This window comes from Anolis carolinensis, chromosome 6 (assembly GCF_035594765.1).
Source record: "Anolis carolinensis isolate JA03-04 chromosome 6, rAnoCar3.1.pri, whole genome shotgun sequence".
Classification (NCBI taxonomy): Eukaryota; Metazoa; Chordata; class Lepidosauria; order Squamata; family Dactyloidae; genus Anolis; species Anolis carolinensis.
Window position 1 is genome coordinate 77,842,415 of NC_085846.1, and position 211,166 is coordinate 78,053,580.

Consider the following 211,166-nt stretch of genomic DNA (forward strand, 5'->3'; position numbering starts at 1 on the left):
AAATGACTGCCTCTGATGGTCTCTTTTGATTTTGAACGTTTAGAGAGAGGAGACCTTTCAAAAGTAGTCAGGTGTGACCTGGACATTTTGATACTAACTGCAGCAACAGAGCTTCAGTGTTGCTGTTACCCTTTTCTGTCTAAACCAAGGCTGTAGATTTAAACAGAATAGGATTTCCCCATGCAATTGCCTTTACCTGCAGCTTACTTTGCCTGTGATCTCACAGCTTCAAATAATATTTTGCTCTTACATCATTTTTACATATCCACTTTATATAGATTTTCAGGAAAAAAAATTAGTACAGAAAGTAACATCAATTTATATATTGTCTTGTATAAAGCTCAGGTTAACAAGAGTTGTTCTCATTATATTATTGCTGTTTGTAATGTTACTTAGTCTTTCTTAATTCTCAAAGTGATTTACCATCTTTATTTTGGTTACACTTGCGACAGCAGTGCCAGGGAGAGTAAAAATCTGAGAAAGACTAACCACACTCCGAATTGCTCTTTGGACTCAGGTTCTTCATAAACAAGTCAAAGTTTTTCTCCAATATACTTTACACATTCTACAAATGTAATGTTTATCTTGAGAACTGATTAAACATGATACATCTACATGTGATACCTTTCCAACAAAACATGCCCTGAAATACAGTATCCCTATACCAACAGAAACTGTATCTGAATTTTCTCAGGAATGCTCTGCTGTAACGTTTTCCACATTGTTATTATCTGAAGCAAAAATCTTTTTCTGGATACAAATTACCCAAGAAAAGCAAACTTTACACATTGTTGATTTTGGTTTCTTCATTACTTTCCAAAACAGTGACTGTGTAACTTTAACTTTAACAGTAACTTTAGGATGTGGAAAAATTTACATAGTATTCTGATGGCCTTTCCCCACTTCCCAGCAGTTTTCATTAATTTGGAAGGAGTAAAATAAGGTTTGAATTAATCAGCCTTTCATAGAAAAATCACAGACAAATAACAGTGCAGGTTCATAAAAGTCCAAAGAGTGTTTTAGTTTATCATAAAGAAAAAGCCACATTGTCTTTAAGTAGTAATGTCTTTAGTGCATTTAATTTGGGCCACCTTTGCTCTGTCCTTATATCCCAGGATCTGATCCAAGATTATCTGCTTATCCCAGATTATACAGCAGTGGAGACTCATATTATCCAGTTCAAAGCAAATAACCTGGGGCCTTGATGAGCTCCAGTTCATTGCTATGGCAAATTGCTAATGTGGGCCCCATCTATACTGTAGTATAAAGCGGGTTGAAATTGCCTTGTATAGTCAGTGTAGACTCATATATTGCAATTTAACTGCATTGAGTGAGTCCATACTGACCTCATAATGGTTTCAAACTGCATTATATGTCAGTATAGATGGGGCCCACAATGGTTGCAACCAGGCCTGTAGCGAGGGGGGGGGGTTAGGGGTTCAACCCCCCCCCCCCGAAATTTTTCAAGTTATAAAAAAAATCTCGTTTACTCATGAATTTTAACTGGTTAACCAAATCCCCATGCTAAGTCTATGAGATGCAAAACATTAAGAGTCCCTCCAGGCACTATCTCAAGCAGATATTGACAGGTTTGTAGCAGGGAGGGGTATGTGCTAGGGGTTCACCCCTCCCCCCCCCGAAATTTTCAAAACCCCTCTCGAAATTTTTTCTGGCTACAGCCCTGGTTGCAACTACCCCAATGTGCTATGCAATCCATGTGTATACATGTATATGTATGACACTTTTCTCTCAGAGCAGGACTCAATGCCTCATTATCATTGTTGAAGCAGCATTTATGTACAACTGTACATAAATATATGCATTACCAAAGAGTCCTCAGATTGGTGAAATCTTTGTAATAGTTCACATTTATCTTACAGATTTTCCTCCATGGACACATCTACACTGACCACTTAATAAGGATTGAAGGAAACTCAAATATGCTGTGTTCACACAATGCATATAGAAACATACTAAAGAGACCTGAAAGCAGTAACGTGCAAAGCACATATGGGTGTAAACCACATCACATGATGAAATGAACTAAGGGACAAATGATCCAGACATGCATACTGGGGTATGGTACAGGTTTTGTTTTTGTTTTTTTTAAAAAAAAAAAATCCAAATACTCCACTGCTGTGAAGCTGCGGATACTATGAATCTTGGAACCTGTTGGGAGAAAAACACCCCAGTGTGTATTTTTTTCCAAGGCAGTTTTTATTATCAGTACTTCTTTATACATTTTCATCACATTATTTACACTTATTTCAGTTAGGTGTGGGTACTCATAGATCTTCTGTACAGAAATTTGTAAATCTTATTATTAGTATTTGCACTTATTTTCATTTAATGCAAGTACATCTATGACAGCATTCTTAGATAGTATTCATTTCTTTTGTTTGTATCTTAATATTTTATAGCCTTTATCTTACTCATATTTACTACTTGATTTTTAAGAAATAATAATAATAATAACAACAAATAAAATAAAGCTCCTGTATTATATACCCCATCACCCAACTCCCAGACCACATTTTCCATTATATAAGTTATCTTTAGCCATGTGCACAATTCTCGAAGGCTTGTGTTGTCAAAGGCTTTCATGGCCGGAATCACTGGGTTGCTATGAGTTTTCTGGGCTGTATGGCCATGTTCTAAAAGCATTCCCTCCTGACGTTTCACCCACATCTATGGCAGGCATCCTCAGAGCTTGTGAGGTCTGTTGGAAACCAGGCAAGTGGAATTTATGTATCTGTGGAAGGTCCAGGGTGGGAGAAAGAACTCTTGTCTGTTTGAGGAAAGTGTGAATGTTGCAATTGATTAGCTGCTCCCCCTGTGGCCAGAATTGAGCATCCCCTCAGGAAGCTGGAAGCTGAAGAATGTTAAATTGCCTCTATGTCTTTGTCTCTGTCTCTATGTTCATATGGTATTGAATGTTTGCCATGTATGTGTACATTGCGATCCGCCCTGAGTCCCCTTCGGGGTGAGAAGGGCGGAATATAAATACTGTAAATAAATAAATAAATAAATAAAAAGCCTTGCAGCTTCAAAGACTGGCTGCTTTCTGCCTGGAAGAATCTTTCTGCCTTTGTTGGGAGGTGTTAGCTGGCCCTGATGGTTTCATGTCTGGAATTCCTCTGTTTACTGAGTTTTGTTCTTTATTTACTGTCCTGATTTTAGAGTTTTTTTTAATACTGGTAGCAAGGTTTTGTTCGTTTTCATGGTTTCTTCCTTTCTGTTGAAATTGTCCACATGTTTGTGGATTTCAATGGTTTCTCTGTGTAATCTGACATGGTGGTTGTTACTGCATATATCTGAGAACACAGAAATGTTGAACCACTCTAACAACTACTATGTCAATGAATATTTGCCACTGTATGCTGTTAACTGCCTTGAGTACCCATTGGGGAGATAGGCGGAATACAAATAAAGTCTATTATTATTATTATTATGTAGATCAAGATTGACTTCAGGATATATTTTTAAAAAATTAATCAAATATAATTGTTAAAATTAACTAAAAGAAAGTATTCACAGTGCTTGTAACAAGAAGCAGCAAAACAAATAAACAGAACAAAGAAATAAATGATTTGAAAGGACTGCAAAGAATATGACTGCCGTTATCAAAGGCTTTCGTGGCCGGAATCACTGAGTTGCTTTGAGTTTTCCTGACTGTATGGCCATGTTCCAGAAGCATTCTCTCCTGACGTTTTGCCCACATCTATGGCAGGCATCCTCAGAGGTTTGAGGTATATTGGAAACTAGGTCAGTGAGTTTTATGTATCTGTGGAAGGTCCAGGGTTTTTTATAGTAATAATAAAAAAAACTTTATTTATACCCCGCCACCATCTCCCCGCGGGGACTAGGGGCAGCTTACATGGGGCAGAGGCCCAAACAACATAAGGACAAAATAAACAGCAACATTATACAAATCACAATATAAAAAAGATAAAACAGTAATACAGTTTGAAACAAGAGTATTATAACAGTTAAAGCCAATCAATTAAAACAACAATACAAGGATAAAAATTGCATTTAAAACACATAAATGGTAAGGCCATAATAAATACAGGATATATTATTTAAAAAAACCCTCTGGGGCTGATTAGTTAATGACTGTCTCACCGAAAGTCTCTCCCAAAGAACTCTTGCCTGTTGGAGGGAAGTGTGAATGTTGCAATTAATCACCTTGTACATTATAGCACTGAAACGCCTTGCAGCTTCAAAGCCTGGCCGATTCCTGGCAGTAAGGCCTATATTCACCCAAGATGAATGACGCCTTGATGACGTCATTGAAGCAAAGTCCTTCTCCGGGCACAGAAACCAAATCAACAAGTACATCCGGGTACTACTGACGTCATACGGCTTACCCTATCACCGATTGGCTTCTCTTTAAGGCCTCATTGTTGCAATGCGCGCCTGCCCAATACTTGCGGGCAGGTTGAACGGAAGGAAAGCCGCAGGGGACAAAAGTGATCCATTGCGAGTGCGAAGGACGCAGAAGAGCGACAAGGATTTAATATACAAACCAAGCAAGCTTGGCTGCGCATGCGCTCTGGCACGCCGCTTCCTCTTTTCACGTGACCGAACCAGCCAATCAAGGCCCGCAGCGGAGAATTTCGAACGGGCGGGAAGGAGGGGAAACGACAACATCGTCAACGGCTCGACGCAGCAGAAGATAAGGACGACGTCGCTGAGGAACCCGGGAGAGCGGAGGTTCTATTTTATTTATTTGCTGCCGACAGTTGTAGCCGGGCCTCCTTGTGGCTCTGGGGGGTGGGCTCCTCTTAAGGCCTCCTTGTCACCCACCTTGCCCTTTCGTCAGCCTGGCAGTGCCAGTGGTGCATTTACATTGGCATCAAGGCCGTCTCACACCACTCCATGGTTCTCAATTCTGTGCCGTTGTGGGACTTGCCATTTGGCGCGACACATACCAGGCCTCTTTGGCAGAGAAGGCTAAAGAGCAGGCATGGGCAAACTTGGGCCCTCCAGGTGTTTAGGACTTCAACTCCCACAATTCCTAACAGCTGAGAGTTGAAGTCCAAAACACCTGGAGGGCCTAAGTTTGCCCGTGCCTGTGAAAGATTGTGAAACGACAGCCCCCATGTTTCAACCGCCTTGAGCAGTTCAAAGTGGCGTGACACTGCATCCATTCTCCAGTGTAGATGCACCTTCTCTCAGCTTCAGAGGAAGACACGCCAAACCTCTTCTGCCTGTGATAAGGACTGGGAAGTGTGGGCCCTTCCACACAGCCATATATCCCAGGATATCAAGACAGAAAATCCCACAATATCTGCTTTGAACTGGGTTTCTGAGTCCACACTCAGATAATGTGGGATTTTCTGCCATGATATTCTGGGATATAAGACTGTGTGGACTGTCCCCCAGATTATCTGCTTTGAACTGGAATATATGACAGTGAAGGCTCTTATAATCCAGTTCAAAGCAGATAATGTGGATTATCTGCTTTGATAATCTGGATTATATGGCTGTGTGGAATGGCCCTCAGAGCCCTACTGTGTTTTGTTTACTTATTTATTTTATTTTGTTTATTATTTATGATATTTACATCCTGCCCTTCTTATCCCGAAGGGGACTCAGAGCGGCTTACAAGTTATATCTACATACAGTATGTTATATTATTAGCATAGCACAATATTAGCATTGTATATTACTACAGTAGAGTCTCACTTATCCAACATAAACGGGCCGGCAGAATGTTGGATAAGCAAATATGTTGGATAATAAGGAGGCACTAAGGAAAAGCCTATTAAACATCAAATTAGGTTATGATTTTACAAATTAAGCACCAAAACATCATGTTATAAAACAAATTTGACAGAAAAAGTAGTTCAATACGCAGTAATGCTATTTAGTAATTACTGTATTTACAAATTTAGCACCAAAATATCATGATATATTGAAAACATTGACTACAAAAATGCGTTGGATAATCCAGAACGCTGGATAAGCGAGTGTTGGATAAGTGAGACTCTACTGTATATTGTACTAGACCACTATACTGCAATATTATTAGTTTATGTTTTAGCTATATGTCATTTATTTTTATATTATTTTATCTGACTTCTCTTTTTCTGAGTGTATATTACTTTGTTTGGATGGTTAGTATCAAAAATCAACCAGTACATTGCAAAAAGTGGGTCATTTAAGGCTGGGAAGATTTTAAATGAAACACTGTTTTAAAAAGTGCTGCTTTGTTGTTGTGGATCTTCATGTTGTGTCCAACTTTACAGGGACGGTTAGGCAATGCTTCTTGCTGTGTGCCATCAAATGGTTTCAAACTTACAGAGATCTAAGGCAAATTTGTCACAGTGTTTTCTGGAGCCAAGACTATGATCCAGTGGGTTTACATTGCTGAACAGGGATTTGAACTAAGAATCTTAAGTAAGTGCCCTTTCACACAGCCATAAAACCCAGAATATCAAGTCCCGTCTAATGGTGTAGTCATGCTGGCCACATGATATAGGAGGTGTTTACGGACAACACCGGCTCTTCAGCTTAGAAATGGAGATGGGCACCAACCCCCAGAGACGTACATGACTAGACTTAATGTCAAGGAAAACCTTTACCCATCTGTACTGACAGTTCAATGCAGTTTCAAGTGAAAACTGAAGAAAGTGATGTTGATGTGTAGTTTATGGCATAGGAAATCCTGAAACTTGCATAAAGCGCTGATGGCAATTACATTAATGACTGAGCTTTCCTTTTCATGCTTTTGTGGAAGTTTTTGTTTTTTTTTCGTGTCAGGAGCAACCGGAGTTGCTTCTGGAGTGAGAGAATTGGCCGTCTGCAAAGACGTTGCCCAGAGGACGCCGGATGTTTTGATGTTTTTACCATCCTTGTGGGAGGCTTCTCTCATGTCCCCGCATGGAGCTGGAGCTGATAGAGGGAGCTCATCCACACTCTCCCCAGGTGGGATTCGAACCTGGCAGCTTTCAGGTCAGCAACCCAACCTTCAAGTCACTTAGTCCACTACGCCATCTGGGGGCTCCTGTCGAAGTTTATTGCCTGGCTTCCACAATTTGAAAAAAGTGTTGAACTGCTTTAAGTGATCAGTGTAGATGAGGCTCCAGAGAGACCAGAATCTGAACACCTACTGACCATGGAAACCCACTGGGTAACCTTGAGCCACCTACGTAAATAGAATTATGTTTCTTTCTACATCACACAGAAACAACTGGACAGTGTTTCACCAAATTCTGAGGGTATGCTATGTTATATATGTGATATTCACTTTATGAAAAGATTAAAGGCTTTTCTATTTTCTCTAAATTTATACTTTTTTCCATATGCTCTCAGATCCAATATGGTTAGAGAAAGATGCTTGAAGAAGTCCTTTAAAGACACCTTGGAAGATATCAAGGAACGAATGAAAGAGAAGAGAAATAACAAATGGGTAAAGTTGGGCAAAACAAGCCAAGTTTTAACTCTCAAGGCTAAAATTACAGGTACTTTTTGAATATTCTACTCAAGTTTCCTCAGAAACAGAAGTAGCAGGAACTGACTATCTCTGATTTTCTTCCAGACAACTCTTCTGTGCAGCTTAAAAGCTTCCAAGAAAACAATCGTGCATTAGCTCTGGCTTTAGAAGTGGAGAAGGGCAAAGTGAAAGACGCACAAGATATTATCCTACATTTAAAAAGAGAATATCAGCATCTGAAATTTCAGGTGATGGTCTTGCAAAGAAAGCTGGGGTTGCAACAAGAAAAAGAATACAATGAGGTATTTCTTTTAATATGTTTCACATGTGCATTTGCTTTATTAAAAATAAAAAATATTGCAAAAAATAATGGTTTTGAGTAGGATTTTTACATAGTGTCATGGGGTATTTTTCACTGAGCATCCCAATGTAATGTAATGTTTACAAAATAAAGCATATTTCACTGAAACACCCAGAGCTGGAAGATACAATGTGGAATAAAACAAAAGGTGTATCACCATTATACAAGATATTTTGTAACTATCCCATCCTTGAAAAGCAATTTCTGAGTCCAACCTACCGACAGTATCACTTCACTTTAGCATCTCTACATGATGTTTGGTCCCCAATAAGCAATCAATGAGACATTTGACATATTACTGTGTCTGCTTTGAGTCTCCTTTGGTAGAGAAAAGTTGGGGTATAATCATCATCGTAATCATCATCCAACTAAGGAAGATTAATTGAAACGGAGTCTTTGGGTTCGGTTAAAACTCAGCAGTAGCATTCAGGTTCTTATAACATATTATTATTATTATTATTATTATTATTTATCTATTTCTATCCTTTTTTTCATGGGTAGGATTCAAAGCAGTGAGAATTGCATTATAGTGTACTTCCATGTACATGTTGCAACAAAATGTGTAGGTTATTGCAGGTTTTTTTTTGTTTTTTTTTCATGTCAGTAGCAACTGGAGTTGCTTCTGGAGTGAGAGAATTGGCCGTCTGCAAAGACGTTGCCCAGGGGACGCCCGGATGTTTTGATGTTTTTACCGTCCTTGTGGGAGGCTTCTCTCATGTCCCCGCATGGAGCTGGAGCTGATAGAGGGAGCTCATCCTCACTCTCCCCGCGTGGGATTCGAACATGGCAGCTTTCAGGTCAGCAACCCAACCTTCAAGTCACGAGGCTTTTATCCCTTAGGCCACCGGAGGCTCTAGTATAACTTCTGAGTGCATGAGGTAAAGGAAAGAAAATGAATAAGCAGTTAAATTGTATGAAGTGAATACAGAACAGGTTTGATTTCTCATCAATATGACTTTTCTTTTTTCCCAATCTTAATTTCTGAAGCACTCTCTATTATTTTCTATGTGGAAAAAACCGAGTGTTATCAATATGACAACACCTAGTATTTTCCACTATACACAATAATAGAGTGCTTCAAGAATTAAGCTTGGGAAATGAAGAAAAGACATCATTAAGAATCACAATAATGGAATACAACAGGCATTTTTGTGACTATTAATTAAATTTCCTGAAGATTCAGAATGATTGAACTTTAGTTGATTGATTTGCTGGTTAAGATATGTGGCCCTGCTTATAACCTTTCGGAATCTCCACTTAAATTAGAAATAACACAATACCTTAAAGAGGTACCTTAAAGCAGTTAAAACAATTAGGATGTTGGGGTATACAGTGTTCCCTCACTACTTCGCGGTTCACTTTTCACGGAATCACTGTTTTGTGGTTTTTCAATAAACTCTAAAAGACTATTATAAATCATAAAAAAATTACAGCCTAAGGAAGGGAGAAATGAGAAGCTAAAGGGAGAGAAAAGGAGCCCAAGTGGCAAACGGGAGGAGAAGGAGGCGATTTATCAACACACGAGTGGTTGATAAAGACTTGAAATAGTGTATAACTACTAAAATAATGTATAAATATTAAAATAAATATAGCGTCCCTACTTTGCGGATTTTCACTTAATGCGGGTGGTCCTGGAACCTAACCCCAGCGATAAGTGTATACATAGCTTTCTTCAAACTATTGGGTAAACTAATGGTGTTCACAAAGAAGACTACAAGAACATGTAACCAAATAGCAGTGACGTGTTACACTGGTAATTTAGACAGTGAGGAAAGGGGGGAATCCTTTTTGGTTTACATTCATAGAAGTATTTTAAATATACAAATGTTAGTGGAATAAATGTTTTTAATTGCTTTATACAACTACAACAATTGAGCTTTTGTTCTGCAATAGTCTAAATTACTGACTGTGAAGAAGATAATTTCTAAAGTTGTTCAAGATTTACTCTGCGCAAGAAATCATCTTAGTCCTGCAAATGATCAGTATACCACGGATTTCGTAAGTCTGTTTTCCTTTCCTTTGATTTGTGTGTGCATTTGAGAACTCAGTTTTGGATCCTATAAAATAAACATGCCAGAGTTATTACCCCAATCTTAATAGTAAAATGTTAATGTATTTTATGTTTACCTTAAAATTATTTAAAATTTTCCTGAAATTTGGAGGGGGGTGTGCCCATGCTTCTCTTTTTAAAATTTCACCATCTTTATTATTTGCATAGTCAGCTCTCCATAACTAATTAGAGTTCATCCTGATTGTTTTGGTTATATTTGGCATAGCTTTCATCGTCCAGTGTTGTAACACAATTTTCAAACTTTGGAGTAGAGTAACATTAGTAAAACTCCTCCATTAGCAAAACTGTTTCTAAAATCTACTGTAGGGGGGCTTCTCTCTGTCCCACCACCCGATCAAGCGTGCTTGGTGGGAACACGGGAGATGGCCTTTTCAGTGGTTGCTCCTAGGCTGTGGAACTCCCTCCCAAGAGAAACTGGGATGGTCAGATCCTTGCTGGCCTTTCGCAAGCAGGTCAAGACCTTCTGCCAACAAGCCTTCGGGGCATGGTAAGGGGAGGCTCTGGGGAGAGGGGGAGAGATTGGGGGGTATGAGCTTTAAAGGCCATTTTAGTGTATTTACTGTATTTTAATTTTGTTTTTACCACACTGTTACTATTTAATAGGTTTTTAACTTTTGTATTGCTCTTTTTAAACCATCTAGTGTGGATAGATGTTAGTTGCCTTGAGTCCCCATGGGGAGAAAGGTGGGATATAAATAAAAGATAATAATAATAATAATAATAACAGTAATAAGAATAACAACAACACCTGAATTGGTATCAGCTGTATTGCTGACCTACCAAATTCTATGGTGCCTCCTCAAAACACTCTTTAGGGCATTGGCTTCTCTATTGATCACTGTTTTGCTGCAGAAGTGTTACCTTCCACTGAGATATCTCATAAACTTACATAAAGGAACTTAGTGTTCCATAGTTTCCAGCAGGGCCGTAGCCAGGGGAAGAGTTAAGGGTTCAACCCCCCCCCCCGAAAGTGTTCAACACCCCCCCAAACCTGGTTTACTCATGAATTTTAACTGGTTAACCAATTTATGAGTAAACCAGGGTTTGTTTTTTTAAACCGGACACATTTTGGGGGAGGGGTTGAACTTTTAAACCCCCTTCCCTCTGGCTACGACCCTGGTTTCCAGACATCTAACTTACATACACAAAGTGGGGAGGCAAGTTTAACTAATTTACAATGTTGGAATGAGGAAGTGCCATCAGAGTGGATGATGAAGCAGCTGCTCCCCTCTGTGGCCAGAATTGAACATCCCCTCAGAAGAAAGTTAAATTGCCTCCGCATCTGTCTGTCTGTCTCTGTCCGATGTGTTTATGGGCATTGAATGTTTGCCCTGTATGTGTATAATGTGATCCGCCCTGAGTCCCCTTCGGGGTGAGAAGGGCAGAATATAAATACTGTACATAAATAAATAAATAAAGTATATTCCACCAAATAAAAGGTTCCGTTCTATCTTTATATTTTGCAGAATGAGCTTTTATGTCCCCCAGTACTTGAAAAGCATGATTCCAGCAATTTAAGAAACAAAGATTATATGTAAGTAGATTTGATTTGTTTACAATTTTCTTGTTGCTTGTTCTGTCAAAAATCTGGGGAAATTTCTATCAGGAATGTACATTTTAAAATGTGATATATTCAGAACTACACTTACGATGATTAGTTGGTCATTGAAAAGCATTTTCTTCCTTTTTGTACAAATAGTTGTTTTATTTTATATGTATTATGTTTTGAGTAATCTTGATATTTGGACCTAGACTTTTCTTGCCCCTGATAGACATCATAGTCAAAGACTCATAAGTAAAAAAGAAATCAATGATTTATGGTTCTCCTAATCTAGGAAACACATACTGGAGTTCATATTAATAAATTATGCTAAGCACTCCACAGATGGAAGTATCAGTATTGTTTAGACACTCTTGCTGCCAGGAGGATCCATCTGCAATTGATCAAATAGGGTGCATCAGTTTATCAAAATCTTTGATTATAAAAATTATGAGTGTAAATTGTCCGTATTTTTTTTACAACATCAAGCTTAATTATGATGGTGCTGGACCTAACAAAGAAGAGGATGGGTTGGCTTCTTCAGACTTCCATGTGTATCCATATGAAAATGGAGTGATCAGAGATCTTATCTATCAAAATGAAAAGAATAACTGTGAAAAGCTCTAAAATATTCATATAGTTCTGAAATTGTGATTCACTAGAAAACAATAGCATATTATGAATATAAATATCTTAGAGGTACAATGAGGAAAATGTACCCCCCCCCCCCCAAAAAAAAACAACAACAACTGGAAAAGGCTTTTTCTCTAAAATGTCCTCTCAGTGGCACAGGGGCAATTTCACCATGGTTTCACTTACCCTGGGCTATTTTCATTTTAGGATAAGCTTTTTCTTTTCTTTCTTTTTTAAATGAAGTAGAATTAGATATATTTTCTTTTTTAATATCATCTCCTAAAAAGTCTTAGGGAAATAAAAACATGAAATTTTCTTCTATGCTCATTGGAGTTGTATGATTGGTTGGGAAATACATAATTTTCTAGTTCCTTATTAATCCATGCTAAATTAGGTAATACAGAAAATACATTGGTTGAGACTAGGAATCAAATATGCTGTGCAGTCATGCATTGTACATTTTAAGTTGGAGATCTCTTTTAGGCAAATAAACACATAAAAGTCAAATTTAGAGGGTTTTTTCTTCAAAAATAGATACGAATGGAAATTGGAGTTAAGAAGACGTTAGCTATTAAGTGGCTTTATCATTTGTTATCATAAAGAAAGAAACATATAGTTGTTTTGTAGCTAACCCTTTTCTCATAATTTGAGAGCCAGTGTGGTTTGAGTATTAGTCTACAATTGGAAAACAGAGTTCAAATTCCCATTAATCAATGAAAGCCCATTTGGGCAAGTTACACTCTCAGCCCCAGAGGAAGGCAGTAGTAACATCCATCTAAATGAACCTTGGCAAGAAAACGCATTAATAGGGCCGTCATGAATCAGAAGCAACTTGAAGGCACAGAAGAACAACAAATCAGAAATACAAAATATTAACTGCGGGATACTTTGGAAAGTATATTTCAAAAATATTGGAAGGTGCTTTAGTTTTCATGGTGTGTGAAAAACGTTTTGTTTTAATTCAGTCTATTCTAACTTGTTTTTTTAGGCCACTTCTAAGACGTGTACTTCCTGCAGATGTAAGTAAACAAGACAAAACACATGAAACCAAAAATAAGAATGCCTCAGAAGGTAGAAATGCATCTGTAACCATGATATCACAGACAGATACAGGTAGGTCATCCCATGTTTACAGTTCTAAAAACTGAATTGAAGGTTCAGCTATTGAATATTTACTGGGAATCTAAAAATAGGAAGTGACGTGTAAGACCAAGCTTCACTGAAATGTGCTTTGGCTAATTTTCAGTGGCTCGCAAGTCAGCATTTACATTCATCCCATTCAGCATGGGTTCCTGACATTGGGAGCACTTTAGGGTGGGAATCTTGTTGAGGTAATCACAAGGATTTTTCTTGATCCAACCCTATATTTTATTCAGCAATATCAATCCATGTACTGAAAAAATGCCACAATCTCTTGCTATAAAGTAACATTAATAACTGTACAGTGACTTTTGAATATGCCCACTTCCTTTTCTGTATTTCAAAGAGGGCACATTCTCGAAGTTACAATAACTTGTTTTTAATAGTGGTTTATGGTGAGGAGTCAGGATAACTTTTTTGGTCTTACTTCTGATTTGACAGTCCAGGGTGTAATTTCTTTTCTGTAATTTTTGCTAGGTATTCTTAAGTGTCAATTTCTGGCTTTGCATAGTTTACACCATGCCATTCTATATCTTCATTGATAATAAAAATTGCTATCTTTGTTTCCAGAAGAGTAACATAATTTATTATTCTGCTGCTGTTATTTGCCACTGATCATGTTTTGCTCAGATTATTTTTCACTATCTTAATATAGTCACTTTCATGTCCCTTATGAGAAAAGTCAGATATATATAGATAATACAGAGTCTTAAAAGTCCACACATAATTTTTCAATCAAGCTCAGCGCAGCCTTGTTCTCTTTCCTCACAGCCAGTGCGTCACACTAACGTTTTGGAGGATCCGGATATTAGGTTTTTTCCATGGTGTTTCTTTTGGCAGAGTGTGGGAAATAAATGATTTGTACTGGGATTCAATCATGTATAGGGAATATTACAGGTTAATCATAACTCTTCTATATAATGGACCATTTTACAATCTTAATTAACCATATTTGTCATTTGCGAGTACCCCATCATATTTTAGTAATTTTCATTAATCAACATGGAAATATATAGTGGATTTCTTAAAATGCGAAATGTTTAAACTCCTTTAGAAATATAGTTGTTAAACTTGCTTTCTTTAGATCTAGTACCAGCTAATATTCATGCACATTATTTTAAATTTCTAGGTTGGCAAAATAGTTCTTGTGAATTCCACTTGGACTTTGAAGGACAAATTGATAATTCCTTACCAAAAAATGTATCTACCCGTCGTCGCCATCTGGGGATTACAAACCAGAATGAACTGCTTATATGTGTCGATAACAATACCAGAATAACTGAGCAAATAACAGATCCTTGGCAGCAAGATGAAACTGGATTCGAGACAAGAGTAGAAGAAAATAACGAACAATGTGAAGAAACCTCTGTTTGCAAAGAGAATACACATGAGATAAACTCTGATCAAAATCTGGAGCTGTCAGATATGCTGACTGAAACAAATACAATGGCAGCAGCCACAAAGCAAACTGAATTTAAAAATTCTGGAAATGTTAAAACACAGAAGAGAAAACTGGAAACACTGAAAAATGCATCCAAATCAAAATCCAAGAAAAAGAGAAGCCACAATGAAGAGCACTGTTCTAAAGAAAGAGCGGATGCATCACTTGGTTCCAGTGATGCTTATGACTTTATGTGTGAGGAAAGTGTCCATCTTACACCTTTCCGACAGAACAAAGAAAATGAAAATAAGGCTGATGACAAAAATCATATAGAAGACAAAACAGAGACATGTAGTAGTGACTCATTCCTTTCTGAAGATGACTCTGATGACAGCCTCTACCTACCTTGCATCAAAAAATCAAAACCTAGAAAGCAATCATGCTGTGAAGGTGTTGTGAGCCCAGTACACAGAAGACCACGATTAAACAAGATGATGAGTGAGCAACATGATAAAAATCCTGACAAGAAAAACAGCAGTGCTAAACAAGATGAGAATTGTTTGGACAAGAAAAATGTGCCAGGTGAGTTCTATTTATCACTGTGCTTTTAAATTAATTCTTGTATGTGGATGAGTATAGAGTCTAGTGTAAAGTGTGAGCCCAGGGTTGTATACTGCCTCCAAAATCCTCTTGAGACAGTTCATCTTAAATATAATTTGCAGACGTCCCCTGTATTTGCTTAACATCTAAAATAACGGTGATGCTTCTTTACATATAAATAAGCATATCCAAATGTTTCCTTTGCCATTGATGCATTTCTGGACTGATTTCTATAAAGGAGGTCATGTGGCCTCTGTACCCTGCTGCTGTTTCAAGCCTTTCTCCTCTATGCAGTTTTCAAATGTGAAAAAAGCTGGATTTGGTGTTTCCTTCTTTTGATCTTCTCCCAGAGGGAGAAAATATTTCCACCTGACTACAAAGTTCCCTTGTGTTTATCAGCTGAGAAATGCAACAGGAAACTGCAGCAGTTTCTAGCTGGGACTTGGTGCTCAAGTTCCAGGTTCCTTCTGACTTCATGGATCCCTAATCTCTGAGACAGAAGAAAACCCTGCAACTTCAGAAGGTGATTCCCAGTGTTGGCTTCATCTTTTGAGTCATTTTTTCTCAAGCCAGCAACGACCTACATTCAACTTCAGATTCAGGAATTCTCAGTTCTCTGTCATGAAATTGTACTGGGAAATCCAACTTTTAAAAAAATCACATGTCCATGTAAAATTTGGGTATATGGTTAATTTAACCAGGATTGAAACAAGTATCTAGGTGTTTGTACGTTACAGATAGGCACATATAAGGTTTAATCTTCCCCCCCCCCCCCTAAAAACAATTTAAAAATCAATGACTTTTCAGTCTTGGTCACTTGCTACTTGTTTTTGGCTGTCGCTATCCCGCACATAGTCCCGCACATTAAAGTTTCAATATGGTGATGATCATAATGGTTAATGATAATGAAACTGCAGAAAGTTTTATTTCGTTTATTCAGATTAAAGGAACCAAGAGAGGAGTCTTTAACTAGTGACACTCTCTTAATGAATCCACTCTCCTGCTCTTTCTTAAGGCATTTGTTGATCTAGTCTGGTATTTGAAACTCTTTTTTGGCCAGATAGTTCCTCTATCCCATGTCTTCTACCTAAGTCTGATGGGTGAGGAAAAACAGCTGCAACTGCCAAGGATTACCACTCCTGTTCTGCTTTTAAGAGTTTTCTGTTATTGCTTTGGGGCCGTGAGCTCTTTGCCTCTCTCTTAAGTGTTCCCTTGTTGGAGAAGGCTGCTGCTCAGCCCTGACAATGTCCTCAGGATCATTTGCTGCTTGCTTCTAACGCAAATGACCATCCTGCGATCTGCTCCCCCTTGATACAGGTCCCAGAGAATGCTTTGCCTTTTCTTCTGCCTTTTTCTGTGGTGGCTCAGATTGCCTGCAATTCACATCTTTTTTGGTCAGAAAAGGGGGTGGTCCAGAAAGTTCAGAATGGTCAAGAGCCACAAAAACAGTCTTGATGGCTACAGTGCTGTTCCAGAGTTTTACGTTCCTCATCCCTGCAGTAAGATTTATATATATGCTTGTTTGTCACCAGAATCCACTTAGATGTGTTTGACAGTCATGTCTAATGTGGTAATTTAGTAATTTTATCTTTATTTGGTGAATCAAGACTGTGGACTTAATATTTATATACTGCTATTCGCCTTTTGCCATCTGGGCAGTTTTTTAAACTAAGAAGAATTTTTTTAGTAAAACCATGAAGTTAATAATCAGAAGATAAATTCTAAAATTAAATATGCCACTCATTGTATGTTTTGACCAGGCTCTGAAAAGAGTATGATGCTAGCTGTCTGACCATGGAAAGATGTTCAAAATTGGAATTCTTTTCTTATTATTAAATAATGTTATATGCTTTTGGAAGGAAGAACTTCCTTGGATGGCTTTAAAGCATGGGCAGGCTGATACAAGGTGTGGAGCAAAAAGTTGACTTTTTGCTGAAATTAAGTAGAAAGTGTGATCACTATAATTATGCTATTTGAAGTAACCACCACTGGGGAATGTGAGAATGCACAACACAACTGAGAGGGATGGTTTGACCATGGTAGTATATGCCTTAGTCACATCCAGGCTAGATTACTATAACGCGCTCTACGGGGGGCTGCCCCAGGAGAGTGTTCGGAAACTTCAACTGGTTCAAAGGTCAGCTGCTAGACTGCTCACGGGAGCGGGATATAAAGAACTACACCACTCCTGAAGCAGCTACACTGGCTTCCGGTTTGTTTCCGGGCATAATTCAGGGTGCTGGCTTTGGCGGTTCAGACCCAGCCTACTTGAGGGACTGTATCTCCTTCTACCAACCACTTGAGCCCTGATATCCTCAGGAGAGGCCCTTCTCTCGGTCCCACCACCATCGCAGGCATGTTTGGTGGGAACGAGAGAGAGGGATTTTCAGTGATGGCCCCGCAGCTCTGGAACTCCCTCCCTAATGAGGTACGATCGGCCCCCTCCTTACTGGCCTTTCATTCGCAAATTAAAACCTTCCCAGACAAATTATAAATAGGCACTGCCAGTCTGATAAATAATTTGATAATAATTGACAAATAACTTAATTGGCTGGAGGTTATAGATATCTGTAAATGGTGCTTGCTGCAAGTTTTTAAAATTGTTTTATTTGATATGTTAATTGGGTTTTTATATTAGGATATGATGTTTTAATCTGATTATGTATTGCGGTCGGATGTATTTGTATGAATTTTATATGTTGTACGCTGCTTTGAATCCCACCCATGGGAGAAGAACGGAATAGAAATAAATAAATAATAAGGGATGGTCCCTTCTCTAGGTAAACCAGAATTATGAATGAGTTGGGTTGTTAAATTTATTGGAGGGGTCAGTATCGTGAAGGAGTCACAGAAATTTTGATAGACAATTGCTCTGGGGATTACCATTTTAGGAAAAGTGCCAAAGCTTCAAGAAAGTAGAATAACATTTCACAATGCCTCATAGTATAGATAGAGAGAGCAAGGGACTGAGGTGTCTGTCTCACCTAAAGTAGCTTGATCACAGGCTAGGTAAAGGTGTAAGACTCCCAGTTTTCCATGAATATCAAGCTCCATCAATCTCTATCATATGTAGATAGTTTAATTGGTCATGTTAGGGAAGTATGAATATCACCTAGATTTTTTTGTAACTACAGTCAGCCCTTTAGATTTCTGGATTTGACTTTTATGGATTTGATTATTTGTGGATTTGATTAAAAATGTTCTCCTTAGGTCAGTGGTTCTCAACCTGTGGGCCCCAGGTGTTTTGGCCTACAACTCACAGAAATCGCGGCCAGTTTACCAGCTGCTAGGATTTCTGGGAGTTGAAGACCAAAACATCTGAGGACCCACAGGTTGAGAAACACTGCCTTAGGTTCTCCAATTAAACTGTGGTCAGTTTCTGCTGGAAGTTGGCCACAGAGTCACACTACACCTAGAAAGGAAACTCTCTAGGAATCAGGGTTGTTGTATGTTTTCCGGGTTGTATGGTCATGTTCCAGAAGTATTCTCTCCTGACGTTTTGCCCACATTTATGGCAGGCATCCTCAGAGGTTGTGAGGATGCCTGCCATAGATGTGGATGAAACTTCAGGAGAGAATACTTCTGAAACATGGCCATACAGCCCAGAAAACATACTACCCTGTGATCCTGGCCATGAAAGCCTTCTCTAGGAATCTCTAGGTCTTCTACTGCGATTCTATGGACTCTTATTTCCAGCATAGTCATGCTGGAGGAATTAGAACCTGAAGGAAGTGGGTTACTTCTCCTTCTCCATAGCAGGAGCCGACAATGAGGACAGAAATAATACCTTTATTCTTTTAACAGATGAACCACCTTCATCTCCTCAAGAACGTCTCCATCTTGGCAATATTACCAATCTTGCATCTTCATCATCTAGTTATACCAGAGCTTCTCACTCACTCCCCAGTGCTGAAGAAAAACCTATTTCCAATAATAGACGTAGATGTACTATTTCTGTGAGCTACAAGGAACCAAGCATCAGTAGGTTAGTATATTTGTTTCCAATTGCCAGGGGTTGTGATTTGTTTGCTCAGTTGTAGATCTAGCACATCTACTGGCATATATTTAATGCTATACTAAATGTATATGAGATCTTGGTCTACATTCAATATAAATCTGAGGATGTAACTTTTGCCAATTTGTTTTTATAGGAAACTCAGAAGAGGAGACCCTTATACAGACACCGATTTTCTGAATTCTCCAATTTTTAAAGAGAAAAGGATTAGGAATATTAAAAAGAAATCACTGTCCAGATACAATGAGGCTTTTGTTGGTTATCGCTAAGATCATTTCAAAGGACAAAACGTGTTACAATGGTAAAGTATATTAGTGTTAATATCAAGCTTGAAAAATGTATTATTTCTACATAATGATATTCAGAGTTACAGCTTGGTAACAATTGTCTTGATCGCCACCACAAAACACATAGGCAGTTCATGTCATTCCAAGTTGTATGTGAAGAGATTTTGAGCAATAATGTATTAAATGGGCAAATGTAAAAACTGTATATAACAGTGATATCAAACTTATAGCTATCAGAATTCCTGGCGATTGGAGAAATTGGCTTCTGAGAGTTGAAGCTCCAAACATCTGGAGGGCTGCAAGTTTAACACCTTTGGTAATTTAACACCTTTTAGTAATTACGCCATGGAATTTGAGGAAGTGTTTATACAGAGTGCAGGAATCATTTTTTGCTTGTAATTCAGGTTTTCTTAACCAATTAGTATGCGTATTCAAATAGATATTTTAACCTTTGCTTCAAATGTAATTGTTGAGCTTCTTAGTGGAGTAGATTTTTAATAACATGTTTTTAAACTGAAAATAATTCTGCTTTGATGTGTTGTCGAAGGCTTTCAAGGCTGGAATCACATAGTTGTGTGTTTTCCGGGCTGCATAGCCATGTTCCAGAAGCATTCTCTCCTGACATTTTGCCCAAATCTATGGCAGGCATCCTCAGATGTTGTGAGGTATACCTCATAACCTCTGAGGATGCCTACCATAGATGTGGGCGAAATGTCAGGAGAGAATGCTTCTGGAACATGGCCATATAGCCCGGAAAACACACAACAACCAAATTCTGCTTTGGCTTGGCAGTACTCTTGTTTTAGAAACTATTTATCTCCCACTATTCTGAATGTTTCATAGTATCAGAGACAATAGCAAAGATCTTCTGTAATATTGCAAGTTGTACACCTATCTACAAATAAACCACAATGAACATTGAGAAACTTTCTTCGGTGTCTATGTAGACTGGGCCCGCAGTTAAATCCTTTCTATTATCAGCCTAATGTGGTGGTCTGTGGTATAAATTGGAATGCTCCCAATTATCAGCTAGTTGGTTTTTTTTTTATGCTCTTCACTCTGCTCAATTCAGCCAGGCCCCTCTTTCAGCGGTCACCTGCCAGCAGCATTACATCAGGTTTACAGCAGAGGGAGCAAAGGCAACCAGCTCAATTGAGAGAACAAGTAGTAGTAGCTTCTCCTTTCCTTGAATTGTCTTCATTTTCTGGTTTTATGTTTTTTAAAAACCTGAAGTATTCAGACTTCACATTTTCCCCTTATATATTTTTATGTTCTGTATTTTAAATTGTATATCCTGGGGGTGCAATTGTGTTGATGTTTGTAAGCTACTCTGGGACAACTTTTCTGTTGAAGGGGCAAAAATCTTACATTTGTTGACAAAATACTGAAGATGATTATAGATCTTCACCAATAGATACATCTTACTTCAGGGCTTAATGCATTTGTTCAAAAATTAGTGTGCACACAATGATATAGGGTTTGGTTTAGTCTGGTAGATAACCAGTTCTTACTGGCCAAAGGTCGAATGGCACAATCACCTACCATATTTTGTAAGATAACACATCTGATAGTAATATGAAGGCCACACAGACAAAAATGAATACTTCAGGTATTTTTATATGCAAATTACAAAATAGCACACAAGATTTTAAACATATAATTTAAATCCATTTTATACTGGTACAATAAATAATTTTACAAATGTAAAATTTCAGTTAAAGCATTGAAAACACACTGTACTTTATATAGCCTTATTGCACAATATCTATGAAAATAATCTTTTAAATTAGAAACCAGGTGTTCTCAATATAGAAGAGACTCTAATTTCAAGACAATAAGAATCTTTGAAAATAACACTTTCACAGGTTATCAAGCTTAAGAGGTGATTCCGTTGGCCCAGTTTACAAAATAACTTGAAAATTACTACTTAAATACTCTAATACACAGTTGCATTGTTGTACCTTAAATACCTAGCCAAATAAATCTTGATTTTATATAAAGCACTAAGGCAATTCTATGTTACCATTTTGACTATTTTTGTACCATCTATCAAGGGTCATCTAGTCATAGAATAAGAACTAATGCAGGTGCTTTGCAAATAATGAGAATCCTTTTGTAACACAGATTTGCTAGTGAAATATGTATGCACATATAAAAACAGCATGAAACTCAAATTCTCCAGTGCCACTGCAGGAATGAAATGAAGACCATTTAGATATCTTCCTCCTTCCCTGCCAGTGTGGTAAAATAGCAGAACTACATGGTTAGTGCATATCTGTTCCCAGCCTAACCTAGTCAGTTACATAAATGGAAGTATGTTCTATGTTTATAAGAACTATTTTCTTATATCAATATGTGATTAGTAATGGTCTGGTTGTCGTTGTCATCGAATGTTGTTTGAAAAATCTAGTTCAGATCTGGGAATTGCATGGTCCTCTCCAGCATAACTGATAAGGAAGAATATTGATATCTATAGTTCAGAAACATCCAGGGAGTCACACAGTTCTCACCTCATCTGTTTGAATTAATTAGCTCTCATCATTTGCTGGGGTTAGGGTTGCAAGACCCTTGTGAAAGTGGAAAAACTGATCTTACAAATATCACATGTGGCGGAAAAAAGGAACTGAGGTGTTGGCCCCTCCCACGGCCTATATATACTACAAGGGGAGAGTGGGCGGAGCCCCCGCCAAAAAGTATATCTTTAGAGCTTCTAGAGAATTCCGAAAGGTCTGCGCAGGCAAACCCATATGTGTGAATTTCACAGGGACCACGAAGAAGGAAATCAATTTTAAAAAAAATGAAAATACCTCTTTAGGTCCCATGTGGTCAGCTTTCACTGGAAGTTGGTCATATAGTTGTGCAGGAGGACCTAGAGATTCCTAGAGAGGTATTCTCTCTATGAATCTGAGTTCTCCAGCACAACTCTATAGTCAATTTCTAATGAAAGCTGACCATAGAATTGCACTGGGAAACCTACACATTCCTGCAAACATATTGATCAAATCCACAAAAGGTAAACCCACAAATGTGAAGGGCTAACTAATATATTGCACAGAAGGTTCCATATGTTTACACTGAGAGACAAGAATGCATGCACAACTCCTTAAGAAGATTCATGAAACCTTTGAGCAGGTCTTCTCTTGTGCTGATCCAAACAAAGATGCATGCATTACATTAGATCTAAATGCTGTCACCTTGAACAGTGGTGCACTAAAATCAGTAAGAGAAGTCATGACCTGCCCCATTGATTTTAGAGGGTGTGATCTAAGCATGATTAAGACTGACAGAAAAGCAGTAGCACCTGTCATAATTGAGTGGAAGGCACAACAGGCACACATTCCCATCTGCACAAAGGAATGTATATCTACTGCTTACTGGATCTCATGGTGTTGTTTCTCTCCATACATGAGCCTGCATGCATGCTTCAGCGTGACAGTCAATTTTAGGTAGCACATAGTTCCAGATGTGAAAAGCAGAACTTTTGATCTCTTTTCATATATTCATAGTAGCACTACAGAGAATGAGAACAGAATGGCTTTCTATGCCATAAAAGTGCATTAAAAACCTAAACTAGTGGAATAGTAGGAAATGTGTCATTTGTAGTATTTTGGGAACATGACTTACACAGCCATCATTTTAAAACAGGTTTTCTTTACAAAAGTATTTTTTTATAAACAAGTCCATGGTGGATATCTGTTTTGGGATTTTCATCTTTGCAGCTTTAAAGCAGTGATTTCTTGCTTTCCCATAGCACCTTCTAAGTTGAGTGTTTCATTAATTAAAATATATCTATAAAACTCATTTTCCCCTTCATCAGCAATTTTGCTGTAAAAAATAAAAAGCTATTTTTCTATTTGATACTGCATTACATTAAGCTTAAACATTCACTGCTTGGAAAACTTTCCTTTTTCAAATATCCAAACAGTCTGTGCAATACATCTAATAAAAGTTTAATACACTGCAAAAGGGCATGCAGGTGTACATTTAAAAAGACTTTTAATAAAATAAACTCTTATATCTTACAGTTTTTAAAAGTGCTAGTTCAGAAAACAAAATTCTTTAAAACACCAGTCCCAGTTCCACTGAAAAATAACTGCATATGCTGGTCCTAAATTAGGCATCCTGGCTGCATGGGAGAAAGACAATTATTACTTGTCAATTAACCCAGCTTCCTTAATTTTTGTGTAGAAGAATTTCTCCAGTATATTGGCACACTTATAGTATTCACTTTCTGGCGGATTGTATTCTCGGCAGTTAGTGAAGACTCGCTGCAGATCTGCCATGAATAACTTCTTAGACACATAGTATCTGTTCTTCAGTCGTTCACTCATGGTTTTCAGGTCTGTAAAATAACACAAATCAGGTCTTATTTCTAATCAACTGTTCAGAAGTAGAACATTGGCGCAGTCTGCAGGATGTTTTTGGAGGGCACGGGAGCTGAATGGTATATAAATTCTTTCTCTTTTTTCCCATTTTCTATTGTGGGAGGTGCTAAGCTCTGGTTTACTACACTACAGACTGAGGAAAGTACTACAGTAGAGTCTCACTTATCCAACATAAACGGGCCGGCAGAAGCTTGGATAAGCGAATATCTTGGATAATACGGAGGGATTAAGGAAAAGCCTATTAATCATCAAATTCGGTTATGATTTTACAAATTAAGCACCAAAACATCATGTTATACAACAAATCTGACAGAAAAAGTAGTTCAATACGCAGTAATGTTATGTTGTAATTACTGTATTTACGAATTTAGCACCAAAATATCACGATATATTGAAAACAATGACTACAAAAATGGCTTGGATAATCCAGAGGCTTGGATAAGCGAGGCTTGGATAAGTGAGACTCTACTGTATTTAAAACACAGAGCCCTGGCATGGGTTATAAACAGGTCTTCAATTCAGATCCACCAAAACCAACTAGCCTTCATATCTGCTGAAAGTGCACTCCTCTTGTTTCAGAAGAGCAATCGGCAACAGCAGTTACTGTCAGGTGGCAGACCTCTCCTATCTGCTCCTGATCCTCTTGGGAGTTGAGAGGACCCTTTTATATTCTGATGAATTAGGTCTTCTCTACCACCTGTCACTAAAAACTTATCAAAAAAGTAGTTTGCACTGGCACAGTAGATCCTTATGCTGCTGTAGGTCACCAACCAGATGCTAATGTGACCTTACCAATAACAAGCCTGAAATTTCAAGGTGGTTTCTTGTAACTACCAAAGTTGTTTTGACACAATTACGTTGTTATATAGCCCCATTTTTGCTCTGGCTTATAATAACCTTTTAAAGAGGGTTATCATGGCAAAAGGTATTTGGAGGTCTTGCCAAGGCTGAGCGAGTGCAACACGTTCAGTCACCTAGTTGTCTTCCATTTGGAGGGAACTGACCTTGAATTTTGGGAGTTAACAGTTCACCAATATGTGAAGAGTAGTGTGAGCCCCACTCAAAATGGATCTGGAGCACACTTGGTGCACATACCCACCATGACAAACTATCTTCTGGCAAGGTTTCAGGGGCCCAGGCTGTGGCGCAGGCGGGAGAGCAAGCCAGCTGCAATTAACTGCAATGAATCACTCTGACCAAGAGGTCATGAGTTCGAGGCCCGCTCGGAGCCTATGTTTGATTGTCTTGTTCTATGTTAAAAGGCATTGAATGTTTGCCTATATGTGTAATGTGTAATGTGATCCGCCCTGAGTCCCCTTCGGGGTGAGAAGGGCGGAATATAAATGCTGTAAATAATAAATAAATATAAATAAATAAATAAATGGCAGAGGACAATGCGAGTTATAGTTCACCCATATGTGAAGAGTTCTGTGAACTTCATCAATGGTGGATCTGGGCCAAACTTATCACACATAACCAACCTGACCAACTTTAAATGCTGGCGGGATTTGGGGGAACTGAACCAGGATGTTGGGAGTTGTACTTTTCCCACATTCAGAGAGCTATGCGAACCGTTCTGGCAATAGATCTGGCCCAAACATGGCACATATACACGTCATGATCAACTTTTAACTACTGGTGGGGTTTGCAGGACACTGACAGAGGATGATGGGAGTTGTAGTTCACCCATATCCAGGGACTTCTGGAGTCACAGTCCCCCAACATTCAAAACCCTGTACCATGTTGGCTTGAGGCAATCCTGTCTCAGATTCAAAAGTGACTCCATAGGCAGAAAGCAACTCCTTATGAAAAGCCTAATTTCTGACCTATCAGGAAATCATTACATGGGGGGGGGGGGGGGGGGGAGAGAGTGTTGAATCCCTTTTGCACAAGCTCTTCTACAAAACATGAATTTAAATACTTTATGTGTATGTTGTCACTTGTATAGCATAGAGCTGTACAAACAGAAGTTGCTTGCTGGCACAGTTCACAGAACAACGCTAGCACATTTCCTCTTTCCATGTGGATCGATCATATACACTGAATTTGAAAACATGTAACTCTTTAAGGAAATTTCAATCACTGGTTTATAAAATTAATGGCATTACCCATGGGGAATCTTATAACTTCATAATATCCTGGAGCTTCAGTTCTTTTCACTGGTTCCATGAATGGCCAAGCGCTTTGGTGGCTCTTTGGAAAGAAAGAAAGATGATGATTCAATGCTCTGCAGAATCAAACATCTCAAAACATTGAGAGAAAAGTGTGTATTTACCTTGACCTGTTGCAGAATGTTTTTTAGTGTACTGTAGAGCTGATCTGGATCTTTGGGTTCTTTACTTGAAATAAAATGCAGACAAGATTAAAATGTATGATTTGTTCATTTTTCAAAGACAGTCATATTACTCTAGAATATCAGTATACAAAGGGATCTTGTGGCACTTTAAACACTGAGTGAAAGAAGTTGGTAGTATGAGCTTTCATAGACTGTCTACTTCATCAGAGGCATGGAGTGACTTGCCTAGGAACAGACCTTTATAAACAAAGTATGAATATAAATAGACATAGAAATTCAAACCTTGTGGGTCTGGTGAGTTCAGTTTAAAAATGGTCGTTGGGGGACAAAGCCTGGAGGGAAGGTGTTGCCTCATGCACATGGCGAAGGGGGTTATTGGAATGAAGTAAGATTCATTTTTGTGAATATTTAAAATGTTCATTACAAATATTGCTTCAGTTACATCCAAATTTTGCAACAAACAAATATTTTAATATTTTAAATGTGCAAGTGACCTCTCTAGAAATTTCTCATTTTCTATCTAAACAATGCTCACCCTTTCTCTTTGCTGCTTGGTTTCCATCCAGTCTCTCCTATACAGCAGCAAATAAGAAGAAATTTGGTAAGATAAAAAAGAACTGAGTTAAAATGAGCTTCTGGGGGGAAACTATATTATTTCCTTGCCAAAGACTACCACTGTTTTTTTTTTAAAGGCCACAAATTCACCAAGTTTGTTTTAGACACAGGGCAACATACAAATCATCTGTGCTCCAAACATAACTAACTGGTCAATTTAAAGGTGACTGGCCTACATTGGGTCTACATTGACCATATAATGTCCTTTCAAACTGCATTATGTGGGAAAGCATTGTATCAGTGTAGACCAGTGGTTCTCAATCTGGGATCCCCAGATGTTTTTGGCCTACAACTCCCAGAAATCCCAGCCAGTTTACCAGCTGTTAGGATTTCTGGGAGTTGAAGGCCAAAAACATATGGGGACCCCATGCTGAGAACCAAAATCAGTAAAGTTGCCTGTGACTAAAGAATGTATATTAAGTCTTTAAAACACTAGTGTAATTAAACTGCTTTCTACATTTTTATTCAGGATAAAAATGATGAAGAAACTTGTACCATATTCTTTCAACAGAAAATAACCTAATCTCAAAATTAACCCAATACAATACACTTTAAAAAATACTTTACATGAAATCTAACTTAAAGATAAATGATAGAATCAATACATACTAATTCCAGGAATGGTTTCTATAGGAATCTGACGTACTCCATCTTTGAAGCAAGAAAGACCAGGGTAAACTTTCCGAATCTGAGCTTGCTTCCTTTCAATCAACTTTTTAATAATCTGTAAGAAGTAGCATAAAAATTAGAATTTTTACAACATACTCATATCTCCATTTACCTGGGAATGACTTTAGCTGAACAGAATGGTACTTCTAAGTAACCTATGTATACCTCACAACCTCTGAGGATGCCTGCCATAGATGTAGCCGAAACGTCAGGAGAGAATACTTCTGGACCATGGCCATACAGCCCGGAAAACACATAACAATCCTGTAGTTTCTGTGTATTTGGATAATCGCAGATTTTCTTTCTATCAAAAATTCTGCTAAACAGCCCAAACTAAAGATTAGACAACTGGATCTTTAAAGTCACGTGGAACATTCCCTGTCATGATTACAATGAAATCTGCAAGAACTTCTCTATATTTTTGTTACTGAACATAGGCCTAGATACAAAGTGACACTAACAAAGTTTATGTACAGTGCAAACAGTGGAAGAAGCATCAGATTTCTTCTATCTGAAAGTATATTCTGTCCTTTTTCGATGTTTCTGTGCAGTAAAGCAACAAGACTACTGGAAACAGATCAGACCAATTTAATACTTTAGAAGAAGTCATATTAGATTTCCTTATCAAAAAAAGGAGGAGTGGGGGACACTATGACCTGCAGACCACATGAACATAGGAAACTGTTCTGCAATCCCTGGAAATCCTCAAAGTCCTTCAGCACATTTAAACAAATTATTTGATAAATTTAAGATTGATTCAAAAACTTAATTAAAACATTCAATGAGGGGGTTTGAGCTCCTTTGTCCTTCATCAAACTCCCAGACCACAAGCATTGCCTATACTTTGGCCAATACACAAAACTGAATGTGACACTGTCATTTCTATTTATGTCAAGAGAGGCCATGCAGTCCATGAGGCAGGCACATAAAGGGGAAAATAGCCCATGCCCACTTCACAGCTACATGATAAATATCCTTTTATACATTGATATTGTGTACCTGCAAAAAAAAGGGGGGTCTTATTTCTCAGAAGTATTTGCAAGCACCAAATCGTTGGGTATTTTGAATAAATGTTGGATTAGTACATACCTCTTTCTGCTTCTTAATAATGACTGAAAATTCAGTGTATGGAATTCTTGGATTTAATTCACATCCCATTAAAGTTGCTCCTTCATAATCTTTGATATAGCCAACGTACTTTGCTTTTGGTACTTTAATATCTTTAGAAAAACCCTGAGAAAAGAAAAGTATGATTTCCAACAGCCTTCTGAAGCCACCATGACTATTTGGGGGGCGCACATCAGTGAATCTTCCTCATATGCTTTGAGGCAGAAATTCTGCAGCCAAACTAGCACATAACAATGCCTAGTTGGCCAATTGATGTGCTTCTGAAATGAAATAAGATACTGCAGTGTTCCCTCTGGGAACAGCTTACATCAGCACCTTTCTCGGAGTCATAATGCATTTTATATGGGATTTTAAAAATATGGGCTGGAATTCTATTAAGCAGTTACAACTACATAACCTACAGTTATGTATTTATAACTGCTTCTTATTCACAATGCCTATGTAGCCCCTAGAAATCTTCCTATATCCTATTTACCAGTAAACTGCCACTGGGAATAATGGGAGTAAGTTCCCCTGCTGATCAAGAAATGGCTGCCTGATGTTCATACTCCCTTTTGCCCCACCAACTTCTATTTGAGGGGCAAGTTTGTGGTGGGTTCTTGTCACGTTGAAGATTACACCACAGGATGGGATGGAAATCAATAGGGGAACTTTCCACTTTTGATCCCAGCATTTGCTTACTGATAAATGGGGCAGGGGGTCTCTGCCTGGGATCCACTACACAGCACTATAGTTATTGAGATTCTTAGTAAGCAATACAAGATTCTGCTATTGAGGCTTTACAAGACTCAATAAGACATCAAAGCCAAAAGAGACAAATTTAGAAAAACAGTCCACTGAACTTAAAGGAGAACTTCTGCTGCTAGATAAGACTTACAAGTAAGATATGTAGGATAGCTTGAGCACCCAAAAGCAGGGCAGCAGCACAGCTCTCTTGATCTTCTGAAATGGAATTAAAGCCAACAAAGAGACTAGCAGCCCAGTGAAGACCAACAAGCATAATTCGGCGTGAATGTTGCTGGACTGCAGCCCACTTCATCCGATCCTAATGTGCTGCAGCCCATAATAACATGGGCTGAACAAAGTGCATTTGTGCCTTTAAGGTGCCACTAAGTTCTGTTTTTGCTGAGAGACTTAGAAGGCTGCTTCCATGGAAACAGAAATAGAATCTATCTCTAGGAAAGTAGCATATATTTGAAAGTACCACTTTCAGCATTGAAGAATTAGGCCATATAATCACTTTTTTCAGAGAGGAAGGACAGGGATTTTACCATATTTTTTCAATGAACTGTCTTTAATAAGTTACAGGTTATCATATGTCTGGGGGCAATATTGAGGGGCATCAATACATATATTTTAAAATAAACCCAATGATTTTTGGAGGTTTTCAATCCAACAGCAATATTTTCTATGTATACTTCACTAGAATGAATTCTCATTGAACCCTAGAATAGGATTGCAATGTATGTTTAAAAACATTTTTGGAACCTCCTTTTGTAATATTACATACAATTAATGACACCAAAAAAGGCCCATGACTAATTCACCTTAGGTTAACCATAAGTCAGAAATGACTTAAAGGCCAAAAATAGCTACACAGACTGCTATCTACTAAATGCAGTGTGTCCTCAGAAATAATGGATGTCCTATTGGAAGTGTGGGGCTGGTGGGAAAACATGTGGTATAGAGAAGTCACAGGATAACTGCACTGAAAAATATAGTACAGCATGCACTGAGAAAGGATATTTTTCTGGAGGAATATGTTACTATTTTCCCTTACCCTATTGCCTCTAAACCAGTGATTCCCAAAGTGGGCGCTACCGCCCCCTGGTGGGCACTGCAGCAATCCAGGGGAGCGGTGATGGCCACAGGTACATATATCTTTCTGTTTAATTGCTATTAAAAAAAATTAAAATTTCCAGGGTGCTGAGTAATATTTTTTCTGGAAAGGGGGCGGTAGGCCAAATAAGTTTGGGAACCACTGCTCTAAACTATTGAGTTCCTTACAGGACAATGACTCAAGACTATGGTTTATACTCTTGCTTGGCCATAAAACCCACTGGGAGGCCTTGGGCAAATCACACTCTCTCAGCTTTGGAGGAAGATAACGGTAAACCTCGTCTGACCAAATCTGCCGAAAAAACTGTGATACATTCACCCTAGGGTCACTGTAGGTTGGAAATGACTTGAAGGCTTACAGCAGCCAGACCTAAAACAGTTTCAAAAGACTACTTACTTGTTTCTTGAAATAGCCAATTGCATATTCATCTGCATATGTGAGAAAGTTGAGAATGTTATGCTTAATATGATATTCTTTCAGATGATTCATTAAGTGAGTTCCATAACCCTGTGCAGAAATCATTAGGACAATTTGTCTTAAGAGGAATGTAATGCAATAAAATTACAAAACATGCTTGTTTTTTTTAAGAATCTAGGAAAAAAATAACAATCAAAGAAACAGGTTGAGTTCAAAAACACTATTATGATAGTGGAAAATGTTTACACTTGAAGAATAATTTTTCCTTTCAACTGGGCATACCATTCTGTATCCTGCCTCAGAACCTATCCTATAAAACAGGGGGAAGGCATAAAAGTCAGCAGGGAAGGGCTATAAATACTCATTGAGTGCATATAGAAGGCTCTGAATCCCAGACTTAATATTGTGCCCCTTTCAGAGCATTCAAAGTATATCATATCTTATTTCGGTAATCATGTCACCATCTTGATAAAAGAAACAGTGTTAGCATCCCTGTATTACAGAAGGAAGCTGAGGCTAGGACAGCAGTGATTTGCCTGAGGCTGCTTAGCGATTTCACGGCTGAAGGGAGACTTCAGTCAGGAATGTTCCAGCTTTCTGACTCACATTATTATAAAGCCCCCCATCACCACAATAGATGCCCTATTTAAAGGATTTATGGACTTAAGGTATACAACAGTTTAAAATGAGCAAAGACAAAAATAATTCTAATAGTGTATTCGTTTCCTTCCTGGCAGGCTCTTCTCCCCCTATCTTGTTTCCTCAATAATCTGCAGAGAGCCTAAGCTGGATATAGAATAAAGATTTCCACAGTTGTGTTATTAGCCAGTAACTGACAAAGAAAGCCCAATTCCTTCCATGCGATTTGCTTTATCCCTTTAAGGCACATATGTATGCAGAATTTCTTCTCTTTTGGAAAACCAGGTTTCCAAACAGAATGGCGTGGTGATTGAGACAAAATGCAACAAATTCCCTTCTTAACCAGCAGTAGCTTTTATTTGATTATCTCTTATTTGACCATAAAGCTGCAAAAGCCAAAAATCATGAGCACATGTCTGTGAAACACAGACCAAATCAAACTCGGCAGAAAGGCTGTCTTCTTACCATGTGAGATCTGACCCCACTGAATCCAATTATGCCTGCATATTTTACAATGAATTCATATCATACATTGTCAAGGATATTGTCTTTACCTTGACTTGCTCATTGGAAGTTACAGCACAGAAAACGATTTCTGTAAATCCTTGAGACATGAACATCCGGAAACAAATGCCGCCAATCACTCGTCCATCTTTTATTAATGCAAGGGTCTTGTGTTTCCTACAGTTATAGATACACTTATGTCAATTCTGTTTCACCATTAATCTATATGCAGCACATACACCAGAGCTATCTTCAAAATAATTGCAGCAATAAATCATAAACACATGTTATGTGCATATCTGATGCTAACTTTTATGTTCTGTATGGAAAAGAAATACATGAATTTAGAAAGATCATTAATCAGAAATGAACAGAGCTTTTCAAATTAGAAGATTCCCAGAAAATTAGGTCATTATAAACACAGGCTGCTCTGAATGTATTTCCCAAGTACCCTTTCAAATTAGCATCTCAATCATATAGTAAATTGCTTTCTAAATTATGCTGAAGAACTATTAATTTATTTAAAACAGAAATATCTCTTATATTGATAAAAAAAGGTGTGCATCTGATCTGTTTATACCTCGACCATAGCTCCAGCATCATTAAAAGAATACAAGTGGAACTTGGCACAAGTACTAAGGGGAGCCTGAGAGCATGCATCTCATGAGTTTTTTGTTCTTGAGCTAATGGGTGTCAGACTTTCACTAAACAGGGAAGACAAAGCTGGTGGCAGGCATAGAAGTATTGCTTTTCCATAGAAGATTCAGGCAGTTTTACAGCTCTACACCCAAAATTAAAATAATCCAGAGAGAGAAAATAGTTCTCAGCAGGAGGCAAAGAAAACTGGCCTAAGTGAAAAACTAATAGAGAAAAGACCAGTGAAAAAGAAAAGCAGAAGGGAAGAGGAGAGAGAAAAGAAAAGACAACTGGGAAAAGAGAAAGACAATTTAATGAGGCAAAAGACATTTGCAACACATATAAAGATGGTATTTCTCTTAGTTACTGAGTAAATTTCCAGCATAAATCCATCCTTTAGCACTTCATATATGCGAAAAACAATCTTATTCCAGAGAAAAATCTCTAAAAACATGTAGCAAATTGTCATGACTGTACAAGTTGTGAAAATTTACAAATCATTAGAAAAACCCATTTGTTTCTGTTTCTGTTCAGTGCTGTTCTGAAGGAGCCCCCAAACAAGGACCTTTCATCAATGAAACATCAATATGACTTCACTTATTATCTCAGTGGTAGGCTACATTTTGCCCGGTGTGCACCATTACTATATTTTCAACAAGCCAATCTCATTTGGAACTGGGTTCTGGACATTGGTGTCTTTGGGGGCCACGGGTTAAAAAAAAAAACACCCTGGGGCCATTTGGGGCACTCTGATCAGTTTCTGGAAGAAAAATCAGCAGTCTTTTAATAATTGGGGGATGTGGAGCTTTGGGATGGTTTGAAGGGCTATAGAAATCTCCAGTCCTGTATAATGTAGAACAGACATTGATAGAATCAAAACATGCAAACACTGATGCTTCGTTTTATAGTTCTGTTCAGCCAAGTGTTGCCATAGTCCTTTTAAAGTCATTTATTGGAGTTGGTAGCAAACAGTTGACACACCAATTCTCCTTTGCCCATTTTCTAAACATTCAATTCTATCATAAATTAAAATTAACTTAGGAACTTTTACAATGTTCTGAAAATTGGGCACTTCCATCACCTTCCTTTGTTCTTGTTTTTTCCCTCTGAATATTGAATTTATAACTCAAGCATGGTTTGAAATACTGCTTTCAGTTTCTGGAAGTTAGTTCATACAATTAAAAAATATAATCTTTTTCTGTGTTGCCACAGGTGGGTAAAGGAGAGATACTCACGGATCAAAGACTAGACGAGTAATATATTCTTTTGGCATTCTGGGTAGCTGATGTGAAAATACATTCTGTAAGCCAACCAACCACATCATAATTTTCTTATTTGGCTTTTGATTTAGGGAATTTCCAACAACATGAAATTCAATCACTCCCCTTCGCTCTTCCAGTCTCGCTGCCTCATCCCGAGCTGAATGTGCGGATAGAAAGTTGGTCTGCTTCATTATAGAAAAGAATGAACATACATTCAGTATACAAAGTCTTTACTTTGTGTTCACATACTTTTAGCATACACACTTGGAATTCCATCCCATTTGAACACATACTTAAGGACCTTCTCTCATCACATAGCTATAGCACTATGATTCCACTTTAACAACCATGGCTACATCTTAAGCAATCTTGTTGTTCAGTGAAGCACTAGAGAGCTGTGTCTGAGAATTCTGAATACCCTTCTGTAAATTGCAGATCCCAGGACTACACAGAACATAGTGGAATTATAGGTATATGTAGCATGAAAGGTCCCAAAGTGTAGTCACAGCTCCTCTGGAAAAGTGGAAATTTGCATACATCTTGGAGGGGGGGATACTGCCACTGTAGTCTCCACCATGTTTCTGGGGGAAGAGGAGAAGCCAGCTTCACATGCCACTTCATTTACACTGTGGATCCTAATTCCTTTTCTGTTTCACTCAGGCAAAGGAAGGGAGATACCCGGCAGAACAGAAACACATAGTAAACAGGAAGAAGAGGAGGAACCAGTCCCTCATTGGTTACTTGGTGAATCGGGTTGCTCTTCATCTTCCTGTGTGCCATGTATTTCTGTTCCCTGAAGTACCTTCCTTCAACAGATGAAACAAGTATTTGCAACACAAAGAAGGAGAAGACTAGCCACATCCACAGATGAAGTGAAATGGTATGCGGGGCCAGCTCCTCCTCTTCCTGCTGCAAGTGTATGTTTTGCCTGGGCAAATGAAAGGGGGTACTTATTGAAACAGAAACTGCAGTAACTAGGGGCATAAGCTCACGGATAACCAAAACCACAAGTGGGAAACCCATGAAGGTGGAGAGACTGCAGATATCGATATAGGATAGATGAGAATTTCTCTCAGGCTTTGGGCCAAACCTAGAAATCTTTCCTCTCCTTTTCTTCTCTCTTGCATTATTCCTGTAGACTGGAAAATTGCCTTTTAAGAATCTGGTCTAAGAATCCCCCAACTAGCATGGTCATTGGCCATGTCCGTTGGAGCATTCTGGAAGTTGTAGTGTAACAACATATTTTCAATATCTACTACTGTTTTCAGATTCACTTGAGATGGGTCTTAGATTTCACTAACTTAAGCTGGGTCTTTTCCTGCCTTAATTGAGATCTTTCATAAAACAAAGTCAACTTGATAAAAGCAAAACTAATAAAGTTAATTGCTGTATTCAAACTTGACATAAATGCTCAAACCACGTCTTACCTCTGGCCCCAGCATTGCAGCTGGATCTGTAATGGTTGACATCACTTCATTAATAAGCTCAATAGGAATATCTCCTACCACTCTTGGCTTCTTGGCATCCTCTACAGAATAAGCCTCATTAATTTTTCTTTTTTCTCCTGTGAAATTAACCACAGAAATTGAAATAATTGTTTAAAAATTAAAGATGTCACCACAGCTAACATATAAATTGTTACACAAGGTACAGAATCAACATTACTGAAATGGAAAATGCCAAATTATCCTGCTTGTACTATGAGAAAACTCCCCTTTATTGAGCAATATAATAACACTATGCCTGAAAATAATGCCTGCTTTTTATGATGCAGGTGCAAATGGATAGCAGCAGTCATACTGAAGGAGTCAGTTGTGCCTATTGTTTCAGTACAAATCAGCCCTGAATACATTATTTGTCTCCATTACCAAACATTCATAGAAGATGGGTAACAATGTGAAGCACAGCTAATGCAAATACTGCTGGATCCTGCCTTTCTCTCAATAATGGGACTCAAGGCAGATAACATATTTAAAAACAATACAGATTAAAAAGTATACGTCATTAATAAAATATAGGTATGAGCAGTATTTTAAAAGCAATTAAATAATTTATAAAGTTATAACATTAAATATTTTAAAATATTAACATTCATATACCACATATAAACCTTAAAAACGGCAAAAAGTATAGTCATAAAATCTAGATGACAAATGCAATCTGCAATATACTATTTAGCTTGTCACAACTAGAATAAACCAATTAATAAACTCAAAAGTAACAAATAGGCAAATAAAGTAGATTGTGTGAGTCTACTGAGGATGAACATGAGGACTGAGGTTAATGTCTTATTGCTATGTCTCAAAAATCCAGGGAGACACCTTTAAAACAGGATGCTACCAGTTAAACAAATGGAAAAGAAAACAGTTCTAATTGCAAAGTACAACATTTCAGAACTTCTCTGTGGTCATCTATAAATGCTTCAATATTATTGATCTAAAGAATTCTGTGAGACTTCTTCAATAAAACCCAAACCGTGTAAACAGAGAGTGAGAAGGAAAGTTATCCTGTGTGATAATTCTACTTAATTCATAATATAGAAATACTCTATATGATATATAACATAACTTAAATGGCTAAACTAACACATACAAATGGCAACAAATTATCTTGGGGCACCTTGACAACCGACAAATTTAGTCACTCATAGACCAAGTATTGTTTCATCCCATACATGCAACATTATCTTGAGTTGGCATAAATGCAAAAAGAAGCAGGGGAAATTTAGATGTCTGCTCGGAAGTGAATTAAATGTAAAAAATAATAATAATACAGGCAGTGATAATTATGTAAAGTTCTACATATATCAAATAATTATAGTGATCATTCACAAAGCATAGTTGATACACACCAGAATTGACAACAGCTGATCAACAGGCTCCAAAGCTGCTCAGCTAATTTCTATTACCAATGTGGGTGGGCAGTTCCTATTTGTTATCATTTAACAAAAGCAGCTTCTTAATGGCCATGATCCAATAGTGTACTACATCCTACTTTTCTGCCAAAACCAACCATCTTGCCCCTCTGCCTCCACTCCCCCCCCCCCCCCCACCCACACACCTCCTGCTGAATTACTGCAAAACTCTTTGGAGCAGACTTTTAGCACCAAGGAGGTCAGTATTGGACAGAGAGGGATAAAAAATTACAAATCTTTTGGCACAAGATTCAAAAATAGGGGGTTGGATTGTTAACAATTTCTTCTCTGATATTTTTTAAAAACAAAACCAGATAGTCTACAATTATTAACTCAGACTGTATGATGGGGGTGCCGTATGGAAAAGCTACTAAGGTGGAAGATTTCTGTGAACAAAAGAAGGGCTCCATCCTTAACTCTATCTCACAGCTTTGTTTTTCCACTGAAAATGATTCTTCTTTTCCCCCAGCAGTGTGTCTCAGTGCGGAAAAATGATCTAATAGTAAGACTGTATTAAGAACCGATAAGAGCAATTTCTGTCTTCTGACACATGAATCAACTGTTCTGGCAGTTAAGCTTTCACTGTAGAACATTTTGAAACCAGGCATTAAAAGCAGCAGGGAGACAGTTTGGCACTCCAGGCCCAGGATAACTAAAAATAACCATATTTTGAGTTGCCTCATTAATTGCTGCAAATGATAATGACTATATAATCAAATATCCTAACTGGGAGGGAGAGAAAAGCTTTCACAACTTTACATAGTGGCTTATGTTTTGGCAGTTGGACACGAGCAGAGGTTGAGCAAGAAAAAAAAGGAAGAGCCATGAATCTTTGGCTTCCATTCTGCCTTTAGAATATTTTGCATCTCAGGGTAGGGGAAAAAACAGATGTGTGCTCTTGTCTGCTTTAGATGTTTGTTTTGCTTCAACACTTATTTGAAACACAAGAAACATTTGCTCACAGCTGACTGAAGGATATGTGCTTCCCTCCTTTCCATCCTCTTTAAAAAAACCTCTTTCTACCAGTCTAATGAACTTCCAGCTACTAAAGTACAGACTTACTTAACCTGACTTGTTTCTATCGCTACTGGTTCTTATGATTTCCTGCAAGCCTAATACCCTAAAAACTTTGATGTGAGATGGAGCGCAATCATTCGAGACCGCCTAAACTAGACAGAACAATTCAGAGGTCAGGTGGCTGTACAGTAATCATTAACTTCTTCCAGAGCTCTGGGGGACAGTGCCATACCATCACATTCACATGGAAACCCTTCAAGAGGAAGTCATGCTGCTTCAGGGTAGTCCTTGAAACTGCATTTCAAGACATTTGCAAGTTTTTAAAAGGAGGGGAGCTTTGTATGTTTGGAAAACATGTTTATTCAGTGAAAAGGCAGGTGTTGTTGGTGTTGGTGTAAGTATTTTACAAAAGGGTGTCATGTTATAGAGCATTAATTTGGAATGGTTTGTGTGTCCTGCTCCAAGAAGTAGTTATTGAGGTTCCCATTACTACCAATAAAACCTCACTGTCAAAAGCCACAAAAGGACATTTTTTACTTCAATTATTTAATATTTCCTCAAACCAAGTACCAGTTTACTTAAACCACCAATAAATGCTAACCACATTTACAATTTCTTTCTCAGCTTTTCATCTGATTTAAGAAGTGATGAGTGATTTTTCTCCCTGGGGACTTCTCCAAATTGTACAGTCCCAAACCATTTCCATCGATGTTTATGGGCCATACTGCCTCCTCTGCCTGTTAAAGGCATTTTCCTTCAAACAAATCCCCCAGGGACTAGATTTTCCTCAGAACAGCCTCCCTGGTTTCAGGTGCTTTCATCCCTGACTGCCAAAAGACTAATTCCCTTCTATCAGTGCTGAATTAAAAAACACTGGGCCTCCATTCCCTCCATTGCTTCTCACACGTAACTGGATCTCAGCCTTTGTTTTTCAGCTCAATTATTCAAAATAACTTTGAATCCAACTAATATGAGGGGAAAAACACTAACCAAGGAACAATGGGCTGTATCCAGGTTTAGCTGAACTAAAATCAGACACACTGATGGTGATGGGCACACTGGGTGCCGTGCCAAAAGATCTCAGCCGGCATTTGGAAACAATAGACATTGACAAAATTACGATCTGCCAACTGCAAAAGGCCACCTACTGGGATCTGCACGCATCATCCAAAAATACATCACACAGTCCTAGACACTTGGGAAGTGTTTGACTTGTGATTTTGTGACATGAAATCCAGCATGTCTATCTTGTTTGCTGTGTCATACAATAAAATAATAATATACAAATATGTATTACCTCTACTGATGGCTCAAGGTAGGGTACAATAAATTCAAAAACATGTGAAGATAAAATATATACAATAAATTACATAGTTAAAAGCACAAAAACATAAAAAGCTTGCACCAAACACATACAGAATTGACATATAGTAGCAATAGAACATAAATTAAACTCATGATTGAAAGTTGACTGGGAAGACCTGCTGGAAGAGATGGGTCTTCAATTGCATTTTAAATTCCGATAGCTCATTTAGCTGTCAGAGCTCTTCTGTCAGGTCATTCCACAGTTTTTGGGTGGCTGATGAAAAGGTCCTCAGACTGACAGTCGCCAGTTGGATTCTGGCTGGTTGGAGTAAGCATCCGCCAGAAGACCTAAGTGTCCTAAATGGCGGATTGTGCAGAAGGAAATAATCCTGTAAGTAAACTGGACCCAAACCAGTAGGATCAAAACCACTTACATTTTTTATAGTATAACAAAGCAATACATCCATAGTAGCCATCCTTAGCTCTACTTTTTCTATCTTCCGTGCACTTCAAAAAGCCTTGCTCAAGAAAAAATGGCTCGGAATTGAGACTTTGCAGACAAAAGTATACACACAGAAAAAAAGTATAAATCAATTTGTCTTTACATTACCTAGGTTTTGGTCCAGACCAGAAATAGCCTTGCAAGCAGGACTCATATTTCCCCCACTGGATTGTTCTAGAGATGAGGGGCTTGCATTGCATGCAGCGGACCTCACCACAGGAGGATGGCTAATAACTGTAGATACACCGAAAGAAAATAAAAACACAACCATCAGAGAGCAAGCTGCAATGCTGATTCAGCACAAGAATTTACAACTTACAATTATCACTGATAAGATAAAAGATATCTTCATCCTAACCAACAGTCTGATTAATCTCATCCTTGTCCAGCAAGACCTTAGAAAAAAATAAAAATACTTCCAGGAATTATTAATTAAGCTTATTTTACTGTGAACTCTCTCCCAAAAAAGGTTCATTTAAGCCACACCAAATGATCCAATTAGTCCAAGACCATCTAATCTGATTGGAAGCAGTAGTCAAATGACTCTGACCCAAAGGAAATCCGTGCTAAATTCAGGATGTTGTATGTGAATGTATATCTCAGCTAAACTGCATTGTGGTCTTAGAGGACTGTTGTTCCTCAATTTTAGATCCTTCAGCTAGTCTTTAAAATAACATCTTAGCACAACATTTCACAACCTTGTGACAGTTACCTGTTTTGGGCTATAGCTTTTAGGGAAGTTGTAGTCTAATATAGCACCAGACTAGCAGAAGCTTTTTTTAGTGAGCATTGCTATAGCTTTCCCACTCTTACACTCTGCTACTTTGCAAGGCACTCCTCCAATTATTCAACTAAATGAAAATTAGCAGGCTAGAGACAAATGAACCATAATGGTCAAACATATAACCTGTGAAAGATTTCTGAAAAAATACTATACTCTGAGCTCTTAGTGGAAAATGCTGTATAACATTTTAAGTTTTATTATGCATTAATGTTACCAGATGCTGGATAGTTTTTCTGAACTCAGTCCTGTGTAGTCAGGATGACAGCTACACTTACAACAACAACATTTCTTACGGTCCATAGACCCATCAGAAAATGAACAGTCATTTTGTAAATTCATCAGAATGTGTCCTTTTGCTTATATGCAAAAGTTGTATAAACAAAACCAATTATACATTCTTCTGAGTGCTACTGAACAAGAAGCACTATACAAAAGAAACTTTAAAAAAAACCAAGATAATCGCAACATAGAAAAATAACAGCTGGAGAGGTTTGGGTAAACAACATGAATTGCACTAAGAAGATTGTATTTCTTTATAGTGTAAAACTGTCCTAGGACCAAGCCTCATGTGCTGTTCATTGCAATGTCATCAACAAGGAGTTTTTTGTGCTGTGTGAATAACAGCTGTGGAATAGCCAAGTGAAAAACAAGACAAGGCTCCGATTCCTACAAAACTTCAGCAAAAGTGGGAATTCTGGCAGGTGTTCCTTGTTACACAAGCTGAAATTCATTCTTTCATACAATCATTTGTTTCTTGATCCCCATTTGTTTCTTTTTTTTACCTGGCAATCCTAAAGGGAATAGCCTAAACAGCTTTCAGATAACAGAAATAGAAAGGAGTTCATGACCAAAAATGCCTCTCATAAGCTTTCTTTGGAATTCAAGAGATGTTTTCATTAACACCAGAGAAGGCTTCCCTTGAAATTCAGTAGCTTTAGGGAGCTGATTTGTGTGAGAGCACGGAAGGGAAAAAACAATCAACTCTTCATCCCCTTCCCACATAGTCCAAAGCTTACCTACTTCCCCTCCATCTGCCACTTATGAAATTAACATCATATTTAAGTTAGTCTTTACACTGTCATGCCTTACATGTACATTTACCTGTCTGGATGCCTAGCTGTGCATTTCGAGAAGATGATGCAATAAAATCTGGATCCCAGATGGGAGAGCTTTGACTATAGACCTCTTCCTCCAGCATGGATAGGAACCTGAACACACAAGGTGAGCAAGCAGTGTTAACCTACAGAGCATCATCTACCAAGACAAACGTGACTTCTTCCATTATATGACCCCTTCAGTCAGATATCAAAATAAAAACAAATTCAGGCACACACTCTTTGACAAGCTGAAAACTAGCAAATTTTACTAGCTAGTAGTAAAATTTTAATGATAGCATCAAAAAACAAAACAATTGAGAGCAAAAATAGAGATAAAAGGAACATGGCTTAGATCTTGTCAGACTACCGGTCTATCGAATTCATTACTGCCTGCACTGACTGGCAGCAATTCTCCAAATGTTTCACTGGAGCAGTAGTATTTCAGGCTGCTTTATTTTAGCTTCAACTCAAGATCGAATTTAGGCTTTTCTAAGATAAAATAAAACACTGCTTTGACATCATTCATATCCAGTATTTTTAAACACACTTCTTAAACATGTATAAAACATTTCTACCAGTAGAATGAGTCTCTCTCATCATACACATCTTTTTTTTTACAACCCTCATCTTTTGTATCTCCATCTATCTACTAAACAAATTTAGAAGCTCAGTCATTAGTTCTGGCAAATTTTCTAGTATTTACGTAAGTTCTCTAATATGGTAGAAAACCCCCAAAGTAATGAGCATTCCAGGGTAGAAATGGCAGGCCAAAATCATTAGACTGTAATTATATTAAAAAAATGAAGACTTTTGCACCCATAAAGAGTGAGTTTCAGTCAACTTCCAAGCAAACCGGTTTGTAAAACCAATGTCAGTGTAACTACAGAAGAAAGACCATTGTCTTCTCTGAAATTCTTCTGAAATTCTAAGATCTCTGGGGAAATCCCTTCTCTTAATTTGATGGCAATCTCAACCACATTTTGTGGAAGAGGAATTTTTTATTGTTACTTGTGGCCAATGATGGCTTCCCTTCTATTGTCCTCCTGCCAGGCAAAGAGAGCTTTATATTCATATGGGTGTTTGACTCTTAATGGGGCTGTTATTCTTATTGATTGATTACATGTGAAATTTGAACAATGTTTCTTTTTTACACGACTCTTTCTGTTCTTAGATGTCATTTTTTAGGCAGAAAAGCAAGACATAAAGTCAATATAAACTAATTGTTTCAGAATGTTAGCATGCTCAGAGGTCTATGTAAATCTCACTGGAAATAGGAGGAAGATATAGTAAGTCAAAATAAACAAGGAAGATTTTCTTTCTGCAAAGAATACTCATAATAAAACTCGCAACCTAAAAATAAAGAGAGACAAAAACTACCAAATCCCTAACCAACACTGATGTTAACAGACACTGGAAAGCCTTCACTACTGACCCTGGCAATACAGCATTTCCCTTTATCTCTACAAAAACATCTATATAAACACTGCAGACGTATATTTATACATATTACAGATCATATTAGGCAACATATAACCTTTCGGAAATTAAACTATGGAGCTTTCTCAGAAACAGTGAAACATTTGTCAAGCTAAACAACTTATCAAGGAAAAATAATGTCATATACCCTCAGACTTTTAAAAAAAATAAGATATGACTGTTTAATCCTTTCTTTAGTAGTCTGTTGAGAACCTTACTTTGAAAAATAAGAATCCACTCAGAATTCTAAATGGCAGTTTCAGCAGCTGTTTTGGTAAACAGGAAATAGTTACAGAAAGAAAACTATTATTCACAGAGATAAGTAAAATTCATATCATTTGAGCTTTCATTCCAAATTCCAACACATTGTTTGCTTATATACGCTTTCTTCTTGGAGGAAACTGATGGCAAAGAAGTTGTGTTTCTTGACTAAAACTCCAATACAGCTGAAAAAAATTCCCACAAGACTGAGGTCCATTTACCTGGAGTAAGCTCCACTGAACTTAATGTAGCTTACATGAGGTAAGTTTGAATCCTGTACATACTTAGTGGAAAGTAAATCCCACTGAATATAGCAGATAGGTTTCTGAGTAAACATGAACAGGATGGCAATCCAAGATACACTAACTACACAATCAGTTCCTCTGCATCCAATAGGAGTATTAGCTATCCCTCCCAATTTGGTGTAATCTGCAAACTTGATATGCATGCTCTCTATAACCATCATTTGGGAATAGGACAGATTCCTGCAGCACCTTACTAGTCACGTCTTTCCAGGATGAAGATAAGTAAGGCTTGTTTAATGTTGCCAAAATTAATGACACAGCAGCACTTCTAAAGAAAAAAAAATCTTGCCACCAAAATTTGGCACTGTGACACAGTAGTCTAATGCAACCCTTTGTTCCTCAACAAGTTGCCTGAAAGATGAAAGTGTGTATTCAATTCAGTGTATATTCACAACATTTCTCCAATGTCGCTGATGGTAAGCTCTTGCTGCTGAGTAATTCATTCTTTGCTAATCAAGCTGGTGTGTGTGTGTGTTTATGTACTGAGTGGGTGGGGGAATTACATATCCTTCACCTAATGTGTCTAGCATATAAGTAATCATGAATAAATTATATCTAATACTAGCTGTGCCCTGCCATGCATTGCTGTGGCTTATGGGAATCATTTGTTAACCAGGTGGAATAGCAGTGAATAGCCTTGCAGCCTCAAAGCCTGGCCGTTTTCTTATGTGAATCCTTGTTTGGTGAGCTGGAATACAGTGGAATAGGCTTGCTGCTTGGAAGGCTGGGTACTTGCATTCTAGGGGAATGGTTTTTTGGCCGATTTGAATTGCACTGAATAGCCTTGCTGCTTCAAAGCCTGGCCACTTTCTATATAGGGGCATCCTTCCTTGGGCAGGTTGAATGGGACGGAGTAGCCTCGTGGCTTCAAAACCTGAGGATTTTCTATCTAGGGGAAATCTTGGTTGGTCAGGTTGAACAGCACTGAATAGGTTTGCTGCTTGCAAGCCTGGCCGCTTTCTACCTTGTGGAATCCTTGGTTGGCCAGGTTGAATGGCAATGAATAGTCTAAGCGCATAAAGTATGAATGCTGAAATTAGTCACCTTGATAAACATGTAATGGCCTTGAGCTTCAAAGCCTGGCTGCTTCCTGCCTGGAGGATTCCTTTGTTGGGAGGTGTTAGCTGGCTCTGGTTGTTTCCTTTTTGGAATTCCCCTGTTTTCAGAGTGTTGCTCTTTATATACTGTCCTGATTTTAGAGATTATATTGTTCTGTATTATTATACCACAGTAATTATTATATATTATATTCTGATATCATCTGCTTAGAACTGGATTATATGAGACCCGTTCTACACAATTGTATAAAATCCACACTGAACTGGGTTATATGGCAGTGAGGACTCAAGATAATCCAGTTCATAGCAGATACTGTAGTTTATCTGCCTTGGCATTCTGGGTTATATAGGAGTGTGGAAGGGCCTTGAGTCTACACTGCCATATAATCCAGTTCAAATCAGATAATCTATATTTTATAGGCAGTGGCCTAAGTGAAGTGGCCCTGGTGCCAATGGGGCTTAGTGGGTTGCTAGGAGCAAGGGAAAAAACAGTTCTTCCTCTTCCTCTAATCTGGGCTTTATATTTTTAGGGTTTTTTGTTTGAAAGACAGCTTGGATGACTAGGTCTTTTGTGGCCAAATTTCGTGTGCTTGGGTTCAGTGGTTTTGCTGTTTACTCCATAATAAAGGGCCACATTACATTTATATATATAGATAGATATATAGATAGATAGCACAATATAATTTTCCTCTCTGCAAACATTGCATCTACAGATTCACGCCCAGCTGAGCTGTTCAGTGGTGAGAGGCTTAATCCAGGTGCCCTACCATCTGAACCCATTGTTAGAACCTTCAGAAGCTCACTGTGATGCTTTCAACAATGATTTTACAGATAAAATCTCTTGCATAAGAGCTGTCTTAGATACGGTCATTGGAGCAGAAAACAACAACTAAGTGTCCAGCAACTCTGTGAGTGGAATTACACTGGATCAGTTTCAATTAGTGAGTACTGTTGATGTGGACAAGCTGCTGGAGCAAGCAAGAAAGACAACCTGCCTTCTTGATTCCTGTCCCTCTTGGCTGGTTATCCACAGAGGAGATGCAATTTGATCTCAAATACAACAAATTATTAATGCATCTCTCAGGTAGGGGAATTTTCCATCTTGTCTAAAAGAAGCAGTAGTTAGACCAATGCTGAAAAAGCCCTCACTGGATCCCCTGGACCTTAACATCTACAGACCAGTGTCTAACCTCTCTTTTTTGGGCAAGCTGATTGAAAAGGCAGTTGCCTTCCAACTCCAGGCAGTCTTGGATGATACACACTTACTGGACCCATTTCAAGCCAGCTTCAGAGCAGGATATGGAGTTGAGACTGCTATAGTTGCTTTAGTGGATGATCTCCGTCTCAACACTGATAAGGGGTTTGTGTCCTTGGAGGGGCTGGGAATCGGAGGCACTGTACTGCAGTGGTTCCAGCCGTAGTTCTTTACTAATCTAGTTGGTGTGTATACTGGGTGGGTGAGGGAATTACATATCCATCAACTGAGGTGTCTGGCATATAAGTAATCATGAATAAATTATATCTAATATAGCACAATTATTATGTAAACTGACATCTTCATGGCTTTACTGCCAACCTACAAAGCATGACATGCAACTAGAAAATCACAAGCAGCTTAATATACTGTATTACACATGTGAATGAATTGCTTCAAAAAGCAGAAGCCAGTAACTTTATGTTCATTCACAAAAGGGAATCAGTAAGTAACTTAAAAATCACTAGTGTACAAGCAATCAAGATTTAAATATACAGTAGAGTCTCACTTATCCAAGCTAAACGGGCCGGCAGAAGCTTGGATAAGCGAATATCTTGGATAACAAGGAGGGATTAAGGAAAAGCCTATTAAACATCAAATTAGGTTATGATTTTACAAATTAAGCACCCAAACATCATGTTATACAAAACATTTGACAGAAAAAGTAGTTCAATGTGAAATAATGCGATGTAGTAATTACTGTATTTACGAATTTAGCACCAAAATATCACGATATATTGAAAACATTGACTACAAAAATGGCTTGGATTATCCAGAGGCTTGGATAAGCGAGGCTTGGATTAGTGAGACTCTACTGTACAATGTAAACATATAAAACAATATAATATGGGGTATATTCCTAAATATTATAGTAGCCAGTATGGTGTTGTGGTTTGAGGGTTGGACTACAGCTTTGATGACCAGGGTTCGATTTCCTGCTCAGACCTGGAAACTCACTGGGTGACCTTGGGTTGCTCACATACTCTCAGCCCCAGAAAACCTATTGTAGTTTGCCTTAGGGTCACTATATTATTGACATAACTTGAAGGTACACAACAACAACAACAACAACAACGTCTTAAGCAACAAAAGAAAATATTAATATAGCAAATTATACACTTGGTGTCATTCTACTAAATAACTGAAACACTTATTTCAACATAGCCTAACATTACTATACACCAGCAAAGTTTAAAGAATTTATGATTTAACAGTTCTTTTGAAAAGATTTTGAATCTTTCTCAATGTGAAGATGGTTGATCATTCTAAGGCGTATGTGTCAAATGCAAGCCCTGCAGCCCAAGTCCGGCCCAGCACATCATTTTATGTGGCCAGCGAGGCTTTCAATGCCAATAAAACAAAGTTACATTTATACATCTTACAATTACAATTGGCCCTTTGAAGGCTACCATAAGGTTGATGTTGCTCTCAGTGAAAATGAGTTTGACACCCCTAATCAAAAGAATGCCAGTCCTGTGTTGCACTACAACTGCCAAAATCCCTTCATCTATAATACTAACTTTAGAATACTGCCATTGATCCTAATCAAAAGAGAGACATACAGATTTCAAGTCAATAATAAAATCCACAAATGAAGAAAAAAGAATTACTTTGGGAAATGTGTGAGAATTAGTGTTCGTTTCTCAGGAGGAAGTTTGTCTTTTTCCTGCCTAGCATGTTCCAGAAGTTGACGTCTCATGACAGTAAACACTGAACGCAGAAGTGTTCTCCCAAAAACTTGTGTGGTTTCGTATCGAGGTAGACTATCGCAAAACTGGGGGACATTACAGTAGCAAAGCCATCTGCAGGAGAAAAAATTAATATGTCAGCCCAGTCAACTGAACCATATCAGTAGGAAGAAAGTATCTGAGTCAGAACCCACTAACAACCCACTTAACAGTAACCACAGAACAAATTATTGCACCATCTAAAATAGCAGTTTGCTTAATAAATCTCCAACATTTTTTCTTTATGTCTTGCAAACAAGCCAAAAGGCCATTTCAATTCTGTTCACATATTTTTAGAAGATTGCTTAACATCAAGAGTTTTCAGGCTGGATCCTGGATGAGGTTCTTGCAACTATGAAGCTTAAGAGATTTTGGGGCCAGATGGGGTTCTACAGGTGGTCTAATAATCTTCTAAGATGCAAGTGAAATACTGAAGCAAGTTATTGTTACCTTGTGTAGTTCACTTTATAGCCAGCAATGTCATCATTAGGTGACCTCTGTCTTCGCTGAGAAGGTGTCTCCAGGTGCCAATAGTTGATGCGATTTAGGAACATTTTAGCCAGTTCTATTATTGTTTGTCTCTCTTTTGATGGAAGGTGACTAAATTTGTATTGCACAAAATTATTGACTCCCTTTTAAAAGAAACAGAAAGAATAGTTAATTAGAATAACCAGCAAACCAATTTAATGCCTTGCTTTTGAAGATATTAAGCTCTTAATAAATATTTTCTGGTACAAATTCTGTTTTCTCTCCACTGGTTAGCTGAGATCTGATTCACACATTGCCTTTATGATATAATCACTGCTGGGGAAGCCAAGCTACATAGTTGTTTCTTAGACATTGCATCAACATGGGTTAAGGCAAACCAAGGTGCTCTCTTATTAAATTCTGGCTATGCAAACATATGTGTAGTTTGGCTAATAAACATGCAATTGACTATCACACATTTTTCTGACGAATTTCCTATGGCCAGAAGTGAGTGTCAAATTTCTGACTTCTAGTTTTGGTTTTCTTGGGAGATTCAGGTCTTGGAAAAGTTACTTTTTGCACTGCAACTATCAGTATCCTTCAACCTACGTGATTCATTTTTTAAAGATCTGTAGATAGTGGGGATCAGAAATGTCTTCCAAATTTTCTTAAAGCTATTTCTAAAGGTCATAGGCTCTAAAAGTTATAGGCTTTGTCTCATTTTGGGATCCAAAACACATAGTAGCTGCTCTTCTTGTGCACAGAATCTTAAGCCTGGCTGGATTCTACCCAAGAATTACTGTCTTGAAATTCATATATGTACTAGGTTCTCACTACTAGTAAAGCCAGACATATCAACAACAGCTCCCAAGAAAGTATCACTCTTGCTTGTGAATCTGGTATCCATCAGCCAAACCAATGTCCATTAAAATTGTTTGACAGCAGTCTATTACAAGGATGGGGAAAATGTGGGTTTCCAGATATTAGTGAATAGCAACTTTCATTTGCCCCTACTGTTGGCTATGATAGTTGAGGAAGATGGAATTTGAATTCCAGCATCTGAAGTCCACCTTTCCCCCTTCCACTTCTATAAAATGTGGACTTTGTTTCATACTAACAGTCATTATGAACCCACTTAAATGGGAATAGCTTTGTAATTCATAACATGCATTATTCTTTTTTTTTTAAATAGTCATCACTGTAGTCCCAAGGCAAGAAGACAATTCATATGGTCAAACTTCATACAACCAATTGCCCAATCAATGGATAGATGGATATCTCCAGATAACTAATTACAATTGTTACCTTCCTGAATCAGGACTTTGTTTTCTAAAGACAATAGCTACCTACCTAGAATCTTGTAGTGATACAAATTGCTATCATCTACTGGCTTCCTTTAAAACTTCCTCTTTTGTATTGCTAATGGTGGATTTTCCAATTTACAAGATGCTTTTTCCATCCAATTTCCTGGGGCACTGAACTAAGAACAAAGTCCTCTCTGCAGATATGTACAAAAGAATACATTAAAAAGAGTACTCCTTAAACTAAATGCAATCATTTCACATTCAAATGAAAGTGGATACTGCATTTTGAAATACATGCAATTGAGTTAAAGTGGCTGTTAGCATTTTGAAAAAGAAGAGTAAAACGATCTTAATGTGAACTTTAAATATTCAATTTTCCTTTGGGTCAATGACAAAAAGTGGTATTTCTATCCTGCCAAGAGCCTCAAAATATTTTTTTTTTAAACAAAAACTAGAGAAAAGCAGACACATACTAGTAGGAAACACTTATGTATTTTACCTGTTCAATGCTAGGTTTTTCAAACGGTGGACTTTCCAAAGATCCTTCTACAACAGGTTTACCCATCTGTAATATACACTTCCTCAAAAGCTGTTGAAAAAGATAAAATGATTTCACAATTAAAATCACTTTTAACAATAAAAATGATGCACAAATCAACTATTGTGTTTTATTTCTGCCATTTGTATCTCAAAGTTTCTTTAAGGAGCAGAGAGGAGACTTACATGGCTGATATTATCACTATAACCTAAGTGATGATGTCTAAAAGGCCAAGGATGGTTCAATGCCGATCCTTTGCCCTGGGACCAATCCAGAGTTTTGAATTCTGGATCAGCCTCGGGATGGCTTTGACTGTTAGCTGCTGCAGAAGAAAAAAGGAGTCTTGACCAGCACCTTCTTGTTCTTGTTGCAGTGGCAGCTAGCAGTACAAATAGCTCATTTCTATTGCTTATTGCTTGTAGTGATGTTGGCTGGGGTGTCTGGGTAATATGGGAGAGAGGAGGGGGACAGGATGAATTGCCTTCTTCTTTCCCCCTCCCTTTTCTGATTGCCCTGGCACCCCCTGCCAATGCAGGTGACGAGCAATAGACACAAGCCATATTGTGCCCACTGCCTACTGTTATGTGGGGAACAGGAGGGAGATAGTGAGTGCTATGTTAAGGCCATGTTAACCCAAATCAGTTCTGTATATTGTGCATCCACCATGAAGCTGATTCATTCTCCCCAGCTTTCAGGATAAACAATTAGTGTTGATGTGGCCTATATCTTCACTATAACCTAAGGTAAATCAGGCTGAGAGGCAGGGACTGGACCAAGTGAGTTTTATGGCATTGGAATTTCAATCTCTCCTTTCTCTGTTCAGTTTTCTAACCGGGACACCCCACTAGCGGACAGTTTACTGGCAAGCAGGGAAAATAAAGGCAACTAAATACTGGCTCATTCGCTCATCTCTTTACAGTGAAATAAAAGCAGTCTCAAGCTGATTGGTCTCATAAGAGTCAATTCACAAGTTTCTAATTACATCTGCTTCTGATGCCTTCTCTCCCTACCTCATACACACACACTGGGATAATCAAGAACTGCAGTCCAAAATCTCTATACCTTGTCTGAAAAAATTGTTGAGATAGAACTGCAGAATATCACTAGCAAAATAAAAAACATTTGAGGTCAAATACTATCCAATTTTTTTATTACTAGTATTAGTATTACAGGAAAACAGCACTGAATTTATTCTGAAAAACAAATAAAACTAGAACTTACCTTGAACAAGTAGAAATAGACTTGCTTGGTATCTGCATCTTCTTCTTTATGAACACAGGTAAAAAGGTACTCTATATCCAGAACAATCCCCAAAAGCCGGTTCATTTCTTCTTCAGAGACATTCTCCAAATGTGAAACATGGGCAGCTAAAACAAACATATAAATCTAATGCTTAGAAGTAAATGGCCAAAAAAACCAAAATAGCTAACAGAAGGCTAATTCAAGGAATGACCAGCTGGCTTCCATAATAACTTTATCATTTCAACCAAAAAGGCACAAAATTCACTGACCAAGCTTTCAAAGTCCAAGCAAGGGTTGTAGTGCTTTTAAGTTATTCTAATAAAATTATCACCTTAATTAAGAGCCTGGAATTTATCTTATGGTCAGTAGATCTCACCTTATATTTGTATTACATACATAAGATACCGGTGAAGAATAAATTTATTTTACTTTCCAGACAAGTCTGTAGCCGGAGGGGGGGAGGTGTTAAAGGATTCAAACCCCACCACCACCACCACCACCAAATTTTTCAGGTTTAGTCATGAATTTTAACTGGTTAACTAAATTCCCATGCTAAGTCTATGAGAAGCAAAAATAAAGAGTCCCTCCAGAACCGCAAGCACTATCTCAACCAAATTTTGAGAATTTATTCACACTGTCATTACCTGCCTTTCCACCAATTTACATAGCAAAAGTAGCAATAGCAGATATAGTGGAAGCAGCACGTTGGCTGACCCACAACCTGCAAGCAAAGTCTAAAGCTCAGGGGAGAATTTGAAGAGTATATGGTAATCTGAAACATTGAAGAGTATATGGTAATCTAAAATGTTACCTTCTTATTTGTAGTAACTCAAAACCTTTATTTGTAACATGTCAACTATATTAAGTAAGGTGTCAATAAATTGTCAACCATTTTAAGAAGGTTGTTAGTAAGGATTCCTTCCTAGAAATACTCATTTTTTTTATTTCTTAGGCCACTCAGAGCCAGCCCAAGGTATTTTTCAAGTATAGGTGAACAGAATTTTGGCGTCCCCCCCCCCCAAAACCAATCACTGAAAAATAAAAGCATTGGATAAGTGAAAATGTTGGATAATAAGGAGGGATTAAGGAAAAGCCTATTAAACATCAAATTACATTAAGATTTTACAAATTGAGCACCAAAACATCATGTTTTACAACAAATCAACAGAAAAAGCAGTCTCGACTGCGCCCCCGTATGTTTTGCGCCCCAAGCGACTGCTTAATTCGCCTCATTGTTGGACGGGCTCTGAGGCCACTCAAAACTGAACAGCTATATTAATAAAGTTTTCCCCATGGCATTCTTTACTAGCCTAAAAGTGAGCTTATCCGCGATTTTGAAAAGTAAATCCTTCAGTGTCCTGAAGGATAAATGGCGTTTATAACCATCTAACAGCAAGAGGCTAATTAGGAAATTAGATATGCTGTCATTTTAATGACATCATGGTTTGCACTACAAAGATACTTCTGCCCAATAATAATAATAATAATAATAATTATTATTATTATTATTATTATTATTATTATTATTATTTTATTCTTGTATCCCGCCCCATCTCCCTGAAGGGACTCAGGGTGGCTCACATGGGGACTAGGCCCAAAAATATATAATAAATTACAAAGGTAAGAATCAATTCCAAACACATCATGTAATATATCAAAATATAAAATATATCAACCATCTTAAAAACATAGTCAATGATCAAGAGCGACATAGTTGGCACCTCAATCTTCAGTCTAGAGGGCGAGGGATAAGATTAACATAGTGCAATATATTAGGATTACTAATAGCATGGGACAGGGATAAAGTGCAGAATACTCGGATATAGGTAACAGTAAGGACTCAGAGTAGATTTTGATCAGCTTAATCAAAAGTGGTCTAAAAAAACAGGATTTCAGATCTTTCTGGAAGGAAGTCAATGTAGGCACTAGTCTAATTTTTTTCAGAAGCGAGTTCCAGAGCCGGGGAGCCGCAGCTGAGAAGGCCCTTTGTCTCGTCCCCACCAAGCATGTTTGAGACGATGGCAAGAGCAAGAGAAGGGCCTCCCCAATAGATTGTAGAGTTTGTGTAGGTACATAATAGAGGAGATGCGGTCACAAAGATAGGCAGGACCTGAGCCGTTTAGGACTTTATAGGTAATAACTAGCACTTTGAATTGGGATCGGACATTTATTGGCAGCCAGTGGAGCTGTTTCAATAGGGGAGTAGTCTTCTTCCTATAATTTGCTCCGGTTAACAAACTGGCTGCTGCTTGTTGCACTAATTGAAATTTCCGAGTCATCTTCAAAGGCAGTCCCACATAGAGTGCATTACAGTAATCCAATCTGGAAGTAACTAAGGCGTGGGCCACCTTAGCCTAGTCAGGATTCTCGAGGTATGGTCACAGCTGGTGCACAAGTTTTAACTGTGCAAAGGCCCTCCCAGCTACCGCTGACACCTGAGCTTCAAGAGTCTGTGCAGGGCCCAGGAGGACCCTCAAGCTGTGGACCTGTGACTTCAGGGGGAGTGTAACCCTATCCAGCACAGGTTGCCACCCGATACCCCGATCGGCCGTACGACTGACCAAGAGGACCTCTGTCTTGTCTGGATTTAGTTTTAGCTTGTTCACCCTCATCCAGTCCACCACAGTGGACAGGCACTGGTCCAGGATGCAAGGGGCTTCCTTGGGAGTTTGGTGGGAAAGGGTAGTAAAGCTGGGTGTCATCTGCGTAGAGATGGCATCTAGCTCCAAAACTCTGGATGATCTCACACAGCAGTTTCATTTAGATGTTAAAAAGCATGGGAGAAAGAATGGATCCTTGCAGGACAACACAGGTCAACAGCCAGAGATCCAAGTAGGAATCTCCCAGCTTCACCATCTGAGTATGGCCCTCTAGGAAGGAGAGGAGCCACTGCAAAGCAGCACCCCCAATACCCATTCCAGAGAGCTGACTCAGAAGGATACTATGGTAGATGGTATCGAAAGCCGCTGAGATGTCCAAGAGAACCAACAGGGACACATTCCCCCTGTCTAGTTCCCTGCGGAGGTCATCCACCAAGGTGACCAAAGCCGTCTCGGTACTGTGACCAGGTCTGAAACCCGACTGCGATGGATCCAGATGATCCGTCTCAACCAGGAACCCCTGGAGCTGTGAAGCGACCACCCACTCTAGAACCTTGCCCAAGAACAGGAGATTGTTCAGCCCCAGATCAAGGGACACTTTGAACAAACAATATACCTTTCTCTAAGAAGAAAAAAATGAAGAAATTTCTGTGGCTATTTAGATTTAAGGTCTTGTCCCTGTAGATCTAACTAAATATTTTCAAATCCATGGTTTCAGCAGCCTCATATATGTCACACTCGTCACGTTAACACATCCCAGCAAACCATGGATTCTAGCTTATCAAAACATGATGTGTAATACCAGAGCATGCTATTTACTCCAGTTTAGTCTTCTCTTCCTACAAGTGGAAAAACAAACTAGGAATGTACAATTACACTGGAACCCACAGTCAAACTCAGGACTGTGAGTAACTGACCTCACCCCCAAAAAACAGGCCTAGAAAAACTAGTTTTAAACCAGAGCTTTAAGTTGTCTTTTGAACCCTGACTATAAAATCCTCCCTTTAAAATGTAGCTTCCTAATCCTAGCTTGGAAAGCCCTCTGTCTAGAACTTTTGTGTAACTACATAATATAGTTGGTATTTTTTAATGTCAGTGTTTTGACTGTTCCTAGACATCACAAAGGAAAGCACAAAGGACGCAATTGGAGAAGCAATTGGAATGCTTATACCAGCATAGTCTTCATACTTATTATGACCTAATTTCAACTACTACTCTCAACTAGATTAGACCTACTGAATCAATTCCCAGAGGGTAAATCAATAGCCATGTAAATCCAGTTCATTTAATTAATCTGTTTTATGTGAGGAGAACAAATGAACCAAAGACATAAGATTTATTAAATGAGGATTTATGGTTTACCATAATGTATCAATTTGGTGACACATTTCTAACAAATATTCACACGTGTACAGAGGGGGAAATAATAAGGGGCATTGCACTTTATCCCCACTGTTGGAATTGACAGGTTTGCCAATATTTCCTATGTAGGTATTATAGGGGATCATATTATACAGCACTCCATTCATCAAGTGTAAGAAAGGCATGTAAACATTTTACATTTCAATGACAGTTATGTTGGTTGGATTTTTGTCACCTTTACTAAAACTTTGGGGAGTGGGTAGATTACACAATTCAAATGAATATACAGAAATTCCAGAATTAAAGGCAGAAAGCCTACCTAATGGATGATTACAGCTACGACATGGTTCGGTCAGATTCACAACCACCTGCTGTAGATCTGCCCTGGGTGGAGTAGGGGGTGGGTTAGGGTTTTTCCATCCATTACATTTGCAGGATTCCTCAGCCTACAATGTAAAAAGGTCACAGAGGAGAGACACAAAGACAGAAATTGTTTGTATTTGAATACTAAACATGTTTTGCAAATAACAGGGAATGTTTGCAAAGTAGCATTTCCATATTGATACTGACAAAGGAGATATTTTGAGATATACAATATGTATATACGTATACACATAAATTGGATTCAAACATACAATGAATGACATCCTATTTATAGAATGCTTTTTCCTTTATAGAATAGAGAATAGCACTTTTTAAAAATTTGCTATAAGCTATCTACTATATACAAAAATTCGTTCCAAAAGATAGTAGACATTCTGGAGAGTAGTATGAGAAGCTGGGAATCAACAAAAATGACCTCTCTGTCTCTGTTCACAAGCAGTCCTGAATGTGCAAGGCAACTGACAACCAGAGGCCAAAGAGCAGTAGTTCTCAACCTGAGTGTCGCAACCCATAGAGGGTTTGATTGGCCGTTTCAAAGGGGTCATTCCACTGCCCCCTTCAGTCCCACCCCCTCCGCCTCCCCGGAACTGGGCCTTTGGGGGCACCACAGCAGGGCCTGGCAGAATTCAGCAAGCAGATGTGCTGGGGGCGATGGGAATGCACCTCTAAAAAGTCAGTAGAGGCACCTTCTCATTGCCTCAAGCATCTCCATCTTCCCACTGGATCTGGGCTGGGCTCTGCTATGCCTTCCCATCACCCCAGCACCTCCGCTGAGCCCGGCAGGGCACCACAGCAGGCCTAGGCTGGATCTGGCGGGGAGGTTTTCCCTGCCACCATTGCCACAACCAGAAATGTTCCTGTAGTCATCAGAGCACACTAGGCCATTCCCATCAGGAAGGCAGGCAGGAAGGAGACTGCCCTTTGCATGCTCTCCCTCTCTCCACACCTCTGCCTGCCTTCGCTAAACTTCCAACTTGTCTCTGGGAACCAGAAGGAAGCACGCGAAAGGGGGAGGGCAAGGTGGTGGCGGCAGCGGGGTCCTCCAAGGAAGAAGCAGCCTTCACCGTTTCCAAGTGCAACTCCCGAAGTCGTGAGTCAATCCTCCCCAAATTCCACCAGTATTCACAGTTGGCCATGTTGGGTCTGTGTGCCAAGTTTGGTCCAGATCCATTATCTGCTGGGTTCAGTGCTCTATGGATGCAGGTGAACTTTAACATCAATATGTGAAGATCAATCACCCTCAAACATTGCCTGTATTCACAGTTGGCTACGTTGGGTCTGTGTGCCCAGTTTGGTTCATGGTTCATATCTATCATTAGTGGGGGTCACAGGATTTTCTGAATGCAGGGAGAACTACAATTGCTATCATGTTGGGTCAGTCCCCCCCTCCCCCCAACCCCATCAGTATTCAATGTTGGCCAGGTAGTGTGCCAAGACTGGTGCAGATCCATTCAGAGTGCTCTTTGATTGTAGGTTAACTATAAATCCCAGCAGGTACAACTCCCAAATGACAAAATCAATCACCTTTAACCCCACCAGTGTTCAATTCTGGGCATATTGAGTATTTGCGCCAAGTTTGGTCCAGATCCATAGTTGTTTGGTTTCATGGTGCTCTCTGGATGTATGTGAACTAAAACTCCAAAACTCAAGGTCAATACTCACTAAACCCTTTCAGTATATTCTGTTGGTCATGAGAGTTCTGTGTGCCAAGATTGGTTCAATTCCATCATTGGTGGAGTTTAGAATGCTCTTTGATTGTAGGTGAACTATAAAACCCAGCAACTACAACTCCCAAATGACAAAATCAATCCCCCACAACCCCCACCAGTATTTAAATTTGGGTACATCGGGTATTTGTGCCAAATTTGGTCTAGCTCCATTGTCATTTGGGTTCAGAGTGCTCTCCAGATGTAGGTGAACTACATCTCCCCTAAATCACTGCCAGTTCCTTCCAAACCCCTCCAATAGTTTCTGTTGGCCATGGGGGTTCTGTGTGACAGGTTTGGTCCAGGTCTGTCATTCGTAGGGGTCTCAGTGGTTTTTGGAAGTTAGAGCTGAATCGGCAGAAGGTACTGCAAATCCCATCCATTGTCCATACTCCTCCAAATATATTGTTTTTGTGAGTAATAACTATGCTTTAATTATGTTCAATTTGTAAAAATGAAAATACATCTTGCATATCAGATATTAACCTTACAATTCATAACAGTAGCAAAATTACAGTTATGAAATACAGTAATAATAATAATAATAATAATAACAACTTTATTTTTATACCCCGCCTCTATCTCCCCGGAGGGGACTCAGGGCGGCTTACATGGGGCCAAGCCCGAATAAAAACAGTAGCAGTATAAAACACAGCAATAGACAACAACTTGCACAATAAAAAAAATTAAACATTAGCCAATAAAAAACAAGAACTAATAAAAACATGGATTAAAACTGAGAGATTGTAAAAGTAGACTGGGTAAGGTGCACCATATAAATATTGTAAACACAAGGTGACTGATAAAGTGCTGCAAATTCTGGAAGTGCTAATTGGGATGGGAATAGACCCTGTGTCTATATCGAGTTGACAAAGGTAAAAGGTGCAAACCGGTACAAGAATGGTCACAGATACAGATTGCTTCTGGATTAGCAATCTTTATCTAAAGGCTTGAGTAAAGAGCCAGGTTTTCAAGCTCTTTCTGAATGCTACCAGGGTGGGGGCTTGCCTGATTTCCCTGGGGAGCGAGTTCCAGAGCCGGGGGGCCACCACGGAGAAGGCTCTCTCTCTCGTCCCCACCAACCGTGCTTGTGACGGAGGTGGGAGCGAGAGGAGGGCCTCCCCCGACGAACGAAGAGATCGTGCAGGTTCGTAGGGGGAGAGGAGATCACTAAGGTAGGAGGGTCCCAAACCGTTCAGGGCTTTGTAGGTGATCACTTGCACCTTGAATTGGGTCCAGAAGGTGAACGGCAGCCAGTGGAGCTCCTTAAGCAGGAGGGTTGACCGCTCCCTATAATTTGCTCCAGTTAGAAGCAAGGCTGCCGAACTAGTTGGAGTTTCCGGGCCGTCTTCAAGGGCAGCCCCACGTAGAGTGCATTGCAATAGTCCAGTCTAGAGGTAACTAAGGCATGGACCACCGTGGCCAGATCAGACTTCACGAGGTAAGGTCGCAGTTGGCGCACAAGTTTTAATTGTGCAAAGGCCCTCCCGGCCACGGCCGACACCTGAGCATCAAGCATCAGTGCTGAGTCCAGGAGGACCCCCAAACTGCGGACCTGCGCCTTCAGGGGGAGTGTGACCCCGTCAAGCACAGGTAGCCACCCAATACCCCGATCGGACATACGACTGACCTGGAGGACCTCTGTCTTGTCGGGATTAAGCTTCAGCTTATTCGCCCTCATCCAGCCCATCACAGCTGCCAAGCAATGGTTCAGTATCTGGGGGGCTTCCTTGGAGTTCGGTGGAAAGGAGTAGTAGAGTTGAGTGTCATCTGCGTAGAGATGGCACCGAACTCCAAAACTCTGGATGACCTCTCCCAGCGGTTTCATGTAGATGTTAAAAAGCATGGGGGACAGAATGGAACCTTGCGGGACCCCACAGGTCAAAGGCCAGGGGTCCGAGCAGGTGTCCCCCAGCTTCACCAACTGGGAACGGCCCTCCAGGAAGGACTGAAGCCACGACAGAGCCATGCCCCCAAGGCCCATCCCGAAGAGCCGTCCCAGAAGGATACCATGGTCGATGGTATCGAAAGCCGCTGAGATGTCCAAGAGAACCAGCAGGGTCACACTCCCCCTGTCCAGCTCCCTGCGGAGGTCATCCACCAAGGCGACCAAAGCCATCTCAGTACTGTGACCAGGTCTAAAGCCAGACTGCGATGGGTCCAGAAAATCGGTGTCATCCAGGAAACCCTGGAGCTGCGAGGCAACCACCCGCTCCAGGACCTTGCCCAAGAAAGGGAGGTTCGAGATTGGTCTGTAGTTGTTTAGAATGGCCGAATCAAGGGAGGCCTTCTTCAATATAGGCCTCACTATGGCCTGTTTGAGGACAGATGGAAATTTGCCTTGATCCAAAGAGGCATTAATTATCATCACAAACCACTCTACCAACCCTCCTCTGGCCGATTTAATTAGCCACGAGAGGCAAGGGTCTGCAGAGCAAGTGGTCACTCTCACCGCCCCAAGGATCCTGTCCACGTCATCCGGGCGAACAAGCTGAAACAAATCCCACAAGTTCGAACAGACAGGTGCCTCAGTTACCTCTCTTGGCATTGCAACAAAACTAGCATCCAAGTCGAAGCGAATCTGAGCGACTTTGTCTGCAAAGTGGTGCGCGAACTCGCTGCACCGAGTTGCCGAGTCTTCGGGTGCCCCTCCCCCCTCAGGAGGGTGAAGGAGCTCCCCGACGACCCGAAACAACTCCGATGGTCTGTTAGTTGCAGACGCTATGCGGGCAGTCGTGAAGGTCTTCCTGGCTGCCCGCAAAGCCGCGGAGTAGGCCCTAATAGCGGCTCTAGCCCGTGCTCGGTCAGAAACGCTACAAGTTTTCCGCCAGTGGCACTCTAGTCCCCTCCTCGAGCGCTTCATCACTGCCAGCTCCTCCGTGAACCAGGGAGCCGAAGTGACTCTTCGCAATGAGAGGGGACGTTCGGGGGAGATCATGTCAATTGCCCTGGACATCTCGCTATTGTAGCGATCTACCAAGGCATCGACAGGATCATCAGCCTCCATGACAGGAAGATCCCCAAGAGACCTCAAGAATCCATCTGGATCCATCAGTCTCCTGGGGCGGACAATCTTAATGGGTCCACCATCCCTGCGGAGGTTTGAGGTCACAGTGAGTCTTAAACTGATCAGGTGGTGATCGGACCATGACAACGGAAGAATATTTTGCTCTTCCACTCCGACCTCACCATCTGCCGCAACAAAAACCAGGTCAAGTGTGTGTCCAGCTTGATGAGTGGGACCAGATATCACTTGGGACAGTCCCATGGTCGTCATGGCGGCCATGAAGTCTTCAGCTGCACCAGTTAATGTGGCCTCGGCATGAATGTTAAAGTCCCCCAGCACTACCAGCCGCTGAGAGACCAACGCCGCACCAGAGATCACCTCTGCCAGCTTGGGCAGGGAGACTGCCGTGTCGCGGGGTGGACGGTACACCAGCAGAATCCCCAAACTGTCCCAGGTACCCACCTTAAGATGGACACACTCAAAACCTGCAGATTGCGGGATGGCGCACCTGACCAGGGAGATTGTCTGCCGAAAGACCACCGCAACCCCACCTCCCCGCCCCCCGGCTCTGGCCTGCTGTTGCACCCCGAAACCTGGAGGACACAGCTGGGCGAGATTTACCCCGCCGGGTTCATCCAACCAGGTCTCGGTGATGCAAGCCAGATCCGCCGCTTCATCCAGGATCAAATCCTGGATGATAGCTGATTTACCATTGACGGATCTGGCATTAAATAGCAGGACCTTCAAACGGAGGGGACTGTCATGGAGGCTACCACTCCTATCCTTCTCCAGGGTCGCAAGAACTCTGTTGCGCTTATCCCTGGGATAAAGGTGACCACTCCTCCTCCTCCCCCACACGACCTGAATGGTCTCCCCCAGGCTCCGGTCCACCACCCCCCCCCCCGGGGGGCCAGGCAGGCAGGATAGAGCTCTCATTGCGATGCCCTAGTCAGCTGTCCATAAATGGGGAGCTACTCAGGATTCTATCTTGCTTAGAGTCTGAGAATGAATCCTGTAATGATGAGATGATGGAGCAGTCAGGGGAACTAGATTGACTAAACAAGAGCAATGTCTCTGGGCGGGAATCGAGAATGGATTGGGAAGGGTCTAGAGTTGAAATGGGGGACACTACACAAGATTCTAAGAGTGGAGGGGACCTAGATAAAGAGTCATGGGCACTAACCATTCTGGAACTAATGGTACCTTGAAAATGCAGTTCCGAACCTGCCATCAAGGGGCGGATTGTGGGGTCCAGAAATACCTTCCTAATATTAATACCCCATGAATTCAACAGGGGTTTACGCGCCCAAAGTGCTTCAATTAAAATGCTATCATCAAAGGTGATAACGAGACGTATGGTGCGGTCCTGAGCTTGAAAGTCCCTACGTAGCCATGAAATGAACTTAATTTTGACTACACTTGGGCTCACAGATAGTATTTGACCGAGGGACTCCTGTACCGCTCTCCTTGAGGTCCATCTGCCCCTATTCAACCATGAGTCTGTTATTTCAAACGCCAATTTTTCTAATTGAGGTAAATATTTTTGGTGGCGCATTGGGTCAAGTGTGCACAGGCCAGACTCAGATATTCCATGTGCAATTGTCCTTTTTAAACCCTGATCCGTAACCTTATGCCCAGCCCTCCCTTCTCCCCTGTAGTCATGAGGAAGCTGTCTCTCATTCTCAACATCCCCATCTTCCTTCAGAAATTCCTCCTTATGTTCTGATTGCCATTCCCCACCCTCCCCATCAGAAGTCAAAGACCACTTATACTCGGTTGAAGTGGCAGTCGCGATGTCCTCTTCCTTCCCGATGTAACACTGACCAGGATTGCTCACCAAGAGGGAGATCCCTTTGAAGAGGTAGTCTATCTTCTCATTTAATGTAGCAAGTTGTGAGAAGACGAGGTCAAGCGACTTCCCCATAAGTTCACACAGGTGAGAAAGTTCAGTATTCCCATGAGTTCCCAACTGATTCATTTTCCTGTACAACTTTCACCAAAAACCTTCCAACAGTACCACTCAAAAAACCTTCAAAGGTATTCCACCCTTTCTCACTGATCTTTCTCAAACGTTCTAGAACCTACTCTCCTGAGAGAACTAATTACACTTACCAATACATACTCGGACCCTCAATCACTTTCCAAAGTCCAACAGAACCAAAACCCAAACCAATAACTCATGAGAAATCTTAGGAAATATCTCTTTACCCACCCAAAAGCCCTCAGCACTACAGTCTAACCTTCCTCACTGCACTAAACAAACAAAACAAAAGCCCAGTCATAGTACACATCACTATTAAAAATAATTACAAGAAACAAATAAAATGACCAATAGATAAACAACCACAGAAGAATCAGGCAAGATGGCGAGCCCGAACAGTAGTGTCCCAAGGTCAGCATAGATTACAGAGAGTTATTCGCTTCCTTCTCCAGAGGACTAGTGCTGGTAGAGTCCTACGCTGTAACTTCACCCTTCAGTCTCCCAAGGGGACCGGAGCAGGTGTAGAAATAGTTCCCGGTTCAGCCACTAGTTGACGAGTGGGTTCGATGGAAGACAGGCCGCTGGACGGGCGCAACGCAAGTTGTAGCCCCTCTGGCCAAGGCTGGAGGCTTGCTGCCCTCCGGTCCAGCAGGGCAGCGGCAGATGGCAGATGAAGGGCAGAAGTAATGCAGCGCCTCTGGCCCAGATGACCACCGGAACCTCAGGCAAATTTCTAAGGGAGCGGGTTCCCGATGGAAGACAGTTTACTGAGAGTGCAGCTCCTCTGGCCCAGGCTACAGGCTCGCTGCCCTCCGGTCCGGCAGGGCAGCGGCAGATGGCAAATAAAGAGGTAGCGGTAATGCTGCTCCAACTGGCCCAGGCTGAGGGCTCACTGCCCTTCGGTCCGACAGAGCAATGGCAAATAGTAGATGGCTGCGACAACCTCAGGCAAGTTCGAACAAGTTCTGTCAAGTTCTGAGGGAGCTATTTCCTCGCCACCAGTCGGATGGTGATGGTGGCGATACTCAACCTTCTCCCCTCTGAGCAGTCTCTTTGGGGCTCTCCTCGCTTCCCTAGTGGGGGCGCACCGGAGCCCAGTCAAGCGGAGCAGAGGTGGGAATAGGATGGAAATAAGGAAGGAGGGAGAAAAGGCCACTAGGGTGGAGAATGGTGGCCACACAGCTCCCTTCAGATCTTCCTCTTCTCCCCTCTTGCTTTGCCACTCTCTTGCACCACTCTCTTTCACTCCCGACCCCCAGATTGAAAGGGCGAGATTTGGGGTTTAGGTGGAAGAGGCCAGTAGCCAGTAATTGGGGAGAGAAGCGTTTACCAAGTGGCTGAAAGCAGGCAACTCCTTGCAATAGTAGCTAACAGCACAACAGCAGCAGTGGCCTTGAAGACGCCCAGGGCTTGCCAATGGAGCCGCTCGTCCCTCTCTCTCCTCCTTTGAAGTAGAGGTTGGGGAATCGGGCAAATGGCAAATCTTTTAAAGTCTTTTAAGTTGTTAATTACCTCAGCAGCCAGGTCGTTGACAGGATAAGGAACTGATAGAGCAGCCTTGCTGTAAATCACGCTGATGGCATTGCTCTTCTCTTCTCTTCTCCCTTTCACTTTATCCTCGCCCAGATCCACACCTTCTTTGACACTGAGGGGTTCTTTGATCTCCAGGTCAAGAATAGCGTGGTATGGCTTAAAAAAGAGTTACTAGAGAGAAGGATTGTCTCAGATTAATTAGTTTCTCTTTTCGGAGCCAGTAGAGTCTCACTTATCCAACACTCGCTTATCCAACGTTCTGGATTATCCAACACATTTTTGTAGTCAATGTTTTCAATATATCGTGATATTTTGGTGCTAAATTAGTAAATACAGTAATTACTACATAGCATTACTGCCTATTGAACTACTTTTTCTGTCAAATTTGTTGTATAACATGATGTTTGGGTGCTTAATTTGTAAAATCATAACCTAATTTGATGTTTAATAGGCTTTTCCTTAATCCCTCCTTATTATCCAACATATTCGCTTATCCAACGTTCTGCCGGCCCATTTATGTTGGATAAGCGAGACTCTACTGTAGCAATGAAAATAATATTATGGTTGGGGGCCACCACAACATGAGGAATTGTATTAAGGGGTCATAGCATTAGAAAGGTTGAAAACCACTGCCTTAAAAGATTTCTCATTCATAGCGTTGCCATAAGCCAAAGTTGACTTGACAGCAATAAACAACAGCAATTATTCATCAACCAGGCAATTTCCATGGTAAACAATAGCTTCAAAAACATATTAACTGAAAAAAAAACACAATAGTTCATCAAATGATACTTTGCTAAATAAAACAAACACTACATAACATACCAAATTATAGATCACAACTTCAGTATTAATAGTACATGTCAGCATCTTAAAATTCTCGACAGACAAAGTATAAATAAACCATGTTTTTGTTTTGTTTTTTTACTAAGAACCTCATATCAATTTCATTGCAGACTTTTATAACTTTTACAGAGTATTTATTTATTTATTTATTTACAGCATTTATATTCCGCCCTTCTCACCCCGAAGGGGACTCAGGGCGGATCACATTACACATATAGGCAAACATTCAATGCCTTTTAACATAGAACAAAGACAAGACAAACATAGGCTCCGAGCGGGCCTCGAACTCATGACCTCCTGGTCAGAGTGATTCATTGCAGCTGGTTGCAGCTGGCTTGCTCTCCCGCCTGCGCCACAGCCCGGGCCTGTTTTCCTCCTGAGTTCTACCTCAGGATCTGTATTCTGAAGATCTGTATCCTAGTCATAACAAATGATCAGAATCTGGTATCACTACTAACTTGCTTTGATATCTTTTATAGTGAAGCATGTAACAGCATGCAATGTGAGAGCCTTGGCAATACATTGTTGCAAAATCCTGTTTTGCATTAATATGGAAATATATTATACTAAACAAATTGGAATATGCTGTTTTATGTATTAACTGTTTGACAACAATTCCCAAGTGTTACAATTATTAAGGCTATTATGTACTAGGGACAGAAAACACACTTGTGTTTTTGAGAAGTTGTGTGGGGTTTTTTTTTTCTCTTGTGGTTGTGATTTTCTCACTCCCAGTTTGAATATTTTAGCAGCAGCACTTGAAGCTGTAAATTTTCACATGCCAGAATAGAACAGAATCAAAGCGGCAGCATTGAGGCAACTCTTCCTATAACGGTTTCAATATTCTTCCCATTTGCATTTGCACCATGACAAATTTGTGGAACATCACATATTTCTCTGCCCCCAATGTGAATTACATGTCAGCATGGCTGTTTGTTTTTGCAAAGAACGGCTGATTGCAAGAAAAACATTGGGCCTGGGGGGGGGGGGGGGATCACTGTCAAGGTCTGTAAATATTAGGCTTACTGTTATAGATCTATCAATCACAATGCATTAAAAACTCTGCAAGAGACAAACAAAATGATTCACCCAGATATGAACAAACACTTCTAATTAACCCACAGCCTAAAATCTATGAAGGCTGAAAGCTAAATTCCACTGCTAATCTCAACCAGAATTAATTCAATGGGATCTGCACGAAGCACTGTATTATTATTGAACAGTTGATTCAAGTGATCTACTCCAGTTGGGACTAGCAGTTGGCTTTATCCTTGAATATCTATACAAAAACACAGTGCTGTATAATAATTAGCATCAGGAATGAAAACAAACATTGTATCAGTATTGTAGGCAACAGAGCTAAAATGTCAGGAATTGATACCAAGCCTCCTAAAGAAAAGAAAAAGAGTGGTTTAAAGAAAAAAGAAACAGTGGCATTTGCGGTTGCTCTTGCTACTATTTCTAACTAGTTCATTCCTTGTAAACAATAAATCATAGGTCAGAAAGGAAGGGACTTTTTCTCCTCTATCAATTTAGATCCTATTAGAAACATTTCTTTTTAACAACTTCCAAATTTCTGCCGTCATTGTGGCCACCTGGGATTCAGGAAACCGTACCTTAAAAAAGGAGTATTTTCCAAGCTCTGGGCCCAAGGAAGTACATACATTTCTGAAGTTTCTTGAGCCCAACCTATTTAAAGGCCAAAATGAAACTTCTGAATTGTGCCAGGAAACAAGCTGACAATCTACATAGTTCATTCAGCAAGGATAATCATGTGTTGTCACCAGCAAGTAGAAAGCAGCCACATTTTGAACCCATTGAAATTTCTGAACTATCTTCAAAGAAAGCATCAACGAACACTCAAAACCAACAATCTTTGCTGGCATGTATACCTTCCATTCTTGATCTCCAACAGTGAACACATAGTGAGAGTACATTCCTGAGAAGCTTAAATCACACATCCCCTTTAAGCTGCTTTGAGTCTTTTGCAATGTTTTCTTGGATTCTCTCATGCTTGACAAAACGTCACTCTTTTACTTTTTCATTAGTAACGTATGTGTGAAATTATCTTCTTGGGAACTTCAGATTGTGAGAAAAGTTGTGGAGATAACCTTAAAATGTTTAGATTTCCAAAGGGGAAATGTTATATAATGTGATACAAAGGAGCTAGATAGATCATATTCAACATGAGTTAAATCCAATTTTAGACTGAAGTAGATCCATGAAATAGCACATATGTAAGTGGTGACTAAGAAATGCCCATCACTTCTATGTGTCAAAGGTACTCAAAACTAAGTTTGATTTTAATTATTTATTATCCTGTTGTCTGTCTATCAATAATTTCATAGCCTGCCTTTTTCCTAGGACAGCACCCAAGGCGGCTTTCATCAAGTTAGCGCCTACAACCTTGAAAGAAATAGAGAACACAAGTCTTTTCACAAATGAAGGTATCAGCCATGCTAAAACTATGGGTGATAAATTGTCTGGAATAACTGATACAGAACTGCTGCTGAAAATGGTATTCCATAATAAAATCCCTCCCATTTCCTCAAACTGTGGATTGATGTTCTGATATTATTAAATATTGTGAACTTCTCTAACCCTTTCTGGAAATAAAATGTAGAACATGTCCCAAATCAAATGATACTAAATTGTATAAGACTAAGAAATGCAACATAAGGATGCTATTTTTTAGTTGTGGTCTTGTATCAGAGTTTAGTCTGAAAACTCTGTTAAAACCAAAGCAATAGCTTTAAATCTACTTTGGTTGTGCACTCTATTTCATGACATGAACTTAAGTCCATATTATAATAATAATAATAACAACAACAACAACAACAACAACAACAACAACTTTATTTTTGTATGCCGCCTCCATCTCCCCAACGGAGACTCGGAGCGACTCACATATACTCTGAACAAAGGGATGAGAAGACGTAATCCTCCAGATGCAGATGGACTGAAAGTCCTCTTGCCAGTGGAAGCCTAATCTCAGTAAATATACTAAATATCACTCAGAACTTTATTAGTATATCTTTATCTGCTTTATGTTCACCACTAAATTAAACGCAACACCAGGGTAGTTATCAGATGATCTTGGTGAAGTCTCTCTCTCCTCCTCTTGTTATAATTCATTCCCTACTACTCTGTCTTAGAGATACAAAGGAAAATAATGGAAGAGGGAAATTGTTCTCCCCATTTCCTCAGAACAATTTTCCCTTACAAAAAAACTGGATATTTGGGGAGGAACTGTAGACAGATGGAGATGGGGTAGAAGATACTTTTATAAAGCAAGGTTTTACTGACTCAAAATGCCAGGGAACTGCATAATGTAACTATTTGTACCTAGGACATTCTATAAAATTTTAAGAATAATAATTCCTATGCACACAGAAGACACACAAATATATAACATTCAAATTCAAGTTACATTCCTGCACCTAGAGGGCATTTACGTCTTCTTGAAAGAGGCATCGCAAGGAACCTTTGTTGTCTGTGATGAGTACATACTATTGAAAAGTTCAAAGGTGTCCCTATACTTTATACTCAAATTGCTTAGGTCCTAAGAATGTACCTTCAAAAAACTGCTTCTGTCCAAATAATGAATCTTATTTTGTTAAAACATTCAAATTCACCTGCAGCTCTGCATTATTCAAAATAGTTGTAATCTTTTTACATGAACTATGATGCTAAAATTGCTGGGAGTTGTAATTCAGCAATATCTGGTTGGCTGCACAGCTCCCAACCTTTTTCTGTATTGATCTCTAACATGAAAACCCTAGTGTGTATCAAAAGGAAGTTCCTACTAGATAAGTGGATATAGCATTGCAACCTGAATTACCTGTATAAAAGCTCCAACAAACGCACAACAGAAAAAATACTCTTTCGTGTGTACACAGGTATGGCTGCTGTTAAGATTATATGGTAACTGGGGGGACATTAGCAATTTGTGTTAAAATTACTAGGCTTGTAATATGCCATATTTTATTCCTGCATAAATTCCCAGATGCCTATCACTGAGGAGTGGCTCCATTAATATTGTCATGTGTGTGGGTGAGAGAGAGAGAATGATTTAATAGCAAACAAACCACACTTGTCACAGATTTGTTCTGAATCCCTGATGGATATTAACTATATCCAGTTTGTGATATCACAAGTTTGTGATACATGGCACAATATAGATTTCTTAGAGTAATTAACAAACAGAACTTAATAGTTCAATTAATAAGCAAGTTGTTGCTGAAGAAACATTAAGTTCCATCTGTCAATTAGGGGAAAAAACATCTTAGGAAGATGGAAGTAGAAACGTTTTGCTTGATAGCTAAACTTTCAAATTCCATTTCTTAGTATAGGGTTTCTCAACCAGGGTTTCCTGGAATTACCGAGTTTTACAAGAGATTACTAGTGGTTCTACAGGAGAATGTGAAGGAGACAAAAATAAACATGTTTATTTGAGCCATAGATGAAATAGTTTTAAACTCAAAAATATTTAAAAGGCAGCCTTCAATGTAAAATAATTGAGAAAGGATACTGTAATAAGTCAGTGTGCATTTGTATGCATATACGTATATCTCCCTTCCACAAAGTCTTGTTCTGTCACTTCACTGGCACAGTGTTGATCCTGGACTTTTGAAGGTTGTGGCTTACAAGTTGTGGCAGGTACAAACAAGTAGACAAAGCTTCAAAATGAATTCTGGGAAAGGTCCTGTGTCTACTGTCCAAGGACTAGCCTACCTAAATACGGAACAGCTGATCTCCAGAAAGTTGGCCACTAGATGATGAACACAAAAATGCAGTGGAATACAGGATAATCCCCTTATTCACAGAAGATACACTCCAAAACACAGGCATACATGGATACTAAAAACCATGGAAAATAAAGAACCCTATATTTTGTTGATAGTTAGGCTGCAAGCATAGAACTTGAAGGATCTTAAAAGGCCCAGAAATACTTCCTGGAGGGAATATTTTCTGGAGTGTGGATAAGTGAAACTGTGGATAAGGGAGTCATATGTAACTGCAATCTGGATCCATGGAAGAACAACTAGTACAAAACACATGACATTTCTTCATTTCACGTAAATCTCCCCTTTATTCCAAGGAGTTTAAAAAAACATATATAAGTCTCTTCAATCCTTAGATCAAATTTGTGAGCAAAAGATTGCATTGAGAGATAGCAGTTGGCTTAAAGTTACTTAAGGAAGTTGATGGCTAACAAGAGATTTGAACCTAAGTTCTCACAGCCCTATGACAAGTCACTAAATCACACTAATTTTCACTGGACTAGTAAGCATTACAATTTGGTAACAGTGTAAACATTCTTCTTCCTAAACCAGTAAAATCTAGTACTGAGCATTTGTTTTCCCTACTGCAGATCAGCAATTAACTTTGGTATCATTGTGTCTCTTTGTATTATTACATTCACTGAACTGAAACTAATCAATGAAAAGACTAGGCTTTCATGACAGGCTCATTGGAAAATAAATTACTATAGATTTGTCTTATGATGATTTGTTTTATGATTAACATTATTCTTATACAGTATTACTCTTTAGTGCAAGATATGGATTATAATATTATACATGTTATTATCTAAAGCCACTTAGATTAATTTATAAATCTATCATGACTGACTTTATATTTATTTGAAAAATACGGCAGTAGATAGTCAGATGTGGTAAACAATGAAAGCCTAATAATTAGGAGGATGCATATGTGATAATGAGCTGGCTATGCCTAGAGCAGGGGTTCTCAAACATTTTTAGTTGGGTATGTTGAGGTGTTTTATTAATCTGAAGCAAACTGGGAAATCCCAGTTTACTTTGGATAAAGCCAGGTTATCCTGAGGCATAGTTTGGATGCCTAAGGTGAACCCGTAATTGATCATGGTTTTTGGGACTGTGTAGGAAGGCCCTTAACCACTAGCAGTACTTTTAGGTGTTTGTGTTTTCCTGACCTTGTACAGCCCACAATTTGCTTCTTGCTATCTTATCTAGACTACTACCTTGCTAAACAATTCTGGACCAGCCAAGGGCAAATCTATTGATTCCCCCTTCATCCTGCTGGAACCCATCTTCTATCTGTTAATTATCTTGGAATGAATTATAGATTATCAGGAGCAGAGACCTGTGATATTTGTCCCGTAGAAATATATTGATAGGGATGGCATTTTGCACATTTATGCTATTCTATCAATTTTACAAAATTTTGATATCAGTATTATACCTTTCATGACATTGGTGCTTTGGTCAAAACACAATCCAGTTTGGCCATTTTTGTTTTGTTTTTTTCCCTGATAGAGAACAGCAAGCAAGCAGCTTGCTTTTGTAATGTTACAAAATTCAGGGCAAATTAGGTTTTCAGTGTTGCCAAATCCCATGTAGATAAAACCACTACTTAAAGCATGTGATAATGAATGTATAACTGCAAACTTTACAATTCTGACTAAACATTTCTTACTGTTAAATTCTACAGTTCCAAAGCACACATTATATAGATTTAAAATTTGGAGGCACAGTGTAGCAGCAAACTAGAATTAGCCACTAAATATATAGACAATGGAGAATTGTCAACAATCCTGTACCTGTAAAACCATATATAGTTCTATATATGTCTGTTTCATTCACACATTATATATTAAGTGTATATCTAAGCAGTCTTACCAATCAGAGGTGGTGAATCCATATCACAGGTTTGGTGAATATCTAAGGTTATAACCCTAGTTTATATATTATAGAGTTCAGCAAGAGCACATTCACTGTACTTCTGTCATGGAAGCTCCAGCTGCTCTTGCTCAGCATACATACACACGACCCAAAAGTAATGTTTGAAGTACAGAGTCATAGTATCAGGGCCTAATACCCTGCCATGCAGAAATACGTGATCAAAGCGCTCTGGACAGATGGCCAACCATCCTCTCTTTAAAAGAGGCTGTGTATTCCAAGAGCAACCTAAAACTTTTTGGATATCAAGAAGATTCACCACTTTATGTGTTTAAACCTATTGTTATTAATTTAAACCTATACAGTATACATTTTTGATAGCATAAAACAAATTACAAGTCAATATGGTGTTTGTTGGGATGGTTCACAACAAAATGGAGTTCCCAAGGCCATTGTTGCAGTCTCCACCATCTCCTTCTGCCACTAGAATCATACCATTGAAAGTGCCATCAATGGCCCTAGGGACCATTCACACAACACAATTATAGTGTGTTTAACTTTAACTGAAACCATTTCATCAAATAGTTTGCAGCTTAGTGAAGCACATGAGCTCTCTGGCTGAGAATTCTAAAAGACCCCCTTTAAGATGCCCTTGGTTTTATTGTTCCTTTGATCTTGTTTAATGTAGTGTATATTTTCTTTTATTGTGTTGTTTAATGAGCTATGATTTGTTGTTCTATTATATTTTGTTATATTGTATTGTTCTGGGCATGGCCCCATGTAAGCCGCCCCGAGTCCCCGTGGGGAGATGGTGGCGGGGTATAAATAAAGATGATGATGATTATTATTATTAAAATACAGACCCTAAGATCCATGACAGTTAAAGTTGAAAAAGAGTACAATATTTGTGTAGTGTGAATGGGCTCCTACAAAACAAGTATTTGCAAATTTTCCACTATTAATGTCAGAGTAAGAAACTCACATGAAACTTCTACACAACCACAAACATTTCCTGGTTTAACTTGCACCAGTAATGAACTCTCAGCCACAGAGACATGCTGAAAGATGTGGAATATTCAAGAGAGATGCTCTTTCAGGTTAAAAAAATTCATAGAACCATAGAATAGTAGACTTGGAAGAGACCTCATGGGCCATCCAGTCCAACCCCCTGCCAAGAAGCAGGAAATCACATTCAAAGCACCCCCGACAGATGGCTATCCAGCCTCTGCTTAAAAGCCTCCAAAGAAGGAGCCTCCACCACAGTCCGGGGGAGAGAGTTCCACTGCTGAACAGCCCTCACAGTGAGGAAGTTCTTCCTGATGTTCAGGTGGAATCTCCTTTACTATAGTTTGAAGCCATTGTTCCGCGTCCTAATCTGCAGGGCAGGAGAAAACAAGCTTGCTCCCTCCTCCCTATGACTTCCCTTCACGTATTTGTACATGGCTATCATGTCTCTTCTCAGCCTTCTCTTCTGCAGGCTAAACATGCCTAGTTCTTTAAGCCGCTCCTCATAGGGCTTGTTTGGACACAGTATTCCAGGTGTGGTCTGACCAAGGCAGAATAGAGGGGCAGCATGACTTCCCTGGATCTAGATCCTATACCCCTATTGATGCAGGCCAGAATCCTGTTGGCTTTTTTAGCAACCGCATCACATTGTAGGCTCATATTTAACTTGTTGTCCATGAGGACTCCAAGATCTTTTTCACACGTACTCCTGTTGAGCCAGACGTCCCCCATTCTGTATTTTTGCATTCCATTTTTTCTGCTGAAGTGAAGTATCTTGCATTTGTCCCTGTTGAACTTCATTTTGTTAGTTTCGGCCCATCTCTCTAGTCTGTTAAGATCGTTTTGAATTTTGCTGCTGTCTTCTGGAGTGTTGGCTATCCCTCCCAGTTTGGTGTCATCTGCAAACTTGATGATCGTGCCTTTTAACCCTTCGTCTAAGTTGTTAATAAAGATGTTGAACAGAACCGGGCCCAGGACGGAACCCTGCAGCACTCCACTTGTCACTTCTTTCCAAGATGAAGACAACGCATTGGTGAGCACCCTTTGGGTTCGTTCACTTAGCCAATTACAGATCCACCTGACTGTAGTTTTGTCTAGCCCACATTTCACTAGTTTGTTTGCCAGAAGGTCGTGGGGGACTTTGTAGAAGGCCTTACTGAAATCCAGATACGCTACATCCACAGCGTTCCCTGTATCGACCCAACTTGTAACTCTATCGAAAAAAGAGATCAGATTAGTCTGGCATGACTCGTTTTTGGTAAATCCGTGTTGGTTATTAGCAATGACCGCATTTGTTTCTAGATGTTCGCAGACCACTTCCTTAATGAAATTGGCATTTTTTACTTTCATGAGAGTCCTGTGCTCCAAACACCAGCAAATGTGGAGGGCTGATTGTATATTCATTTGTGCCTGGTTTCATTTACAGAAGATGGTTCCTTTATTAGTAACTTAGAGGAAGAGGGAGATCTGAGATCCACTTCCTGGCTGTTGAGCAATCTGACCTCACATGATTGATAATCCTTTTCCCCTTTCTTTTTGCTTTTCAGCCACAGGCTTCCTAAGGAACAAGCCATCATCCCCACCTCCTTCAGCTGTCACCCTGTCAAAACAAAGGCTCTGTTGCCAAGAGCAAGGCAGGGAGAAAGGAGGAGGGGAGAAGAGAGAAACAGCACAGGAGGAGCTACCACTCTCTCCTCCCCAAAGTATGCTGGCAATGCATACAACTGGGAACAGGGCTGGAATGGCTTTCTTGCAAGAAAAGAAAAGAAAAAAGAGGGCTGGATTGTTAATCTCTTAGCACACACAGCAGACACTTAAATGAGAGTCTGTCTCAGTGCCTGAATTCTGTGTTTACACCACAAGCAGCTGTGGCACTATTTCACTAAGAAAATAAAATGTTGAAAACAGTGGCTGGCATCGCCTGCCGAGCTCAAGTTTCCCTGGTTTTAGGAAATGAAATCTTCTGCCTGTTCTCTTTCAACCTGTCACTTTACTCCAAAAGATGCCCTGACCTTTCATTTCTGAAACAGTCCCCGCTCTGAGTCTCTTTACAGCTACTGCCAGCAAACTGATTTCCTTTCCTACTGATGTAGAAATCTGCCTCACCTCTATGCCAACCTTGGCACTGAGTACTTAATTTAGAAATAACACTGCCGAGGAATCCATATGTCATATGATAGTCCTGGCATGCCTGAGATACCAGTACGGATAAATACATAGGGTGCAAAAAGGAAACCCAGTGAGAAATTTACAGGGAGCAGAAAAATAGGGGAGACTAAACTGATTGGGATGTCACTGTGGGTTGGCTGAAGGTCATCAGGTAGGACACTTAATTTTTTTTTAAAAAAAAATGATTATTTTAGCTGTTTTTAAGAGGTTTAAATTATTTTAATGGGTTTTTATATTTAATTCTATTTAAATATTGTATACTATGGATTTAAATTTTATTTTTTACTGTTGTGAACCACTGTGTGTCTTGATCAAGAGATAAAAGTGGGATAATAATAAATATAAATAAAATTAATCACAATGGAGCAATAGGTCACACAAATGGGTGCAAAATAGGGAAACTGAACCCAAGTCTTGTATAGGGGATTAAAAGGGGTAAACAGGAAAACTCGTTTGAGTTTGAGAGGCACAGAAGGAAGAAGAACTTGACAATGACAGTTTGAGTAATGTCATTCTGTGAGGAGATGAATGGGAGAAGTTGTTGGCTGCAAGCCATAAGTAACAAGGGACACATGACTGGTACTAAACAAGGGCAGTGTTTTTCTTAATACTTTTAAGTATGGTAGCTACAACCTGTTTCTGCATAAATCAGGTGTATGTTTCAGGTTGTCTGTCGATTTATGGCGATCCTATGGCTTTCATTATTTGTACAGTGTACATGCATCCTTCCCGTTCCCAATTGGTTACTATGTTACCATGTATTGGGGTAATTAATCCGAATTAAGTGAAACTAACTCCATGCACCAAGTCTGTGGTCCCATCTTTGCTGCCATCATAATGCAGACTGAAATACATTCTATGGTCAGTGCAGATGGGGCCTGAGGATGCATGCAATCAGCCATTTGAGTTTCTTTAGCAGAGGGGAGCAGGATATAAATATAACAACAACAACAACAACAACGTCGAAGGCTATCATGGTTGAAATCACAGGGGTGGCTGTGAGTTGTCTGGGCTGTATGGCCATGTTCCTGAAGCTTTTTTTCCTGACATTTTGTCAGCATCTATGGCAGGCATACTCAGACGTTTTGAAGTCTGTTGGAAACTAGGCAATTGGGGTTTATATATCTGTGGAATGTTCAGGGTGAGAGAAAGAACTCTTGTCTGTTTGAGGCAGATGCGATGTTGCAATTGGCCACCTTAATTAGCATTGAATAGCATTTCAGCTTCAAGGTCTTGCTGCTTACTGCATGGGGGAATCCATGAAAGCACTGCTGACTAATTCAAACAGAGAAATCAGCCATAGCAGAGCATTTGATGAACCAACCTGGACACAGTATATTATTTGAGAACACAGAAATGCTGGACCACTATCACAATCACCATGTCAGACTACACAGGGAATCCATTGAAATCCACAAGCATGTGGAGGGCCTCCACCATCTTGATCCCTGGGGGACCAGGGAGGGTATATAAAGAAAGGGTGAAACTCTATGGAGAGGGAGATGGGGGATGGTGGTGGGGGAAGAGAAGGGATCTATGTTAATTGCTATAATAGCATGTTTTATGCGTATGTCTTTATTTGATGTTTTTATAGTTTTAATGGTTTTAATCTACAGTTGTATGTATTTTATTTAGATGCGTGATATATTTTATATATATGTAAGGCATTGAATTTTGCCATTTATTATGTTGTAAACCGCTTTAAGTCCCCCCAGGGGTGAGAAAAGTGGTATAGAAATCCAGTTAATAATAATAATGTGGACAATTTCGACAGAAAGGAGGAAACCATAAAATGAACAACATGTCCTAAAATCAGGACAGTAAACAAAGCACAACATTCAGGAAACAGGGAATTCCAGACATGAATCAACCAGGGCCAGCTAACACCTCCCAACAAAGGAGCCCCCATGCACTAAGCAGCTACGCTTCGAAACTGAAAGGCTATTCAATGCTAATCAAGGCGGTCAATTGCAACACTCATACTTGCCTCAAGCAGACAAGTGTTTTCTCCCGCCCTGAACATTCCACCAGGGCTGGGGGGAGGGGGAGGGGGTTTAAAAAAAACCCGATTTTTTTTAGGTTAAACATTCCACAGATATATAAACCCCACTTGCCTAATTTCCAGCACACCTCACAACTTCTAAAGATGACTGCCATAGATGTGGCCGAAATGTCAGGAGAGAATGTTTCTGGAATATGGCCATACAGTCTTGAAAACTCACAGCAACCCATTAATAATAATAACAACAACTACTCTCCACTTCTAGCGAGAAACCTGTTGCCAGTTTCACATCAAGTGGGAAAAACCCCTCGACAGAAAACTCTATAGTGCATGCCACCTGTCCCTTTCTTTTGACGCCTCTGCTTTTACTCCTGTTTCCAAACCAAGTAGTCACCCGCGACCCCTCCCTTGCCCTCCGCTCCTGTCAATCAATCCCTCGCCACCACCCAGCCGGGCGCCCCCTGTCGGCGGCAACCGGGAAGCGCGCCGCTCGTCTCTCCCGTTCCGTGTGTTGTTGCTGTTATTTTCCCCCCCTTTTGGTGGTTCTTACCTTGCAGGCGGAATAGACGCCCAACTTCTCCAGCTTCTTGGCGCGGGGTGCGGATCGGAGCTGCGCCTTCTTGCCCGTGATGCGAGCCGAGCCGCCAGTCCCTCCCGTGCTTCCTCCTCCTCCTCCCGCTGCAGGGCTGCTCTCCGCGGGCGCAGGAGGAGTAGCGGCGGCGGCGGCGGAGGAGGAAGCTCGAGCGGCTCCTGCAGCGGGCGGCCCCGCTGAAGCCGGCGAGCCTTGCTGGAGAGCCCCAGCCCCGCCATTGCTGCTCCCCGCGTCGCCCTCCCCCGGCCCGGCCACGCCAGCCTCAGCCATGGCGGGGTTGCGGTGCTGTTGTCGCCGCCAGGCTCGCTGAGGGCCGGGCTCGGGCGCCCGCTGGAGCCTCTCCTTCGCCTGCTGCTCCCTCGGGAGGGCGGCAGGCGGGGAGGGAGGGAGCGAGGCAGGGAGGGGACAGGCCGCACACCGCGGGCGGGTCCTGTCAGGGAGGGAGGGAGGAGGAGGCGCCCGCTAAGGAGGCAGCACGCACAGCCGGGAGGGGCACTCGCGGCCTGGCCTCTTGCGACTCCGAGGCCACACGGGCGTCTCCTGCAGTGCCAGCTTCTTGGACGCCACAACCGGCCGCTGTAGCGCTTCGCAAATGACGCGCCCGACCAAGAGTCACGAAGGGCTTGAGAGTATGAAGGGCAGCGGTGAAGGGCAGCGGGAAACCTTACATACATGCTGAGGGCGAAACCTCCACTTCTGTGTCCCTCAAAGAACTACTTTTCTGAGGGCGAAACCTGCACTTCAATGCCTCACAAAGGGCTCCTTTTCTGAGGGAGAAACGTCCACTTCTGTGTCCCGCAAATAACTACTTTTCTGAGGGCGAAATCTGCACTTCAATGCCTCACAAAGGGCTCCTTTTCTGAGGGCGAAACCTCCACTTCTGTGTCCCTCAAAGAACTACTTTTCTGAGGGCGAAACCTGCACTTCAATGCCTCACAAAGGGCTCCTTTTCTGAGGGAGAAACGTCCACTTCTGTGTCCCGCAAATAACTACTTTTCTGAGGGCGAAATCTGCACTTCAATGCCTCACAAAGGGCTCCTTTTCTGAGGGAGAAACGTCCACTTCTGTGTCCCGCAAATAACTACTTTTCTGAGGGAGAAACCTGCACTTCAATGCCTCACAAAGGGCTCCTTTTCTGAGGGAGAAACGTCCACTTCTGTGTCCCGCAAATAACTACTTTTCTGAGGGAGAAACCTGCACTTCAATGCCTCACAAAGGGCTCCTTTTCTGAGGGAGAAACGTCCACTTCTGTGTCCCGCAAATAACTACTTTTCTGAGGGAGAAACCTGCACTTCAATGCCTCACAAAGGGCTCCTTTTCTAAGGGAGAAACGTCCACTTCTGTGTCCCGCAAATAACTACTTTTCTGAGAGCGAAACCTGCACTTCAGTGTCCCACAAAGGGCTCCTTTTCTGAGGGAGAAACCTCCACTTGCATATCCCTAAAAGGGCTCCTTTTCTGAGGGTGAAACGTCCACTTCTGTGTCCCTTAAAGAACTACTTTTCTGAGGGCGAAACCTCACTTCAGTGCCTCACAAAGGGCGACTTTTCTGAGGGAGAAACCTCCACTTCTGTGAGTTGTCGAAGGCTTTCATGGCCGGGATCACAGAAGTGGAGTTGTATGTCTTTCGGGCTGTGTGGCCATGTTCCAGAAGTATTCTCTCCTGACGTTTCACCCACATCTATGCAGACTAATTCAACCAGAGAAATCAGCCATAGCAGAGCATTTGATGAACCAGCCTGGACACAAGATACTATTTGAGAACACAAAAATGCTGGACCATTCCAACAACTATCATGTCAGACTACACAGAGAAGCCATTGAAATCCACAAGCATGTGGACAACTTTAACAGAAAGGAAGAAACCATGAAAATGAACAAAATCTGGCTACCAGTATTACAAAACTCCAAAATCAAAACAGTAGATGGGAACCAACACAATGAAGGCTTGACTGAACAAAGGATGCCCCCAGGCAAGGGACAAAACATCTCCAATGCTAATTAGGGTGATTAACTGAAACATTAATGCTGGCTCCCAGTGACAAAGGACTCTTGCCACACCTTGGACTTTACACAGATATATATTCTTTCCTTTCCTTACTTAGTTTATCCATACCTCACAACCTCTGAGGATGCCTGCCATAGATGTGGGCGAAACGTCAGGAGAGAATACTTCTGGAACATGGCCACACAGCCCGAAAGACATACAACTCCACTTCTGTGTCCCTCAACTACTTTTCTGAGGGCGAAACCTGCACTTCAGTGCCTCACAAAGGGCGACTTTTCTGAGGGAGAAACCTCCACTTCTGTGTCCCTCAACTACTTTTCTGAGGGCGAAACCTGCACTTCAGTGCCTCACAAAGGGCTCCTTTTCTGAGGGAGAAACCTCCACTTCTGTGTCCCTCAAAGAACTACTTTTCTGAGGGCGAAACCTGTACTTCAGTGCCTCACAAAGGGCGACTTTTCTGAGGGAGAAACCTCCACTTGCATATCCCTAAAAGGGCTCCTTTTCTGAGGGCGAAACGTCCACTTCTGTGTCCCTCAAAGAACCACTGTTCTGAGGGCGAAACCTGCATTTTAGAGTCCATCAATGGGCTACTTCTCAGAGGGCAAAATCTGCTAATCAGTATCCTGATAAAGCAGACATGGGCAAACTTTGGCCATGCAGGTGTTTTGGACTTCAACTCCCACAATTCCTAACAGCCAGTAGGCTGTTAGGAATTGTGGGAGTTAAAAGTCCAAAACACCCGGAAGACCAAAGTTTGCCCATGTCTGCTGTAAGGGATACTTTTTTGAGGGTGAAATCTGCACTTCAGTGTCCTTCAAAGGTCTGCTTTTCTGAGGGTGAAACCTCCACTTCTTTATCTCCCAAAGTGTGACTTTTCTGAGGGCAAAACCTCCACTTTTGTGTCCCTCAAAGGACTACTTTTATGACGGTGAAACATCCACAAGTTTTCTGCACTTTAGTGTCCCTCAAAGGGCTACTTTTCTGAGGGCAAAACCTCCACTTCTGTATCCCTCAAAAGGCTACTTTTCTGGGGGCGAAGCTTACACTTTAGTGTCCCTCAAAGGGCTACTTTTCTGAGGGTGAAACCTGCACTCCTGTATCTCTCTAAGGACTACTTTTATGAGGGAGAAACCTCCACTTCCTTCCGTATTCCTCAAAGGGCTACTTTTATGAGGGTGAAACCTGCACTTGAGTGTCCCTCAAAGGGCTACTTTTCTGAGGGTGAAATCGGCACTTCCGTATCGCTCAAATGACTACTCGGGTTTGTTCTAGTGGCGCAAACTTCCACTGCAGTATCCTCAAGGGGGGAAATCCTCTTTTTCAAATATGGATGTGCTGGGGTTTGGTTCCAGGGATACATTTTATTTCACACATTGGTGTTTCTCCTCCAAAAATCTGTGTTTTTATTTTCTACTGTTTGCCTCCCTCCCATTCTTTCCTTTTTTTTATTTTTACAAGCCATTGAAGGTTGAATCCCTGGATAAAGAATGTGTGGATACAGAGGGCTGATTGTAAATAACACTCTTGAGTAGGAATTAGTTCAGAATGAACATAGGCCATAAAAGCACTCTGTGAGTCCCTTGGGGTTGTGCTACTTATTTCCTTGTAAAAAAATCTATATGTTGTCTTTCAGCAATACTTATTAGTGGGTTTGTACAGATAAAATGAATACAGTGTTCCCTCACTTATTGCTGGAGTTAGGTTCCAGGACCACGCACAATAAGTGAAAATCTGCGAAGTAAGGACACTATATTTATTTTAATATTTATACATTATTTTAGTAGTTATACACTATTTTAAGTCTTTATCAACCAATCGTGTGTTGATAAATCGCCTTCTCCTGTTGCCGCTTGGGCTCCTTTTCTCTCCCTTTTGATTTTGCCTTCCTTCCTTCCTTAGGCTGTAAATTGTAATTTTTAATGATTTATAATAGTCTTTTAGAGTTTATTGAAAAACCGCAAAACAGCAAATCCATGAAAAGTGAGCTGCAAAGTAGTGAGGGAACACAGTAAATCAAGATTACTTGTGATATATCCCAATGTTTTAAAGTAACAATAACTTTGCCTGGCACAAAAAGTACTGGCACCATGCATACATCTCCAGGGAAGAAATTCCATGAATGGATAAGAGGAAGGGAAATCACAAAGTGAAAAAGCCCCCCTCTCTGGTTTCCACCTTTCTTATCTCAAATGCCAGGAAGCCGTTCAAAGACAGCCTCAACATACGATTGGTACATGAACAAAATCTTTCTTCAGGTACCTGGGCTCAAAACTGAATAAATTTTAAAAGAAAACATCAGCACTTTGAACTGTACTTGAAAACAGACTAAGCTGCCAGTGAAGTTCCTTAAGCTCTACCAAGGTAATATGTTCAAAAAGGCAAATAATGGTTCATAAGGTAGCAGCTGTATTTCAAAATCTCTGTAAATCTTTGCTGTTACATCTGTCATAAATTAATCCAAGCAAGTTTAATCAGTAAGAAACAGAAGATGGAATGGACATTCAGTTATTCTTACGTGGCCCTATAAGCTAATACTGTAAAGGGGAAATGTGGGTTCACTATATAAGGTACATTCGGCCCTCCACATCCATGGGTTCACCACCCACAGATTCAACCAATGGCTTAAAAATATTTTGGGGAAAGAAATTGAAAAAAGCAAACTTTTAATTTGGCTTTACACTAAGCACTACCCTGATGTTTAGTCATACCTTGCTGTAGCCTTGGACCATTTCACAGATCCTTAGGCTCTCTATGGCACTCTTTTGAGTTGAAATAAAACCACACTGGATACCACAGTATGATGTAAGATGGATACTGACTATAGTGTATAGGTCTCCCTTCCAAGCTAGATGGGTTTTAAATTTCTTGTTAGCACTATGACCATTTATTAACAGTTGTCCAGGGTAGAGAGTTGATTTGTATTGGTCACTGTCTTTTTTTTCTTTTTCTTTTGCATTGGTTTGCCAGTTTGGGAATAAGTAAATATATGAGCAGACTGGAGCTGGATCTATACTGCTCTATATCCCAGGATCTGATCACAGATTATCTGATTTGAACTAGATTATATGAGTCTACTCTGATATAATCTGGGATAAAATAATCTGGGATTACATCCTGGGATATAGAGCAGTGTAGATCCAGTCAGGGTAGTAATTTTTCCTCTGTTGCCAATTTGCTTGAATAGTTCTGATTACAAATGAGATGGGGGAAATGGCTAATGCTTGTGTCCTTTGATTTCTTTCGTTTGCTTTTGCACTATACCATATGATCCCCTTATCTGTGTAGGATAGTTTTAAAAATGTACTGTACTGTGGAAACTGAAAGCCATGGATAATATTGAATCCAACTGAAAGGAATCACTTCCATCCGAACTTACCATAGAGCCGTCATAGAATCAGTGTGAAGTTACCAGAGTCAGCATAGATATGCCCCTTATAGTAATAATATGTTTGACACAGAAAGAAGTCTTGAAGAAGCCTAGAACCACATCCAGTTCTGGAACAGATCCGTGGGTCAAATCCAGGGTGCATCCACACTGTAGAATTAATCTGGTTTAAGTACTATAACTCAGTACTGTGAAATTATATAATTATAGCTCATCATGTCACCCATACAAGCATGAAACATTACCACAATTTAAACATATAGTAGCCTTCCCTGCCAAAGAAATCCCAGTATTCAATCGCATTGAGTTATAGCTGTTAAAGGGGTGTCAAACTGCTTCAGTTTCATAGTGTGGATGCATTCCTAGACTTACAGGTGCAAAGAGACATCAATGGGACTTCAGGAAATGAGGTAGTGATTTCACTGAGTCTCCTTTACACCAATTCATTGAACTGACAGGGCCATTTCATCTAAATGTAGCAATTTGCAGTATAAATGTCTTGCTACCATGACAAAGCCACACTGGTGGGTGGTTTCCACTATGCAAAGCTTTCCATTGTTGTGCTCTCAGCATGACAAAGAGAACCATAATAGCTGAAAAGAACACTATGTACTTCTTGGTCACATCCCGAGGGAAAATACAGAAGGTGTGCATAAGCAATAGCAAATGCAGGCACAGGTTTTAACCTTGCTGCCTAATGGACAAATCGGAAGTGTTTTAGTGGCTAAGGATACGGTTACCATAGTGAAAGCTGTAAACACTGGAATCCAGGCAGGACTGTTGTGTGCCAGCAACAGAAAAATGGCTCCCAAAGAACAAATTACTTTCTAAAAATCCAAAGGTATTTATTTATTTTTTTAAAAGCATAAAATTCAGAGTGCAAGGATAGTTGTGGTTTAGAGCACATACCAGGCATGGCTCCATCACTACTCACCATTGGGTATTCTGGCAAGGGATGATGAGAGTTACACCCAACTCTCATAATTCCTTACGAGCTGTTGCAAAACCTGATGGTAGGGCATCTGCTGGCTGTCTTTTAAATAACACATTCATTATGTATCTCCCTCACTTTAACAGTGGGCAGTGTGAAGCATGAGAGAAGAAAATTCAATAAAAGTGATTTTTAAAAGTCATGTGTTTGAAAAAGTGTTTTAAGTGTACAACATTTTATTTTGTACCGTGTTTCCCCGAAAATAAGACCTCCCCAAAGAATAAGACCTAGCAGGGGTTTGGGGGGATTGCCAAATATAAGGCCTCCCCTGAAAGTAAGACCTAGCAACTAAGGCTGCAGCAGAGTTCCATTGGGAAGCATGGCTGCAGGGCAGAAGCAGCACTCACACACACACCGGAGGGAGGGAGGGAAAGTGCTTGCTTTCTGTGCCTCCCTCCCTGCCTTGCCTTGCCTGTCCCCCAGCCGCGGCTTGAAGAACCTTCCGTGGCTGCTGCGCTGCCATTTCTTCCTTCTCCGTCCTGGCCATGCTCCCTTCTTCCCAGAGGCTTCTGATTGGCTCCTGGAGCCAGGGCAAGGGAGGGTGGGAGGGAGGGAAGGAAGAGGGCTTTCGTCCTGCTGCTTCTGCTCCTTAAAGGTACAGGACGCATTGGGATTCTCCTCTCATCCTTATTCCTATCCTATCCATGAAACTGATTATTTTATACTATTATTCTATTACCATATTATTATCATCATATTCTGTTACTATTATTATATCCCATTATTATATTATCCTATTAATATATTTTAAATCATTATATTATATTTTTCTATTATTATTATTATATCATTATATTATTATTCTATTATTATTCTATTATATTTTCATATTATTATATTATTATTCTGTTATTATTAAATTCCATTTTATATTACCCTATTAATATATTTTATATCATTATATTCTATACTATTATTTTATTATATTATCATATTATTTTATTATTAGCATATTCTGTTATTATTATATTCCATTTTATATTATCCTATTAATATATTTTATATCATTCTATTCCATTCTATTATTCTATTATATTATCCTATTATTATTATATTATTATGCTATTCTGTTATTATATCCCATTATTATATTATCCTATTAATACCATATTATTATCATATTCTGTTATTATTATATCCTATATTATATTATCTCATTAATATATTGTATATCATTATATTATTATTATATTATCATATTATTATTATAGTATATTATATTATTCATCATTCATGACTACATTGAAACTAGAATAGAGAGAAATCAGCGTGGAAACCTTGTGAAACCTAAATTGCAAGAGGTACCATAGATTGTTGTACATGTAAATAATGGTAGTAACAAGAAATTCTTGATAGGATTCATAGTTTGTCTGGTTATGCTGGTTTGTGATGACAACTACTTTACAGTATATAATAAATGTTCATTTTGTTGTTCAACAATAAATGTGAGCTCTTCTTCATGGAAAAATAAGACATCCCCTGAAAATAAGACCTAGTGCATCTTTGGGAGCAAAAATTAATATAAGACCCTGTCTTATTTTCGGGGAAACAGGGTATATATTCAGAGTAAGGATTTTGCATGTGTGAAAACAAAACTTCTTTAACGCGTTAATTTTTTACTTCTAGTTCCCAGTCGTCTTGGTTTCCTCTAAGACTGCAATGTTTAATCAATAATTACATCAACCAACTTTTTAAAAACTGACCAACTAAAAGAGACAATTATTTTTTTTAAAAAAGTAACAAATAGTTTTGAAACCATATAAACAAAGTACAATTTTAAAGGCTTTCCTTCTTTTTTCTCACATAGGAAAACAGAGTTTAAGCTAGTACCTGCATAATGTAAAAACAATGAAGTTGTTTTTGCTTTGGTATAAAAGAGTTATCCAAATGCAATTGGCCATTAAGAGTTACAGCAGTAGCCCTATGACAAAATGGAAAATTTCAGGAAAATTTTCCAAGGCTATAATTTTTCCATTGATTTTTTCTTCTACAGTGTATGCGTATTCATTCCTAGCTGTCTAGGATGCTAGATGTACTAAATATAGGATATGAAATACTTGGTATTCTTTCAAGCAAACAAGCATTGGCAAAGCCTAGTATTTAGAAGAATAAACCAACAAATGAACACAGAGACAGTTTTGTTTCTATTTCACAAAAATTCTATTTTCTCAATCACAGTAGAAGTGATCAAGACAAGTTGCATGTGCCCATGATTGCACATCCAAAATACTTGTACTGTTTTTTTCTCCATTTGAAATGGCAATTTGTATAGAAAAGTATATGATGCTGAAGGAACTATAGGTACACCTATAACTGCAATTATTCCTCAGCAAAAGAAAGTTCCATTATGATGGAAAAGGAGGGAGGGAGAGTGGGGCACCCCGGGCTGCCCCACATGCCTGCCCTTTCGCCAGCAAAATTGCACGGCCTCAGGGGCTGTGTGAAGAGGTCCCTCAAAAAAACAAAACAAAAAGAAACAGTCCAGTGTTATTACAGGCTAAGCAGGGCCAGCCTCCACTATTCATAACGTAATCAATTTCACCATCAACAGAACTGGCACCTCTGTCCACACTGTATATCAATAGTGTTGTAGTTTGTAAGGAGCTGGCAAATATATCTTTATATTATTGTTATTTTGACCACAACTGTACTTGTTTTCCTCCCATGGAAATTATACACCAAACATTGTCATACTTAGAGCAGACAGACTGAAAGCAATGAAACTTATGTTTATGACAGCTAGCCTAATGCACATTGATTTCAAGTGGGCTGCATCAAATATGCCTATGTTTGGATCCAGTCTGTTGAAAATCTCTGTACTTGGTTTAAAAGGCCCACCATTCCTCATCATTAATTATTCTGGTTAATCCTGATACATGGAAATGGTGGAAATGGCAAAACAATAGTATCTGAAGGGCCACATGCTAGCTACTTCAACTTTTGTGATTTGCTCACAAAGAGATATTAATTAAGTTTTCTATTAATGTCCACCCAAAAGTATGTCCCATTGGCTTCAGTTGGACTTATTCCCAGGTAACTTTACAACCTAAGGCTTACTGACACCTGCATCTAGTATTATAGCAGAGGTCCATGGGCTATAGAAGATCCCTAAATAAATATAAATCAACAAAATAAAATCAGGCAGTAGGAAAATGCTGACAGAACATGCCATTAACAATCAAATGGTATACTTAAACATTTTTCCTCAGTTGTTTTTATACTCATTAGAGAAAATTACACTTTCACTGCAGGAATGTACAAGAGATTTACAATGCTATGTCAACCCCTCCCAAAATTCAGTAATTGAGGCAGTTGAATTGCACAATAAGAGCCTTCTCTGGCACCGCCCTCCGTCTTTGGCTCTGTTTTGCTTAACTTGAGACAATTACAAATGCTCAAAGGTCTTGTGATGACTAAAATTCACAATAGGGATTGATCCTGGATATCAAGTGGTGGGAGTGTTAAAGACATAAGGCAAATATGGATTTAGTAGTAGCGGTATGTTCAAGCATGTAGAGCAAATGAGGATTCATAGATTTCTACAACTTAGGTGTTTCTCAGTGAAAATATGAAAACTGTCCATCAAATTGGTGTTCATTATATTTCTAGCAGGCGTGAAATTTATGACGACTGCCCTATTCCAATCATACAAGAAGATGTATAGAGTTAGTGACCTACTGTGACAAAATCAAGGTTGGTAATCTCAGCAAAACTGCCAGTTTTTTTTACAGACTTTTGTAGACAACAGTGACATATCCTCAAACTTTCCTATAGAGGAACTCTGGTTTATTGAATGTGAGACTGGATACCAATGCTCACAACTCCCTACTGGCAGCCGGTATGTGTGTGTTGCTCTGTAGGAAATTATCACAATTTCAATCTTTCCTCTTTGTGACTATTATTGAAAGTTTTACTACATGTGGTAAAAGGTAAAGGTTTCCCCTGACATTAAGTCCAGTCGTGACCGACTCTGGAGGTTGGTGCTCATCTCCGAAGCTGAAGAGTGGGCGTTGTCCATAGACACCTCCAAGGTCATGTGGGCTGCATGACTGCATGGAGCGCCGTTACCTTCCCACCGGAGCGGTTGATCTACTCACATTTGCATGTTTTCGAACTGCTAGGTTGGCAGGAGCTGGGGCTAACAGTGGGTGCTCATTCCGCTCCCGGGATTTGAACCTGGCACCTTTCGGTCTGAAAGTTCAGCAGCTCAGCGCTTTAACACACTGTGCCACCAGGCTCTCACCAAATAATGGATCTCATTCTGAATGCACCTCCCCCTCCCAGTGCAGTCCCCCAGAAACTTGCTCCAGAGAGGTGAGGATGCTTGAAAAAATGTGAGAGATGCAACTGGAGGCTATACAGGGAAATGGCAAATGATTACTTCTTCCTATTCTCTAACCTCTAGAATCTAGCTGCCCCCTTCTGCCCTGCAAGTCTTGCATTCATATTGTTTTAAGCTAACTGTATATACCATATATACTTGGTGAATTTGGGGCCCCAATTATGGAATTTGCTATAACTTGCAAATAAGTTGAGGATAAAACATAGTCAGAAAACACTTGAAGACATCACAGCTATGTGTGTTTATGGCTGCAAATTTCTAGACCTTACCCTTGGTATGATATATTCGAAAGCAATGCTTACCGAAATCCTCAAAGGTGGTCAAGGAAACCCACCTGAAGTTTTTGAGACTTTACCCTGATGCACTTGGAGGAATTTATATTTCTACCTGTGAGTAGCAAAAAATCGGTGTATAAAAAACTCAAAAGTTCTATCTGAGGAAAAAAACCTAATTTTAGCAAGTCAAATTCCCCAAAGTTATGGCCTATAACACCCATAACCTCTTACTACTGAGAAAGGATTGGTGGGGGACCTTGAGGAAAGAGGCAGGTGAAAGGTTGCACATTTCTAATTTCAAGTGTTGGACTGGATAGGAAACAGAACACACCTATTTTGCTGAAGTATTCTTGTATTTAACATAACAACAACAACAACTACTACTACTACTACTATTACTTTATTTTTGTACCTCGCCTCCATTTCCCCGAAGGGACCCGGGGCGGTTTACATAGGAACAAGCCCAAGTTCAACATGGTTAAAATAGAACACAACATAATCCATAAAAACATATTGTTATAGTAAGGGCTGAAAACCTTATGGACTACAACTTGGGAGTGTTATGTTTATTTATACCCCGCCTTTTCTCTCTACAAAAGAGAATCAAAGCAACTTACAGTAAAACCAATGCAATACAATTTGAAACCTAAAAATATATAAATATTAAAATAGATTTAAATATTAATTGTATTAAAAATAAGCAGTTAAAAATCTTAAAACTAATTAAAATGTATTCAGAGTAGGCAGGGGCACGGCCATAACTCCCAACAATGAAGGAAATAAAAGGACCAAACAGTGATTTTCTATGGATGAAGGCTTGTGTTCATTAATTCCCCTCCCCAATACCTGGAATTTTTAATTTTTAAAATATATACATGAAATCCATCACGGTGTTCCTTATATATTGCAAATGTTATCCTGTTTGTCAGCACATAAATAATAGAATAGAACTAGCCGGTGCTATTTTGTATCATATAGTGAATCCTGAAAGTAATTGTCATCTTAAAAGTGAATGTTTTCCTGATATACGTCCAGACATATATCTGACATATATATTTGAAATCACATGGGTATAACTCAGGATGGGGTGACTGGTATTTTTAAAATAGCTCCTATCAGCAGTCTCCACAGATTTAGAGGCTGGTGAAGTCTGCTGATAGCTTTAACCAGATGTTTAGAATTTGTTAATAATTGATAACTTTCTCTAATTGTCATATGACATTTAGAAGACGTTAGATGGAAATCAACCACAAACAGAATGTTCTGCTGCTCATCTTATTATAGGTTGTACCAATAGAGGTATAGTGTCCAGAATGAGGGAAGTTTGGATTTCCGAATGATTCTATTCATCATATTGTATGTGATAAATGGAATCGTTCTGGAATCCAAAACAGACCTGCCATACGTTTTGTTCCTTTGTTTTTGAAATCCTACCCATAGATGTATGCCATATATATTTGAAATTTCTGTCACAAACTTTTTATATATATATGGTGGAAAAAAATTGTGGTCCTGTGTTTTTATACTACAGCTGCAACTGTCCCCTCAACATTAGTCATGCTGGCTGGGGCTGATGGGAGTAGGTGTCTATCATAACACAGATTCCTAAATTTCTGCCCTCTGGTATAGCCTAGAATACATAAGGAATTAAAGTTAAAAACTTATTTTGTATCTGAGCATACAAAATGTATTATCTGTCTCTTTGGATTCAAGCCAGTTATCCCTCAGTTGTTTGAAAAGGCTAATTTAAACATGTTTATTAATTATATAAATTTTCCTCCTTTTTTGTTAGAATGTCATACAAATCAGGATCACAGAAGCCTAAATCTTACAAAGCTGAGGATTCTGCAGAGGTGGTTAATATTGATTTCAGAAAAGTTAGCGACCTTGACATTACAGTACGTTGCTCCATATGTAATGAACCGGTACACATTAGCCATCTTTTTCACCATAAGAAAGCCCACCAAGCTCAGGCTGTGCTTGGATATCGGCGACCATGGATAGATCCCATAGACATAAAGAAAACAAATCTCCAGAGAGACCAATTAATCTTGAGGATGAGAAAGATTGCTAAGTACCCTGAAAGACAGATAGAGAAAATTTGCTGTTCATATGATTTCCTTAAAGAAACCCTCAAGAATGCTCCATATTTTTGCATCAAGAGTGTTGCAGAAAGTTCTGTGCAAAGTAAAGTAATAAGCAACCCACTGATAAAAGCCATAGCAATTTGTCAAGACAAAAATGCTATTTGGCATCAACATCTGGAAGATGTATTTGTTGTGATAGACAATTATGGAAACAGGAAAGATACATGCTTTCTTGGACTCTTTGATGGTGCCAATGGAATTTCTGCTGCTCAGACAACTTCTGCTGAATTTCCTCTCTTACTTCTTGACCAGCTTTCTCATGGAGACTCCTCCTATGAACTGAGTCAAGCTGAAAGAAAAGTGCTAAATTCATTTTGCACCATCTTTAGGGCAGATTACAAATTAAGAGAGCTTATTTTTACTGCTAGAAGAGTCAAGAGCCCGAAGACTCATGAATGGATTCACAGAGCATACGCAAAGGCTTTCTGGCGAATGGATAGACTTTTGCGACTTGGGAGAAATGAAACATCAAGAGTTCGTTGGAGTAGCTGCACAGCCATTACTTGTTTAGTGGAAACAATAAGCAATAAAAATCAAAAACAAGATGAAGAGGGAGAGAAAAGTTCTGAAACACTAAGTCATGGAAAGCAACCAAATGACACAGAACAGGAAGAAGAGTTGTCTGAAAGGATCAAAGGAGCAAAGAGGAAAAGTAACATAGTAGAAGAGACAGGCAGCACCACAGAACAGCAGAGAGAGGAGCTAATTGAGAGCAGGAATGAGGAGAAACAGGTCAGCATACAAGAAGAGGAAGAACTGCCAAAAGAGATGAGTAGAGCGAACTCTAGCATTGAACATGGTATGGGTAACATCATAGAAAATCAAAGAAATGAGCCACTTGGAAACACAAATGGCAAAAAGGAAGAAAATATCGTGCAACAGGAAGAGGAATTGTCTGAAAGGATACATGGAGCAGAGAAGAAAAGCAGCAGAGAAGAAGAGATACGTAGCTCCACAGAACAGCAGGGTGAGAAGCCAATTGAGAGAAAGAATGAGGAGGAAGAACAGATACAACGAGAAGAGAAAGAACTGTCAAAAGAAATGAGTAGAGAGAACAGAAAAAGCAATACTGAACAAGGTTTGGGTGAAATAGAAATGCAAAGAGAAGAGCCACCTGAAAATATGAATGACAAAAAGGAAAAAAATATGCAAAAGAAAGAGGAGTTGTCTGAAAGGATAACTGGAGCAAAGACAAAAAGCAACACAGGACAAGGGAAAGGTAGTATCACGGATTATCAAAGAGAGGAACCAAATGAAAGAATGATTGAGGATGCAGAGAACCACAGTGTTGTAAAACAGGAGAAGGAACTGCCTGAAAATATAATCAAAGGAAATAGAACAAGTAACATGCAACAAGAGACAGGCAGCAGTATCATGGAGAAACCAAGAATGGAATCAACTGAAGGAATTAATGCAACCAAAAAAGAGGAAGATTTCATCCCACAGGAGGAAGAACAACAGGCTGAGTTGACAGTCAGAGAAGAGGAGAAAGGCACCATAGATGAGCTGCAAGAAGAGCCATGGGAAATAAACAAGCAAATGACAAAGGCAGAAGTTGAGCAGAGCATAAATCACAAAGATGAAATTCAAGAAGTAAATCCACTTGAAAACATTCAAAGTTCAGATGAACCAAGTGTTGGAGTCATGCATATTGCTAACATTGGTATGTATGCAGTTCCTCTATTGTCCTATCTATTTTGGCCTACTGTTTAAAAAATGCTGTTTACAATTTAGTTCAATGCTGTAAGTTTCCTTGATGAAATAGAAGAAGAGCAATTCCATATATTATAGCTTAAAATATAGGAGGCATTTAGCTGAATAGGATTTTTCTGAATCAACCCTTCATCAGATCAGGAATGTTAAGTTAGTTTTTTCCAATATTACCATTTTTTCTATTATTGTAAAACAGCAGGTTTCACATTGTTGTTGTTGATTCAGTCGCTTCCAACTCTTCATGACCTCATGGAGCCCACACCAGAGCTCCCTGTCGGCCATTGCCACCCCCAGCTCTTTCAAAGTCAAGCCAGTCACTTCAAGGATACCATCCATCCATCTTGCCCTTGGTCGGCCCCTCTTCCTTTTTCCTTCCATTTTCCCCAGAATCATTCTCAGGGCCTGCCCTAAGCCATTTTCAAGTGTAAGCAATCCCCCCCAAATGTAGTGAGAGAGGAAGAGAGCCATGGAGATTTCCTCAAAGTGTCGGGCCTTGGCTGGAGGAAGGAGTTTCCTCCGTCCAGCCAAGGTCTGGCCTAGGGAAACGCAGGGCACGCTGCTGCTTAGCAATGCGCCCCACGTTTCTCCAAAGTGCCAGGCCTTGGCTGGAGGAAGGAAACTCCTCCCTCCGGCAAAAGCCCAGCCTAGGGAAACCTGGAGCATGTTGCTGTTTCCTAGAACTTTTGTTTACCCACCTCTCTCTCCCTCTCTCTGGGCACTGTACAGGATGCCTCAATAGCACCCCCAGGGGATTGGCGCCTTCTGCATTTGCGTACTTCGCTTACCAGTTCAACCGCCCCTGATCATTCTCTTCAAGCTTTCCTGTCTTTTCATTATGTGGCCAAAGTACTTAATCTTTGCCTCTAGTATCCTTCCCTCCAGTGAGCAGTCAGGCATTATTTCCTGAAGGATGGACTGGTTGGATCTTCTTGCGGTCCAAGGGATTCTCAGAATTTTCCTCCAACACCACAGTTCAAAAGCGTCTATCTTCCTTCGCTCGGCCTTCCTTGTGGTCCAGCTCTCGCATCCATAGGTTACTATGGGGAATACCATTGCTTTAACTATGCAGATTTTTGTTGCTAGTGTGATGTCTCTACTCCTCACTATTTTATTGAGATTGGTCATTGCTCTCCTCCCAAGAAGTAAACGTCTTCTGATTTCCTGGCTGCAATCTGCGTCCACAGTAATCTTTGCGCCTAAAAATACAAAGTCAGTCACTGCCTCCATGTTTTCTCCCTCTATTTGCCAGTTATTATTCAATCTGGTTGTCATAATCATCATTTTCTTGATGTTTGACTGCATCCCAGCTTTTGCACTTTCTTCTTTCACCTTGTTTATAAGGCTCCTCAGCTCCTCCTCGCTTTCAGCCATCATAGTATCATCTGTGTATCTAAGGTTGTTAATGTTTCTTCCAGCAATTTTAACTCCAGCTCCTCAGCATGGAAGATGGAGCGATAGCACCCCCCATTGCCGGAGTCCAACATGCCAGAAATAAGATGGAAAAAATTGCCTTTACCTTTGCTTGTGCTGTCTATCCTTGTTAATTGTATAATTGGCATTGAATGTTTGCCTTATGTATGTTCTGTAACCTGCTCTAAGTCCCCTTCGGAGTGAGAAGGGCAGGGCATAAATACGGTAAATAAATAATAGGTACTGGTCTCGTAGACCCAGAGGTTATGCTGTATTGTTCTCTAGGCATTTGTAGGTCCTCCAGGATAATTTTATGAGATACCTACAGAATTCTTAACCAGGCATTTGCAGGACTTCCAGCGCAATCCGATATTAGCAACATCTGATACATATGCATCTTTGCATTGTGCTGGAGATTCTAGAGAGTCCTGGAGACATTCCATAGGGTAAAAAAATAAAAAATAAAATAAAAGACATATTCATAAGTTGAGGACTGACCGTATTAGACATTATAAGTGAAATTTCCATAAGATGTTACAGTAGATATTTGCTTATAATTGCAGTGTTTCTGTTGGTTCTGCCACATTGCTACCCACCATCACATCCCTAGATGCTAAAAGAGGCTAAAACAGGAAAAAAGTCTCCATTTGTTTCTAAGGTCTTCATTCCACTCAATAAGTAAAGCGTTTGGGATCATTGTTTTCCTCTTAAGCTTTGCAATGCCCCATTTGGAAATTAAAGGAACGACTTTCCTAGCCCTATCATGTTTTCTTTCATTCAGTTTTCTTTTCAAATTATCTGTTTGTCTTCCCATCCCACGGGAGACATTCTACTCCCACTGTCTCCTTCCCAGTTTTCTTTTTCTTGAAGAAATCCTCTGTGTTTGTTCTTGCAGAAGTACTTTTTAATGTGAGATCATTAAAAGGGATATTTTTGATTCTATATTATTCTGTATTACAATTTATAAGTGCAGATACCTCTCAATTAAAAAGATAATTCTTACATTGTTAAAAAAGGTATAAATTACCGTTCCTTCCTCCTCGATTCTAAAAATTATGGTGGAAGAAAGGATTCTATGCTGCCCATCTCAACTCCTCCCTCCAGAACGACGTCTTCGTTATTTTTATAAGCCGACAATGGAGAATCCCCATCACATGTTAAATTTAATGTTTTTACACATCTCTATGCGGGGAATAAAAAAGGAGTCAATTAACCAGTCAATTGAGGAAGCATAGGGAAAAAGTACACTTTAGGAATGGCAAAATACTTGGAACTATGGCATGGGCTTGTGTCTTGTGATGAGCTGTTGGTAGCAGTTTCTTAAATGTGAAGAAACACATATTTTATCACATGTGATGTAACTTCCCATCAATAATTCTGTGCCTTCTGGTAGTCACTGGGCACATTAAGTTGTCATTGGTGGAGGCCGAGGGAGCTTTTGCACAATTAAAATTTGTGTGCCAGTTGCACCTGTACCTTGGGAAGTCAGACTTGGCCATGGTAGTCCACATTCTTGTTACATCTTGAACAGGTTACTGTAACACACTCTACGTGGGTTGCCTTTGAAGACTGTTTGGAAACTTCAACTGGTCTAACGGGCAGCAGCCAGATTTCTAACTGGAGTGACGTACAGGGAGCATACAACCCGTTATGTCAGCTCCCCTGGCTGCCAGTCTGCTACCAATTGAAAGTGCTGGCTTTAGCCTATAAAGCCCTAAATGGTTTCGGCCCAGCTTATCTGTCCGAACGCATCTCCCTCTATGAACCATCTCGGAGGTTAAGATCGACCGGGGAGGCCCTGCTCTCAGTCTCGCCGCCTTCGCAGGTGTGGTTCACAGGGACAAGACAGGGCCTTCTCAGTGGTGGCCCCATGGCTGTGGAATTCCCTCCCTTGTGAAATCAGATTGGCCCCCTCCCTCTTGACCTTCAGGAAAAAACTGAAGACGTGGACATGGGACCAAGCTTTTGGATAAAAAATCTTCAGTGCAATGTGATACAAAATGGTAGAATATCTGGATTGACCTTGAACTATGATATTGGATGGCTTGGTTTTAAAATTGATTTTAATGTTTAATATGTTTTTAGCAATTGGTCTTTAATGTATATTTACTGATGTATGTTTTTATGGCATCACATTGTTGCCGATTTATATGTGAGCTGCTCTGAGTCCCCCTTTGGGGTGAGAAGGGTGAGGTACAAATATAGCAAATTAACATGGCAAATAAATGGAGCCCCCAGATGGCGTAATGGGCTAAGTGACTTGAAGGTTGGGTTGCTGACCTGAAAGCTGCCAGGTTCGAATCCCACCTGGGGAGAGTGCGGTTGAGCTCCCTCTATCAGCTCCAGCTCCATGCAGGGACATGAGAGAAGCCTCCCACAAGGATGGTAAAAACATCAAAAACATCCGGGCGTCCCCTGGGCAACGTCCTTGCAGACGGCCAATTCTCTCACTCCAGAAGCGACTCAAGTTGCTCCTGACACGAAAAAAAAGGCAAATAAATTGGGCTGTATGGAGTGGAGAAAACAAAAAAAGTAGAGAGAAAGTCACCTAAGCATGCCTTTTTCTCGATTATTTTGGTGCCAGTTATGTGATTGCCAACCTCATGTGTTCTGTTAAAGAGAAGTAGAGAGAAAAAAAGGGAAAAGGCAAACAGGCCACTCATTCCAGGCAACAGCTCAGTACATCCAAAAAACTCTAGTTCCAGCCTATGGAGAAATATATTGCAGAGCACAATTAATATGGTACATAATCCAGAAGCACAAGAGAAAGGGACGTAAATTATATAGAGCCCCAAACAAGAGGTGTACATCTACAGACGCATGTTTAGGAATTATATAATGTAGTAGCACATGAATGTGCAGAAGAGCTCTTTCATGAAATGTGGAATTTTTATTTCTAGCAGGGGAAAACAGTGTTTATAATTTGATCCCCTTGGACAAACTGTCTTGAAATTGTAACTCTACAATTTATTTATTTATTATTTAGGTAATGTTCATGCAGTTTTATGCAAAAATGGGGAGAGTTATTGGCTTACTAAAGAACACACGACTTACTGCAGAAAGGAAAAGATACGCGTTATTCGAAATGATGGAAACATCAGCAGTAACGAACCCAAAGGATTGATAGAGGGACTTACCAAAAATACTCGTGCTCTGGGCCACCATGGAAACCCTCAGTTGAAAGAAACAGTTATTCCTGTACCACATACAATCTCCTTTCCTGTTGATGACTCGTGTCAGTTTCTTATTTTAGCTACCAACGGACTTTGGGAAGTTCTAGATAGAGGGGAAGTAGTACAGTTAACGTTAACAATGTTTTCAGCATATTTGCAAAGATATCATCACCAACAACAACGAAAGAGAAGACGCATGTCCAAAGTTTCAAAATTTTCTTTGAGGGGCATGGAGGATGAATTCCATTTATGGTATTCAAATCAAGATTTTTTCAAAGACAGAGATAAAAATCTCAGCCAAAATAATGTACCATTGCCCCCAATAAAGAGTGTCACAGGAGAAAAAACACCAATTCAGTCAAAAGTTTTTATAATGAATTCAGAAGATGAAGAATCAGAAAGCTTGTTAGAACCACCTTCTATTAGCCTATCTTCTTCAGAAGATACAGCAGAAAGACTAGGGAGTGCAGTAGGATCTGGAGCTCCAAGTACAAAACACGATGACAAAAGTGATGAATCTTCACAAATATCAGAAGATTTGGAAGGAAATTCTAGGACATTTTATGACCTTGCAGCAAAATATATTAGCAAGCACCTTGTATCAGCTGCACTAAAAGCCGGTTCCAGAGATAATATTACTGTTTTGGTTGTACTTTTAAATGGTTGTGATAAGATACCAACCTATTTTTATAATTTATAATATTTTATGTGATTGAAAAGTTGCTGTCAACTCCCTTATGCTTTAAAAATGGTGACAATATTTATTTAAAAATTATGTTAAGAAGACTAATTACAATGGTTTCCATTTTATACCACTTTATTCAAACCTGAGCACCTCAATATAAAACTAAACACTGGTGAACTGTCATTTTCCTTGCTAAGCCCAAATGACTGCAAATTTACAATCTGCACAAGTAAGTTTCTGCTAGCAGTTCAACATTTAAATAGATTAAATCATCTTCTCTGACACTTGGTAGATTTCATATAATGAAAATAACTAAAGAATTAGTGCAATATACTGGACAGATCAAAATAAAATGGACTTTGGAAAACAAAGTTGCAGAATTCATTACAGACAGACAGTAGTACTTATGTTACAGGTACAGGAGCATCATTTATTACTGTTCTAGCCATGAAGGAAGAACTTAATCCCCTCAAGTTGTGGGGAAAAGAAATGTTAGCTCTTTAAAGTAACTGTACATATTGTATACTTTTAAGCAACTCTTAAATAGTACAGAGTATTAAACAGATGTAGACTACAATGCAGTACCCTATTTACAGTACATTAATATTCCAATTTAAAATCAAGTTGAATGTACATAATTGTTAGTGCACTGACTTTTTATTCTTAGGGGAAATATAATTGTGTTATGATCAACAGTGATTAAAAACAAAATCAGATATCTAGTTTTTGTTGTACATGGACTGACAATTTGTAAAGAATGAATCCTTGTTGCATTACGAGTTGAATTCATTGGTCATCTTGTATTATAAACAAAAAAAAATTGAATTAAACTTGATTTTTAACTTTAAACTGGGTTGACAATTTTACATATATTGTAACAACTAAAAACCAATTGTTTCCGCAAGCACGGGATCAATAAAATTGTTAATGCTGCACATATTTCAGTTAAATTATGAAAATGTGGAATGTATATTTAAATGGTAGATACCCACATAAACAACAGTTTGCATAAATACTGTGAATAAGCTTATAGGATCTTCAGGTGTGTTATAGTTATGCTTTTTCCATACCACAAATGGAGAATCCCAGTACTGTTCATTACACTTTAACAGTAACCAAGCTTAAGTAACTAACTGGTTAGCTGCAGATCCATGGAGTAGTTCAGTCTCTATCCCTAATGACATGTATTACAATTTATAAACCTTTCAACTGAAGCCAGGTCAATCCAGCTTCCTTTCCCCTCCCTCCTTTGCCTGAAACATAACAGCCAGTGATACATGCATGTTATTAAAAATTAGGACAAAATCATTCTGTATTAGAAATGACTATTTCATAAGTCTCTTCGATTTTGGAAGCTGTATTGGGCCAGGTTAAACACTCCAAATTCCATTGTTATTAACAAGTTAGGAAGCAGAAGAATATTCAAGACAGTTTAAAGCAGCTGAAAGTTTAGTTGCTACAGCATTGACTCTTGGTTTGTTGTGTTGGTTCAGTAAGGTCTACTCCTCGTCCTCTAACAGAATTGGCCCCTGTATTCTGTGGTTCATTCTTCGGCAACTTTTTAGCTACAAGAAAACAAAAGTCTAAAATTAGTATTCAATATCTATATGTGCATATTTAATTTTCACACATCTGATGAATTAGATACTACACGTAGAATTTCACTATAGCAATCTAATAAAGGAATAGTTATCCAAGGCTTCTGTTAAAAGATTCAAGCTGAGTCACTGAAAACAGGCATACAAATAGTTAACCTGCAACCAAATGAGGGGGCTCTGAAAATACCCTACAGCCACTTGCTGTCGGTTTCTCTCCCATTAAAAAAAATATTTGTTAGCAACCTAAAGAGTTGTTCTCCCATCCAATCTGTCAGTACCGATAAGCAATTCATTCATCACTACAGCTTCAAGCCTGGAGGGTGGGCTGGCACCACTGGGAGGCTTTTCTCCTCCATCAAATGGGAAGACACCAGTTTCATGTGTACCCAAAGGCCTTTATGAAAAGAAGCTTTGTTGTCAGAGGCTTCATTAATGAGCTATGCCAGTATCCTTTATATACATACACATCAACTTATCCTTTACTAGTCTAGTTAATCTTCTCTTTCAAACTGCACAAAACGCTCAGAAAGGCTGCCTTGTGCTGACTGCTCTACAGTTAGAAGACATATAGGCATTTCATACAGTTCTTCAGAAGACACCAATGGAAAGATTATCTTAAGACCTAACAAAACATACCAAGGAAAGTGCATATCAAGGACACTGGCATCACCACTTCCCCAATAAGTGATTTTTACTGTGTGTCTGATGGAGAAGTTAGTGTACTCTAAAAGACGCTATAAAGTATTTTGTGCTTTTTGGTTGCCCTAATAAAGTATCACTGCAATGTATATTTTGCTTTTTGTTGTCCTCTATTAAAAGTTTACTCACCAATTGCCATGAATATTTCATTTACATTCATTGATGTTTTAGCTGATGTCTCCATGAACAATAAGCTGTTGTCATCTGCATAAGACTGCGCATCCTGTAAGTTAAGCAAACTGATTTATTGCACTTCTTGTAGTACTGGATTATAGAAAACTTTGTAACTGCCAACTGATACTGTTTAACAACTTTAAGCTTGATGAGATCCATCCAATATAAAAGCCAACCTCCAAGAAGTTTAGCAAAGCCTCATGTGTAAGTCAGTACCAACCAGGGCCGGCCCCACTATTGAGGCACCTGACGCCGCCGCCTCGGGCGCAGGCCCGGGGGGGCGCCGTCAGGCTGGGCGGGAGGCGGGGCACCGCCCTGACGGTGCCCCGCCTCCCGCCCAGTGCGCCCTGGCCCGTCTGGCCTTTTCTAGCAGGCCAGACTGCAGCGGAGGTCCCTGCAGGCCGCAATCGCGCCGCCCCCCCCCGCCCAGCGTGCCCTGGCCCCGCCTCCCACGCTGCGTGGGAGGCAGGGCCAAGGCACGCTGGGCGGGGGGGGGGAGCGGCGTCAGAGCTGGCCCCGCCTCCCACGCTACTCCCGCTCGCCCGACTGGCCTTTTCTAGCAGGCCAGACTGCAGCGGAGGTCCCTGCAGGCCGCGATTGCGGCCTGGAGGGACCTCCGCTGAAGTTTGGCCTGCTAGGAAAGGCCAGACGGGCGAGCGGGAGTAACGTGGGAGGCGGGGCCAGCTCTGCCCCCCCCGCCCAGCGTGCCCTGGCCCCGCCTCCCACGTTGCGTGGGAGGCAGGGCCAAGGCACGCTGGGTGGGGGGGTGGCGCCAGAGTTGGCCCCGCCTCCCACGCTACTCCCGCTTGCCCGTCTGGCCTTTTCTAACAGGCCAGACTGCAGCGGAGGTCCCTCCAGGCCGCAATCGCGGCCTGGAGGGACCTCCGCTGAAGTTTGGCCTGCTAGAAAAGGCCAGACGGGCGAGCGGGAGTAGCGTGGGAGGCGGAGCCAGCTCTGATGCCGCTCCCCCCCCCCGCCCAGCGTGCCTTGGCCCTGCCTCCCACGCAACGTGGGAGGCGGGGCCAGGGCACGCTGGGCGGGGGGCGGGGCCAGAGCTGGCCCCGCCTCCCACACTACTCCCGCTCGCCCGTCTGGCCTTTTCTAGCAGGCCAGACTTCAGCGGAGGTCCCTCCAGGCCGCAATCGCGGCCTGGAGGGACCTCCGCTGCAGTCTGGCCTGCTAGAAAAGGCCAGACGGGCGAGCGGGAGTAGCGTGGGAGGCGGGGCCAGCTCTGACGCCGCTCCCCCCCGCCCAGCGTGCCCTGGCCCCGCCTCCCACGCTGCGTGGGAGGCGGGGCCAGGGCACGCTGGGCGGGGCCAGGGCACGGGAGGCGGGGCCGGTGGCGGGGCGCTTTTCAGCACCCCCGCTTCACATCAAAAAATATCTCCGGCCGGCCCTGGTACCAACACAAACATTTCATAAATCCCTCATTAACTAAAAACTACTACTGAGAAAAAGAAGTATACAGCATGTGTGGCAATGAAAAATAAGATCATAAATTTAACCATCAAACATTTAGACTGCCAAGGGATCTTAGGATCAAGGAGAGCTCAAGATTGTTGAAAACTTCATAAAATTTAGCAGATTTGTTTAATACCAGTTAATCAGAAATAAAGAAAGGAACAAATCAGAAGAGTGACAGCTTCAAGGAAGTTCACAAGTTGCTGCAAATCTAACATTCAAATTAGACATAAACCTTGCTCATTTCATTTATATTTCTGTGTTTACTGAACTAAAATGCACAAGCTGCAGACCATATGCTTTCTTCTATGTATCCTTAGATCTCAACTACTCATTTAACTGAAGAACACAATGATCCAAATAGAATCGGGTGTGTGGATAAAAGGAGTCTTTCTTCATCCCTAACTTCAATCAGTGGTCAGATACTGTAAATGATACTTGCTGAAAATAGGCTTCTCACAGTAGTCAGAAACTGGGTCATTCTGCTTATAATACAGTGAGGGTGTAGAATGAACACGCAAAACAGCCCACTTTTTTAGCTTCTTTAATTTATACTAGTTTAAAAAAAGAGGCACTTTTAGGAAAAACAAGTTATAACGTAAAGAACAATTGTGGCAAAGTGCTAAAAACAATACTATACAGGTCTATGTAATATTCTAGCAAAAGTAGGATGTTAAATCAAATATAAGAGCCAGAACTCACCTGAAAATCTACAGCCCTTTTGTTAGCTAGATCAGCTTTATTTCCGGCTAAAGCTATTACAATGTTAGGACTTGCTTGCCTCTGGAGTTCTTTTACCCAATTCTTTGCTCTTGCAAAAGATTCCTGTCCGTTGTTCAAATAGAAAAAAAAGACTCTTTTTTTAAAAAAAAAATCTACTGCCCACAAATTACATTTTAACATAATTCCTTTATATAGCTTTTGTTCCAGCAACACCTTAAGTTCACAAACCACTGAACTTGTAAATATATTTACTTGGAACAAGATAATCTTCATATCAGTGGAAGTTTGTTTGGAATCACTGATGACCATTTAGACTTGAATACCCATTAGTCTTGTATGTCACCTTGCTGCTAGGTTTGCTAATAATAATAATAATAATAATAATAATAATAATAATTTTATTTTTATACCCCGCCTCTATCTCCCCAAAGGGGACTCAGGGCGGCTTACATGGGGCCAAGCCCGAATAAAAACAATAGCAATATAAAACACAACAATAGACAAGAGACATGCACAATTATAAAAATTTAAACATTAGCCAATAAAAACAAATGATAAGAACTAATAAAAACATGGATTAAAATGGAAAGGTTGTAAAAGCAGACTGGGTAAGGTGCACCATATAAATATTGTAAACATGAGGTGACTGATAAAGTGCTGCAAATTCTTGGAAGTGCAAATTGGGATGGGAATAGACCCTGTGTCTATATCAAGTTGACAAAAGTAAAAAGTACAAACCGGTACAAGAATGGTCAGAGATACAGGATTGTTATGGAGATGAACAATCTTTATCCAAATGCCTGAGTAAAGACCCAGGTTTTCAAGCTCTTTCTGAATGCTATCAGGGTGGGGGCTTGCCTTTCCCTGGGGGGCGAGTTCCAGAGCCAGGGAGCCACCACGGAGAAGGCCCTCTCTCTCATCCCCATCAACCGCGCTTGTGACGGAGGTGGGAACGAGAAGAGGGCCTCCCCCGACGAACGAAGGGATCGTGCAGGTTCATAGGGGGAAAGGCGATCACAAAGGCAGGAGGGTCCCAAACCGTTCAGGGCTTTGTAGGTGATCACCTGCACCTTGAATTGCGTTTGGAAGGTGAACGACAGCCAATGGAGCTCCTAAAGCAGGAGGGTTGACTGCTCTCTATAATTAGCTCCAGTTAGAAGCAAGGCTGCCGAACGTTGGACTAGTTGGAGTTTCCGGGCCATCTTCAAGGGAAGCCCCACGTAGAGCGCATTGCAATAGTCCAGTCTAGAGGTAACTAAGGCATGAACCACCATGGCCAGATCCAACTTCACGAGGTAAGGTCGCAATTGGCGCACAAGTTTTAATTGTGCAAAGGCTCTCCCGGCCACAGCCGATACCTGAGCATCAAGCATCAGCGCTGAGTCCAGGAGGACCCCCAAACTGCAGACTTGCGCCTTCAGGGGGAGTGCGACCTCGTCAAGCACAGGTTGCCACCCAATACCCCGATTGGACATACGACTGACTTGGAGGACCTCTGTCTTGTCGGGATTAAGCTTCAGCTTATTTGCCCTCATCCAGCCCATCAAAGACACCAAGCACTGGTCCAGTATCAGAGGGGCTTCCCTGGAGTTTGGTGGAAAAGAGTAGTAGAGTTGGGTGTCATCTGCATAGAGATGGCACCGCACTCCAAAGCTCCAAATCACCTTGCCCAGCGGTTTCATGTAGATGTTAAAAAGCATGGGGGATAGAATGGAACCTTGCGGGACCCCACAGGTCAATGGCCAGGGGTCCGAGCAGGTATCACCCAGCTTCACCAACTGGGAACGGCCCTCCAGGAAGGACAGGAGCAACCCCACCTCCCCGCCCCCGGCTCTGGCCTGCTGTTGCACCATGAAACCTGGAGGACACAGCTGGGCGAGATTTACCCTGACAGGCTCATCCAACCAGGTCTCGGAGATGCAAGCCAGATCCGCCGCTTCATCCAAGATCAAATCCTGGATGATAGCCGATATACCATTGATGGATCTGGCATTAAATAGCAGTACCTTCAAACCGAGAGGACTGTCATAGAGGCTTCCACTCCTATCCTTCACCAGGGTCGCAAGAACTCTGTTGCGTTTATCCCTGGGATAAAGGTGACCACTCCTCCTCCTCCCCCACACGACTTCAATTAGGTTCCTCAACTGAAGCATACAAATTATGCAATTAGATCAGGACTTAATCCTTGTGTTTCTGAACCCAATCCATAGCCCCATCTAGTTCACTATTAAACAGCTTGATATTGGAGGATTCAAAGATTCCCTGTTCTTACATGACCCTGTCTACCTCTGTGCCAAGTTGTACAAAGCCTTTTTGGTCATGGTTCCCAGGAACATCTCTTCTGATGTAAGCATGTCTAAATTTTTCTCTCATAACCTTTTGAAATTAAATAAAGTTTGGATTCTTCAGACAGGGCTTATTAGGTAATGTATTTCTTGCTGTTGTTACCAAAGCAAAACTGGGATGGAAACTGCACCAACTCCTGTAGAGGCAGATCTAATTGTGACACGTCTCGATAAAATCTTTTTTAAAAAACTAATCTCTACATGAAACTACACGGGGTCTAACTTTCTGCAGGCAGATTGCTAACTGGGGTTAGCTACAAGGAAAATAAAATTGAAGGTTATTTACAACACACTGCTTTTAGAACATGTATCTTTTCTATTACACCATGACTAACTTTACTTACCTCATTGGTAATATCATATACAACTATAGCTGCCTGTGCTCCTCTGTAATACATTGGTGCCAAACTGTGGTATCTTTCTTGACCAGCTGTATCCCAAATTTCAAACTTTACTGTTGTGTCATCAAGACATACGGTCTGTGTTAGAAAAGCAGCTAAAGAGGAGAAGAAAACAACAACAATGAGACTTATAGTTTTGTGTATGTTCTAACATGTTTAGGATTCTTGTTTCTATCAGGATATGATAACAGAAAGAACTCAATGAATATAAAAAACAGACCTGTACAATTAATTCCACAATATTAAACATGTTAAGGACTATGGAACCATGTTAGCTATTTTGGCAATGGCTAACTTTTAAAATTTGCTGTTGTTAAAAGTTATTTCTGGCTTACATTAACACAAACCTATCAAAGAGTTTTCTTGGCAAGATTTCTTCAGATGGGGGCTGTATTTGGCTTCCTCTGAAGTTGAGAGATTGCAACTTGCCCTAGAAAGTGTTTTTAATAGGTCCAAGTAAAACATGATTGAAGCTGGATCCAATTTGATGAAATACAGCCAAAACCTTTTTTAAAACCCCATAAATTGTAGAACACTGAAACTCAGAGAAGGTTTGGGGTGGAGGGAGACTTACATTCAAAAATATTCATAACACAAAAGCAATGTCTTATAACAAAAAAAGTGTTAAGTAGTTCATTCATCTAATGTAAAATTGAACTTCAACTTCAAGGCCACTAGTCCCATTCATTATGAAACATGAGGAATGAAATAGTTACAGTCCTAAACATCTGGAGAGGCTCAGATTATTAATGTTTCACTATAGTGTTCTAGGTACAAACAGAACCAAGAAAAGGCAGATAGGCCTTGTTTTTTCATAGTACATAACAAGGAGATGATCATTGCATAAAATACAACAAAGCCGTAGCTTTGAGAAGCACACCATTCTGCATCTTTGGCAGTAGGCCAGTTTTTTTTAAGAGTTTATATTCCTTAGGAATTACTTGTAGGGCAGCAGGTCCTTGTAAATTCTGTTTTACAGTGGCTGAGATTCAGAGCAAAGTGCAGTTGTGTTTCATGAATTAAGCCAATTTTTAAGATGTTTTTAACAATGGTAAATATCCGATATACCAGGCAGTTGAAAGTGGGGAATTCTGTGACACACACACACTCCATTTTGTAGGGCCCTCTCAGACTATCCCAGCTTTACTGCATGCACAAAGGGTTCTGGCTACAAAAAAACTTCCAGGAACAGCATTTCCCCTTTAAAAGCATCTTCTCCAACAATGTTCAAAAGGGCTGGCTTTTACAAATCTGGAAATTAACTTCTGGCTACTTTTAATTTGGTTTGGGGAACCACTTTGGCTTGCAGTGGGTTTCAGGGTTCAAAATTGGCTACCAGGGTTTGCCAACCTCTTAACCGCTTGTTACATTGCAACTGTGAATGTTTGTTATTTGTCATCATGTCAAGTGACTCATGGTGACTGTATGAATGAGACACTTTTAAGAATCCTGGTCCTAAACTCAGATCTTGTGAACTCAGAACCATGACTTCCATGATTGAGTCAATTCACCTGCAGTGCAACCTCCTTCTTTTATTACTGTCTTTGACTTCACCAGGCGTCATCTTTTTTTTCCAATGAACCACCTCGTTTCATGATATGGCTGAAGTAGAACAGCCTCTGTTTAGTCATCTTTACTTCCAGGCTTGATATGCTGTAAGACCCCTTCAAAAAATTTTCAGCACTCCGTGATATCCACGAAGCATATCCTCCAGCACTATACTTAAGTTGATTTTATTCACTATCTAGCTTGCATAACCACATAGAGAAATCAAAAATACTATGGGCATGGGTAATTATGACTTGGGTATTTAATGATATGTTTCTATACTTGAGGATGTAATCTGATTCCCTCAAGGCTGCCTTCATAGTCTTAGTCATATTTCAATTTCTTGACTGCAATCTCTATTTTGATTAATGATTAAAATAAAGAATAGAAAAACTTTAACTATTTCAATGTCTTTCATTACTTACTTGAAAGTTATATAAATGACTTATGGATATTACTTTTGTTCTAATAATCAGCTGTAACACTGCTTTTGGACTTTCTTCCTTAACTCCCATCAGTGGTCATTCTAAATTGTTGCTAGTTTCTGCAACTACTGTAAAGTCTCACTTATCCAACACTCACTTATCCAACATTCTGGATTATCCAACGCATTTTTGTAGTCAATGTTTTCAATGCATTGTGATATTTTGGTGCTAAATTCGTAAATACAGTAATTACTACATAGCATTACTTTTTCTGTCAAATTTGTTGTATAACATGATGTTTTGGTGCTTAATTTGTAAAATCATAACCTATTTTGATGTTTAATAGGCTTTTTCTTAATATCTCATTATCCAATATATTCACTTATCCAACGTTCTGCCGACCCGTTTATGTTGGATAAGTGAGACTCTACTGTAATATGTGTCATCCGCATATATTTAACAGTTCATGTTCTTTCCCCCAATTTGCTTGTTTTGAGTCTAATTCCGCTTTCCAATACCTCAATATAACTGCTTTGGAGGGAGAGTGAGAAGAAATACACGGAAGGTTTTAGTTTAAGAAAAGCAACAATTCATTTGCAGAACTAAAGACTCTTGAACTTTTTAGCAAAATAATTATAATTGGCTCCTGGCTATTTTTTAGATATGTGTGCATTTCCCAAAACAAATTTGTAATTGGTAATCTCTTGTATTCTAGTAGGATACTAGCCACAATCATTTGATTTTGCTAAACAAAAATGAAAATTACATTTCTCATTACATGTACCAACTGACTTTTTGTCTATAATTTGGGCAAACAGATAGTGTATTCAACATGTGCAATTTCAATTGCTTGCAATCAATATTAATATGGGCATTGTGATGCGTTTACTTATTTATCTATTTAAAAGAGTTGCACATGACTTTAGCAGCTCAGGATTCCATGAGTCCCACACAAAAATACTGGGCACGAGCTCAGTTGTGAACTTAAGGGGGACAACTCCTTTTGCAATACATTGAAGCTGCAATAAAAACACATATTGTTTATACAATACAAACATCCTTCTTGAGAGGTTTCTTTGCTTACCAAAGCACTATCTTCTACTAAAATCTGTTTACAGTTGTCTTACAGCAACTTTAACACTCTTTATACATAGTCACATTTCTAGCTGCACGGCTCTATGAATCCAAAGATAGTTGTAACCATTGTTCCCTCTTTGGGTGCATCTATATTCCAGAATGAATGCAGGTTGACATCACCTTAGCTGACATGCCTCAGTGCCAGGAATTGTAGCATGGTAAAGCACCAGCACTTTGGCAGGGAAGGCTACAGCTTTCTAAAACTACAGTTCACATGATTCCATAGCATTGAACCCTGGAAATTAAAGTGATGTCAAACTGTATTAATTCTACAATGTAGATACACTCTGTGCCTCATGTTGGGGTGTGTTGTTGCTGTTTACCAGTGATAAAGGATTTAAAACAGTTTTACATCACAGAAGCTTCCAGTGATCCGCACAGGAGACAGAATGCTAATATTTCTCCCAATTCCATAGTATTAACAAAAACAAAAGCCAATGAAATCAGTCAATGAGCCAGAACAAAATCGGATTTACTCATTTACTATGAATAATATTACTGCTAAAATATGAACTGATATAGACAAATGCTCCACATTGTCTCACCTCCAATTGTGCTCTCCTGAAATTCATGAAACTGGCCTTTTACAAAACGAAGCACCAGACTTGACTTTCCAACTGCAGATTCTCCCAGAAGAACTAACTTGAACTGACATATTTTATTCCCAGCATTGGGACCATTGGGTCTAGCTGCTCCTCGGTTGGCCATGTCCAAACTAGAAAGGAGTCCCTTGTTTCAGATTCTTAAAATGAAGATTTCAGAATACAAACCACAATGTGACTTCACCGCAAACCAACCTATTAAAAAAAAAAACAGAATTCAGATATTAGAGACAGGATTGCAGGCATAAATATATTAATTCAAACTTTCCAATTATCTTCCAAAGTTAGTATAGATTTAAGTCAATCAAAGTTTAAATTTTACAGTGTGTGCTGAAAAAGTACTTTGGGAAAATTTGAAAAGCACAAAAGACCATAAAAATAACCTGATTTTTTAAAACATAGATATATCACAGTTTTAGACATTGGTAGCAGATTGCATGTATTATCGAAGGCTTTCATGGCCGGAATCACTGGGCTGCTGTGAATCTTTCAGGCTGTATGGCCATGTTCCAGAGGCTTTCTCTCCTGACGTTTTGCCCACATCTGTGGCAGGCATCCTCAGAGGTTGTGAGGTATGTTGGTAGCGGATTTATCTATTTAATTTATATTCTGCCGTTTTTCTAAAACAAGGTCTAAAGGTGCTTATAAAATCTACCACTCTCATAACCACTAATAAGGGCAAAACTATTCCATTCCCTTATTTAACAAATGAGTGCATTGTGAAGATCTAAAAAAATATTTCTTGCTTCATATAAAAGAGCATTTATATCACACCTGCAATCAAGAGTCCAGAATTTCTGGCACACTGTGATGAACTTGCCTTGTGCAATCTTATAGCTGCTAGAGCCTGTCCCTTGCCCTGTTTTCCCAGGTTCTCTGTGTAAGATTAGGATCACATTTGGAGCTGACAAGAGTGAAAAGGGCTTGCTAGTTTGACCCAGCATTGCCAAAGTTGTTTTAGATGCCTTGGTGGTCAAAGGAGATCCTGTATGTCTGCAAGGTAAATGGAAGTAATGTTCTTGAGGTGTGTAGCACACATAGAAAAACTTGATTTCACTTTGAAGACTTTTATAGCAGCCAACAAGACAGAAATATGATTTCAGTTCTATGTCACCAACTTTGAAGAAAAGGTGCACTGATTTATTTATTTTTCTCCTTGTCAATATACTAACAATAATGTAAGCTTCATTCGCATTGTAAACTTGTCCCTTCTGCTCATCACTAAAGACACCTGCAGATATCTTAGATGCTCACTGACATTCCTATTACAATAAAATATAACATCAATATTAACTATTAAATTAATGAATTTTGCATCCACTGCTATGCCACAAACTGAAGACTTATTAGGAGTCTTTAGAAAAGAACTAAATCCCCACCAAACACACACACACTATTCGGACATAATACTTAATTATACTAGCTATTGTATGCTACCCTCTTCAGCCCTGCAGTCAAATATTGTAGATGCAGTCATGATTCACCAATTCAGGGCATCCAGTTGCATCCTTATTAAGTCAGGAATCTCACTGAAATCTTTTAGTATTCAATTAATGACATGAATGCATATTTGAATAGCAACAGCTGCTATCTGGGGATGGGAAAACCCACAAACTCTCTTTTCCCATTGTGACCAACAGTTTATATTACTGAAACTAGCACACATGTATCTATAATCAGAAGCAGGGCTCTATTAGAAGAAAAAAAGAATAAGCAAATGAGTATGATTTTAATAAGTTAATATCACAGTATTATATTAATAATACATCACCAGAACTCTATAAATCATGTTCCAGAGCAAGACCTTGATTAGAGAATACAGATTGCCTGTCAAGCAATCTCAAAATGTACAGCTCAATCTCAGTTATCACAATTCAGTATCTGTTAGGATTCTGCAAGTTGCTCAATAGTGATAGGCTGCATTGGGACCTCTTTATACTTGTAGCTGTAATCTGAGGACTATGGTCCTCTCAGAAGGCCTTATTAATAGTCTCTCTGAGGAAGAGATTTGGTAAGAAGAGAAGTAGCAAATCTCTTTCCTTTTTGATCTACCATTTCTACTTCATGGCAAATTATTCCAGATCCGTAGACACTTCATTACAATCACCTCTGAATTTTACCTGTCTTATATTGCAACTACCACGAACTAAATCTTCACATGGCACAAGCCACATACTTGACTGTTAGAACACATAGAGTACTTTGCCATTTTGTTCCCCTTCTCTTTCCTCTCATCATCAACATATCACAAAATCTTTTGATGTGTATTTTACTCCAGTTGTGGTATGTCTGTTCTAGATATTGGATGAGATACCAAGGAGCTGATTTTTAAAAAAATGTGATAAGTGTGCTCACAAAATGAATGTGTATAATGTTTAGAATTTGCAGCCAAGTTTGTGATCTCCAACATATTTACCATGGAGGAAATCTGGATGAAACCAGGACAAGTTACTCACAAACAAATATGTGGTACAGATCCAATTCAAATGTTAGTCATAAATTGCCCAGAATAGTTTACTGGATCAGCATCCTGTTCTGCATTAATCTGTTCTTACTCAGCTCAGCACCACCTGTCTACATCCTGAGTAAACTGAAGTTGACATCACATTGCATGCATAGGTGTTAAACAAGCCTCTAGCTGCTTCTCCACTTATTCTTATTCTAATTGCTACTTACAAAACCAAAAGAATGAAATGATTTCTATAGCCCTAAACTGTCCTGTTGTACAAAGTGTCTGCCAGTTCTCATTCTTATTGAGTAGGTTTGTAAAACCCAATCCATCTAAATAGGGCTCCTTAAGCCTTTTATTTATTTATTACAATATTTATAGCCCGCCCATCTCACCCAATAGGGGACTCAGGGCAGCTTATAATAAAACACATATATAAAATTGTACAATACATTGTGAATCAATTAAAAAGTTAAATTACATCAGGCATTCATAAAAACTTATAAAATACAGATAGGCATATTCGAGTCGAAAAGACTGGGTCTGTCAATTGAGTTCCAGCGTACATAATAATAATTAGTGCTGCTAATTGTTATTCAAAAGCCTGGCCCCACAACCAAGTTTTAACTTTCCTACAGAAAAATAGGAGGGAGGGAGCCTGCCTGACTTCACTGGGGAGGGCATTCCATAGGCGGGGAGCCACTACTGAAAAGGCCCTGTCTCTCGTTCCCACCAGCCGCACCTGTGAGGCTGACGGGACCGCGAGCAGGGCCTCACCTGATGATCTTAAGCTTCGAGGTGGGTCGTAATGGGGGATACATTCGGACAGATAAGTTGTGATCCCTCTTGGTGATCCCAGGTGTGTAAACATATAAAATAAGTATAAAAATCAACCATTTATTAATAACTCAGCATTTGTAAGTCTTGCTAAACAGGTTGAGTTTCCTTTTTTGTGGAATACAACTAAAGCATGTCCTGCAAAGTCCAATATAAACACTGCATGTTGTTACTACCAGATTCATGTAAATGAGTGGCATTCAGAAACCTTTTACTGCTGCCAAATTTTCTGTGACCCCAACATTGAGCTCAGAGGACCTCACTTGGGGGTGGGACCTTCATAGTTCAAGAAGCAATGATCTAGATAATCTCTGCTTCTCACGCCATATATATTCTCCTAGGAAACGCATCAATAACTGTGAAACTCTATTTGGTTTGTGACTATCCGAAGATCACACTATAGCAGCGGTCCCCAAACTAAGGCCCGTGGGCCAGATGCAGCCCTCCATGGTCATTTACCTCTCCCCCGGCCCAGTTTTAGACTTAGACTTGAAGGCACACAACAACAACAATCCTAATTAATTTGACTATCTCATCAACCTGAAGCAGGCCCACACTTCCCATTGAAATCCTGGTAGGTTATGTCAGTTAAAATTGTTATTATTTTAAAATATTGTTTTGTTCTTTTGTAGGTTTTTATTTTTTTGCACTACAAATAAGACATGCAGTGTGCATAGCAGTTTGTTCTTTTTTTCCCAAATGATAATCCGGCCTCTCAACAGTCTGAGGGATTGTGGACCAGCCCTCTTCTTAAAAAGTTTGAGGACCCCAGCACTACAGGCTGCCACACCGAAATAAAACATTAGCAAGGTGTCACTATGAAAAGCTAAATATGGCTGAAATCCTATTGCTATCTTCAAATACAGTAAATCCACTGAATCTGTGAGATTCAGCAATGAATTTAACAGGTTCACTGTAATTGGGACTAATCAAAAGGATCTAGGCTTAAATTGATTTGTCAGATGACTGCTTCAATAGTAAGAACACCTATGGGAAAAACCCCAGTGGTCTGGCACCAAAAGAGCAATTGTTTGTGCCTACGCCTTTGAATTAAGACCTTTACAAATTCCTTGTTGACTTAACTGTTCTTTCTTTCCAAATTGCTCAAAACAAACCTTAAAAGGACTAATGTTCTGCAAATACCACAACCTGGGTGGTACGATTCAAACTATTCAGGTTGCAGGACTTGCTGAACATTAGTCCTTCTAAGTATTGGCATAATTCAGATTCAATGGCATTCAATGTTTTCTGTAACATAGAATCTTTAACAGTGCCTTCCCTCATTTGTGTGATCACAATTATAGCTTAACCTCAAGCACACAATTTAACAAATCAGAACAATACACAGCGTAGCATTATCAATGAGTAAAAGTCTTTGCTCAGTTTTGGCAAAGGTTGACCCTTGCCAAAACTGAGCTTTGTATATTCTCTGGACAGATAACTGGCTGATTTGCAGTGCATTAAAAAGTGTCAGTTTTATGTATTATTCTGAATAATCTGCATTTTCATGCTAATATCTATTCTCAGAATATCATAGCTACATTTGTAACCTATGGGTACTACATAAAACAACAAAAATCACATAAATGATTGGCCTTTTAACTCTAATGGGACATTAAAAAGACCCCTATCAAATCATACAGCAAAACAGCTTTAAAGACCAATTGAAGTTTCAAGAATGTGATAAAGCATAAAAATGTGTTTTCTGAGAAAAATGTCAAATTCCAATGGGCAAGCACAAATACTAACCAATTCTCAACAAAAATCTAACTACTGTATTTTAATTTATTGAATTTGAAATTTGGTATTTGATATTCCATTTTAATCTGTTTTTAGAAAAGCCAAAGGCATTCCTCATGAAAACATCTCATTATCTTTTAACATCCACACAAGTAACCCAGAAATGTTAAATGTTCATGTCCTGAGGGAAGAGGACACACACAGCCTTTATTGACATTCAACAACAAAATCACAACACAGGTATATACAAGAGCAAGTCACGGATAAAAAGAAACTATACTGAAAAGTTACACATCTCAAGGATAGAATTTGCAACACTCTCACAAAAGAATGCATCAGAGTAGTTCAGAAGATAAGGAATTTTTTAACACCCTTGTTGTTGAGAACACTGTGAATAAATGGAATTGTGTACAACAACTGTTAGAATTTACTACGTTGGGCTAGATAGAGAAATGGTATTGTAAACTGCATCTCCTCGGAATGAGTGCCTGGCGGAGGTAATGGGCTAGATGAGGAAAAATCAATCAAATGATGCTAAACCAGATAAGACAGAGGTGCTGCCTTTAAAGATCCTAATCTCAGATTGGAGGCATGTCAACCAACTCTGGATTACTGGGGGGTTACGCTTCTCCAGTAATACCGTGTTCACAGCTTGAGAGTGCTCCTGGATCTGTCTCTCCAAATGTCAACCCAGGTAGATGTGACGGTCTGGAGTTCTTATAACCAGCTTTTACTGATACTCCAACTGTGCTCCTTCCTAAATTGGAAGACCTAAAGATGTTAGTGCACACGTTGACAACCTCAAGTTTGGACTTCTGCAATGCTCTGTACATTGGCTATCTCTCTACCATGTACAGTTAGTTCAATACATGGCAGTCATATAAACTGCTGGTACATCTACGAGTGAGAATATTACACCTATACTAAAATCATTCTACTGCTGGCCAATTGGTTTCTGGGCAAAATACAAAGTGTTGGTTTTGACGTTTAAAGCCTACATGGTTTGGTTCCAGGCTACCTCCTGGATTGCCTACTCCTATATCTCCTGGGGGATATTTACACCAACCAGCCAGAACCTGAATGAGAACTGTCAACCTGAGGACCATTTCATCAGCTGCTCCAAGACTCTGGGAGGACTTGCCAGAAGCAATTTGACAGCAAAACGAGATCTCAAAATTTAAGACACAAAGACCTATCTCTTCTGGCAGGTCTACTCAGTCAATTGTAATCTATGAATCGGAAATTTAATTTCTTTTAGTATTTGTGTTTTAATCTTTGTTCTGTTTTTTACTAGATCTAATTTATGTTTTATCTATGTCCTTTAACAATGTTGTACCTCACCTATAGTAATGAGGGAGTGAGTAACAAATACAATTTCTTATAATTATTCCATTCATCCAATGCTTTTGGGTTTGGATGAATGGAATAATTATAAGAAATTGTATTTGTTCCTGACGTGCGACGGGAAGTTGCTGCTAACTGCGAGAGAAATAAGGTCGAACATTGTGAAAGCCATCCACTGCACGACTATCAGCCTCCTCCCACCAGACTCAAATCAAGGAAGGGCTTCATGAGAACCACCACTCCTCTTGATGTTCCTCCAGCAGCAGCAAGAGTGTCCCTCTGGTCAGCTAAACCTGGCAATTCTAACTGGATGGCCCCCCATGAGGGTCTTCCTCGAGGGGCAAACCAAGAATGGGCAACTTGGAAGCCCCTGAACAGACTCAGAAGTGGAGTCGGCAGATCTAAAGACAACTTGGCAAGGTGGCACTACCTGGAGGAATCCTCCACCTTGTGTGACTGTGGAGCAGAACAAAAAACCCCGCATATGTATGCTTGCCCACAATGTCCTGCCTCATGTACGGAGGAGGAGTTGTCTAAAGCTACGGACAATGCGGTTGCTGTTGCCCACTTTTGGTCTAAAACTATTTAGTTGCTTGTGATTTCCTTTTTTTCATCATTTTAAAATGTATTTTGCTATGCAATGCTTTTGACACAAAATAAATAAATAATTATTCCAGATGTTGATGGATTATGACTGTTGGGCATTCTGTACAGCACAGTTGTTCACAAAGGATTATGGCATCTGTAGATCTGGATCTAGAAAACTAGGTACTCACGTTGATGCAGATGAACCAATTAGCCTGTTCGCAAAAAAATAAAGCAGCAACGGAACTACTACCACTTACATCTCCTTTAACTGCAGTGCCTCTGCAGAAAGGAAAGAGTTGTGTCTGAAACTTGAACTTTCTGATATAGGTTCTAGTAGGATATCGAAGATACTTTTTAGTAACTTAAAAACTAAATACCACACTATTCTTGGTTGCTTTAGACCACTGGTTCCCAACCTATGGGTTGCTACCCCAAAAGGGGTTGCGAAGGGTTTTCTATGGGTGAGCTATGAAAATTTTAAAAAGGGAAAACAAAATTGTGACATTATGTTCTGCACAGATTTATTTGCGTAAACAAGTAACTATCTTTTATTTGTCCGGTTAGCTTGTTTTGAGGTCCAGGTTCATGCACAATTAACATTATTTTGAATTACCGTATATTATACTGAAAAATCTATTTTCAATGCGTTTTCATTTACCCTATTAAAATGCTTATTTTTAATGTATTAGGGTTGCGGGTCACTTTGCCTCTATAAAATAGGGTTGTGACTCAAAAAAAAAGGTTGGGAACCACTGCTTTAGATCAATGGTGGAAATAATTTTGTCAGATCTGTTTCATAGTGTCCAGAAACTTCCAAAATGTTAAGGTCATGCAGAAAACTGAAACTGATGGAAGAATTCCTTTTTTTCCAATTTTGTTGATGAATTCTATGGGCAGGATAAGTAAGTTCTCTGAGTAGTGACAAGAGTAGAGCATAGTCCACCCCAGGAAAACCTAAAAAAAAAACCCTTCTGTTCTCTCTGCCATGATGCCATTTCTGGCCTTTGCTCTCTCTATTATGGCACTAATCTTGGCCCTTTTTGAATACCTAGATGGGAAAATGACAGTAATGGCAGCAATGGCTAGAGGTAGCAGTTGTCTTTCCCTTTCTTGGAATGACTCTTGACTTCTCTAGAAGTCATATCAAAATCCGTAATTTTGGTCCCAAACCTGCCTTTGATTTATATGAGGATGACTCGTACATGACCTACTGTTTTTATTTACAAATACAGTCCTATCCTAGATGATAATGTCATTATTGAACATATTTGTTAAGTTCAAATTACTAACGTAACATTTTAGCACATTTAATACATTAACCATATTTTACTCAGAAATGTTAAGTTTCACTACAATTATAAATCGTTTGATTTACAAGACAATGCTCATTCCAAATTACATCAGCTTTTGGATACTTTACAGATAACTGTTTATTCAACAGCAAATTAAGTCATATATACTTCATTTTTAAGAACAATATTACTGCTGGGTGAAATCAAGGTAATAGACTAAAACCTCAAAGTGGCCTTGAAAGGTAAAAAAAATCCTATTTAAGCAATTTTAACTAAGCAAACAGAATCTGTAATATGACATTGATAGCTCAATTGTGGGAAATTCTGAAGTAACGTAGAGTAAATATTAATTCCTAAGTAGTTTTGCTTTCATTCAACTAATAACTATCAGCAAATGTGCTTTGCAGTAAAAGCAGCAAATAAGCTAATTGGTATATTATAAAATTAAGTTTTTAAAATCTGAACAAACCAAATACTTTAAGGTACAAAAATATAAATGTGACGAGCATCTTTAGAAGATAAAGAACATCCAACATTGCCTTTTTGCAAAAATGTCCAAACATCACACTACAAAACTCCTTTCAAGGCTACTAGTGATATAATAGTACCTCCTTGATTCGAATGATGGACTATTTGGACTGCGTATGTGACCCTGTACATTTCATAGGATTTTTCTAGGCAAGGATTTTCTTTGCTAGTTCCTTGCCTGAAATATTGCCTGCAGCACCTAGGTATTTGTTGTAGATCTCCCCTTCAAGTACTAACTAGAGTTGTCCTTGCTTACCTTCCAACACCAGATACAAAGTAGAACTACATCTGTGTACAGCAAGATATAGATTTAACTCTCCTCCTGGAGACATGAATTCAGAAGTGGCAAAATGTCAACCTAGAATCTGGTATTCTTGATAAAGAAACATACCAGTCAGAGAAGAGGCAGTACAATCCAGAAGTAATGATAACCCTATGGCAGTACCACTGAAGAATGGGTTTTGATCCAATGCTGCCAATTAAACCTCATGAACTATTTGAAGTTCCATTTTCCATGTTCATAGTCACAGTATGATGTGACCATTGTGGAGATTAAGATCTTCTGGGTAGGCCCTGCTCTCGATCCCACCTCCTTTGCAGGCACAACTGATGGGGATGAGAGACAGGACTTTCTCAATGGTGACCCCTTGGCTGTGAAACTCTCTCCCCAGTGATATTCGATCACCCCCCCCCCCCAAGCCTTCAGAAAGAAAGTTAAAACATGGTATGGGACCAAGCTTTTGGAGAATAACTGCAGTGCAATAAATGAACTTAGAATCTGTGCAATGACAATTGGAATGACCCAGATAACAACTTCGGATTGTGTGATTTTAATAATTGATGTAACTGTTTTTTTATATGTTTCAATTCCCTGGTTTTAATGTAAATGTTTACTAACTGTATTTTATTTTAAGGCATTTAATTGTTGCAGATATGTGAGGCTGCTCTGAGTCCCCCTCTGGGTTGAGATGGGTGGGATACAAATATGGTAAATAAATAAGAAATAAATATCAGATCCTTAAAAAATTCCTAGACCAGAACCCTTCAACTATATGCAGCAACACATTGGTGTGCCGGCTGAAGCGTGTGGATATGTTGTGTCAACTTAAGGACAAATCTCTGAATCTATGTGAAATATGCAATAAATCATTTTTTTAAAAGATACGAAATGTCTTCAAGAGATATTCTGTGTCCCCATACATTTCATTATTATAATTTATGTAGGTGTCAATATCCCTTATCAGGGGTTTGCTAGTAAAACTGAATTACTGTGCTGCGAAATGATAAGTCTCTAAAAAGGAAGAAATTAAAAATGTGGTTATGGGACCAAGCTTTTGGATAGCAAGTTTTTTTAGTGCAACAAAACAATAAGGAATGATGAAATGACAAATGGAATGGCCTTGGACTACGATTTTGGATGACGAGATTTTAATAATTGGTTTTAATTTGTATTGTTTTAAATGTCTTTGGTTTTAATGTAACTGTTTATTGTATTGTATTTATGGCGACAAATTGCTGCTGATTTTGTAAGGCCACTCTAAGTCCCCTTCGGGGTGAGAAGAACAAGATATAAATGAAGTAAATAAATAAATAAATATAAATAAATAAAGAGTGTGGCACCAACATCAAAATGTCTGGAAAGCTCTGCTGTAGACTTTTAAATTTAAACACAAGTTCTGCCTACACACATGCCCTATGTTTCATTCCACTGAACCCCATATGCCTTTCCTTGCCCTCATTTTCAAGAAGCCCAAAACAGGGGGCCTGAAAGGAAAGTGGGTCTTTTGTCACTGGGTCATCCTGGAAACGGACAGCCCCCTTTGAGGTCCTTTCTTGAAGAAAGGAGTTACGCTGAAGGAGGGTGAGATGAAGGAAAGAAGGAAGGCGGAAGGAAGGGGCCTAAGAAGCGTGTGGGTATGTTGTCAACTTAAGAAGAAATCTCTGAATCTAAGTGAAATAAGCAATAAATCATATATTTTTAAAAATATATGAAATGTCTTCATGAAATATGCTGTGTTCCCATACATTTCATCATTACAATTTATGTAGATGTCAGTACTGTATCTCTTATCAGGGGTTTGCTAGTAAAACTGAATTACTGTGCTGCGAAATGATGAGTCTCTAAAAAGTGCAGCACCAACATCAAAATGTTTGGAAAGGTCTGCTGTAGACTTTTATATTTAAACACAAGTTCTGCCTACACACATGCCCTATTTCCACCTACAGGCCTTTCCACACAGCCATATGATCCAGAATATCAAGGCACAAAATCCCACAATATCTGCTTTGAACTAGGTTATCCGAGTCCACGCTGCCATATATTCCAGTTCAAAGCAGAAAATGTGGGATTTTATTCAGCTGTGTGGAAGGGGTCTATGTTTCATTCCACGAAGCCCCATATGCCTTTCTTCCGTTTCCAGAAGTCCAAAATAGGGGGCCTGGGAGGAAAGTGGATCTCTCGTCTCTCGGTCATCCTGGAATCTGACAGCCCCCTTTGACCTCCTTCCTTAAAGAAAGGAGAGTCATGCTGAGGGAGGGTGAAAGGAAGGAAAGGAGGCAGGCAGGCGACAGAGGAAGGAAGGGGCCTGCCGCTGGCTCCTCTATCTCCTTCATCGCCCCAAACTCAGGCTTCGCTTGTCCCCCGCACCCCAGCTACGGCTCCGCCTCACTCGCCGATACGGGAAGAAGAGGAAGTGGGAGAATTCGGGGCGCCATTTTGAGGGTGGAAAGGAACCCGGCCCATGGCCCACTTAGCCGCTGCAGCACCCTCCGCGAAGCCTTGTGGAAAAGAGCAGGCGGAAACCAAGGGCCCTGTTCGCCCGCCCGCTTCCCAAAGGCCTAGCCCCGTCCCCTTTCTCCCGCCACCCCACGTTACCTGGCTGTGAGGGGAAACCGCCACTTCCTCTCCCAGGAGCGAAGAAAGAAACCCCCGCGGCTCGTCTGCTCCGGTCGGGGAAGAGGGAGCGGACCTCTCACCGAACCTCACGGGGGGAGGGGGGGAAAGAGCGCGGCCTCCAACTTCCGTCTTTGCCTCCTCCTCCTCCTCTTCCCGGACCAAAACACAATCACGTCACTTCCTGCGCCGCCGCCTCTCGCCACGTCACCGCGCCCGCCGTCGAACACTTCCGCTTCGAACGCGGTCACGTGGGCCGCCGGCCGTTGTTCGCCCGAAGGTTTCTTTGTGGAGCGGCCGGCTCGCGCTAGGGATTGTGGGATAAGTGGGCGGGGCCCCCAGGGAGGCACGTCCCTTCCCATCTTAGCCTCTTCCCCCTCCCTTTGGGATTTCAGGGCCGGTCTCCTCTTAAAGGGCCCGCGCTTCCGAGTGACGCCTTTGGAGGTACAGTAGAGTCTCACTTATCCAAGCTAAACGGGCCGGCAGAACCTTGGATAAGCGAATATGTTGGATAATAAGGAGGGATTAAGGAAAAGCCTATTAAACATCAAATTAGGTTATGATTTTACAAATTAAGTACCAAAACATCATGTTATACAACAAATTTGACAGAAAAAGTTCAATACGAAGTAATTTTATGTTATAATTACTGTATTTACAAATTTAGCCCCAAAAATTACGATACAGTAGAGTCTCACTTATTCAACATAAACAGGCCGGCAGAATGTTGGATACGCAAATATGTTAGATTTTTTTTTCGTGTCAGGAGCAACCGGAGTTGCTTCTGGAGTGAGAGAATTGGCCGTCTGCAAGGACGTTACCCAGGGGACGGCCGGATGTTTTGATGTTTTACCATCCTTGTGGGAGGCTTCTCTCATGTCCCCGCATGGAGCTGGAGCTGATAGAGGGAACTCATCCACGCTCTCGCCGGGTGGGATTCAAACCTGGCAGCCTTCAGGTCAGCAACCCAATCTTCAAGTCACGAGGCTTTTATCCCCTAGGCCATCGGAGGCTCCAATATGTTAGATATTGAGGAGGGATTAAGGAAAAGCCTATTAAACATCAAATTAGGTTATGATTTTACAAATTAAGCACCAAAACATGTTATACAACAAATTTGACAGAAAAAGTAGTTCAATACGAAATAATGCTATGTAATAATTACTGTATTTATGAATTTAGCACCAAAATATCACGATTTTTTGAAAACATCGACTACAAAAATGCGTTGGATAATCCAGAACGTTGGATAAGCAAGTGTTGGATAAGCGAAAATATTGACTGCAAAAATGCCTTGGATAATCCAGAACCTTGGATAAGCGAGACTCAACTGTATATATATTCCTCACCTGCGTCTACAGTAGGCATGGGCAAACTTTGGCCTCCGGTGTTTTGGATTTCAACTCCCACAATTCTTGACATAGACTGTGCAAAAAGAATCTGTGAACCCCACCTCCAAGGAGAACTGAACCACCTAAACTGGGCTCTACAAGCCAATGGATACTCCACCACAGACATCAGAAGAGCTGCAAGGCCAAGTACAAGCCACGAGAGTAAAGACGAAGATCCACCAAGAGCAGTGGTTCTCAACCTGTGAGTCCCCAGATGTTTTAGCCTTCCACTCCCAGAAATCCTAACAGCTGGTAAACTGGCTGGGATTTCTGGGAGTTGTAGGTCAAAACACCTGGGGATCCACAGGTTGAGAACCACTAATCTAGAGGAAAAGTGTTCTTACCATACATCAAGGGAACCACTGGCCACATAGGGAAGCTGATGAAGAACCACAACCTACAAACTATGTACAGACCCACAAAGAAAATCCAACAAATGCTGTGTTCAGCAAAGGATAACAGGGATCCTCTCATCTCTTCAGGCGTCTACTGTATACCATACAGATGTGGATAAGTCTACATAAGGACCACTGAATGCAGCATTGCTCAACCATGAATCATGAACATGAACGGCACTGCAGACTAACTCAACCAGAGAAGTCAGCCATAGCAACCAACCTGGACACAGCATATTATTTGAGAATATGCTGGACCACTTTAACAACCACCATGTCAGACTACACAGAAAAGCCACTGAAATCCACAAGCATGTGGACAACTTCAATAGAAAGGAGGAAACCATGAAAATAAACCAAATCTGGCTGCGAGTATTAAAGAAACCTCTAGAATCAGGACAGTAAATAAAGAGCAACACTTAAAAAGACACCAGGAATTCCAGATATGAATCAATCAGGGCTAGCTAATACCCTCAGGCAGGAATCTTTGAAGCTGCAAGACTATTCAATGCTAATCAAGGTGACCAGTTGAAACACACTTGCTTCAAACAGACAAGAGTTCTTTCTCCCACCCTGAACATTCCACAGATATATAAATCCCACTTGACTAGTTTTCCAACATACCTCACCACCCCTGAGGATGCCTGCCATAGATGCAGGAGAAATGTCGGAAAAGAATGCTTCTGGAAAACTCACCAACCCAGCTAGTAGGCTGTTAGGAATTGAGGGAGTTGAAGTCCAAAATACCTGGAGGGCCCAGTTTTGCCCATTCCTGGTGCAATTTGGTGTCATAATGGCCATGGCTCAATGCTATGGACATTCTGGGAATTGCAGATTTACAAGGTCTCTTAACTTTCTCAGCCACAGGACTGCTACCTCACTAAACCACAACTCCCACAATTCCATGGCTTCCTATGGGGGCAGCATTCAAAGACATCAACAAGGGACTAACTAATGCTGGATCCACTCCCATGCAATGTGGTTTAACTCTGTATTAGATTGTCAGTTTAAATCCAAATTTATTCAAAATGCCAACCCTTCCACACAGCCATATAACCCAGAATATCAAGGCAGATAATCCACAATATCTGCTTTGAACTGGGTTATCTTGGGTCCACACTGCCTTATAATCCAATTCACTGTGGATTTTATACAGCTGTGTGGAAAGTGCCTTCCACACAAATGTATAAAATCCACATTCAACTGGATTATAAATCAGTGTGGACTCACACAATCCAGTTCAAAGCAGATATTGTGGATTATCTGCCTTGATATTCTGGGTTATATGGCTGTGTAGAAGGGCCCTAAGAATGCACTCTAGAATGAATACAGTTTGATACCACTTTAACCTCTGCTTCCTTGGAGGCTTTTAAGCAGAGGCTGGATGGCCATCTGTCGGGGGTGCTTTGAATGCGATTTCCTGCTTCTTAGCAGGGGGTTGGACTAGATGGCCCATGTGGTCTCTTCCAACTCTACTATTCTATGATTCTATGATTCTAACTGCCATGGCTAAATGCTTGGAATCGTGGGAATTGTTGTTCTAATCTTAATCTAGGAGTGGTAGTTCCTCATCAAACTATAAATTCCATTATTCCATAGCATTGAGCTGTAGCAGCTAAAGTGTTCTCAAACTACCATACATTGGTTCTTAGGCCCCTTCTATACTGCCATATAATCCAGACTATCAAAGTAGATAATCCACATGGTCTGCTTTGAACTGGATTATATGAGTATACACTCCCAGATAATCCAGTTCAAATCAGATAATCTGGATTTTATATGGCAGCCTTGAAGAGACCTAAATCTACTCCTTTATCATAGATTACAATATCTTTTTTCAAATCTATAATATCTGAAATCTGTTGTTCTAATCCATAAAAGCGAGTGTTTAAAGATCCCTTGATGTAAATGCAGGTGTTTCAACTAAACAGCATCAGGATAGTGAGACATGTATGTAGTCAAGTACTGATGTAACTTTTAGAAGTTGATTAAAAGAGTTTACAGTTCTTAATTTCATATCAGAAATTACATTTGGCCTTTCATGTTATGGACCATTGTTAAGGTTATACATATCTTCTGATAGTTCCTGTTGTTTTGACATTTGTAAAGTTGTTGACCTACCTATCTTTTTATGCTTTTAAAAAGTTATGACATCTTTAAGTACCTCAAAGCAATTATATCTCTTATAATTAGATGCATCGTAGATTTCAACTAAGGTATTCAATTAGATATTAATAATTGATGTCATTTTTCCAGCTTCTGTCATCCATGCCATCTTTGTCATCTTGTTTTTAAATTGCATGTATCTCAAATAGTCATAGTGTTGGAAGTGAACACAAGGGCCATCCAGTCCAACTCCCACGAAATATAATTTCCATGAAAGGCATATTTTATCTATATGCATTACATCTCAAAAAATAAAGCCATTTACATTTTGAATTATTACAAATCAATTTGTCCTTAGCTGTTGGTTTATACCCAGAATGCTAGATGGTTTTTCTTCACTGTTTGTTTCATAGCAACACATTAAATCCCCAAAATTAATTGCAGAGGAGAGGAAGAAATTAATAACAAACTGGTTAACAATTCAGTTATATACTTCCTGTAAGCAATTAACACAGCAATTAACAATCAACATAGTGACGTGTAGCCTTTGTGGTAACATTAGGTTGGAATTGTGCCATTTATATTGCTGTAGTAACTATAATTACAATGATATCATCTTAAAATAAAAATATACCCACGGCAGCTTTTGAAAGTTAACATGTGGAGCCTAAACTGAAGATGACTTTTGTACCACTTTGGCATGGAAGCAAATGTTATATTTATCAAGATCGAGCAAGAGAATGGAAGAAAAGAAAAGCTAAAAACTCAGTGCAAAAGATAAAGAGCCGAGCAATGGACTAGATAGAGGAGATTTCTGTGGAAATAGTTCGGCAGGCAAAACAGGAATGACCTGCTCAACAGTGCACTATCACATTCATCAATGCATTATTATTATTAGAAACAATGTGTAGAGTAAACCAGATGAAGCAGAAGCTTTACATCATGAAAAAATAATGACTTAATTACATCTTAGTTCCTTGATTGGATAATGTTATTTAGAAATATTTAATGCTGCTTAAAGGAGAATAAATTGTTGTAATATATTTATAGTCAGTCACACATTCTGTGGATTAGAATATAGGTGTGGATTCCCACTTACTAACCTACTGTGGAATGGGGAATGTCAGAAGATGGGGACATATTCAACCCTCTCCATGGTTCCAGGCTTTGGCCTGGAATCTAGCCCTGGGCTGTGTCTACACTGTAGAATCAATGTGCTTCCACATCACTTAAACTTCCATAACTCGATGCTCTGGAATCATGGGAGTTGTAGTTTCTCTGCCAAAGAGTGTTGGTGCATCACCAAATTACAACTCTCATGTTTCCATAGAATTGAGCCAGGTCACTTAAAGTGGTGTGAAACTGCATTAATTGTAGTGCAGTGCTATTCAAACGAGTGGTCCCTGGATTTATGTGGGCCCCAGAGAAAGTTTCAGTGAAAGAAAGAAACAATTGATATAAATGTGGTATTGTAAGACAATTACCTTCAAAGGGTCCTGGCTCAGGAGGGAAATCAGGCAGAAAACTCAGTCTCGTGAGAGATGCAAAAAGCAAGTTTATTATCAGCTATGATAAGGCAAACAGCCGTAGGCACCCATTTCCATGGGTCCTGTACCATGCAAATGGCTGCCACAACATGTGCGTAGCAAACAAAGAATATATACCTTTGGCTTATCTAAAATTGACCAATGGCTGAGGGTCTTCCTCACCTTCCACACTTCCATAAGTTGATCATCCAAGACCTGGAATTCTGAAATCCAAAATCTTCCATACAGGTAATTATAATAGTGACACCTTTGTTTTCTAATAGTTCAATATACACAGATTTTGTTTCATGCATAGAATTATTAAAACTATTGTGTATAAAATCACCTTCAGATTAAGTGTGTAAGGTGTATATGAAACATAAATGAATTTCATGTTTAGACTTGGATCCCATCTCCTAGATAGATTATTCTGTACATATATGCTAATAGAACTAACCTAAAATCGGGCTCCAAAATCCCAAACACTTCTGATCCCAGGGTTGCTGTGAGTTTTCTGGGCTGTCTGCGCCATGTTCCAGAATCATTCTCTCCTGATGTTTCACCCACAGCTATGGCAGGCATCCTCAGAGGTTGAGAGGTCTGTTGGAAACTAGGCAAATGGGATTTATATACATAGGGTGGGAGAAACAACTCTTGTCTGTTTGAGGCAAGTGTGAATGTTCTGATCTCCTTTCATTTTGGGTGATGGATTACTTTGTTTCATTTATTTTCAGTATTTCATGAGAAGTCTGCAGAAAATGAGGCCATCTAGTGGGGAGAAGACAAGTTGAAACGTAACATAGGTCTAGACAAGCTCAAATGCAAAGTAGAAGAAAGTGTTATACTTAGTGTAATAGAGCTCTAAGCATAATATTACCTATGAAAAAAAGTTTTGGCAGAAGTTTTGGAACGTTATTCCCCCATGTGGCAATTTTCCTAGACCAAACCTCTAGGGATTAAGTGTGCATTGTTGTAGTAAGCAATTTCGTCTAAAATCGGTGGGGGTTATCTTATACTAAGTTGTAAGAATATAATAAGATCTACTAATCCCTTTTTTTTTAGTGAACTACCACCCTCTAAGATCAAAACTGGGGTTTTCCTTTTGGTGACCTATCCAAGTTTCAGTTGGTGTCCTGTGCTTTCCTTCCATCCTGAAATCAAGTCTTTCTCTCAGCCCGAAATTAGAAGTGAGTCAGTTTCTATTTCAAACTCCACTTTTTGATTCTGCATAGTTACAATTTGTGTGGATACTAGGTGCAAATTGGGCTACCAATCCTACAAAAGTTGATTACCCTTTTGGAAAAAGGCTTTACGTTCTTCATAAAAAAAAAAGCCATGTTACTTGACTAAATTATTTGGTGATGCGCCTAGAAAGTGTTTATACATCTTTTTCTTCCTTTCCTTCCAAGGTGATCATTCTTGATATCTCAGCATGAAGATAAATATTACTATTTTGCAATGGCTTCTAGCTCAAGGTCTTTAAAAATGCTTTATATGGACCAGACTATAGTGCAGCTAGTTAGTAGCCAGCTGCAATAAATCACTACTGACTGAGAGGTCATGAGTTTGAAGCCATCTCAGGTTGAAGCCTGCGGTGGCCTAGGGGATAAAAGCCTTTTGACTTGAAGGTTGGGTTGCTGACCTGAAGGCTGCCAGGTTCGAATCCCACCCGGGGAGAGTGCGGATGAGCTCCCTCTATCAGCTCCAGCTCCATGCGGGGACATGAGAGAAGCCTCCCACAAGGATGGTAAACATCAAAACATCCAGGCATCCCCTGGGCAACGTCCTTGCAGATGGCCAATTCTCTCACTCCAGAAGCAACTCCGGTTGCTCCTGACACGAAAAAAAAAGAGGTTGCAGTAAGCTCCCAACCATTAATAGTCTAGCTTGCGTTGACCTATGCAGCCCGAAAGACAGTTGCATCTGTCGAGTAGGAAATTTAGGTACCACTGTATGCGGGGAGACTAATTTATCTAATTTACGACACCATAAAAACTTCCAGCAGTGTGCGGAAGAATGAGGAAGTACTCCATTAAGGACTCGGTGTCACAAATGGACAGTGAAGCGGCAGCTCCCCCTATGGCCGGAATTGAGCATATCCTCATGAAGCCGGAAACTGGACTGTTAAATTGCTTCTGTGTCTGTCAATATATGTCATATGTCTAATGGCACTGAATGTTTGCCATGTATATGTGCATTGTGATCCGCCCTGAGTCCCCTTCGGGGTGAGCAGGGCAGAATATCAATAATGTAAATAAATAAATAAATATAAATGTTCTTGGCTTTTCCATACTCGGAAATCAATGTATGCCGAAGCATTTTTTTTTTCAAGCTGGGAGTGAGTCTGTGTATCATTCTTTGTATATGCTAAACAAATGCATATAATTTTACTATCTCTTGAGAGTCTAGCTTTGTGTACATCATCTCTGATCTTACTTTGCATAGTGGGGGTGTACAATCAAAATTCACTGAAGTGGATCGACAAACCCTGAACATGTTTTAACTTTCCTTTTAAAATGCAATTAGTGCTATTAAACATGGAGGGGGGGGGGAGGAGAAAATCTAAGTTTCACAGTACATGTTTATGAATAATTAAATAAAACCAGGACTGGTATGCAGAAAAACATGATCATAGACGTGAATAAGCTGATTGCTTGATCAAAAGAAATTTATTCTGGGGATAGCCTTTGCTAGACTCATAAATCACTTGATAACTTCCACTACAGATGGGATAAGGGCTGAAGTGCTCCATAAATTTGGAGTGTTGCATCATGGAAATATTGAAACTGATGATTTGTTACAATTCTGGTTTGGTTAGCCCTTTCCCTTCATTTCCTGTTATATGTTTTTAATCTTTTTCTTGAAGTATTTTCCCCCTTATTACGTATGTATCTAATCATTTTCCCCTGGTTTCTCCAGCTTGATCATACTGAGGTATAAATATTCAATAGTATTCCTGTATGTTTGTATTTTGTAAAGTGAACAATAATAAAATGAAAAAAAATATATATGTATGTATCTATTTTTAACAAGCTTACATACATACACCTTTTTAAAAATAAAATTCAATTGTGTAAATAGCAATATAGCACAGAGTAGTTTTTTTGCTTTGACCACATGCATATAGATTTTGTCAAATCTTATGTTTTGGATAAATATTTGACTCTATGAATTCTTTGCTCTAGTACTCCCAGTATGCTGAGAATTGGGAAATAAAGCAACTGAAAATTATCATCAATGTGTGTAGCAGGATTCTGCTGTTGTTGTTTGCCTTCAAGTTGTTTTCAATTTCTGGTGTGCCTGTCACAGAGTTTTCTTGGCAAGGTTTGTTCAGAAGAGATTGGCCACAGGTTTCCTCTGGAGCTGAGAAAGTGTGGTTTGCCCAAGGACCACATAGTGGATTTCGTGGCTGAGCAGGGATTTAAACCCTGGTGTGCATCTACACTGTAGAATTAATGCAGTTTGACACCACTTTAACTGTCATGGCTCAATGCTATGCCATCTTGGGAGTTGCCGTTTGGTGAGGCCAGAGATTACAGGAAAGAGCAGGATTTGGCCTCCTCCTTCCCAGTGCCTTCCACACAGCCATATAACTCAGAATATAAAGATAGAAAATCCCACAATATCTGCTTTGAACTGAAATATATGGCAGCGTGGACTCTGATAACCCAGTTCAAAGCAGATATTGTGGGATTTTCTGCCTTGATATCCTGGGTTATATGACTGTGTGGAAGGGCCCTGGGTTATCAGAGTCCACACTGCCATATATTCCAGTTCAAGGCAGAAAATGTGGGATTTTATTCAGCCATGTGGAAGAGCTCCAAGTTGAGTTAACGGAGTGCAAAGTACTTTACATTTTGAAATTGGTTTGCTGAAGACAAAGTGGAAGTATAAGAGGAGAGGGAAACTGTGTCATTTTCAAAGCTTCTGAGAAAGTGGGGCCATAGAAAATTACAGTAGAGTCTCACTTTTCCAACATAAACGGGCCAGCAGAACATTGGATAAGTGAAAATGTTGGATAATAAGGAGGGACTAAGGAAAAGCATATTAAATGTCAAATCACATTATGATTTTACAAATTAAGCACCAAAACATCATGTTTTACAACAAATTGTCAGAAAAAGCAGTTTAATACAAGGTAACGTTATGCTGTAATTACTGTGTTTACGAATTTAGCACCAAAACATCGCAATGTATTGAAAACATTGACTACAAAAACATTGACTACTAAAAGCCAGACTGCGTTGGATAATCCAGAATGTTGGATAAGTGAATTTTGGATAAGTGAGACTCTACTGTACTGTCAAATCAGGACAGTTGGCAGTTTGGTCCAACCTTGTGAAGGAAGACTTGAAGGCAGTAGCATTCTCATACTCAAGTTTCACTGCTGATAGATATATAACAGCCCACGGGGGCCCTTCTACACTACCACATAACATTCAGATTATTTGGTTTGAACTGGATTATATGGCAGTGTAGACTCATGTAATAATAATAATAATAATAATAATAATAATAATAACAACAACAACAACAATACTCCTGTCCTCACGATCATGTTAAAAAACAAAGTATGGATTGTCGATGTAGCAATCCCAGGTGACAGCAGGATTGAGGAGAAACAACTGGAAAAGCTGGCACAATATGAGAATTTAAAGATCGAATTACAAAGACTCTGGCACAAGCCAGTCAAGGTGGTCCCAGTAGTGATCGGCACACTGGGTGCAGTGCCTAAAGACCTTGGCCTGCACTTAAGCACAATCGGCGCTGACAAAATTACCACCTGCGATCTGCAGAAGGTCACCTTTCTGGGATCTGCACGCATTATTCGCCGATACATCACACAGTCCTAGACACTTGGGAAGTGTCCGACATGTGATCCAATACAACAGCCAGCAGAGTGTTCTGCTGTGGACCCATCTTGTTGTGTTTCAAATCATAACTTTATTTTTGTGTCCTTCCTCCATCTCCCCAAAGGGACTTGGGGTGGCTTACATGGGGACAAGCCCGATCAGACATAGATTAAAAGCACAATGCAATCAAATTTATAAACAACATTTTAACAACATAAAAGCAACATCATAAAACAACCAATAGCCTGAACAGTAATAAATACTGAACTCTGAGGGTAGGAGCTTGTGCAATAGAGTGTCAAGACAGGACTGGTGGAAAAAGTGCAGGAGCTGATAATAAATGACTAGGGCTAGAAGGACAGGCCCCCGGTGGCGCAGTGTGTTAAAGTGCTGAGCTGCTGAACGTGCAGGCTGAAAGGTTGCAGGTTCAAATCCGGGGAGCGGAGTGCCTGCTGTTAGCCCCAGCTTCTGCCAACCTAGCAGTTCGAAAACATGCAAATGTGAGTAGATCAATAGGTACCACTCTGGCGGGAAGGTAACGGTGCTCCATACAGTCATGCCGGCCACATGACCTTGGAGGTGTCTACGGACAATGCTGGCTCTTCGGCTTAGAAATGGAGATGAGCACCAACCCCCAGCGTTGGACATGACTAAACTTAATGTCAGGGGAAAACCTTTACCTTTACCTAGAAGGGCAATGTCATTTAGAATGCTAGATCTATAGGGCAGGGGACAGTGATAAAGTGCAGGAGCTGATAGTAAGTTATAGTGTGTGTGTGTGTGTGTGTGGGGGGGGGGGGAATTGAGCCATAACAGTTAAAAAAAAGTGGGTTGAACTGCAAATTGGGACAAATTGGCAAAACTACAAATCCCACGATGCCATAGCCTTGAGCCTGGGAAATTAAAGTGTGTACCTACATCTTTAATACTCAAGTACAAAAGGGAAGCGGCTGACGTTTGAAACGGGCATCGGAGGTACCGCTCCGGTTGCTAGGCAACGGAGGTAAACATCCCCTGTAGGTGCTGCTGCTGCTGCTGCTGGGCTCCCTCTTTAGCTAAGCAGGTCTCTTCTCCGGCGAGATGGTGGGAGGGATTCCCATCCCGGGGCTGCACGGAGCCGTTAGGCATGCGTACGAGGGCAAATTTGTGGACCGCTTTCCCGAGCTCCCTACAGTGAGTGTGGTTTGTGCTCCCCTCTCCCGCTTACTCCCTCTCTCTTCAGTCGATGATGATGAGGATAATGCACCAAACTACAATTCCCAGGATTCTATAGCATTGAGCCATGGCAGTAATGGTGATGTCAAGCTGCATTCATTAACAGTTTAAATCAGGCATGGGCAAACTTGGGCCCTCCAGGTGTTTTGGACTTCAACTCCCACAATTCCTAACAGCCGTAGGCTGTTAGGAATTGTGGGAGTTGAAGTCCAAAACACCTGGAGGGCCCAAGTTTGCCCATGCCTGCCCTTGATGCAGCATCAGAGAGGGTTTTGTTGGAAATAGCAACCTCCCATGCCTTTCACTAGTCACTCATCAATGTATATATATGCTAACTTGTATTCTATGCGTATGTTGATTTGCCAGTTTTACTGTACCTCTTTGGTTTGGAAGGTGTTATAGACATGTGATTGTACTGAGCATGTTCAGACTCAGGACTCAATTTTGTGTTCTGTCTGCTCCACACCTCAGTGGAGGTGGATGCATGTTGCTGTTTGGACTTCAGTACAGAAGTACAGTAGAGTCTCACTTATCCAATGTTCTGGATTATCCAACACATTTTTGTAGTCAATGTTTTCAATATATCATGATATTTTGGTGCTAAATTCGTAAATACAGTAATTACAACATATCATTACTGTGTATTGAACTACTTTTTCTGTCAAATTTGTTGTATAACATGATGTTTTGGTGCTTAATTTGTAAAATCATAACCTACTTTGATGTTTAATAGGCTTTTCCTTAATCCCTCCTTATTATCCAACATATTTGCTTATCCAACGTTCTGCCGACCCGTTTATGTTGGATAAGTGAGACTCTACTGTATGACTTATGGACTTAAGTGAGTACAACTTTACCTAAACACTATGGACTATTGATTAAGAATGATACCCTGTGTACTCAACGCAGAGAGAACTACATCCTATCTATAACTGAACTTAAATAAGAAATGTGCCCGTATAGTGAATTAATACAAGATGTTTGTGAGTAAACAAGATATGTTATTGTTCAAAGAAGACTTTGTTGTTGTTTTTTTTAAAATCTCTGAGTGCATATTTTAAACTAAGAGGTTTCAAGGGAGTGTATATCTTTTTGAGCAATTACAATTACAACTGCAACTGCAATTTCAGCTTCAAAGAAACTACCATCCTCTGCTAACCAAAAATATTTTTGTAGTTGCATGTCTTTGTCCTTGGCAGTTCAAAGCTATGGTTCTTCAGTTTAACAGCTGAGTTACCTGTGTGCCATTGAATGCTTATTAATATCACTTGTTCATGCTTTTCTTGACCAGTGCTTTTCAAAAGGTGGTCTCCACATGTCCATGGAGATTCACATTTGCCAAACGGATATTACATCATTTTTCCTTTTCAATGAGATTATGATTGCTATTTGTTTCCAAATGGATATCTGCCCAGAGGCTGGGCAATACGTTTTTCCAGTCAATAGTAATAATAATAATAATAATAATAATAATAATAATAATAATAATAATAATAATTCCTGCAAAAGACCTCAGTGTCCTAAAGGGCAGATTGCGCAGGAGAAGGCGATCCTATAAGTCAGTTGTTCTCAACCTGTCGGTCCCCAAGTGTTTTGTCCCACAATTCCCAGAAATCCCAGCCAGTTTACCAGCTGTTAGGATTTCTGGGAGTTGAAGGCCAAAACATCTGGGGACCCACAAGTTGAGAACCACTGCTAAACGTTATCTGGACTGAAACCATGTAGGTCAAAACCAACAGTTTGTGCTTTGCCTGGAAGCTAATTGGCAGCCAGCCGAGCGCCTTTAATATGGGTGTAATATGCTCACTCATGTTCCTGTAACCAATCTGACTGTAGTGTTTTCAACTAATTGGAATTTCCAAACTTGGTGCAGAGTTAACCCAATGTAAAGTGCACTGCAGAAGTCCAAACAGCATGTGTGTTACCTTTCCTTTGAGATGGAGCCTACAGCACTTGGTATTTGGGGATGGTCTCCCATCCAAGGACTAATCAGGTGAGACCCTGCTTAGCATCCAAGAAGACAGGATCTGGTTCCATTAGGCCAGTGATTCCCAAACTCTAGTCCTTCGGGGGTTTTGGACTTCAGTTCCCAGAAGGTGGACTTAATCAATGGTCAAGGATTGTGGGGGCTGAAGTGCTAGACATCTGGAAAGACAAGAGTTTTGGAAACGCTACTTTTGGAATTTTAGGCCTAAAGAGCAGTACCTTAAATTTCCATGGACTGTGGGGTTGCCAGATGGAAAATTGTATACAATTCCTGTCCCTTGTCTATAATAGGCAAGAAACATCTGATGAAATGTACTTCCTCTACACCAGTGGTTCTCAACCTGTGGGTCCCCAGATGTTTTGGCCTTCGACTCTCAGAAATCCTAACTGCTGGTAAACTGGCTGGGATCATTAAAGATACAGGAGCACTCTACATTTTCTCTCTGGCAACCCTAATTCTCTAACAGCTCCCAGTTAGTAGAACTGCCTCAATCTGCTAAGTCTGGGAATAGCTTGTAAATCTTGTGGGACAGGGATGCATTCTGGAAATGCTCAGAAACACCTCACTGCATAAGTGGAAATGGATTTTGGGAGTTTACTCAAGGGCTCTCTTTATGGGGTTGGTGAGTGAAGGATATATGTGTTATTGTTGTTTATTGTTTATTGCTTATATTATTTTCTGCTTATAGTATTTTCTATATCTGTTGGTTGTTGTAAGCCACCAGATAGAAGGGGTGGGGTACAAATAAAGCTGCTGCTGCTTCTATTATTATTATTATTATTATTATTATTATTATTATTATTATTATTATTATTATCATCATCATCATCATTATTAGATATTCTAGACTGCTAAAAGATGAGGAAAGAGGCTCAGTACTTATCCTATATTTTTCACTACAAACAGACTGTCGCTATAGAAATATATTTGCAAATGAAAGTAAAAATGATACATATGCAAATTCAGTCTTTTCTCCCACCCTCTCTTTTTTTGTGGTTTCTTGCTTTTGTGGTATGTTGCATGCTTCTCGTAGGCAGGAAAGTTGGCGCCAATTGGAGAGTCAGCTGCCACATGTCTCACTGAAATCTATCCGCAGGTAAGTGCCATATTTATTTCTATCCAGGCGTATTTGAATAAGAGATGTAGTGATCTTAGCATTGGACTGTGGGCTTTTCCACACAGGCAATTAATCCAGATCAGAATGTGTTCCTTTCCATTCTGGTTGGGCTGTACAGCTACCATTTTAATCCAGCTGTTCCAACTTCAGTCCTGTTTACATTTGTGCTCCATATTTGGCATTTGGATCCTTCTTATGCCTGTGTGGTTTTTATTGCTGGAATTAGGATTTCTGGTGAGTCTTTTTATTACTCTGTTTCTGGGTGTATTTGCATGGAAGATCGCAATGGGGTTGGGGCATTCTCAGGACACCCCAACCTTGAACTGGCTTTAAGACAGATTATAGTGCCTGTGTGGACGGAGCCAAATATTCTCGAGAGCAGGGTTCAAATTCCTACTTTCTCATTGGAATCTACTGGGTCACCTTGAGCAAGTCGTATTTTCTCATTTTTAGGGGAAAGCAAAGGCAACACTCTGAACCCCAGGCAAACAAATCTTGCCAGGAAAGGTTCGTTTTTTAGGATTACCATAAATTGAAAATAGCTTAAAGACTTTATGCAGTGCTTTTGACAATAAATAAATAAAAGCTTAAAGACACACAACTGCAGCCAAAGGAACAACTTATTCGAAAATCATGAGTTCAAATAGACACTTGCAGAGGTGAAGTGTGATACCCCAAGCTCACACAAAACAACTTTCTGAATCCCTGCCTCCTTTTTCTACTCAATGGGATTTTGACCCTTGTGAATGTTTACACTAGTGAAATTGAATGGGTTAGTTATACAGTAGGCAAAGCCATCCAACCACATTTATAAGAAAATGTATACCTGTAAATATCCAACAAGATTTCAGCCTGCGTGTATTTTTCAAACAATAAGAGTTATGCAGCTGTGTTTTGCCTCTTAGTCCTCATAGTCCCGGGTGCATTCTGAGTTCTGTCTGGTAGCTGGTCAAGCTCATATGTCTGCTTAGTTTGTGTTGCATGTATTTTGTTTTAGGACAGTAATAAACTGCACACAGAACTTGGGACAACAATATTAAGCTCATGTGTCTGTCAGACCTTGGATTTGTATCCATACTTTCTGGGCAATTCAGGAAGTGATATTCCCTTTCCTAAATTATGACTCAACTTGCAGCTTAAATAAGAGTTCTTGAAAACTCAAAAACATGTTGACTAGCTGATGACAATTTGTTTTATCCTAAGCTAATACATGTGTGAAGCTTTTGTGAAATTAATTTTCTGTTCTGATTGACTGGCTGAGCTTTGTATAATTCTTCAGCTAAAGATAGCTACAGCAATGCATATTCTAATTTTTGTCCCTTCTATTTGACAGCCTATAACTCCACCTGTTGTAAAAAAATTTCGAAACACCAGCAATCCTCCTACAGGTAGAGAGAGAATATTTTATGGCCGAGCAAACGATCCAGATATTGCATCGTATTTGACACATGGTATAAAATCCATCATTTCGGAAAGTGTAAGAACATCAGAGCCTTTCTTTTTGTCAGGATGAAGTTTGGTGATTTTATGGCTGGGAAACAACAATCCTGCAATTTTGATTTTGAGAAGGGCATTTTTCCTTGGATATAAAGTAGAATTAAAGCTTGGGATACATTACCATTTGGGACTACAATTTCAATGATTCTTGAGCTTCATGGTCAATGGAGTACTGAGGACTTCTATGAGATATATTACAAACATAACTTTTCTAAAGCTTCTGCAGACAGAACCTGGATCCTATGTACTTAATACCCTCTTTCTCTGGAAACCACCTTTTGTTTACTTGAGTGACCCAATGTGGGATGGGGATGATTTTCTTTTTTGCACTTCCATTTGTGATTTGTTATTTCAGAAGTAAACTATCAGTGAAAATGTACATGATAGTAAAGATTACTTTCACTTACTAACTGGGAAAAAACATTTATCTCTAAGGAGGACTGAATGGATAAATTGGATATGGTATTTGGCTTAAATGCTCAAATTTATTAATTTAATTAGAACTCAGGAAAATGGGAAAAGCCACAATTTTTGGTAAAATTGCTTTTATCTCTTTGCGAATGGGCAGAAAACACTAATGATAAAACCAGTTTATATATGTCTGAGTACAGTGAGACTTTGTGTCTGGCAAATTAGTTATACTGTTTAAATTCACAGTAATAACAAACAACATCAAATGGATTGTCCAATGTACATTGAAATGCAGTCGGTGTTAAATTCACAGTAATAACAAACAACCTCAAACGGATTGTCCAATATACATTGAAATGCAGTCGGCGTTGTGTATTCTAATGCCGAGAAGAATAAGTCAGCCACGACCGGTTTCGGCCCTGCCTCAGGCCTTCCTCTGGTGGTCTGAAAATAGTTACGTACACTAATATAAGTAAGAAAATATATCCATAGAACATCATCCATTGTCTAATACTAACATGGTTCCAAACTTAACACTTGTTCTCTTTAGAGATACATGTCATTTCAGACCACCAGAGGAAGGCCTGAGGCAGGGCCAAAACCGGTCGTGGCTGACTTATTCTTCTCGGCATTAGAATACACAACGCCGACTGCATTTCAATGTATATTGGACAATCCGTTTGAGGTTGTTTGTTATTACTGTGAATTTAACGCCGACTGCATTTCAATGTACATTGGACAATCCATTTGATGTTGTTTGTTATTACTGTGAATTTAAACAGTATAACTAATTTGCCAGACACATTGTTTACTGAACTGTTTTATTTTCATTTGTATATATAGTAGGTCATTTGTGTTTGAGTTGACTCAGGAACCCATTTAGATTGTACAGTGAGACTTTACCTACCTGCATTTGAAAAGAGCATCTTCTCTAGGAATTTTCTAGGCCATTCCAGGTGATATTCGTATTTTGAAAATTAACATAGAGTTTCCCTGGAAATTCTAGAAAATTCCTAGAAATGTATCCTGTCTAGGAATTTTCTAGGTCTTCCAGGGCAACTCTATGATAACTTCTGACAGAAATTGTTCATTTCAATAGGGTTCAATTTCATGTTTCCACAGAGTAGGTTCAGGAATATATCCTCCACAGATATGGAGTTGTACTATATACTAAAATTGATTTTAAAATACTATTATTAGTCAAATTCAATTTTACCTGTTACTATTAGTAATATTATTAGTATATTAATAGAGAGTGAGAAAGATTATTGTCATTAGGACTTTGGAAACTGTAGTTAGTGCATCTATGGAAATTTTGTTATTTCATCTTTTAGGCGATGTGATTTAAATACCAGCATCTGTTAGGTTTTCCGGATAACATATTCTTAGAAATAGGAATTAAATAATGTGTGTTTATAATTACTTTCAGGATCTTTCATTACATAAAGATGACATTAGTTACAAGATGTACCTCAATTTGTTTCAAAATTACACTAGTAGGTGGCATGGCAATATACCACACAAAGGTAAAAAAAGTAATGTATGAGGTAATTGAGCCTTCAGAAATGCAAAACTCATGTATTGCCTCCAATGCCATTTCTTCAGGTAGCATCCCTTGCAAATCCACCTCCCAAAACACGCTTTCAGCAAAAACGGAAAGAAAATAAAGAATCTGTCTATTCAAGCAGCCGTGAAGCTCCCCTTGGGAAATCCCATGACCAGGCACTAAGATTACCTAAAGGATTGGATGTGACTAATACTACATTTGGAGTAACAACCATCAGGGGTAGGCAAAATAATGCTGATTATAAGTTTACATGGAATCGGCTAAGACCATGCCATTCTTCAAACGGGGACTGTGTTCCAATTGAAACCAATATTCTAATATGAGCTTCTCCTTGGAAAGCAATTGTCTAAGCTTGGATCCATTAAGTCATATTAGCCAAAGCCAATGTATAATAGATGCACAGCTTCAAAAATCAATAACTGTAGCAGAAGTATTGATAGAGTTGATGCAAACTCAGAAATGCTTCACTGCTGCCCATGTGACATTTCAGCAGTTACTCAGTTTCCTGAGGGAATGAAGAAATCACTACCCCAAATGTTTTCATTTCGAATGGCAGTAGCTTTTATTTGCTCTTCTTTCTGCCTTTTAGCTACAGGCAAGAACCAGAGAGAACGGGTAGGGAAATCAATTGGGACAGTAACTTGATTATTCAGTATTATAAAAAATATACCAATAAATGTCTTGCATGATGGAGTTTCTTTTTCCCAGTTGAGATAACAGTACAATGATGGGGAAATGCTTTTAACCCAAGAGTGAATTCATTTTCAGAGGACTTCTTAGGGCTGTATTATGGTGTTTGTTAGGGCCAAAGGACAGGAAAAAGTTGAATGAAAACTGCTAGCATACAGTACAGTGTTCCCTCACTTATTGCGGAGGTTACGTTCCAGGACCACCCGCAATAAGTGAAAATCCACAAAGTAGGGACACTATATTTATTTTAATATTTATACATTATTTTAGTAGTTATACACTATTTTAAGTCTTTATCAACCAATCGTGTGTTGATAAATTGCCTCCTCCTCCTCCTGTTGCCGCTTGGGCTCCTTTTCTCTCCCTTCAGCTTTTCCATCCTCCCTTCCTTAGGCTGTAAATTGTAAATTTTTATGGTTTATAATATTCTTTTAGAGTTTATTGAAAAACCGCGTGTGGGGACTTGATGTGGCAGAGGATGGAATCCCCTTTGAATCCCACCGCTGCCACCAAATAATGTAGAGATGCTGAGGTGACAGGGAATGGAATCCCTTTAGAATCCCTCAGCTTTGCCACCAATATTGTACAGAGGTGAGGTGTCTGACAGGAATGTGAGGCCGGGATGGAACCCTTTTGATCCCACACACACACACACACAGATACCACCACTTAATAAAGATGTTTTATAAGAGATGATGTTAATTAATTATTTGTTTGATTATCTTCTTTTTCGCTGCCACCAATGGAGACGTCAGGCAGATGGTACTGGTTCTTATAAGCTTTCTCTATTTGTTCCACTTCAGGTGTTGATGTTACTTAACTTAATATGAGAGTATGACAGAGGCTTGATTTGAATAAAATCAAAACAAGTTTATTGCAGGTACAGAGCTTGATGGTTTCAGATAACTTAGTAAAGGCACTTCGCTTAATGGTTACAAACGGTTATGAGGTGGTTAAACTTTCAAAAATACTTCTTTCTCTGGATTACACTAAACCCTGATCCTACTGGATCCCCTGGGATTAATTCTCCCTAATCCACAGGCTCTATAAAAGACCCTAGACAAATCACCTAATTTGCCTAGTCTGGTCTAACCTAAATCTGACTCAAATCTTTCTATTTAAGCCAGTCTGATTCTCCACACAAGGATCAGATCCTTCTCTGTGACTAGAGAATCACCAACTCCTAAAATAAATCCTTTTATTTTAGGCCTGACTCAAATTCTTCTGAGTCACCCTGATTCTCTACCTGAGAATCAGTTCCTTCACTGTGGATGGAAATCACAGACTGCTGGGTTTTAAAACATTCCCCTTTTCCTTTCCAAGCGGCGGTTGGCTCCGCCCCTGTTGCTATGGTAACCTGTTCTAGCATTCTAAGATGGCTACCTTCCCTCATACATATCAATTCAAATACTCACCATTTTAAACTTAGCCAAACCTGACTATTTAAACAAAATCAAATACACATATCATCTATAAACAAAATACAATTATACACTTCTTCACACCGCGAAACAGCAAATTTGCAAAAAGTGAACTGCGAAGTAGTAAAGGAACACTGTACTTTAAAGTTCTTACTGCCAGAAGCTAAACTAAGGGAAGCTTTTCAACCTTTTAAAATGGGAAAAGTTCATATAAACTCCAGGGAAATGCTGAAAGATATTAGTCATAAGAAGGGGCATGGCCGTTTGAGGAAGAACAATGATGGTCAAAATCCAATGCCAGGAAAGGCACATGGAGGCCTTTATGCGCCTCAGTATTGTTTTGTGTTGTTTATAATATATATATTTTTGTAATATAAGGCACATGCTGCCATCAGTCTGATACAATACAATGTTCATATAATTGTGTGTACTGTGTACAAATGACACTGAGGTATCACATGGCAAGCTACAGTCCTACATCCACAAGTCCTTAGAACAAAGTATGTCTTCTTTTTTGTACAAATTTTTATTGTGGTATATGAAGAAGAAACATACAATCTTCAAAATTCAACAATTGAGATACAGATATTATTTCCTCAACCCCACCCATGAATTTTCTCCAATCCTTATTGAGTAGTTCTTTCCCCTCCTTCCAAGACTCTGCTATTGTAATTCTCTCCGACACAAAACTATATTGGCAAATTGTGTCACCCTTTTCCAATTTTTTAAACCTTTTTACAAGTCCAGTGGTGCAGCAGGTTAAACTGCTGAGCTGCTGAACTTGCTGACCAAAAGGTTGGTGGTTCGAATCCGGGGAAGCAGGGTGAGCTCCCCCTGTTAGCTCCAGCTTCTGCCAATTTAGCAGTTCGAAAACATGCAAATGTGAGTAGATCAGTGGCTGTCACTTTGGCAGGAAGGTAACAGTGCTCCATGCAGTCATGCCGGCTACATGACCATGGAAGTGTCTATGGACAAAGCCGGCTCTTCAGCTTAGAAATGGAGATAAGCACCAGCCCCCAGAGTCGGATACAACTAGACATAATGATCATAGAGCCATGCTGGAGAATCTAGAGATTTCTAGAGGGGACACCTCTATAGGGCACTCTAGTCCGCCAATGTAATTCAGTGATTAACCTCCGGCTGAGTTGTGCTGGATAACCTTGAGAGTCCTAAAGAGCTGTTCTCTCAAAAATTAGCAATGTTTATTCACTTTTTTTCAGTTTTGCACGGGCCCTATGCCCCTAACCCCAACAAATGTGGAAGGTTGACTAGTTTTATCCAGAACAGTTTATTATATAACATATATTGGTTGACTTGCAGAGGGTCCTGGTGGAGACACTATAAACCCACCAAAGACATTTGATGAAGTCCAGAAGGAAGCAGAACAAGGCCATGATTTGTATATTAAAACACACAATGATTATTATGTTGGTAAGTACGAAGAATATTAAGGAAGCATTATAAGTAGAAACATTGGCATAAATATATCATTTCTAGTGTATATACTTTCCTGCTATGTATAATAATAAGAAGTAAAATTAAAATGTTTAAGAAGCATTTTAGCTTGTTTTTTAAATACAGTAGAGTCTCACTTATCCAACATAAACAGGCCGGCAGAATGTTGGATAAGCGAATATGTTGGATAATAAGGAGGCATTAAGGAAAAGCCTATTAAACATCAAATTAGGTTATGATTTTACAAATGAAGCACCAAAACATCATGTTAGACAACAAATTTGGCAGAAAAAGTAGTTCAATACGCAGTAATGCCATGTAGTAATTACTGTATTTATGAATTTAGCGCCAAAATATCACGATATATTGAAAACATTGACTACAAAAATGTGTTGGATAATCCAGAATGTTGGATAAGCGAGTGTTGGATAAGTGAGACTCTACTGTATATATAAAACATTTATGGGTGGACTGAGCGGTAATATATAAATGCAGTAGGTGTATAGATAGGTAGAAACTTCTCATTAGAAATATCCTTTTTGGGTAATGGGGGATATGGATTCTGTTGTGCTAATACTAATAACAATAGCTTTTATAAATTGGTGTAGTGGGCTAGAAAGCTGACAAAATGCAATTCTGGTACCTTTTTGTCATATCAAAACCAATGATGTTATGAGGAAGAACAGTATATGTCATAGTTGTAAGTTTGGGGATTTGGAATACAGGATGTATATATAGTCTTTGGCAAAAAAAAACTTTCCCAACCTAGTACAAATCTTCTTTTAAAAAAGATGCAGATAAGGGTTAGCTTTTCATTTGACGCATGTTATAAAATAATGTGATTGTCTTAAAATCTGGTTATAAACAACAAGCCTTACCAGCATGTACAATGGCAGGCTGGTTCACATTTGTATTCCCCCTCCTTCCACTGAGCTTAGCATACTTTATATGGCTGTAAGTTTTTTTTAAAAATTCTCATGCTGTGTTATTGCTGCAATAACCCTGTGAGGCAGGCTTAGCTTGAGGGTTATCCATCTGAACTCAATGAATAATAAGAGATATGAGCTTAAGTCTCCCCAAATCCAACCCTACATACTATTAGCCACTGTACAATTCTCTCCAATTTGCTGTTCTGTTTGTCAGCTGATCCTATTAAATTTCATATGATGCTGTTCTCTAGGATTTCATATATGATGAATCATTACAGTTGCCTACACTTGTTCTTCAGAGCACAGCTATAGGGCCTGTCCTGCTGAGTTCCTATACTATACATTTTTTTCTGTTATACCACTTTTGATTGTCTAGAAACAGTCATTCTTTCTCCTACCACAAATAAGGGAAACTTCTTATGTTCTTGGATATTCCCCTAGGCATTAGCTGTGGTGCTGGGAAAGAAAACAGACCACACTTTCACTACATAATGCTTTCGCATGTTTTTATATGAGCTTCATAATAGCCTGGAGTTGGCCTTGTGCCAGTATATTATTATTGTGAAATGTGTTAATATACAGGCAGTCCCCAGGTTATGAACAAGATAGGTTTTGCAGGTTTGTTTGTAAGGTTTTTTTGGTGTCAGGAGTGACTTGAGAAACTGCAAGTCATTTCTGGTGTGAGAGAATTGGCCATCTGCAAGTATGTTGCCCAGGGGATGCCCAGATGTTTTGATATTTTACTATCCATGTGGGAGGCTTCTCTCATGTCTCCATATGAGGAGCTGGAGCGGACAGAGGGAGCTCATTCACACTCTCCCTGGATTCAAACCAGCAACCTTCAGGTCAGCAACCCAACCTTCAGGTCAGCAGTCCTGCTGGAACAAGGGTTTAGCCCAGTGGTTCTCAACCTGGGGTCCCCAGATGTTTTTGCCTTCAACTCCCAGAAATCCCAACAGATGGTAAACTGGCTGGGATTTCTGGGAGTTGCAGGCCAAAAACATCTGGAGACCCCAGGTTGAGAACCACTGGTTTAACCCTTTGTGATACTGGGGCAAATTCGTAAGTTGAATTTGTATGTAAGTCAAAACAGGTACATTTTTAAGTGTAACTCCAGACACATAGACATACTAGCTTTGGATAGCATAGGGAAGGGTTAACACCCCTGTTGAGTTTGTTTTGCTGTCAGAGGATTTCACCTCTGCTCTTGTGATAATTTCATTTTGAAAAAATTGGCTTGTTATGGAAACACGGTTTGATGAGATGCTTCACCTTTCCTCCATGATTGCTCTCTCAGGAGTGAATTTCCCTTCTGAAGGTAGATATCTTTTACTTCCTGTTGTCTCACCCATATTCTTAAATATGAGTTGTTTGTAAGTCGGATATTTGTAACTTGGGGACTGCCTGTATAATGTACAGTTGGCCCTCTATAACCACAGAATCAATTATTCATAGCTTGAAAATGTTAAAAAAAGAATTTTAAAAGCAAATCTTAATTTTTGCCATTTTATATACAGCACACCATTGTATGTAATCCATAGATTTTGCTATTCATGTGGGTTAGTAGAGGGGTCTGGAACCAAACCCTAGCAGATTCCAAGGGCCTGCTGTCCAACTAATTTGCACAAAATAAATAATGGCCCTTATTTTCTACAGGGGAACAAGTGAACAGAAAGTATGACTCATCCACATTCAATAGATTTGATCTTTTTGGAAAAGAAACACCCCATTGTAATGATGGCCGAAATGTTCGTAGAACTTTACGCTGGTTCCATGATCTGCAAATGTAAGTTACAGGACTGGTCAGCAGTGCTTGTTTATTCTAAAGTTACTCATTTCCGATAGCGCATATTTGACTCTACAGTAGCCCACATCTCCACCTTTTCTGGCACTCATACATGTCATGATGTCAATTGAAATAGCCAGGACTAGTATGACACAATATGTCCGAAACGGTAAATGATTTTTCTCCACCACCTGAAGTGTAAGGCATGTAACTCCAAACTGATCCAGGTTGTGTTTGCATCTGTCGCAGAACATCCTGGAAAGTAGTTTTACAAATAAAATCCTTTTTTTCTCCCTTCAGATTATAATATGCTGATGTGAAATAGGTTTTTTTATTCTCTTCTTAATTATTCAGGAAGAAGGCGGCAAAAATAGTGTCCAAAATAAGCGACGATTTCAAGGAAAAATTTCAACCTCAACTTGGAAAGGTGCTCGATCCGTAAGTGAATTAAGGCAGAGTTTTCAAAATAGAACTTCCAGGAGAAATTAATATTTAGCTTTCCTTCTCCATCATTTAGAAATGAACCAGCTGTGTTTCTTTCATATCCTTTCTCAGCAGAGGCTATGAGTAACCTGAAAAATTCAGATGACAAGCATGTCTCATTATATAGCAAGCCACCTGGTTTCGTATTGCTTTGGCTTCTGTTTTGAGATATTCCTTCGGACAGCAAGAGGCCGAGGTGATAGTAACTGGCAGAGCTCTGTGAAACTTTGCCACATAATGCGTGGTGCCAGCAGTTACAGATTGTCGCAACAGTTTGTATGTAATTAATGTAATTAGCAACTTGCCCTAAGAATTCTACTGCTGCTTTGATGTTTGCCAGTTATCTGAGCCATGATTATGGCCTTGCCAATGTAGAAGAAAGTAGAAAGCAGTCAAATTAGAGTGTGAAAAATGCCAGAAAACCAATTTTATATACGAAATAAATCTTCTGAGATTAATATAGAACGTAATATGGTTCTCTTCCTACTAATGCAACCACTGTCTTATATCTACGTATTTTGAGCATTGTCCATGTCTTGTTGCTACTTTAAAGGGTTAATAGGGTAATCATGATGACACTTGTGCTGCTTGTACCAGGAAACCATAAAACTGGTGGTGTTAACTACATCTCATCCTCTATTTCTCAGTAATACAAAAAACAAACCCCATGTCATGGGACAGGATTATACTCAGCATTTCCCTTCTCATTCTGATTGATTTGAGTTCAGTGTCCTGTGGCTTCAGGTCATGTGCAATGCTTAATTGAATGTTATAAAAAATAGCAGGATACTGTGGGTGCATCTACACTGCAGAATTAAATCAGTTTGACATCACTGTAATTCCCATGACTCAGTGCTTTGGAATCAAATGAACTGTGGTTTTACAATTATTTATGTATTTATTTACATTATTTATATTCCGCCCTTCTCACCCCAAAGGGGATTCAAGGCAGATTACAATTCACATATGCATGGCAAATATTCAATGCCATTAGACATACAACATATAGACAGAAACAGAGGTAATTTAACATTTTCCAGCTTCATGAGGGTATGTTCTATTCCGGCCACAGGGGAAGCTGCCGCTTCATCGTCCACTTGTGATACCGAGTCCTTGATGGCAGTACTTCCTCATTCCTTTCTGCACACTGCTGAAAGTTTTTATGGTGTCGCCAATTAGATAAATTAGCCTCCCCGCATAAAGCGGTACTTAGAATTTTCTACTCGACAGATGCAACTGATTTTTGAGCTCCTTAGGTGGGCAGCAAACTAGGCTATTAATGGTCAGGAGCTCAATCCAACCTGGGCTTCGATCCCATGACCTCTCAGTCAGTAGTGATTTATTGCAGCTGGCTACTAACCAACTGTGCCAAATCCTTCTCTGCCAAAGTGTACCTCACCAAACTGCAAATCCCAGAATCTCATAAAACTGAGCCATGGCAGTTAAAGTGGTGTCAGACTGCATTAATTCTGTTGTGTAGATGCACACAAAAAGGGGCAACAGCGATGTAGTGGATCTTTTGGGCGAGTAAGGCAATCCAGTGAAAAACTTCTAGACATATTACCTCTCTAATTTAGAGTCAGTAGAAAACATGTCCATAACTGCACTATATGAATCCACTAATTGGATATGTTAGTCTTAAATTTTAGTTTTACTTGTTTTTCAGGTGATTCTAAAAAATCAAGACATTGGTACCACCAGGTTTCTTAAATTATACAATGATCTGAATATCTTTCTAATGAATATTGTAACTCTTGGCTAGGGATGGAGAATGTGTGGGCCTCCAGAGATCATTGTTCTGTAACTCCCTAAATGCCTTATCATTGGCTATGTGGGCTATGGTCAATGGGAGTTGCAGTCAAATAACATTTGGAGAATTACATGTACCTTATATTTGCTTTAGCCAATGCATTTTTCCTCCCCCATTTTCAATATTCACTTTTGCTAAGCTGCCACATGTATTTAGCATGTTTTGGGAGAAGAACATCTCTCTTTTGACAGAAACATGAAGATGACTCTCCATGTACATTTGTATCTTTCAAATAAGAAATAACTCATTTAGGCTGCTGGGGTTCATTCTCTCGTTCTCTCTCTCCTACCCCCTCCAAGGACTTTAAGCATCATGATCAAAGATATTTATTGCCTTTGGTGCAATATTTTTGACAGTTATTACTGTGTACTCAAAGAAAATAGGTTGTAAAAGAAAAGGATGATCTGTGTTGGCGCCTTTGATTTATGTCGCAAAGTCCCAGTTAAACACATTTTAGACGAACTCTCACCAAATGTCTTCATCACTTGTCTGTAATCTTCAGTCTTAAAATAGAAGGGGTGAACTGACAGACAGATATATCTTTCAAGCCTTGGGTGAAAAATCAAACATTTATCTAATGGATTCTTTTTATGTGCAGCATAGCCGATACCCTCAACGTTCCTCCAGATCATACATTTGGAGCGCTAGTTTGTCCTGAGGAATATGGTAAGTATATCAGAGACTGCTCTGTACTGTCTGTTACTTTGTCTTGTGAGCTTTTTTTTGTTTCATTTCACTTGATTATATAGAAGCAACTGCTCTTTTTCTTTGTCTCCTGTGTGGGCACACCAAATCTCACAAGTTTCCCCCAGACTTTTAAGGTGCTAATACTTTTAAATTTAATCTTGAGTTGTGTGTTTTTTATGCAGCTGCTGTCTATTTGTTTCTAATAGTTACCACAGCTTTTATTAAGTTTTGACCAGTTATTTTGTTGTAGTGATGGAAATTGTTTGTTGTTAGGCTGCAAGTTCCATCAGTCCTAGTGAGCATAACTCACAGCAAGGAAAGCTGGAGGGCCCTGTGATTTCCACTTCTTTTTCATTATTATACGAGGGCTATCCAGAAAGTAGATTACGTTTTGGAATTAAAAATGAACAAAGTATAGGAGAAAAAATTTACCATATGCAGTTGAAAGCCACACCCAAATACCACTTCTCAACATAGTGGCCATTCAAATTTAGGCACTTATCATAGCAATGAATGAGCTTGGCAACTCCTTCCCCACAAAACTCTGCCGCTTGCGTCCTCAACCAGCTGGTCGCCCCTTCCCGCAGCTGCGCCTCGTTGCCAAAACACTGCATTGCCAGCCACCTCCCCATTGAGGACGCAAGCAGCAGAGTTTTGTGGGGAAGGAGTTGCCAAGTTCATTCATGTTTTCTCCTATACTTTGTTCATTTTTAATTCCAAAACGTAATCTACTTTCTGGATAACCCTCGTAACTCGGTGTTTCTCAACCTGGGGGCCGGGACCCCTGGGGGTGTGTGTGAGAGGGTGTCAGAGGGGTCGCCAAAGACCATCAAAAAACACATATTTCTTTTTTAAAATAGATTTTTATTAAAGATTTACAAAAAAATAAGTAAAAATAAAATAGGGGAAATTTGCATGGAAGAAAGGGAGAAGGGTTAGGTTGAGAAGGGGTGTGGACATAAAGGGAAAAAAGGCAAGTATAGGGATGTGGGAAGGGGAGTTATTCTTCCATTCTTCTTTGCAGTGTAATAAAGTTCATTTTCCTTCTATAATTTTTCCTTATTTACAAAATCTTCACCCCAGTTCTTCAATTTAATTATGGCCCCTTCTAACAAGTTCAGTTTTCTTAACCATAAAATTTTTCTCAAGATCCACGGATTGGCAACCAGTTAACGAATATTTGAAAACTGTTATATTTTCAAATATTCTTTAACTGGTTGCCAATCCGTAGATCTTATAGGGACTCCAGTGTTTTATTTTCAGTAAAAATGTTAATCTATCAATGTCCATTATTTTCTCTAACCATTTATTTTTAGTTGAGACTTCTTGTTTCCATAATTTTGCGTAGACCATCCTTGCTGCTGTATATTTCTGATGGTCTTAGAATCCCCTTTGGCAGAGAACACTGAAGATCTCTTTGCCTGTTTGGCCTAATTCTATCTGGTGGGGTTCAAGGATCTCTTTGATTGTAGGTGAACTATAAATCCCAGCAACTACAACTCCCAAATGTCAAGGTCTGTTTCCCCAAAACTCCACCAGTGTTAACATTTGGGCATATTGAGTATTTGTGCCAAGTTTGGTCCAGATCCATCATTGTTTGAGTCCCCAGTGCTCTCTGGATGTTGATGAACTACAACTCCAAAACTCAAGGTCTATGCCCACCAAACCCTTCCAGTATTTTCTGTTGGTCATGGGAGTTTTATGTGCCAAGTTTGGTTCAATTCCATTGTTGGTGGAGTTCAGAATGCTCTTTGATTGTAGGTGAACTATAAATCCCAGCAACTACAACTCACAAATGACAAAATCAATCTCCCCCTACCTCACCATTATTCAAATTTGGGCGTATGAGGTATTTGTGCCAAATTTGGTCCAGTGAATGAAAATACTTCCTGCATATCAGATATTTACATTACGATTCGTAACAATAGTAAAATTACAGTTACAAAGTAGCAACAAAAATAATTGTATAGTTGGGGGTCACCACAACATGTTAAACTGTATTAAGGGGGTCATGGCATTAGGAAGTTTGAGAACCACTGTTATAACTGATAGTGTTTTTATTTAATCTGCTTTGAATATAGAATGATGGGAAAGTGGGATGAATAACTTATAACAAATGAATAGTAGCATAATTATATCAGTAAGACTTATTTTCTGCCTTCATTTGATACAGAGGTGATATGGAGTGGCTGGGATTGTGAAAGGCCTTGTGAAAGTGTCACACAGTAAATAAAACGTGGTCAACTCAAGCTTTGATTACATTTCTTTCTTGCATAGGTGTTGGGGACCTTCTTCATAACAGGCGTCCTAGTGAATACCTTCGTGGCAAAGACCGAGAGCGAGCTATCTTCACTGCAGTTCGACAGAATTTGAAGAAAGCTAATTACCACAATTTTGACACATTATTACAAGCATTCAGGCATTATGATAAGGTTTGTGTTGTGTCAAGATGTCATGTGCTCTGCTTGGGAATGCTGTGTTAAATGCTGTGTTAAATATTTATACCTGTCAGTTGTCAATGTTGTGCTTCAATCACATAAATAATTTGGTCATAAATAGTTATTTCTAAACAAAGAAGGGAACTTTTGTGATAGATTGGAGATGTACAGATAGCAACTTCCACCTGCAGATATTAATACTCGCTTGCCGTGCCAATAGCCATGGAATGCACTTTGCTTGGTATAAACCATGGAAGTCTGCTATGGCCTTCATGTCCTACTTATGAACTTTCCATAGGCACCTACTGGGTTACTACAGAGAAAAGATATTATAAAGAATATAAACTATTGCTCCGATCCAGCAATGAGGTTCTTATGTTCACCTTAGGCTTTGTCTTGCATTGTAACCTTGGGCAATTCATGTGTTGTTCCTATAACTAACCTGCAAAGCATGATTGATTAGACCTATTAACACTATGTGAGTCAATGAACTAAAGATTGCAAAACAAATTCCAGTGCATTTCCTGCTTTAGATGCAGAAATGTGGGCCACATCCAAGGTGAGCTCAACTCATCTTGAAACAAACTATCTGGCAGTATGGAGCCATCATACTCCCAGTATGCTTACTGATTTCAATAAACCACAAATTAGCATTACATCTAAACCAGGGGTCCCCAAACTAAGGCCCGTAGGCCAGATGTGGCTCTCCATGGTCATTTACTTGGCCCCCGCTCCAGTCAGTTTGTGTGACTTGAAAGCACACAACAACAATTCTAATTAATTTGACTATCTCATCAGCTTGAAGCAGGCCCACACTTCCCATTGAAATCCTTGTCAGTTATGTTAGTTAAAACTGTTCTTATTTTAAAATATTATATTGTTCTTTCGTGGGTATTTTTTTTTTGCACTACAAATAAGACATGCAGTGTGCATAGGAGTTTGTTCATTTTTTTTCAAATGCTAATCCGGCCCCTCAAACCATCTGAGGGATTGTGGACCAGCCCTCTTCTTAAAATGTTTGAGGACCCCTGATCTAAACCATCACGCTGTGGTGTGAGCAAACCCACCAAAAAAAGATTGCAAACCACGTGGAAAGGAAATAACCAACGTGAGACGACTCTCTTTTTAACTGGTATTTCATTGTGCTAATATTATGTGATGGAAACATTTGCTAGTCTTTAACATGACTGATTTGGGGGATGTGGGGAAATGGTACAAATTACCAAAGCCTGGTAACTTGCAAAATATCTGATATATTTGTGTATTACTTGACCTCATATACATGTGTGAGGCGGGTTTGGGCAGCAACATTATGGATTTTTATATAAACCATGGATAAGTCAAGGGAAAACACCAATGACAATTTGGGGTTCACCCCGCCATTTGTTCACCAGGGCATTAAAAAAGGCCAGAAGTGGTATCACGGCAGGGAGAGTAGAGGGGTTGATATGTCTTTAAGGTTCTTCTAAGACAAACTAAGCTCTTGCCTTTTACCACAGAGGCTTATGTTGGTGCCTCTCTCTCTCTCTCTCTCTCTCTCTCTCTCTCTCTCTCTCTATATATATATATATATATATATATATATATACTCACACACACACACACACACACAAATAAATAGCAGGAAAGGTCAGGGCACCAAGTCTATACTCAATAGATCAACCCTGGACATTTTGTAATAAAATAAAATAAAATGGCCTCAAATAATATACAAAATGCTGTGTTCTAAGTGTGGCTGATGCCCACCCTTCTTATTCTTCAGTCACAGCAGATTGAGATGTGTAGGACCAAAACAGGCCACTTTAAGGCTCGCATGGGAACCCAAAACTCTCGTGATAGACCCTCCTTTCATAAAGCTTTAGAGTCGGTCACGACTGGACTTAACGTCAGGGAAAACCTTTACCTTTACCAAGTGTACCAGCTAGTGTGACTTAGCAACAAAGAGATGAAACCTGTTGCTTTAGAATACCAACTAGCTGGGGTGTTTGAAATATATTTTTCACCAGCAATCAGAGATTGTTAGACACTGTTGCCAGATATATTTTTCTAATGTATTTCCTTCAGTCCACAAAACCTACTTCCACTAAGCAAGAAAGTTGCTGAAAAACTGGTACCAGTGTACTCTTTAATGTGGAGGGAATGAAGATATGAGAAGGTGGCTGAAGTAGGGAGAGATGTAATGAGATGTTGTGTCAGCACAGGGGACTGCAATTGTACTGGTAGGAAATGTGCAATGAAGTCTAGAATTGCAGGTGTTTAAAAAATAAAATATAGTGGGCTCTTGGTATCTGCTGGTGTTTGGTTCTGGGACCCACCATGATTCATGGATTCTCATGGCCATATAGGCAATAGCATAATAAAATGGTATGCCTTATATCAAATGGCACAAAGTTTACTTTTTGGAATGGGAGGGATTTTAAAGCCAAAATGGTTCAATCTGTGATTACAGAATCTGATATAAAGAGACTTAACTATAATTCAAACAGCATATGGTTAAATAAAATGTTTTAGCAAATAGATTCAGCAAGTAAATGTATGCATCTATATATATAAAAAGGTAATGAAATTTCAGCCTAGGACAAAACAACAAAACTACACACCCCAGAAACACTAAACTTGGCAGCACAACCCCTCATCCATGCCTCTACGTTCATACAACAAAAAGAAAAGAAAAATAAAGTCCTAATTAGAGGGAGAGGAATAATTGTTTTTATCCAATTGCTGTCAGTTAAAAGGCTAAACTCCATCCACTTGGTCTCCTAGCAACCCACTCAACCCAGGGGACAGGCAGAGTTAGGCCTCACTTAGGCCTCTTCCCCACTGCCTATAAAATACAGATTATCAGATTTGAACTGGATTATATGGCAGTGTAGACTCAAGGCCCTTCCACACAGCTATATTACCCATTTATAATCTTATATTATCTGCTTTGAACTGGATTATCTTGACTCCACACTACCATATAATCCACTTCAGTGTGCAGTCGGACACAACTGGACTTAATGTCAGGAGAAAACCTTTACCCTTTACCTTAACTACCACCAATTCCTCAATACTTTATTTCCCATACCACCATACTTCGCCACAGCAACGTGTGGCCGGGCACAGCTAGTATTAAATATTATCTTTCATTACCTGTTATAACTCACTTTGACATAAGATTACATCTTTGTCATTGGATTTATTATTTTCTTTCTTTCTTGGTATAGTGTTTTATCTTTACATTCACTCTTTATGAGAAATGTCCTCCAGTTCAAACAATGTTGTTATTTCAGGCAACATCCAAACTGATTGAAAGGCCCAGATTCTGTTCCTGACCTTTCTGATTTTATACTGGATTATTAATAAACCAACCTGAGGAATTGGTGTACAAAGTTTTTGATCATATTTGGATTTGACTGAAAATACAGTGGAATAAACAAAACATACATGGATCTCCAAAACAAAATTAAAAAGAAAGTAACAAACTCTGGGACTTTCTTGTCTTCTTTAATTACCCCACAGTTGCAATTTTTTCTTGCAAAGTCGTGTTCTGTTCTACTAATTTTTTTAGTTATGATTTTTTAAATCCAAGGGTCTTAAGTCCTTAAATGATTTGATAATTTGTTTAGACAACCTAGAGTCATACTTTTGATTAGAGCAGTTTCTATTATGTTATTTAACTAGGATGGTAATAGGAAAATAAGCAGGCAAGATTTCAAAACGACCTGCATTCAGTTCAACCCGAACTTGGAAGAAGAGCTTCTGGACGCTTTATTTGATTACTGTGATTTGGATAAAGATGGTTTTATAAACTATTTGGAATTTGTGAACTTCCTTACCTGGAAAGACAAAATGCCCATTCAGGAGTATGAAGAGAAAATTATTACTCAAGGTAAGTGCTTGATGATGTCTGCTTTTGAGACATTTCCGAGTTATGGCAGTCCTAAAGCAAACATAGCAGAGGATTTGCCTGGCAGGATTTATTCGGAGGAGGACTGACATGGCTTTCCTCTGAGAAAGTGGAATATGGCAACTCTATCAATGAATGTTCTGTAACTGGAGCTAGCAATTGGATTAGGTAGATGTAAGCAACTGCCAATATTCTGGAACTACACTTACCCCACACTTACGTTTTACATCACCTTGGGAATGAAGAAAGTTCACTTTTTTGAAACAAGACTATCCTCTAGGCCTAAAAATAGAATAAAATTTCTTGTATCCATGAGAAGTTGCAAGGGATATTTTCTAGTAAAAACACTGAAAATGAAATTAAGTGGCTCATCCTGGGTTTTCTGGAGGTCATATAAGCCCTTAGGCTGAATTTGCCCTGTCTTAGGTCCCCTTTGTGGAAACTTTAAAACTACAAGAGTCATTTTTACACTGTGTAGTGTCATATTTGCTATAATAATCTTTTCTCCATTCTTTGTAAAAATGACAAATATTTTGTTATTGTTCATTTCTTGTAGGTAAAAGGGCAAGCCCCACTGACCTAATTCCACCAGAAGGTGCAGAGGCCAAAGCAGATGCAGATGCTGTACTCAGACAGGAAGACATAGTGCCATTGGAACCAGGCAGTTCACAAAAGACACCCAGAACACTTTCAAGACCAACTGATCGTGTATCTTCGGACTATCGCACAACCTCTTCTCAATATAATGCAGTTTTTGGATGCATTCCACAATCATGTAAGTAAATGCAAGTGCACTTTGGTACAATGTTGTTTGCAGGAGCCCCTCACAAATTGCAATACCTGTCATCTTCTAAGCAGTAGTCCAGGGAGCAGTTACACATGCTACTGGGTGGGAAATCATGGGTGACAACTGGGTGTATAGAAAGTTCTCTCTGAAAATATTATCTCTTTTGTTGCAAATCAGTAAAATACCTATATAATTTGTACAGTCAACCCAGTCTTCCTAAAGATGAGATTGGAATGTCCAACAGAGAGTTATTGTGAGGGAGGATTTTTGCCAAGAGACATTGCAGGAAAGAAGACAAATGAAATTATACACCCAAAGACTATTTAATCAAGGGATTAAATTTATGTGGAATTATCCTGTGATGGACCTACAGGAAGGAAAGATGTACTGAGCAAAAAGTTCAGAAGAAGCTGAAAAGATGCTGACAGAGTTGGGAGTAAGCACAGGAGATCTGCCATCAGTGGATTCAAGTGAAAACCTGGAAAGACAAAGCTCAAGTGGAACTATGTCCCAGAGTTTGGACAATTTGGGGGAAAGTATAAACTCTTAAACTCTTAAAAGAAAACAAAAGAGTGATTATAGAGATGGGCTGTAACCATAATTATAAATAATTTGAAAAAGAAAACCACTTGAAGGGAGGGAGGGGGGAAGGGAGTTGGGAGCTCAGCTTCTAAATGGAAGAGAAGAATAAAATTACTCCCTTTTTTTCAAGGTCTCTGTCTCAAAGGGGGGTGAATGACTACAAGTAACAGAAAAATACATGGGCATAGAATAAAAATATCTTTGAAAGAGAATGGATAAAAAGCTTAAATTAATATCTTTAAATACCAGTGGCTTGGTGTCAAATACTAAAAAGTATAGGTTAATTGACTTAGCCAAGAAAGATTAATATGTATTCAAGAATCACACAAAGCAAAACAAGACCAAAAAACCCCACTTTTGAACTCTTCAGTAGGGGAAACAAGATCAGAATCTAGAGGAACTAATAAGGCTAGAGGGGTACTGGCTATAATAATGACCAAGAATCTAAATGCTGAGATTCTGGACCAGATTCAAGAAAAAGAGGGGAGATATTTATTCATGAAATTTAAATTGGATATTTAGAAATTTACAATAGCAAATATATATTGTCCAAACAAAGGTCAAGTAAAATTTCTGGAGAAAGTATTTAAGAAGCTCCAAGTCTTTTATGGGGAGAAACAATCGTAGCAGGGGATTTCAATATGAACATAAACAAAAACAAATCACTTAAGCTAAATAAATGGGAATCAAGAGAGAGTTATAAATCAATTAACAAAAAAATGCAAATCTTCATTTTATTCTAAAAGACACAAAAATATATGTGCATAGATTACTTATTGGATAAAGAATCTAATAAAATAATGAAAAAAAATATCCAAACACATGCAATATGGGTATCAGATCACGCACCACTAACTATAGAATTTGAAATGAACAATGAACAGAAAAACAAAATATGGAAATATAGCAATTTAATCATGACAAGGAAAGAATATAGGGATTATATTATAAAGCAAATTAAATACTATTTTAATGAAAATTAGGGCTCAGAATCAATAAGCACATTATGGGATGTAGCTAAGGCTGTTATAAGGGGACACTGTTTATTAAAAGAGAAATGGTTGAAAAAACAATGGAATTCAAATAGACAAGAATTAATGTGACATATATCTATACACAATTGCTTGAAAACTAACACTTGACTCCTTTCTCCATTTGTCATGTATTTTCTCACAGGTTACCCATTGTACGGTGTTCCAACCATTCGCGCAGACATTCCTGCCCCTCGATTTCGCCGTATCAGTGACAATACTAATTATGGTGATCAAGGTGATGCTTACAATTTGCTATACCCCACTATCTACAGCAATAAGGGAGTGTATGAAAGGGATATCTTCAAGACAAGATCAAAAGAGGAGGTAGGCAACAGCAATACAAAAGCTTTGAGCTTTTAAAATTGTTATTATTGTTAACAATGTAAAAAGGTAAAAACAAAAGGGGCCGGAAAGGCTGCAGCATCTTCTCCAGGTTGGTTCCCAGCTATTCCATGCACTTCCCACTCCCATGATGTCACTCTGAGAGGCAACTGAGACATCCATCTTTTTTTCCAGTGGGATGTAATGGTCTTACTTGTCCTTGAACTCCTGCCTATCAGTAGAGCTCAGGATACGTATGGATTACCGAGTAATCCCATTTGTATGATTCTGGAAGTAAGAGTGTTTTCCCTCCTGCACAAAGCCATTGATTTCTGCAGACTGCCCTAGTATATAGAATACAGGCTACCAGCATGTAAAAGTACAGTATTTTAAATATCAAAGTAAAGATGCACTTTTGTTAAATCAAAAGCCAAAAGCTCACAGCTTTCAGCTGCATCATCTTTAATGAATGTTAAAGTTACTAATATATATATCTCAGATATTAGAGATATAGCTGATTAAGATCTGTATAATTTCACAACACAGAAAACAATTAAAGAAAAAAACACCAAAGACGCATTGAGAATATATCTGTCCTCCGATTGTTTTAAGCTTAATATCATATTTATACAAAAACAAAGTTGTTGTTGTTATTATTATTATTATTATTATTATTATTATTATTATTATTATTATTATTATTATTTGAAACACAACAAGATGAGTCCACAGCAGACACTCTGCTGGCTGTTGTATTGGATCACACGTCACACACTTCCCAAGTGTCTAGGACTGTGTGATGTATCAGCGAATAATGCGTGCAGATCCCAGTAAGGTGGCCTTCTGCAGCTGGCAGATGGTAATTTTGTCAGCACTGATTGTTTTCAAGTGCAGGCCAAGGTCTTTAGGCACTGCACCCAGTGTGCTGATCACCACTGGGACCACCTTGACTGGCTTGTGCCAGAGTCTTTGCAATTCGATCTTTAAATCCTCATATCATGTCAGCTTTTCTAGTTCTTTCTCTTCAATCCTGCTGTCACCTGGGATTGCAACATCAACAATCCATACTTTGTTTTTTAACACGATCGTGAGGACAGGAGTATTGTGATGATGATGATGATGATGATTGGAATTTAGCTCAGGTCCAGCTTAGTTTCTTGCCACTTTCATCCTGTTTTAGCTACCAGTCTTTGCACATTTTTCATAATTCCTGATTCTACCTCTCAAAATCGTGACCTGTGTTCCTTAATCAATTCATACTGTATGTATATGCTGATAATTTTGAAGTTTTGTGAAAAGAACAAGATGGAAAGGCGTGTATTGTGAGTTGTGATTGTGAACTAGTGAAGTCCAATCAGTGAATTAATAATGTCCAGTTGAGCCAAAGTTTCATGAGTTTCCTTCATATTCAGTTAAAGGTCCAATTTAGTGGTCATTTATTGTTCATTATTTATATCCCACCTTTCTTCAAATGAGTTTACAACAGCATGCATTTACATCTTCCCTGTTTTTAGCTTCACAATAACCCTATGAGGTAGAGTTTGCTAACAGGTAAAGCCAAGGCCACATTTCCTCGTTCTCTTCATTGCTAAGTAGGTATTGATTCCTGAGTCTCCCTACTGTCATTCCAACATCCTTATCCATCTAAGGATTGATTTATTTCCATATCTGAATGCTTTTTCAAATCCAGTTTCAGAGATTAATAGCCCTGTATATGTTTTCATAGATTGCACGGATTTTGCGCAACATCGGTGTCCAACTTTCAGATGAAAGCTTTGATGAAGTATGGAGGCAAGCCAGCCTGAAAGATCATAGAGGAGAGGTTTGTGTGGAATCCATTAGAAATGTACTGGATGAGATGCAGGCATCATACATAAAAAGCAGATAAATATGCTTGTCTGATTTCTGTGCCATTAAAGTTCATTTCATTTGCCATTCGAGTTTCTAGATAGGAAATTTATATATACCAAGTAACAATAAATGCAGTCTACATTTGCTGGAAATAATAAAATAAACTCTCTTTTGATTCAGATGCTTACTTTAAAAATTATTAAACCACTACTATAAAAATATGTACTGTATAAAAATGTTCAGATTCATGTTTCCAAGAAACTTGAATAGCCACTGTGGAAAATAACAGCAGCTCCCTATCACCTCCATGATTTTTTTTTTGGGGGGGGGGGACTTCTAATATTTCCTTACACTATTAAATACACAGCCATAGTAAATATGAATCAACTACGAATGCATAACTCTGGGTTACATATTCCTATCTGAAACCCTGAATTTCAAAGATTAAAGACTATGATTCCATAGCACTGAGCCATAGAAATTAAAGTGGTGTGAAACCATTAATTCTACAGTGTAGATGCATTCTTAGACATGCTGTTCCCAATTTTGGGGAGTAGGGGAGTAATAATAATAATAATATTTCATTTATATCCTGCCACCATCTCCCAATAGGGACTCAGTAGGTAGATTGCAGGGCAAAAAGAATTGAGGACTAAACACAAAATTGCTGCATTTCCTGAGTGTCACATGTAGCTCAATTGTTAATGCAATCCCTATCAAAGTAATTGTTTTCATTGATTATGTATTAGCTCTTGGGAATGAACTAGTTATGAATAAGGCCAATGAACAAGTGCCTGAGGGACTAATATAGCAGGTTCATTAGGCACTTCAAAATGTTGCTGCAATTGTGCTTAGCTTCAAAAACCTCCTGGTTTCATCCTTTCCTCTCGAGACTATTCAAAACAATTTGGGAGCTTTTTGAGAATGCTCACCGCTTTCAAGCTTCAGCTATTCTACTGAGAATTTTATATCAACTTCTTTAGCAACCAGTTCCAGGGGGAAATAGGAAAGGCCAGTTACATTTTCCCTCCTCCCTTTTTGTTATTGAACAATGAAATGCATTGATTTCACTGTTGCAGTTTCACTGCTGCTCAGGGAGCTACTGGCAGCTTCAGTTTTTTTTTAACCTGACCTGAATCTGTTGCTAGGCTATTTCTCACCAAATTGTCAGACTCATTTTTCAGGACCTATTCACATGCCCATTAGTGACACAGAGGCTGGCTTGAAAGCATCGTAAAACCATGAATATGGTACCCATAAGCCTTTGTATACAAATACCTCTGTATGCAAGATTCGTTCTCCCCTAAGTGTAAGAAAATCAATGTTTTTCATCTGAGAGCTAACTCTTCCACATGATGGTGGGCACTCATTGCATACCCCCAACATTTAACTGATGAAAATGAAGGCATGTGTGGCCAAGGAATCTTAAGAGTGTAGTTAAGATGGCAAAGGTTAGTAATGGGGAAAGCAGGAGAGGCTACAGCAGTTTGCTTTTGCCTGAGCCTACCAGGGGAGGGGAAGCGGGATTTGACTGTTTCCTCTCCTCTCCTCTCCTCTCCTCTCCTCTCCTCTACAATTCTGAATAAATTGAATGCAAACTATTTTTGCACTTTGAATTCAGTTTACAACTGAGCTGTGGACAAAGTGGGGGAGTGGAAGAAGCAGAGAGAAACTGGGACAGAGGATTAATCAGGAGATTTGGAGGGTATGTCATATTTACATCATGCTACACAACTCAGGTTTTCTCCATGATTGCCATGCACTGAGGTTGTTGTGTTAAATTTGACACAACATCATGCTCACCAGCATCATGCTCCCAGCTCATGTTCATCCTCCAGTATATCGAGGAAGGCTATGAGAAAGGTTGCATTACAGGAACAGTCTTTGTGGACCTTACGGCAGCCTATGACACGGTACAACATAGGACATTGCTGCATAAAGTTGACCATAACACCTGGGACTACAATTTTACAAAAACACAATCTGGCTAGTAGTATTTTTTTTTAAAAAAACTCTAAAATCAGGACAGTAAATAAAGAACAACACTCTGAAAACAGGGGAATTCCAGACAGGAAACAATCAGGGACAGCTAATCACCTCCCAACAATGGATTCCCCCAGGCAGGAATCAGCCAGGCCTTGAAGCTGCAAGGTGATCAATTGCAACATTAACAGTCAAGAGTTCTTTTGCCCACCCTGGACCTTTCACAGATATATAAACCTCCTTTGCCTAGTTTCCAATATACCTCACAACCTCTGAGGTTGCCTGCCACAGATGTGGGTGAAACGTCAGGAAAGAGCAGGGACGGGCTGTGGTGCAGCTGGTTAGTAGCCAGCTACAATAAATCACTACTGACCGAGAGGTCATGAGATCGAAGCCCAGGTTGGATTTACTCCATCAAGGACTCGGTGTCAGAAGTGGTTGATGGCCGGAATCAAGCATATCCTCAGGAAGCCGAAAGTTGGAAAATGTTAGATACACCTAAAATGTTATATTTTAATATATTGTAAACAAAAGACCTGGAAATATATTGATTTGTCTATCCCTATTTATGACTCATGCATTTGTCCTAAAAATCCTGTCTCTTAATCAGAACCTGTTTACCATGCCTTCTATCACTGTTAAGTGAAAGGAGAAGATAAATATAATTTCTTGCTGGAATCACTGTGTTTGCTTCTAACAATGTGATTTACCTTCCATGCTTCTGTTTTTTTTCAGCACAGATACAAAAATACACATAATGGCACATGGTTATTCATTTTCTTTATGAAGCATGATGTTTTGTTCTGTATCATTTACACTCCCAAATAATAGTCATCCAGAACATTTCCCTGTAGAGTGCATTTGAATTCCATCCAGGAATGGTGCCCTTGTCCTTGCCAGCTTTCAGTATTTCACTTGGGTTGGATGCTTACAGAGCTCTATATTGTTGAATTCTTATCCTCGGTGAATTAATGCGTAACTCGTAAGAGTGCTATATCTAGATGAATTGAAATACTATTGCTTCCAAGTTCCTTTGGGGCTTTGTTTTCATCAGGCAATGGTGAGTCAAGCAGGCTCACATCAGTAGGATGACTTCTATTATCAGGAATAAGAAGACAGGAAGAAAGGATAAAGGGATACTTTATGGCATTCCATCTTTTACAAATGACAGATCACAATAATCAGGGTACAAAGAGGAAAAAGTGAACAAGTTGTACAACAGGTGACATTTCAAGTTGTTGTTGTGTGCCTTCAAGCCATTTCTAATCTATAGTGACCCTAAGGTGAACCTATCACAGGATTTATTTGGCAAGTTGATCAGAAGAGGTTTACCAGTCTAGAATACATAATTTCTAGGTGTCACTTTTACTGGAAACTGGATCTACTCACAGTTACTTCTTTGGCCTAGTTTCATATTAATATGGTAATCCACCAACCACATTACTGCATGATGCTCCTGTCCCACAGCATTCCCATGACCAGGGAAAGTGGCTATTTGCCAACATTATAACTCTTCTCATTGCATCGCTACTGATGTCGCTTGAGGCCATACTTCCATTTGGGTGGTTTAACTCCATCCTTTCTTTGTGCTACTTCCCCTTTTTATTTCTTTAATTAAAATGCCCTTTGTAATTATTAAGAGTTGCATTATTATTTGATACACAACAAGATTAGTACATAGCAAACAAGATCACTATGCTGGCTGTTGTATTGGATCATACGTCGGACACCTCCCAAGTGTCTAGGACTGTGTGATGTATCGGTGCATAATGTGTGCGGATCCGAGTAGGGTGGCCTTTTGCAGCTGACAGATGGTAATTTTGTCAATGCCAATGGTTTTCAAGTGCTGGCCAAGGTCTTTAGGCACTGCACCCAGTGTGCCGATCACCACTGGGACCACCTTGACTGGCTTGTGCCAGAGTCTTTGCAATTCAATCTTTAAATCCTCATATATCGTGTCAGCTTTTCTAGTTGTTTCTCTTCAATCCTGCTGTCACCTGGAATTGCAACATCGACAATCCATACTTTGGTTTTTAACACGATCATGAGGTCAGGTGTATTGTGATGATGATGATGATGATGATGATGATGATGATGATTGGGCTTATGCCAGAGTCTTTGCATTATTATTATTATTATTATTATTATTATTATTATTATTATTATTATTATTATTATTAAATCAGTGAGTGAAGAGGACAGTATGCACAAAAGCACCAAGATTTAATCATACCAGGTAGGTCCTGGACATGACTGATGACGGGCTTCATCATTAGAAGTTGGTGGACTGTCAATGTGTATCTCAGTATCATGTGATAGGGACAACCACTGAAAGTCCTGCATCTGTTCCGTTTCCACCTCTTTCTTCAAATGCCAGATTGCTTTGGTGATTGGCTAAAACAAATATTCTTTACATGGATTCTGTGTCCTACCCTTCCCCCTCCCCTGGAGTAGGATCACAAATACTTTTCCTGGCATATTCTCAGCACCGCTTCTTTGTGCACTTCAATGGCAAGGATCCAAAGCACTGGAGAGCAGTCAGAAGGTGATCATAAAATCAAAAGAAAGTAGGGTCATGCAGAAGGGAAAGTACCCTTAACATGGTTGTTGTGTGTTTTCCGGCCTCTGAGGATGCCTGCCATAGATGCGGGTGAAACGTCAGGAGAGAATACTTCTGGAACTTGGCCATAAAGCCCGGAAAACTTACAGCAACCTTGTGATCCCAGCCATGAAAGCCTTCAACAACATACCCTTAACATCATGAGGAGCTTATATCTTAAGAAATTGAATGCTGTTAACCTGGTAGCCAGATAATTATTCATATTTTCCTTTTCCTTCAGAGAGTAGCATTTAACATCACTTATGGTTTTGGGGGAGGGAGAAATGCACAAGACAGAGCTTGTATGTCTATGCCTTCCATAGCATGACAATTCTCTGAATGTTTTGCGAAGCTAATGATGAATTCAGTTAAATTATATATATCTGCTTCAGCAGCTATTTTCATACCTAGGCTGAGGTTTTTCACTTGGCATCCATGCATCTTCCATGGGCTTGGATCCTTCGGTTGATATCAGTAAGATGAACAAGATTTTGAGAAGTTTTTCCTTCATGACTGACATGTGAAAGATGTTCTATTTGGCACATACAATAGCAGTATTATATACAAGCTGTCATTCTATTATTTATTTGCTACCTAACTTTTCCCCTTACTGTCTGTTATCATTTTCCAATGCAGCCTTGCTTGAGTTGCCTCAGAAACATAATCTGCTGCCTTCCAAGTTCTCTAGATTTATCTCTGTGTTACTAAAGATATTTCAGTTGTCCTATTGCATCAAGACCATTTCCCATAACTTGGCTATTTAAGTCTAAAAGAAGGCTCCTACATATATTTTAAAGAAAATTTATAGTTGCCTGCTACTTTTAAGTGCAGACCAGGCAATCTGTGGATCCTTGGAAAGCACTTTGTATTTTGTCATAGCAACTGCCTAGGTTTTTCAGATAGTAATTTCATGCTTATCAGGAGGCAACTGATTTCAAAACATCACCAATTAGCACAGAATAAGTCTTTGTTCGGAGGAAGAAAAAAACATATCACTGTCACCTTTTTAGGAGGAGAGCCACATTTTTTGCCAATCCAGTGGAAATCTGGTTTATACCAATTCATGGTTCATTATTAATTTTAGTCTTGGGTAGGCAAATTAGGATATTGCCTTCCCTACCCTCAGGTAGTTCACACAAACTCACAATAAAAGTATTAATCACACCAAGTAGTTAGAAATCCAGCACTGAAGGAAGTCAGAGATGATAGATGCTTTAATAGAAGATGCTTGCAGGATGGATGGTTGGACTAGATGGTCCATATGTTCCCTTTCAGGTCTATGATTATGTGAGTCTATCCTCTCATAAACCAATTATTTCCATTTCATTCTAAGTGCATTAATGAAGGGTGGAAAGAGGGAAAGGTATGTACAAACAAACCGGATGTCTAGCTTGTAATATTTGTACTGTGATCTTCCTTCAGCACCAGAAGCAGGTGACTTCTGCATTAGAGTTTATATTTATCCCAGACCAGACCGCTTCCTATTTTTAAAAAATGAATAAATACAGGTGGATGAGTGGGTTTACAAACTCAGACTGTGATAGTTTTAAATAGAAGCTATTCTCAGGTATTAAAAAGAGAAGAACGGGATAAAACCACTCTGGCGAATCCCATTATTTTGAAGTATCCTCTTTACGTATACTCAGTAAGGCTTTTCTTGCTTTGATACAAGTGTGTTTATTAAATACAAACATTTACTCAATCCTTTTCCCTCCCCAAAGAGTATTTAAAAGATGCGATCTCCCCATAGTCAGAGATGAGTATGTGCCTCTTTGTATTTGAAGAATGGATTAGAATCGTATTTCCCCCCTGGGATGCATGGCGTTGTCAAAATAAATCTCTTAATTTTTCACAAGAACAGATCTTTGGATCAAACTGAATTGGATGAAATGGATGATAGCATTTCTTTTACTGTTTCCTTTGCATCTGATGAAAGTCTTTTCAGTTTTTTTAAAAATCTGCCTCCTGAATATGGTTCCTTGTACAATAACTTCTCTTTGATTTGAACAGTAGAGGGCAGCCTAGGATTTCTACACTTGGCACAACAAGCTAAACCTTTATGTATTTAATAGGACCAGCAGTTATATCCAGCATATAACTATTTTTGAGAAAGACTATCAGATGCCATCTTTTATTTAGTGATTTCATCAAATTAAAAAACAAACAAACCTTAGTTTATTGTATTATTTAAGTAATAAATGAATACTTCTGCCGAAACAAAATATCTTATTTTTACATGTGTTTAAAGAAGACATCATTGTGCAAAAGGTATTCCTTTCTGCATTAGAATATATATACAGTAAAGTCTCACTTATCCAACATAAACTGGCCGGCAGATCGTTGGATAAGCGAATATGTTGGATAATAAAGAGAGATTAAGAAAAAGCCTATTAAACATCAACATAGCTTATGATTTTACAAATTAAGCACCAAAACATCATGTTATACAACAAATTTGACAGAAAAAGTAGTTAATTACATATTAATGCTATGTAGTAATTACTGTATTTACGAATTTAGCATCAAAATATCAAAATGCATTCAAAACATTGACTAAAAAAATGTGTTGGATAATCCAGAACATTGGATAAGTGAGACTCTACTGTATATATAGAGAGAGCTGTCCTCTGTTACCAACATTAATTAGATAATTTTTTAATTCCTTAAAAACATCTGACTCATTTTATTTTGCCTGTGAATGGAATTTCATCAACCTATCCAAAGGTTGATGGATTAGCACTGCGATTTTGACTGCATCTTCTAAGAAATTAGTCCCACTGAACACAATGGCATTTCCTATTAAGGAAACAGGTATAAGATTCCTGCCTTAGCTAATTTACTAGCAGAGCAAGCCTGTATGAGCTATGATCAACAACCAGAATTCAGAAGTCTATGTGAAAATATCCTTTTTCACAGAGTGAAACAATCCATTTGGTTTCATAGGAAAAATACATTTATTTATTTATAGTATTTATATTCCGCCCTTCTCACCCCAAAGGGGACTCAGGGCAGATCACAATGTACATATACATGGCAAACATTCAATGCCATTAGACATATGACATACACAGACAAAGACACAGAGGCCAGCTTCTGGCTTCCTGAGGGTATGCTTGATTCCGGCCACAGGAGGAGCTGCTGCTTCATCATCCACTGTGACGCCGAGTCCTTGATGGAGTACTTCCTCATCTTATGGCACGCATGTTGCTGGACATTTTTATGGTAATGTAAATTAGTTAAATTAGCCTCCTCGCATAAGCGGTCCCTAAATTTCCTACTTGACAGATGCAACTGTCTTTCGGGTTGCTTAGGTAAACAATGAGCTGGGGCTATTTAATGTCCTGGTAAAAAAACCAAGAAAATACCCCCAAAGCCATATGTTGCTAATTTTTGTAAAATAATGCAATAGAAGGACGCTATGTGAGGTTTTTTTTTTTTTTTTGGTTTTTTGGGTTTTTTTGGAAGTGGGTAATCAAAAATTCATGGGCCCCTCCTTGGCTTTCTGGGTCTTGAAGTGATGTATTGACTGAACTCACTTTTTAAAGGCCCTGCTTTGAATGTATGATGTGAACACGAGTAACTATAAGATACAGTCAATCTTCCACATTCCCTGGGCACAGGATCCTCATGACAGTGAAAAATTGCAAATAAAGTACCGTTATACACCCGTGTATAAGCCGACCCAAATATAAGCTGAGGCACCCAATTTTACCACACAAAAAAACTGGGAAAACATTGACTCCAGTATAAGCCGAGGGTGGTAAATTTCAGAAATAAAAATAGATGCCCATAAAATGACATTAATTGAGGCATCGGTAGGTTAAATGTTTTTGAATATTTACATAAAGCTCAAATTTAAGAGAAGACTGTCCAACTCTGATCAAATCATTATTCTCATCTTCTTCAATGTCAATGTGCTTGTGTATCCTTTTAATAATAACAGAGTAAAATAATACATGTAATAATAATAATAATAATAATAAATACAGGAAAATAATACATGTAATAATAAATAGAGTAAAATAATAAATGCAATAATAATAATAAGATCAGAGTGAAATAATAAATGTATTAATAATAATAATAATAAAAAATACAGTAAAATAAATGTAACAGTAGCAACAATAATAGAGAAAAATAATAAATGTACCATATATTCTGGAGTATAAGCTGACCCAAATATAAGCCAACCAGGACCCTCACCCGAGTATAAGCCGAGGGGGGCTTTTTCAGTCTTAAAAAAAGGGCTGAAAAACTAGGCTTATACTCGAGTATATACAGTAACTGCTTTTTTTCATATCTCTCTTGGAATTTCTAGGTCTTACGGCATGACTCTATGCTGAAATCTCACCATAGAATTACATTTGGAGGATCTAGATGTAGCAATGGCACAGCAGGTTAAACTGCTGAGTTGCTGAATTTGCTGACTGAAAAGTCGGCAGTTTGAATCTGGGGAGCGGGGTGAGCTCCCTCTGTTAGCCCCAGCTTCTGCCAACCTAGCAATTTGAAAACATGCAAATGTGGGTAGATCAATAGGTACTGCTCCAGCGGGAAGGTAACGGCGCACCATGCAGTCATGCTGGCTACATGGCCTTGGAGGTGTCTACGGACAACGCCAGCTCTTCAGCTTAGAAATGGAGATGAGCACCAACCCCCAAAGTTGGTCACAACTAAATGTCAGGGGCAAACCTTTACCTTTACCTTAGACATTCCTAGAGAAATGTTATGTCTAGAAATCTCTAGGTCTTCCAACATGATTGATGGAAGTTGATCCTTAAATCACACTGGAGAAATGATTTTTAATCAAATCCACAAAAATCAAAACCACATATGAGGACTCGGTATACACTTGCCTAAGGAACACAAAAAATGTGGATCCTAAGCAAACCTATCAGGGAGTAAGAGCCACTGAATTCAATATAGTTCATTGTGGGGAGGCAGAATTAAAGCTGTATGGGATTGCAACTGTTAGTAACCTAAGATGAAGTTAAATTATAAGCAGTGTGAACAACCTCCTCGGGCATAAGGGATATCACTTTTAAGGTCGGGAAAGCACTCGAGGCCCACGTGCCCAATGAAGGTAGCAAAGGGGCAGATTTCAAAACTGTGAAAACTCTGTAAAATAGATCATTTTTCTGCACATACGATTTCTGATAAAATCCTCTCAAGCGCATACTTGACTAATTAACATTTGGAAAGATGAAATTTCATTATTGACAAATAAAATCCCTCACTGATTAACAACTCCCCTACTGACACTTTATTAATTACTGCTCAACTTATATACACATGAACCTTGCATACTTTTAAATGTTATTTATATGTAAACATACTGGCAATTAAATAATTGCTATTAATTGAATAATAAATGCATAATTGACTTCAATATATGTTTGCTGTTTTTTGTGTGCTTTCAAGTGATTTCCAACTTATGGTGATTCTATTATGGGGTCTTGGTGGCAAGATTTGTTTAGAGGCGGATTTAGCTTTTGCCTGCTTTAAGGTTGAGAGAGTGTGACTTGCCAAAGGTCATTCAGGGTCTAGGTATACTCTAGATTTAATGTAGTTCAATAGCTGTTTATCTGTCATGGCTCAATGCTATGGAATCATAAGAGCCGTGGTTTTGGTCTTAAGCTTTCTTTGCCAAAGAGCAATGGGGCCTTACCAACCTACATATTCCAGGATTCATTCCATGGCATTACTGACAGCATTTAAAGTGATGTCAAACTGCATTAACTCTACAGTGTGGATTTATTATTTATTTATTTATTTACAGTATTTATATTCCGCCCTTCTCACCCCGAAGGGCACTCAGGGCGGATTAAAATGAACACATATATGGCAAACATTCAATGCCAACAGATAAACAACATACAGTTTAGACAGACACAGAGGCATTAAACATTTTTCCAGCTTCACGATTCCGGCCACAGGGGGAGCTGTTGCTTCACCGTCCACTAGTGGCTGTACTTCCTCATTCCTTTCCTCGTGTTTTGCTGGTAGTTTTATGGTGTTGTAAATTAGTTAAATTAGCCTCCCGCATAAAGCGTACCTAAATTTCCCTACTTGACTGATGCAACTGTCTTTCGGGGCTGCATAGGTCAACAGCAAGCCGGGTTATTTAATGGTCGGGGGCTTAACCCGACCCGGGCTTTGAACTCATGACCTCTCGGTCAGTAGTGATTTATTGCAGCTGGTTACTAGCCAGCTGCGTCACAGCCCAGCCCAATGCACTTGGATGCACTCCAAGTCAAAACAGTAAATTCATACTTTTTCCTACTTCCTGCTAATGGTGTAGAAGTTAATAATCTAAATAAAATATCCATATTTGGCATAGTTCCATAGTTCAAGCACAGAGTTTGCTTCTTCTATGAGAAAGCAGTTTACTTCTTTTGTGCGGAGGTGATAAAATGCTTATTTGCAGGCACCATGGGTGTGCTTTGGAGACTGTATGTGTACTCTTTTGCAAATTGGCCTGGGAATGTGATGTGACAGATGGGTTTTCTAGTAAGCTTTTCTTTACCAAAGAGATTATCTGCAAATATTATAGCTCCAGCAGAACAATCCCAGTCTCCTAAAATAAATGAGAGGATCGCTGTTGAGTTCAATGGGACATAGATTACACCACTGGTTCCTTGGTCTTTGTTTTGGTGGCTTGCTTTGGAAGATTTAACAACGGAGACAGGGGAAATAGAGCAACATCACTACTTTTAGAATGTTTTGATTTATTAAAACATATTTTAATTGGACTTCATAATTATGGATACCAAGGCAGAGAATACATCTAACTGAAAAATCTAAATAACCCTAAGTATGTTACACAGGATTACCCATACTTACAGACAGTAAAAAAATAAAAAAGACTTTAATCCAATCAATACATTTAAAATGTTATCATATAATTTAACCATGTGTTTACTTGTTTTTCTTCCCCCATTTTAATACCCTTTTCCTTTTGCATCATGTTTTTTATAAGTCTGCAGGCAAGACTTATCTTGGCTGTTACTGATGTTAAGAAAAGGGAAACTTTTCATCTACACATCAAGTCATAAAAATATAGACAAACTACTAGTGATGTGAGATTTCAACATGACATTTTTCAAGATGGAATGAACCTCTGGCCATATGATGGATGATGGTTTAATTGTAGTGTAGCAACTCACTCAACCTTATGTCTCTTTCATATAATATTGCTTCTCACACAACTAATTTGCTGCTAAATGACACAACCGGCAATATGGGAAGTGTGCCAGTATTGTGCCATCTGGATGCAGCCAAGGAAAAACTTCAATGATAGGTAAATATTGCTAGTGCACCTGGAATGTACCACAAGTTGGTAGCTCATTTATTTTTAAGAAATAATTTTCAAAGGCCTTAAAGTAAACCACAGACAGGCATTTGTTTACCTGTTTAACACCCTTCTGTTCTGTTTCCACTCACAATGTTCAAAACAGTTGTCTCAAATGACATTTAAGAACTAAAATGTCTAAAACTTAGCATATTTACTTAACACCTTTCTTTCTGGGTTTCTTACAGAAGCCATATTGACTAATAACGTGTTTCATTTCATCCCAATGGCTGGATTATTCTCTTCTGATTTGTTCCGGCAAGTTGTGATACATTCTAGAAAGGAATCTCCACAACCACAAGAGCTATTGCCGATGGCATTGCTAAGAAATTATGATGGTAGTGACACAGATGATGCTGACAGACTGACATTGTAGATTAACTCATGAGATATTGGCTGATGAATCAAGGTCTTTGTGGAACACCACCAGAACAATGTGTTGTACTTCTTTCAAACAGATAGATAGAGTGGTAGGCATACCATTAAATAGTAATGTCTATTTATTTATTTTATTTATTTATAGTATTTATATTCCGCCCTTCTCACCCCGAAGGGGATTTAGGACGGATCACATTGTATACATATAAGGCAAACATTCAATGCCATATACACATAGAACAGAGACAGAGACAGACGCAGAGGCAATTTAACCTTCTCCTGAGGGGATGTTCGATTCCAGCCACAGAGGGAGCAGCTGCTTCATCATCCACTGCGACGGCACTTCCTCATTCCAATGGTGGCTGGATGATTTTTATGGAGTCGTAAATTAGTTAAATTAGCCTCCCCACTTTCTAAGTGGTACCTTAATTTCCTACTTGATAGATGCAACTATCTTTCAGGTTGCTAGGTCAGCAACGAGCAGGGGCTATTTTTTATTTTAATTGTCGGGTGCTCACCCTGCCACGGGCTGGCCTCGAACTCATGACCTCTATTGACAAGATCCAAATGTCACAAACTAGAGATGAGGGTAAACATTACTGCGATATTGAATTTCAAAAGGGGTGGGGACACCATGAGACACAACCATATTACTATAGGGGGATTATGGTTAGATTTTAAATCCTGTTTGGGAATATGTCTCAATATTTATTCCTCTGAATCAATATTTCTATTATCCAGATTATATATAGTTTGCTGTAGCCAAATCAGAAGTAGGGTTACAGCAGAACAAGTAACATTCTTACTATCAGAGAGAAAGAGAAATTCTGTAGTTAAATTATGATTTATTGTTTGCTCAGGGTTCCTCCCTGTAATAAGGGAAAATGTCATCTTGTAGATTGTGGATTGATAAAGCCCATTGCACTAAAAAGATTAATGGTTGCTCATGTTGAGATAGTGTTACAAAGTGTGCTTTATTGATAATTAATAAACAAAACAGGTATACTATTGCATGGGAAAGTTTTCATCAGTCTTTCAGGACACAGGTTTCCCAAAATCTATTAGACCCAACAAACATGTCACTAGTTTATCTAGGTTGGGGGAGTATATTTACCCTCTAGTTGGCATGGATATCAGCCTATCACTTGCTCTGAAATTGTAAGAAGCCCATCCAAGATGGGCAATGACCCCATTGGCAGAGCCCTAATCCTTCCTTCATCGTTGATCACATCTCTTGGTGTCTCCTTGCAATCTCACAGCAATGTCTTGCCTTGTTCTTAATTTGAAGAATACAATTTTGCTTACAAAATTGTAAAATGTCTTGGGATTATTTTTGAACTGAAAAGCATTAAATATATATTGTTTTTAAAAAATCAATGAAAAAGCAACAAGCTTTGTTTCACAAGCTCCCAGTTTGATGTTGAAAGAAGACTGTGCAGCACTGCTGACTAGTTACCCCCTGTTTCTCAGCTGGAAACAAAACCGGTATGGTTTAAAATCTTGTTTCAGATGGAATTAAGACACTCTTTGTGCAATGTTTCCTTGGTGAAGGATTAATGATTGCCGGTTTTTTCTGGAGCCTGCCTCTCACTAATCGAACAAATTACATCCCAAAACTCAGTTGAATCAGCCGTGAAGTTACAGTAAGACATCTCATTTTAATGTGATCTTAATATACAGTTTGACTTCCTAATTTGTTGCCTGGTCTTATATTTCTGGCATTCTATTTGATAATTTCACACTTACCTTGAAACCTCTGCACATACTAGCACTCTATAAAATTATTGCATTGTTTGTAGACTCTATTCTAAAATTCCTTCTTCATCATCAAAAATATAGATACTTGCATACCTTTCTCGTAATATATCTTCCAGAATATCTATCCAGAATGGTCAATGTATATTTTGCTTAAAAATCTCAATTTTTGCCTTTCTGCATAATTCGGATTCTGGTCTTAAACCTGTTTCTATTTCATTATTGCTCTGCTTTACTTCTATTTCTACCTTTTTTCAGTAAGTTCTTCCTATTGCCTCAAATCAAGTCTGAACTGTTCTCAAAACTTCAACCAAATTACCATTTTCCCTTCTTTTTCTTCTGTCTTCCTTTCCTAGACTTCTCAAAGTTCCTGTAGCCCATCATTTTTGTCAACCTGGAATGCATATCTGACTGTTGTCTACAGCTTTCATCATCCTATCAAGGCCATTACTTTAATGGGAGCTGTAGACTAACACACCTAGAGAGGATCAAGCTGATGAACCGAGTATTTGGTATAAACTCTACATCAGAACTTTCAAAACTGTGTGTCATAACACATTAATGTACCGGCTGCAGTGTGTAGGTGTGTCCTGCAAATGTAACAAGAAATGACAAAGATCTTGGAAATATATCTTTATCTTATAAATCATATATTTTTAAAAATGTAAATGAAAGGTTTTAATGAGATTTGTTGTGTCCCAATACATTTTGTTATTTCAATTTGTGCATGTGTTCATCTCTCTTCTAAGGAGTTTGATTAACCTCCGGTTTGCTAGTAAAACTGAATTACTGTGTCATGAAATAATGAATGTCTAAAAAGTGTGTCACCAACATGAAATGTCTGGAAAGCTCTGCCCTACATCATCATTTTTCCTTTCTAGCGACAACTACTGAAGAAGAGGAATAACAACAACAATGTATTTTGGTGCACAAAGCAGCCTTCCACACATGGAAACCTTCTACTGCCCAAATCAAGGGGCAGAGTAACCCAAACCAGTCCAGGTTATTTTGACACATGGGGCAGAAAATCATACAAACACCTCACTACCTCACTGACACAGAATGACTAATTAAATATCTAACAATTAAAAATCATTTTATTGGATAAAATCTACATGGATTAAACATTAAATAAAACATATAACAAATACAAACTACAAAAATAATAAACTACGTATCCAAATAAATTTAAAAAAACAAAGACATATAAAACCACATATAACTCTAAACTACTTAAATATATAACAAAAACTGCAAGTAAAAAGCAAAGAAAGAGCAAAAATAACTTCCAAAAATGTGTTGCTTGTGCAGACACGCTAATCTGCTCTTTGCAGATTCCCTCTCTGGAATTTACTAAGGATATTTACTAAATGTCTGTGTTGCAATTTTTTTAAAGACTGTTCTTACACGGAAGATGTTGAAGAGGTTTTTATTTCTTTATCCCTTTTCTCATTTTTACTATATAATCCAACTACTATACCATTGGTGCTCTGAGACTTAGTTGTGAAAGTTAGACAGTGAAGAAAGCTGATGGGAAGAAAATCAATCATTTGAAGTGCGGTGTGGTGGCGTGGGCTCGTCCATGAGGTCACGAAGAATCGGAAGCGACTGAACGAATAAACAAAAGCTGGATGAAAGTTCAACGGATACTGTGTTCTACTACGAAAAAACAAATAAATAGATCCTAGAACAAATCAAACCTGAACTCTCCCTAAAAGCCAAGTTGACTAAACTGAGACTGCCATACTTGGACCTATCACGAGGAGAATGACTTACTAGAAAAGGAAATAATGATTGGCAAAGTGAAAGAAGGTAGGGAAAAAGGAAGACAACATTGCAGATGGAGAAACTCAATCAAGGAAGCTGTAGCCCTGTGTCGGTAAGGCTTGGGCAGGGCTATTGATGGCAGGGTGACTTGGAGGTCTCTCGATTATAAGTTGAAGTCAACTTGATGACCATTAAACTCAACAATAAAATTGCTTATTCTGCCTGCTTAAATATATCTGTTCTAAAAAACACTGTCACCAAGAAACCAACACAATAAACAATGTTGACCCAATATTTTCTAGCTTCCACCTGCTGCCATAACCGCCCTCCAACTGTCTCCCATCATTTTTAAAGATTCCTTTTCAAACTCTGAATCAATCGTGCATCACTTTCAGCTTCTCAAACACATAGTTTCTCCTTGCAACATGCCAGTTGTTATAATTATGTTGTGATTTGTGTTGTGTTGCTTTTGTTTTGTCCTTGTGTTGTTTGGGCCTCTGCCCCATGTAAGCCGCCCCGAGTCCCCATGGGGAGATGGTGGCAGGGTATAAATAAAGTTATTATTATTATTATTATTATTATTATTATTATTATTATTATTATTTTATTATGACACAGCAAACAAAATAGACATGCTGGATTTCGTATCACAAAATCACAAGTCTAACACTTCTCAAGTGTCTAGGACTGTGTGATGTATTTTCGGATGATGTGTGCAGATCCCAATAGGGTGGCCTTTTGCAGTTGTCAAATCGTAATTTTGTCAATGTCTATTGTTTCCAAATGCTGGCTGAGATCTTTTGGCACGGCACCCAGTGTGCCCATCACCACCGGGACCACCTGCACTGGTTTCTGCCAGAGTCTTTGCAGTTCAATCTTGAGGTCCTGATAGCGGCTGAGTTTTTCCTGTTGTTTTTCGTCAATGCGACTGTCACCTGGGATGGCAACATCAATGATCCAAACCTTTTTCTTTTCCACAACTGTGATGTCTGGTGTGTTGTATTCCAGAACTTTGTCAGTCTGGATTCGGAAGTCCCACAGTATCTTTGCGTGTTCATTTTCCACAACCTTTGCAGGTTTGTGATCCCACCAGTTCTTTACTGCAGGGATGTGGTATTTGAGGCATAAGTTCCAATTAATCATTTGGGCCACATGGTTGTACCTCTGTTTGTAGTCTGTCTGTGCGATTTTCTTACAGCAGCTGAGGATATGATCAATGGTTTCGTAAGTTTCCTTGCAGAGTCTGCATTTTGGGTCATCAGCTGATTTTTCGATCTTGGCCTTAATTGCATTTGTTCTGATGGCTTGCTCCTGGACTGCAAGGATCAGGCCTTCTGTCTCCTTCTTCAGGGTCCCATCTGTGAGCCAGAGCCAGGTCTTCTCCTTGTCAGCTATTATTATTATTATTATTATTATTATTATTATTATTATTATTATTATTATTATTCTATACAATATATTTACATGAACTTTTATGCCATACCATTGATGGCAATTTACATGACGTATTCTTTAAAACGTTTATACAGAGTTCTTTACACAAGGAGCAGAGCATAGTTTTTCTGTAGATATATTAAGAACTCCTCTCTTAAAACACTCCCCTATGATATTCTTCCTCAAAATTTTCATAATATTCAAGGATTTTTAGAGTTTAAGGATTTTCTTACTCATTCGAATCTAGTGATTCCTATTATCAGTGGTGTCGTGAACCTGTTCAGGTTCCATTCAAGGTGATGAAACCTATTTTGAAAGTAGACTTTGTGACTCCATTGATATGGCATCCACTAGCTACCACAGTCTTGGCTCAGTTAGAGTAATGTAGTGTAGAAGGTGGTAGTACTGTAATTAGTAGGCTTAAACTGGTCACATTCCTATCCTGTTTATGTAGCAGGTGAAGGAGATGTAGTCCATCGCAGTAATATTCTGCTTATGGAGACATCAGGATACATATATCTTGTGATTTTTCAAAATGATAAAAATCCCAATTCTTTAAGAAAAAGAATTTTCATATTGAAATGCAAGAAAGTGTAAAGTGCTTCTTTTGCTTTATCTATTTTTAAATGAGATAAATAAACATACTGGGTATAGTCATTGCAATGTTTTCTGCCAGTAGCCCAATTGTTTTCTCCAATTAAAAGTTCATCATGTGCATCAACATTTTGCTTTGCTATAAACCTTTGCCACATAACTTTCAGTGCATTCCTCAACATCGCAATTATCACATTTTAATCAATAAAACATAGTAACATTTGGGATGCAGTTATTTTTTATTTTTGCTGACTTGTATCTAGGGTACTACTTTCCTTTTGTTCAAAGGAAACGGTATTGTGTTAGTATTAGCTTTCATATTTATTTTTGCTATTTGCAGCAAATTCTGTCTTTTTTATTGATTCTCTCACTTTGTATTTGACTTTCAGGAACCTTCAGTTTTTGAATTGTGCTTGGTCACTATTTCCAGCTTTGCCTGTAGCAGTGTTCTGGAACTAGGAGCCTTCATGCTCGATCTTTTGTCTTTGGAAATATATCAAGAGATTACAAATCTACAGAAGGACTGAGTTTTCTTCTGTTGTGAAAGACAGTGATCTGTAAACCAGATCCCAGGCAAAGAGCTTCACGTCATTCTTTGGTTAAAGGAATTTGAATTTTTCCTTAAAGAAGAGGCATTCACACACTGCATAATTCACATGTTTTGTCACTCAAGATATGCTGTGCAAAGAAGAAGGCTCATTGTTCAGTTGTAGAGCCCAAATGTTCAGCAGGGATGGACAAAGTGAGCCTTCCAGCCTACTTTTGATCCATAAGGCTGTTTTTGTGGACTCTAACAACTATTCTATACTTCCCCATTCCACATGTTTTCAAGACCAGAATTGGTCTTCAAGACTCTTTTGTATTCTTGCTAATTTGGGGCCATTTGTGGCACCCAAAAGAATTAGCTCACAGGCCTGATTCTGTTGCCTCTCTTAAATATTGAAAGCCACAGATCCAATCCTGACACTTCCATATAGGGCCGAGAAACACATCTGAATAGTTGATGCCACTTGGCATTAAAATTCTGTACTAGAGGAATCATTTCCCCAATTCATTATAACACAACTTTCTATGTTTGGCTCAGCTGGGCTTGAATATTACATGCAGAAGGTCTCAGTTTTTATTCATGGCATCTCCAAGTAAGACTAGAAAAGAATCATGCTTGAAACCATAGAAGCAATATGGTATATACCCCCATGTTCTGGACTACCTTGCTTCTCTGGAGCTCTTCACTGGGTAGAGATCAGATTGGCTGGGAAAGGATTTGATCTCAATTTCAAATGACCTGAAAGAACTGAAAAAGAACTGATTTATTTTGGGTGGAATGTGTGATATTATGGATTTGGGGAAAATCTTGCTGCATTTATTAGATAAATTATGGTGATGTAAATAATGTACAGTAGATGCAAAATACTAAGGATCCGTTGGAGAGGTAAGAATATGGAATTTGGGAGTGACTAGTAATTTTCTGAATATCTGGGGAGATTTTGAAACTGTGTCTGTATTGCAGTTAGAGGGAATGAGAATTGACTATGTCAAGGTTAGGAAAGTAGAGCCTGTCAATACTAGGAATTAGTTTTTAAGAGGGAGGAGTTCAAGTTGTTAGGAGAGGTAGTCAGGATCAGAGACAGACATGTGTTTGAAGGTGTATGAGACAGTAAAAGAAGTGTGTCTGTGTAGCTGTCGCACCTCAGAATAGCTTCACCTTGTTATATACACCAAACTGCTCACAGGTTGAAGTCTTTTCAGTTTATTAGAAAATAGAAGATAAAAAAGTTATTTAAAAGCAAAAGTAAAGATCCAAAGGATCATTGCAAAATAAACCCATAGAGAATCATTCCAGAAATCACAAGGAATAAACAAAGTCCCAATAGAGCATGACAAAGTCCCAAGCACATGAACACATAGGCTGCAAGATAATCCAGGAAAATGAGAGCTTGCTTCTTGGTAGAACGAAAGTTGCTTTGACAAAGGTTTGTCTCCAAACACATTGCTTTAATACCCTTTGCAAAACATGAAAGCATTTCTTTGGCCTCTGACCGCCTTCTTGTTTGCTAGTCCCACACTCCTCCAAACCCTGAATTCCAAACAGTCAGCTCGATCCAAAGAGCCTGCTTCATCAAGGTCAGCCTGCTCATTAGTGTCAGCCAGCTTGCTATCAGACTGAGAATTATCCTCCTTTTCTAAGTCAATTTGCACCTGGCTAGTTCAGTATCATTAACATCATTCCCTGCTGTGGGAAAAAATCTCTATTCCTCATCTTCTACAACAGGGACATTCTGAACCTGATTTTGAACCTGAATCCCATAATCCCCATCAGAATCACTCTGAGGTTCCAGCTGAGTCACAACAGTAGCGTTGGTCATAATTTAGGTGTATGAATTGATCTTTGGTGCAATTTCTATTTGATATATTTTCCCTTTTGTTTTATATCCATGAGTCAATGAGAATGATACATATGTGATATAGGAAAGCTTGAGTTCAGACATACAGTGTGTATGGTGGCAGAATTTCATACAGGTTAGTGGTGTTGGGTGAGGAGATAAAATGAATAAATGCATGGTAGGAGGTTGGACCAGATGGCCAACCCCCTACCATCTAGGCGATTCCCACATTGGATGTCATAGTTGTGGGGCAAGAGGAGATTCTCACATTCATGGCAACTGTAGGGATTAAATGGAGTCCCCATAGGGGCTTTTATAAATGAAATGATGCAGATCTGGGGCAGATACTAATGGCACATCATGAGCTGGAGGAAGCTCAATTGCTACTCAACCTTGCTCTCAGTCCCAGGCAGCACTGTTTGATTTACAATGGCAACTCTGTGCAAAGGCAAAGAATTTTCCACAAGGAGCAGTGCCACAGTCTTGTTCCAGGCCTCCCAACCCACATCTCACACCTGCTTTTAAAAGAAATTTAAACTAATGTGAAATCTGATCACAGGTCACCAGGCACTCATTTCATTTAACTTGAAAATGGTACAAATATTTTGAAAGGTAGTCCTTTCCCAGTGTGAATGTGTATGCTCTTGACCTTAATGAAACACTGAATTGTCACTTAATCTCTGTAAAGTGCTGGGGAAAATTAAAAAGAACCACATTTCTGAATGAATATTTCAAAGGAATTGTCTTTATCTATATTGCAGTTACTCGAGAGACTACTTTAAACAAGGTTAGTTCATTTATAAACTTTGTATTTCTATGGTGCATTGTAGGATGTATCATTCTGAAAAGCACTTCGATGACAAAGCCCAATATCTTCATCAAAAAGCAGAATCTTATTCAGCTCACTAGGCTAGTAAGAAATGCATGGTTTCACATTAGCTGAGCCATAATAGCTGGTGAAGTGATACAAGTACTTTATGTTCTTCTTGTTTAATATGAATTATTCTACAGTTTAATGGAACTGGAAAGATGACAAAGGAAAGATGAAGGGGGGAAAACTTCACCTTTGTATTTCTTTCAAGAAAGAACTGTCCTGGCTATGATTCAGTTTGGACCCCGCCTTCCCTTCCCTTTTCTGTCCCATGGCTATGTCAATGTAAACTAAAAAATGCTCTAGGAAATCCAGTTATGGGTCTCCTATGTCACAGGACATTGGGGGGGTCTTTCTGGCACAGTCTTGACTGACCAGGCCTGGGGGTATCTTTGCCAGTGCTGTCGACAATACATGGGAATATTGTTGCTTTTTCATGTTTCAGCTATCAGGTGACCACCAAAAAGTCATATTAATAGTTTATCTGTGTTCTGAGCACTCAGCCCAAACTGGACATAAATCAAAGGGACAAGATCTGATGGTGTCAAACAGCTTGCACAATCTGCATGAGTTTTTTTTACTTCTTCCACTTGCACACTGAGGTATGTAGAACTTCAATGCTCAAGTGGAAGAGTGGCAAGAAAAATGGTTCCACTGAAGAGTTGATTACATGCGGTATATCTCTGGTTAGAGGCCAGTTCTATATAGAACATGAAAACTGAAACAGAAGGAGTGCTCATTCACCCCACCTCTACTTTTCCCACTGCTGCCTCCAAAAGCATAGGGAAAAAAATCACTATTGCAGTATATCCTAAAGTCATCAGATCTTCTTGATCTTGGATGCTAAACAGGGTCACCTCTGGGTACTATTTGATGGGAGAGTGCCAACAAATACCAGGTAGGCTCTGTTTCAGAGCAAGGAACTGGCAAACCACCTGTGAACATTCCTTGCCTTAGAAAGCCCTATGAAAAAGTCACGGAGTCACTATAAGTCAGAAGGCAACTTGAAAGCACAGACACGAATGCACAGACAGCAAGAATCTTCTCTTGGTCCCTCCACCATCACAGGCTTGCTTGTTGAGGACATGAAAGAGAGCCTTCTCAGTGGCTGCTCCCATTCTCTGCTACCCCTTCCTCAGGCTGGCAATTAATAAATAAGCTTTGGAAAGTATCCTCACATAACGTTCTGTGAAAGGGGTCACCGGAAAAATTGCCTGTGGTGTGGTAGTGACTTCAGAAAGCCTTGCTAGCTGGTGGAAGTCAATAATTTCTTTTATTAAATTGCCCATGGTCCAAAATCCAGGATTTGTAGCATCTGTTGAATCTACGAGGGTTATCCAGAAAGTATATTACGTTTTGGAATTAAAAATGAACAAAGTATAGGAGAAAACATTTACCATATGCAGTTGAAAGCCACACCCAAATACCACATCTCACGTAGTCGCCATTCAAATCTAGGCACTTATCATAGCGATAAATAAGCTTGGAAACGCCTTCCCCACTAAATTCTGCCGTCTCCGTCGTCAACCTTTCACCCTTTCCGCAGCTGCGCAGTGTCGTCAAAACGCTGCGTTGCCAGCCACGCCCCCATTGTTGGAAACAAGTGGTTGATAACAGAGGCGGCAGAATTTAGTGGGGAAGGAGTTTCCAAGCTCATTTATCGCTATGATAAGTGCCTAGATTTGCATGGCGACTACAAGAGATGTGGTATTTGGGTGTGGCTTTCAACTGCATATGGTAAATGTTTTCTCGTATACTTTGTTCATTTTTAATTCCAAAATGTAATGTACTTTCTGGATAGCCCTCATACATAAAATACAAGCTTATCAGCTCTTAAAATGTGGGGCATCCTTTATAATCAGGAACACATGTCAACCCTAATTCTCAACTCTTCCTTTTCACTGTAGCTTCTCCCACTTTCTCCCACCTCCCGCCTCCTCTGTTTACAAAAAACCCAAAAGACAGCTTGCTCTTCCTGAGTCCTTTCACACCAATCTGCCTCTGCCTCTAGCATAAACATCCCTCCTCCTCTTCCAGTCAAACTCAAGAGGCTTGAGGATTTTTATCAGTTGGATATGATATCTATTAGATGCCCAAATGTGGAAAGGGAAAAATAGTAACTAGATAAATTTCCTAACCTGTGACCCTAATTGCATAATTTCCCTGCCCAAAGACCCAGGAATTCACAAAGCCCATAGCCTTGTTTCTTTACTTGGAGGTGGCAGTCGGAAAGAAGAAAGACATAAGTGAGTATAAAGAGAATGACAGTTTGCTCTACCAACACAGCAAGGGAAAGGACCTGGTTGCTTGTTCCTCTTCACTGCTGCTTCTGATTTGATTTTCCAGGCCTTCTTTTTCTTGAGAAATGTGTGAGAAGTCATCCTTTTGCAGTCCCAGGGAAAGAGAGATGTTAGGAAATAAGAAAATTGGAAAAGCAAAGCACCAAGTAAACACCAGGCATGAGTGCAAGAGCCACTGTGTCTGCTACTGCCAATGTCACTTTTCTCATCATTTTTTTCCTTCTGCGATGAAAGGTTTGCTTTTGTGAATAACAAGGAGGAGGGAAAGTAGTTATTTGGTGGAGGTTTGTTGTGACTGATGGCAAATAACAACAACTAAAGCAACGAACACTGTAGATATCCAAGCAGGACACTTTGAAACCCACTGAGAAATTAAAAATGCATAGCATTTGACTGTAGCTATCCCAGCACTGGGAGGGTCTGTGTCAAACCCCAACTGGGTACTTTTCTGGCAACCAGATTTGTTTGTCTGAATTCATTTTCAGTATAACAGATAGGGCTAGAGAAGAAAATTGTGGCCTTCCAAGCCAATCCATGGCCCCTGAAAATTATGCATAAAGTCATCTATGACTAGAATTCAATATTACAGGTATGGATACATAATTTAAAGCAGTGGTCCTCCAGATGTTTAGGACTTCAACTTTCAGAATCCTCAGTCAGCTTGGACAACTATTAGGAATTCTGGGAGCTGAAGTCCAAAATACTTGGAGGATCGAAGGTTGAGGTCTACTGATCTAGAGTTACACATCCATGATTGATTCATATTCGTATTCCTATGCATTCATAAGCATGGTACTAATGCAATAATTGGGAAAGTCCACCAATGCTGTTTTACTGCAAAAAAGCTTCTATGAGCAGCAGAGGTCTATTCTCCTATTTATCAGGTTGTAGCCAGGAAATCAGAAGACGTTTACTTCTTGGGAGAACAGCAATGGTTAACGTTGATAAAATAGTTAAGAGCAGAGACATCACACTGGCAAGGAAGGTCTGCATAGTTAAAGCAATGGTATTCCCCATAGTAACCTATGGATGCAAGAGCTGGACCATAAGGAAGGCTGAGCAAAGGAAGATAGATGCTTTTGAACTTTGGTGCTGGAGGAAAATCTTGAGAGTGTTTTGGACTGCAAGAAGATCCAACCAGTCCATCCTCCAGGAAATAATGCCTGGCTGCTCAATGGAGGGAAGGATATTAGAGGCAAAGATGAAGTATTTTGGCCACATCATGAGAAGACAGGAAAGCTTGGAATAGATCATGATGCTGGGGAAAATTGAAGGAAAAAGGAAGAGAGGCCGACCATGGGCGAGATGGATGGATGGTATCCTTGAAGTGACTGGCTTGACCCTGAAGGAACTGGGGGAAGAAATGGCCAACAGGGAACTCTGGTGTGGACTGGTCCATGAGGTCACGAAGAGTCGGAAACAACTGAACAAATAAAGAAGAAGAGATCCAAATTCTGTTCTGACTATATAATGCCTCCAATCCCGTCCAAATCACATTTTACCAGGAATGCAGTCATACCAATTCAATCACTTCCATGTTGTCACAGAGTAGATGGAAGATGAGCAGGGACTTGTCCATGGAAGCACTGCAAGGATGGAAACTAAAGGGACATACTGAGGTCTCGGCAGATTCCTGATGGAGTGCTTGCAGCTAAAGAAAAATAACTGGAGGACACTTCTGACAAATGGCCACAGGGAGCTGTGATACAAGGTGAGGCTTTTGAGATCAGAATACATAGCTATGTGGATGTCTCTTTATGTAGGATCTTGGCCATGATTTATCCACTTCCAAAAAACTAGTGAAAATGTAAGCTTGAAAAATGGTCAAAAATAGTGCTGTAAAAATCCTATGGGGCCTGACAAACAATTAGAACACAACATCTGATTCTTGGGATGACATTACTTAGGCATCCCTCTCTCATTCTTAGTAATGATGGCAAGGATGTTAGCATATCTGAAATGATTCTCAAGACACCTTGTACAACATGGATAAAAGTTTAATGGTGGAAATAGTTGTAAATACAAAATAGCCTTGGGAAGCACAGAAGCACTCTTAGAGTTCTAATTAAAATAGCACAGATAGGAATATTAAGTAGCTATCTTGGATTGCAACACAGAATTTGCTTTCTCTGATCAACAGATTGTCTGAGTCGCTAAGTACATTTGACAACTCTCTATGTTAAAATATGTATCTAGGAAATTGAACAAGTAACCTTTGGGACTGTGCAATCTCTTGCTCTCTCCTTTCCCTCTGCTCCATTGGGTGGTTTCAAGATGTTCGTATCAATCAGATTAAAAAAGAAGAGAGAAATTTTATCAGAAAAAGAAGAAAAAAATTACAGAAGCCCACAATAGTAATCTCTTTTTATTAGGACCTGGGAATATTGAACTGAAGTAATCTGATCTGATTCATTAATTTGTTTATGCATGCTTATGTATCCAGGTCTGTTTGGAATGTTGAAGATATGCAACCAATTAATAAAAATAATGTGCAAAAATACATCAAATGAAGAGAGTTAACACCAATAAATGTGTTAGCTGGCCTGAATATCATGTTAAAATCTGGACATCTGTTTCAAAAGTGTGTACAGGTTCAAAAACACAATTGCCACATAATTTAAAATAGCATGCAAAACAGGAAAATTAGAATCTTACATGCAGTGATAATTGCACACTCCAGATATATTCCTGAGCTCACAGAGCTCATCAGCTGTGAGATCAGAGACTCCCCACTTTGCAAGTTGCCTGAAATGCGAGAATTCTGAAGAGAAGAAATCAATGCTTCTTAATCTAAAATGCAATCTGATCGGGCTCATTCTAGCACCTGCATGGTGTCAACTCTTACGCTTAGATGTTATTGTCCTGTACTGTTTTATCTGGAAGATACATTTAAAAAAATCTTGAGCATCTCTCTATAGTCATAGCTAAAGTGAAAGGTAGTTACAACACCAAATCACAGCTAAACTCTATCTAGAAGACAAGATGATTAAACTGAGACGTATTACTTTCAACAAAACATGAGAAGACATAACTCATTAGAAAATACAATGATGCTTTGAAAGGTAGAACGAGGATTACAGGTGTATAGACTCAATATGGCATTGAGTTTGTAAGCCTTGAGCAGGGTGACAGAGAGGCCTCTCATTCATATGGGCACCATAAGTCAATTATTATTATTATTATTATTATTATTATTATTATTATTATTATTATTAATTAAAAATGAACATGCAAAGATACTGTGGGACTTCCGAATCCAGACTGACAAAGTTCTGGAACACAACACACCAGACATCACAGTTGTGGAAAAAAAAGGTTTGGATCATTGATGTCGCCATACCAGGTGACAGTCGCATTGACGAAAAACAACAGGAAAAACTCAGCCGCTATCAAGACCTCAAGATTGAACTTCAAAGACTCTGGCAGAAACCAGTACAGGTAGTCCTGGTGGTGATGGGCACACTGGGTGCCATGCCAAAAGATCTCAGCTGGCATTTGGAAATAATAGACATTGACAAAATTATGTTCTGCCAACTACAAAAGGCCACCCTACTGGGATCTGCGCGCATCATCCGAAAATACATCACACAGTCCTAGACACTTGGGAAGTGTTTGACTTGTGATTTTGTGATACGAAATCCAGCATATCTATCTTGTTTGCTGTGTCATACAATAAAATAATAATAATAATAATAATAATAATAATAATAATAATAACTTTATTTTTGTATGCCGCCTCCATCTCCCCAATGGGGACTTGGAGCAGCTCACAGGGGACAAGCTCAATACAAATCACATAACATCATAAAACCAAACAGTTAAAACAACAAGCATCACATTTAAAAACAAATTAAACAGGTCATAGTCTAAAAAACATAATTAACAAACAATAAGACTCATTAGCCGTGCCACTTATGAGCTATAATGCCAAACCCTCCCCACAAAGTCCCCTTTCTGATAAGAATTCTTTGTTCTCCAATTATGTCTTTCTGTTTGTAGAAAGTTGGGACAAATTGACCAAAATGTCATTAGTGACAGACAGAAATAAGCAATGAAGAATGGATGTACCCAACGGGAATGGAATTCCACATGCAGAATAATTGCTGATGTGTAATGATGCATCTAGAATAGTATGTCAGTCCACATGACCTTTTGCAAATTCTGCAATGAGATGACAGCTGTGCATACTTTTCACACTTTTGGCTACAGTGGTAGCGTAAGTCTTCCAGCAGATATTTATACTATGTTGAAATGATGTAGGAACTCAGCCTTTGTAGGCCAAGTTCTGCTCTTCCTAAAAACGGCTTCTGGCAATCTTCAGTTGCAGCCATAATGATCTGTCAGCACCTGTGGATAATCCAACAAAAATCTAGTTTCAGGATGGCATGCCTGTGAATGATTCAATGAGTGCTTTAATGCAAAGCATTGTTTCAGCAAAGAAATGTTGATGTTGTTTTAAACTCCTAAAAAGTGAAAATTACAAATCTTCATAATTTCTATCAAATGGTAATGATGTATGTGGAACCAATGCTAAATATTCAGGTGGTCATCTGATGGACATCTGATGACTAGTGAAACAACCAGTTTTTCTTGAGCTGTCTGTGATAGGAGAACAGCAATTTTTAAAATTTATTTTATTTATGACATTTCTACCTCACTTTTCTCAACCCCGGAGGGGACTCAAGGTGGCTTTATACACAGGCAACTATTCAATGCCTTAACAACAGTAAACAGTTAAAATTATAAAATACATTAAACAATAAAGACATTAAAAACAATACATTCACAATTAATCATGTAATCCACAAGCAGAATCCAGGCCATTCCAAAAGTCATTGCACATCATTCCATAGATATACGTCTATTGTACAAGTTCTCCAAAGGCTTGGACAAGCCATGTTTTCAGTCTCTTATGGAAGATCAGAAGGGAGGGGGCTGATCTAATATCCCTGGGGTGGGAATTCCACAGCCGAGGGGCCAACACTGAGAAGGACCTGTCTTTCATCCCCACCAATCGTGCCTGCGACGAAGGCTATTTTTTTTTTCATATATACTGCTTTTTATCTATCATTGTTCTATCTCCTCATTGCAAATCATTTGTATTTTTCTGTATTGTATATTGCAGCAGTTATGTAGATTTGGGTAAATGATCTATGTGTCTATCTTTCCACCCAAGCCCTCATTTTTATTCTGAGCTCTAAAGGTATGTATCCGCATGATACTGAAAGATGTTATTTTTGGCTCACAGCAAACCAAGCTCTGATTTTATGAGAGATTATTGAAGCTTGCCAGCAGTTCATTTCCATGATATTTATCTCCCATTCTGTGACTTATCCATAATGTTATGCATTTGGGGAAATATATGTTTGTTAGACAGTTTCTGAGATGAAGTATAGGTGACATGTAAGTGTGATTACGATACAACACCATCTGTTCTTCATGCTGTAGAGCTGCTAAGAAAAGACAGATCGTCTGAAGCAAGAGCAGGTATCATAAATGTAAAAAAATTGTCATAAGAAATGAAGAAATACCAGCAGGCTTAGCCTGATTTAATGCCATTTAAAAGAAACATGATTTAGCAGGAAATCATGCTAGGAAGTAAGCTGTTTATCATAACCACTGATATCTAATTGTTTGATTTTGGAGTCCAACTTTTATTGTAAACAGTCAAAAGGAATTTTATTCTGATAACACATGGTAAATGTGGTAAAAAACACAAAAGTAAGAAATATTTATGTATAAAATTAATATTTTGATACATGATACTTATAATTGTCACTTATGTTTGTTTTATATTTCTGTATTTTCTCTAATTCAGGAGTGGGGGAGAGGCTGGCTTTCCCAATATTTTAGATTGTATTTCCTACCATATTTTCACTTTGTCCATGCTAGCTTGAGTATCTCTTAACTGGAATCTGGGCAACCAAGAATTCCTCATTTCCAGCGGCAGCTGGCAGCTCCCAGAGTGGACAGTGAATCCATTCTGGTTTTTACTCTGATCTTTAAAGACACCATCCAAAATGTTGATCCATATTCCCCAAATAGCTTATTTGGTTATTTTGGATAGCTCCTTTGATAGACTAAAACACAGAGCTGAATCATTGCTCTACCGAAGGGGAATTGTCAGCTGCTATCTTTAGGGCTTATCTACATGACTATTAGGGTCAATAATTTTGGGTTTATGAGCTGTGGTTGAGATCCAATAAGGAACACCATATTGTAATAATTTTGCAGACAGAACCAGATGATGGGGCTGGGCTGTGGCACAGGCTGTTGAGCAGCTGCAATAAATCACTCTGACCATGAGGTCATGAATTTGAGGCCAGCCCGTGGCGGGGTGAGCACCCGTCAATTAAAAATAAAATATAGCCCATGCTCGTTGCTGATCTAGCAACCCAAAAGATAGTTGCATCTATCAAGTAGGAAATAAGGTACCACTTATAAAAGTGGGGAGGCAAGTTTAACTAATTTATGACTTGGAATGAGGAAGTGCCATCAGAGTGGATGATGAAGCAGCTGCTCCCCCTTGTGGTCAGAATTGAACATCCCCTCAGGAGAAAGTTAAATTGTCTCTGCGTCTGTCTGTCTCGGTCTCTGTTTGATGTGTTTATGGGCATTGAATGTTTGCCCTATGTGTGTATAATGTGATCCGCCCTGAGTCCCCTTCGGGGTGAGAAGGGCGGAATATAAATATTGTAAATAAATAAATAAATAAATGTATCTTCTCTCAGCACTCTCCACATGCACTTTTTAGCTGCTTTGGTCTCTCCACCACTGCATTTCTATGATGTGGGGACTATGTCTGTATGACCTAAGATGCACCTGGTTATGTCCACATGCAGAATGATGACATCATCCAAGGAAAACCATTATAAGCTAGCTGACGCCCCCCATCCCAATATGCAACTTGAAGTTGTTGCTAACTGTGAGAGAAATAAGGTTGAACACTGTGAAAGTCATCCACTGCATGGCTATCAGCCTCCTCCCAGTAGACTCAAATCAAGGAAAAGCATCATGAGAACCACCACTCCTCTTAATGTTCCTCCAGCAACAGCAAGAGTATCCCTCTAGGCAGCTAAACTAGGCAATCCTAACTGGATGGTCAGTTTTAAACTTATTTACTATGCAATGCTTTTGACACGAAATAAATAAATAAAAAGTTCTCAGCAGTTGATGCAATCAGTTTGCATTTGGCTACAGGAACATAGCCAGGTGCATCTTCTGATCTTACTGTGTGGGGCAGTGGGAAGCTCCAGAAGTAAATAGTGAGGTGTTTTTTTTTGGGGGGGGGGGGCTCATTGTTGAAGGAGAAAGAGAACACCAATCTTTGCAATGAGAAAGGAAAGAAACACAGAGATGTAAGGTAGAGATAACACCAATGTACATCACCAAGAAGATTTTGGCTATTATCTATGCAATACAGTCTACCCAATGAGAATCATCTGTTCATTTGCAAATGTTTGAAAAGCTACAGGCTGGCTGAGTAACAGCAGCTGACCCAGGCTCATAGAAATATCAGCTCTACCAGTGGGTTTGAATGAGCATTTAGACTTATGCCAATCTTTTGTTAGAGCTTCAACCACATTTGACAATGTATTTTTGACACATATTAATTTAACTGCCCATTTCTGTGGCCATTTTAAAATGCAGCCAGTTGCTGATTTGTTGGCCAGATAAGCAAGCCAAAATGATCATAAGGCAGGTAAAGGGAGAAAACTATTCAGGCTCAAGACTGGAGGAAAAGTTGCCCTCAGGGGTCATGTAGATGAATAAGCTTTATGGGCGTCCTGCCAAGGCAGCTGAGAGCAGCAGACAGACAGAAAGTACACTGAGTTGAAAACATTCTCATTCCAAGCAGTATCAGCAAGGGAACACAAATAAAAAGTTCTCCAAGAAAATGATAGATTGAATAATTGTTGATTTCAAAGGTCAACAGGATAGACTCAGTCTGAACTGAGGCCATTGCATTAAAACGAACCATATTTTTTAATAAATAAATAAATCAGACAATATATTTAAATTATTCTTTTATTTGTTTCTCAAGATCATGACCATGTGTGTACACTTTTCAATATGGAGACCACGTGGATTTCTTATGCTCAGAGTTCAACATGATTCAGCTGAGAAACAGGACACATGTGACCAAGCAATGTTGGAATGTGGTTAAGAGGCAAAAGATCAGCGGTCAGAATTTAAGACACAAGTGAATGCCTATCTCTTCCAGCAGGCCTACTTGGACAGTTTTAATGACGCATTTTAAACTTCTACTCTATGTCTAACTTTTGTGCATTTTATGGAAATATGTTTTAACATGTGTATTCTACAGAATGATTATGTGTTTTGACTATGTGTTTTAACAATGTTGTAACCCTCTGCGAGCTGTGAGGAGAGGTGGGTAAGAAATAGAATTAATAATAATAATAATAATAATAATAATAATAATAATAATAATAATAATAAACACAAGCTAGGTAAGGCTGTAGCAGGTTGTTTTTGTTTGACTTTGCTGGGAAGAGCATATTTCTGCTTCTTACTGTCCTGTCTTCCACCTTGAGTTAATTGAATGCAAACTACTTTTGCACTGGAAACTCAGCTTGCATATGTAGGGAAAAGATACAGAAGGCTAAAGTGCAAAATGAGTTCAGACTTGCCAGAGAGATTAAAAACAACACAAAGGGGGTTCTTTGATTATGTCAGTAGAAAAAGGAAGAAAAGGGAAACGGTAGAGCTTCTGCTTGGTGGTAAAATGCTAACAAGGGATAGGGAAAAGGAGGAGCTGCTCAACACCTTCATTGTCGCAGTCTTCTCTCAAAAAGAAGATTGTTGTTCAACCTGAGCAATGTGGAGTGGATGGGGTAATAGGGGAAATGAAACCCAAAATAGGTAAAGAAGTATGCACACATATGTGCTAGTCTTCACTGGGGATACAGTCATTTCTAAAGTTAGTGATGATTCACATTACAGTTAACTTTCCATTATTGCTTGGGTTAGAGACACAGTATCTGTGCAAAAATGGAAAACAGTGAATAATACATTGTTATTTATTAACCTGAGTGAATATCTCTCTAGGAATCTCTAGGTCTTCCAGCACAACTCTATAGACAACTTCCTCCAAATGTTGGCCATAGGATTCCACTGGAGGGCCTACAAATACCTAGAAAAGTATATTTTTGGGAATCTCTCAGTCCTCTCGGTCAGTGTCTGGCAGATTTTGATCACAGAACTGCACTGGAGGACCTGAGAGAACATACTAATCAAGTCTGTGAATCAAATCTATGAAAGTGAAAATGCAAATGTGGAAGGCTGATTGTAGTTAATAAGGACAATGTTGCTTCAGATGAGGTTTACATCTTTAAAACAGATTGCACTATGTAACAAAATTTGATTTTTTTTGTTCTTGGTTTGAAAGTGTTATTTCCTGTATAATTGTGTGGTTCTGACTTTGAAAATAATTTTTATACTCCAGAAATTTCATTTTTGTGGCTGCCACAAACTATGTTGAACTGCTTAAGACTCTAAGGATCTCATCGCATTGAGATCTTCAATGCGAGGGACAGCGAGAGGCAGTGGGACAAATCTGTTGCCCAGTGCCCCACATTGCCAGCTCCAAATGCTTGCCCATCATATGCTAGAAAGCATAGTTTTCCAGCATGCTCCTGTGTTGTCCCTATGATTCTCAACCTGAACACAGGTAGCCTCACATGTTCAGGATTCACCCTCCTACCATGCTTCACTGGCGCATCTGGTGGCTTCCTACAGGATTGTATAAAATAGCAGAGAGACTAATGGGAAACCTAGCTGACCTGTGAGGCAGAGGTTGGTGACTCTCCATTTACCCTTCTGCCCCTCTTTCTCCCCAAAATGGGCATCTGGTGGGTCTGATATTACTGCTTCTTAAACTGTGTGTCCCAACCTTTAGCTCAATGTTGGGGTCCTAAATTTTTTGTGAAGGTCACTTAGGGCCTCTTCACATGAAGCAAATTAAAAATCCTGGGACGCTTTCAGGATATTTTCTCCTCACCACCCGCTGGATGCCATTGCACAATGTACAGTGATTTCTGGTGGGGCCCCGTGGAGGAAATGTCCTGACTGCAGCCCAGGAGGCTTCCCTCAGAACATGGCTTCCTGTGATCTGTAGAAAGCTACAACACCAAGACATTTACGTACATGAATATGTTGTGCAGTGTTTTCAGTGGACTCTCTAGAAGATGCTTCAGCTGTACTTCATAAAAAGAAAAATCAGCTTGTTTAGCAAGCCTTGCAAATGCTGTTCTGTTATCAGTAAATGTTTGATTTTTATATCTATATTATATACCTATATATGTATGCATGTAAAACATTCTTGGTCTGAAAGGGGTCAGAAGTGAAAAAATTAAAGAAGCCCTGACCTAGATCAGTATTTTTATCTGGGGTATGGCAAGATATAGCCATGTTGTGTTGACACTGTTTTTAGTTATTGATACCTGTTTTAACTTGTTTTGTTTTGTTTCTGTTTTGGGCTTGGCCCCATGTTAGCCGCCCCAAGTCCCTTCAGGGAGATGGTGGGATAGAAAAGTAAAGTATTATTATTATTATTATTATTATTATTATTATTATTATTGTATGACACAGCAAACAAGACAAATATGCTGGATTTTGTATCACAAAACCACAAGTCGAACACTTCCCAAGTGTCTAGGACTGTGTGATGTATTTTTGGATGATGCGCACAGATCCCAATAGGGTGGCCTTTTGCAGTTGGCAGATCTTAATGTCTATTGTTTCCAAATGCCAGCTGAGATCTTTTGGCATGGCACCCAATGTGCCGATCACCACCGGAACCACCTGCACTGGTTTCTGCCAGAGTCTTTGAAGTTCAATCTTGAGGTCCTGATAATGGTTGAGTTTTTCCTGTTGTTTTTTGTCAATGCGACTGTCACCTGGGATGGCAACATCAATGATCCAAACCTTTATCTTTTCCACAACTGTGATGTCTGGTGTGTTGTGTTCCAGAACTTTGTCATTCTGGATTCGGAAGTCCCACAGTATCTTTGCGTACTCATTTTCCAATACTTTTGCAGGTTTGTGATCCCACCAGTTCTTTCCTGCTGGGAGGTGGTTCTTGAGGCATAAGTTCCAATGAATAATTTGGGCCACATAGTTGTGCCTCTGTTTGTAGTCTGTTGTTGTTGTTGTTGTTATTATTATTATTGCCCCCACTTTCAGGTATTTCTTCCCCATTCAAAGGACAACTTGTCAGATTAACCAGCTAGTATCCCAAACAAAAGGAAGGCATTTGTCAAGTAAACTTAGCCTGTTGCCTTTTAGAGAAATATTTGCAGCAGTCACCTTGTTTCCATTAATTCTCTTTTGTTTGATGTTACAGCAGGAGTCACTGTAACTGAATCCAAGGAAGGAAGCTAGTTAGAAAGATGAATTTGAATTATGAACTCTGATTGAGGCCATATGAAGTAAATTGCCTTCATTTATCGGGAAAATCTAAGATACAATCAAATTTCCTGAACTCTCAAGGGCTTGACAATCACAGCATATGATTGTTTCTTTACCCCCCATTGGGGTACAGCTCAAGGCTCCACGTGGACTTTAAATTGTTTCATTAGGACATTTCTAAGACAATGCCATCCAATCTTGAAAGATGGTGGTGGTGCTGTTGTGAAGTGATCACCGCTGTGAGGACTGTCGTGGTTAAATATATCTGAACATGACACAAGTTTCATCATTTCAGACTCCCTTTTTACTTAAAAAAAGATTTAACAATATCTTTACTTTGACATTGTCATGGATCACCCAATATTTTAAAAGAGAGTTGTGTACACAATGTGTGGGTGTTTAATGAAGGTCCTCTGTAGAGCATGTATTTATATCATTACCATAATCTTTTGTTTTGAAAGCACCCAAAATGACAGACTCTGTACAACCATAATTAAAAACAAGAACGCTAAGGAAAATGGGTAATCTGAGACATATAATGACCAAAGAGACAAAGAAATACATGTATAGATTTGGGAAGGAAATGGAGCTGAACAATAAGCATTCTGAAAAAAAGATTCATTTCCATCAATGTACCTGAATGTAAGTCCTATTAAATTCAGTTTAGCTCTTTGTAGGCATGTGTAGAATTGCCTATAAATTTAGCAGTTTGGGGTGCAGATACAACCATACCTCAGTTAACAAAGTAGGTATGTTTCTTGACATAACTTCTTTAACAGAAAATTTGGTTCTTGAGGCAGAAATAACATGGAAAGTATAGGGATAGATTCCTACACCACAGAAAAAAGAAAAAAAATCAACATATAAACAAAACCATTTTGAACCATTTGAAGGCATCCTTCAAAATGCCTCCAGGGTAACTTTCTTTCCTTAGCCTCCACTTTTCTTATGATTTTCATTTTCATAGCCAAGCATATATCTATGTTTTTCAATGTGGTAGAGTGGGATGTTTGCTGGTGATGCAGGCTTAATATTTACAGTCCCTTCTTTCTTTCTTTTTTGTTGTTTAATCTCTATGTTTCACAATCCTTCCAAAATCCATGCTCCTAACCACCCTTCCCTCCATCAAAAAACCCTTTAGCTTGACAGAAGACAAAGAGGAAGGAGAGGGGGGCTGGAAAAGTATTAAAATACTTTTTTTTTTGAAAAAGCTTCATTGTTGGAGACTTTGTTAATTGAAGTATGAGCATACACACTTGTAAGGGAGTGAGTCCTATTGGAAAGAATGAGATGAATTGAGATATAGGATCTCATCACATTGAGGTTCGAAACATGGGTGACAGTGGTGAGATTTGCTGGACAGCATGGTGAACCTGTGGGACAGTGGGGAAAATAGTCGCTCCGTGTCCCACATCACCTGCATCACTGCTGTTCTCATTACATGCCTCAGTTTCCCCCCACTCTGGGTCCATTCTAAGCAATGAGAACACAGGAAGCTTCCCATGTTCTCTGGGCTCCATCCTAGAATGATTACAGGATGGAGTCCCACCAAAAGTGGCCCTGAATCATGTGATGGACTTGATGGGCTCTATCTTGGAGGTGTCCTAGGATGGAGCCCAAGTCTCATGTGCTGAGGTCCTCTGATGCTCGTAACTAAGTAGAAGTGATTGTCAGAGTTTTATATTATTTAGGTAATTTCTTATGTGAAAATGGATAAGTGTTTGTAAGAATCCTATCAATGTATGACCAGCAGCAATCAAGCCACCTGCTAAAGACTGAATGCTATTAATAGAGACTGAGTAAATCTTGAGTTGATGGTGTTGATGATGATGAGGACGATGATGATGATGAGTTGGAGAGCTGTTGGAGAGCTGAAGAGACTTTGAAGATGGAGAGTCTGGAAACCAGAGTTTGAAAGGTTGGAGCTTGAAAGCTTGAAGATAAGAACATTTTGTTTCACCGTTTGAAAGCAGCTGATAAAAGGCAAGGACTGTTGTGTTTGTATATACTTTCTTATAAATCTTTCTTTACTAAAAGACAGTTTGTTTTGGGTTTTTCTCCTTGGACGAAGGATGCAGCTTCCGCAGAAGGGGTTGAATGTTTGGAACCCCAGTTTGATAGCTGCGACAGTGATGAGAATTGGACCTCCATGCCCTCTCCTTATTCAGGCATCTCCTTAGATCCTTGAAACTGAGGTGCAAAGAGTCAGAGGAGCTTTGGTGGTGGGGATGGGATGAGGTATGGGGAGAGACATCTTGCACTGCTGGAGGGCTGAACCTGGATCCAAACAAATGGAATTTGTTTCCGAGTGGATATGCATAGGTTTGTACAATAAATATTGAACAAGATCCTGCATCAGAAGAAAATTATAATGTTCTGCCATGATAGAACTATGACACATTTCCCCTCTTTCTTTTTATTATTCATCTTCCTCCTGTGGCTGCCCCTGCATAGCCTTACAGTGGCTAGCAGAGAGTGAAGGGCAGCTGAAAAGTCTCTGATCATGGCTTGTGAAGTGATATTACTATGGGAAAATGGTGTCTTTGGCTATTGTTCACTGCATGATGATGTATTGTATTCCACCATTTCTAGAGCAACTCTTTTGACAGGTAAAATCTATCAATACCTTCCAATTGCAATCTCCATATAGAAACCAGTGGAGTTGTAGTGGCTGAGAAAAAATTGAAAATATCCTTTTCCACATAGGATTTACATGCAAACAGTTCCTCCCACTGTAGTTCTGCTTCCAAGCAGTCACTTGATGTGGATGGACTTGATTTTAGAGTACCAGTGCCTAGCTCCTCTGGTGAAGAAGGACACCCATTTTTCTTTTAGATGGTACAGATAACTTCTCCACATCACCCAAAGAAGCAATGGCTGTTCTTCTTCAGGGGAAGACTTCTCCTTGTAAGGACGGATTCCCATTGCTTCTATGGAGGGGTATATTGCTGTAACTGTGAAATTATAGTAATTGTTTAAATGAAAGGCACAAATGCACAGGAAGGGACACCAGGGGCAAGAAGAAAAAAGTATGGCCATTGATTAACAAAGTGACACTAAAGCAATAAATGTGATAAAGATTGATCCAAAACTGTGGAGGTAGGAGTGCAGGTTCATGTGATAAAGTCCTGTGTCTATAGCCAGAGATGCATTCTTGTCCATCTGGCTACAATCAGAAACCCAGCTACCACGTCTCCACTGGTTACAATATGGAAGTTGCAGGTGTAGAGGAAGCATGAAAATAGTAAATTTAGGATGTGGGGGTGTAATTGTGTAAAGATTGTAGACAATTTGTTGCTCTGAAACACCACCGTCATAAGAATGCAAGCATAACTTGGACTTTTGCCTGCTCATGTCATTAATAGGATGCCAGCCATCATCGGAAAGAAAACAAAATAGAAACCAGGGTGGTGCCAAAGATGCTAAAGATGACAGGGAACCAATATCTTTTATAGTTGTGTGAAAGAGGGTAATTCAGCAGGTGTGGCTTGCATGGCAAGAGGGGCAGAAGCCTTTGCATATGGACCTTTAAAAAGAATGGCAGGTAGGTGGGGAAATGTGTATTTTAAACTGTACGTGATACATTTATCTGACAGATCTGTTCTCATCTGAGAGAGTGGCAGCAGTTTTGAAGCAGAAATCCTATAGCCTTCCCCTAATCTGTCCTAGATTTTATTTTATAAAGCCCAAAATGTTGACAACCTTTTGAAAAGCAACAAAAAATCTTGACATAATTCTCAGCATCCAAGCTGAAGATGAGGAACCAAAGATAAAGCTCAAAATTCAAGGGCTAGGTCAATAACTGCTATTGTTGTGTGCCTTCAAGTCATTTCTGGCATACAACAAACTATCAGAGGGTTTGATAAATGTTGACAAGATTTGTTCAAATTGGAGTCTCCTCTGCTAGGGCGGAATGTGTGTGAATTACCCAAATTCACCCAATAACTCCCCATGGTCAAGTAGGGATTTGAACCTTGGTATCCCAATGTTCTTATCCAACATTCAAATCAATATATGATGGATCAATAAATTGATCACTTTTAAAATAAATGACTAATAGAGGGGAATTCCATGACAATGAGAACACACAACTCTATCATAGCACACAGATGATATCTAAAGGAGGTATTGTCTGTTATGTAAAATTATGTAATCAATAAGAAAGGACAATATCTGCTGGCTACCTCAGCCAGTAGCATAGTTAAAGCAATGGTATTCCCCGTAGTAACCTATGGTTGCAAGAGCTGGACCATAAGGAAGGCTGAGCAAGGAAGATAGACGCATTTGAACTATGGTGTTGGAGGAAAATTCTGAGAGCGCTTTGGACCGCAAAACGATCCAAGCAGTCCATACTCCAGGAAATAAAGCCTAACTGCTCACTGAAGGGAAGGATATTAGAGACAAAGATGAAGTACTATGAGTTATTCTTTATGTGGCATATTTCTTTGTGTCGAAGTGAAAATCATTGTTTTGAGTGCCCTTCCAAATACTTTTCAAACACCTTTTGTCTCTCTTGACTCTCCTTTCTCTTTAACACATGCAGAAGTTGCCGATATTTCCTGAGAATTTTGCCATATGTGGGATCTTGCTTGAGGCATCACAATCAATATTTGTTAAACTGCAACAGATATCAGGCAAAAACAGTTGCAAACACTCATTTCTGAACCTGCAGAGTTGTCATAAACAAGCACATAAAGCATGCCCAAAGTACATAACAGAGTTTGTAAGCAAGTGATTTTATAAAACAAACAAAAATAGTTCACATCTTTGTGAAATGAGATGGGTTTCCAGATCTAGTGAGGGTATTCAGTATCTCCTAAGACACATTCAGTCAGTGGACAACAACAAATCGATAAAGACAACAAAACTTCAAACTGTTATTTCAGAGCAGTGAATTTCCAGACAGAAAGGGCTGTAGCATTCCCAGACCAGCAGGTGTGGAAACAGTTTAATGATGAGTTGGAATTCAGTGAAGTAATACTTATTAATAACAAGAGATCTGTTTAGCCATTTGGGACACAACCCAAAGTTATCTAATTGCACATTTGTTCAGACTTATGTTCGCTCATATCTGCAAAATGGGACCAATAATCTTGACGTGACTCAGATTGCTGTAAACATTCCCTTGCTACTAAAAAAACCCCAACCCTTTAAAATGTTAAAAGCAATTTGTAGAACTTTATTACCCGAGCCTACTATTCCACTACAGGGACATTATTGTTAATAGTGTAGATATACAGCATTGAACAGCTTCAATATCACACTTTTCTTGTGTAACTCAATTGCCAGATTTGCCAATCAGTGGGCCTGAAATTATACGTCTGCATGCTCTCATAAGCCTTCCATCGTGTACTACTCCTGTTCCTTAATTCATCATCATCATAGAATCATAGAATCATAGAGTTGGAAGAGACCTCATGGGCCATCCAGTCCAACCCCCTGCCAAGAAGCAGGAAAATCGCATGCAAAGCACCCCCAACAGATGGCCATCCAGCCTCTGCTTAAAAGCCTCCAAAGAAGGAGCCTCCACCACAGTCCAGGGGAGAGAGTTCCACTGCTGAGCAGCTCTCACAGTGAGGAAGTTCTTCCTGATGTTCAGGTGGAATCTCTTTTCCTGTAGTTTGAAGCCATTGTTCCGCATCCTAGTTTCTAGGGCAGCAGAAAACAATCTTGCTCCCTCCTCCCTATGATTTTCCCTCACATATTTATACATGGCTATCATGTCTCCTCTCAGCCTTCTCTTCTGCAGGCTAAACATGCCCAGCTCTTTAAACCGCTCCTCATAGGGCTTGTTCTCCAGACTCTTGATCATTTTAATTGGCCTCCTCTGGACACATTTCAGCTTGTCAACATCTCCCTTCAACTGTGGTGAACAGTTGTGCATTTTCAGTATTAAAAATAAAAAGGCAAAATATGTACAAAATAACAAAAAATAGCCATCTTGTGAATAGTGAAAGGAAGGGGAAAAAGGAGGAGAGGAAGAAAATCCCATCCTTATTAATTAATTAATTAATTTATTTATTTACAGTATTTATATTCCGCTCTTCTCACCCCGAAGGGGACTCAGGGTGGATCACATTGTACACATATAAGGCAAATATTCAATGCCATATAACATAGAACAGAGACAGAGACAGATGCAGAGGCAATTTAAACCTTCTTCAGCTTCCAGCTTCCAGCTTTCCTGAGAGTATGCTTGATTCCGGCCACAGCTGCTTCATCATCCACTGTGACGGCACTTCCTCATTCCAACGGTGGCTGGATGATTTTTATGGTGTCATAAATTAGTCTCCCCACATATAAGTGGTACCTAAATTTCCTACTTGATAGATGCAACTATCTTTCGGGTTGCATAGGTCAGCAACGAGCAGGTTCTATATTTTATTTTTAATTGTCATGTGCTCACCCCGACATGGGCTGGCCTCGAACTCATGACCTCTTGGTCAGAGTGATTTATTGCAGCTGGCTGCTAACCAGCCTGTGCCACAGCCCGGCCCCTTGATGTCAATTTATTGCCAACATAGCAGCACAAATTTGGAAGGGACCCATCACACCGAGCTAGGTGATGGGAATGTTGCAGGATTGTGAGCTATTGATGGATTTTCCCCATCAATAGTAAAGAATACGAGAATCAGGCAGAAGAAGTTTGCAACATATTGAGAAGCCACTATCTTTATGTTAACCACACCACTGGTTGGGACCCTCACTCTGTGAAGACTGTGTGTTGATCAGCTGTGCATCGACCTCCACACATTAAATAAACTTACACACAGGCATCTTCCAAGAACTTGGAAGGCCATTATACTTGGACAATGAGGTAATCACCTAAGTAAGTGAGCAACGGGAGAATCATGGAATAGAGGAAATCTGGAAGCATGATACACATACTGTCATGTGATAAGTGACAGATTAGCTGCGGTTTGCCTGTCTCATTTGATAAAGTCCTTAGGAAAAGTAAGATATCTGTCTTGGGCTGTAGTATTGAGAATGATGAATAACATCACTTGCTCCTCCTGGAAGGTTTCTGCTGCAGCTGGTAATCTTACTATTCTTCTCTCTCTCTTTCTCGCTGTACTGTCACTGCCTTTCATATCCTCTTCTTTCCCCATCCCCCACACCATGGGGCCATATTACTGCATCTCCCACCCCCGCTGAAGTCTTATGTCGCATTGCTGATTCTTTTTCTCTTGCATCTCATGCTTCATCTGAGTGCTTCCCATCTTCTGTACCCGGTTACTACATTTCACCTCCCTTGGCTTACCTTTCATTACCACATCAAATTGCCTTTCACAAGGTCTCTAAACAGTCTGCTCCCTTTCATCCTTGGCCCATTTAACATTGTCATCTCTCCTTTCTCTGTACCTTGATCCTGTCTTATTTTTTCCAATTTGCCCCACCTCCTATTTCTGGGCTTCTCTTCCTCACATCTCATGGCCTCTAGTCATATTTCCTGCTCCCTCTTACCCCTTGTATCATCTGAAATTGCTTTCTCCCTCCCTGAAGTTTGTACCCCATCATTATACCCTCACCCTTTCTTCTCCCCTTGTGTCATTGCACTTCCGCAACACACCTATGGCTCTTGTGCCTCTCCTTCTCTCTTTCCCCTTATCTCATATTGCATTGCTAAGCCTCCATCTCTTGTGCTTTGTAACATGTTACAGCAGTTTCCCTTTTCACCTTTTCTTTGTCTATATTCCCCAGAACTGGCCCTAGGTAATTTTTAGGAGTAGGCAAACAGAATTTTGGCACCCCCTCCCCCCACAAACCAATCGCTGAAAAATAAACCCCATTTGCCTTGCTACAGACTTCGGCGGTGGCAGCGGTGGCTGTGGGTGAGGTCGCGGCGCATGCCAGCATGCAGGGTGGGTGGGCCCATGCTGGCGTGGGCCCACCTTCTGGGCGGCAGGCACGCTCTCCAGCCAGTTGAAGGCCCGCCAGCCACCCGTCCGCGCAGGCAATTGGAAGTCCTGTGCACACACATAGGCCCATCACCCAAAATGGGCGATGGGCCTGTGCACGTGTGCAGGGCTTCCAATCGCCCATGCAGACGGGCGGCTGGCGGGCCTTCTCGCACAGATGGGTGGCTGGCGTGTGCATGCGGGGGTGCCTCAACTGCACCCCCGGAATGATTGCGCCACAGGCAACTGCCTAAATGGCCTTGCCAGTGGACTGCCTCTGATATTCCCATAACGTCTTCCTGTCACCTTGGATGCAGCCATTGCCCCTTAGTTATGTCACCACTATGAGACAAAGCATGGTAGGAGAGTGGAAGAAGGCAAGAGGAAAGAGAGGTGGCAAATGAGCCTGGAGGACGAAGGTCCTTCTGTTTCCAGAACCGGATTCAAAGATATATTTTCTTTCTTTAGCATACAGTTACGTTCTTTGCCAGTTAGCAGCACAGTGCTATACATGTCTGTTGGGAAGCAAGTATCACCAGTTAGGAATACTTCTAACTGGACAAAATTTCAGTCTGAAAGACAAAGTGGCTTCTTAATACAGTAAAGCCCTGCTAATTCGACCCCTGCTCATCTGAGCGTCCATGCTATCCGAGCCAAATTACTCCCTCCCACTCACCCCGCCAGATCCTTGTGCTGCTGGAACCCAGCCAGGTGAGTGAGCAAGGGACAGAGGGTGGGCTCGCTCTCTCGCTCCTTTGCCAGGCTGGCACCGGTGCTGCTGGCCCCGGTGTTGTGAAGGAGCCAAGGCACGGGCAGGCGGGTGAAGGAGGAGGGCTTCAAAGGCCCTCCCTGTTCACCTTCTCGCTGGCTGGCTCTTTCACCAAGCCAGGCAGTGTGCTGCCAGGCCCGGCTAGCGAAGGAGCCAAGGCACGGGTGAGCGGGCGAAGGAGGAGGGTTGCAAAGGCCCTCCCCGTTCACCTTTTTGCTGGCTGGCTCCTTCACCATGCCAGGTGCTGGTGCTGCCAGCCCCAGCATAGCGAAGGAGCCGAGGCACGGGCGGGCGGGTGAAGGAGGAGGGCTGCAAAGGCCCTCCTCGTTCACCCGCTTGCTCACACCAGGCCAGGTGACATTTAATAGGCATTTCCATAATCCCTCCTTATTATCCAAGATATTAGCTTATCCAAGCTTCTGCCGGCCTGTTTAGCTCAGATAAGTGAGATACTACTGTATATGGAAATGTACCTGTGGTCACCTTGGAAACTACAGTGTCTACATTACCACAATATGGCTGCCACAATTGCTTGGCTAGTCACAAAGGACACCTAATCCCAAGAAACAGAGCACAAGGAAGAAGGTGGTTGTAAGTGAAATTCCCATTTAGCATTTAAAGCAGGCATGGACACAGTGTAGTTTTCTAGATGTTGTTGGTCTGTGACACTTAAAAGCTCTGGCCACCAGTATATTCAATACTAAGGAATGCTTGTTCAACAAATCTAGAGGGCTGCATTTGCCCTTTCTCATTTAAAAGATAAACAAAGATAGAAACAAAGTGCTCTGTACAATATGCAAACTCTTGGAACTGAGCAGAAGGCAAAAATCAAATACTCACAACAATATGAAAATCAATATTTAGATGAAAACTCTAGAAGCAATGATTGCATTTAGGAGAACAAGGTGTATATGAAGAACTGTAGTATATATGCTCAGGTCTGTTACACCAAGAAACCAAAAGGAAATCACATTGCACTATTGGTTCTTATCTACAGCATGTACAATGAATAATACCCATTCTTCTGTAACAACAAACCCCACCTGAGCAGCGTCAGTAAGAGACTTTGGCCTAGAGTTCAAATGGCAGTGGAATTTTATTTATTTATTTATTTGAATATGAAATCTCAGAACAGCATGCAAATCAAACCAATCCAAACAGGTTAGAATAATGTAAAACAATAAATATAAAACACAAACATCTTAAGCTGAAGCAGGCTACCAAGATTAAAGACATGCTCATAACATTTCAAAGTCAACGTATACTGCAGAGATCTAGATTCAAATGGATTCAATATCCTCATGCCCAAAAAAATTATTCACTTTTAAAGCTTTCCAGCTGTACATGTTGCATTTAAGTCACACGCGGAAATATTCACTAATGGCAAATACCAGTCCCCCCTCCCATATACTTCTTTTTGGTATAATACCTACTATATTGTTCTAAATCTCTCTCTTGAATGCACACACCCTTCCTATTTCAATGCTGATCAAAGCCATTGCAACCACTATTATAATGACAAGACAGGGCATTTACATGTTCACCTCTGATCTCAATATAAGTGGGCATACTTTTGACAGTTCTTCCCTCATTATATGGCTTTTAGAATAAGTTGAGGTTGTCAGAATAAGTAGGACAGCATTTTCTCCAGCCGTTTCTTTGGGTGTTCTTATTTGAATCTATTGAAAAGGGGGGATGGGGAAGAGATAACCTGAACAGCTATTTTTGGACACTGTCACTGAGATAAATGTGAAAAACCTATAGCTTCGTGAAAAGGGCTTCTTGAGAGTCAGACATTAAACTAGTTATAAATTAGCTGTAAGCATAATACATTGCCTTGGACTAATTATACTCTCACAGTCAAATTACACAAAATGATCAAATTAATAATATCCAAGCAGCATATTACAATGATAGGATTATTATGACAAGAAGAGTGATCATGACAGACTGGAGATCATGACAAGTTGGTGGAATCCTACTAGGCTTTGATTTGTGGCTAGTTTACAGTAACAACTAAACTGTACTGTACTGTAACAACTAATCTTAACAAGATCTTGTTTTGGCACAAAAGCCAGGATAACAATTAAGCCATGGGTTCCCTTTCTAGCTTAGAAACTAAAGAAACAGGAAGAAACTAAACCAAAGCATTGTTTCCTGCCAGTTTGTTCAAGAGGGATGATATTGGAACCTTACCACTTCATCACATTGAATCAGGTCAAATGTTTGGTATAGTAGGTTTATCATAGAGCTCAGTCATACTCCGTTTTGAAATCAAATGGATGATTTTTCTACCTTCTATCCATTTTACTCAGTTGTTGCATGCAATGAGATTAGGGAGATGTAGGTTTTTCCCATTTCTTTACAGCTTTAGTCTTAAAGACACACTACTTTGGGGTATTAAGGGTTGAGTCCATAAAATAGTAAGAATATGAGTATACTAGAATATACTGCCTTGGAATGTGTTGGAAACTCTTTCTTTGGATGGACACTTTTATTATATACTAATTTGGATACCCAGTGATGGCTGGGTTATTTGAAAAGGGCATATTTTGCTCTGGGATGTTTGATAATGTCAGTTTGGTAATTTGTAACACCATTTATTAGACAAAAGCCAGTACAGTAGAGTCTCACTTATCCAAGCTTCTGGATTATCCAAGCCATTTTTGTAGTCAATGTTTTCAATATATCATGATATTTTGGTGCTAAATTCGTAAATACAGTCATTACAATATAACATTACTGCGTATTGAACTACTTTTTCTGTCAAATTTGTTGTATAACATGATGTTTTGGTGCTTAATTTGTAAAATCATAACCTAATTTGATGTTTAATAGGCTTTTCCTTAATCCCTCCTTATTATCCAACATATTCGCTTATCCAAGCTTCTGCCGGCCCGTTTAGCTTAGATAAGTGAGACTCTACTGTATTTCCTTTTGCTATTTATAAATGCTCGCATTATAAAATCCATAAGGATTTGGGTGAACTACAGCTCCCAAAGTCATGGATCAATCACCCTGAAATCCCACCAGTATTCAAAGTTTTGTGTATGTGTGGTTTGCAAATGTGTACTCTATAATCTCCATGCCTGCTGATACCCAGAGTTCACAAATGCTCTTTTTTGAGTTTCAATTCCCAGAGTTTTCCAACCAGCATAACTCTTATTTCGCTCTGTTCAGATACAAACTTCATTGATTCCAGATACTAAGCAAGGTTCGACCTTTGATATGATCTTGCCAAGGAATACACTCAGTGTGTTGTCAAAGGCTTTCATGGTCAGAATCAATGGGTTGTTGTGCATTTTCTGGGCTGTATGGCCATGTTCCAGAAGCATTCTCTCCTGACATTTCACCCACATCTATGGCAGGCATCTTCAGAGTTTGTGAGGTATATTGGAGAACTTAGCAAGGGAGGTTTATATATTGTGGAAAGTCCAGGGTGGGAGAAAGAACTCTTGTCTGTTGGATGCCAGTATGAATATAGTAATTAATCACCTTGACCAGCATTAATGGCCTTGCATGCTTCACTCCAGTTATTGCAGAAACAAATCCTATCTGAACCCCTATAAAACAGAGCCTGTCAGAGATGATCATATTGGGCTGGGAGAACCAATGATTTGACTCAACATAAGGCAGCTGCCTATGTTACTCTCAGATGCCAACCAAAAAGGAATCTTATAAGTTCTGCTGATGTCTTCTCTGTGTTGCGTGTGAATGTTTATGAGTGCCATTTTGGCTACATAAGCAAGAGTAGCAGACTGAGTAATCAGAAACTTGAGGACATGACTTGTTCGTAAACTTTTAATGAAAGTGATGGAGCTGTGATGACAAAAACCAACAGCAGTTTTGAAAGCCCTTTTGAAAACACAGCAGGGTTTTTGTGTGTCTGCATGATGTTACATAATTTTCTATGCCTGCGGCATTTCCCTTTCAGTGCATTAAAAACCAAGTTAGGCATGATCAACCTTGCCTTTATCTACTTGGTTTTTCTGCTTCCTTTGTTAATCGCGCATAAACAGAGGGAGGCACTGTTCCTCTTTTTCTTTTTCATTCCCCCCCTCCGAAGCACACTAGTGGATTCTTTTCAGGACAGTTTTTCTATCAACCCTCAAAAGAACTTTTTAAAAAAGTATAAGTACAAAAGAAAGAAAAGGGTTTGAAATTGAGATGGAAGGGAGTGCAGTTTCTTCAAGAGCATTGAAATAGCTGCCCTACACTAGGTATCAGTCATGGAATGGGAAAGGAAATCCTTGTTTTGCATGATCTAAGTGTCATATGTAGTTTCAGTTTGGTACTCTAGTCTTAATAGATTTCCTTCTCATTTTTTAAGCAAATGGGGATTTATTTGCAATTCCAGAAATAAGAGTTCTTTAGCTGAAGAGAATTCAGCTCTTTTCACAGCTCTTTTCATAGCAGACAGAACAGATTTCTACTAAGGTTGGCTACTACAAAATAGTTGTGGTGGCCATAGAATAATACATTTCTTTCGTCCCTCTGCCTTCTTCTATGCAAATAAGAAAATATTTATGTGCTTACACTTTGGTCGGAATTCATTTAGTGACACGAATGGCCATATGTGTTGGCTTAGGTGCACCCTCTTTTTGAATGGATTGAGCTGCTATGCTGTACTGCTATTATTTTTGTTGTTTGCATGTGTGCAAGTGTGCAAGTGTGCACTTCTGCAAACTTATTGTTTTCTCCAAGCCAGTTGATGCCCAGAACTCGCAAATGCTGCTTGTCCATATCCCTGAGTGAAATACTCAAACCGTCCAAGTGTCAAGGCCTAGAGGGGAACAGTGTTACTTATCTAACTACATATGCATTTTAAAATTTTATAATTCATGTTTTAATATAGTTTAATAGAGTTTTTAATTGATGTGGTATTGTTTAATGCTTATTGATTTTGTTATTGTTTTATTGAATGTGTTCTGGGCAATGTAAATTGCCGACTGTTGTAAGCCGCCCTGAGTCCCTACGGGTGAGAAGGCGGGTTAAACGTGATGTAAATAAAGAAATTACCTGTCACAGGGAAGCTGTGATGTCACTAGGATTGGTTTCACCTCTTCACATGGCCCAAAATTTGGCAGAGGTGAGTGTTTCTCAATTCTGCCACAGAGCCCAATGGCTCCCATCACACCCGAGGTGGTTTCATGGCCAAACTGGAAAAAAAAACCCTGCCACCACTAAAAAATTGCTGGTGTTGGACAATGGGAGGCTCCTTGTCTTTCCATTGGGAAAGAGGGCTCAAGCCATCTTAAACAGGCTTCCTCATGTGTGATGAGGTAGGGGAAAGTCAGATTAATGCGGGGTGCAGGGTAACAGGTCACCACACCCCCTGGGTGGGTGCTGCTGGGATCACGGTGACCCACAGCAATACTGGCCGATCCTGACTGCGTGTGTGACAAGGTCGCCAGTATGGCAACTCAGGTTGTCACCTCCATGGAGCTCCTTCTGTACCAGACCATACTACAATATTGTAAGAAAAAAATACAAGAAAATTTGACATGACTACAAAACAAACAAACAGCCGCAAAGATTACAATAGTGCATACTTGTACTGTGTGCAGACCAAGCTAAGTGATTTGAAGTATCATTGTAATTGGGTGTTAATAACAGCTCCAACTGGAGCACATGCGCATTAGAAGGTTCAAAAAGTTATGTAGCATAGAATTTTACCCTTGTTGGTGTATTGATACTATACAAGTAAGATGGGCTTAAAAATGTCTTGGTAGTTATATGTAACTACAGGAAATTCTTTATAAAAAAACCCAAAAAGATCCGTTGAAACCCTGCACAAAAATTTCATAGACAATCATTTTGGTGCCAAGAGAAGGCATGGGGAAACTTTGTCCTTCCTGGTGTTTTGCACGTCTACTCCCAGAAATTCCAGCCAGCTTACTGGCTTTTATGAATTGTGGAAATTAAAGTCCAAAACACCTGGAGGACCAAAGTTTGCCCATGTCTGAGCCTTTTCCCAGCACCTGACAGCTCTGTGTAGGAGGAGGACAAAGAACTGTGCCCTAGAAGTTATATTCACATGCAGAATTTCTGCCATTGTGGGATAGCAACTGATTTTTATATGTCTGCACTTCACACAGATTAAAATAAATTATTTAGTATAGCCCCCATATTCATGGGACAAGTACCTGTGATTTCATTTACACAATTCCAAAAAAGTGTGTTCTCTCTAGGCATTTTCTAGGTCCTCCTGTGTGATTCCATAGTATGAATCTGTCAGAAGTTGAACTAGAAATACTAGAAATGTGTTCTCTCTAGACATTTTCTAATACCTCCAGTGCAACTCTACGGTATGCTTCCATCAGAAGTAATTCATTTCACTATTATATGCAATTTCAAATTTCCATGTTAGGTGGAAAGGAGGTCATACTGTACGCCTAAATATAGTAAGAACAACCCAGGGCAGTCTGTATTTGCCACTCATTCTCCATAAACGTTTTATAGACAAACATTTTATAGACAATCGAGCATACCGTCACGAAGCCGTAAGGTAGAATGTTAAATTGCCTCTGTGTCTGTCTATATATGTTGTATGTCTAATGGCATTGAATGTTGTGATCCGCCCTGAGTCCCCTTGGGGGTGAGAAGGGCAGAATATAAATACTGTAACTAACTAACTAACTAAATAAATAAATTCAAATGATACTCTTCCCAGCCAGCTGATTTTTTGTATTAACCTTTTAGAAAAATTCAGAACTGATTTTCTTTATTTTCACTTTGAAACTTTATTGGGTTACTTTCATATGAAGGTAGTTGCTAGTGATGGTTTCCCAATTATTAGTCCCTCTTTTGTAGTTCTGTAATCAACATTAGTCTGTAATTAGAACCTACTTCGTTGCTGCTTCTGCTTCTATTACTGCTTTCTGTTTGACATGGCAGCAACATTACTGATGACTGTCCCCTTAATTGCATCTTAAGTACCAAGTTCCTAATTTTTAAGTTGGGAAAATTGCATTAAAAATTAAAACAGATGATGAATTGCATTAAAAATTAAATCAGATGATGGAAAAAATTATTAAAATTCCTCTATACATGTACTAATAAATTCAGATTACACAAGTGATTGCTGTACTGGATTTGAAACAAAAATACGGGCAGAAGCTGAATTGAGAAAGCTATTAATTAACATTGCAAGGGATCTTAATTCAGAACAAACATTATGGAAAGATCTTAGAGATAATAATTACTAAATAATAGTGCTATATTAAGAGGAGAGTGGGACTGCCATTTTAATTCTGCTTTTTACAGATTGCAGAAAAACAATGCCTCAAGACCCGTAGGGAGGTAGCAACTCCATTTTTTGCACAAATAACTTTCCTCATAGGCTACTTATGCTAAAGGAACTATCAAATCCATGAAATGAATCATGGCTTGGTTATAGTTTTGCCTAACTGTGCTTATTTAATTTTCATTGTAATGAATGCTTATCAAGGATAGTTTTCCCAACTTAGCATTAGTCATGGAGCTGAGAGTGAATTTGATTACATTTAGCTGGATACATAACCCTCTAAATGTTATCTCAAGTACAAGGCTTATATGTGTTGCTTTTTTGCTTCCAAGAACAGATCCAAAAAGTAATGTTAATCCCTAGTTATTGAAGCCAAATTCACCTGTACTTCAAACAATTTAATTTTCTACTTTTTCATAGAAGAGAGAATAAGTGTTGATGTAAAAGATGTGCAGTGCTTTATTACTTTCTTACAAATGCAGTTTCTTGAATGGGCAATAATTTCAGAATGAATTCTTAGATCTGGGCTATGTGTTGAGTGTGTTTGGGTCCATTGTTTGTTACTGTAATTCATGTTTTTTAAATGAATACTCAGATGACATTTCTATTGTAATGAACTGTTCTCTAGAATTCCTGGAATCAGCAACATGTTATTCTGATTCTCATGGGATTTCCAAATTTTTTCATGTATTCTCCTTTCTTTTGGAATGTTCACCCCTAGAATTGCATTAAATCAGTGAAATGGCACTTTTGCACCATACTACTATAGCTTGAAAAATGATACTATAACAAGGAGGAGAAACTTTCTTCTTCAAACCATAGGATCATCTCTTTAAACCATAGAATCACCTCTAAAAGGAATATCTACAGTTTTGAATATCTACAGTTCTTTGGAATAGCCCTATGCAAGTTCAAGAAATTGCTGCAAAGAGCACCTTTGAAGAAAGGGAGAAGTGGATATGAAAGCAATAACAACTGGCAAAACCAGGCTAAACCTAACCTGCTTTATTGTAAGACTTCATACTTCTTTAGACCAATTTGGAAGAACCCTTATACAGCAGAGTCTCACTTATCCAACACTCGCTTATCCAACGTTCTGGATTATCCAACACATTTTGTAGTCAATGTTTTCAATACATCGTGATATTTTGGTGCTAAATTCATCAATACAGTAACTACTACATAGCATTACTGCGCATTGAACTGCTTTTTCTGTCAAATTTGTTGTATAACATGTTTTGGTGCTTAATTTGTAAAATCATAACCTAATTTGATGTTTAATAGGCTTTTCCTTAATCTTTCCTTATTATCCAACATATTTGCTTATCCAACATTCTGCCAGCCCGTTTATGTTGGATAAGTGAGACTCTACTGTACTAACCTTTTAGATTCATTAGAATAATTTCAATTTATGCCTGCGGCTTAAAATGGTGACAAGACATTTGTTTTATGTCAAGTGAATTTTCATGAAGCATCCTGAAAAAAAAACAAAACAGCACAAACCGACAGAGAACAGTATCCTAGATTTCATTTTGTACAGTATATCAAGACCGAGCTTCTCTCTCCATACCAAAACAATGCAAAAAATAATGAGCGAGTGGGAAGATACAGCTCAGCTGTACAAGAGTCAATTTTCAAGTGTAATTGCTAAAACTGGCCAATAAGTCATAAATATGTAAACACAGGGCAAAGCGAGGCAACACTCCTTAAGTGCATTAAATAGCCTGTTAAATACTGGAAATGCAATTTCAGATTATGAGCATAAAGCAGATTTACAGTAGAATTCAGTGGACAGTTGCTCAAGAGTAAGCACCACTTAACACAGCTGAACTGCCCCTCAAGTAAACATGCAGTCATGAGCCAAGAAAAGACAACATAATAGTGTTGTGCTTTTGTTTGGAATTGCTGTTTGTTTTGTGTAGTTTCATTCATGTCGTCTCATTTTCGTATTTGGTTCCCGCTAACGAAAATAGGCTGCCTATACGACACAAATGTTCATCTGGCTAACAAAAAACATGAAATATATTCGTGCCATTGGCGGGAATTGGAGGGCTTTGGAGGCTCCCCTCTCCCCTCAGTTTTTGGGCTAGAGGAGTGAAAATTGCCACACACGGAGGGCATTTCGATTCCTTTTAGCCCACCAACTTTTAAAACGTTTGGATCTTCCCCAGAGTACTATTCTTATTAATATTTCTATCATTATTATCACCCATTGGCACACATCAGATGTAATGGGGAGGCACTCCTCTCCCAGACTCAGATTAGAGTCCCAGAATAAATACGTTATTTATATTAATATTATTAT

The 211,166-nt window shown here is 39.5% G+C and overlaps 5 protein-coding genes and 1 long non-coding RNA gene across 16 annotated transcripts; 4 read left to right on the plus strand and 2 right to left on the minus strand.

Moving 5' to 3' along the window:
• The first annotated feature begins 4,433 nt into the window (after positions 1-4,433).
• Positions 4,434-20,078, plus strand: sgo1 (shugoshin 1). Of its 2 annotated transcripts, XM_008112704.3 has the most exons (10): positions 4,618-4,716; positions 7,193-7,226; positions 7,321-7,469; positions 7,547-7,743; positions 9,696-9,800; positions 11,340-11,407; positions 13,035-13,159; positions 14,316-15,149; positions 18,972-19,152; positions 19,319-20,078. In XM_008112704.3, the coding sequence occupies exons 3-10, from the start codon at positions 7,328-7,330 to the stop codon at positions 19,449-19,451; spliced, it is 1,785 nt and encodes a 594-aa protein (XP_008110911.2). In that variant the 5' UTR covers positions 4,618-4,716; positions 7,193-7,226; positions 7,321-7,327; the 3' UTR covers positions 19,452-20,078. The 2 variants fall into 2 exon arrangements, with proteins under 2 accessions (XP_016849877.2, XP_008110911.2); XM_016994388.2 differs by lacking the exon at positions 7,193-7,226 and having other exon boundaries at positions 4,434-4,716.
• A 990-nt stretch (positions 20,079-21,068) lies between these two features.
• Positions 21,069-77,497, minus strand: kat2b (lysine acetyltransferase 2B). Of its 4 annotated transcripts, none has more exons than XM_003222176.4 (18): positions 76,921-77,496; positions 55,395-55,521; positions 51,093-51,238; positions 49,833-49,922; positions 48,012-48,193; positions 47,445-47,636; positions 41,484-41,590; positions 39,707-39,832; positions 35,288-35,424; positions 33,834-34,042; positions 32,013-32,139; positions 30,799-30,909; positions 28,524-28,667; positions 27,375-27,489; positions 26,686-26,722; positions 26,130-26,193; positions 25,963-26,047; positions 21,069-23,811 (listed from the first exon to the last, which is right to left on the minus strand). In XM_003222176.4, exons 1-18 carry the CDS (start codon positions 77,230-77,232, stop codon positions 23,618-23,620), a joined length of 2,505 nt encoding a protein of 834 aa, XP_003222224.2. In that variant the 5' UTR covers positions 77,233-77,496; the 3' UTR covers positions 21,069-23,617. The 4 variants fall into 4 exon arrangements, with proteins under 4 accessions (XP_003222224.2, XP_016849876.2, XP_062840648.1 ...); XM_016994387.2 differs by having other exon boundaries at positions 33,834-34,045; positions 76,921-77,490; XM_062984578.1 differs by lacking the exon at positions 76,921-77,496 and adding an exon at positions 63,666-63,684 and having other exon boundaries at positions 33,834-34,045.
• LOC134300016 (uncharacterized) lies at positions 41,590-49,772 on the plus strand. The gene is made up of 2 exons (XR_010007280.1): positions 41,590-43,477; positions 45,293-49,772. It is a non-coding gene; the product is annotated as an uncharacterized LOC134300016 (long non-coding RNA).
• Positions 74,384-97,894, plus strand: pp2d1 (protein phosphatase 2C like domain containing 1). Of its 5 annotated transcripts, XM_062984577.1 has the most exons (5): positions 79,706-79,789; positions 79,882-83,195; positions 86,955-87,038; positions 89,755-91,772; positions 96,219-97,894. In XM_062984577.1, exons 4-5 carry the CDS (start codon positions 89,756-89,758, stop codon positions 97,103-97,105), a joined length of 2,904 nt encoding a protein of 967 aa, XP_062840647.1. In that variant the 5' UTR covers positions 79,706-79,789; positions 79,882-83,195; positions 86,955-87,038; position 89,755; the 3' UTR covers positions 97,106-97,894. The 5 variants fall into 5 exon arrangements, with proteins under 5 accessions (XP_008110916.2, XP_008110917.2, XP_062840647.1 ...); XM_008112709.3 differs by lacking the exons at positions 79,706-79,789; positions 79,882-83,195 and adding an exon at positions 74,384-74,519; XM_008112710.3 differs by lacking the exons at positions 79,706-79,789; positions 79,882-83,195 and adding an exon at positions 74,427-74,519 and having other exon boundaries at positions 86,958-87,038.
• rab5a (RAB5A, member RAS oncogene family) lies at positions 97,205-120,093 on the minus strand. 2 transcript variants are annotated; one of them, XM_003222161.4, is made up of 6 exons: positions 119,857-120,080; positions 108,147-108,398; positions 104,435-104,586; positions 101,725-101,847; positions 99,517-99,610; positions 97,205-98,655 (listed from the first exon to the last, which is right to left on the minus strand). In XM_003222161.4, exons 2-6 carry the CDS (start codon positions 108,307-108,309, stop codon positions 98,540-98,542), a joined length of 648 nt encoding a protein of 215 aa, XP_003222209.1. In that variant the 5' UTR covers positions 108,310-108,398; positions 119,857-120,080; the 3' UTR covers positions 97,205-98,539. The 2 variants fall into 2 exon arrangements, with proteins under 2 accessions (XP_003222209.1, XP_062840651.1); XM_062984581.1 differs by lacking the exon at positions 101,725-101,847 and having other exon boundaries at positions 119,857-120,093.
• An 11,069-nt stretch (positions 120,094-131,162) lies between these two features.
• Positions 131,163-158,284, plus strand: efhb (EF-hand domain family member B). 2 transcript variants are annotated; one of them, XM_062984579.1, is made up of 13 exons: positions 131,163-131,318; positions 134,381-134,443; positions 135,798-135,941; positions 137,978-138,158; positions 141,371-141,481; positions 144,091-144,220; positions 144,575-144,658; positions 147,112-147,179; positions 149,478-149,632; positions 153,305-153,512; positions 154,087-154,305; positions 156,076-156,257; positions 157,981-158,284. In XM_062984579.1, exons 1-13 carry the CDS (start codon positions 131,226-131,228, stop codon positions 158,140-158,142), a joined length of 1,800 nt encoding a protein of 599 aa, XP_062840649.1. In that variant the 5' UTR covers positions 131,163-131,225; the 3' UTR covers positions 158,143-158,284. The 2 variants fall into 2 exon arrangements, with proteins under 2 accessions (XP_062840649.1, XP_062840650.1); XM_062984580.1 differs by lacking the exons at positions 131,163-131,318; positions 134,381-134,443 and having other exon boundaries at positions 135,798-135,915.
• Positions 158,285-211,166: the final 52,882 nt, after the last annotated feature.

Excerpts from the sequence above, each read along its gene's own strand:
- rab5a (XM_003222161.4), bottom strand. The coding sequence starts at position 108,309 with ATGGCCAACCGAGGAGCAGCTAGACCCAATGGTCCCAATGCTGGGAAT. Across the intron at positions 104,587-108,146 it reads TCAGGAGAGCACAATTGGAG|CTGCTTTTCTAACACAGACC; the intron begins GTGAGACAATGT and ends TCTCCTCTTTAG. Across the intron at positions 101,848-104,434 it reads TATATGATATTACCAATGAG|GAATCTTTTGCAAGAGCAAA; the intron begins GTAAGTAAAGTT and ends AACAACGGACAG.
- pp2d1 (XM_008112709.3), top strand. The coding sequence starts at position 89,756 with ATGTCATACAAATCAGGATCACAGAAGCCTAAATCTTACAAAGCTGAG. Across the intron at positions 91,773-96,218 it reads CATGCATATTGCTAACATTG|GTAATGTTCATGCAGTTTTA; the intron begins GTATGTATGCAG and ends TTTATTATTTAG.
- sgo1 (XM_016994388.2), top strand. The coding sequence starts at position 7,328 with ATGGTTAGAGAAAGATGCTTGAAGAAGTCCTTTAAAGACACCTTGGAA. Across the intron at positions 7,470-7,546 it reads TCTCAAGGCTAAAATTACAG|ACAACTCTTCTGTGCAGCTT; the intron begins GTACTTTTTGAA and ends ATTTTCTTCCAG. Across the intron at positions 19,153-19,318 it reads AAGGAACCAAGCATCAGTAG|GAAACTCAGAAGAGGAGACC; the intron begins GTTAGTATATTT and ends TTGTTTTTATAG.
- efhb (XM_062984579.1), top strand. The coding sequence starts at position 131,226 with ATGGTGGGAGGGATTCCCATCCCGGGGCTGCACGGAGCCGTTAGGCAT. Across the intron at positions 144,659-147,111 it reads CTTGGAAAGGTGCTCGATCC|CATAGCCGATACCCTCAACG; the intron begins GTAAGTGAATTA and ends TTTTATGTGCAG. Across the intron at positions 149,633-153,304 it reads CATTCAGGCATTATGATAAG|GATGGTAATAGGAAAATAAG; the intron begins GTTTGTGTTGTG and ends TTATTTAACTAG.
- kat2b (XM_016994387.2), bottom strand. The coding sequence starts at position 77,232 with ATGGCTGAGGCTGGCGTGGCCGGGCCGGGGGAGGGCGACGCGGGGAGC. Across the intron at positions 55,522-76,920 it reads GCGTCTATTCCGCCTGCAAG|GCTGAGGAATCCTGCAAATG; the intron begins GTAAGAACCACC and ends TTTACATTGTAG. Across the intron at positions 26,194-26,685 it reads CCAAGCAGCAAAGAGAAAGG|TAAAGAACCCAAAGATCCAG; the intron begins GTGAGCATTGTT and ends TTTTATTTCAAG.